At 41.5% G+C, this 273,466-nt stretch overlaps 1 protein-coding gene across 8 annotated transcripts; it reads left to right on the top strand.

The window, feature by feature from the left end:
- The first annotated feature begins 47,954 nt into the window (after positions 1-47,954).
- On the top strand, positions 47,955-147,820 carry PCGF3 (polycomb group ring finger 3). 8 transcript variants are annotated; one of them, XM_065655586.1, is made up of 12 exons: positions 47,955-48,319; positions 52,386-52,501; positions 53,417-53,478; positions 74,472-74,514; positions 88,794-88,911; positions 95,726-95,822; positions 98,404-98,459; positions 99,428-99,538; positions 100,011-100,099; positions 101,331-101,468; positions 103,462-103,542; positions 147,743-147,820. In XM_065655586.1, exons 5-12 carry the CDS (start codon positions 88,803-88,805, stop codon positions 147,752-147,754), a joined length of 693 nt encoding a protein of 230 aa, XP_065511658.1. In that variant the 5' UTR covers positions 47,955-48,319; positions 52,386-52,501; positions 53,417-53,478; positions 74,472-74,514; positions 88,794-88,802; the 3' UTR covers positions 147,755-147,820. The 8 variants fall into 8 exon arrangements, with proteins under 8 accessions (XP_065511658.1, XP_065511655.1, XP_065511653.1 ...); XM_065655583.1 differs by lacking the exon at positions 147,743-147,820 and adding an exon at positions 105,588-110,961 and having other exon boundaries at positions 52,403-52,501; XM_065655581.1 differs by lacking the exon at positions 147,743-147,820 and adding an exon at positions 105,588-110,961.
- The last annotated feature ends 125,646 nt before the right edge of the window (positions 147,821-273,466 follow it).

Below are 273,466 nucleotides of genomic sequence, written 5' to 3'. Positions count from 1 at the left end.
ACTGTCAGCACCTTGGTACCACCCTAGGTGTGTAGGTGGGGACAGGTGCAGTGGGGCACAAAAGGTGCTAAAGAGCCATCAACGGCCCCATTGAAGGCTCCAGGTCTCAGGGGGTTGTGCAACTGCCACACAATCCACCCTATGACCACAGTCATGATCTGACAGACTACTTTGGAGTGGTGGTGCAGTCACCTCTTGCCTCCGAAGTCAAAAGAAGGCATTCTGTTGGTGAGTTTGAATGCCCACTGTGGATCATCATACCTTATGTGTCATTTTCCTGTTATACGTTATCATTACAAATCAACCTACTATAGAATAGAATAAGGCAAATTACAGTTATTAACAAATATTGGAGAAGGCTGGTTAGTCATCCTGATAAGGAAAACAAATGCATTGAAAGTTTTTTCACCAGTTAGTCCCCAGTCCAAATAATGTAAATCTGCACCATTCTGATATGCTAGTGCCTCTAATTTACAGGGGGCCCAGTACAAACTCAAAACATCTTCTATGGTTACTTTAAATACCTTGCACATTAAGACCCAGAACGGAAACAAAATCCAAATTTCTCTGAACCACCCCTCCATCCCCCATCACTGATAAAACAAGTGAAACTTCTCTGACAAACAGTTGTTAATTGGTTTCTTAGAAATACGTACAGGAAGGGTCTCAACAAAATACTGTTGCATTTGATTAAATTTAATCCAATCCCTGTTTTCCAGCAATTGATCTTCTGGTAGTATCCATGCACCACCTACCCAGTGTGTGTCATTGTTACTGCACTGTTGCAGGAGATGATAGCCAAATAGGTGAAGAAGGTGTTAATTGGAGGGAGGGGCCTGCTGCTGTCATCATAGTACTTGCGTTTTGCTGTAACTTCGTTAGCTGCCGCAGGTAACATCACTGGCCTCTTCCTTTGTTCTCTTCTGTTTCTTTGTTGCCCTCTGCTGCAAGGACAGACATTGCATCTCTGGCATTGGGTTCTGTGCCATTTTCGTCCAACTCATAGAAAGGTTTAACGTATTTCGCATGAAGCCACTTTGATCCTGTTGGAAAAAGAACACAAGCATACCCCCTTCCCCAGGTGGTTAACTCTACACACCCTTGCTATCGACTGTTGTGCAGGGGATTCTGATACAAAACTTTTGGTCTCTGAGACAGTGAATCTGGAGCACGGAAGTGTTTTTCCACTGCTGTGGTAGAGGAGGGAGGCATAGCATGATTCAAAAAGCTTAAAGTATATATTACATTGTCTAATTGTTCCTGAGGCATCATATTCCCCCTTTTTTGTTTTAACAACATTTGTTTCAGTGTGGAATGTGCCTGTTCAATAATAGCCTATCCAGTGGGAGAATGCGGAATACCTGTGACACGCGAACCACCCCATTGCTATAAAAAATATTGCGTGGATCTGGCAGTTTAGCCAGGACCATCGTCAGTTTTAATCTGTTGTGGCACACCCAGCAGAGCAAAACAGCGGGTCCAGTGGCGCCGAACAGCTTTTCTTGCTATTATAAGCAGATGCACAAAGCATACCTGAAAAAGTCTATAGAAAAGCGTACATATTTCAAACGGCCAAAAAATGAGACACGTGTAACATCTGTCTGCTAAATGGCATTAGCTGTGAGCCCACAAGGGTTAACTCCAAAGGAGCATAAATTTGTAATTAGGCCTTGACATTCTGGGCAAGAGCAAACTATGTCTTTTGCTTGTTCGAGTGTCTGATCAAACATCTTTTTTAAGGCAGCAGCATTCTGATGGAAGAAAGCATGTGAAGCCCTGGCAGACTGGAAGCAGACTGTAGCTACAGTATGAGTCCACAACTTCATTTCCTTCTGTTATGAGACCTGGTAAAGTGGTATGAGAGCATATATGAGTAAAAAACAGTGGGTGTCTGCAATGCTGTAATGCAGTTTGCAGTGATACAAAGAATTCAAAGAGCTGCTGTTGTGAGATTTCTTCAAGAAAGGTGGAGGGGATGTGCTGTAGGACCTTGACTATGTACTCAGAATCACAAATCAAATTTAGAGGTTCCTCCTTAAAAAGCTCTAAGGCATGTAAAGCTGCGCCAAGTTCTACTAATTGGGTTGAACCTTCAATCATTTTAACAGAATTATGCCAATTGTTATCTTCACGCCAGACCACTACAGCTTTATGAGACTTCCCTGAACCATCAACAAAAACTGTGTGAGCATGTGACATCAGACCAAATACAAGTATAGTCTGTGGCCTGATGTCAAAGACATGCAGATTCTGCAGCAATGTACATTTAGGCATGCCAAAACCTATACTGTTAAGAAAATCAGCTAGTGCAATTTGCAAGGACATAGATTGCAAATAAAAAAAAAAAAAATCAAATTTCACAGATGGTACATATACGACAAATGGGTCATGGTCTATTAAGACCTGAATCTACTGTCTATGTTTTTTGATCAGAGTAACAATCAATTGTAGAGTAATAGTTTTATGGAAAGAACTGGGCAAAAAAATCCATTCCAAGTATATGAGTCTGTTAGCATCCTCATCATACTGTCCCACAATAGCCACAGGTTGGTTTTGTGTTGTAACTGTAAACAGACAAATATACAAGTCCAATCGAATGTGGTCAGCCTGTAAGTTTGTAATTTTGTGTGCTACTAGCTCTAATTCTCTCTGTGCTTGTGGAGTTAAAAGGCGAGGAGATGTTAAATCTGAATCTCCTTTTAGCAAATTAAACAGATGCTGGAGTTCATGGCTAGAAATTCCAAGCATGGGCCATACCCAGTTAATTGTACCCATCAATTTCTGTAAATCATTCAATGTCTTAATGTCATTATTAATTGTCAAAGGCTGGGGTTTGATCATAGTGTCTGTTAAAATCCAGCCTAAATATTTCCAAGGAGGTACACTCTGCACTTTTTCCTGTGCAACTTGTAAACCATAAAGTTTCAGAGCTTGAAGTGAGTGTGTCACCACACTCTGCAGATAATCATATTGTTCAGCACAAACTAAGATGTCATCCATGTAATGATATATTATAGCCTCTGTGAATGCTTCACGTGTAGGCTGCACAGCAGTACTCACAACAAGCTGGCAAATTGTGGGGCTGTTCATGAAAGTCTCTAACCTCACTTTGGCTTTCATTTTTATTGGATATTGATTTTCCTTACTGGATTGAAGTCCTGTTTGAGTTCTATCAGTGTAGTGTTGGCTTTACTGATACTTTGGCTGCCAATACTAGTGGAAATACAGCATCCAATATTTTCTTTGAGATTTCTTGCTTGCAGCAAGCAGATCTGCACCTTCCAAGCATCTTCTTATGGGACATGCAACTAAACAGGATTCTCAGAAAACGTTATTTGAGCTTACAATTTACTTAACAAATCTTGACCTAAGAGAGGTATAGGGCTTTCTGGCAAATACAAGAATTCGGTTATTAAAACTTTGTTCCAAATTTGGCATTCCATTGGTTTCAAAAAATGGCCTTTCTTTCTTTCCCACGATCTCAAAAACTATCACGGTGAATTTACTAAGAAGTCTCTTACAACTAGTTACCACAGAATAAGTCTATTAAAAAAAGTTTTTGGTTTAATTTCTCAGCTTCATTAGAACTACAGATCCCTTTAGAACTATGGATGCCTTTAAATTTCACCCTCAGACTGCTTCGTTTAGTATTAGAGTTCTCCAGTGGCAACATCACCGCAGTCGGGGGGGAGAGAAAACCCCGCTTTCACAGCGTTAGAAGCGGGCAGCCAGGTTTTTCTATTTTTCTTTTCTTTATCTTCTTGCTGCAGTTTAGATACAGGCAAGGCCACACAGGTGGCGTAATCGCTGGTACCAAGTGGGAGGCTCTGGCAGACTCCTTGGTTACAATGAGCTTAGTTTGTCTTGCAGCTTGACACAGGCCTGAAATTTATGTTCAAGCTGTACAGCACAGGCCTGGGATATTTTGCTTTTTTATTTTCCCATTTCATTCCAACCATAATACACTTTATATGCAATTCCAATTAGCTGAGCAATAGTTACGTTCCTCAGCCCCATTTACCTTTTGCAATTTCTTACAGGTGTCAAAAACCAGCATATTAACCATCAATCCATCACTTTAAATTTCTAGATCCAAATCAGTTTATATTCTAGCAGCTTTTAAATACAACCTCTTCCAAGTTCACATCCATCATAGTATTTAGTTTTCTTTCCCGTACCTCTAACTAACACATAAATTCAATGCGAATCAGAGTTTAACAACTGAAATTCTTTTTTGGTCTCAAAATGATTAGATAACAATAACAGCAATTACTCTAATGTGTAAGGATGCATCCTAAGGGGGAGCAAGGTGGTATTTTATTAGCGGAACCAGTTCCCATTTTGTAATTACCTCCCCAAACAAAATTATTTTGGTACCAAATATAAATACGCAAATTAAAATACTGAGCTAAGATATGCAAACCAAACACCAAGTTCAAATATGCAAATGGATCACAATTACACTTATTCAAGACAATATCTTGATTTTAGCATTGCACCTTTGGGCCGCTTTCTGCTCAGCTGTGTAGAAGTACTGCTTGGTCTCCCTGACAAAACAGGTCAGTGCACGCTGGAGCCCAATCGGCACCTGCCCCCCCGCTGCGCTAGCAAGCTGGACTGGGCAAGGCTTTTATTAGTGTCTCATCTGGCGTGCTACAACTGTTATCCCAAAACCAGGATTCTTTATCTGGTGTGCATGCAAAAGAGCCAAATTTAGTACACTGAGATGAGACACAGCCTATCACAGAGTTGTACAAGTCTAGATGCTGGAATAAAGCTAGCATGCTAGAAAGAAAAGTAACAGCTGTCATACACAAAATCTTATTATCACATTCACACAGTAAAGAACTAAATTACTCATTGTCTTCTGTATAATCACAAAATGTACATTTTGGATCCATGGATTCTCATGATCTAGCAGCCTGTGAACTTACTGTACCATATAACAGGCAAAGACTTATGAAACCATAATATGCTTAAACAGATACCCACAAAGAAAACAGGTTAATAAGGAAAAGTATCTCGCAGAGTGGTCTGCAAATTTTCTGTGACTTGTTTGTTATCAGTTAATTCTCAGCTTGTTGAAGTTCAAACCATTCCGCCTGTAAAACTGTCTGAAATGATTTAATGACCTCTTGTAGAGATTTATTTTGTCCTGCTCTTCTCGCTTTAAAAACAACATTAATTGCAACAAAGTGCTACACATAAAGGTTCTATTCTCCAGCCACTTTTCCCAATCATCTGACTTACACAGCAGCCACCATTGATTACAATATTTCACAAGATCTTCCTTCGTCATATTTCCAAGTGCTTTCCTATGTTCTAAAACACCTCCCAATACTGATTTCTTAGGAACACGACTGAAAACAGTCGTTCCCGACCCCATCTTGTAAGTAAAAACCATGAGAAGAGGGAGTGAGGAGGGGGAAGCACGAAGTGGCTTGCAGCGTGAGTGGGAGAAGGAGGGAGGAGGCTTACAGTGCACTTACACAAACAATACCACAAAGAAACTGTAACAACAACCACTAAAACAATTTAACTCACATTCCTGACAAGCTGCTTGATTTTCGGAAAGGTGAAACACAGAAGCAGGTAGCTTATGTATACGGGAAGCAGCTTGTTCTATTACTAACGCAATCCTGCAGCTCTCTTGTTCAACGAGGACTGCTTGTCCTTGTTATATGCAGGGATTAATGTGGCCACAAAAATTTACTCACCCATCAGATTGTGTGGTCGCCACCACACACACAGCTCCATGAAGAGCCTCACAGGGGTCACACACTCACACAGGGCACCATTTGTGGTGACGAGAACGATTCATACAGATGCAGACAGAGACACACAGGCACAAAGTTCTTGTTAGCACCGAGAGCAGAGCCAGGCAGAGCTGAGCTCTCTTTTATTAGCAGTTCTCAATTTGTATGTTTACAGATACAGGGCTGGACCAAGAGGTTAGACAGTTTTTTCAAAAGATGTTATTCTAAACACACCACACTCATCTTGTGACTGTTTTCAGTCACATTCCCATGCATATCTTTTGGGTGGCGTTCCAACCCACTCATTCACACGCCCAGGCCCAACATTCATACATCATACATATGGGGGTGGTTTTCCAACCCAAGATATCATTCTCACTGGCCTGGGCTATCACTTCTTACACCCATAAAAAACATACTTCTGTATAACCTGTCCAAGGCCCTTTAGCTGGAACTGCACATTCTGCTGTTCCCACAACATCTATACCAAACTTACCTGCTTACATAAGACAAGCAAGTGGAATTATCAATATGTCTACATAAAAATCACTGGTCCCTCCCCTCCCCTCCCCGCCCCTCCCCTCCCCGCCCCTCCCCGCCCCTCCCCTCCCCTCCCCGCCCCTCCCCTCCCCTCCCCTCTCCTCCCCTCTCCTCCCCTCCTCTCTCCCCTCCCCGCCTCCCCTCCCCCCTCCCCTCCCTTCCCCTTTCTTTCTTCTTTTTTCTTTTTTCTTTTTTCTTTTTTTCCTCTTTTTTCCCCCATGCAAAATATAATAAATTTCATGGCTTTGTAAACGTGAGTAGCTTAAGCTGGTTTAGAATCATTATATCTGGCCATATTTCATGCTCCATTTAAAATAAGCAAGTGCAAAATCCAAACAAAGTAGGTGTAATTTACATTTTGAAGCAAAAGCTAGTTTTAACGATTAGCTCTCCTGATACAGCATTTTCTTTGTTCTTATTTTAAAAATATTTCTTCTCCAGCACAAGCGTGTCTCGTTTGGTCAGCAGCATCAGCTGTACGTTCTGTGGCTAGTCCTTGTCTCCTCGAGCGTGGACCTCTCCTGATGAAGGCTGGTCACACCCCACGCCGTTCTGCCCACCACAGCTGCCGCATGGAGCCATTCGGAGCATGCCCAGAAGAGGGAGCATTGGCAGCACGACAAGGTGTACTTCAGTTTTATCACTGCATTGGTGGGATGTTTGCGCTGTGTCCCCACCAGCTTGTGACCAGTGTGCTGGAGCAGCAGCAACCTCCAGAGGGGTTTTAGCTAGCAAGAAGACATGAGACTGGTGTGACACAGACAGCGATAGGCACCAGTGCAGCATGCTTCTCCACTGCCATGCAGTTGCCTTTGCTCTGTACTACGAACCTCTGTTGTTAAGTCATTCTAACCACAAAGCTTTTCTAGCTTCCTCCTTTATTAGTTTTTTTTTTCTATTATAAGCATTTTAAAACATTTTCCCCTTAAACATTAGCAACCAAGGCTCAAGCATTACCGTATTTCCACAGACCTGGGTCACTGTTACTTACTATACTGGTGCATAGCGGCATCGAACCAGTACAACACTGAGTCATCTTTGCTTGATCCCCAATACAATAGTGGTGTCCCCTTTCCAAGTCATCAGAGATGTTCTCAGCACCCAGCCAGCTGCTGTTTTATTGCAGGCACAGTGCTAATGAGACAAGCAAAGGCAGTTTTTTTCTCGAAAACATTCCCAGATATATCCTTTGTTCTCTGCACAAAGACATGTGTTATATGGGAGCTAAAGAATGGAATAAGGAACCACATATTGTAAATAAGATTGGATGCCTGCTGGTCCCAGAAGTCAACTGCTGTAAATGCAGGTGCACTGCAGCCAAGATGAAGATGAGAAGAGATGCTCAGTGCTGGAAGTGAACTATCCAGGTAGAGCGCACTAGAGACTTAGGTAAATCTGCTTCGCAGGGATGTTGCGCAAGGTCCATGTGGTTATTACACATAAAAACCCATCATTATTCACATTCCTAGGTATCAGTGATGACTGTGAACAGTGGCTCCCTGTTCTGCCTTTCTGTCTCTCCTTTTCCTTTCTTGCCCTTCTTTCTGCAAGACAAAAAATAAATGTTGGATGATTTATCTGTGCCTCTCCTGCACGTTTGGGCATCTTAGTTCAATTTCTGGTGTTTGGAAGACTCGTTTTGTGGTAATTGCAATTTCTCTTCAGTGCAATTTACCATGTGATTGGATGCTCTGTTTCATACTCTTTCAGAATGACATTTACCTAGTTTCTCAAAGACTATTTAAAACACCAAAAAGAATGTTGCCATTTGTGGTTGCTAGTAACTACAAAGAAGCCCCCCCCCTCCTCCCCTCCCCCCCCTTTTTTTTCCTTTCAGTAGTTGCATTCACTAGTGTATTCCTGCTTTATACCACTTTGCAGCTGTAGAGAGCAGTTACAATACACAGGCTCAGTGAGGAGTATATAGGCTGACAGAGGACTTTAGACAGCTTTATGCAAAGGACTATAAGCACATTTCCCTTCCATTTTGCCTTTATCTCTTCATGTTCTCCAGCATGGGACTTCTTAATCCCTCAGCAGGAGAACACACGGGACACACAGTATGTTCACACACCCACACGCCACCAAAACATAGAGGGATGCATGTTTACTTTACTCCTGGCCTTCTGCTGTCAGTTTGTATAATTGCAAAAGCACAATTCAATATTTTTATTACATAGTGGCTGCAGGAAGATGGCACGTGAAAACTTCAGAGAAGTCCAGAAGTAATTATCCTATTTAAGGTTAGTTCCTGCTTTTGTTTCTGAAATAACTGTTGACCAGAAACGACCAGTAAAAATAAAAGGAACCAACTGGCCCCTAAACCAGCCGTGATGGATAAGAAATGGCATGGTGACTGTATTTGTCATGCATACATTCAATACTACTGAAAATGAGAGCTAGCAACCATTTGGGAAAGAAGCACAGTGCTGCATTACAAGACCCTACCCCTTTGCCAAGGGAAAAATCTGTGATCTATGTGAGTAACCCTTGCATGGCCATTTACTGATAACTATCAGAGTACACAACCAGGACCAGAGTTATGCAAAGAGGGGGCCAAACAGAACACTTGGGACAGAAATGTACTACTTAAGGCACCGGGTTTCAGAATGAAGTTGAACTCAGGTTATATTTTTTCCCTGCAGAATTATTAAAAAATCTTTATATAGGAAATGTAGGGAGGTTTTGAGGGAAAAGCTGCACTTCATTTTGCAAATTTTGTGCACTCTTGTTGTAGTGAAATTTCCTATTCCGGATTTAGTATTTCCTTAATACAAGATTATTCAGAGGAAAGAATCATTCAAGGTTCTCCTCTTGTTCCTCACCCTGCACCCTCCCCCAACTTATTTCCTAGTTGGTTTTGTTTGTTTGTTTGGTTTTTTGTTTGGTTTTTTTTTGTTTTTTAAATATTACAACTTCCTCCTACCCCTATCCTCCTTTTTTTTTTTTTTTCCCCATCAGGGACAGGTGTTTTTTAGTGCTGACTGTAATACACAAGGAGCTACAGTTCTGCTTAGCTGGAAATTGCGTGCTTTGTCTGAGTATGGGCTGTCCCTTTGTAAAGTCTTTTGTTGGTGGTGGTTGGTTGGTTGTTTCTTAATCATGTGAGTTTTTACTGCATATTAGACTCTGCTTTTTTTTTTCTTTTAATTGCTAGAGTGATCTCTTCAGCATTTTAATATCCCTGCATTAGAGGCTGTTCTGTTCTGAGCCTTTTTAGAACAATTTGCGTGGGAAAAGGGGGTTATGCATTCATGCTCTCAGCATGTATCCATAGCCTTAGTCCCTCTCTGATGATTTTAATATCTGCTGTCCAGGTTCACTCATACTGAATGGAACAGTGGAAATCCAAATGACTTTGATGTCCTATAAATTTTGTAAAACTTTGTATCTAGGAAGACAGACCACTGGTACTGTGTGTAAGGGAAGGCAGTGGGAGGTCGTGTATCTTGTTTTCTTGCCAGCTCCCCAAAAGCTCAGAAGCAGGGGTAAGCTGGGCATTTGTCACCCTGACTCCTGTTCCAAGCCAGTCATTGCACATGCTCTGTCTTGACCCCCTGTCCACTTGACCAAAAAGACCTTAGGGTCATGAGAGGCACTCTAGGTGTTAGAGGGAAATGTGGCTACGGGACAGAAACCCATGTAAAATATATCTTTGATAGAAAGGAAAATTTGTTTGTATTTTTGTTACATCAGACCAGAAAGTAAAACGAGCTGGTTAAAAAACATGCCTGTTTTCTTGGTGCTTTTCTCAGTCTTAATGATTCTTGGTTCACAGGATCACACAGCTGCTGAGAAAACGTGTGGGATATAGTTTAGGTCTTGCTTTAGATCTATTAGACTAGTATCGTATTTCACAAAGTACCGTTTTTGCATTCTCATGCTAAACTTAACAGTTACTTCCCACCTTGAGCAAACACCCAGTTCTTGTTGCAATGCATAATTAACAGATCTGAATGCAGAATTATTTTATAGAGATCCCACTTGTTATAATTTGAAATTTCCTTTACGGGCTGCAGAATCAGTGAAGTTTCTCTTGATGCTGTAGAGCTAAACTCACATCAGAAATTAACCACCCAAAGACTGATTTGTTTTCTATTCCATGCTGTCACACATGCTAGTATAGCTGAAAATACAGTGACACAACACAGTTGTTCTTAATAGAACAAGTTTTTAAAATCAGAATTGTAACAGACGATTTTGAATACGTTTAGGGAATAATTAGCATCTTTATAAATGATGGATTTTTTACATCCTGTGGCTTCTGACTAGGAAGCTGGAATAATCATTTGACTTAGAAAACTGGATAGACTGCATAGACTGCAAAACTTCTAAGTGATAGACCTGGATGCATTTTTGATTCCAGCAGAAATCTCATTCAGCTGTAACTATCATTATGGCCTTTACACATACTCAGGAGATACATTACAGTGTTACACAGAGACAACATAAGGAGTTGTTAATACAAAGTGCATGGGATAAACTTCATAGCACAGAGGCCAGTAAAGATAATCCATGTAGAACTGATTGCTTGTAAAACAAATGCAAAATGTGACAGCAAAGCCAATGCAGCCAGCTATTTTGACTGATGTTGCAATATATGATGCTGATTTATTATTAATGCAAAGAAAAAACATGAAAATAATTTACTAAAAATTTGCTACATTAATGCTCTAAAATCCATCTGTGTATTTCCACATGTAGCACACCATCAACTGCATGTTTAGATGGGTTCCCTTGCTGACTGAAAGGTTTCCAGTAAGATCCTATATTTTTAATGTAAATGAGTAAGTGTACACACCCATTTCATAAAGGCAAGATTGCTTACTTTTCACTTACGCACCTAGAAAATTAGTAAAACTGCTGGGAAAAAAAGCATGCCCTTACCTTTCTCATGTCAGAAAGCCATACTGTGACTTACAGCAGAAGCTCCTGTTGCCACCTGAGACCCCGAATTCCCACAGTGGAAGAGGCAGCTTCCTGCTGACAATAAATCAAGCTGTTCTCCTCTGCTTTGTCTCCAAGTACAGCCAGTATGAGCTTCCCAGTAAAACTGTTTAGTCTGGCCAGTTACTGAACAGTCACCAGGGCACAAGGAATTTTGTTTGTCAAGATAAGCTTTGAATTTGACACTGAAATCTAGAAAGAGGCCCAACAATAAAACCTGAGTGTAGAAGGCTGCACCTTAAAATACACTTTCTCCTCCATGACTTCCTTTATTTCTTGCCCCTCAGCTAGGGCAGAGATGATGTCTGCAATGGCTGTAAACTGTTGTTTCCTACAGGATGCTTAGAGAGTCCTGGGGACTTGTTCTTCACCACAGAGTGCTCATAAGCTTTCCTTCCAGTCAGCTGTCTTACGCTCATCACTTCTGACATCATTGGCACAATTTATTTAAATACCAGGGCTGGACTTCAGACCCTAGTTTCTGACATCCATTTTTTTAAATACATGTAGGCCAGGTTTTCTCCCCTGACCTCTGCTATATCTATAGCAATCTGCATGTGTAAATGTAAAAGCAAGGACTGTCCAATAGTAAGCTTTCCCTCTACATTGGAATAAATGTTTCAAATACCTTTGGGAACAGAAAAAGCTATCTCTCTGCAACTTAGCTATACAATCTATCTCCCATATTTTCATTTTTCTAAAAGAAGGTATCTTGTATAAGACTTGTTCGTATTCTTAAAACCAAAGGCATTCTTATATTTAAACTTAACTAATTTTCTTGTTTGGCCTCTGGCTGTTTTACAGCAGAGTTGGCAACTTGAAAAGTAGACCTGTTATGCTAATTCTATAGTAAAAGCCAAATTAACTTTCCTACCTTTATTTAGGTTCAACATCTAGGTTCATTTAGATAAAAAACTTCATAGCAAAACAATCACCGAAGCTCTCAGGGAATTTTCAAGCATGTATTTATGTCCTATGTTAATAGTTCTTGGGTTTTTTTAAAAATCTGATTCTAATTTGGCAGACTAGCACAATTTCAAGTAATAGCATATTAACTAATTAGGGAAATAAAAGACTAAGTAGAATAATATAACTGAACAGCAACTGTGCTAGATAATGTTCAATGTTTAAACTAGAGTAATTTGAAATTAATAGTGAATAAACCACGAATGGAGATACCTGTTATGACAAAGCCCATTGACAGGAGGAGGTAGATAAAACATAACAGCATGGACTGCCCCTTGCTGGGAACATACATGTGGCATGAACAACAGGCACTGCTCAACCCAAAGCTTCTCATACTCTGTGATGTTGGATATGCTTTGCCTTTGCTGTGAATTGTTCTGGATCCCAGGATCAAATGCACTGATGGCTTGCCTTGGAAATATGATTGAACAGCTGCAGAACAAGAGTCAGTCACATACTGGCAGTCAATTCCCCTTTAACCTGTAGTTCTAAGGCACATCAGAAATACTGTAATTTAACTAATCTCACTAATAACACAGGAAAATATATACCCCACACAGTGGAGGGCAACTGCTAGGCTAAAACTAATTTGCATGAAATTGTAGGAGTTTTTCCATAGCACCAGTGTGAAAAAGCTACTGTTTTAGCACGTTTATCACAGGTTGCTGATGTTAAATGTCTAGGGAAAAAAATGGTGGAATCTGCCCAGTTATCAAGATGCAAATATCTGATACAGGTGTGTCAGTTTTAATTAAGCCATAGAGGGTTCTGATGGGAAGTTGCTCTCCTCTTTGCTGAAGTATTTTCCATCTATTCATGTGAACATTGGGAACTCAGGTTTTTAGCCTGCTGCAGGGTTACTGCTTCTGAAATGGAGACGAAAGCTTCTCAAATCTGTATGCTGAAAGGTCTGCTTTTATTTAAAACCAGGAGCAAAACCACACATCAAAATAATTAATCCTTTTGTACAGCAAAGCATCAAATCCTCCTAAAAAAAGTCTTCTAACAAGATAATTTACAGGCCTGGCAGCCAAATGAGCAAGAACCATAAGATGAAAAATGCCTGTTTTAAAACTCTTCGCTGTCCTGAGCAAATTGGGAAAAGAGCAACTTTCAGACAATAGCACATCTGGTATGACAGCATGGTTCATAAACTTCTTTTTCCTGCAATGCAACAATAGCAAAACACGAACAGGCTTTTGGTCTAGGCATCAGCCCTATATTAGCCTACCAAAGCATCCACAAATCAAGAAAAGTTAACCCCTACTCTGCCCCATTTTCCCCAGTGCTATCCAGATGGTAAATCACTCATTTAAGAGAAATAACATTAACTTTATAATTGCCTCCTGGTCTCCAAGCTTTTAGGATTCCCTCATTTGATTACCACGTTATTTCCAGAAGACTGGAATTTTACTTCTGCATTTTTGAGAGGTCTTATTAGTAAAAATTTACTTTCACACACAGTGATTTAGTGCCATGAGAACTAGATCTCATTGCAGAGACACCTGGGCTGCAACAGGGTACGGAAATCCCAGTCCCTGTGCAGCAGTCTCTGCCTCGTTCAGTATATTTTCCCTTGCAGGTCTTCCTACACAGACTCAAGCTTATCATAAAACTTGACAATGTATTGTTGCCCTGCTCACACCTCTAAATTACCCTAGGTGCAGGAATTGTTGCCCTGCTCACACCTCTAAATTACCCTAGGTTCAGGAATTTTGTCTCTTTCTTCTATTTAAATCTGAGTCAGCTGCTGAATTATATGTGTTCAATTTATGTCCAGCAAAAATGACTTGTTAGGCTAATATTTTTTTAAGCATCTTTTTCAACACAGTTTGCATAGAAGGCAGAATCCCAAGATCTTTTTGTTGCAAGAATATTAAAGAAGATAGTAAATTACATCGGCCATTTTCAGGTCATTTCTGCCTATGATCTACAACATCTGCTTTCAGAATGACTTCAGAGCAGGAGTGTATGTGTTCATATTAGCAATGTCCTAAGGCATATGGAAGATGAACTGAGACTCATGTCAGCTCCTTCTATGCCAAACTGAATGTTCTGCATCTGATTTGCAGCCCGGTTTTCCTGCTGGTGGTTTGTTTTGGGTAGGTATGGGAGGATATTTGGAGTGTGATAATGTTATTACAAAGGCAAGTCAGGGCTCCCAAAGTCAGGGCTCCCAAAGCCTGTGGTGTATGGGAGGGTTTCTCATATTTATCACACTGGTTGCACTTGTGCCTCCTGTCCAACAGTCCTGCCAGGACACTGCAGCTGTGGGCCTTGCATCATGCATGGACATTTATTTTCTCTGACTCTCCAACATGTCCCATGTCCTGACCGTAGCTAATTCATTGAGACCAGCTGAAGGCTTAATCTGCGCAAAGGCTTTCTCTCATATGCAGTGTCAGCAAGCAACGAGTCCTTCAAGAGCTGCTTCTTCAGCATCACAGTTTCTCTTCTTCCATAACAATAAAGCTTCCCCCATTGCCAGCACAAGCCACCCCAGAAGTGGCCTGTGTCACCTGAAAGACACTTCTATTCCATCTCAGGTGAGAGCCTGCATTTTCTGGGCTTCCAAGCTTTGGGGTCTCCTTGATCCTCAACGTTAGGTCAGGAAATGCATGGGGCTTCAGCTTTGGTGGTGCAATTCTGCTCTGCAGTGCTGTGCCCCATGCTGAGGTGAGCACCACAGCATTTTCACACCCTCTTGAGCTTTCTTCTCAGCACAAGCTCCTACCAAGCCTGGTAGGAAATTATTCATCTTCTTCCCCTCAGCCTGCACTTGCAGCTGGTAGGGTCTATATGAGCTGTGGCATAGAGCAGGGGCAGGAGTAAGGAGCTGAGGTGTCTTTACCTGTGGTTTAACTGGGGATCTGTCTTGTGTGGGGAGGAGGGCTGCCTCAGGGTGACTGAGACCAAAGGAGCCCCTTTTTCCCCAGAAGGGATGCTTGACCCAGGAAGAGAGGCTCCATGGGCGGTGATGGGGCAAGTGATGGATCACTGACCGACAGAGGTCCCTTGGGAACAAAATTATTCTACAATACTGTCTCACAGCTTCCTGAACATTGCTTCAGCTCTGCTCATTTTCCTGAAATATTCTCTGCAACATGTTGGCATTCCAGAGGTAACAGGTCTAGTACTTCGTATGCTGGCTGAATCATCACCTTGGAGGACAAATACAGGCAAGAGGAGATAATTTGCTGTCAGGCTTCTTCACCCTGAAGCCGTAGTATTGCTGACAACTGCCCTGGCCTTAAGTCACCTAATATATTTCTACTGCCTGTTCTTCATTAAACTATGACCCCCAAATCTACCCTGATTTTGGAAGTTGATAGTGTTAAAAGAGACTTTTAATGTGTCATGTTACAGCCAGGCATATTAGGTGGGATTCATACAGGTATAAAGCTTTAAGAAAACCTTATAGGAGGAAAAGGAGTCTGGGGCCTCTATACGTAAACCTAGATGATGCCTTGGCTACTGGAGAATGGTAAGAAAAGTTGATGGCAGAAACTGTAATAGCAGTACCCGATGCAAGTAAGTAAAAAGGGCTAATGTTCTACTCCAGGGAGAAAATTACACGAGAAGATGTTGATGAAGGTGTTACTTAAGGAAAAAAAAACACTTTTCAAGGAAAGGGACAGAGCTGGCATCTAACATGGGTGTTTGCTTTGGATTTGTCAAAATAAGGAGAATACTGTCAGCTTGGCTTGCTCAGAACATGAAGATTCTTCAGAGGAAGCCAGCACAGAGCTAAGGGATAATGTGTTTCCCATTCTTTCTTCTAAGAAATACGGTGTAGGTTATATCTAGATATGGACTTTGGAATTATTTTCTGTTTCCTAGGTCTGAGCCTCATGTCCAATGGTTTGCTTTGGCTTCCTTAGTAAAAAAACCTCAACGTGCATGCTGTAAAAATGAACTGTGGTTTTTTCCTAATGAGAATCTGAAAATACAGCCTTTGTATTCCTCTGTTATCCAGCTTCAAAAATGTGCCCATTGTTTCTGCTTGTTTTTCTGCCTGCTGCACTAGAAACACTGAAAAACAGTGTTGTAGTCACAGAGTTATACTTGGGAATCCAAGAGCCCTCACACCTCAGCTTCAAATTTGTACATAGCTGGGACAGTCTGTCTATATTTTTGCTTTGAAACATCTTCTTGCTCCTTTTAAAGTGTACTGAGCTTCTCTAAAGATCTGTGTGCTTCAGGAGCCAGGATTCCACCATTAACATCTCTTATTTCTGTAGTCTAAATATGATGCTGCACTGGTCACCATAGAGATACCCTGTCACCTTGAGTCTTTCATGCATTTCTCATCATGCAAAAACATTTCTCAATTTTCTTTTTTAAATCTGAACTGCAGTAAGCTAACCCACAACTCTCTTGGTGTGATCATGCTATTAATTGCTGTCATTGTTTTGCAGGAGCCTGGGATCTTGATTTGTCCTGGGTTTGCAGTTTGCTTCTTGATACTGAGGCTAACTTGGGAAGAGGGAAGAGAGAAAGGTGGGACAGCACCTTCCCTGCCCTCAAACCCTTGCCCACCCAGGACTGCAAAAGCTTGTGTTAAGTCTTATGCCACTGAAATAATACTGCAGTCTGCAGATCCTCCCCCATGTGCTTGGAAATGCTGCACAGATGGAGCTGTGCCGTCAATGGGGATTACATGCTGGGGGAGGGTGGCTATGTACAAGAACCCTGTCAGTGTTTAAACCCACTCGCTGGAGGCTCATGGGGTGAGTGGGAGGAAGAGAACATGTGGAAGAGGCGTGACATCCCAGCTCTGGTCTGGGTCCTGTCCCAGACAGGAAGCACAGCTTAAAAGGCTGTCTTCTGACTGCAGACAGAGGAGCACTCCTGGAACCCCACAGTGGAAACGGATTTCTTAGCACCTCTAGAGAGGCCATAAGTGGAGCTGAAATGTTGCTTTTTAATGAGAAACACAGTCAGGAATATAAGTCAAACCGTGTATGTTTTCTGCCTGCACAGTGTGCAAGTTACCATCCAGGGACCCAAAAGGATCAGATCAGGTCAAATGGAAGTAACTTCTGTCTTTCCTTACTGTTCCCTGCAGAGCTCTTTCTTCATGGCTCCTATTTTCATGGTGCAGTAGCTCCCGCATGCTGCACCACTTGAAGGCTACACATGCTACCAAATCAGGATGTGCCAAAATCTTTGTGAAAGATTTTCTCTTCCTCAAAGGAGAATCATGCACTGTATTCAGGAGACGTTCAGGGTTTTCAGTGTCCATCTGGTGTTAGATATGAGGCTAATGAGAAGGAATTACTTTTGAGGCCACTTAGTCAAGTGTAGGTCCCTTAGCTCTTGCAGAACGTTTTTGTTGCTATGCTCTTTTCACTATGGTTGAGGTCTATGTGTATTTCAGATAACACAGTAATTGAGCTGATATTATTGGCCAAACAGACTAACAAAGTGCTGGATGGCTGCTCAATATGCAAATGCTATAACTGACACTGAGCTCTTGAAAGAGAAAAGCACCATATAGGAACTCTATGCTGTAGCATGAAAACAAATCTTTGAATTAGCCAGTGTTACATGAGCCAAGCTGAATGTCTAAATAAATGTGTATAGACTAACCATTAGAGATTTATCTTCAATAGTAGATTCAATTCTAACCTGCAGCATTCAACAGAATTCTCTTTGCCAGAGATTTTGGCTGCACAGTGGGACCTGTTCCCACCCTCACACATACCCTCCTATAGGAATCTCCTGGGGCGGGGGGAGGGGGGGGCGTGTCTGAATGAGGATGCTAGAACAGCTGTAGTCCAGTGCTTGGGTGGCTCCAACACTGTCCTAAGTCCATGCAACAGCCCATTAAGCAGATCTCCTACTTCAGTAGATGAGGTAAGTGTGAAGATTTGACTCTCTCTTTACATATAATGGAGAATTCATTTAAATGTCTTAAGCATGGATTTAAGCACAAAACTCTGTATTCACAAACTTATTTAGGTTGACATTGGTGGCTGAACCTGATTTCACAGAGTGCTGGATAAAGGAGCCATATAATTGGTATTAACACTTTAACTACTCGCCTTCCCCAAGTCCTTTGCTGTCAGCCTGTTCTTCCGCCATGTTAACTGTGAAGACTAACTCCAAAAAGATCAAAAGGGTGCTAATAGGCTAGCATTTGAGGTACAAAGAAGGCAGAAAGATGCTATGGAAAAATCCAGGGTTTCAAAGCAGTCTAGCACAATGGATGGTACTTCAGAATTGCTTGCAGTTTTATTCAAGTGGCCTAAGCAATCTTCTTTATTCTCAGAAAAGCACAACACTCTTTCATTCAAGCCAAAAACTCCAGGGGTTTAAGAATGGAAGCAGGTTGCGGAGTTAATTTTGCTTCTCATTTAAAAAAAAAAAAAAAGGGACTAGAGGTATCCATTTAAGAAACCAAAGCCAGATGCCTGACTTTTAGAGTGAGCATGCAATACTTCCTCTACTGCATCTCTTCAAAACACCCAAAATCATTAGTCATTGGTGAATAACATCATCTTCAGAATTCACAGAAGGGATAAACATGCTCCTACTCATGACTGAGGACCTCAGCAGACTAAGATTCATTAATCAGCACTGCCCTTCCCTCAAAGAAAATGACAGCACTTCTGAATTTTATCTGTAGTTTTCATAATGTGTGGGTGATTTGTCTGACTCACTAACCCTGGGAGCAGATTGTTAATCAGTGGATGACTGCTATGTGTTCCACAAAGCTATGGTTCAGATTTGCTCCTTTATGGGAATGCCCAATTGAAATAAATTGCATGTCTTCCATTAAGCTGTAGTCTTCTCATTTTGATCCTTATTTTCCTAAGAAACATGGCTTATTAAACAGTCCCTGACTTCTGTCTGCCTTCCCAAAACCTTTGCTTTCCTCTGCTAATCTCCAAAGAATTAATCAATAAAGTAGTGACCTCAGTCTCTAGTTGTCACAAGGTTTCTCATAACAGGAGGCTGGGTCAAGAGACACCACATTACTGTAGCCATCTTGAGAGAAAGAAGAATAGAATCATAGAATCACTTTGGTTGGAAGAGACCCTCAAGATCATTGAGTCCAACCATATCCTAACTCTGGCACTAGACCATGTCCCTGAGCAACTCATGTATATGTCTTCTAAACACCTCCAGGGATGGTGACAACCACTTCCCTGGACAGCCTGTTCCAATGCCTGACAACCCTTTACGTGAAGAAATTTTTCCTAATATCCAGTCTGAACCTCCCCCAGCACAACCTGAGGCCATTCTGCTAAACCTGAGTGCAAGAAGGGGTATGGGAGCCAGGGCTTCATTTCCCCTGTTACATCCAGTGCGTACATGACAGCAGGAGGCAGGTTGTCCTCCTGAACACTTTTGTGGCCACTACAGAAGAGGTTTTAGATCTACAGTTACAAATCTCCAGAGGAATTACTTGCATTTTTTCCACTCAGGCAGTTGACTTATTTCTGGTTTTGGTTTTGATGTAAATAGTTCTTCTACATCCCAGTGTGCAGTTACAGAACAGGACAGATGCAGGCCTGAAGGGGACTAAGAGGATGCAGAAACCCCTGGGGTTTATAGTGGCTGGCTTTTATAAGAAGGCCCACATGCTGCAATGTCCTTTCAAAACTGGATGTAAATTCACGGCTTCAGCTGTACCTTAGTGCAGTGTACATTGGTTGGAAAGTAAAAGAAGAAGTGCACTAGGGTCAGTTTGGAAACAATCCAAATCCAACAAGCCAAGTGACTTTAGGACATGGTGTGCCATTGCCACATACCTTCCAGGCTCAGTCACAGGTCACAAGCCAAGCAGAAAGGGGATCACCTATTTAATTTTGTCTACCAGTGCTTTCAAGCTGCGTGCAAGAAGGGCCTGTGTTTGCGGTATGAATACCTGAAAGTGATAGATAGGGAATTGACTTTTATGTGTAGGTACCATCTCCCAGCCTCTCTTCCCTTCTCTCACACAGCTCATTGATTTGCTCATGGCCATTCCTCCTTATGGTCTGCGGCTATGGGCCATTAATTTGCCACTCCTCCATCTCTCTGCCTCCTTGCAGTTCTTTTTGTTTGCTCCTTTATAGAATCATAGAATCACAAAATGGCTGGGGTTGGAAGGGATCTCTGGAGATCATCTAGTCCAAGCCACCTGCTAAAGCAGGTTCACCTAGAGCAGATCACACAGGAATGCATCCAGATGGGTTCTGAATGTCTCTGGGCAGCCTGTTCCACTGCTCTGTCACCCTCAGAGTAAAGAAGTTTCTCCTCATATTCAGATGGAAACTCCTTTGTTTCAGTCTGTGCCTGTTGTTCCTCATCCTATTGTTGGGCACCACTGAAAAGAGTCTGGCCCCATCCTCTGGATACCCACCCTTGAGATATTTATAAGCGTAAATAAGACCCTCTCAGCCTTCTCTTTTCCAGGCTGAACAGACCTCAGTCTTTCCTCATAAGATGCTCCAGACCTCTAATCATCTTTGGAGCCCTCTGCTGGACTCCCTCCAGTAATTCCTTGTCCTTCTTAAACTGGGGAACCCAGAACTGGACACAGTATTCCAGATGTGGCCTCACCAGGGCAAAGCAGAGGGGGAGGATAACCTCCCTTAGCTTGCTTGTCACACTCTCCCTGATGCACCCCAGGATGATGTTGGCCTTCTTGGCCACAAGGGCACAATGCCAGCTCATGGTCAACTTGTTTTCCACCAGGACTCACGGGTCCTTCTCTGCAATGCTGATTTCCAGCAGGTCAACCCCTAACCTGTACAAGTACATGAGGTTGTTCCTCCCTAAGTGCAGTTGCCTACACTTGCCCTTGTTGAATATCACTACATTCTTCTCTGCCCAGTACTCCAGCCTGTCTAGATCTCACTGAATGGCAGCACAGCCTTCTGCTGTATCAGCCACTCTTCCCAGTTTTGTACCATCAGCAAAGTTGCTGAAGGTACACTCAGTCCATTATTCCAGGTCATTGATGAAGAGGTTGAACTAGACTGGACCCAGTACTGACCCCTGGGGAACACCGCTAGCTACAGACCTCCAACTGGACTCTGCACTGTCGATCACAACTCTCTGAGCTCTGCCAAGCAGCCAGTTCTCAATCCATCTCACTGCCCACTCTTCTAGCCCACTCTTCTTGAGCTTGCCTATGAGGATGTTGTGGGACACAAAGTCAAAATCCATGCTGAAGTAAAGATAGACAACAACCTCTGTTCTCCCCTCATTTACCCAGCCAGTCATGCCATCATGACTCCTTCCCCCATTTCTCCTTGGTCTTCTGTGGTTTTGCCTTCTTCTTTCCTTCTGTCTTGTTTGCCATCAGTGGCTGAGGCTCCTGACCTCTCTCCAGCTTTCCTCTGTTCTCTCTAGTTAGCAAGTGCTCCTTATCTACCCAACCTGTGGAGTTTTTCACTTGTATTTGGTTTATGTGACAATGTGCAGAAGCAGAGGGTCTGTAGGAGGGGCTTTGTGAGGAGAGGCCAGGGCTGCTCTGTGCCAGACCAACCACAGGGCACAGCTGAGCCCCTCTGCCATGATGGTGGCACCCTGGGGAGGAAGTACTTAAGAAAGGGCAAAAACACCACAAAGGCAAAGAAGGAAAGGAAAAAAAAAGTGTGAGAAACAGCCGTGCAAACAACAATGTCAGTGAAGGAGCTGGAACAGGTGCTCTAGATGCTGGAGCAGAGATTCCTCTGCAGCCTGTGGAGAAGACCATGGTGCAGCAGGTTGAGTCTGTTTTGCATGTGATAGTAACTGGCAAGCAAATTCTCTGCCCTTATCTCAACCTGCAAGCTTTTCTATCTTATTTTCTCACCCTGTCCTGTTGGTGGGGGGGAGTAAGAGAACAGCTGGGTGGGAGCCTGGCAGCCAGCCAAGGTCCAGCCCAAACATCGTTCTTCAGTGGTCATCTTCCCTTGCCAAGTCCCTTTAACTGGACTGTCAGCCCTGTGCACTCCTGTTTTTTTCTTCACCAGAGCTGTCCTCTACAGTTTACTCAGCACTATTCTTTGTCCCCAGCATTTTCTGGCACTTTGCTCCTTAACTGCTGATTTGCCTCTTGGCTGTGAGACCCCATCACTGTCGCATTCTGACATTGCACTGCAACTCTAACCATGTGGGTATGTCCCTGGGTATGTCCATGGGTATGCCTGTCTCTCACTGTTAGTTCTCTGCCCTAGTACGTCCAGGAAACAGCTGCCTTCTAAGATCTGGTTTGAAATTCGGCTTGGCATCTACTCTCCCTTCCTTGATGTAACAAACTTCCCCATCACTATGCTCGCTCTCTATAATCTCATGCCTACGTCTGTGGCCTACCTTTCTCCTGCTCCCCTGGGTAGTGGCTGCGTTATTGTGCCCTTAGACACTAACAGCCAAGCACAGAGGCAAAGGCATCACAGCAGCTTCTCCTGGCCACTACACCAGGTAACATCTATGGGCAATGCTGCTGGTTGCAGACTGCTCTGTCTGGAGAAAGCAATTATGAGCAATTTGATGCCACTCTGTGAAGACAATCTCATTCTGGTCATGACTGGGTTGGATTACCTTAGGGAAACAGATGAAAGTGGTAACCACCTTCTGCCTTTCCCATACCATATATATGTTCAGGTGGTCTTTAGCATCAGTGAGATGAAAGACCTAGCTTTACCTCAGTCTTCTGGGCAAAGAATGATCATAGCACATCCACATTAGAAATAAGGGCAGTAATTCTCTTAGGCAAAGAGCAACTTAGTTTGCTCATCTCTGAAAATAGCTTTGAACTGAAAACTGCTTTGAACTCCTGTCTAGTGAATGCTATTAATAGAAATATGTTAGCTTGGCTGGTCCTTTCAGGCCAATGCAGGACACAAATAAAGCATTTTAAGATATGGTTTCTATTCCCTCCTGACCTTCCGATGGTTTAGCAGCTGGTTCTGTAGGATTTCAACCTTCTCCCATGGCTTCTAGCTAGGTCTGCCCCTTTGCGGTCTTAGTGATTTATCTTCTCAAATAAGCCCTCACAGCTGTCAAGGGACACACTGATATTTGTCTCCATATGTTGTGGTTTGATTGCAGGGTGACTATAAAACCGTGGCAGATGTATTGTTAACCCCCTCTTCCTCCCCTTCCCCCTTCAGCTCTTCCCTCTCCCCGCTTCCTACTAAGGACAGGCAATTGGGAGGGAAAGAAGGATGGAGAGAAGAGAGTTGGAAAAGTTAAAAATGTTTGACTAATGCTACCAATAAAAATAGAGAAAACAATACAAAATATACAAAACCAATTGAAAGTCTAGGCAACTGCTTCAGCAGATGTAGGGCCAGTATCTGAAGTCCTGGACTGGACTCTGCAGCCAACCAGAACTGGATTCTGTCTGTCACTAGGCCTCAACTTGCAGGGACAACTCGCGACGTCCTCTCCCAATGTCAGCCATAAGGAAAAGGAACAAGATCCTCGTGATCTCCCACTTTTATATGAAGTAGGACATGAATGGGATGGAATACTTTAGTTGGTCAGTTTTTTGGTCGCCTGTTTCATGTGCATCCATTCTTATCAATGACCTCGCATTCCATTGCTATGTCTACCAAAACACGTATCTAGCTTTCAGGAAAACTGCAGTTATTTAGAAGGCTTTAGCTGACAGGGAAATTCACTAAAAAAGAAACTTGTGTTTTAACAAAACCAGGACACTATAGTAAGTAATAAATTGTCAAGTCTTGTGGTTGTGGCAGCTTGTCCTGGTTGCCTATGGTGTGCAGTGGATAGTTCTGGCTAATTTCATTGGTAGCTTGAAGGTTTGATGAGGTGTGTATTAGCAGGTACACCTCCCTGCTGATCAGCCCCAGGTCTCTGTACCATTTGGGGAAGCGTTTTTTGTTGTCCTACATTATCTAAAACTCACTCAGAGTTGAGGCCGTACAAATTATTTTGTCTCCTTATCCTAAGGGTAATAAACCCTAGGAAACTGAGGGAAGTCCACCTACAGCCTCAAAAGATGATCCCTTTCTCCTCAAACCCTTTTCTATTTGCAGAACTACGAAGCCTCATCTGAGGTCTTCGAGCACATAAACTTAGAAAAGCAAACCTGTTCTTTCAACCTGAAATATTTTCGTTGAAACAGAGCTATCCTTAAAAGACAACGAGGCTGAAAAACGTCAACTTGTATTCTGGAAAGGATATTTCAAAAGCATTTTATGTTGAAGCGATAACTTATCTAGCATCTGACCTGTGACCTAATATGTCCACTGACAATTGTGCTCCTATTGAAAAAGACCAGCAAATGCTGACTCTGCACAATTGCTTTTGAGGCTGAAGCATCCTTGAGGAACTGTTGGATATACTACCTGTTGATGTGGTGGCAAGGAGACTCACTGAAGCTCTGGCTGCAACCAAAGTATTAAATAAGCAAAAACTTGCCTTGGTTTCAAACCATTGTATATGTCCTGACAAAAACATAGTGGTGTGTAAACCTCCCCCAAAGCAGAATTTAACCATGAGGAACATAGGTAAGAGCCAGAAAGGAGAAATGTTTGAAAGAAGCTTTTAGAGGAAAAGTAAGTATGGCATTGGTTTTGTGCAGCGATGTGGTATGATTCATATAGACGCAGAAGGAGACACACACACACAAAGTTCTTGTTAGCAGCGAGAGCAGAGCCAGGCAGAGCTGAGCAGAGCTGAGCCAGGCTGAGCTGACTTTTATTAACAGTTCTCAATTTATAGGTTTACTGAACTAAGGGGTTAGACAGGATGTTTTTTCAATAATTGTTATTCCAAACACACCACACTGATGTTGTGACTGTTTTCAGTCACGTTCCCATGCATATCTTGTGGGCAGTGTTCTGACCCGCTCATTCACGTGCCCAGGCCCAACATTCACACATCATACATATGTGGGTGGTTTTCTGACCTAAAGTATCATTCTCACTGGCCTGGGCTATCACTCCTTACACTCATAAAAAACATACTTCTGTATAATCTATCCAAGGCCCTTTAGCTGGAACTGCATATCCTGCTGTTCCCACAGTTTTGAGGTGTGCATTACTTAACAAGGTGCTTGGCCTGGTTTATAATCTTGTCTATTTGAGTTCAGGAAGTGGATTGTAGGAAACCTATCCATGACTTGGGTGTGGGACCTTATTTTTCTAGTGATGCAGGCAGAAAATGTACAACTACTTTATAATTTAAAGATAAAACCCACAATGATTCTTGTTGCCTTAAGTAATACATCTCCCTGCAGGGTTGACATGAGCAAGCAGACAGCACAACTGGTTCTGCCTAGGACAAGATTCTGCAAGGGGTGGCAAATATAGAGACATCTGGCTGTGAGCATCTGCAGATGAAATGGTGGCCAGCCCTGCCTTCCAGCTGTCAACCCTGCTTCTGCACTAAAGGTCATTTCCTCCTTACTAGGGATGGCTGACTGACATGCCCATTTGCTTTTGGTCTCCAGTTACTAACGTTACTGACCTAAACTAGGAAGCTGTTCAGAAAGTGGGCAATGTGTACTATTCCCATGGGTTGTGAGTAGGTACCAAGGTTTAGTACAATTAAAACCCTTTGTTAGTAGAATAACAATTTTTTGAAACTTTTGTATGGTTATGCACAATGACTTGGGCGGATATAAAAATAAGGTAAAATGGTACCAGCCCGAAAATCAGACTACTATACCTAAATTATATTTAATACTTTCAAAAGTAACTTTTATTGTATTTTCATCCTTCACTTCTGTTTCGTTTTCTGGTGGATTAGAGGGTAGATGGAATGGTCAATGTATAGTATTCTCTTGTGGTGGTCAGCTGTTTTCTATTTTCCCCTCATTCCTCATAGAATTAAGCATTTTCAGACTTGTAAGAAAATATGGAGTCACTTTCTTGTCTGTAAAATGTCAAGCTGGTGTTATTTCTACCTCTTGCCTGAGCTCAGGAAAAAAAAAAGAAAAAAGAAAAAACCAACAACGACAATGAAGAAAACAACCACAACAACAACCAACAACGACAACAACAACAAACAAAAAGCAAACAAAAAACCAAACCAAACCAAACCAAAACCAAACATGCTCTGGCCAACCATTTTTCCTCTTAGAAGGGGTAATTATTCATTGCGATGTTTGCAATGGAATTCTGACTCCTGTTTACCTGCCCTACCCCATGACCCCTGCAAAACTCCAAGGATGGTATGACTCTGTGGCCCATATATTTTTAAGTCCTAATAACTGAAGTACCTTTAAAGTGTCACCTACGACAAAAATGGCATGCTAGAGAGTGACACTGATTTGACTGGTAGGGTTCAAGATGAAGGCAACATATTTGTCCATTTAACTGCTAGGCATAAGAATCCAGAATCCCTCCATCTCCCTCTTTCTGAAGTTCAGGGGTTCCCAAATTATGTTGTATGTCTTAACAGAAGTATGCAAACCATTTCACAACAGTATTCTGCCCCAAGAGACTGCAGCCTTCTCCCTCATGCTGGCTTAGTAATACCTCAGAAAAGCTTTGAAACCTTTGATCAGACCAATGTGGTCTCCTCAGACAGGCTGAATGAAAGATCAGTCAGTCTTCCTCCTCCTCATCTAGCTGAGAGGTGGAGGCACAGAAGAAGTTGAAGACTCAGAATGACAAAGGAGATCTGTGGAAACATTGAGATCTCAATTTGGTGCACCTCAACTCCTGATTGACTGTTTCTTTCCTTGGGAAGGATTGTCCTTTCCCTGTTGGGTACATGGCAGCAGGGCTCTACTTGACTCAACAACCAGAGAACCCTAAATACAAGTTCCCAAGCATGACAGCTGTGCTGTCTCTGCAAAAAAATAGCACAGATTTCTCCCTCCTTGTGCTGGTAGTGAAGTTTTCCTGCCTTCCCTGCCAAGTCTCTGGAGCCCACAAGGGTTCAGGTAAAGCTCAAACTCTGCAGGACCTTACGTTGCAAATATATTCATGAGATGACTGGACCTTGTCCTTACTGACCTCTCACTTATCCTTTCAAATTATTATTTTTTTTTTCAAGAAAAAAGGATAAATACTACACAGTAGCAGATGATGGGTAGGTTGAGGAACCAGGTAAAGACCTATGGCTAGGTTCTGTGGTAAAAGAGATTAGCACAGTCTTAATATCTACAAGACACTTTGCCTTGACTTGAGATGTCTTAAACTGCCTTTGGACAATTACCCCACAAAAGTATTGGCTTCAAGGCATCAATATCTCATCCCAAAGAAATAGCTACTTTGGAGACTTCTACTCACCATTAAACATTTCTCTTTGTCTCCAGGCAACATCTCTTCCTCCTTCCCAGGTAAAAGAGTAAGTATGAACTATTCCAAGTAAACACCATAAAAGCAAGACACAATCATGAAGATCAAACAGAAAAAAAAAAATTACTTACAAAAAAATGGATGCTTTGTCTTCAACGGGGGAAGGTGGAGTTATTTTTCACTGGGCCACATTAGCTAACTGTATGTTAAATTATAAAAAGTGCTTCTTAGGTGTAGGTACAGCTCTTGATAAGTCCAGGTCACTAACAAACTGGTTTAAGACATCTTGTATCCCCTTCATATATAAACATCTGAATCTTTTCCAGTTCTGACAGCCTCTGCCTGAAGCTGAGTGTCTCACCTTCATGATAATTAGGTGGTGGTGTAAGTAGTTTCTGCTTTGAGAAAGACTCTGAGAACCACCTCTTTGATGCAGACACAGTAGTTGCATAGGATAGCTCAGACTGTATCCTCTGTGTCACTTAGCACAGAAAGATCTCACATATAATCCCTGTACCCCTTTGGACGCAGTCACAATGAGAAGTGACAAACAATCCCATCTAGAGCCGCTCCATTTCAGGGCATGGTTCCCCATGCCTGCAGGTGAAGCCTATTCTTGCCACACTCAGGTCCAGCCATCTGATGCAGCTTATCATAACATAGCTCTTTTCATAACAGACTATGAGTATTTCTTCAGAGTGAGGTGGCTGTTTGTTGTGCCTGCTGCAGTAAGTATATGCTAGTCTCACAAACAAGTATCATTACGAGTTGAACATAAGAATTCCTGAGGTCTTGATGGTAGTAAATGTGTCCTCTTGAGTTTCTTTTCTCTGTCTCTCTCCTGATTCCTAGATCAACAGCATGCTTCACCTCAAAGGCTGCAGCAGTATCTTGAAACATTTGCCTACTAGTACATAAGCAGGAGCTTCTCTGTTAGTGACACTGATCTGACAAGCTTTAGCATGTCATTAGGATGTCTCCGTATTTTTTTCCTGCCACAATAAAGCTGATCGTAAATTTATAAATCTTGTGGTGGTCTTTGCTGACTATACATCCAATTCCATGTGGATGAGTTACCTGGTTGAGTATACTTATCAGGGCAGAATGCTTTCTGGTAGTATACAGGACATAGTCCAGATACTTCCAAGACAATTTATAAATCTCTTGTAATACCACTGTGCAAAATGCTATAGAAAAACCTTGCAGAGAAATGGAAAGCTAAGGTGGGAAAGTCCAAGAAGATGCAGAAAAAAGGCTAAAAGTAGTCTGTCAAAGAATCTTTCAAGAATACATAGCCAGGCTGGAGATCACACCATGTGTTTCCCATGGAAGGAAGGATCTGCCACTTAGGCCACAAGAAAATAGGTGATATAGACCTCTAGTTATTGTAAAGAATATTAATTGAAACTTAGGGCTAAAACTCCTGTATTAGTGAGACTAGTATAGTAAGTGGCACAAATGGCTTGTGCTGATTGAGCCAATGCAACAAAAGGAAATCAGCTGTTTTGATTTTAAAGTTGTGTTTTAAAAGTGTCGTGGTTTAACGTGAGCTAGCAATACAACCACGATAGCCGCTCACTCACGCTCTCCCCACTCCCTACTCCCCAATAGGGGAGAGAATCAAAATCGAAGGGAGAAACTTGGATTGAGATAAACACAGTTTAATAAAATAACAAAATACTAATACACTACTAATATATATATAAAATAGAAATAAAAGATACTCAAGGCAATTCCTCAGGAAGTCTGTCCACAACTGAGCAGCCAGTCCCAGCAAGTCACACCTGGTCCCACAGCCGATCCCAGACAGAGAAAAGAGGAAAAAGGCAGAAAAGCTCAGAGGCCTCTGCAGGATGGCAAAACGCCAAGCTAAGTGTCCCAACCGAACCTCCCCTGGCTCGATAGCAAGAGCAAGCAACAGAAAGTGGAAAAGCAAAACCTGAAGTTCCCAACTCTCCTTAAATAATTAGCATGATGCTAATGAGATGGAATATTCTTATTGATCTATCTGGATGTCAGCTAAGCTCTACCCCATCTCTGCCTCGTTGCCTCACACCTGTAGGCAAAGCACTCAGAATGTCCTTGGATCTCAGACCAGAGCAATTAAAAACATTAGCTCTGTGCTGGCGTATTATCTGCTTGTTCTCAAACTAAGTCCGAATAATGATCATGCTAGCTATGAAAATAAAAGATTTGTAACTGCATGAAGAAAATTAACCCATTTTCAGTCAAACCAGCACAAAAAGACATATTAGGAAACCTGAAGCAAATTTATCTTTAGAAATAGAGCCAGCTAGCAGACTAAAAATGTTGTGGAAAGGTATAACTGGAATTAAATAACAGGGGATTTCAGAAAGAGAGAAACAAAAAATATAGTAGAGGGCACTGTACACATTAATCCCTCTACAGTGAAGTGCAAAGGAAAGTGGAGTGCAAGGGAAATTCCAGTTAGACCTGATCACAGTAGATGTGAAGCTAATATTAGGTGCTTGAAAAAGCAAATCAGGATGCAAGAATCAAACCTAGCAGTTGTGTATGCAGGAAGAGATGGAAAAGTTGATTGGGAGCTGTCACAGATGATCACTGTGAGCTAACAGGTTTGGATTGTTCACTGAAATGACTTTAATCCCAGAAGTAAGGGCTCTTGTCACTCTACCCAATATAGTTTCCTATGATTGCTAAACCATTCCTGTCTTGGAAATCTACATAGAAGCAACTGGTGATTATACTAAGTTCACTTAAGGTGAAGTCTTGATGAAGGCCCTTTTGAAACAGGACAGTTTCCTGGAGGACACACTAGAAGCTAGATTCCTAGAAGTGAAAAATATGTTCCCCACCCCAAGGTAGGACCAACTGGATTTACAGACATGTTTTTTGTCAGCCTAGTAGATGCTTGTTTGGCCTCCTAGGATAGAGACTGCATGCCCATCCCGCATCTTCACAGTTGGATGCTGGAAAAATATTTTCAGCTGTCTTTGATGTGTCTCCCTCAAACCATTCATATTAAACCCATGCTGCACAAGTCTTTCCTCTTAGGTCATATTTTCTACACCTGTTATCCTCATCTACTTTCTCTCATTTCTTTATCTGAGTATGATACTTAAACAGTAGTATGAACAATATGGTAAAACTATCACTGACTTACAAGTCATACCCTGTCTACACATGGTGAAATTAGGATTCTTTTTGTGCATCAGCAAAATATGGTATCTCCACCTCCAAGATAAAACTCTTCTCTGTAGCTATAGTCCTGTAAGTGTCCCTTTCATGGGCCCCATAAAACCCTGCTTGTTTGACCCTACTGTATCAGTTCCACTTTCAGGACTTTGGGCTCTTCTCAGTGTCTTAGGTACTTGACTGGTACTCCCTTCAATGCATATAATCAAGACACTCATTTACTTTACAGATAGCTCCAGAGGCTCATCAGGGCTCCTGAGAGGAGGCTCAGCCTGAAAGACAGACGGATCAACATTCCCATATGTCACTTGTGTGGACCTGTTCTCCCTCACTCTCTCTCATCTGTTTAATTGAAGGAACCTGGTGGACCAAAAAGAAGATACATATTCAGTCACTTGTTAGATTCTCAAATGATGTTACAGCTGCTGTTCTGACTGCTCCTTCATTTCTAACTGTTTATTCCTGCCCAAGAATGCTGCCTGAAGTGTTCTGTTGTCTACATGACTGGTGAAACGTAGTATACGCTGCATGACTGTTTGCACTCCACTTGCTCTCTCAAGGGAGACCCGATCAGGATTCCTGGTATTCCGTTCTGTGAAACAAGTGTTTTAAAGGGAAGAACTAGGTATCTGAATATGCCTTTTATCTCTTAACTCATACCCTTCTTAGATAACACAACTCTCTTATGTACCGACACCTGAAATTTCAGTCAGGATCCATAGAAATGTTAGTGACCAGTGAACAAGAAGTGACTGGTAACTGCACCTGACTGTATATAGTGTACATGGCACTGTGTGTGTAGAGGAATATTTATCTATCACAATATAAAAATGGTGGAAAAAAATCCAAATCTTAAATGTATATGAAGGTGATATAATTGAGCTGGAATACAAATGAACCTCCTTCTTTTCCTGGATAATCTTAACACATTTGCTGAAAGATTTTATGCCAGGAAAAAAAAAAAAAAAAGGCAAATACTGGAAGTCAGCAAAGCTCTATCATAGGTTGGTTTTGTTCAGGAGTGGATGGCCAATGTCCAAGCCAGAGTGGCTACTTTCTCCCAGTTTGGAGGAACTGGAGCCAGAACTGATCATATACAGAAAACTGCTTGGAGTAGCAGGTGGTCTCTGAGTTACACACTCTCCTGTAACCAGTATTATGACTTGCAAAACACATGGAGGGTTGAAGGTATATAGGTGACAACACAGCAGCAGATAAATGTGATCAGGGTGGAGAGATAAAGCTGCATCCACTTGCTTAGCTTGGTTTCTAGGCCTGTCAAGTTTATGCACTGGTCTCACAGCAACCTGTTGAAAAAGGAAGTCAGGAATGTGAAGAGATATGAGCTAAGCACACCTTGTGCAAAGTATGCCTTGGCTCATCACAATGAATAGGTAGGATTCTGCCATGTTTCATTGTGGTATCATTGCAACTGGCACCTCAGTTTCTCATCAAAGCTACAACTCAGATTAAAAGCAAAAAATACCCAAGGGAAAGGACATTACGTACTGTGTTCTAGTAGCCCAAAGCCTATCTGCTTAAAAAACCCTTAGCCTTGCAATTTAGTAGCAGCACATGCTCTAATTCAAAAATAAATTTTTGAGCCCTTTCTCCAAATGTCCATCACTTCTTCCTGTAGCCTGTTCCTCTTCTCAGTATTTACTTCTGATTTTCATCTCTGCTTTTGATTTTGTACAGGTTGTCTGTGAGTGCATCTGAAATGGAATTGCTGGAATTTAAGTAGTGATGTTAGTGTTTTCTGCATGTGTAGGCAAGCAAAAATCTCACAAGTTTTCTGTATAAATGCAGTCTGGCATGTTACCAGCCAAACAGCAACTAATGGTCATAAAGAACTGCACCAGTCATGAAGTAACTTCCTCCTCAGCTCTGTTGCAGTAACTACACCTGACAGTCAAAGGGACAGCACATTGACACAAGTAGTTGTGTAGTAGTTACAATGCAGTAGGTTGCTGACAACTTACCACTTACTGGAGCAAGCTCCAGTTCTGAGAATGGAACATTCCAGATGCAGAACTCCTGGGAACTGAGCGTGGGTTTTTGTTCTGCTTTTTCCTGCTGCCCCCTGCTCTCAGTGTAAAACTCATCATTTAACAGTAAGAATATAGGTGAGGCTTTTTCTGTTTAAAAAACAAATTCTTGAAGAGATCTAAGCTGTGTTTATGTAAGTAGTAAGTGGTAACAAACTGATACTTATTTCCTGAGTCACTACCTCTCTATTTCCACTTTTCTATCTAGTGCTTATCTTTGAAGCACTAAGAGGTCTTCTGTTGAGGAAGACTACATAACCAGACGTTACTAACTGCTAGTTAAGAGTTGCTGATGTGCTGTGCCAGTAGCCTTAGTCTTTCACTTACCAGTGGGAATATTTTTAAGCCTAGAGTTACATTAAGTGGCTGGTTTTCGCTACAATAGTGTGTTTCATCTTTTCCAAATGATTGCTGAATCTGTTTGTCTTGTATAGTTGAGTTGATTTGGCTAGAGGGCTTAATGAACCTGATTTATTTGAGTTTGACACTAGAGAGAAAACCACAGAATTTTATTGCCATGGGGAATGGAGGAATTTGAAAGCCAAGTAACAATGAGGATTAAAGAGCTCAGGTGGATGGGAATGACTGAGGGTATAGCAAAATACCTGTCTTTGGGGCTTAAATCTCTCTGGGGTTTATAGTATCCTTCAATCATAAAAAAATGGATATCAACTCCCCCAAACCCAAAGATTAAGGATTATTGAAAGAAACAGAAGTATCTTACTGCTTTACAGATGAAGGAGGTTGCGTAACAGTTACAGAGTTTAAAACCGTTTTGGATTACACTTGAACTAAAGTAACTCTAACAAAATGTTGATTAATACTTCAGAATGTGTCTAAGTTTGTGGGGCAGGGAGCCTCCAAGTTGCCTCTGATTTACAGCTCCCCAGCATAAGATTTGTATGATGGACAAGCCTGATTGTCATAGTGTTTCTGGGGAAGTGTGGGTCCCAAGTCAGATGTGTCAACAAACTGTATCTCTGGGTTTGTACATATTACAGCAAAGCATCCAGGTGGTGAAAGCAGATCTTCTTCTTGGTGAGGCAAGGCAAGGTTTCTGTCTGTCTTGGAAAGAAATGACTGGACTTTTGAAGAGGAAGAAAGGTCTGTTGGAGCAGATAACTGGGAAAGTTGAAGCAAAGAAACACAGAAGTCTGCAAGCCCAAATGCAGTGAAGAAGTGGTTGCTTAGTTAAGAGAAAACTGACTGAAGGTTATATCAGATATGTCACAAGCATTTTGCAAAGACAAAGGATATCAACTTCTTTATTTACTAAAATCATAGCAGGAAGAGCAAGGTTAGAAACTGGTTAATACTTTCTAACCATCAGACTGAGAAAGCAAGACTAGGTTGTCAAACCTATTTGAAAGCCTCGGAGGACAGACCCTGTATGTCTTCATGAGTCACCTAGCAGAAGCTTACAGAGTACAGATAACATTAACTGTATCCTTTGGCATATCAAATTGCTATTCACAGTCCTACCTCATCCTTCTAGCAAATGGTTGGGAAAAAGGGGAGGAAGTGAGCTTCTAAGGCTGTCATTTCTGGGAAAGCACATGAAAGGGACTTAATGGTACTACCAGAAAGGCCACTTAGTTCTTCATACAGAGCCATCTGGAGCTGCATGAGATGGTGTGCTCTGGCTACATGAAACATATATTTCATCTGCTTCAGGTGTTTCACTGCTGAAGCAACAGATGTTCTTCATTCAGTTTCTCCAGTTGATTGGATTGTCAGCTAGGTGGCTGTTTCCATAGGGATGCTATATCATAATTCCTCCTGTAAAGGAAGTTGTAACATAGTGGTGGACTTCATGTCTCAAGCATTAAGTTGATAGACATTTTACTCAGTGGAAACAACATCAGTCCCTACTTCCTGATACATTGTAACAAGGATAAGAATGCACCTGCACAGAAGGGGTGAGGAGGGCACTCCCCACCACTGGGAGCCCCACCAACTGCTCAACACATGCACTCAAGAGTTGCAGATATCATACAGTCCTGGCATGGACAGCAGCAAGTACCACGTGGTTGTTGTGTGAACAGTGAGCGTGTGTATGCTGCTGGCTGCTTGGTGCCTGCGCAGTGTAACAGCATATCATGGACAGTACAGATACAGCAACAGCTGGAGGTCCTCAGGGAGGCGGAGACTATAAAAACCCATGACAGGGGTTTTACAAGTGGGACTCTCCCCTCCCCACCAATCTCCAGGAGAAGAGGACGACAATGCTGCAAGATTCCAGTCAGCATGTGTTTATGAAATGCAGGTCCTGCTTGACCAACCTGATCTCCTTCTACAACAAGGTTACCCACCTAGTAGCTGAGGGAAAGGCTGTGGATGTTGTGTACTTAAACTTCAGTAAAGCCTTTGACACCGTATCCCACAGCATTCTACTGGAGAAACTGGCAGTGCATGGCCTGGGTGGGTGTACTCTGCGATGGATAAAGAACTGGCCGGAGGGCCAGGCTCAAAGAGTTGTGGTGAACAGGGTCAAATCCAGTTGGTGGCTGGTCATGAGTAGTGTTCCACAGGACTCAGTGTTGGGGCCAGTTCTGTTTAATATCTCTGTCTCCCCTGGGTGAGGGGATTGAGTGCACCATCAGTAAGGTTGCAGATGACACCCAGTTAGGTGGGAGTGTTGACCTGCTCAAGGCTTTACAGAGGGATCTGGACCAGCTGGATCAATGGGCTGAGGCCAATTGTATGAGGTTTAACAAGGCCAAGTGCCAGGTCCTGCACTTGGGTCGCAACAACCCCGGGCAGCACTACAGGCTTGGGGAAGAGTGGCTGGAAAGCTGCCTGGCGGAAAAGGATCTGGGGATGTTCACTGACAACCTGCTGAATATTAGCCAGCAGTGTACCCAGGTGGCCAAAAAGGCCAACAGCATCCTGGCTTGTATCAGAAATAGTGTGGCCAGCAGGACTATCATCCCCTTGTACTTGGCGCTGGTGAGGCCCCACCTCTCATACTATGTTCACTTTTGGGCCCCTTGCTATAGGAGAGACATTGAGGTGCTGAAGGGAGTTCAGAGGAGGGCAACAAGGCTGGTGAGGGGCCTGGAGCACAAGTCTTATGAGGGGTGGCTGAGGGAACTGGGGCTGTTTAGCCTGGAGAAAAAGAAGCTTAGGGGAGACCTTATTGCTCTCTACAACTATCTGAAAGGAGGTTGTAGCATGGAGGTTGTTGGTCTCTTCTCCCAAGTAGCAAGTGATAGGACAAGAGGAAATGGCCTCAAGTTGCATCAGGGAAGGTTCAGATTGGATGTTAGGAAACATTTCTTCATGGAAACAATTGTGAAGCACTGGAACAGGCTGCCAAGAGAAGTGGTGGAGCCAACATCCCCGGAGGTGTTTAAAAGACATGTAGGTGAGGCTCTTAGGCACATGGTTTAGTGCTAGATCTAGGTTATGGTTGGACTTGATGATCTTGAGGGTCTCTTCCAACTAAAATGATTCTATGATTCTAATATGTCTCTGGATCCATGGTGGTGACTTTCTCTCTCTCTCTCTCTCTCTCCTTCTCTTAAACTAAGTTAAACGTTATAATAACGTTTTGGTACTTTCCTGACATTTGGCCTCAGTTGTGGGATTAATTTCAGCCTTAGTGATCACCTTAATTATGGTCTTCCGGATTGTGAAAGAGGTTTTGTTTTTAAATGAGAGGTTTAATAGACTACACCTCTTAAGCCAGAATTTACTTGTGGTAAAAGTGACATTCGGAAGATGTTTGGTTCCTAGTGGTTGAAGTTACCATTCAGTCATTAGGATGTTCATGTAGAACCTACTGTGTAACAATGGCAATGTTTGATCTTGTGACAAATAGAGGAAGCAAGACAGCCTGCTCTACCTGACCCTCCTTTGAGCAGGGAGGCTGTCCTGAGTGATGTCCAAAGGGTCCTTACAAGCTCATCCATTCTGCAATACTATCATAAAATGTTGTGCACCATTTCTTTATTGTTAAGAGACTTCTTGGGTTATTAGCAGGAGAATGGAGGCTTATGTGGCTGGAATCACCACAAAGTCAGTGGGGGGACCAGAAACACTCTGAGTTTTCAGTTGCAACTGACCAGTAAGTATCTGTACTCAGAGTGGCAGTACTTGGTGAGGGCCTTTTGGGAGTTAACAGCAACTAAGGTGAAAGGTGAAGCATGGAATATGCAGCCAACAGTTCAATGACAAAGTTTAGTCATCTAGATCAGCCTACTTACACATCATCTAAAAGGTAATGTTGTTCTTGAGCAGTTTGAGAAAGCTGCAGTCTTCCCAGGAAAATTCAGCCATTTTAGATACTCTTTCTTCTTTCTTCTGTTAATCTGCATTTTCCTGGGTAATTTTGTCTTCTCTGCTTGACAGTTAATCCCAGAATTACAGAAACTTTTAGATGTTTCTAGTACAACCTCTTCCTTAAAGCAGGGCTTTGTCCAGTCTGGTCTTGAAAATCTCCAAAAATGAACAATGCACAACTTCTCTGGGAAACCTCTTTCAAGTTTAACTATCCTCATAGTGATCTTTTTTTTGTTGTTTCCTTTCTGTCCCATGAGAATCTCCCACGATTGACTTTATGACCATTGTCTTTCATGCTCCTGCCATTTGCCTCACTAGAGAGGTTCTACTTTTTGTAGATGACTCCTTTGTAAATGTTGAAGGCTGCTATTAGGTCCCCCTGAAGCCATCCCTTCTCCAGGCTGAACTATTACAGTTCCCTCAGCTTCTCCTTGCATGACATGTTCTCCAGACCCTCTACCATCCTGGTGGCCTCTGCTGGACTTGATCAAGTTTATTAGTATCTTTCTTACGTTGGTGCACTCAAAATAGGGTGCACTATGCTAGATTGGTTCTAACAAGTATCACCTAAAGAGGAACAATCATATCCTTTAATGTACCGACCCATTAATACATCCCAATATGCTGTTAATTCTCATGAGAGCCAGGGCACACTGGTGGCTCATTTTTAGCCTACTGTCCTCAAGAATTCACAAAGTGTTTTTACCAGACCTGCTTTCCAGCTAGTCAGTCACACCCCAGCTTGTACCACTGCAGGAAGTTAAGTATTTTCCAGATACAGAACTTTGCATTTGCTGAATTTTAATCCTGCAGTCTGTTTAGGTCCCTCCTAATGACAGCTCTGTCCTCAGGCATATAGACTGCATTCCCAGTTTGGTGTTGTCCACAGACTTATTTTTATATGTCCAAGTCATTGACAAAGATATTAAACAGGTCCCAGGGAAGACCGCTGAAGAACTTCATACTGTCACCAGCCTTCACACAGAATATGACCCATTAACCAGTAGTCTTTCAGACCAACAATCTAGCTAATATTTCACCCATCTGGTACTGCACCTTTCCAGGCCATAATGTCCTAATATGGGGCAAGAACATCATGGTAGACTGTATCAAAAGCCTTGCTAAAATCTAACAACATACACCACGTTCCTCGCATCCACAAAACAGGTCATTTTACCACAGAAGACAATCAGGTTGGTCCACCCTGATTTACCTTTGGTAAGACATGTTCTTCTCCTTCATGTGTTCACAAATGGCATGGGTGGATGTGGAGGACTATGGTGGGTCTGTGGATTTCCTGGCGGAGAGCATGGGAACAGAGATCAGCCTTGAAGATATTAAAGCCTACCCGTGAGAAAGATGGGAGTAAAGGAATATCCGGAGATATTAAGGTGTACTCGTGAGAGAGAAGGGATGTACCCGTGAGAGAGAAGGGATGTACCCATGAGAGAGAAGGGAGTAGAAGAGTAACACTGATGATAGAAAAATTAGCCAATGAGATGTTACTGCTGTAACTTGTAACCAATAGTGACGAGACACATGAATTGGTAAAACTGTATAAAAATGCACTTGCGGCAATAAATGGCATCTACTACTTTCATCCTGGAAGAACTTGGTCTACGTCATTTGTCCGTCTCAACCATGACATATGGTGACCCCGACGTGATCCTGCATGAAGAAGGATCTCGCATGAAGAAGAGACAGTGGCGAAGTTGTGACAGCCGATGACAAGCTGGGGAGACGGAGCCCGGTACAGCTGATAGAGCACGGGGGAGCTGCCAAAGATCCAGATCCTTGAAAAGACACCACGCCAAGAGTAGGTGAGCTACTGGGAACATGGCAGGGGACTTATCTAAAGAAGAAGGTATTATATTATCTACATGGAAATTGCTTCTGAAGAAGCAGGGTATTAGCCCTCTGGAATTGACTTTATGAAGGACGTTACTATGGGGCAAAGCACTACCCAAAGATCCAAAGAAACAACTGAACTGTTAATGACATGGCACTTGTTGCTAGAGACTTTGAGAGGATTAAAAGAGCAATGGGAACAGGCAGAGACAGCGGAGCGGGGTGGCTTTCCTGGGCTAGATTTGGGGAAAAAAATCCAACCAAACAAAAACCAACCAAACAACACACACACACACACAAAACCAACAAAAACCCCAAAAAACCAAAAGCAACACCAAGAAAAAAGTGCACTGTTCCCCCTGTTACTAATGATTCTCCAGCACTGTTCAAGTCCGCGTTATCTGATCACTTGGATGAGGATGAGGGTCTGCAGCATTTTCTTGAAAAGTTAAAAGGAAAAGAAAAGGAGTATGTGTACATGTTGCTCCAAGATCAGATAAAAACCATGAAAGACTCAAGCAAAATTAGACCTATGCAATGTAACAGCTATAGATCCTTTAGGTTGGAACGATGGAGATTCGTTGAAAGGGGCAGGTATCCCCCAACTCTTGGAAAAGACACTAATTGGCACATCACAATTACAGGCATGATTAGTTTCTGAAATCCTGAGGCAGTCAGCAGACTGTGCATATCAAACTATGATAAAGGTGCCTGAAATTGACAAAGCAGCCAAATTATTTATGACTATTAAACACAGTTTCAATGAGATTTACATACAGTTGATTGACTGTCTTCAAGAGGCCATCAATAAGCAGGTTGAAAACTTAGAAGCTAAGGAAGTACTAATGTTCAAATTAGCAATAGAGAATGCTAATGTTTGCTATCAACGTGTTATCTGTGAGTTTTACAGTACATATTACGTGCTTCTGTGTATTGCCTCTCTGAAAAATCAAGCAGCTTGTCAGGAATGTGAGTTAATTGTTTTACTGGTTGTTTTTTTGTGGTATTGATTATGTAAGTGTGCCATAAAACCTTCTCCCCACTTTTCCCACTCGTGCTGCAAGCAGCCCTGTGCTTCCCGCCCTCCCTCCCTCTTCTCATGGTTTTTTTACTTACAAGATGGGGTCAGAAATGACTGTTTTCAGTTGTGTTCCTAAGAAATCGGTACTGGGAGGTGTTTTAGAACATAGGAAAGCACTTGGAAATATGAGGAAAGAGGATCTTGTGAAATATTGAAATCAGTGGTGGCTGCTGTATAAGTTAAATGATTGGGAAAACTGGCCGGAGAATAGAACCTTTAAGTATCTTTAAGTATAACACAGCAATCATAGATGTTTTCCTTGTTAGCCTGTTTTCTTTGTGGGTATCTGTTTAAGCATGTTGCAGTTCTAGTAGGTCTTTGTCTGTTGTGTGGTACGGTGAGTTCACAGACTGTTAGATAATGAGAATCCATGGACTCAAAATGTACGTTTTGTGATAATACAGAAGATCATGAGTAATTAAGTTTTTTACTGCGTGATTGTGATGACAAAATTTTGTGTCTAGTAGCCGTTACTTTTCTTTCTAGCATGCTGGCTTTATTCCAGCATTCAGACTTGTGCAACTCTGCGATAGGCTATGTCTCATCTCAGTGTACTAAATTTGGCTCTTTTGTATGCACACCAAGTAAAGAATTCTGGTTTTGGGATAACAGCACACCAGATGAGACACTAACAAAAGCCTTGCCCAGTCCAGCTTGCTAGAGCAGCGGGGGGCGGGTGCCAATTGGGCTCCAGTGCGCACTGACCTGTTTTGTCAGGGAGACCCAGCGGCACCCTCTACCTGGCTGAGTGGTAAGCTGTCCAAAGGTGCAATGCAAAAATCGAGATATTGTCTTGAATAAGTGTAACTGTGATCCATCTGCATATCTGAACTTGGTATTTGGTTTTCATATCTGAGCTCAGTATTTTAGTTCATATATATATATCTGGTACCAAAAGAATTTTGTTTGGGAAGATAATTACAAAATGGGAACCGGTTCCACTACTAAAATATCACTTTTCTCCCCCTTAGGATGCATCCTTACACATTAGAGTAACTTTTGGGGAAATACTCTGATGAAAGAGAACTTGAAACGATATTGTACTCGAATGTGGCTTAAATGTGGAATTCTGGGGTTTAATGCTGTATTGCAATTAATGTTGTTCTGCAGAACTCTGGAAAAAATGGGAGGAAGTACGGTACTGTGAGTTAATTTGCTCTTATTGTTATCTAATAATTTTGAGACCAGAAAAGAATTTAAATTGTTAAACTCTGATTGGTATTGTAAGAACAAAACCAAAAACAAACAAAAAAACCCACAAAAAACCAAACATCAACTTAAATGCTATGATGTGAACTTGGTATTGTATGAGGTTGTACTTAAAAGTTACTAGAATATGAACTGACTTGGATCTAGGAAAATGGAATAATGGATTGATGTTTAATATGCTGTTTTTTGACATCTGCAAATTGTAAAAGGTAAATGGAGCTAAGGAATGTAGCTATTGCTGAGCTAATTGGAATTGCATATAAAGTGTATTATGTTTGGAATGAAATGGGAAAACAAAAAAGCAAAATATCCCAGGCCTGTGCTGTACAGCTTGTGTACAGGCCTGTGTCAAGCTGCAAGATAAACTCAGCTCATTGTAACCCAGCAGTCTGGCAACTCCTCCTTAACACCAGCGATTACACCACCTGCGTGGCCTTGGCTATGTCTAAACTGCAGCAAGAAGAAAAAAAAAAAAAAAGGAAAAAATTTGGTTGCCCGCTGCTAAGCGGAGAAAGGGGAGCTTTATTCCCCGCCCCGGTCTTTTTTTTTTTTTCCTGGAGTGTTGTCATCCATTCTTGTTGTGGCACTGTGTTGCTTCTTGGCTCTGAGTCAGGGCTTGTTGGTGCTGTTTCTTTTTGCCTCCATCTCGTCTCCTAGATTTGGGCACATCTGGGGAAGGAGCTCATCATTTTGCCTCCTTGCTGAAGTCAGTCTTTTCACGCTGGCCAGCTTTTTGGGGGATCAGAGTGCTGAGTGCTTCTCTGGGTCAGACTGGTACTAATTTGGGTGTGGAGTTTGGACTGATCTATTTTCATGCTGGGCTAGAGATCTTACCATCTCAGATGGGGGCGAGAGGAAGGCTTTATTCGCCCCTGCACGCCCCCCCCAGCAATGTTACTGTTTGAGAACTGTAATACTGCATGAAGGAGTCTGAGGGTGAAATTTAAAGGCATCGCCAGTGGATCCATAGTTCTAATGAAGCTGGGAAATTAAACCAAAAAGTTTTTTTTAATGGTGTTATTCTGTGGTAACTAGTTGTAACAGACTTCTTAGTAAATTCACCGTGGTAGTTTTTGAGGTCATGGGAAAGAAAGAGAGAAAGAGAGAAAGAAAGAGAGAAAGAAAGAGAGAAAGAGAGAAAGAGAGAGAGAAAGAAAGAGAGAAAGAGAGAAAGAGAGAAAGAAAGAGAGAAAGAGAGAAAGAGAGAAAGAAAGAGAGAAAGAGAGAAAGAGAGAAAGAAAGAAAGAGAGAAAGAAAGGGAGAAAGAGAGAAAGAGAGAAAGAAAGAAATAGAGAAAGAAAGAAAGAGAGAAAGAAAGAAAGAGAGAAAGAGAGAAAGAAAGAGAGAAAGAGAGAAAGAAAGAAAGAGAGAAAGAAAGAGAGAAAGAGAGAAAGAAAGAGAGAAAGAGAGAAGGAAAGAAGGAAGGAAGGAAGGAAGGGGGAAAGAGGGAAAGAAAGAGAGAAAGAGAAAGAAAGAGAGAAAGAGAGAAAGAGAGAGAGAAAGAGAGAAAGAGAGAAAGAGAGAAAGAGAGAAAGGAAGGAAGGAAGGAAGAAAGGAAGAAAGGAAGAAAGGAAGAAAGAAAGAAAAGAAAGGAAGAAAGGAAGGAAGAAAGAAAGGAAGAAAGAAAGGAAGAAAGGAAGAAAGAAACAAAGAAACAAAGAAACAAAGAAAGAAAGAAAGGAAGGAAGGAAGGAAGGAAGAAAGGAAGGAAGAAAAAAAGGAAGGCAGGCCATTTTTTGAAACCAATGGAATGCCAAATTTGGAAAAAAGTTTTAATAACTGAATTCTCGTATTTGCCAGAAAGTCCTATACCTCTCCTAGGTCAACATTTGTTAAGTAAATTGTAAGCTCAAATAACGTTTTCTGAGAATTCTGTTTAGTTATATGTCCTACAAGAAGCTGCTTGGATGGTGCAGATCTGCTTGCTTCAAGTGAGAAATCTCCAAGGAAATTTCAAATGCTGTATTTCCACTAGTATTGGCAGCCAATGTTTCGGTAAAGCCAACACTACATTGATAGAACTGAAACAAGACTTCGATCTGGTAAGGGAAAACAATATCCAATAAATATGACAGCCAAAATGGAGTTAGAGACTTTGATGAATAACTTTATGACAACCTTACAGGCTAACTGCATTTGACTGGACTTGCAGATTTGTCTATTTATAGCTACAACATAGAAACAACCTGTGGCTATTGTGGGACAGTATGACGAGAATGCTAACAGACTGATATACTGATTGTTACTCTGATCAAGAAATACAGGGAATGAATTTAAGTCTTAATAGGCCATGATCCTTTTGTCATATATGTACCATTTGTGAAATCTAATTTTGATTTTTTAAATTTGCAATCTATGTCCTTGCAAATCGCGCTAGCTGATTTTCTTAATAGTATAGCTTTTGGCATGCCTAAATGTAAATTGCTGCATCCTCCTTGACGACTACAGCAGCATCACACAACTGTTTCAGAGTAGTGGTCAGTGCAAAGGCATTGCAACAAACTGTAATAATACCAACATGGCACTTTGGATTAATTGTCTCCCAGAAATAGACATTGAACCACAGGAACTGGAATTGCTGGGATCTGTTCCTATGGATGCTTGTATCCAGTTAACTTGTGAAAAGTGTCAGGACAATATGTTAAAGCATGAATGGATAAAACTGCAAAATGTTAATGCTACTCTTGATGACTATAGAAATGAAACTTGCTGGTGCAATGCCTCGCAGAAGAATCCAAGGGGTGTCGTTAACAATGTGGGACAGCAACCCCGAAAACTCCTGTATGGTGTATTCTTGATCTGTGGAGATAGAGCCTCACCAGGAATTCCTTCTAATGCTGTTGAATGACTGTGTAGTTTGAGACGATTAATTCTCTTAACGCCCAATGCATCCATGATAGTAGATCACAGAAGAGCAACATGGGGGAAAACGTTTTTTTGCATAGATATAAGTCAAAGTGTGATCCCCGATCCCGGGGATCGGGATTAAGGGTTTTAGGATCTCTTGTAACTGGTGTTGGCACAGCTCAAGCTTTAAATACTTTAGAAAAATTAGGATGTTGGCTAGCTAAGCAAACTAACAGAACTTCTAAGGCTTTAAGTGGGCTTTCGTTAGATGTAGATTCTGTAAGACATGCTGCACTGCAGAATAGAGCTGCAATAGACTTTTTCTTATTAGCTCAAGGACATGGGTGTGAAGATTTTGATGGTATATGCAATAAATTGCTTAGTGGTTGAGGGCTTTCAGCGTGGTTGTTATCAGTAGTGAAAACGGGACTGATTGTTTTGATGATTGCTGTGATTGTGTTACTAATGTTGCCATGCATGATTTCTCTGCTGCAAAGGGCCCTGCAGCGGACAATGATGGTAATTTTTTTAGCATAAAAACAAAAAGGGGGAATTGTGGAGGACTATGGTGGATCTGTGGATTCCCTGACAGAGAGCATGGGAACAGAGATCAGCCTTGAAGATATTAAAGCCTGCCCATGAGAAAGATGGGAGTAAAGGAATATCCGGAGATATTAAGGTGTACTCGTGAGAGAGAAGGGATGTACCCGTGAGAGAGAAGGGATGTATCCATGAGAGAGAAGGGAGTAGAAGAGTAACACTGATGATAGAAAAATTAGCCAATGAGATGTTACTGCTGTAACTTGTAACCAATAGTGAAGAGACACATGAATTGGTAAAACTGTATAAAAATGCACTTGTGGCAATAAATGGCATCTACTACTTTCATCCTGGAAGAACTTGGTCTATGTCGTTTGTCCATCTCAACCACGACAGGTGGAGTTGCTCAATGATTTTCTCAGGGACAAATGTGAGGCTGTAGTTCCCTGAATTATCTTTCTTGCTGTTTTCAAGGACAGGTAGAGTATTTACTGTTTTCCAGTACTGGGGTCAGTACTCCTGGTCACTGTGATCTTGCAAAGGTAATAGAGAGGTAGTAGCCTTGCAATGGGATCAACAGGGTCTCTCAGCACCCTCAGATGCAACCAGTCTAGTCCACAGACCTACAGGATTGATACGGCTTTACTGCTCTGGAACGGAACTGAGCAACTACTGGAAATATTAGTCGTCAGCTTTGCTGTTTGTAAACACTGTATTATGACCATTCTCAAACTAGAATCATTGTCATACATTTGCCTACTTTGTCCTTTACTACTGTTCATGAAAATATCTTCTTTTCTTGGGTTTCCAACCATTTCCCTGTTTAAACCATTACCATGAATGTGCTTATGCTGACCAACAGCTCACAATGAAGTTCTTTTACCTGAAATGTTTTGGGTACTTTTTCCTGTCAAGAGATCACAGACAGATTCTCTTCCATGACTTGTTTTAGCCAGTTCACCTATGGGCATGTTATGCTTTTGTTTGTGTGAAAACTGTGAGGACTAATGTGTAAAGCTAACAGAAGGAATCCTTTAAATGCTATTTCTAGTTCCCCGTGAGTCATTCTCTGACATTCTGTGGTTTGATCACAGTTTGCTGACCACAATGCTAACAAAAAGTTAGACTTCTAAGGGTTTTGAAGCAGTGGTACAGGCTGCTTAGGGAAGTGGTGGAGTCACCATCCCTGGAGGTGTTTAAAAGATGTGTAGATGAGACTCTTAGGGATGATAAGAGGAACAAATATCTTTTAGAAATCCCTAAGCACAATGTAGCAAGACTAGGCAAAATGTAACAGAAACTTAACAGAGAAACAGTAGCACTGTAGAGACTGGACACAAGGCAAAGCGAGATGTCCTTGCATTACAAGTCGGGGAAAGTGGAATGTTCCACTAAATGAAGAAAGAGCTACATGGCTTTTGCTGAGTAGCGGCACAAAATGACAATATGCATGCTCAAGAAATTAGGTCAAGAAGCTGACACCGGGGTGGGGAGTGGGCACCAGGCTGCGGAGACCCCTGGGGACCACTAGAGACCCCTGATGAAGACTCTGGAATACTAAAGATGGACTTCCGGCAAAGGGCGGGGTTATGGAAATAATTTATATTTAATGCATTAACTAAGCAGTGGAGACAAATTAATATGCAATAGGAACATGTAATAAATACCAAGAAGCGTGAATCGTACACATGCTCAATTAGAGGAACAATCCTGTGAGTGTCCGGTGCGCTGCAATAAAAGTGCCTGCTTTTTAACACTTTCAAAACAGTGTTAAGGAGTCTTTTTGCTGACTTTTCGGTATCAGGGACATTGTTCAGTGCTAGATTTAGGTTACGGTTGGACTTGATGATCTTAAGGGTCTCTTCCAACCAAAATTATTCTATGATTCTATGATTATAATATCAAGTGCTGCAGTTTAGACAAGGCACTTATATGTACTCATTTATGATCTTAGATACTCTAGTCACTCAGTCTAGTCTACTCAATTGTGATCTTAGATACTCTGGCCACTGGCTAAGTTAATATTTCAGAAATATCAATTAAAGGCTAACACACTCTTTAATGGCACTGCCAAAGGCATTAGAACTGATGTTAGGGTAATAAGGTTGAAAAGCGAGCAAACCACTGCCTTGGCCCTCCAAGGGTCACAATAGTCTTGTCACAAGGAGTATACGAAAGTTGATTAATTGTTTGAGTAGGCGTGGCCATATAATCTTGCTTCAGGTATCATCTTCTAAAAATATCTATAGTAAGAGAAAACCAAAACCTATAGACACTGGCCTTAATTGTTTTCTTAATCTGCAGTGTTTGGCTCTGGACATACTAGGAACAACAACAACAAAACCCAGCCATCCAGTTTATAATTTCATACACATTCTAACAGTTTGTTGCTTTTGCTTCTGGCTACTTGAACCCTATTCCAGAAGTCAGGCAGGTGGCCCCATTACTTTCTAGACTATATCACTACAGTTCATCCCTATAGCCAAGGCCCATGCAAAGCCATTTGTGGTTAAACTGAAAACAAAATTTAAATTTCTGACAGACAAGATGCATCCATTTAACCACACAACCCTTGAAGTCAAACAGAGCAAATCTACAGTGCTGCCATATTTTCTATTAACACAGGCTTACCTCCTGAATAACACGGCTCTTAGAGCAAAGCACAGACCCTGAAGTCTGGGTACACAATAAAGGCTCAGTAGTTTGTTGGATGAGGAAAACATATAGCTCTGTGCTGTGTCAGAGATAGTCCATTTCCAGTTCAATTCTTAGACAAGGTGGAAGACTCTCTTGTGGCTCATTCCTTGTTGGCAAGGAGGAAAGAAAGAGGTATTTTAAAGCATTATATCCAAAATATACACATAATTGAGAACATAAAGCTTGCTCTGCTGTCTTAGAGTTTTGACAGGTGAATTTTTAAGTATTTGTCTTTACAACGTTGGCATTCAGCCACTTGGTGTGAAGTTGAACTTGGCATGGCCTTCCCAAGCTTTATGCATGCTCCTTGACCTAAGACCTCCCACGTTTCAACATTCAGGAAGCAAAAATTTTAATTTAATTAGTTGGGGTGTTTGCATTTGTCACTGACTTGTGTGTATTGCCACCAGTGCTCCCAGCTCCTATTCAAGTTTCCACGTCCGTCTGTTAAAAAGATATCTGTGTGCTTTTGAGGAAAACCCTGAGACAGGAGACAGCTGGGAGCACTGAAGAGCCACACCGTGCCGAAAAATACCTCAACTTCATTAAACCTCATCTTGCTCACAAGCTCAGCTGATTTTTCAAGGTTGGGCACCCCGCGGGCTCGGACATCCTCCTGTTGCCCCTCGGTCCGGGCTCCCGGGACGGCCGGAGGCTGGCAGCATAGCGAACGCAGCGGTCGGATCTCACCCGTCCACGGCACGTGTGCGCGGCGAGGGCCGTAGAGCGCGCGTCGGCCAGCCCGGCTCCTCGGGGAGGGTGCAGCCTGAGTTGTGCCCGGGTGAGCGCCTCATGCGCATGCGCCCTGAGGACGGCGCCCCCGCTCGGCTCCGCTCGGGCCGCGGTCGGCTATTTCCGCCTCTTTGTTTTAAACTCCGGGACGACCCTTTTAATTTTATCTCCCTGCCTTTTCTCTTTTTTCTCTTTGGTGTGTGTTTGCTTGGTTTTGGCTTTGTTTTGGTTTAATTTTTTGGCCGAGGAACGGAAGAGGGGCTGGTATTTCCCTCTGTCTCGCGTTACCTCACTCGCGTCCTCTGCATTTTCTCTGTGGTGGCGCCCGGCGAAGGACGGGCCGGGGAGCGGAGGATCGGTAGCAAGGAGGAAAATCCCTCGCCAGCGCCGAGAGAAGATCGCGTCCCTCCCCCGCCAACGAACACGGCGTCGCCCCTCCCCCGTCAGGTCAGTTCGGGTCCGCGGCGTGGCATGGGGATCCGCCGGTGTCGGGGCCGAGGTCTCGGCCTTCGCCCGCCCCGCTTTCGGGGCCACGGGCCGTGTGAGGCCAGACGAGGGTCCTGGGGGCGGGGCGGGTCTGCCACCCCCCTCGGAGCTGTGTGCGGTGGGGGGCTGTGGAGGGCCTCCCGTGTGCTTGGGTGCGGGGCCTTCTCTACTCCAAGGAGGTGGGGGGCTGCGGAGGAGCGGGCCTTTTGCCCCCCAGGTGTCCGGGGTTTGGGGAAGGAGGGCTGTGCTTGAACTTTCTGTGCTGCTACAAGCACGCAGTGTACTTGGGGGCGGGGGCTTTTATGTGGGGCTTCCCCTCCGCAAACACCCCTCCTGAAGCAGCGGGTCTTCTGTGGGTCAGGGGAGCGGCTGTGCTTGTCCTTCTGTCTGGACAGCTACCCCTCCCCGCCCCAGGGAAGGTGGCTCTTCTTAGGGAAAGGAAACTCTTGACATCCCGCACTCCACCCCTTCCTACCCTGTGGTGTGGAGGAGCCTGGGGCAACTCAGCTGCGGACAAGGCGGTCCTGCCTGTGGGGGCTGGCGTAGATGGAGCTCTTCCGAGTTATCCCTGGATGCTTCCCCCACTTCAGGTGTGAGTTTGCAGGACTCCAAAACCCCACGGTTTTGGGAGAAGGGGTCGCTTTGAAGGGTGGGTGGTGATGGAGCTACTCTTTCCAGCAAGCTATAGAGAGGACATGGCTCTTGTGTGTATGACCTCGACTGCACAGGTATGTGTCTTCAATGCTGTGTATCTAAGTGGCACATGGGATTTTAAGATTTGTAAGAAATAGGAAAAGAAGTGATACTTGCAGGTAAAACATAGAACGCTTGTGGTTTGAGTTGTTTTAAGGTCTAAGGATATATGTACACACACATATACATGTATACATATATATTTGGTATTACAAAATTCTGATTTTTTGCTCAACCACTAGGTTTTAGTGAGTTGTGGTGCTGTCAGATTTGGTCTCTTTTAGTCTGAAAGTGTCAAGTATTACTTCAGAGTGTCCTATGTGGAAAATTTAGCATGTCCTGACGTTAGTAAGGCTCACAGGAAGTTTGATTATTATTGTTTATGAAGTACTTGGATGTTCTTTTGTTACTTCATGTTTGTTTTTGTTGTCGTTGGTTTGTTTGTTCGTAATTGTTACAAAAGTATCACTCTGTGTATGCTTTGTGTCAAATCAGTTTAGGTGTTTCCTGCCTTCTGTATGAAATACATGCCTCTGAGAAACCAGTTCAAGAAATTCTGTTTTATTATCTGTATATGCCCTGGCATGTTCTTCTGGAAATATTTTGTTTGGTATTTTTAAAAATAATCCTATATAATTATCTTCTAGAGTTTCACAAAAGAATTAAATATATGGATGAAAAGGTTTGAATTGAAAAAGTTAAGATGAACCTTATGTTTAAGAAGCATCCTACGTATATATCTTCCATTGTAAATTGGTTTTTTCTTTATACTGCATGGATAACTAGACATAAGCTAAATATGTTGTTATGAATATTTTTAATACTAGGTAGTGTGCTTTTTAAAAATTATTATGTATTATTGTTAGGTAGGATACTTATGAATTTTATATTCATTCTTTTAGTGGCAGGTCAGATAAGAATCTGAACTGTGATACTTACCATATATCTCATAAAGATGCTCTGCAATTCATAAAATTCTTTAATTGGTGACAAGGTGAATAGAAATAGAAACCTTGTGCCTTTCTAGTAGCTTTACTATTTCAGTTTAAGTTGTACTAGTAGATACTTTATTATGTCTTTCAGAGAACCTGTGCAGAACTTAAGGTACTTGGTGAGATCATGCAGGCTGCATCTGAAAAGTGTCAGGTGGCTTTCTAGAGAGATGCATAGGGGTACCACAACAGAAAGCTTGGAAATAAATTTTAAAGCATTTTGTAAGCCACTTTTTGAGGAAATTCTGTTTGATTTCTTTATGTGGGCTGGTCTAGCCAGCTTGAGCTTGTTACTTTGCTGTCACCATAGAAAATCAAGACTGAACACTTGTAAATGTTGTATTAAAGCTGGCTTAAAGTTTGTGACTATGCTAGCCTAATACTAATACCTAGAACAGCAGAAATTAATTAACATGATATGGAAGACTTCAGCTGCTAAGAAACTGTAAAGTATAGCTTCTAGTTGCTCCAGCTGCCAAACCTACTCTTATTTCACCTGACTGCCTACGTGATTTAGAGGAGACAGTCTCTAAGCTTTATATTTGAGATATAGGTAAGCTTTCTTACCAAGGACCTTTGTATATTTGCTTTAATAACTTCAATTTCCTTTTTCCCATGTGACTGTTTAATCTAGGTGGCCCTTGAAGCCTTTGTCAGGTAATCATCTCTCAGGACTGAAATGATTCTAGATTAGATTCCTGAACTTTCTGGGAAACTCCGTAAGAAGAAGTAGAAGCATTTTCATTGAAGGTCTAGGCTAGATATGACCTACAAAGTAGATGTGCATACGGTGCTTTGAAATCATGCATGTTGATACTGTTTCACTTTTCAACCACTGTCTTATGAGGTGATACCAGCTTACAGAAAGTGTAATGAGACCTTGTATGTTATAAACCAAACATTTTCTCTCTGTTTTGGAACTACTGTCTTAATTGTACACACGTAGAAGTAGAATTATTAAATGGAAGCTTGTATTGATAATGGTGTTTGGAGATGCAATGAATTTAGAACTGCTGGTGTTCCCTAGAGTTTAGTAGTTTAAACTCTGTTGTCTTTTTGTCATTGCTAGTAAGGGTGTTTAACAATGGTTGAAACTACTCCAATTTGCTAGGTTAGGTATGCTGTAATGTTTAAAGGAAATGTAGAGAAAACCTTCTCAGGGCAGTTTGACTGGAGTAGGTTAAAAGTCAGGCAGAAGCGGTTCAAAAAGTCAGGCAGAAGCGGTTCATACGTTTTAGCTTATACCAGACTTATTTTGGAGCTCTGTCCTAAACTTATAGTTGTTTATTCCTTGCACCTCTCTTTATAAAATGCAAGCTTGGTCTACTAGACTGTAAGTTTAGCTAATATGTGGAATTCATAAATGCAATAAAAGGGAAGAGAGAAATGAGTTGTTCTGCATTAAAAGCAATCTTTGCTCTTGTGATATGTAACTGAAGACACACTATAAATAGTGTTTTGTTCTAGAATTGCTCTGAAGAGCCAAGAAAAACTTGGCACTTTTATCTGAATTAGATTTTCTCAGATTAATTTTACTGAATAAGTCCATTTAAATCAACAGACTATGAAAATGAGTGATGAGAACCAGTCACTGTGTGAGAACTAGTGAGGCTGAGAGCGTTACTTGCTATTGAAAGTTTGATTCAATTTTGCTACTGCAGAGACCTGAAGTCTTGCAATGGTATTACAGAGCTAGCATTGTAGGAAGAAATAAAACAGCAGTGCGCTGATCAATGATACTTTTTTCCCCTTTTCTTCCTTTTTTTTTTTTTTTCCTTAATCAGAAACACTGCTTTATATTAGTATAAACTTCATACTATACATAGGAACTTAAGGGTCTTTTTATTCATTTGTCAAACATAGCACATATTATTCAAAAATAGGGAGTAGTATGGATCATTCAACAGTAGGGGGACTGACGAAGTGTGGTGAGCTCAAGTTATTAATATTTGTTCTTTGTGCCAAAAAGATGACTGCTCGCACAGTTATGACTGCCTCTTTTTCAAATCACAGTTTTGACAGAGGTGGTGGGGGAAATTTTTGAGGGGGTAGGGGGGAAAACTGGAGATAATTGAGGTGTGCGTTGGCTTTACTACGACACAGGGCAAGATTGTAAGGAAGAAATGTGCAATTGTGAAGAAAACCAAGCTTGTTTGTAGTTTTGCTGCTAGTGGAAGAACTTACTTAAACTAGCTCTACCATTGTTTTCCATCTCTGCAAAGTGGCAAGGGTAACTTACTGTTATCCCTACAGTCATACATTTAGGTTGACGTTAACAGGTAACTATTTTGTATTCTGAACCTGTGACTGACTATAACTTAGAAATTTTTCTACATTCAAAGGACTTGTGTTTTGGCAGCAATAAGAATTCTCCTGGTTTGAAATTGAGGCTATCCTTACTGTTGGAAAGTGAAGAAATCTGTGCCTTGTGAATAGCATAAATTCGTTTTGATTTAAGGTAGGAAGCATTCTTTGTAGGTTGTGTGTGGGTGAGAGTGTGCTGTGCAGTATTTGCTTAATTAAGAAAGGTTTTTTTTTTTCCGGTTGCTAGAATGAGTATCATGTTATTGGCTGACTTGCAAATGTCCCTCTTGTCAAGTTTTTCAGCTTTAGTTAAGAACTTTCTTTTCACTCTGCATAACCTGACAGTGAGTGCATGATACTTTCTTTAGTTGATTATAACATAGTCATTGTGATGTTACTGAATATAATAGAAATCTTGTGTGAATTATGTGTGGTGTTATGCCAGAAGAGTTCATCTCTGCTATTTTATCTTGCAGTGTGCATGCAAATATAATGTTTGTAACCATAAATGTCATGTATTCATGAAAATATGTAAGCATTGTCAGTGCAGTGTTTGCTGATTTTTCAGGTAATGTGTTGTGCTTTACAGCTTTTTCTAGTTTACAAGCTGAAAGGTACAGTACAGCTGATTAATATATTCTTTATTTCTGAATAATTTTCTCTGACATTTCTTGTTGTACCTGAAGTATTAAAGTAAACAGATTAGCAAAATGAAAGCTATGGGTCAGTTGATTACTTAGTTGAAGGACATTGCCAAATTTATTTAAACTTACTAGACAAAATGTTTATTTTTATTGTAACGAATTTATTTATTGTACTGAACAGTGGCAATCAGCAGAATTTATTTGAGGAGTGGGATTTTTTTTTTTTAACATAGTGGCATGCTTTGTTCATTCAAAGTGACTTATCTCAAAAATCTTTTGGACATAAACACATTTGGAACTTAAAGTTGTGTCCTGGGTGAAAATGGATTGGGATCTTAACACCCGTGTTTCAGATTATTATATTTCGTACTGTTCCACTGTGATAATAACTGGGTTTTGTTTAATTTATTTTCTTTTTCTAAAAGATAAAGTATGTTCTAGACACGAGGACTCCGATCTTGATTTGAGGATTCAAAATAGGCGAGAGGTAAGGGATTTTTTTGTGAGCTTGTCTAAGTACCTAATCATGCACACTGCTGAAAATACATATGCCCTTGTTTCTAAATGAATTTTGTAATATTTCAAACCCTAAATTTTATTAAATCTGTATCTGTTAAAGATACTTCTAATACTATTTCCTCACTTTAAGAGAGTGCTAACACACTGTAATCGAATCAGTCGTCTTAATGCTTGAAATGCTTTTCTTTCCATTTTTGAATTATTCCTTTCTTCTAAGGTGTGGAGCCCATACCAGTGTACAGTGTTTGCCTGATCAACTCTGTCTGCACTTACGAAAGGCCCCCAGCCGCAGTGCTACAGGAAGTGATTCTCTTAGTCTTTCTTGCTTTAGCATTGTACTAGTTGTTGTTTACTTACTTTTTTCTGAATCTTCTTCAGGGAAAAGCACGCACAACACCACCACTTAAGAAATTCCAAGTGCACATTTCACATCCATGAGTGCAAGTTGCTCTTCTCCCCTGCAAAAATCTGCACTTGTGGAAAAGGTTTTTTTTGTGTTGGTGTGGAAACAATGTAGTAAAAATACTCTGTGAGTGAAATCTGTCAGGTTTAGAGATATACATTTACCATTTTTAGGAACAGTTGCATGGATTTATTTTATTTCTTGAACAAAATAAGTAACTAAACTGCCTTTTCCTGTAGCAATTTCCTTATTGCAAAACAGCCTTGAATCTTAAATCTATTTATGCTTTAAGACTGTGCTTTTTGTCTTGGGTTGTCATGATGATTAATTCACAGATGTTTAGTTCAAATCTTAGTAAAAGAAAGTTATTTGATCTCTGCTTATACTGTTTTCAGACAAATTGTGAAGAGATGCCTGGTGGTGGTGGTTGTTGTTGTTGTTTTCTTTTTTTGTTTTGTTGTGTGTGGGTGTGGTGTGTTTTTTTTTTTTTTCCTGGAAAATCCATATATGTGTTTTCCTTCCCAATGCTCTTCTCCCAGTGTATTCAATGTGTTTGGATGTGATAAACTGGCATTACCTTACCTTGAATCTGTACTTCCAAATTCTGAACTTCATTGCTACAATCTATGTCTCTTCCTGCAGTGAAATATAAAATCTAGTGTATTTGAAATACTGTGATAATTCCTTATTTTAGCAAGATTTTCAGTCTTCTATTGAGCAGGAACAGTTTAATTGAAAGGTGTTTTTTAATAAATCCTTGTTAATAGTAGCATTATGCTTGGTGGCAATAGAGTAAGTATTTTATTTGCATACTAAGTTATTAATCTTGTGTTTCTAATCTTGTACTTTTATTTCTTGACTGGCTAGAGTAAGGTAGAGATCCCTCCCAAGATCAGGTAATTCTGTAGAAATTTCAGAAAATACTTGTTTATCTTCATAAAATGCTTAATTTAAACATCTTATTTTGACAATTGTCCACAAGAAAACTAGTCTAGATTTGTATAGGCTTATATCTGAGGTAGCATAAATGGCACTGGACCAGATAAAAAGCCATCTGGGTGGAGCTAATTTTCTTCAGTTCACTTTTTTGCATGTCAGATTCTTTCAAGATTTGACCAAAGTTGCCAGAAGTAGTCTGTGTATGTTTATCAACATGGTATTAAGTGAATCTTGGCACTTGAGGGTTTCATTTTATGACTATCTTTGAAATATGTAGGTGTAAAAGATACTGTCTTAGTTGCAGTAATTTTTAGTGAACCTTTCAAGGCATAATCTAAGATGCTACCATCAGAATTTATCAGGAATATGTTTGCACTTATCTGTAGAAGTTACTCAAATTGTGTAAGGTTATAGTGCCCAGATGATAATAGCTCGTGGGATGCATGATTATGATTTTATGACTAAAAATGCTTTGAATTTGGACAAAGTGTTACAGAGAGGATAACACCTTGTTCTGTTTTCATTTTGTTTGAACAAAATGGCCTTTTTTACTTTTTACTGAAATTATCCTTGAAATGGGACACAAATAAGCCCTGCTCTGTCAGGGCTTTTATTGCCCAGTCACAAGCGTGAGTTGACATTGAATTTAACTTCTGGTGATGACTGGAAAGTGTCATGGAGATTTATCTTTAGAATGTGGAAATACAGAGTGTAAGGATAAATGAAAACCTTCCAGATTGCTCTTCCGTAGCCTCCATTATTAGGCCTGATGTAACTGTAAGATATATTGACTGGAAGAGTGAATACAAAATGAGCCGCTTTTGCTTCTCCAGATTCATTAGCCACTTAATGCTTCCTGTGTTAAGTAACTTCTTTTTGAGTTAGTCATCCATTATTGCCATCTGCAGATATTGAAATTTTAGCACGCAAATGGAAAAAAATTCAGGTCTCTCTTCTCCCAGCTTTAGTTGAAAACCAAAGGAATGAACTTTTTTCCCCTGAAATTACTTTGTCAATGCTCACATTTGAAGAGAACTACACTACTGATTTTATTTTTTATTAAGTCTATTGCTGTATTTCATCTGTCTGTTAGTGCTGGTTTTGTTTACTTGAAGTTTGAAAGAGCTAACAGCTTAGCTATTGATTTTCTGTTTCAACTTTATTTTCACCAACATTCTTCCCTTTCCTATAAAAGCTGATATCTGTGCCTTGTTTTAAGGGAATCTGAGGAGTTTAGTGCTAAGATTTAAGTGCAGAGTGTGTATTCAACTCATTTATGGGCTAAAACTAAACTCTCCCGGAGGCTGTAGAGTATCATAACCATGACTGGATAAGGAAGAGCAATTTAACTTTTGTACTGTTCAAAGATGTGTTTTCTATACTTCTGACTGTAGAGAAACAGACCTTGAGCATATGACAAAATGACTATATGCAGGGCTGGAAAGAGAAACTTCTTTTGAGAAGGTAGGTAATTTCTCTTGCTAAGTGGAATATGTGAAACTTGTGTAAGTGCTGTAGCTGGTGCTAAGTTGTAGTAAGGGAAACTGGTAGTTGCTTACTTTGTTTGAGATTTGGTTAAGCTGTTGGTATTTGGCAATTTAGAGATCATTTTCATGGCTGCTCCTTATTGAAGTGTAAGTATTACTGAACATAAGAGGAGAAATACATACTGTCATTTGGATGATCTTACTAATGTATGGCCTAAGAACAGCACTTGAGAACTAGGGCTGACAGACAAGTTTGTTGATCTATTCCTTCTCTTATTCCATCTGCCTCTTTTCCTGAAGAGTTCCCCCTTGCTCTTCTGCTACATTGAGCCTGTATGGGCATAAAGCTGTCTTCATCAGTGGTTTGTGCTAATATTCTATACTGTTAAACCTGATGCGTAAGGAATTTTTGCTTTGAGGTGGCCTTCTCCAGCAAAAGGGGTGGACAGTTACAACCAGTAATTTCTAAAACTGCAGAAATGAAGCTGTAAAAGCCCTTACACAAGTGAAACTAGTCTCGTAGTAAGATTTTGTTTCCCTAACAATTTAGACCTTTCAGCTCCTGCCTATTGCTGAGCAAATTTTCTCTGTTCTAGTGAAACAGCGAAAGTCAGGTCACAGGTGTCACAGAGGCGCCTCAGAATTGGTTTAGGCAGGTGATAAGCTCCAAACCAACTTTAATCGTAACTCTTCAATGGAAAACCAGCTAGAAACAAGGTCTATCCAAAATTATTCAGCACTCCGACAATGTTATAAAATACAACTTCAGATACTGCTTAGGAGTTCAGTTACTACACAGATGGTTCAGACTCAAGGGATCAGATCCCAAAACTCTAGAGTGATGATTCAAAATGCACATCTTCCCCCTCTTACAAGGTGAGGACCCTTAAGGGTACCCAGAAGGTCACTTACCAATAAGGGAAGGTGTCTCAGTCCTCAAGAAACTTTCCTTGAGGGCCAGCCTAAGGAGGAGAATCTTCAGCTGCAGACCTGCTGCTCCAAGGAAGGTGAACTCAAAATAAGGTCTCCGGCAGGCTCTGTTTATACCATAATTGAATCTGAGCTGTGGTCATTTATGGTAGTCGTCCAGAAACTTCTCTTAGCCGAGGTGTCTCATTGGTCAAGGGCCCTGTCTGTTGACCAGGGTGCGTATGTGTGACCATAGCGGTCTATTGGTCTAGCACTTTTTGGTGGAGGATGGGGCTGAGGGAAGTGCATCTGCTACGGCAGGTTATAGGAGTGATTAGGTCACAGCCAAGAATTTAGTTTTATAAGTGCTGAATCCTCCAATGCTATTGTTTTCCACTGGATTTTTCTGTCAAGGGCCCTTGTCCCTTAAACCAGTGTCATGTTGCAGTGTTAGGACTGACAGACAAGACAGTGGTGTTGTAATAGTGTTGCTCTGCTTTTTGGTCGCAGTTAGCAGAACTACCTGTTAACATTGACTTTAATGCAGAGTTTAGAATGATTGAATGATGTTCTGTATGTTCTATGAGCTTTTCTTGAATTGTGACACGTTATTAGATCATGCAGTTTAAAAAATGTCTTAACAGTTAAATTTTGGAAACATTTCCTTACTGCAACATGGCCAGTGAAACATAAAATAAAAATAATAATAAAAAATAAACCAAACAACAACAACAAAACCTCAAAAAGCAAGCAACCAAGAACAACATAAAAACCCCAACAAAACCAAGAAAGTTTGATAATGGCTGATATATTTTCTGTGAAGCATCATTTCTTTGGGGAAGATAATGCATGTTTTCGTATCGCTAGACATTTAATTTCTTCACTCTCTTCCTACACACATGCAGAACACTGGATCTAATGATGATGAGGAAATGAAAATAAATGGAACATGAGGGCTTTAAAGATATAATTCTCTCTACAAGTTTCAGTTTTCAAACACTGTTATTTTGTTGAGAATATTGTGAACCTTTTTGAACTGGAAAGTTGGAGCATTCTTCAATCATTTGCAGTGGGATTGAGTTGGAAAAGGATGATTGTTTCAGTTCTTAAAAGACAAAGGAAACCTAAACCCCATGCTCCACCCTCCTTCCCCCCACAAAAAAAACCCGAAACGAAACTGAAAAAAAAAATTAGTTCGGTGGTCAGTTAGACAGGTACTTGAGAATGCTGGCTTCTGCACTCTGACTTGAAAATGTTGTATTTGTTTTACATGAGCACACATAGCAATTTAAGGACATTTTGGAGATACTGGGCTCATGTTACTGTCATGTCACTGCCTGTCAAAAGTGTGAGGTGAAATCTTTCCCTTATCCAGTGTGACCAGCTCCAGTATAAACATCTTAAGATGAGTTCAGAACATATGGGCTACAAGACACATGACTGGTGAAATGTAGTTATGAATGTCTTCTGTGTTTTGGTAAGATAACTTTCAAACTTCTGTGCTGTCTGCTGCTTCCAGTGGATAAAGTTGGTGCACTTAACAGTTTTTCACCTTTACAGCTTTTTAGCTGTTAAGATGGCTGGGTTAGAATATCAGCAGTTTAAGGCTGCTCTTTATGTTCGTGTTCTGTTTTAGTATGGTGAAGGTGGTATGGTCAGCTTGTCAAAATAAGTCAAGAGCTGAAAAAGCTAGAATTACTGTACTGGAGGAAAAGTTTTTTGTGCTTATTGCATGAGGGCAGGTTTTTTCAATCTTATTATAGTCTATGTCATTGTAAATGGGAAAGAATTACCCCCCCCCCCCCCTAGTAAACTAGACTACATTTCAGTGTTTAATTTTCTTCTGGGAGAAAAACTTTCCTTTCTTTCCTCATTTGTTCAAACTACTGCTTTTCACTTTCCTTTCTATTATGTGTTGAATGTTCCCATTTCTTTCCTGATTCCTCTCAACCGTTAACCTTTATTTTAAGTGCTGTTTATGTTGAAGCCTATTTTTCAGTGCAGTTTACATGGGTAAAACAGGAGAAGAGGAGAGTTGTACTGAGCACACTTGCTTTGTGCAGGTTGTTGTTTTTTCCCTGCCATTCTAGGGTTGACAACTGCTTAACCATTGCCCTTGATTCTGCAGAGGGCAAATGGCCCTAAGGGGTTTTTGCACACTTGTGGAATAGGTGGCCTGACAGTATCTTAACAGTTCAGCTGCTCTGTTGCAGGTTGATGGAAATGCCTGTTGGGCCTTCAGCATTGTGCCTGGCTGTCCACTGTCTTTCAAGGGAAGTTTGTCATGTGTAATGGATGATACTTGAATGGCTTACCATGTGTGCTGCATGAGGCCTATAGGGCTCACACTAAAGAAGAGTAGTAGAATAGGAGACGATTCTGCTTCACAGCAATGCAACCTCTCTAGTAAGTGATGATTTTCTCCTGGTATTTTGTTATGGCTATTGCTGGTGGAAGCGGAGAGAGAGAGAAGATGACAGCAAATGAAAGAAGGACGTGAACCTGTTGGAATGAGTCTAGAGGGTGGCCACAAAGATGATCAGAGGACTGGAGCACGTGTTCTATGGAGAAAGGCTGAGAGAGTTGCAGCTGTTCAGCCTGAAGAAGGCTCTGGGGAGACCTTATAGCAGCCTTCCAGTACCTAAAAGGTACTAGAAGTCTCAGAGGGACTTTTTGCAAGGGCACGTAGTTATAGGACAGGGAGTAATGGCTTAAAACTGAAAGAAAGTAGATTTAGATTAGATATTAGGAAGAAACTGTGAGGGTGGTGAGGCACTGGAACACATTCCCTGGAGAAGTTGTGGATGCCCTGTCCCTGGAAGTGTTCAAGGCCATGTTGGATGGGGCTTTGAGCAACGTGGTCTAGTGGAAGGTGTCCCCGCCCATGGGAGGGGAGTTGGAACTAAATGATCTTTAGGGTCACTTCAAACCTAAACCATTGTATGATTCTATGCAACAAGCAGCAGTGTAGCTTGGCAGAAAGTTAGGTGACATAATTTGGGCTAAGAGCTTCTTAGTAGAATTTGAAAAGTTCCATGCTACTGTTGTGAACAAAATAGTGTTTCATAATATGTTTATCTTGTAAGACATTAAAGCTGAAATTTATATATGAACTATTTTATGTTTCTCCCTAAAAGCACCTGAAATGACAGAATTGGCTGCTTCGGGTATTATTCTCTACTGTCTTAAGCTTACTGAACTAAAGATTAATTTTGTTTTAAAAATACTTAAGTTCCTAATATTTCATTTATGCTAAAGATTCTACTCAGCAAAGAAGTAGAAATGAGAATTCTTGTCTTACTGAAAACTTGAAACTTTTGACTTTAGATTATTCAGTCTAGGACTAATACATTTTAGTAGTTCACTTGACACAGTTCAGGGTATTTAGTGAAGAAAACAGCAAGTCCTCATAAAGGAGAAGTCAGTTGTTACTGTGTTGTCTCCAAATATTAGCACTAACGTGTTCTTGCTTATTAAAAATAATCAAGCCTTTTGCAGGTAAAATGGTGTTGAATTGGATTGGGTTGTCGTGACTAGTGATGTGGGGTTTTATCACCTGATGGGATATTCTCTACTTGGGAGTGTTAGGGCAATTATATAGTTCTATTTTAGCTTAGTTTTGGACTGAGCAAGCTCCTTGAATGGGCTGTGTGCTCAGACTGGTGTGTTTGTTCAAGGAAAGGGGCAAATATGCATAGCAGAGGGTGAGTTTTGGAATAGAAACATAGCAGGCCAGAACAGGATTGGCATGGGCTGTTGTCTGAGTTCTTCATTAAGCTAGTGCGGATCAAGATACAGGTATACTAGGCTTCAAAACTTGCTTTGGCACCCTCAGACTCTTTATGTTATGCTGATGGAAATGCAAAAATTAATGACGTTGGAAAGTGACTGTGTGTACATTTGAATCTAAAAATTAACGATGGCTTGTCAAGAAAAATGGCTCTGCAGTGCTATTTGGTATTGCTTAGATTTTGTCATACATGGCATAAGTGCAGGTGATATGAGTATCTCTCTCCTCTCCTGTTGTACTTGAGATCTTAAAGCAATAGTGAGTAGTTGCAACAGGTGTTTCCTATAAAACTTGGAAAATGGTCACTGTGGAAACAGATTCTGTTTCCTTTGCATTAACATCTAGTTAAAAGAAAGTTGTATGCCTTGCAAAATAAAGCCAGAATTCTGCTATTTATACTCACTGTACTTTGTATTCTCTAAACATAAAGTACATGCAGAATGCTGTCTGCTGTAAAATTAGTGGTATCTAAATTTGATACAATGCTTAAAACCCATACAAAAGAATAAAAGGAAAAATGTTTTCAAAACTGAAGTTTCAAGACTTCAAGGTAAGAATTGAGGCAATCAAATACTGGAAGATATGGAGGGCTGAACAGGTTTTGGTGGAAGGGAAAAAAAAAAAGCTTTTCTGCTTTATTGGTTAAATTGCTGTTATATGATTTCATACTAAAACAGCAATGCTAACTATCAAGTTTGTTTTCATATCTTCAGTCAATTAAAAGCTAGGATTCTGTCTGGGATAAGAAAGCTGCAGCAGCGAGAGTTCAAAGAAGACTGAATAACTGTGTTACATTTTTGCTTCATTTTATGTTGAAAGAGCCAAATGCTATAACAACAGAAGTGTGAGCAGACTGCATCTTAAAGCCCTCCTGAGGTTTCAAGAACAAAAGAAGAAAGATTTTGCAAGGCTCCTTTTCATTTGGGTTGTGTAGTTCATAGGTAGCTAACTTTATGTAAGTTACTGTGTGTACATTTGAATCCAGAAAGAATACAGAATACTTGCTGATCTTCTGTCATAGTGGTACAGAGGCAATTACTGGGCAGATCAGTGAAGCTTAAAGCTTTGATCACTGAAATTTTTTAGCCAAAGGCATGGATCTTTAATTTTTGAGATCCTTTCAAACTATTAACTATTGTTTGGATTAATGAACCATCAAGTGCTGTATTCTGGTCTTAAACTATGTGGGGATGTTAAAAAGTGATGGTTGGTAAAATGTGCATTCAGTTGAATTGCAGCACCTTCCTACTTCTTACTTGCTGTTAGCTTCTGTCTTCCTACTACAGATTTCAGTTTTGACAGCTACTGTTTTTTACTGGACTGTCACTGTAAAGGACAAGTGACTGAGGAGGCAAGTGACTGAAAACCTGAATTTTTAAAGGCCTTTTACTGAATACCAAGAGTAACTGTCTTTGGTTCCTATATGAAGGTTCTTTATCCAGTCTTTCTCAAAAAAATAGGCAATATTTGCATGAGAATAGGAAAATTATTGTTTCCAATAGAGATGTGTAACTGCTTCAGATAAAATGTACAAAAATCTCAATACTTAGATTACCATACAGTTACTCACTAGGGATATAACTTTTCCTTGTCTTTGTTAAGAAGTGGTTGGTTTCTGTGGTTGTAGAATCACATATGACACATCTATGTAACTAGATGTTTTCATTGTACCTAGGATTAGAATTTTTCAACAATGGAAGTTAAAACTGAGGTTTGTAAGGGGAAGGAGGAAGGGAAAGATCACCAAAACGCAGAGATTTTTAGGAGTTGGTGGCGTGGGTCCATAACGCTTCTTGCTTCTCATGGTGAACTTTTCAAGCCTTTGTTGTCTTGCATGGAGTCATAAAGCAATCAGGGCAAATGTACACCATCAATTCAAATGACAACTAAAAGTAATTTAGTGTGTTGAGTTGCTCATCTGTTCTGCAGAGGACACAATAATGAAGATTGCAGTCTGTTTCGGCTGTGGTTAAGTCCCCTAGCAGTGATTTTGATGGCTGATAATGAGCCAGAATTTATTTAGAGAAGATTGTAGAGATAATCATCCTGAGATAAAGCTGTGTTTTTATAGAATTTTTAAAGACTTTAAGAACTTGGACACTTTAAGACCTCTTCCCGGTTTTATCAGTGGTTGTAATGCGTGTTGATAGGAAATGATATTGTACCCTTAGCAATAAACAAAGGAAATAGCAGAATGTAAAAAGGAATTTGAATGTAATTAAACTAGTGAGTCTTTGTCAGAAATGGAAAATTGATTTAGTAGGATCAAGTCTGGCCAGTCAGACATTGTTTTTATCCAGGCTATCTTGCAGAAAATTTGAACTTTTGTTGCAGAGATATTTTTCTGCATTCCAATACTCTTAGAACTATTTCGAAACCTACCACGAACAAGCCATGATCTGAACAACTGCGTTTTAATTGGAAGAGGTGTTTGGAATGCACCTTAAGAGTTTTGAAGGGTGTGCCTTCACAGGCTGTGGAGAAAAGCTAATGGCTTGCTGATGCCAAACAAAGTTCAGTTTTCACTGCGCAGTGCATCCTCTTACCTGGAGCATTCTTAAGTTCTGCTTTACCTTAATGTGAATAAGTGAATTTATCAGTCCAGCAGAAGACTCTCCACAGATTCATGACTTGTTCCCAAAGCATCCCTAAGCACCACCAAAAAAACCCAGTACCACCTGTATGGAAGATCCTGGTTTAATGAGACTATTAAGAGCTGCTTTGAACAATACAGTGATGGAATTCTGAAGTTCTGCTAATCAAGACAGCTAGATGGCAGATAAGGAAAAATGTTTTCTACTTCAAAATGGCAAAAGATTTTTTTTATTCCAGGAAAGTTTACCAATGATGTAATTTGTAAAAGCTTTTCTAAACAAAATTCATTAACTAAACCTTATTTTAATTGTATGCCTTACTAGTCTATGTGAAAGAACTTTGTGTGCATACAAGTGTTGTACAATAAACAGCAAATACAGTAGTAAGTCTATCTGATTTTGTTGATATTTTAGAGCTTTGAGACCATTAAACCACCTTTTCTAATTGGATTATATTACAAATGGGAAGATTTATTAAATGAAACATCTGCTTCGAGACAGTGTCCTCATTTTCCTGTCTTAGTTCTTCTCTGCTTATGCTGCAGCTGCCTAAACTCTACCAGAATGAAATGGCTTGCATCACCTTAACACTATTTTAGAGCATGGGTAGATAGTTTGAATGCTTGCTGTTACTCACGATTTGTATACTTCTGCAACTGTCAAAACCAGTAAAAGCAACTGTGTGAGACTGGTTTCTATGGGGTCAGGATGCTGACTGAGCTTAAATACAAACCTGTAGAGGTATGCACGAGACAGTCAAGGGAGTTTTAAAAGCTCTGCTGTCCCCATTAACAGGTGAGTGCAAAAGTTATGGAAGATAATTAGTTGTCCTATTATTCTTTCTATTTAATACTTTTTTTTTTTTCCTTTTCTGAGATGGTACTCAGTCTGTTGGGGTGTGTAAAAGGAGGGCATAAAATTCTTGGTAATAAAATTTCATCCTAACTTTCTCTTAATATTATTTTAATAACCGACATCGTAGTTAGGTGCCACATCTCTAATTTCACTGATGTTGAGTATAAACAGAGCCACCAAAAACAGTGCAAGACACCAAGTTTTAAAAGAGTTTCGGTGTTGCCAAAACCTTTTTGCCTTGCCCTTTCTCTTCCCCCTGCTTTTCTTCTGCTGACTTCTACTCTATCCACTACATTACTTGCCTCAGGTTAAAAGGAGTGAGTGATTGGGAAGTCTGGGGTTGAAGATGAGAGGATCCTGTTTCTCTTGGCAGCTGGTGCTGCAGGTACAATGAAACTTAAAACCTGCATGCTATTGCAGTAGAGCCACCTTACATGCTCTCAGTCTTAGCTGATTTTATTAAAGGAATAACCGTTAATTATTTACTTGATTTTCAAAGTGTCTTCCTTAATTTAGTGCTTTATAAGCATCTGTTTTCTGGCGAAAAGTTAAAGAAAAGAGCTAACTTAAATAATTTGGGTATTTGTATATCTCTTTGGCTGCAGACAGTTTGAGTGATTGGGGGTGTGACCATTTTCAGCTACAATTTATGAAGCAGGTAGTAGACTTCAGGACTCTGATACAGTCAGTTCTAATACAGACTCTAAATCTAAGCAATGTATAAGAAAAAAGATTTAAATAAAACCATATATTAAAATGTCTTAATATCCAGCCATGGTATCAAATATGTGTCTAGTAACTTCGACGTTTTTATCATTGGATGCCAAACCGAGATTGAATGGCTCTTTTTTTTAATAGATAGTATGTTTTCATAGTACTTATATTTTGTGAATTTTATAAGTTGTTAATTCCTGTAACAACTGGGAGGAGGTAATGTTTGGTGTTCCTCATTTCCCTCTGCAAAGTGAAATGGTGGAAAATAAGTTACCAAATTTGTGTGAAGGAGCATAGGACCCAGTTTTGAGTCAGTCAGTAGTCTTCAACTGTATTGCTATTTCTCCTGTGTTACTGAAATCCTTCGTTTCCTTATTATGTCTCTTACTAATAACATGCCAGACAAATTTTGAACAGTTATCTTTGCTGTTTTGACGACTTACTGCAGGGCATAATTAATTTTGTGTAGAGAGAAACAGGTGTTTAATGGAAAATTATCAGATATATCAGTCTCTCACTGTGCCCATGGAAGGTAAGTATAGGGTGTGAATAAAGATTAAATAGGTAGATTTAATGCCACTATGTCCTGATTAGTACTTCTACTTTATCTCAAACATTTGTGCCACTTTTTAGATGTCACTCATTAACAGTGGTGCCTTTTACTTTACATTAACATGAATGAGGCCTATGTAAAATTGAATGTGTTTTGCTTTGAGGTGGACATTTAAGCCACTCTAGTGCAATTATTAGTGATGGTGTGACTATACCCCAAGTAATTTCTCTTTAACCTGTTAATCAACTCTTCTCAAAAAAAGACCGAATTAGTCTTGAGCATAATAGACCAAAGGATTGAGTCATACCGTGGTCATTTTCAGAGTATGTTTTCATGAAAGTGATGTGATATTAGAGTCTCTTCTTTGTTTTTTATTATCCAATGGCCGATGTTACTATTAACATGATCTAAATCCTCTAAAGTGAGAACATGACAGACTTTGTTTCAAATCAATTGGCTAAAGATTGCATTATTCATAGTTTGCTTGACTTGTCTAGTCACCACCTACTGTTTGACTTTTGATCATGAATAAATTGTTAAAAACTTAAGAATAATGTGTAATGACTAGTGAATAGTAAGAACTTCTGACTTAAAAATCTGACTAGCTGAAGCAGTGTCTTGGGGAGTAATACTGAAGATCAAGTTATACTCACTATGTACAGGCAATTTTACTGCAGAAGTATTCAGGCAGAGCTTATTTTGATTGCTAGGTGGTTGCAGGGATGGCTAGAAAAAACATCCCACTCATTTGTCTAGTTGTGGAACCAAGACTAGGGATTAAAAAAAGCCCAGCCCCAAAAATGACGAGACCAAAACCCAACCCTTTCAGTTACCAACTCATGTAGTCAGTTTAAAATTGGGTTCATGAGATTTAAAAAAAAAAAAAAAAAAAAAAAATCTAGTATTCCTTTGGGGATTATAATACTCTTGTATTAATTAAAACTTTTTGGATGTCTGTCTTGAAGGGGCTTTTACTTACTGTTTACAAAATAGGAATTAGTTTTTGTTTTTTGTAGTTCTTTAAAACAGTTCTTAAAACAAATAGACTTAGGCTTAAGGAATATTTCAGGGAGAAAAATGCCACAGCATTCTACACATTTAGGTACTGTTCTAGTTGTCCTTCTCTTTTCACTTTCCCTTTCGCTTAGTTGTGTGACTGGTTTTGTCAGTGTCTTCTGCAAGCAAAGTGTTCTTGATGCCAGGAGGCAGTACCTCTGACACAAACCTCTGATAATTCAAAATACTGGGAAGAAATCAATAACTTGCCTGCAGCTTAGAAAGTTAGGCCTTCTAAATAAAGCTCCTGATTCATTAGGGAACAGTGAAATGTCTCAGCACCCCCACCCCACCTCCTCCACCTCTCCTCAAAAAACCCCGAAGTATTGGAATATGTAAAAATGAAATAGGTATTGATGTTTGCTTGCTCTAAGAGGACATGGTGGCTTTTTAATCCCTTCATGAAAGGTATGTATATTCTAATAATACCACTTTTATATAGGCCTTTTAACATCCTAGTTTTACCTTTAATGAAATTAACCTACACCTGTGTTTTGAAATAGTGATTACAAAGGAAGTGATATTGGGTTGTAATTGGCTAGAAACTCAAACAGTGGAGAATGTTGTGTTGCTTATAAGAATCAGGCTGTTAACCTACACTTAGCTGTGGCTGTCAGGCAAGTCCCTAAAAGAAATAGTGGAGTAGTGGCTTATCTGAATAACTATGTGTGCTCTGTCTGTGTTAAGTGGAATTGTTAACTGATTAGACCCATTTTTCTAGTGGTAAAGGCAGCTAGTATTTTAGATGTGATAGTAAATTAAGGTTCTTTATTCTAATGTCATATTTTAAGATAACAGGAGCTTTGAGAAGCTATATTCTTCCTACATGTTTCCAATACACAGAGTAAAAGATATGACTGAGTCTTTGAAGGTTCACTCTGTCCTTAAATAGATTTGGTAGACTATTTGTAATTTGGAAGAGGGAGGAAATAGTCTTTGGTTTAGCTTTAACTGGGTTTTAAATATATGTATTATGACTTCCGGGCTTGATGACTGTTGTGTTTTTTAATTGCGATAAACTGTAAATATTAAGAGGACTTCACAAAATGTTCATTTAGCAGATTTTCCTGTGGATTTCCTTGACGGATCATCTACACTGTCTTGGACCTGAGCACATGAAAGTAAAGTTACACTGCTTGGTCATGCGTGTTTCTCTTCTTTCCTGATCTGCAGCTGAAGTATGTCAGCAGTTTACTCTGGTTTGGCATTTGTATGCTCCACAAGCATTGCTGCGAGAGACTAAGAGGGGATAATATAACTGAGCACGCAGTGGAATGCCCTATTTTGATTGGTATGGTAAAGCTAAAATAATGGTTGCTCATTAGCTAGCTGAGAAATAACTTCTTGGAAGAAGAACTGTTCTTGGTGAGGATCCATCCTGTGTTCTGCACCTGCTGTTTTAATTATTTCCCTTTTGCAGTGCTGAAGAACAGCTTACGTTTACTTGGCTTAAAATCAGGGAATGGTTTGAGTTGGAAGGGACCTTCACAGATCATCTAGTCCAACCCCACTGCAATGAGCAGGAACATCTTCAACTAGATCAGGTTGCTCGGAGTCCCATCCAGCCTGGCCTTGAATGTTTCCAGGGTTGGGGATCTACCTCTCTGGGCAACCTGTGCCAGTGTTTCACCATCCTCATTGTGAAAAATTTCTTCCTCATGTCCAGCCTGAACCTCCCTCTTTTAATTTAAAACCATTACCCCTTGTCCTGTTGTAACAGGCCCTGCTAAAAAGTCTGTCCTCATCTTTCTTATAGGCCACTTTTAAGTACTGAAAGGCTGCAATAAGGTCTCCCTGGAGCCTTGTCTTCTCCAGGCTGAACAACCCCAGCTCTCTCAGCCTGTCCTCATAGGAGAGGTGTTCCATCCTGCTGATCATTGTGGTGGTTCTCCTCTGGACCCTACCCGAGAGGTCCTCATCTTTCCTGTACTGAGGGCTCCAGAGCTGGATGCAGGACTCCAGGTGGTGCCTCACCAGAGCAGAGTAGAGGGGTGGAATCATCTCCTTTGATGTGTTGGCCCTGCTCCTTTTGATGCAGCCCAAGATATGATTGGCCTTCTGAGCTGCAGGCAGAGATTGCTGGCTCATGTCCAATCTTTCATGCACCAGTATCCCCAAGCCCTTCTCTGCAGGACTGCTCTAAATCCCTTCATCCCCCAGCTCATATTGATACTGGGGCTTGCCTGACCCAGGTACAGGACCTTGCACTTTTCCTTGTTGAACCTCATGAGGTTTGCATGGGCCCACTTCTTGAGGGCCTATCCAGGTCCCTCTGGATAGCATCCTGTCCCTCAGGCACATCAAGTGTACCACTCACTTTGGTGTCATCTGCACACTTGCTGAGGGTGCACTTGGTCCTACTGTCTATGCTATTGATGACAATATTAAATAGCACTCATCATGCAGTGTCTGTTCTTCTTAAATTCCTTAAGCTACTCGCTGGGTGAGAGTCGCTCTGTTCTGTGTGCAGGTGTGTCTGTCTGTGGAGGTCTGAGTGCCTGCAGCTGCAAGTCAAACCATGGGTTGGAAGGCCCACGGTGTCAGCAGCTGGAGAGATGAGCATGAGTGGAGTTAAGTGCCATGAACAAGAGTGGAACCTCAGGTCACTGGGGCACATGCGTCCATGATGCCAGGAACTGGAGCAATTGAGTGTATGGGCACTGCAGTTGAAGTGGGACTGCAGGCAAGAGGGACCATGTGCTTGAGTTCCAGTGGCTGGAGAGACCGGATGAGTGAAACCAAGGGCTAGATGCCGGGGTATGACCAGTGGTTTGATGCCCGCATGTCCATCGTTCCAGCAATTACATTAAGTGAAAGTAAGCTTTAGTGAAGAGCAAGCCAGACTAGCCTGCATGTAGGTGAAGTGGTCAGGTGTTTGTGCCTCTCTAAGGGGAAGATCAGAGCAGGAACTTACTGTTAGGGTGACCAAGTGAGTCGGGATGGCTGCCAGGGACACTGTAGGATCTGGGGATCTCTAAGGATGAGGCTGCTGGTGAATGTGTGGGCAAAAGCACAGGGGATTGGCTACTGAAAGACCACCGGAGTCTCAGCCATTTTTGTGTGTGTGTGTGCCCATGTGTCTTTGACGGTATGAGATCATGGCAGGGAGGGGAGAGGGAAACTACTGGAGGAGTAGAAGGGTCCCAGTGAGCTCTGTGTGTGCATGCATGTGTCTGTGTGTGTGCATACCAGCATTGAGAGCCCAGACAATCTCTACCAACAAATGGAGTGGGGTAGTGGCCTTGAAGGCATGTATGTCCATGTGTCACACATGGCAATTGTGGAGACTGGGATCTGGGGGCAGGCTCAGCGTCTGAGTCCAGCTGCTGGGGGGACCCATCTTACATTTATGTATTCTCACTAGTGGACTCCTATTCTACTCAGCCAGAGAGGGGAGCAGGGGGAGGATATTGGTTTCTTTGCACGCTATGTGTGTCTGTCTTGGTTGGTCTGTTGTCACTGCCTGTGGTGTCTTATGTGTTGTATATGTGTGCTTTCTGTCTGCATGCATGCCTACTCTGAATATATGCTCAGCCTCGCTACAAGTCGTATCTGGTGTCTTGGAGCTGCTGTGGCATCACCTCTTTTGAGCCTCTAGGTACAGTGATTTTTTTCTTAAGTCTTCTTTGGCGCTGTGCCTTTCACCTCCACAGTGTTCACCAGTAGAGAAATCAATCATCACTCTTGAATCTTTTTGGAGGAAAAGAACAATTACTGTAAGTAGGCTGGCAGGCAAATGGCTTTCCTTGCAAAAGTATGGCAATAGAGTATAGCACTCATTTCTGTAGGTAATATTAGATGATTTAAAATCCTTCTTTCTGACCAACTTCATGTCAGTTTTTAGTGGTGTTTTAGTGATGTAACAGTGAGGCAAATACTCAGGAAAGTGAAAAAAAGCAGTGTACTATTCTTGTAGGCCATCTCTGTTTTTTCTGAGATTATGAAAAATTAATACCTTAATTTCTACTGGAACAAGGGAGACCTGACCTGTCAGTTCATATGTGATGTCATCTCTGCAAATTGCTCAGCACATCCATGAAGTAGGCACAGAACTGAAATGCAGTATTCCACTCAGCAGCAGGTAAAATAACCACAAAACCCCCTGAAAAAAATGCACCAGGAAACATGCAGCTCTCTGTATTCTGGGAGTAATGCTGGCTTCACAATAATGTCAAAATATTTTGTACTGAATCAAATTAACAGCATGCTGTGTTTATGCTCAGTGGATCTTTGTTTTAAGAAGACAGAGACAACAAATGTGTAAAAATTGTTTTTCATTTGTTTTTCTGTTCAGAGGGGGTCCTCCTTTTATTATGTTGTCAACATGTAGACCTGTTTTATTGAAGTTATTGCAGTGGTGCCATCTGGTGGTGGTAATGCATTCTCAGAAATGGGGAAAATTACTTTTATGGTGTTCCACTGAGAATTGAGAAATTGTTGGCGTGATACTCAAAAGACTACACAGATACATTTGCTGCCTTAACATATAATTATGTGGATGAAGTAAGTCATAAAGGCTGCACATGGACTGTTAATCATGACTTGGCTTGCTAAGCAAATTTAAATGTTTATCATATTTCTGCTCAATAAAAAGGTGTATTTCTAGTAGTTTCTTTTATTAAATAGTGCTTTGCAAACACAATATAAATAATTTTGTTGAAGTTTACAATATTTTAAAACTCAATTTGGAAGAAAACTTTTCTTCTGTTAGTGCATTTTGCTAAACCTATTCTCACTGCTAGCACGTTTGAAGTGACTGTTCTCTTTTTTTAAGTGGCTGATACATTAAGTTTGAAAGTAAAAATTCAACAACATAAACCTGACAACAGTTGAAATAAACAACTTTGATATCTGAAGCCAAATCAGCCACAAATATTGTTTTCTTTATCCTGCCATCCTTTAAAAAAAGGTGTCCTGCATCTTAAGTTGTTTACTTGAGGTATCCTCATCATTTTCTGGACTACTATATAGTTTGTCTTGACCTTGTTAGCAATGAAAGTAGAACTATGACTGCTTCTCCAGTTCTCTTGAAATAAATTTCTGACTCATAAATATCTTGCCCTGTGGTGGAAAGATTTGCAGGAGTACAAGTGACTTTATTATAAGCTAGTGAGGTTATTTAATTCATTTCACTTAGCCATAATTATTTTGATCTGTTGTGGGTCAGCATCATGTTATTCTAATAAGTTACTGCTAAATAAATTTCCTTGCGCAATAAATTTCCTTCCTTGTCTGTTCAGCTGTTAACAACTTGTATCTTTCTATTGCGATTTATTATAATAACAGACTAGTTTTACGTTTTAGTCCAGCTAGTTGAGGAGGCACAAATTCTGTGCTTGTATTTATTGATAATCTGTGACCTCATGACCATATAACACTGCCTGCAGATGCGTTGTGCTGAAAGTGTAAATTAGGCTTCCCTTTTAACCAGCCATTAATTCTTTAGTTACATGGCTATGTTCACAATATCAGGAGCTGTTTGTGGATCCGGTCTTGGTGGAATTATTTGTTTGGAGGCCTGTTCAGCTAATGTAGATTGTGGAATTAGATGGAAACAGCTGTTACAATTGAAAATATTTAATGATATTTAAGAATTTAATATTTAAATTAATATTTACATAGTTAATTTATTGATATTTATTGGATGTCTTTGAGAGCAATTAAACTGGCTGCCATAGCAGGGACCATCTCTTTTTCCACAGTTTAATTAATCTCATTGTGGAGCTAGGTTTGTCTGCTAGGTGTCATCTGCATGCAGCTACTAACAAAAGTGCACGAGGCTTATGCCTGCCATAAACCATACAATCATAAACTTGAGATTTGAAAATTTTCTTTTCCACACTAAGTTTTGGGTCTGAGGAAAGTTCAGTTCTTGTGATGTTTTGTTCTTAGACCTATGACTTTCACTTTAATGACACCGTCCTTGTGAATTTAGGTATACCTGCTGCTTAATGCTGTATGGCCGTAGTACATTTCAGTAATTATTCAGCACGATTGCTAGGATCTGCCGTGTATAGCTTTTTTTCTCAGGCTCTCTCCACTGTGAGTAGTATACTTCTGCTTTTTAATGAAGTAACATTATTACGCTATATTGCAGCAAAAGAAATATATAAGTTTTTATCCTTTTAAAATAGAGCAAGGTTGTAATGGTTTGTAAATCCTTCAGGCATTCACTTCAGTTCTGGATTTGTACCTCGTAAGGGTGACTTGCTGTTTTGCTTTACAAAGCTAGGTGGTACAAATGACAATTACAGTTATCAAGAGCAGTCATAGAATTTGAACAGTCCTTTAAATAAAATCTGTTTTGGAATATTAGTACTCACTTCTGACTTCTAAGCATGCAGGATGAGTAGAGTGATCTGTTTGCCTGGTCTCCAGCAACCCTCTAGGTATAAAAATGAACTGAATTTCGCTGTCTTCTAGCTTTTATAATGCATCACTATCTTCCTATAGTCAGAATATGAATAATGTGGTGGCGATGTAGGACCAACTTTGTTGTTGACTTTTTCTGCGCATGTTGAATGCCACTTCTTCGAGCTGAACCAAAGTGTTACCTTGTCCTCTTCCTGTAGCAGTGATGGAAGATGTATGGCAATTCCTTTTGAAAAGCTTTTACTTGGAAGTTTATGTTGTGATGTGCTCTTGGACTGGTGATAAGCCTCTGACTTGGTTTCCTGAGAAGCAGTGTCATTGACTGCTCTGTTCTCCACATTTTGCTGCAGAAATAGATCTTTTTCGTGGCAAATGCATTCTGGAGTTTCTTCTCCTGTCCATATGAGAAACTTTTCATCTTCAGTGAGGACTTTTTATTGTGGGCTGCAACAAAAGAGCATCTTATGCAACTCTGCATTGCCTTCAGTTAATAGTAATTTTTTTCTCTGAATACAGTCAAAAATATTCACAGTGGAATGAATAGCCAAGGGATTATTTGCATTGTACTGAAGTTCTTGCCTAGTGGTATCATGAATATTTTCTTGTATAATTGTATTTATAATTCCCTTAGCAGTATAACAGTAAGATCAGTAACTACAGGCTATGCCTTTGGTTTTTGGGAGCAGGATGATGGAAGTAGCAGTACTCTTTACCTGTCACTGTAACACCTGAGTATTTCCTGTGTGAATAAACTTAATAAGAAAAATTAACTAAAGATTCTGGAAATGCTGATTATTTCTTTGAAAGTATTTATTGACAATTAAGATACCAAGAGCACATTACTTGCAAATATAACTTGCAAAATAAGAATAATACTCATCTGGCTGTAGATCTTCAAAATATTTTCTTTTGTTACAGGCTGATCACTATCTAATCCAAGGTTCCTGCTTATTTATTTGGTTATTTTCCCTGTCATTTGTGAAGATAATGAATTTCATTTTCTTATCACATGGTGACAAGACTACTTGGATTTTTGAGTAATTTTCCTTGTCTATGTGTGTCCTTTCATAGGAGACTGTATTACATCTTCCCCCCACACACACCTTTTTTTTTTTTCTGAGGATCTAATTATTTTTCTTACTCAGAAGTGTACCTGCCCCACTGTTACCTTAAATTAGTGTAGACACTTAGATACTTGCAGTTGAATTTAGTGAGCTAAGTATTTCTTGTGGCAGATGGGTTTTATGGAATTTTGGATGTTAACTTTCAGACTGTTTTTGTCTTTTCAGGTCTCTGGATGGCAGACTCTGAAAAGAAATGCTGTTTTAAGAGGTATGCCTCATGTGGGCCAAACTACTCCTCACTAGTGTATATACAAATGATAAGGCCATACTTTGAAGGAGTCCCTCTGCTGATCCTTGCATGAATAATAGTTTTCAGTGCTGAAATCTCTCTGAAATGTGAAAGCTCATACAGAGACAGGCTTCCGTTATTGGTGACAGTTTTAGCAGAGACATCTGTAATACACTGCTTACCTTTTTGCTTGATTATTTTAATAGAACACTACCTTAGTGGATGAAGCATAGCATGAACAAAACCAGTTGACTATCTGACATGTTCGTATGCCCTGCCAGCCTCTCCTGGCTCTGTGTGAGGGATTTTGTTTGTTTTCTTGTTTTTTAACTGGAAATATAGTCCAGATGCCTTTGTAATTGTCTTGACTCACTTCCTGCTTGTGATGTAAGATTTAACCGACAGTGAGAGGCTGACACCATGCCAACAGTGTGGTATAAAATAATATCAGTTGGAACCAACGTGAAGAAATATTAATCTTTGTACAAAGTGATCATTTTTGCATATTAGCTGGATATTTGGAATGTTTTGTGTTTTGTTTGGGGTTTCGTGTTCCAGCACTCAAGGAGACTGCCTGTTCTCTCTCCATTGTTAGTATGTTGTTTCTGAATAATGGATTACTTTACAGCTATTAGGAAAGCAGTCTCTTGAAATCGAGTTGGATAGCTCCTCTATTATGTCTCACATCCATTTCAGGATTCATAAGTGGCAGATTTTTAGGAAAGTAGGTTTTGCTTGTCTTTCTAAGAGAAAGATTGGTCTAACCCAGTCTTTTCAGGGCTCTCGTTTTAATTTTTTTTTAAACAGGACCTCTTAAATCTTTCTTAGGCATGATCCAGGTCTCTTAAGCTTTAGAAGGTTTCCTATTTCTCTAAAGCAATAGAGTGCTAATTTGTTTTTTTCTGACTCAAAAATAATTCCCTGTGTAAAGTACTAACAACTTGGGTTAAAAGTGGCTCTTCAGCTGTTGACCGAGATTCTGTTGTTGCTGGTTTTTATGCTTTGTTTACAAAGGTCCTGAAGAAAATGATGCTAAGAATAAGGAAAAGTATTATTACTGTTTGCAATACACCTGTGGACTGAAATTAAGAAGATGGTGCTGCACTAATTCTGGATGTGCACACTTGTAGGATGAGAGCCATTGCACACAAGTTGCAACACAGAACATTCCTGTGAGACAGTAGGAGCACTTTTGGCAGTGAGGGTGGTGAGACCTTGGAACAGGTTGCCTAAAAAGGCTGTGGAATCTCCGTTCTTGAAGGTTATCTAAATGTAGCAGGAGCAGGCCCACAGCAATTCAATTTAAGTGGGCCTGCTTTGAGTCCAAGGTTGGATTAGGGCAATCTACATTATCCTATGAATCTATGTAACCTGCTCAGGGGCCAGTTTTTTGCATTTCTTGTAAACACAGGTGAGGCTCAGGTTGCTGTGGGTTTGTTTGTTTTTTTTTTTTTAAAAAGAAGCAGCTGTATTTGAGAAGTGTTTTGTGATTATAGAACTGAGGAGTTAGAGTAACTTCTTCCTATTCCAGCAACATGGTTTGAGGAAAGTGTATCGTTCTTTGGCTCTAGTGTTCACTTGTTGACTAGATAAAGAAAGAAAAACTTTGATTTTTTTTTTTTTAATCAAATGTCACTGTTCAATCAGTGGATTGAGAGTCTCAAAGTTATCTACAGTTCTTAGAGTTTATTTGAGATTGCTTGCTGTAGTAGGTTACTATTCAAACAGGTAACTCTGTGTAGAAGAGCTAAGGAACCTTTGTGTCCTACAGATTTGCCTTACTTGGCTTTAGCTTTTTAAAAACTCAATTAAGGTATGATATTTCTGTTGTCTGCTAACTGCTGTAGAGGTTGGGAGCCCGAGATTTGCAGTTTTCAACTGTGAAAAAGGGGCTATTAGGTTTGGAAATTGATGTTGTAAATTTTCAGAATCTGGTCTGTCCCCTGAAGTTGCCTCCTTTTATATGGGGTGATAACTTCTGCTTCTGAAGTTGGCTGTGGTCCTGTGAAAGATTCAGAAGCTCTTGAGCCTGCATCTTCTTCACAGTGACTGATTGGTCACATTGCAAAATAAGGCAAATTCAAATAGCCTCAGTTTTTTGTAGAGGTATGCTTTTCATACTAAGTCCTGTGAAGTCTAATGAGTTTATAAAGTGTCTGTAACAAAGGCGGCTCAATTTGGAGATACGTTTTAGTTTTCTTTAGATATTTAAGATGTCATGCAAGAAGACATCAGCTTAGGTGGTGCTTTGGAAGAATAAACTTATCATCCCTTCCTGTTATTTCTTTAAGCGTGTATGTGTGACTTTAAGCTCAATCTGATTCTGCCAGTTTTCTTTTTAAAGCAACCAATTTTAGATTTTGAGCTCATGCTAACTTCATTAAGTTGATGTCTGTGTGATTCTGACCAGATAACCATTGCTTGAAGTACTTAATTTGCTGCTTGAGAGCAGTCAAAACAGTAAGAAATTCTACTTGCATGTATAGATGAAGGTAGTGTAATAGTGTAGTAAGTTCATAGGATCATAGGACAATTCAGGTTGGAGAAGACATCAGGAGATCATGTAATCTAACTACTTAAAGCAGAGTAATCTGTGAGGTTAGACCAGGTTGCTCAGTGTTTTCTCCAGTTGTCTGAATGTTTCCAGGCCCTAAGCTGCAAGCTTGCTTGGGAAAGTGTTTTCAGAAATGGTTTTGTACTTTTGATGTTTTTCTTTTTAAGGTTAGATTACTTGTTTTGGAAGTTCCTGAATTCACTTTTAGCTTTCTTTTCAACATACCACTGTTAGAGAGAGGGGAAGATGAGATTTGTGGAAGAAATCCTCTGGAGTTCAGATTTGGGAAAACCTCATGCCCTTTTTCAAAAGGGAGATATTAAAAGGAAACTTGGATTTGCCTAGAAAAATAGGTTGGTTAAAACAAGCTGGCTAATCTTGACGGTTCTTGGTGAAACTTCATTTTTAGAGATCGTGTAGTTCTGCTGTTTAGTTCCAACTTGTATGAGATTACTAATACGGATTAATTGTATGTGCAGAAATTGTCAGTCTAAGCAGAAGGATGTGACTTCATTCAGAATTGTTCAGAGAAATCCAGAGGCTAGTGAATATGCTGCTTCTCCTTTCTTTGTGTTACTACATGTTAATACGGTAAAAGTAACTCTTTGAGAGTGCTACTTAAATTACAAAACCAAATGCTGAGACTTCTGAAGGATACTGAGATTTTCTCAAGATAGATGTCAAGTTGATTTCATGAGAGCCCAGCAGTTAAAAAAAAAATTAACGAGGTTTTCAATTGCTTGGTTGGTAAACTCAGTATTTCAGGTACAATTTGCAAGCTGATTAAACTGATGTAAAATCTTAAATCTTTAATAAATAGATTTTTAACTCATTACTGCACTCATAACGTGAGTAACAGATAGTCTTTATAATAATTAAGGTGGAGTTAAGATGACATAGAAATAGGGCTTGGGTATTTATGCTATGCTTGTCAGCATTAATGTCTTGGAAATTTTTTGTACCTTCTGTTTGCTTCTAATCTTCAGATCTAATCCACATTTTTTTCTGCTACAGCAGTATACTTCAGTGTATATATGGTTACTTGACAAGTACATTTGGCGTGTTTCTTTTTGTGGGGTAATATCATGGTTTAACCCCAGCTGACAACTGAGCACCATGGAGCCGCTTGCTCTCTCCTTCCCTCCCTTGGTGGGATGGGGAGGAGAATCAAAGAAAGTAAAACTAATTGGTTGAGCTAAAAACAGTTTAATAGGGCAGCAAAGGAAGATAAAATAATAATAATGATAATAATAGAATATAAAAAACAAGTGATGCACAGTGCGATTGCTCACCACCTCCTGACCAATGCACAGCCTGTCCCTGAAGCAATGATCCAGCCTCCTGACCAACTCACCCATTTTATATACTGAGCATGATGTCATATGGTGTGGAATATCCCTTGGGCCAGTTTGGGTCAGCTGCCCTGGCTGTGCCCCATCTTGTGCACCTCTTCACTGGAAGGGCATAGGAAGCTGAAAAGTCCTGGGCTTTGTATAAGCACTGTGTAGCAACGACTAAAACATCAGTGTGTTGTCTAGGAAGAAAATTGCGGGAGCAGAATAACAGACTCAACGACATACCAATATGATAATAGTTGAAGCCACTGTATTGCTCTAACAAAGTTATTTATAGCTATCTTATTTGTGTACATGTGACATGCTATTATTTGATTGGATGTACAGTCTGTCCATGAGCTGTTCACACAACATAGCTGCATTGCTAATTGGCTCTTATTACTACATCACACATCCCCAAATATGGTAACTGTTTGCATTCTTGCAGTTAACTGCTTCTTTCCAGTTCTTGCTTTTATGCTTGCTCAAGCAGCTTTTGCTGTTTACATCGTGTCCTTGGACCAGGACCTAACCAGCAAGGCTCAGTGGATAGTCTGTGAGATTGTTGCAATGTCCTTGTTCAGTCAAGTACACTGCCACAATTCCCCCTTTCTCTTCTTGGACTGTCCACACTCTTTCAATGACATTATCATATTGGAAACACACTTAAAAATGCAAAGTAGAATAACAAACACTATAGCTATCACAATCAAAATCATTAATCCTTGCTTTCTAAACCAAGAAGCCATCCCGTAAGTCTCCAGCTCTTAAATAATTGATCTAACCCCCCATCGGTCACTGTCTAGCAGACAGCAACTGATGAGTTTGTTCTAAGCCAAGCATAAAGCCAAAAATTACACTAAATAGCACAAATTTCTCAAGCTCATTCTATAAATACTAATCTGTGAGATCTACAGCAAAAATATCCTCTCTTTTGCACAGTTCCTAACTGATTTATCCTATTACTCTTAATACATAGAGGACTAAATGTACGATTTAGATAAACATGTTGACTACCATTGTAATGTATTACATACTTTCCACAGTACCTACAGAATCAAATTACATATAGACTACAAGCATGACAGAACAAACCTGACTACTCGCTCTTGTATATTGTTCTGGCACTGTTCACAAACCAGCTGGATACAAGCGTCTCTGGGCACAGATCCCAGAAATTCCAGTTCCTGTGGTTCAATATCTGCTTCCAGGAGGCAATTAATCCAAAGTGCCATGTTGGTATTATCACAGTTCATTGCAATGCCTCTGCACCGACCACTATTTTTAAACAATGCTGCTGTAGTCATCAAGGGGGATGCCAACCAAGCATGTGTGGAACGGGTTTTCCGGAGATGCCATAGCTAGGCATATAGAGTCCTGGACAGTCATGTTGGCTAAAGTAATCCACATGTTAGTCTTTGTCTGTGCAGGCATTCAAAACGCAGCAGCTCCAGCAATCATTGTCAGGAAGATAACACAGGTTTCACATTTCGTGCCAGCAACCATTGCAGCCCTTGATCTGTAAAGACACAAGCATAGCCTCTCCCCCAGGTTATCAATTGATGTGGCCCTTCCCATTGACCATTAACTAGTGATTTGACCATAACTAATGTAGGTTCTTTCTGATTTAGCATGTTTTTGGGTCATACTTGCAAAGTGTTTCATCACGGGGAATTTGGGCTGCACCACTTATATCTAAGTGGTTCATCACATACAATGCTTTTGACAATCAGTTTTGTGGTGTTTCCCCTACTTTTCCCCCTTTTTGTTTGTGTGGTTTGTTTTTTTTTTTAAATGTTCAGAATCAGATGCGTGCGTTGGACCTTGACTACGTATTCAGAATCACAAATCAAATTTAGAGGTTCCTCCTTAAAAAGCTTTAAGTAATGTAAAGCTGCACCAAGTTCTACTAATTGGGTTGAATCTTCAATAATTTTTACAGAATTATGCCAATTGCTATCTTCATGCCAGACCACTACAGCTTTATGAGACTTCCCTGAACCATCAAGAAAAAACTCTGCAAGTGTATGAGATCAGACCAAATACAAGTGTGGTCTGTGACCTGATGTGAAAGACATGCAGGTTCTGCAGCAATGTACATTTAGGCATGCCAAAAGCTATACTGTTAAGAAAATCAGCTAGTGCAATTTGCAAGGACATAGATTGCAAATTTAAAAAATCAAAATGAGATTTCACAAATGGTACATATATGACAAAAGGATCATGGCCTATTAAGACTTAAATTCATTCCCTGCATTTCTTGATCACAGTAACAATCAGTATATCAGTCTGTTAGCATTCTCGTCATACTGTCCCACAATAGCCACAGGTTGTTTCTATGTTGTAGCTATAAATAGACAAATCTGCAAGTCCAATCAAATGCAGTTAGCCTGTAAGGTTGTCATAAAGTTATTCATCAAAGTCTCTAACTCCATTTTGGCTGTCATATTTATTGGATATTGTTTTCCCTTACCAGATCGAAGTCTTGTTTCAGTTCTATCAATGTAGTGTTGGCTTTACCGAAACATTGGCTGCCAATACTAGTGGAAATACAGCATTTGAAATTTCCTTGGAGATTTCTCACTTGAAGCAAGCAGATCTGCACCATCCAAGCAGCTTCTTGTAGGACATATAACTAAACAGAATTCTCAGAAAACGTTATTTGAGCTTACAATTTACTTAATAAATGTTGACCTAGGAGAGGTATAGGACTTTCTGGCAAATACGAGAATTCAGTTATTAAAACTTTTTTCCAAATTTGGCATTCCATTGGTTTCAAAAAATGGCCTTTCTTTCTTTCTTTCCCATGATCTCAAAAACTAGCATGGTGAAATTACAAAGAAGTCTCTTACAACTAGTTACCACAGAATAAGTCCATAAAAAAAATCTTTTTTTTTTGGTTTAATTTCCCAGCTTCATTAGAACTATGGATCCACTGGCGATGCCTTTAAATTTCACCCTCAGACTCCTTCATGCAGTATTACAGTTCTCAAACAGTAACATTGCTGGGGGGAGGGCACGGGGGAGGAATAAAACCTCCCTCTCGCCCCTATCTGAGATGGCAAGATTTCCAGCCCAGCAAGAAAACAAATCAGTCCAAACTCCACATCAAACCAGCCTGGCTCAACTCCACACCCAAATTAGTACCAATCTGACCCAGAGAAGCACTCAGCACTCCGATCCCCCAAAGCTGAGCAGTGTGAAAAGACTGACTTCAGCAAGGAGGCAAAATGATGAGCTCCTTCCCCAGATGTGCCAGAATCTAAGAAACAAGACGGAAGCAAAAAGAAACAGCACCAACAAGCCCTGATTCAGAGCTGAGAAGCAACGCAGTGCCACAACAAGAATGGATGACAACACTCCAGGAAAAAAAAGACAGAGTCGGGGAATATAGCCCCCCTTTCTCCACTTAGCAGTGGGCAACCAGATTTTTTCCGTTTTTTTTTTTTTTTTCTTCTTGCTGCAGTTTAGACATAGCCAAGGCCACGCAGGTGGTGTAATTGCTGGTGCTAAGGAGGAGTTGCCGGACTGCTGGGTTACAATCAGCTGAGTTTATCATGCAGCTTGACACAGGCCTGAAATTTATGTTCAAGCTGTACAGCACAGGCCTGGGATATTTTGCTTTTTTGTTTTCCCATTTCATTTCAAACATGATACACTTTATATGCAATTCCAATTAGCTCAGCAATAGCTACATTCCTTAGCTCCATTTACCTTTTACAATCTGCAGATGCCAAAACCCAGCATATTAAACATCAATCCATTATTCCATTTTCCTAGATCCAAGTCAGTTCCTATTCTAGCAACTTCTAACTACAACCTCATACAATACCAAGTTCACATGATTGCATTTAGGTTGGGGTTTTTTTTGGTTTTGGTGGTGGTGGTGTTTGGTTGGTTGGTTGTTTTTTTGTACAATGCCAATCAGAGTTTAACAATTTAAATTCTTTTCTGGTCTCAAAATTATTAGATAACAATAAGAGCAAATTAACTCACAGTACCGTACTTCCTCCCATTTTTTCCAGAGTTCTGCAGAACAACATTAATTGCAATACAGCATTAAACCCCAGAATTCCACATTTAAGCCACATTCAAGTACAATATCATTTCAAGTTCTCTTTTATCAGAATATTTCCCCAAAAGTTACTCTAATGTGTAAGGACGCATTCTAAGGGGGAGCAAAGTAATATTTTAGTAGTGGAACCAGTTCCCATTTTGTAATTATCTCCTCTAACAAAATTCTTTTGGTACCAAATATATATATATATGAACTAAAATACTGAGCTCAGATATGAAAACCAAATACCAAGTTCAAATATGCAGATGGATCACAGTTACACTTGTTCTAGACAATATCTCGATTTTTGCATTGCAACTTTGAACTGCTTACCGCTCAGCCAGGTAGAGGTGCCGCTGGGTCTCCCTGACAAAACAGGTCAGTGTGCGCTGGAGCCCAATTGGCACCCACCCCCCGCTGCTCTAGCAAGCTGGACTGGGCAAGGCTTTTGTTAGTGTCTCATCTGGCGTGCTACAACTGTTATCCCCAAACCAGGATTCTTTGTGTGCATACAAAAGAGCCAAATTTAGTACACCGAGATGAGACACAGCCTATCATAGAGTTGCACAAGTCTGAATGCTGGAATAAAGCTAGCATGCTAGAAAGAAAAGTAACGGCTACTACACACAAAATTTTATCATCACATTCACGCAGCAAAGAACTAAATTACTCATGATCTTCTGTATTATCACAAAACGTACATTTTGAGTCCATGGATTCTCATTATTTAACAGTCTGCAAACTCACTGTACCACACAACAGACAAAGACCTACTAGAACGGCAACATGCTTAAACAGATACCCCCAAAGAAAACAGGCTAACAAGGAAAATATCTTATGATTGCTGTGTTATACTTTAAAATACTTAAAGGTTCTATTCTCCGGCCAGTTATTTGTACCTCAGCAGGTCCAGTCCTTTGACCTGTATTTAGATCTTTGTGCAGGACCTTGATTCCTGCAGTTTTTCGTACAGGCACTTCCTTACCTAATGCGCTGTTGTGAATGACCATAGGAGGGTTATCTTCCGAATGGTCACTAGATGGCGGCATCTCTCTAGAAAGCTGCTTCGGGCGTACTTCCGGTGGAATGCCTTCCCCCGCCTTCCTTAGGTTCAGCGCGGTTGTTGGGGGCATGGAAACAGGGGTTGCAGATGGGACAACGCCGGGTAAAGCGAGGCCAAAAGTAGTTTGGGCAGTCATGCCCCTGTCTCCTCTTTCTCTCATTGTCACTAGGACATAGAGAGAGTGCAGCAAAAGTAGGAACCGTAGCTTTACAATTAGCTTTCATTTCTTGAAGTGGGGTCTTAATTAACTTCCATAATGTAGCAAAACCTTTAACTTCTTTCGAGCCATCGCTAATGCTATCCCATAGGGCCTCTCCGATAGCTTCCCAAGTGCATAACTTAAAGGCAGTTCCTACATCAATTAATAACTCTTGATCTCTGCTCCATAATAGAAGCCGCTGTAGACAGGTTTCGTCATATTTTATACCTCTCATAGAGAGTATATGTTGGAGGAACTTTAGAACCGCCTCTTCATCTTTGGAGGCTGTCTGCCCCATCTCCTCCCCCGACCGCTTACCTCTTCTTTCGGGTAAGATCTTCACCTCTTTTACGGGTGCTCTTCTCCTCTTTGGAAGAATTCAAAGGCTAGCTTTTCTGTCTCTTTTGGATGCTTTTCTGTCTCTTGTGGACGCTTTTCCATCTCTTATAGATGTTTTTCCGTTTCTTATGGATGTCTCAGCTGGGGCAGCTGATCTATCGGTCGGGATCCTCCGGTCACTCTTCTCTTTTCGTTCGTTTCCAAACAGTGCAAAAGATATGAGGGCCCCATGTTGGGCGCCAGTTGCGGGAGCAGAATAACGGACTCAACGACATACCAATATGATCATAGTTGAAGCCACTGTATTGCTCTAACAAAGTTATATTTATACCTGTCTTATTTCTGTACACGTGACACGCTATTATTTGATTGGATATACAGTTTGTCCACGAGCTGTTCACACACATAGCTACATTGCTTATTGGCTCTTATTACTACATCACGCGTCCCCAAATATGGTAACTGTTTGCATTCTTGCAGTTAACTGCTTCTTTCCAGTTCTTGCTTTTATGCTCACTCAAGCAGCTTTTGCTGTTTACATCGTGTCCTTGGACCAGGACCTAATCAGCAAGGCTCAGTGGATAGTCTGTGAGATTGTTGCAATGTCCTTGTTCAGTCAAGTACACTGCCACAGAAAATTAGTTCTATTCCAGCTAAAACCAGGACAGGTGATAAGAGCTTGGCTGTCGTGTATGATGAAAGTGACTTTTAATTTCTATTTGGCAGTAAGCTGTAGGAGCATGGGAATGTTGAAAGTCCCTCTCAAGCAGATGTGTGGTTCAAATAGACTAGTACTGTGTCAGACCTGATATTCGTTAACATCTTGCAGATAGGAACATGGAAGACATCCTACATTAGCCATCTACCTACATGGAGAGTTTTGTCCTAAGTATTGTGAATGGTAGCTTCGTTTCATATTTTGTAGTATGACTGTGTATCCTTTTAAAATACATTAATAATGATGAAGTAAGTGATGGTGAAATTTGCAATTATATTTACTATTTTCCTCTGAAATTATACAGGACAGGTGATGAATGTGGAATTACTTTACATTTTTAATTTATTGCTGTTATTATTGAATTTAATTTCTTATATGAGAGTGTAACTTTAGTACTTTCATATCTTCTTTATATATGTCAGTAGTTTTGCTGTATTTTTTTTTTCTTTTTCTGTTTTGGAAACAATTCAAGTTGTCCTCAAAGTCTGAGTCTTTAAATATGTTTTCTAATTGAACTGACATTTTGGTAATATGCCATTTTGTTGCTATCTCCTCCCTTCCTTTCTAAATAGATATTAACCACTCCGGCCTTTTTTTTTTTTCCATTTTGTTTTTTTCTTTTTTATTTTTAGTGAAGCCTCCAATTGTTACAGGTTGACTGCTTTGAAAAATAAGAGGGGCATTCCCATTTTCTTTTTTATCCTGAGACTAGAGCACAGGTCTCAGTTGCACAAGATGGAGGTTAAAGTGGAGTCTGACACTGATAGCTTGCGTACAAACCTTAGAAGTTGCATTGCTTATTGGAGATCCAAACTGTATTGATGCTATCATGTCTGTGCCTCTGCAAATGCAGAGAAGAGTTTGTTCTCTTGTTTTAGCAGCTACAAGGTAGCAATGTGGGCCAAGCCTTATGGGGAAGTCGTCTACCAGGTTTTGTCTTGTTTTGAAACTGAGGTGTCTAATGCCCTGGAAAACAGCTGTTGCCATTCTGTTGCTTCTTCCAATAGTTCCTGGTTTCTAGTCTTTAAACATCTAATGAGAGGGAATTTGTGTCCTTCTTGAAAGGTATATAAAATTTTCATTAGGTTGATTTGACAGGCTTGCTCTGGATATTCGAGAGGACATTTTTACATTGCCAAAAACTGTATGATTTTGTTTCCTATTCAGTCAGTGAAGTATTATCTTTGCTGTCCTCTTTTTCTGGCACGATGGACTTTATTACCATTCTGTAGTATTTTTACCTTGTTCATTATATGGTTCATTCATTGTTCTCTCTCCCATCCGAAGTGTTCTTTGTTGCACTTTTACTTCTTCTTTTTTTTTTTTTTTTTTAGGAGCAGTGCTTGTCTCTGCTATGGTGAAGAAAAATTGTCATGCCTTTTCCAGAAAATAAATTATTTATTTGCTTCAGTTTTCACCATACTATCTTTAGGTCTTCTGCCTTATTAGAGCTTGCATTCAGTCTGGTGATCCTGAACACCTCCTTCTGAATTCCTGCCTAGACACGTAACTAGAGTTGTATTGATACTGCCTTTTTAAGTATCCTTGTAGCTTAATGTCTCATTTGACTGTCATAAATTATGTTTTCCAATGTGCTGACGTTCTGTTTAACTGGTGGTTTTAGACCATCTTCTGAACTTTTCTTAAACAATGATGTTGAATAACTCTTCCTCTGTGCCATAGAAATGTACTTAGTTCATGCAGTAGCTTCTGTAACTGGAAACATCAGACACTGACTTCCAAGGGTTTAAAATGTGGCTGGTTTTCAGTTGGTTTGAAATAAATCTATAAAACACAATTTAGAAAGGTAGTTGAGTTTCCTAGCATAGATTCTCACCTGTCTTGTGTACGGCAAAACCAAGTTGTGTTTTCATGCTTCCGTAATGATTAGTTACTACATTAATTAAGAAATGTCAAATACCATAAAATAAGTTTGATTTGTGTTAAGAACTGCACTGCAAGGAGCAGGGACATCTTCAACTAATCAAGTTGCTCAGAGCCCCATCCAAGCTAGCCATAAATCCTTCCAGGGGTATCTACTACCTCTCTGGACAAGCTGTTTGAGTGTTTCACCACCCTCATTGTAAAAAAAAATTATTACTCATATCTAGCCTGAAGATGCAGCCCAAGATGTGCTTGGCCTTCTGGGGTGCAAGCACACATTGTCGGCTCTTGTCCAGTGTTTCATCCACCAGTACCCCCAAGCCCTTCTCCAGAAGGCTGCTCTAAATCCCTTCATGCCCCGGCCTGTATTGATACTGGGCATTGCCTCGACCCAGGTGCAGGACTTTGCACTTTTCCTTGTTGAACCTCATGAGGTTTGCATGGGCCCACATCTTGAGCTTGTCCAGGGCCCTCTGGGTGGCATCCTGTCCCTCAGGTGTGTCAACTGCACCAATCAGCACCCACAAACTTGCTGAGCGTGCACTCAATCCCCCTGTCTATATCACTGATGAAGATATGAAATAGTACTGATACCAGTACAGACCCCTGGGGACAGTACTTGTCACAGGTGTTTATCTGGACATGGATCTGCTGACCTCTACTCTCTGGCTTCCTACTCTCTCATCCAGCCAATTCCTTATACACCGAACAGTCCACCCAAAAAATCCATGTCTCTCCAGTTTCAAGAGAAGGATGTTGTGGGGGACCATGTGAAAGTGCTGGTATAGTTCAAATTAGTGTGAGAATTTGCCTTTTGATAGTTCTTTTGGTTTAATACTACTTTGTTAAACATAGAAAAAGAATATGACAAATTAAATTAATGATCAGACAACCTTGAACAGGCTGCCCATGGAGGTTGTGGAGTTTCCTTCTCTGGAGACATTCAAAACCCACCTGGATGCCTTCCTGTGTAACTTCATCTAGGTGTTCCTGCTCCAGTGGGAGGATTGAACTAGGTGATCTTTTGAGGTCCCTTCCAATCCCTAACATTCTGTGATTCTGTGAACCTTCTTAAGATATCTCTATGTGAAATTCAGTGAACCCGTGTCACCATTGAAATTCTGAAATGTATTGCAAGCTAAGCTAGATGAAAGCTAGTATTTTTGAGCCACGGGCAGTAAAGCTACTTTAATGGAAATCAGTGTTATTTCGTGACTTCTGCAGTGTGGGAACCACATGTAATAGGTTCTAAGCCAATTTAACCTGCTCTGTTAATTAACTTGAATGCTGTCAACTTGTGTAACAGTAGAAGTTTCTTTTCAGTAGATCTTGAAAAATAATATGTAACTGTATATAAAAGGTAACAGTTTGTTTGTTAAGGCGTGGGCTATTTTCTGGTGTTTTCTCTAAAAGCAATGGGGTTGCTGCAAAAAAACTGTTTCATGTTTCATTTATAATTTCTGATTTTTCTTTCTCTTTGATGGTGGTTATGCCATCCCTTGCTCTCGAGGAAAATTTTCAATTTCACATTTCATAGTACAACAAACTGCCTCTTTGCCAATGAGACTATTTTAGTTTGTAATGTGTTCTTAATTACCTTGAGTTTAAATAAAGTGAGATTTCAGAAGGTGTACTTTTCAGCTCCATTATTGAGGCACAGCATAAAAATTATGTTTTAACCATACTAGCACAAGGCAAACACTTAAAAGTGTGGTTAAACGTACTATGCCAAATCAGGCTTAGTTATGATTGAAATGCTTTTAATTCTCAAATTGCTTTGAGGATTTTCTTTCTCCAAATTTTTGTGAATATCTCCTCATCACTAGACCAAATGTGATAACTTAGATCGCTGGAACAGTAGTGTTTCACCTTAATTCCAAGTCCCTTTGTTGATGAAGGAACTTATTAACAGCATGTTTACGTTGCTTTATTTCACATATTTTATAAGTTAGTGGTATCGTGTGTGTGCATGCACACACCTATACATTTTTTGAGAGCATAAAGCAGTATAAAGATATCTTTAAGGTTAATTCTCGTTAATCACTTATTCCCAAATGACTTTTACCTGATCACTACAGCTATGTTACTTTATGATATGTCTTTTCTGCAGACACCAAAGATGCTAACAAGAAAGATTAAACTTTGGGACATTAATGCCCATATAACCTGTCGTCTGTGCAATGGATACCTGATTGATGCTACTACTGTAACAGAATGCTTACATACTTGTAAGTAGAAGTATAATTAAGATAAATAAATTGTTGTGTGGTTTTGTTTGGTTTTTTTTAATTTGATGTGCAACATGTTTTAATGGTTTTTAGTTGAAATTTAAAAACCTGTGCGTCAGCCAAAATAGCGTGAGCCTTACTAGGCAGTGCTTTTTTTAACAGATGATTTGCTTTTTTAACAAAGCAAATGAGGAGAACATTAAAGCTGTACTGAATAAACTTGAAGACATATACAATTAGTGGTAGTGTATGCTTTCAAGAATGCAGTCTGTCTTCCTGCTAAAGGAATGTGGAATGCCTAGTTCTCTCTTCTGTTGACATAGCATTTGTTCTCCAGCTGGAGCCTTCCAAATGTCTCTTGCTCTCCTGTTCCTCTGCAGAAAGCAGCCATAGTTTATTGATAAAGAATATGTATATTGTATTGAACCCTAGAAATAAGCTTTTGCTCCAAAATATCATGACGAGGTAGTTTGTTGTTGTTCAGTTACTTTGTGAATTTCGAGTTTCACATCAGTAAGTATACTCTAGTATCTTGCAAAACGTTATGCTATAAGAAAACCGAAGGTCTAAGTGCATCTCAGCATCTTTGTTGTTGATGTTGTGAGATATAGAAGTGTTAGGCTTTGCAATATTCTGATGGAAACCTGGCATATTAGCACAGTTCCAACTACAGATCCAGAAAGGTTCCTTCTGAGCAGAAGCACCCTTGTAGTCCAAAGTGATAACTCCAAAACTATTCTTTGTCATGAATCTGTCCTGATCCTCAGTTTCCTTTGCCAAGGTAGGTGTCAGCTGCGGAATTAATCTTCAGGGCAGACATTAGTGATATTAAATATCCAGACCTTAGTGACATTAAATATCATTTCTAGCAGCCACATTGATGGCTTTACACCTTGCATGAGAGGGTTTTACTAAATGTACACTTTCTAGCTGTGTCTTCAGAATCCCTGCCATTTACCGACGTGTCCTTGTCACCCAGGAGCTTCCGTTTGTCCAGTTTTGCCTGTCCAGAGTTTAGAATATAATTTGTTTTGTTTATACATGCCTGTATTAATCTATTAAATAGTATTTGTCATGCAGCTTCAAACATCTCATGTTTTAAAAGCCTTCTGTTATAGTATTTTGGTCCTATTTTGATAAAGCTAGTACGTTGTTTCAATAGCTTAATGACCCATAGTCCTAAACTTCAATTGGTGACAGTGGCTTCATCCCCACAAAATGGAAGTTTCAGCAGACTAATTCTTCACCTGAAATTTCTTGCAAAGGGGAAATACAATGCTCATGATTTGTCAGAGATTGTTTTCCATTGTATTTCATTTAGAAGTTCTGCTCATCAGCTTTAATGAGTTTTTTGTTGCCCCAAATCCTTTACTGCTGCTATTAACAAGATTATATACAAACCCAGTATTATTATATAAGTTAACATGTCTGACATAGAGCTAGAGGGTCATTTTTCATTGTTCTTCAAAAAACAAACCAACAAACCCAAAACCCCACAACAAAACAAACAAACAAACAAGCAACCAAACAAACCCACAAAACCTACTGAACTGACATCACATCATCTACACCATTTCCTACATTTGCTTATGGAGGAAATGTTTAGATTAATCCACAGTGCTACAGTGCTTGCTTCAAAAGCCAGGGAATGCTCCTTGCTAGCTGCTTTTTTTTTTTTTTTCCTTATGGTTTGCCCTGTCCTTATTTTGGCAGTTTGTATTTTCAGAATACTACTTGAGTTTTTATCCTGTAGAATTAGAGTTTTCTGAGAAGAGGGACAGAGCCCTCTCTTTATTAAGATCTTTATACACGTTTTCATCTTTTGTGTTGTGTATGTTAATACTAATAATCGATGTTCCTGGTAAAGCATCCTTGTAAAATCTATCCTGAAAGTTCCCTGTCTGTTGAGATAGTGAATTCTGTGCTGAATTACACCACCTTGAAATTTTCTTTCTGTTTCAACTCAGAACTGCACAGTTTTCTTATCTTTTAAATTTTTCTCCAATTTCTTGTCCTTCAGACATTCAGAGACTCTTCACTTCAGTAGTAAAGGTAGTTCTTTGGTCCTTTGGTGAGAGTCATATGGAGGACCAGGGCAAGTCCTTTGAAGGGACAGGGCCTACTTCTTTTGTAAAGCAGAATTCAGGGGAAAACAAGCTTCTTGCTCCCTTTCCTACTTCTTTCTCTGCTATATCTTTAGTTTCTTGATGGCAAGCAGTCCTATAAGTCAGTAGGTAAAAACTTCATTAGTAGTAACTCTTTGTTAGATCTTTCCTAGTTTACACATGTTTGTTGATTAGAATTCCAGCATAGCAGATGTATGTAGGTCTTGTTAAACTTTTACATTTCTAATTTGAGTTTCATTAGTGTTTATGTATGAAAGCTGTCCTTGTATGTTATGAAAGGGAAAGCCTCATATGTTATGTTTTGTGGATTCATAAGGGTAATGGAAGACCAACTGTATTTCTTGAACTAGACAGAGAAATTTAAGAAGTTAAGAGGAATAAAACTGTTTGGGGAAAAAAAAAGCGAGTAATGATTAACCTTGCCTCTTTCTAATAACAGTTCCCTGATAGGTTTAAATGTACTGTGGAAGTAACCAGAAAATATACAGCTCAGTTCAGGCCTACAAACAGTGCCAAAATATATGGGTAAATGGAGATCAGAGACTTTGAAAATCCCAGGTACAGGAAAAACTCTAGAAATACTATTGTTTCAGACCTTAGAATGGTTCCCATATTGGCTGTACTGTACTCCTAGGACTTCCAGTTTGAGGAGAGCTTGTGAATCCCAGCTTGACCTTGTGAAAAAAAGCGACAATCTAGAACACTGCAGCACCATCCATAAACTATCTTGTTGCATTTGTTTTGATGCTGTGCTTAGACTAGTAAACCTGCCGGAACCTGAGCCAACTTGTGAAGAGTTCAGTTTAGGAGGAGTTCATGTATACCTAGTCCAAGCTGGAAGATGTAGTGAAATCAGAGCCTGTTTTAGAAGGTATCAGAAAATCATAGAATAGTTTGGGTTGAAAGGGACCTTCAAAGGTCACCTAGACCAACTACACTGCAAGGAGTGGGGACATCTTCAACTAATCAGGTTGCTCAGAGTCCCATCCAGGCTGGCCATAAATGCTTCCAGGAATGGGGCATCTACCACCTCTCTGGGCAACCTGTTCCAGTGTTTTGCCACCCTCATTGTAAAAAAAATTATTACTTATATCTAGCCTGAACCTTCCTTCTTTTAGTTTAAAACCTTTACCCCATGTTGTGTCACTACAGGCTGTACTAAAAAGTCTGTGTCCCTATCTTTCTCATAAGCCTGTTTTTGTGTGTTGAAAGGCTGCAATAAGGTCTCCCTGGAACCTTCTCTTTTCCAGGCTGAACAACCCCAACTCTCCCAGCTTGCCCTCATAGGAGAGGCGTTCCATCCCTCTGATCTTTTTTATGGCCCTCCTCTGAACCCTCTCCAACAGGTCTTTCCCATACCGAGGGCTCCAGAGGTGGACACAGTACTGCAGGTGAGGGCTCACCAGAGCAGAGCGGAGGGGCAGAATCACCTCCCTCGACCTGCTGGCCACACTTATTTTGATGCAGCCCAAGATATGATTTGCCTTCTGGGTTGCAAGCACACATTGTTGGCTCGTGTCCAATCTTTCATCCACCAGTGCCCCCAAGTCCTTCTCTGCAGGACTGCTCTCAATCCCTTCATCCCCAGCTTGTATTGATACTGGGCATTGCCCCAACCCAGGTGCGGGACGTTGCACTTTTCCTTGTTGAACCTCATGAGGTTTGCATGGGCCCACATCTTGAGCTTGTCCAGGTCCCTCTGGGCAATACCACTTCCTTCAACCGTATCCACTACACTACTCATCTTGGTGTCACCCACAAACTTGCTTAGAATGCACTCAATCCTACTATGTCATTGATTGTGGTATCAAATATTACTGGTCCTAATACAGACACTGGAGGGACACCACTCATTCCTAGTGTCCACTTGGACATTGAGCCATTGACTGTAACTGTTTGGATGTGGCCATCCAGCCAATTCCCGTCCACCTTACAATCAATCCGTCAAACTCACCTCTCTCCAATTTATTTGGAATATGCTTCTGTGAACATGTTTAAGAGAAATCTGTTAGGTTACATGATAAAGATCATATGCATACCCACAAAGGCACGCAAAGAGGCAACGGCAGGGGAGATGGGATACCTGATCATTTCTGTGGCCCTCCTCTGGGCCATCTCCAACAGGTCCTTATCTCTCCTGTACTGAGGGCACCAGATATGGACACAGTACTGCAGGTGAGGCCTCACCAGAGCAGAGCAGAGAGGCAGAATCACCTCTTTCAACCTGCTGGCCATGTTCCTTTTGATGCAGCCCAAGATGTGCTTGGCCTTCTGGGGTGCAAGCACACATTGTTGGTTCATGTCCTATCTTTCATCTGCCACTACCCCCAAGTCCTTCTCTGCAGGCTGCTCTAAATCCCTTCATGCCCCAGCCTGTATTGATACTGGGCATTGCCTCGACCCAGGTGCAGGACTTTGCACTTTTCCTTGTTGAACCTCATGAGGTTTGCATGGGCCCACATCTTGAGCTTGTCCAGGGCCCTCTGGGTGGCATCCTGTCCTTCAGGTGTGTCAACTGCACCAATCAGCACCCACAAACTTGCTGAGGGTGCACTCAATCCCCCTGTCTATATCATTGATGAAGATATGAAATAGTACTGATACCAGTACAGACCCCTGGGGACACTACTTGTCACAGGTGTCTATCTGGACATGGATCTGCTGACCTCTACTCTCTGGCTTCCTACTCTCTCATCCAGCCAATTCCTTATACACCGAACAGTCCACCCAACAAATCCCTGTCTCTCCAGTTTTGAGAGAAGGATGTTGTGGGGGACCATGTCAGAGGCCTTACAGAAGACCATCGTAGAAGGCCACTTGGTTGGTCAGGCAGGACTTGCTCTTGGTGAAGCCGTGCCAGCTGTCACAAATCACCTCCCTGTCCTCCATGTGCCTTAGCATAGCTTCTAGAAGTATCTGTTCCATGATCTTCCCAGACACAGAGGTGAGGCTGGCAGGCTGGCTGTTCCAAGGAACCTCCCTTTTTACCCTTTTTAAAAATGGGTGCAATGTTTCCCTTTTTCGGCTTCCCAGGGACTACTTCTGACTGCCATGACTTTTCAAATATCATGGACAGTGGCTTTACAAGTACCTCAGACAATTCCCTTAGGACTTGTGTCTCGTCAGGTCCCACAGACTTATGTATGTTCAGGTTCCTCAGGTGGTCACAAACCTGATCTTCTCTTTGCTGTCCTAGTCTCTGCCTTGAGGTCCAGCCACTTGAGACGTGTGGGAAGAGGGCTCGACAGTGAAGATTGGGGCAAAGAAGTTGCTGAGTACCTCAGCCTTCTCCTCATCCATAGTTACCAGTTTGCCAGTCTTGCTCATTGAGGGGATACGTTCTCTTTGACCTGCCTTTTCTGGCTGACATACCTAAAGAAGCCATTCTTGTTATTCTTTGTGTCCCTTGCCATATTCAGCTCCAGCTGCACCTTGGCCTTACTGACTCCATCCCTTTGCAACTGAGCAGGGTCCGTGTAGTTACTCTTCCCAGAATACCCGTCCCTGCTTCCACTGTCAAGTTCTGCTTTCATTGACTTGGTAAGACGAGGCTTTGGCTTAACTTTTGTAAATGGATCTATTGCTCTGGCATTCCACTGGAGCAGGCTGCTGTGCAAGATCTGTGCTTAGTGTGCAAAGCTACGAAGTTTGGTCTAACCATAACATCTACAAGCAAGAGTACTGTCATCTTAAGTGTATAAATACAATGCAGAATGAAAACTTATTATGCTTATTTGCTGCTGCTTATTTTTGGGGGTATTAATGTGTGTTTATTTAATTGTACTATTATCTTGTCTCAGAGGTAGATGGCACTGTAGTTACAGAATTTCAAGACTACATGAACTGCTTTTTAAGAAAAAGCTATTTTCCCTCCCCTTTTTTTTCCTGCATTTTTGAGTTGTAGCTTCAAGTGAGTAAGGATATCATGTAGTAGTGTATATTATGAGTACTGTTTCTGGGAGTAGGGCGGAGTTGTAAATGGTATACTTTGAATGAAATATGGGTGATTGTATGTATGCATGTGGAAACGGTTCCAAAAGCATGTAGCTTTATAATGAGTGACAGCTTTAGTGAATTCTACTAGGACATTTTACAAATACTGAAGGTCTGTGCTCATGTAATTTTTTTTACCAGTGGAAGTTTACCTGTAGTGTACTCTCTGAAAATTAGAATTAAAATAGCACCTGGATATCCACTTTTTGAAAGTTTTCTGTTCTTTTAAAAAGTATCCAATTTTGGAATAATTTTTTTTGTGTTGGGTTCACTGCCACCATGCACTTTAATTCTGTATGTGGCCACGGTTAAAGCAAATAGGCTTAGTATCTTAATGGCACACAGTTCCTGTAATATCATCAGTGCAAACTGAATGGTGCAAGCAACATGGCGGTGACCTGCTAGAAATGGCTGTTCTAGTAAATTCTGGAGTGAGACTGTGCGTTGTATGCTTTTTTATGAAGACTTGGCTAGGTACAGATGCCTTAATTCTAGTGCATCACTTCCCTGTATCAAGAACATTAATGAAATATGCTAGAAACTGTGTTCTGCATGATCAGACATCATGTTTACATGATGTAAAGATGAGCTTCGTGTAAATTTCAGCAAGGCACATTTCTGTGACTGTATAAAAACTTTTTTTTCTTTCATTATGCTGCTTTTATTTTTTTAATTATCAATGTCCATGTTATCAGTCTGTAGAAGCTGCCTAGTGAAATATTTGGAGGAAAACAACACCTGTCCAACCTGTAGAATTGTAATACATCAGAGCCACCCACTACAGTATATTGGGTAAGTATGACAGTAAAAGTGCAACTAGCTTCACCCTAGACTGTTTCAGCCTCTTTTAATACAGCACAGCTTTTTCCTAAATTTTCTTACTTGCTTATCAGTATGTTAAACATTTAAAAGGAAGGTTGAAGGTGATTGAGGAGATATGGGATCAAACTTTGCTATGAATTTGCAACTCCTTGACATCTGTTAGCTTCTTACACACTTAAAAGCAAGCAAAGCATGCACTTTACTGTTTAATTTCTGTGTGAATTTAGTCATTCCTCATTTTGTATGCTTGGGCTGTAAAGGTCAAATAAATGAAACATTTATAGAAATTGTACTTTTACAAAATCCTCAAAATAATTAGTCTCAGTTTAATGATGCTTTTCAGTGTCTGACAGAGTAATGAGAGAAATAATTATCAACTTTATTTTTCAGTTAATCTTTCAAAGGCCTGTTTCGTTCATAGGGACAGGTAACAATATGGCAGCAAAAATATTAGACCAGTGGCTTTGATCTCTAGAATGGAATAATCTTGTCCTTTGTTCTGTTTTGATCCCTACACAGAATGCTCTCACTTTCTGACCTAATATGCATGTGGAATTGTTCATTGGTTTCTTTTTTTTTTTACTAAGGTTTTTATTTTTTCCAAAGGAGACATTCATTTTCTTCAGTGCTTTCCTTTCATTTTACTGGACTATAGTAACTTGCTGATGAAAATCCATTGTGACAGTGTGTTTGGACTAGCAAAGTGCAAGTACAAAAGTGTTTCACCTACCTTTATGAAGAGTTTGCTTTCATTTGTGGCAGTTTCCAAATGCCTTTCTCAGTTCTAGAACAACTTCTGAAGCAATGCTTATAGAAAATGAGTCTGATTTCACTTTACAGAAAACTGCAGATGTTCCATACACACTTACATTGCTCAAGCTGATCCTGATTCAGGAGCCTGGAACTAGATATGCCATCTCTGCATTTGAAGAATAATAATGTACACTGATAATGCATTGTATATACAATTATAATACCCTATATGAGTGTACACTTTGAATGGACAAGTAGATGCCAATAGGCAAGCATGAATAAACGACACTTAAGACAGCATGTTTGTCTTCTGCAAAACTACAGGAATACACCAGTGCCTTAGTTCAGAAGCTTATTTTCTGTGCTAAAAGAGGCCAGGAAACAGCATCAAATTGAGAATTGAGCTAGAAAGGAATTTGCTACTTGTTGTTCGTTATTGAATACACTTCAAAGGAAGTATTTTGCCTGAACTAGTTATAAAATACTGCCCTTTCAAGACTGAAACGGCCTTTGCCCAGTCTATTTTTGGATATACATATACTTTTAATGAAGAATTGACAGTCAAGAATTTTACAGTATGTATTAGAATGTATATGTGCACTGCTATTCATCTCCCTCTATCTGGAAAATAGGTAAAGCAATTGTGTCTCCTATTTCACATTTCTGAATGCTATTAAATTCTCACCTCTGATCTAATAGTGATGGCTGATTTACTGTTTATGTTGAAATATTTTTTGAGATATTTCTACAGTCCATATGCGACACTTGAAAATCCCAGCCTGTGCAAATGACATTGTTACTGGTTCAAAATACATGAATTTAGAATTAATGATATTTTGATTCTTCTTCTAGTGCCACTTTAAAGATTGTGGTGGTTGATGGTAAATCTCTTGATTTGTCACCATTTCTGTATTTGTTCACTCATCTCCACTGTTGTGAAGTGCTCATATCAGGTGATAAGGAGCCTGAGATTACTCTTGTAAGCCTCTTCTCATGTTTAAGTCAGATTCAGGATCTGGTATTTCAAGCTGTGTTGGGGTAATGACCTTGTTGCAGCCAAGGCAGACATTTGAAATGTTTCTAAATAAAATTATTTATCAATTAGAATTTTTTTAAAATTTTTTTTCTTTTTTTTTTCTTTCAGACAATGACTTATTTTAGATTAAAACAGAATTTTGTCTAGGTGAGCTGGAAATTAAAGTTTAGAATCTTAACTGGTCCTGCTGCTGTAGTTCCAGTGGGATTACAGGCTTCTGAGCTACATAATGTTGTTCACAGTTAAAACGTTGGCTTTTAAGAGCAAAGTAAAATTTTTATTCTTGTGGTCTTTTTCAGTGAACTGTTTTTTGCATTTTTGGAAGACCTAGTAAAGATAACTAAGTGATCTGCGAATGTGAGAGATGAGTCTGTAGGGGTAACAAATGGACTAAACTTGATTCTTGTGTAATAAAAATGAGTTTACCCCAAAGATGTCAAAGAATTTTGAGATTATTTATGTCATAACTTCCCTTGATGCAGGATGCCATGTTCCATGGGGCATCATCCTCCAGATGTTTGAGACTATTCTTCCTCAAACTTCGTTTAGGTTTCTGTCTTAGACTGTGCTTTTTCATAACTTGTTTCATTTTACTGTCCTGTCTTGTTTGATATAAATAGTAATTTGAGAATTGAAATTCTTCTTAGGTAAATTTAGAGATTTTGCATTAGTTTAGTACTGGAACTTTTTTAAGAGAAATGTTTTGAATCAAGCTAGTTGACTTGAACTTTTGATTTCTTTTTTTTTTTTTTTCCTTACTAGTCATGACAGAACAATGCAAGATATTGTTTACAAACTTGTGCCAGGCCTCCAAGAAGGTAGGTTGTGGTATGACCTTTTTTAGAGGTCATTTTGCACATCTTTCTTTCACAACTTTAAAAAAAAAGGTATTTTCAGGCCATGAAAATGCAGTGGTGGAGAAGAACTGAGGAAAAATACAATGGAAAATTATATTCCTGCATTTGTGTCATTTCTAGTGATTAGTTTAATTTCATACCTGTACTAGCTGCAAGTGGGAGTGAGGGTTGTTGGAGGAAAGATGGGGTATTTATTCAAAAAGTAGTGTTATGTAAAGTGGAACAGTAGTTCAGCTTTTGAATACTGGCACAGTGTAACTCTCATTTGTTCTTGTTAAACTGTGTACTAAACCCAGCTTTCTAGAATTCTCAGAAGTAGAATGTAATGCAGAACACCTTTTAGTTTCAGTGAAGTTTCTGCTACTGTGTGAGTCCTTTCTTAGCACGTAACTTTAAATTTGCTTTTTAATAATAATCTTCGAGAATGGATCTGTTCAACTAAAGTAGTACCTTACAGTAGCTGCTCAGTAATTTTGTGTCTTAACATATGTTACAACTTTCATTTAAATAGAGTATTTTAATCCATTTAAGCTGAAAACACAGAACATTCTCAAGCATTACTAAGATTAAATAGATTATTTTAAAACTATTTCTAGCAGATTGAAAACCAGAACTATAAAAATTCAAAACCAGTTATTTGACTGCAATATGGGGGGGAGGGATTCAAAATAATGTATAGTATTTTAAATACTGTCTCATTCTAGTAGGAATGCTATAATAGTAGCTATACAGATGACTCTGTAGTATTCTAACTCTGAAAAACAAGGCATGACTTGATGCAGTAGCAAAGACAGAAGGGTAGCAAATACTGACAATACAACTCGTTGTTGGCAAGACTGTTTCACTTAAGAGGGAAGGGATTTGGAATAACTTCATAAATATTGCATTAGAACTTTATTACAGGGATTAATATTTACAATTTTAAACAGCGGAAATGAAAAAGCAAAGAGAGTTTTATCACAAACTGGGCATGGAAGTTCCAGGGGACATCAAAGGGGAGACATGTTCTACAAAACAGCACCTAGATTCCCACCGAAATGGTAAATGGTCCTTTATTTATTCTCTCTTGGATGGATGATGGCTAGTAAATTGATGAATAGTCCTGTTGGTGGTATGTGCCTAGTTGGTTTATTACAGTCACTATTGTTTTTTAACACTGCACAGTACAGTAGGTGTAGGATTGTTGCTTCTTCCCTTATTTGTGCATAGAATCTTTCTTTTTAGCTGGTCATAGCATATTACTCTTGGCAAAGGAGATCTCTGTAGTAGTGCCTACATGGGGACTCTGAAATTCTGGGCTGCTACTAGTTGCACTGAAGGTTGTGCTCTGTATGTTATTCCTCTCTTTCATGTGTGGAGCTGTTGGCAGCTGGGATTGCCTAAGCAGAAAAGCGCGACTTGGGAAAAGCAAAGTTTATTCTGTATTGTAGTCCTGAACTGTGCTGTTTTAATCACATTAGCATTACGAGCTGCTGCTGAGTGTTATCCCATATATCTGGTTTCTTATCTAAGGTGAAACTAAAGCAGATGAAAATTCAAACAAAGAAACTTCTGAGGAAAAACAGGAAGAAGATAATGACTACCACCGAAGTGATGAACAGGTGAGCTCATAGGGCATGTTTTAGTTTTATCTTAGCTTTAGTGCGTTTGTAAGCTAACAGAGAAGAAAAGTAACTGTTTCAAGCTGCATTTTCTGTCCTCTGATACAAGGTGCTCAATGCTTTTGTGCAAGCATGAGTTTCGTGTTTGGTTGTTGGCACAAATGGGGCGTATGTTAAAGACATTTGCATTAAGATTTAGTAGTTCTGACTTGTTTGTTTATAAGTTTCCAAAGTATTTATTTGCATTCAAAACAAATTTATTTGGCCACCCTTCTGAAGGAGTATATCCCAGTGTTATTGTGATATATTGAGCTGAATGTGTATCAATAATTATTAATAAAACCTTTTGCACTTTTATTAACTTACTGTTTATTTTGTTTTAAACCTCTAATACTAAGACAGTGTTAGCCATATACCATAAAAATAGTATGAAAGCCAGGAAGTTCACCACTAAGTTTTAAACACAAAGCATGTTTGAAAGTGAAATCTTCTTCTTTTGGGACAAATAAGGTATTTCTTTTATGTTTTCCTGTTATGTGTGTCCAGAGTAAATTAAATTTGAATTAGTTTTCTTTTCAATTATAATGTAAGGGTACTTTCAAAGTGATTGTACCTAGTACTAGATCCTCTTAGGGCATAAAGTAAATAATTACAAAGAGCGTAGTCTAAGTAATGAATAGCTGCATGAGAAAAGTGAGAATTGAAGCACAGAAATTAGAGAGGCATTTTGGGGGGTAATCTTTAGAATTCAAAAATTTGTTACATCATTTGTATCCATTCTTTTTAAACTGAAAATTTTCTTTTAAATATGTGTTAAAATTCAGTTTTTAAACTGGATTTAGTAGTTGCATTAGAAGCAAGAAGTTACGTTAGAAGCAATCATTAAAAGTTGGCAATGATATACTTACAGTTTTTCTTACTCTAGCTTTTGACTTAGGGTCCCCTTGAGCTATTGGCAGCTATATGAATTTGGACTAGGGCATGCTTGTTCCAACACCAAAAATTATTTTGTGAACTTTCTGGTCTAGATCTGTTTTGGTTGCAGTAGTACTTATCATTAAACTGACAAGATGTTAGAAAAAGTTTTAATAGGATTACAAGCATTTCAGTTTAAGAAATACTAGTACTGTACTTTTCCACTTTTTTTAATTAATAAAAACTGCATGTGGATACATAATGAGGACTGCAGAAAATTGTTCCAGCCAACCCTGACTTTTTGCTTTTCATGCAGGTAAGCATCTGCTTGGAGTGCAATAGCAGCAAATTGCGGGGATTGAAACGAAAATGGATTCGTTGCTCAGCACAAGCAACAGTCTTGCATCTAAAGAAGTTCATTGCCAAAAAACTTAACCTTTCTTCTTTTAATGAGGTAATATTTTAATTTTTTAAAATTATTTTTGAAGATATGAAAACCTTACAAAAAGTGTTGGATTGTTCCTTTGCAAAGGAATGTCTTTTAGTCTGATATTATTTTCAGAAAATAGAAGCATGCACCATGTCATGAATTGTATGTTACATAGCCATTTTGTTTTCTTTACTTGGGGCTATCCAGGCCTTGCCACTTAGTTTGCACTGCATCTTTTCATGTTCATATATGAGTAATTGAGCTAAAAGGCTTGGTTATGTGCTTCCACATATGTTGAAATAGACTCTGGTAAAGTGCTTTGTTTGACAACTTGTAGTCAAGTATACCACACCCTTTCAGATATTTCACACTTAGTGCAGGAAACACTTTAACACTACTGGAGCCCAGCTTACAAGAAAGCACCACAAATATTTTGTTTCTTTTTGTGCTCTCAGTGAAGCTTAACCCGAAGTTGCTACCTACCACAAGCAAAATGTTATCAGATACCTACATTTCCCTTCCTTTGCAGGGAATACTTGGAATCATGGGAAGAATTTGTAATGAAAGGTACAGAAAGAAAGGGGATTTTTTGCACTTCTTAGTTCAGATTTGAAATTACCAGTGGCCAGCATATGAATACAGTGTATGTTTACCACTTTGCTGGGTCTTGGTCACAGTCTCTAGGCATCTCAGTTGACTCTCAGCTTGACATCTCCCAACCCCATATTATGTTGCTGATTCACTGGCTTTCATTAAGATTTTTATTCAAATGAAATAATCTGCTTTCCAGTCCAATGTGTCAACACCTTTCTGCTCAAGCTTTACAACAGCCAATTTGCATCTGTGTCACTCTTCCTTCCTAGCTTCTGTACACTTCAACACTCTGTCTTCTGGTTGGAGTATGTCCCCAAACTCTGCTAGTCTTTGTGAAACAGAACTGTATCTCCTGTCTTATCCTCAGCCTGTTGGGAAGTGTTTGACTCCTTCCACCATCACTGTTCAAAAGAGGATCATTTTAGTGTGTGTGTGTTTAAGCCCTCCGTTCCACTGTGCCAGTCTGTGACTTAACAACCTGCTTGGCTTTTACTGAAGGAACAAACTTTCAGGAGTACTCTTTATTCCTTTGCTATCCCTCCCAATCTTCTTAAAGAGTACATAAATTGTGTTGTAATCAGTGTACCAGTACCAAGTAAGGGGTGCATAGTAGAAGGATGTAAGCTTATGGGCACTTAGCTGATTGCTATAGACTACTGCAGGTTTGAGTTATTGCCAGTTAGATAAGCCGTGTAAGTGGTCTGCATATACATTCAGACCTTTCTGGGTTGTGTGATAAAGCATTGTTAATATAAGCCACCATGGTGGAACTTATTGTTTCATGCATGTTCCCTGTTTTAGTTCACATTCAGCTATTGTAGTTCAGCTGTTAGTAGTCATATGATCCTTATGTATTTATGGTTAAATCCTCACTGTTTCTAATATCCAGATCTTTAAATACTGAGACAGAAAAATAAAAGTAGCTATTGAATATCTGCAAAAAAAAAAAAATCCATAAATACAGTATTTGAGGGAGGTGGCAGACATTTTTTTTTTTTAAAAAGTATCCTTGTACCAGCCACTTGGCTGGCATTAGGTAAAAAAATGTCATAGTATGTTAAATAACAGCTATCTTTGAGATTTGTGAATTCTGTCTCCTTCATTATTTTATTGGACCTTTTTAAAAGCATGTAAAGCATTCAGGAAAGGGCATTAGTACTGCTTTGGAAGCTGAATCAAACAATTAAGTCCAGTTCATGCCGTATTTCCTAGGTAGGCACAGACGTGGTCTTTCAGCACTTCATGTTGAGAAAATGTATTTGCTTTTCTTTCCTGGTACTATTTTTGTGTACAGAGCAACTACAACATGAATGGTTCCAGTGTCTTCAGAGGAAAACAATCTTGTAAAACATTTGTAATATTATCTGAAATATGTTTTCTGTACTGTGTCCCAATGATTTAACTGTTGCCTTTGTTTTGTCAGCTGGACATATTATGCAACGAAGAGATTCTTGGCAAGGACCACACGCTCAAGTTTGTAGTCGTTACTAGGTGGAGATTTAAGGTATGACACAGTTGTTCCAAGTAAACCATGAAGCGGCCAAATAAAATGTTTATAAATAGGCATAATTTGGAACTATACTGTAGTAACTGTAAACTCAATAAAAAGGCACTTTAATAAATATCTAATACAGCATCCCTAAATGCCAAGTATTAATTTGTTTCGAAGAAAATGATAAGTGAACACTGCATCGATTGTCAAATTGTTTTCAAGTCTGGCAAAGGAAGTGGAAGCCAAAAGAAATTATCTCCCTTACAAGGAAAGGCTGAAGGAGCTGGGTCTCTTTAGCTTGGAGAAGAGGAGACGGAGGGGTGACCGCATTCATGTTTATAAACATGTAAAGGGTGAGGGTCACAAGGATGGAGCCAGGCTCTGCTCAGTGACAACCAGTAGATAAGACAAGGGGCAATGGGTGCAAACTGGAAGACAGGAGGTTTCAATTAAATATGAGAAGAAACTTCTTCACAGTGAGGGTGACAGAGCACTGGAACAGGCTGCCCAGGGAGGTTGTGGAGTCTCCTTCTCTGGAGACATTCAAAACCCACCTGGACGCCTTCCTGTGTAACCTCATCTGGGTATTCCTGCTCCAGCAGGGGGATTGGACTAGATGATCTTTCGAGATCCCTTCCAATCCCTAACGTTCTGTGATTCTGTGATTATTTTTAGCTACTGCAAGTAAAACTGCTTTTAATTGACATAGGTAAGGAAATAGATTGTGATGCAGAAAAGGCAGACATTTTCAACACAGTTCTCTTCTGTAGCTCAAGAAGGCTGTTTTCTAAAGGAGAGGCAGTAATTGCAATGCTTGTCTGCCTTAATTAAAGAAACTTCTAGCAGCATTTAGTAGGCATAAGCAAGGCTGATTAAAAATATTTGAGTATGTCTTTGACTTGCTTATTGTGGTTTATTTAAACAACTTCCTGGAAACCGAATAGTAAACAGTAGGGCATTCATTCGGAGTATTAGTTATCGCATTAATAATGGTAGCTCAAGTTAAGTGGGTGTAAGAATGAATTGCGAAATTGAACACTTCGGAGGCACGTCACACCTACAGAGTCAGTGTATATGTATTTGGAGATATTTGAACTAGGAGTTAGTATTCATAATGGATAAGGAACACAGTCCGAGCTTACAATGCACACTGAGGTAGAACTACTTGCTGGCTTTGGATGCATATCTAGAAGAGCTGCACGTGGGAGTAGGGCCACATTTTTCTGTCTGTGTAGAAAAATAATTGACTTGCATAAGAGTCACAGGATAGAAGTCAAAGGTCAGTCTTTGAAATGCGGAGAGGTCACAAGTGGACTCTTGCTGGAATCAGTTTCATGTGATGTTCCTGAATGACCCGGGAAGGGATTTGATTAGTGCAGTAACAGTGCACTGACAAAATTGTGGTTATTTAGGATAGTGAAGACTGATGACAAAGGATTAAAGCAAGCCTTTACAGTTCTGAGTGACAGGTGTTTAACGAGCACCTTAAGTTCAATGTAGGTAAACACAAAAGGATACAAAGCAAATGTTAGGGATTTGGGGTGAAGGACAGGGGGCTGAAAGAGAACAAAACAAGAGCATCAAATTGGTGTGCATCTGTAGAAGTCTACTGTTCATCTTTATCATGGAAATCTATGAAATTGTGAGTCACATGGAAAATGGAACTAACTGCCTTCTCAAGTGAAAGAGGTGGGGGATGTAAAATGAAACTGGGAGGTGAGAGGTCCAGAACAAACAAGAGGAGACACAGAACACCTTGGTGCAGGAAATTGTGGAAGTTTACCTGTTCGTAATTTCTCCCGTACTAGGGATGGGTTTTCCAAGTTAAACAGATCTGGTATAACTCATCAATTCCCAAGACAAAATGGAAAGGATTTTTCATCTGTTGTTTGAGCTCCACAGATGAAATTACATCTTTTGTTTGTGTTGGTGAAATTTTGACACATCAGATAGCTACCCTCATAGTTACTTTAAGCTTTAGTTTATGAAATAAAAGTGTTGTTTACTGAGCAGGTTAGTTCTGGTTCTGTTTCTTATCTGGTATTTTTGTGTTGCAGAAAGCACCTCTACTGCTACATTACAGACCCAAAATGGACTTGCTGTAAGACAACTTTATTGTCCTTCTGGACAGGGTTTTTTGCAGAGACTATCATCTGGCACCTTCTTAGTGCATCACTAATCACATGACACAAACCAGCTGAATAATTTCGGAAGACTGTAGTGCTTTCATAGCAGACTGTCCTTCCAAATATTTCTTCTAGGGATGTGTTACCTAGATTTTTGGACATAAAATATTTATACTTTTTTTGTATGGAAGAAAGAAGTCGCAACTCAACAAGACACTACCAGCACTACGTTTACAGATACTGAAAACACTTCACAGTTCCATGTAGCTCAGCCTGATTTCTCCCTTACAGTTACACAGAAATAAGTTAGAATGTTGTGAGGTGATTTTAAAATGTTGCTTTTGACACCAAGTTGCATTTAGCTACTTTTCACAATCTGAATCTTTAAAAAATATATTTTTGCTATGTGGTGTTGTCTTATATAGTATGCCTGATTGCATTGTTTTTATTCATATTATTCTGTAGGGCATTGAACATACATAATCATATAGTGGCCGGTAATAATTTATTATGCTGCATTGAAAATTTCTGAAAATCTGAGAAGCCAATGAGTTTGTAATTTTTGCCCAGTTATTGCTCTTCTTCACTTCGTGTTTCAGTGTTTATAGTCCCCTATGCACATTGATTTGGTAAGATTAACAGAAATAATTGCAGTTGATTTTAATGTGCCCTGGTATTTTGCTGTGGCATAAATTGCACCAAATAATGGCAAATACTCAAAGTTCTAGATGTGTGAACTTTTTAAAAAATAAACATTTCTTATGTAGTTGTGGCTTGCAGAAATCATTTTTTAATCTAGAGAGAATTTCCTCTCAATAGCTATTGAAACACTGGCACTTGGGCAACTTTGGGTGATATTGCACAATTTTCATTTCACCAATTAAAAATTCCTAAGATCATTATAAGCAGCTTTATATTTCCTTTACCTGCTTTCTTACGAAACTACAGAATTTTCTTTAGTGCAATTCCTAGCTGTCTTTCAGGGGACGGAGTGGTGGTCAGATGAGATTATTTTAGCACCTTCTGGACTTAAATGATAACTTTACTTGCATCAGTCCTAGTGGATGCAAGGTAATACACATGCATGTATGTATGTGTGCTTACATCTACACGTACATAACTACGTATGTTATAGAATACACCCTCAATAGCACTTAGCAGGGTTCACTGCACTTTTTGTAAGTGTTTTTGAAATACTTGGCTTTTTAAAAACAATAGTTGAAAGTGATTTCTGCAAACTGTATACAATATAGCATATATAGTATGATTGTGAGAGTATTTGTCTAGCACAGGTGTCAAGTCACTGAAAACAAGCTTTGCCATATTATTGGCAGCTGGAAATAGTTAACCTTCTAATTTTTGGAAGAGTTTTCCAGTCACCTGAAAATGCTAGTGGTTATTCCTATTATTAAACCCTGTTGGTTTTTTATAAACTGTCTTTGGATAAGAAAACAAGTTTTCCTGTAGCTGCCCTGCTTCCTCTAGCTGTGCTCCTTCCCCTCTTGTGCTATGAAGTATTGTTACTTGATAACAGGAACGTGATACTGCAAGAGGTTTATCCAAGCATTTTAAATCATCTTCTTCTTCTTGGGTTTTCAAAGTACAACATTCCTTAGCATGTGTCCCGTAATTTCCTACTTTAAAGACTTCAGTCCTCCTTTCTCAGCTGTGCTGCTTCAGAAGGGATGCTATAACTTGTGTTTACCTTTGAAAACAGGGTTCCTCATTTTTAATTACAGTCCTAGATGTGAAGGTAAATGTGAAGGAAATCAAAAAGTATGCAAGCAGAGAATAAAAGGGAGCCTACTGAAATGTGGAAATGGAAAGGAGGGCCACACAAAGACCAAAAAGTGCAGATGAGGGTATAGGGTAGCTGCATTTCAATGTTTGGGTTAGGCAGAGCTCCACAGCCAGGCTGGCTGGCTGGGTTTGTGGGAGGGGGAGTATGTGTGCATGCATACAAGGAATGGAATCAAACTTGACTTTGGTTTTGTCTTACTATTTGTGGACTCAGATATACATATTTTAGCTTTTTTTTTTTTTTCCTGTTTTTAAAATTAGTTAAACTGGCAGAAGAGAACAAATGAGATTATGGATCTACCATTTTTATTATCTTTTCATGAAGCAGTGAATGCAGGTGGTATGGATGTGTATACTGACATACTGGGCCCTTCTGGAGCTGTTCATGTGCTTGTTACTGTCCTAGTGTAAATAAGGGACTGGCTCTAGCCACTGAGGCACTGAGAGTATGAACAGGGCTGTTATCGTTCACCCTCTGTGCACCCTGAGTATACAGACACTGGTTGTACCTGATGTAGACATGAAACTAAAGCTGCCAGACAGCAATCTGATTAACCACCTCGGTCAGGATATATATATATACATAAAAACAAATATATATATATATATATGTGTGAGCTCTGTCTACCTCAGAATGTGTGTACTGCAGAAACTTTTTATATGAATAAATGTTGATGCAGTACTGTTAAAGTGCATTAGGATTTTAGTACTTTCCTGTGTACTTGTGCAACTGAGAAATTAGTTACGAACACACAAATTCAGAAGCCTTTCAAAGCTGTCTTTTGCTGTAGCAATCTACAGCACAGAAAATATAATTTTATAACCATCTTTAGAATCACTTGAATTTGTTATGGTGCTATCCGTATATATCCGTACCTATATGGATACAAAAATCCAATCTAGTATTAATACCTACAGCTTTTTTTTCCTCATATTTGTGTGTAACTGCTTTTGCAATGTTTAGTCTGATAAAACCTTACCAGTAAAACAAACGAACACACACACAAAAGACAACACAACAAAAGGAGTCAAATCAAAACAAATACAAACCCACCAGTTATTTTGCTGAATCACATGTTGCAAGATCTTAGCTACGGAAACTCTTTCCCTCAGGAGGGATGTGACTGTGTCTGGACCATATGTTTATTTCCTTTAGCCTTACTAAAAGACTACAATGCAATTGAATTAAGGTCAGAGTGAGGTCCTTTGCGTCAGAGCCTTGTTTCACTTCTGTGAAGCTTAAGAGACAGTTAATTTATATCAATATTATATTGGGTAAAATAATCCTGATACTGTTTTAAGTTGAACAGAAGGTTAGGCTCAGCATAGATACGTTAGTCCTAGTGAGATTGTGTTAGTTTATTTTGGCTTTCATGAAGATGCCATTACTGTGAAGTAGTTTTCACAATTGCTTACGCTGGTAAATAATTGCAGTAAAGATGTATCTTGTTGCATTATCCTCAGCAGCAATGAGACTGAATCACCCAGGCTCAGAGTCTCATTAATATAGTTTCTTTAAAAATAGAGAATTCAGATAGAATGTATAATATTGAATTTAAATAAGATTTGGGGGTTTAAATTTTATCTTTATAAAATTATTTATTCTATTTTTAGCCTTCTGTCTTATTTTACCATCCAAGTATTTTTGGTTTCAGTGGTCCAGCTTTATTTACGGGCATATAAAATGAAATTGTAAGATGTTTTTACAAGCTTCTTCCTTTTACATTGAGTTTGAGTAGCTTTTATTTGTATGTTTTTGTTTTGTGTGGATAAAGAGCATTACTTATGATTTTGTGCAATAGGTTTGAAACATGCATTAATTAAGCATATGTTTAAATTGTAAATGTAGCATCTACTTACCATTAAACTTAAAAGGAATGTAGATGGCTTTTCTCACTTGTTTAAATGGGGTTTTATTCGGAGCTATTATTTGGGGGTGTTGTATTTTGATTTGTTCCTTTTTTTATCTTGAGAGTGAAGTGAGGGATTTAAATTTGTGTAAGTACAAGAACTATCTGTCAGCAATACTTCAAAATACATGATCTTGCAAGAAACCTTAATGTGAATTGTGGAAGCAATTGTCAAGGCTTGCAGCCTATCGGAAAATGTTTTGTGCCATTGTTATGTCTGGTATATTTATGTACCATCAAACCTGGGAATATTTTTATTGGTTGTGCAATAGTATACACAACACTGTCACCTCTGGGGATATGGGACCGTAGGAAGTATCAGACTACAACTATGATGGTGCTGGTTTTTTTCCAATAGGCTATGAGCCTTTGAAAGCTTACCTGGCTCTTATTGTCTTTATAACAACATAGTTAGTCCTAGGAGATTCATTGAGTTTTTTCTACTGGATGATAAATATAACCATACAACTAGTATATTTTACAGCATTGAACTAAATATAATAGGAAAAAGCCAACCTGTTTGTACATCAGCGAGGTGAATCTTAATAAGTACTTAAAATGTATTTTGTGCAGAAGGCTTGACTGTACAGAAAAATCTAGTTTCTGTATTTCCTCAGGTAATCACTTCAGTTTGGATCTTTCACTGGAAATGTTCCTGCAACCTACACTTCAGTTAGTCTGTCTAAAATTGTTAACAGGGCAAAAATTATTGTATACAGTAGAATCTCTATGTAAGATACAATTAACTGAACTAGGGTCTTGAGATCTGTTATTGAAGTAAAATTTTGCAGAGATAACATTAAGGAACATGGAACAATGTTTCAGTCTCTGCTTTAATCAAAACTTGCATTCAGTACACTTTCTAGGGAGCTTGCATCTTGTGTCAAATGAGCAGTAATGTCTTACTCTGGCGTTATGATTTATTTATATAAAAGTTAAAGCTCTGGGCCTGGTATTTGATCCATGTTTGATCATCTTTAGGGCTTCTTGGAAATCTTCCAAAGCCACAATGACCTGCCCAGATCCTAGTGGTAGGGTAGAAGCTAAATGTCCAATTCTATGAACACTTACATTGGTAACTTTACTGATAACCTGGATGGTTTACACAAACCAGTAGGGTCATTCATGTGAATGGTTAGGTGTGGCTAAAGGAGGGACCCTGACTCTTGAATACTGATGTTCCAGTTTTGGCTTGGGTTTTTTGGTTTGTTTGGGGTTTTTTTGTTGTTGTTGTTTTGGTTTTCATTTTTAATTTCTATTTGAAACTCAAAGCATTGGCTTAATAGAATCTTGAATTCAAGTGACTTATCTCAACAAAAGGAGACTTTGTTCTCCTGCAACAAGATTATTTTATGGTTAAGGGACAATAAGCCAATGCAACCACTAAGCCTTTATCCTTTTATGTGGCATAATAAAGATTCTGGAAGTGTCACAGTGTAAGACTGTATTTTTGACTTAGCTTCATTTGAAAGTTTACAATTTTTTATGCTTTGTGTTGCTGTGTAATTTTTGTACTATTGGTGGCTAGTTTTGTCTGAATAAGCGTTTTGGGATTATTACTTAATGTTTTGATTTTATGATAGTGAAGCTTGTATCCAGTGTTTTGCCAATTAATATTATATGCTTGTTAATAAAAGCAGAGTAACTGAAATACTGCCACTCTGGAAGTTATTGTCCCATTTTTCTCCAGGAACGTAAGGAGCTAGCCATCAAAATATCACAGTGCTGAACAAACACAGTGTGACTGAAACAGTGATGATGTGGTATTGCATTGTCATAATCAGCCTTTTACTCAAAACACAAGCATGGCCCAAAGTATTACTCCACAGCACAGAATGGCAACATGTCTGTGACAAAGTGTGTGGCAAGGAACTGCAATTAATAAATGAAATCGTTTCAGCTACCAAGAGGAGAAACACAGTTGCTCTGATATCTTTGTATACCTGTGGACAGAAAATTACTTAACCTGGCCTGTATGTGTTACTTTTAATCTTACCCTTACCCTGGTGATGTTGATGTCCAGGGGCTGACTTCAGCATTATGGAATATGGCTGTTCACTTAGACACATGGCAAATTGAAAAACATATTCACACATGTTCTGCTTTTATTTTATTTTACTTTGGTGAGCTGCTAGGGGGGAAAAATGTTTTCTTAGGGGATGGTTTGGGTAGTGGACTGAATATGTTTTGCCTTTGAAACAATTGGTCTGTTGTGGTATCTGGCAAACATTGGAGCTTGCCCTCTTCGTAACTTCACAAGGTTTTTTTTTTCTTCTAAAATCCTTGAGATTTATTTTAATAGCAGGTCAAAGGTATGGAGGAGGTTTTAGGTAAAATTAATTGAAATACATAGTCAATATAATAAAGTTGCAAACCAGATGCTACAGTAGTTCGAGTTCCTTGCAGCTACTACATGCTGTAATGCAAATTTATAGCTTGTGAACTGCTCTATACATACTTAGAAGGCAGGAAGGGCTTCTATTCCTGCTATTGGATTGATAGAAACTGCCAAAACCAGTGGGCTGTTTTGAAGTTAGGGTTTTATTCATACACATATTATTTGCACCTGAGGACATTAGGCATTTGCCACTTACTAAGTTCATTTTGTACTGAAATTTGCTTCACTAGAGGTAAATGTTCAGAAAACGGGACAGGAATAGAAGAGGTCACTTTATTCAGATAAAGGGAAAGTCCATTAGGGGCATCAATGAGTCCACAAGACAGGTACTCGCGGGATCTCTCAACACACAGAAGGATTAAAAACTCATCTCCTAGTCTCCTGGCCGCAAGATCCCTCCTCTTCCCCATTGGCTAAGGTACTCAAAGGTTACAACTTTCCAAAACACCTACCAACAACCTACCGCGCAGAACATGGACGTACATGTGTTGTATGTTCATTATAGGTCATTCTAGGCAGGGTGGAGAAGTTAATAAGGCAATTAAGCATGCACACTAGATGAAAAGTCACTGCAGTTCAAATTGTGGTTTATGCAAAATAGAGGTCTCCCTCCTAATACTTCTAGTTAGCGGATTGGTAAATACTTAACTTTCCCCTCTCCTTATCATAAGCCTGCACATTTTTGCAATGATAGGCTTGTTGCACCACTTGCACCACACTTTTGTAAAGACAGGTGATAATTGTTTGTATCAATTTAAATATCAGCAGGAGAGACTGCCATGGAAGCACCCCAAAAGTCTATTTAGGCAGGCAACAAGCTCCAAACCCACTTGATTCTAACCAGAACTGTTTAGCAGAGAACCAACTACAGATGGGGTTTATCCAAAATTACTCAGCACTCTGACAACATTATAAAACACAGATTCAGATACTGGTTAGGAGTTGAATACCATGCAGCTGACTCAAACTCAACAGGAACAGATCCCAAAACTCTAGAGTGATGATTCAAAATGTGCGTCCTTCCAGTCTGTTACAAAGTAAGGACCCTAAAGGATACCCAGATCGCTTACTAGGTCAGCAAGGTGTCTCAGTCCCCGGGGAATGTTACTTACATGGCCAGTCCAAGGAGGAGAGTCTTCAACTGCAAACCTACTGCTCTGAAGAAGACCAACTCAATGATGGTTGCTGGCAGGCTCCATTTCTACCCTTGTTGAATCTGAGCTGTGGTCATTACAAGCATGGCCCAGAAGCTTCTCAGTTTCTCTGGGCCTGTACACCTTCTTGGCTGCGAACCCTGTCTGTTGACCAAGGGTCCCATTCCTCCTGCTCCCCCACCTTGGGGGGAGGTGAACATGAGGAGTCACAGTGGTTAGGCCTGTGGGGTGGATATGGCTGTTGGCATCTTGAAACTGACCAAGGTGAGGGCAGGCACAGTGGGGCACAAAAGGTACTAAAAAGCCATGAACTGCCTATTGAAAGTTTCAGACCTTATAGGGGGTAGGAGGCGGGCGGGGGGGTCAGTGTGGAGCTGCCACAGGGACTTATCATACAGAGGTCCCTTTGCCTGTGCATAGTCCAGTAAAAGTTAATAACACATTAGCACTAATTGAGCAAGTGTTATGTTTTGTAAATCTTGCATGCTCTCATTAGTGGTTCTAGTGCTTTCCTGAAGTTTGTACTACTGGTTGCTTCCATCTTCGAACTAACCAGGCCTGGCTCAGCCTGCATCTTTCCTTCTTGCATTTTCAGCAATCATTACAGGAGCCTGGAGAAGATATGCTCAGATGAAGGAGTTCTGTTTCATGGGAGTATGATTACAGACTTTTTGACCTCTGTAAATGCTGGAAAAGAGATAACAGAAGCTTTCTTCTCCTATGCAAGCAGAAGTACATAGTCACTTAGTGCTGTGTACAAGTTGTGGTGTCTTTAACTGGCACATACATCATGAAGAAATTCCTCTGGTTGGCAGGAGGAATGACTTACCTGTATATCTCACTTCAGGAATGATGAAAGCACCACCATCAGCATCTGTTGTGAATGTGACCTTTGAAATGGTTGTGGCAAAAATTATTTTCTAAGTCAATGTATTGTATCGTTCCATGTAAACTATACTTGTAAAAATTCAGACTATTTTCTGGCTTTGATTTGGACAGAAAAAATAACTTCTTTGATATTTTATCTTGTATTACCATTACTTTGTGTTAGTTTGAAATGTGATTTAAAACTAGATGGCAAAACATTGTGGAAAACCTAAAGAACAGAAATACGTGATGGAATTGAACTAACTCCCCTCATGACCTCAGTATGGTACTAATCTAATGTATAAGAGTAAAAAACAATTACAGTTTGACTAAAATTCCCAACAAGAAATTGTGCTAATAGTCATGTTAGCTAGCCCTCAAGGCATAAACCTGCCCTGCAGCTAACAGCAGCCAACTGCACTTTTTTCTGCAGAGGTAATTCAGCATGAGAAAGCTCTTACTGGTATTTCTTCTTTTATATGTAACTGATACTTTCTTATTCCACTGACTGAGTATTCTGCTATAAAAATCAGTACTTAAAAGTGGAATATTTCTTTTTGAGCAATAACTTCTTCAGGGTTTCCTTGAGATTATGTAGTTAGAAAAAGTGATCCACATTAGTTGAAAATGTGAACTTAGTGTGGCAGTTGCACATTCCCTGATGGGATCCAGAGCCTTCAAAAGGGCAGCCGATGTTTTTTTAGCACCTTTTGTGCCCCACTGTTCCTGTCCCCATGTACACACCTAGGATGGTGCTGGCAGTCACATCTTGCTCCAATGAAGGCAGGGTGACTTCACCTCCCCCCAGCTGGGGGGCAAGAGGGCTAGGACCCTCAGTGAATTGACAGGGTCCCCAACAAAGGAGGTGCCCAGAGAAGCTGAGAAGCTTCTCCACCGTATTGTAATGACCACAGCCAGATCTGACCAAACTATAAAATGAGGTCCCCGCCGAAGACCCCCTTCGAGTGGTCTTCTCAGAGCAGCGGGTCTGTGAACTGGAGCCCTCCCCTTAGCCTGGGACATCGTCTAAGGAGACTTCCAAGAACTGAGTGTGCCTCACCTCCTCGTTTGGGTGAGTGGTTGTTTTTCTCTGCTGGATATATCCTTGAGTGAGCCCTCGCCTAACCCAGGCAAGTGATTGTTTCTTTTGGGTACCCGTGAGAAAGAGGCCTCTGGATTTGTTTCTGGTGAGTAAATACATGCATGCTGTGGATCCTCATTATTCTTATGTTGTTGTACCCCAATAATCTCCTCAAACTGATATCTGAACCTGTGTTAAATAATTTGTTTAAACCCTGTTTCTAGTTGGTTTATTTGCTATACTTTTCTAGCTAGAATAAAGTCTGGTTTGGAACTTGTTCTCCACCTAAATTGACTTCTGAGGTGCCTCCATGACATGTAGACATAGTGACTCGGGATTAAATTGATCTCAACTGAGTCAAGCTTAATCCAGTACCACATCTGAATAAATATGTGAATAGGCGTATAATGCAATGCAACTCTATGCACCTATACGTAAAAAGTCCCTGCATGTCTTTAACTTCTAATATGGACCTCATTTAGCTTTTTATTTTCTTGGGGTTTTTTTTCAAGCTTGTTTGATTAACCTTTCTTTGAGAAATTCAAGTAGTGGCCTGGCCTTAGTGGAGAAAAATTTTACGAGAGTACAGAGTCCACTACTAGAGTAAGATATGGGCCACATCTGTCTAAACACGTCTAGTGTTTCACCTAACTATATTCTTGGACTTGTACTTTCACTGTGTAGAGATGTGGTATTGATGATTTTGAATTAGGCATGTCTGTGCTTCGTATGTTGTGTGTAATGACTGAATGTTGAGGTATCCGAATATATACTATATCCTTGAAAATAAGAACAGAACAAAAATTCAAGCAACCAGCTTCACTAGGAGACTGGCTGGGTGGTTTCTGTGAGGGAATGCTGCCCTTATACAGCCTTGCCTCCTGTTTTCTGCCTCTGCCTGTAGCCTGGAATTGTTTCTCCACACACCTGAGGGAAGAGAAGCTTAATTTTCATGGAAGTCTGTAACGTGGTGGTGGTGCTCATATCTGCAGGAAGAACAATACTTTATGGAAAGCCTTTATAGGTGATCATCCTGAGGTTTGATAAGTGTTTTGCACAGATTCCTCTCCTCATGTGTTCAGCTTTGCTAAGGATGGAATCTTTTTCTCTAGAGCAAGAGAATAATGGATTATAGCCAGCAAAGTAAATGCATGCTGAGCTGCCTACAGGCTTTGAGTGCACTAACAGCCGTGTGGCAGTTACTTGATGGCTCTTCAAAGTGATAGGCTTTTTAGACAGCCCAGAAGTGGGGTCACAGTCGGGGTGGACTGTTTGTGTTGTATGGCAGGAAGAAGGGTTGTCATTTATAGAGCACTCAAACTAATGGCTGTTTTTATGCTATACCTCCCCTTGGTCTCCATTCTGGAGCTGTCCCTACTAATACTCTCAAAAGCTAATTTTCTTGAGCTAATTGTGGGCTCGGTGGAACACATCCTAGTCCAAGGAGTGCAACAAAAGCTTAGCTCAGTTTAATGTGATGTTTGATGTCTTCCCTTCACCCTGGTCAGACCTGCATTTTTCTTACCATTTTGTTAAACTTCCCTCATCCAGCCATGCTCTTTTTGTACAGCCTGTGGGCATCAAAATACTTCAATGGTCTTGGCACACTGATTACAGTGTTGAACAGAATGAATGGGGCGGAGCACAGAACAAGCAGAGCTCTCATGATCTGCTGCTTGGCAGTAAGCTTGGAGGTAATTAAGTGAAGCTGAGCTTTTCCAACTCCACAATAGAAACTGGTTGTGGATCTAAGTCAGGTTAGTCCTGAAGCTCTGGATCATTTTGGAGCTTCTTCCAGGCTTTCATGGGCTTTCTGGAACACAACCTAAAGCTGAAAAATATGCACACTTTACAGGAGAATGTCTTTTAACTGCTGTGTGTCTTAGGGAACCAGCAGTGTATGCAGAATGCTACATGCTGACATAATGAAATATTTCAAAGGCACCTCAAATGGCTTTGTGAAAGTCACATGAACCACCTCCAAAAACCTCTGCGGGGAGATATTTTTAATACTTACCCACTGCAGCTTCATTACCAGCATCTATCTTACATTAGGAGAAAGACAGAGGAGATGTTCTCCAAATATCTGTAGTACCCTGAGAAGCAATGCATGCAAGTGATTAAATATCCACTGTGTCCCTGCACATTCAAATATTTCTTTTTTAAAAGCCTGTAGCTGACCATTGCCACCTTAGAGAGACATTGGAAGACTGCAGGATTCTATGAGATTTCAGAAATAATACGTGAAGTAAATTAAGTGTTGGCCCTAGGAAACATTCTATGCATTCAGCTATAGGAAGCCAGCAGCGATTCCTGGGTATTTCATAGTTGTGAATTTCATTTAACTTTCCAGAAGAATATTTGAAGTTATAAGAAGATAATAGAAGGGTGTAAAAATCAGGAGGCTAATCTAGTAATACATTAGCTTTGTAATGAGTAGGGGTTCTCCCATATGTTCTGGGGAGCTAACTGGGGACATTTGAAGCATGCTGTAGCTTGGTGGCTGTTAAGAATATTTAGTCAAGAAGAGTAAATGAAGGATTTGGAACTGGTTGGGGTGCTCCCAAAACACTTACTGAAACTCTCCTTGGGTTATGAACAAACATTGAATGGAGATCATCAGACTTTCTTCTGGTTCAAGCACCCTCACTTTAAGCACTCTCACCAAGACTTTAGCCCATTACAGTAGTGCAAGCTGGTTTCCTGGACTGATTCCTGCCTAGGACAACATACCTAGTCCACATCTCAGCTTTACTTACAAATCAGTGCTTGAAGAAGTGCAGTGGTTTAAGTAAACCAGGAAGTGGCACTGTTTGAAAGCAATGAGAAATCAAGTCTGCTGTGCAGCCTCTGTAAAGGCAAATCCACAAACAGACAGATAATCTGATGGGACAGTGGAATGGAGCATATGTCCTAATCGTCAAGGTTGTGAGTTACCTTTTTCTGTCACTACATGAACTCTGAACCAGAATGATCTGGGCTTGTCACTTCTGTTCCAGCTCTAGCAAAAGGCATACAATGGCAGGCAGAAGGAATCACTGTTTTCTTCCACTTCTTGCACTTCAGAACCTCTCCCAGAGCACAGAAAATTCAAAAGTTTCTTTCCTGCAGTGCCTTTGAAGGGCTTTTCCTGTTCAAGAAGCTACAACACAGAGATGGCACATGAACATCCCAGGTTTTTCTCTATAAGGCCTCAGAGCTTCTGGAAAACCTCTTCAGCTTTGCAAAAAATTCAGAACTGTCAGGGATGCTTGTGAGGGACTGACATCTGCAAAATCAAAGGTGTGTCTCGTGATGATCTGGTTGTGCTGTCCAGTACTATCGCATGTGAGATGCAACATAGCACTGCAAAATCTGCAGGGCATCAGATAGAGACTTAGATTCTCTCTGAGAGAGAGAGGATTCTGCTTCAGCCCCAGAGCGTGTTTATTTTGCAGCTTCTCCTTATGTGGGCCACTGAGATGAGTCTTAGCATTCCCCAAACTGATCAAACAGTCATCTCCATGGTCCTCTCTGTCAGCCTTGTGTTTGATCTCTCCCTGTAGCTTGATGATAAATAGCTAATACATGCCTGCTGGAGGGAAGGCACCAGTAGTTTGACACAGCTTGTGAATTGTGGAGTCATCTGCTGTTTTTCTTAGTGACTCTGAGGTCACTTACAGCAGCATTGTTTTGAAGGAACCAAAGTTTGCTAATTTGTAGAAGGAATTGTCCATTTTTCCTTTCCTCCCTTTGCCTTGCCTTTTAGACAGCTATGCTCTAGGCAATGCTATGCTTTGACAAGCCAACTGACATGTGGCTACTTCAGGTTTTCAGAAGAAAACAGGCCTTTGACTTGAGTGCCTGTGCAGCTGCCCAGCAGCTTGGTGCCATCAGCAGGCAACGTCACTGTGCAGAGACCTCTAGACCCTGCCTGGCCAGTCAGCAGGTGCAGGCTAGTGGAAGGCTGAGTAGAACTCCTTTGTCATTACAGATTTGCATCTTCTTTATTCCATTCAGACTGTTTGTGTTTTTCAAACTGTGGCTGCAGAGACTTGAGGTGCCTCAGTCAGAATCTCTAGCAGAAGTAACCTGGGATGTTTGTATGTGCACTGGCCCTGTTGATAGATTTCCCTGTGTCCCTGTGCATGCTGGTTAGCGTTGTTCTCCAATAGTGTAGAGGTAGACAGCTAAATCAGTCCTAGTGACTCTGATAAATTACTGGCATGCACACGTTTTCTGATCTTTTTTAGGGCATTTTGTTCATTCATATCTGTTGTAATATTGGCATGGGCTGATTGAACAAAAAAATTGTGTATAAGTTTCTTTTAGAAAGGCAGCTGAAATGGAAAGCTTGCCATCCAAACAGTTTAAGTGTTACTATTTCTTCTGTGTTCCCTGACTGGCCAATATTAACTGCAACTGAGAATTTTCTAGCTGAACTAGTAAGCATGTATTTATTTTGACACCCTATAGCTGTTTTTTAAATTAAGACAAAGTAAGTAATATAAGCATTTCTGAGTAATATATTGAGTCTTCAAAAAAATGATCCTTCTCTTTAGGATCACCTTTTTATTAAATCAAACAACTTTTATTAAGCAAAAGGGTGATGCAAAAGAGAAAGATAATCATTTAGCTTATATTTATTAGCTAAACTTTTAGTTATTTCAAAATCTTCAGTCTGTCTTGCTACATATCCATCCCTTGCAGTTCTCATAAGAATCCTCACACCTCTTGGGAGAGATTTAATTAAGTATAGGTAATGGTAGTGCAGTGACTCACACTTTTCACTCCCATACAACCTACTTTGGATGACTCGTTTTCAGCACCAGAAGTTCTGATCCTGGCAATGTTGTTATAAAGGAATTACCTCATTCAGTCCTGGGGAAATCCTGCAGTACCAGACTTTCCCCTCAGAGCCAGAACAAAACTACTTTCTCACAAGACTCTGCTTCACCTACATTATACCTCTCACCCTCAGCAGCCACATGGGGCCACTGTAAAATTCACCTCTAACAAAATTGTAGTACTGTCTACTCCAAAGTAGCCCCTTTCGATGAAGAACGTGGACGTGAATGCTTTTTGAAAGGGGAAATCAAAATGCCCTGCTCTGGGTGGCCGCCTCCCTGACCTTGCCGCGGGGCAGCCAACTGTGCCCACTGCCCCTGTGGTTTACACTGCAAGACCTTAATTCTTTTTTCAGAGGACTTTGTGACTTCTGTGACGGCAGCCAGTTCCCTTCGTTACCTCTGATTTATACTAAGAACTGGTCCAGCTGGCAAAATCACTCAAAATACGTTAGCGAAACTACTTCAGCATCGATCAGTGATTTCACTCCTCACTTAAATTCCACTACTCAATTTTGCAGACCACAGCCTGAAAGTCAAACTGCAGTGATGTAATTTGGGTTGCTAATAAAAGAAAAATCCCACTCTTACAAATACTCAGAAAATGTAGAAAACTCAGAAAATTCCTGTAATGATATGAGATATACTAAAATATTTGTTAATTCAACGCTAAATACAAGTAATTAATCTGGATTTAATTTATTTTCCTGCAAAGTTGTTGTGTATTTACTTTTTTTTTTTTGAGAGTGCAAGCCCATGTCTCATTGCTTACTAATGCAGAGAATGTCACTGCACATTTCTGACCTATCTTCTTCAGTGTATTTCTATACCTTTGCTTTGCTTAGTCTGCTTCCAGATGTCAGGTCAAAAAAGTGAATTGCAGTTGCCCCAGGAGAGCCAGATTCTACCTTGAAATTAATGCTAAAATGAGTTTTCTGCAAGTGGTTTGACAAGTGAGTTGTTTTTTAATTAAACATTTTAGCCCATTGAGACCAAGGAAGTCATGCACATGATTTTGTACAGGAGAAAGTACTGCTACGTATTTTAATTTGTTTTTCTTAATTCTTTATAATTTGTTACTGTTACATACCTTGGAAAAATTGAGTATCAGGATAGATAATTTTTGATGTCCTGCCAAGGCTCTACAAAATGAATGGCAATATCTGTTTTTTTACAGGAAGTTACACTAGACTTTGAAATTAAACATACCCTTCACAGACACAGAGATAAGATGTTTTTCTCTGGCTAGGAATAGTGTTTGTTTTCAGTTCTGTGTTCTTGTATAGAATTTGCAATATAATGGATTGTCTACAGAACTTTTCTGCATGTCAGTGTGGACAAGAGACAAAGAAAGAATCTCAGAGATGGGAAGGACAAATGTTTTCTGCTTTTAACCATCAGACTGATTTAGGGCTGAAATAATCACTATTTACCAATTTTGCAAACTCCATAAGAACTGGTGAAGAATTTTGAGTGCTTTTGTTCAGAGCCTTGTTTCCTCACCAGAGAAACAGTAAAAAAAATTATCACAGTGAGGATTAAGAGGGGACAAGTGCTGTTGACAGCTCTCTGCTGGGGGAAGAGAGAGGGTATTATTATGATAGACTAAATTTAAAAGTTGTGTGGAAGTGATATCCTTGTCACACATCTGTGTGTAAGTTCCCTTTAACAGAGCGTGAATTTTACAGATAGATCTAATCATGTGAGGTAGCTCTCATTGAAATATTATACATATTTCACACTTCTTTGACTATTGCTAGATGGATCCTTGCCTTGGAGCATCTGAAATTCCAACATGACTTTTGGCTAAGAGAGCAATTCAATGACATCAGCGCTGGCTGAGCAGCATGGCCAAACCTTCAGCACTCTGCAGTGGGGCATGCCAGCACTCTCTTTTTCCATCTCCAGAAAGACAGCAAGGTTTTTTTTCACATTACAGAGCAGCCTTGCTACAGGAACAGCTGGGCATGTCACAAGCTCTGGCCAGGGAAACAGGCCCCAGTGGAGACAGAAAAGACTTGGGGAGAGTTGGGGAGGAACAGCCTTTGGATTCAGCTATGTTAAAACATTAATTGCTTCTTTGCTCTGAATCCACAGATGCTTTGTCACACACAGTAAGCAAACTTTGTCCCTTTGGGGTGGTGCAGAATGAAATCCTTCCAAGATGTGCAAGCTGGGGGACAGAGAGTCAGACACTAACCCTGCACTAAGCTCTGACTGGCTTTCACCTTCCCCTGCTTCCTGCCCTCTCCCACCCCTCTGCTGACAATGTCGTAAGATGCTAATTAATACCTTCTACAGAAGCAGTGCTTTCCAACTTATGGAGAAATGGCTGCCATTGGTATTCTTCAGGTCTGCAGGAGCAGGTTTAGAGCCAGAAGCTGTGAAGAGGTTTCTGAGAAAGCTGTTGAAAGGCCCTGCCTGCCTGCTTCTCTGCCTCAACGGGTAACAGATTACATCACAGTCGAAAAGTAAAGTTCATAGCAATGTAACTTGGAATGATGCTTGGTATGCAGCCCAGCTGCTAGAGCCACAAAGTGTATGATTGCTCTTGTAAACATTTTGGCTAGTCACCAGCAGCTCTGTTCTGCATCTGTAAGTCTCCTGACACCAAGAATTTGGAGAGGCCTGCCTGGGATGGCTCTCCTGGATATAGGCAGGAGGGGCTGGACAGAAGGTTACTTGGAAGTCATGATAGCTGTATCAACAGGAGAGAACTTTCATAAGCAAAATCAGGCAAACATTTTCTCCTCCCTGACAAGGACCCTAACACAGCAGTTTGATCTCTCAGATTCACTGCACAATGTGTGTGTGCAGGGCAGTGTTATGGATGAAGGCAAATAACTAGACATTTTAGTGATTACTCTGCAGGAGGTCTTCAGAAGATATCTCATTATTTGGCTTGTGCAGGTTCCTGACTCTTCCATCTGGTCAGTGAATTTCATTTGTTATTGCACTGATGAGACCTGCCCGAATATGCTTCCCTTCCACCTCTGGAAGGTAGAAACTGTGAGAGGCAGAAAAGGAAATTTTCCTGGTTCAGCTGGATGTACCCCTCATGATAGGATAATATATGCTATGATTGGTGCATCATTACTAACACTAGGCAGCATAAAGGACACCTGAAAATGGAAATAAAAGAGATAGACTGCTAAAGACCTCAGCTGCTGGTAGCATCTACTTCTGCTTTAAGCCTGTGTCTGACATAAGCTGAAACAATCTAAGTGGAAGAACTTCTAGTGGAAATGGAGTGCTGAGAGAGGAGTAAGACAGTTTGATTTGTGGTCAGACTACAACCAGAAATTACTCATAATACATGGAACCTGTGTACTTTGAGGTTAAATAGAACAGAGCACTTTTTTTCTTTAGAGGAAAGAGTGAACAAGAGGAAAATAGCATTACTTGGTGGCAGTAATTATAAACCTTAGAAAATGTCTGTAGCTTAATTAGGATGCTGATGAACCCACTGGAACAGCTCTTTTCTGAGTTGTTTAGTACAGTGTGCCAGAGCAAATTCTTGGCAGGATTATAATTATATTGTCTTTAATTATGTCCACCTTTTGACATTATTGATTTTGGCAGGTGCTACTATTCCAGCATGCTGGGCTTTATAATTATAATCTAGAATTAGATAGGTTTGCCCATAGCCTAGAAAACATGCTGTGAAGAATGACATTAGTGTTACCAAAGTTATTTAACCCTGTAAACTCCTCCTTCCTCCAGTTATTAGCTCTATTTCCTTCATATTCTGTACCCCCTTCTCTAAGATACTGTGCTATGCTGATGCATAAAGAATAAACACAATGACAGCTTTTAACAGGTCAGAGAAGCAAGTTATAGTCTATAGTTAGACTATAGTTAAATAGTTAAATACTTATCTAACTATAGGCCCATAATTATAGTGAGTTATCATTGCAACTTGTGCTTATCCACCAGTTAAAACAATTTCAACTTCAGCTTCAGATAGGACATAAGAACAGACAGAACCATTTGGAACTTGCTAATGGGTTCTGGCAGATCCAAAACCCCTGTCCTGTTGCTTAGGATGGTAGTGCTTTGCTCCTATGGAAGCTTTACTGTTTTGTCAGCAATAAGAGCCTAAGAAGGTAAGTTCAACTGACCTGGCTGAGTGTCCTCATCAGCAGCTGATGCCAAGAGGCATGTGTAAGAATGTATCAAGCATGATTCTTTCCTAGCACTGTCCCCTGCACTCTTGCAGGTGGCAGATCTAAGTTATCTGCCCTGGACAGACTGTTATGTATTAATTTCTCCATGTTTCTTTTTGAACTTCTGTAAACCTCTAGCGTCCTGTAGCAGGGAGTCACACAGATGAACTACATGTGTTTTCAAAAGTCGTTTCATTTGTTTTGAATTTATGACATAGAGATTCATCTGTTCCCAACTTTTTACCAGAGGAGACAGTTGAACCAGTATGTCCTAGTCACTCTGAGCTTGCTGTCATTTCACATAGCTCTCCCTTTCTTTGTGTTGAATCAGGACAATATGCAGCCAACATCATAAGACGTTCCACCCGTTCCGACAATTTTTTGGAGATATTCCTTAGGCAGAAGCTGTCTCAGACATGTAATCATCCCTCTTGCTGCCTTTTGTAAATCCATTATATTTTCTTCAGTGCCAAAAAAGTATGCACAGAGCAGTCAAGTTCTATTCATTTATACAGGAAGGTAATGATTATATTCTCTCCATTACCTTCTACCCTTTTTGTAATAACTCTGAATATGTGATGGTTTTGACTACTGTTGAGCACAGAGCTGATGTTTTTGATGTATCATCACGCAAGATCTCTCATGATTAGCTCAGACATCATAATTTTATACATGAAATCAATGGCATTTCTTTCCCACCCATGTGCATCACTTTATGCTTACCTACATGGAATTTCATCTGCTGTTTTATTGCCTAGTCACTCATTATTAGCAGATACTTATGCATAGTCAGCTCTTGTCTGGATGACTCTGATTAGGCTAGTGAAGTCTCTGGCCTCCCTACTTCTCTCCTGACCTTTTACAGCTTATTTGAAATTGCATTGAACAGCAAAGTTGACTAATGCACACCTCCCTGGAGATTTTCTTCTGTTGGAAAAAAATTACTGCTTTCTCTTGCTCTTTATCTCTTCTCTTTTAAAAATTTGTTTAAGTCTGTATGAGGAATTTAACCTGTTATCCCATGGTCGATTCATGTCTCTTGAGGGCTATGGTGAAAGCCATCAAAATGTTTTCAATCTGACATGTTTGCCAAGACACTCTAAGAACACTAATAGGTTTGTAAGGCATAGCTTTTCTACGCTAACACCACTATGGCCTGTCCTCAATATCTCTGATTTATCCATGTGCCTGCCAGCTCTGGTCTCTAGAAGACTTTCTGCTAGTTTGCCTGGTACAGACAGCACACTTCTAGGTCTGTGGCTCCCCAGATCTCATGGCTCTGGCTGTTGGTGACCTGGTGGTCTTTAGAGAGGTTCCCATCAGCAGGAGAATCTGAACATGTTAACCAGGTCAGATAAATATAGATTTACCTGGGAATGTGCTGGAAAGCAAAAATAGAGGGACAAGCACCTACAAAAGCTCTCCATTGTCCTTTAGAGCTTTGGGCAAAAAAGAAACAGAAGAGGTCTCCGTTCTCTGCTATGAGTTGCAAAAGGGCAAAGACAGAGGTTGCATGAAGGGATTTGAGTGAGGAATGAAAAGATGCTTAAAGATAATGGAAGAACTAGTGACAGAATGCTGTTTTTTGGGGGAAGGATGCACAGGTATCCATAGTCTGACATTTGGCTAAACTAATACAGAAAGTGGAGAAATGAGAAGAATTTCCACCTCCTTGTTAATGATTCGTAAATAAGAGAAGCAGCAGCATAAAAGCAAGCAGCCAGGTTATATTTATTAGGTCTCAAATCAAAGTCACTTCCTTTGGCAGAGGAGAACTGATGATAGACTCATAGTGGCAAGGATATTTATCCCCAGTTGTGGTGGTGTTTCATAGTGAAGAACTACTCTGGCAGATAGAGAAAATGATCAATGGCAGTGCAAGATTTTGTTTGTATAGCTAATTCTCTCCCTGTGCATGAGCAAACACATGCTTGGGAGATGTGACTTGGCTGTTAATTTTGGAGTTGCATCAAGATAATTTTTGTATTCACCTTTGCCCATCATGAGTGCTTATCTCATTGGCCCTCAGACTGCTTCAGTTGTTCTTGTCATCCTGGGCTGCTTCCGTTCTGGAAACAGTACATCTTGTGCAAAACCTTTCTGTACCATTCATGTCCCATGAATGTGACATTAAGCTTTTCTCATAGAACAGAAATTGGCAAACGCCTAGTGCAATCATCAGTAGTAATAGCAGAAAGTTTTCATTTTACATGTGACGAATGGAGTGAAAGCTTCATTATACTACATGATATACAGATAGGAAAAAGTAATGATTCCTAGCTTGAAAAGCTTATGCATTTAATGTTGAGATGCATTTAATATTCAACACATTGTGATCACTTCCATGTTGATATAATGGAAAAATGGTAACCTTGTCTCCAGATCATAAAGGCTTCCAAAGCTGTAAAATGTAATACTGTGAATTTCCCCCTCTCCAAAGCTGTTATCACTGATTCCATAATTTTCTGCTCAGTTTTCAGCAGCATTGGTTTCATAGTAATGTAAGCATTTTCCTTTAGGTGACTGAAGAAGATCTGTAACAGCACCATAAATCTTTCCTATATATATTAATCAAATGGCTAGTGTGCATGTACAGATATATGAAGATTCCCCTCCCTCCTCCAAAAGTCATACTTTAGGGATCAACATATGAATTTTTAGGTACTAGACCATTCTTACTCTGTAGAGTTAGCTTTCTCTAAAGATGTTAGATGGTTAGTGGTGCTGCTGATGAATTCACAGTCACAGCCTTTTCGTGACAGCATCTGCTCCTTTGCAGTTCCCAAGTCTTTGAGAATCAATAAGCTGAATCACAGTTCTTCCTAAGCACCTCTGTGATGGTAGTCAGGTTCACAGCTTCTATTACCTCCCACCTCACACCCCATGACAAGGCTCTATGACACTCTGGAAAAAGATGTAGAAATGCACTTGATTTGGCATGTCCCTTTGTCTCCCTTGTTTGAGAACGGTGTTGTGCTGGGCTCTACTGCTGGTTTGAGTTAGCAGGCATGTCATTCAGAATGGCCTTATTGCTCCTCTTCTTGCAGAGTGCACATGAGCAGTATAGGGCAGCCTCTGTATGTTGTTATGACACAAAGAAAAGCACAAATGCTGCAGAGTTGAAAACAGATTATAAAGAAAAACTGCTGTGGTGCATGCACCAGCAAGTGCATTCTGTAAATTGGGAGAAGAGGATTATGAAGTCCTTTCAAAGATGCACCATCTAATACTCAGGAAAAAAAATCCCTCTATCCTCTTCCATGCTTTAATCAAATGGAAATGGGAAACCTTTGAAACCATAGGAGCCAAAGAAGGGGCAAAACTTGCATCTGTACAAGACTGTTATGGAGTAGGAGTTCACCAGTGGAGAAAGATGTTGCTATTTTGGGCCGTCCCATGTCTTACCGCACTTGGAAAAAAATAGTTGGAGAACTGTTTGAAAAAAAAAATCTTTTCAGCTATATATGTTGTAATGTTCTGATGGACTTCTCAAGAGTTAAGTTGATAGACATTGGACTCCTTGGAAAGGGCAGCAGTCCCTGCTTTCTGATACAATGTAACAAGGACAAAAGGCATCTGCCCCAAAGCAGGAGGGAATGCTCCTGGCAACTTGGAGCCCTATCCCCTGCTTAGTGCATGCGCTGGAAGAGTGGCACGTATAGTGCAGTGTTGCGTGGACAGCAGCAACGTGTGGTGCGGTCATGGCGGGAACAGCTACCTGAGCTACTGGCTGCTCTGCCCATGCGCAGTGTAACGTCGTCTCATGAAGAGTGCAGACGTAGCAACAGGTGAAGATCCTCACAGAGGCAAAGACCATGAAAACTGATGACAGGCATCTCACAAGTGAGACTGCCCTGCCCTCCACCACTCTCCACGGTTAGAGGACAATGGTCGTGGGAGATGTTGCTGAATCCATAGTGGTGGCTCTCTCTCTTGCTCTCCCCTTCTTTTAGATTGAGTTAAATGTTGTAATAAAGTTTTGGTATCTCCCTGCTGTTTGACCTCGGTTGCGCCTTAATTCTGACCTTAGTGACCAATTACCTTCAATCACGGTCCTTTCTGTATTGTGACATATGTATCAATGGGAAAAATTTGTGTTGAGAACATGACTGGAGACATAGATGTCCCTCTGCTAGAAAAACAGTGTTTGCAAACACTTTTCTTCAATTTGTCTCCTCTGGCAGAATTTTCCTCAGTTAAAAGATGGCTTAGTTGATTGTTTTTCTGTTCTGGCAGCACAGCTGTGGAATTTGGCATCTTAGGGTGCTCAATAACAAGAAAAGGGATGCTGCTTCTCTGCAGGTTTTTGTTCTTTTAAGATTGCATTCCCTGGGAGCTGCCCTTTAGAAGATAGCTTCCCATGCTGATTGCCTGTGAGGACTGTGTGGGATCTTTTAGAGAGGAGGGAGAGCAATAGGTTACTCCACTCATGCAGCTGTTTCCCAGTTAAGGTGTTAGAGGAAAGATATGCAGCTTACAATCAGCATTTGCTGCACTGCCAAGCCCCTGTGCTTATAAAGGCTTTAAGGTGGTGTGTGCAAAGGCAGAAATGAGTTCACTGACCTTATCATCTGGGCAGCAACTTTGTGAAAGAGCTGAGAGTGTGAAAGTTGCTGTTCTTCCAAGTGAAAGGACTTGCCTAATCACAACCCATGTGTGGTGCATGCTTTTTTCCGCCCCTAGCCAGTGTTGCTTCTTTCAAACTATGCTAGGTAAGTGCTTCACAGCCACTGGAGTTTCTTAACCATGTAACAATAAGTGGCTTTTGATGCAGTTTCTGGGTTTGAACATGACAAAGCAGGTTGCAATTTAGAGCAGTTATGCATATTCAAATATTTAAACAATGCAGTCTAGCTTTCTAGTGCCAACATCTGTTGCCCTGAAAAATTTGTAAGTGCCTGTTGCAATGTAAACTAAGAGGCATCACTCTCTTTATGAAAAACGTTTTTTGAAATGAGAGACTAAGGAAGCAAAAATGAGAAACTTCTTGTGTCCATGATATTATCCTGGAATCAAGCTAAACTCCAGTTTGTGGAAATCTGCTTTTTTCCCCCCCTTTGTAATATAAACAGCTTACTTTATCAGCAGTGACATCAGTTGTACACAGAAGCACTTAAATGGGTTTTGTGTAAAGCACGTTTCTTTATTTGGTCTTCTTTCCGTGAAATATTTCCCTCTTTCCCTATGTCACTAAGGGATGTTTCAATGTTACAGTGTTTTCTAAACAATCACATTTTCTAATGTACTGTGCCAGTCTCCAATGATCTATGCAATGATGGTGATCTTAGATAGGCAATGTTTGAGCTGACCTGCCTGCTATGGGGCTTTTGCACATTGCAGCAACCTGAAGTGATCTTGGGAACAGACAGAAATAGTGTGTCAGGGAGGAAGTCTTCTAAAGGGCAGGGCTGTAGCAGTCTGGGGAAGGAGAAGGTGCTAAAATAGTGCCACAGGCGAAGTTAGACAGATTGTCTTGTGGGGGCCTGAGGAAGGGCTGAGGTCAGTCTGTGTCTTCCTCAAGAACTGGTGTTCTGCAACATCTTTTTTTTCTGCTCTGTGGGAATTTTCACTGCTGTATTTTTTTCCCCTCACAGCTCAGAACAAGAGGTTAGATCTAAAAATAGGTTAGATCTAAAAATAAACTGTGGACTGAAAATAGGAAAAAAGAAACCATCAGCCTCTGCACACACACATTTCAAAACAAAAAGTGAATTTGCTACCAAAATCGAGTTACAAACATTTTTAAAACAAAGACAATTATAAACCTATTTTCTTAAGAAGCTTTTATGGGAATCATGGCAGAAATGGAGCTTTTACTACAGGCTGCAGGCTGATGACTTTTTTGGGGGGTGTATTTATCCTTCTCTGGGATCCTCTGCTCATTCCAACCCTTGTCTTTGGCTGACTGACTCCACAGGACTAGTTCTTTAGTACTTACCCTTTGGCTAGTTGATGCAATTATCCATTCATCTGCCATTGGTCTTCCTTTAGACCTGTACCAGTCATCAGGATCTGAGGAGATTCCATCTCACGCCCATCATTGGCAATGATTTTTTTAAATTATTTTTTTTCCCTGAATTTTATGTTTTGGATGGGTCTGCCTTGTGCCATGTTGTCACATCCTGCCTAGAGGTGTGTGTGGGGGGAGAGGTGACTAAGATTCATCAGTCCCGTTGATTGGAAAAGAGTATACACAATACCTGAGGTCCATAAATGAAAGACTTTTATTTTGCAGCTTGGCCCAATTGGCAAATGATTTGTTGGCAGAAGGAATTACATTATCTAGGTTTAACTGGTAAACATAAAAAGTTTGCTGGCACATGTGGGGCTGTAAACCTTACGTTACTATCTTACTTATAAAAAGGAAAGCAAAGGATTAGAAATATTGGTAAGAAAGAGATAGAGATTTCACCACATTTATGGCTTCACAGTGTGTAGGATGGGGTTTGTAGTCTTCGGTCCAGCAGTGTGCATTGTCCTGTGGTGTCTGGTTCAGGTCCTGTGGTGAGCCTTGTGAGCAGAGTTGTCCTCAGGTTGGTGGGTGCACTGTCAGTGCTTGTAGAAGTGGGCTTTTCATAGTCCCCTGGATTGCCTGCTTGCATAATCTTTGGTCTTTTGCGCAGGTGTCGCTGGGCAGTGATTGTGAAAGATGGAAGAGTTCTGAAGGCTCTTGGGCCACCTTGAAGGGTCCAGGGTCTTCTCCCTTAGTGTCATGCTGGGCCTATCAGAACACGAAGCTATGTGTCCTTCAACATGTCTCCCACCTCCTGTATCAGCCAGTTGGCCTTTGTCTGTGGCTCTTAGCTTGTCGTTGACATGTAAATCTTAATTCACCTTATCACAGTTTCCCATCTCCTGCTTCTAGGGATGTCCCATCTCCTGTGGCTGGATGTTGCAGAACTGGTTTTGCCACAATGTTTGAGACATTACCCTCTCAGTGTCTTACAGAGGGGCAGATGCTGGTCTCTTCTTTCTGGTGACCAACGATAGGACCTGAGACAATGGCAGGAAGATGTGCCAGGGGAGGTTTAGGTTGGATATTAGGAAAAGATTCTTCACCCAGAGAGTGATGGAGCACTGGATCAGACTCTCCAGGTAGGTAGTCATTGGGCCAAGCCTGACTATTTAAGAAGCATTTGAACAACGCCCTCATACACATGGTGTGAATTTTGGGGTTGTCATATGCAGGGACAGGAGTTGGAGTTGGTAATCCCTGTGGGTCCCTTCTAACTGAAGACATTCTATGATTCTATGATTTTATGAATTGTCAATGCTTGTACCAGTAAAGTGACGAAAGATGAGAATCTGGATCTATAATGTAAAATGTTCTTCTAAGCAGTCAAACCTTTGAGAGTGGATGGTCCTGGTTTGGTATACATTATATGACCAGTATTTTTGTCTCTAGCTCCCATGCACAGTTGAGCAAGGTGTATCCCAGTTCCTTACCTCTGCAATTTAGCGCAGTCTTGTGAAGGACAGGGTACCTTCTCAAAGTCTGACACCTCATGTGCTCTCCTGGTTCCCAGGCTCAAGCTGCTGTTGGGTTTCTGTATGGCCTTGTCCATGGATGCTGTGGTAGCAGGCCAACTGTGAGATCTGCATGTCATCAGGTGCCTTACAGAACAATACTAAAGCTGCTTGTGTTTGCTGCAAAGGTCTGGCCTCTGCTTTGTGACTTCAATGTGCAACAGAAATCCCAATATGTGTCACTCAGCAATTTAGAGTACTCTGGTAAACATAATTGTATTGTCTATTGCTTGGTGTATATAAATACACCAAGTCATTTCTCCTAAGGAATGTATCCCCATTCTGCTGTGAGAAGAAAAACCTCTCAAGCAGAAAAATGCATTTTGCAGAACAAAGAAATCTAGAAAAAAAGGGAAATCTTCTTGAGTTTTGCTGCACAGAGAGGAATTTAAAAACAGGTTCCTCAACTATAGCAAATAACAAAACTATCTGAATCCCTTTCCCCTGCTTCCACCGAGTCTTCAATTTATCAGAAATCAACGGCTCATGTCACTGCTGACTACTCTGTGGTGGACTTTTCTTGCCCTCGGTCCAGGCTGACCTGCTCCTACGGACAGCACAGACTTCCTCAGGGTGTCAGAGAGCTGTGCTCATATCTGAATAAGCTGATCTTTCCGATGTGAATCTCACAGCTACTATTGACTTTCTTTTACACTGGAGTGGAAAAAAGAAGCTCTGGCTTGTGGCTTTGTTCTTTTTTTTATTATTTTTTTTTTATTATGTATGAAGGCACAGTTTCTGTTTCAAAGACATTAGAACAGAGTTTTTGTTTAACTCAGTAGCCTCAGGACTGTGAAACCTCTGTTTTATGAAGAGTCTTGTCAGATTTTGAGGCAACGAGTAAAGAAAGTTGTAGATGTGGTGTAGACATGTTGATTTAATCCCAATCTTTCTCATCCAATGATGCATTTCCTGATTTTTAACCCTGTATTTAAGAAAGTAATGCAGAGAAGAGTTTTGGATAGAAATTCCCTAAAATTAATAGATATAGGATCCTGTAAAGTCTCTCTTCAGCTGGTGAATCATAAGCATTCATAGCCGAGGCTTTTCATATGCATGGAGCTGTAAGTGCCCAGATTTTCCTATGCGAGCTGTTATGAACTTTCCAGTGTATCCTAAGGACCACAGAATCTACAGTCAGAGAGAGCTGGATATTAAAGAGCAACACAGACATTTTGATATGGAGGTGTTGTTGTTAGAGTCAGCGTATGGATAGTTGATACTGGTGAAGTTTAGCAAATTTGCCAATTGCAAATATTGAAATGCATGTTCATTAAGTGAATTCCCTTTATATAACCTCTAACATTTAGTGGAGCCGTCTCAGCATATAGGAGAAATGTAAAGAGTATGTAATGTTTTAGATATTGAATTATCAGTTCGCAGTCAAAATGTGAAGAAATGGTATCGCTTACATGGAAGCAGAATTCAGAAACAACCATGATCAGATTTCTTTTCTCAGACCACCTTGGGAATGAAAAAAAATCACAGAAAATTTCAGTCCAAAATAAGATAGATAAATCTTAGAAGTTTAAAAAATCCAATCAAACCAGCATGTGGTACTAGTAGTTGAAATAAAACTTTATACAATCCCAAGTCTTGTGGTTAAATGCAAAGCAAAATTCCCAAATAATTCAAATTAGCCAGTACAGCAGGAGGGTAGACTATATGAAATCCTACCATGGTTTAAAAACCATGGTTTAAAGGTAGTGAAAGGCTTAGTAGCCTCTTACATGATTTGTGCCCCACAAAAATTTCCATATATAGGTTGCAGGTAGGTAACTACCTGAAAGTAGTGCACTGCCAAGGAGGTCAGATTTGAAACCGTAGATACTCAGTCCTTTGAGGGCTATGAATCTTCTCAACCCTGGTACGTTTAGGTTAAAAAGGTTCTAATCCACACTGACAAGGGAAGGTCCATAGGCATCAAGTATGAATGCATCTGATTTGTTGATAGAAGGTGCAGTTGAGCATCTTTCAAGCTGCCACAGCAAATGTGTGAAATCTTGCAGGATGGAGGTAAAGGCTCAAATACAACTGCCTCAGCAGAACTGCTTAAACATTGTAGTAGATATAAAAATTTACACAATCCATGCCAATGGCAAATCAAATCCTACAGCAATGTCCATCTGCTTATGTTGGCAGAAATGCAACCTCTCACGAGGAGCCAAACTGCTTTCAAGGAGAAGGTCAGTTCTTTTGCCACTGGATTTGCACTAACAATGCACTAAGGAGATACAGGCCTGACCAGAAGATTTGCTTTTTTCGATGTTTTAACATTTGGGAAGTGTTTGAAGATAAAACTCCAAAATATATGTCTTCACTTGTGGCCATGGCCAGTACAACTGTGAATTCCATAGCGATGCATCCTGCCAGAGATGTCAGTCCATAAACAGACCAGCTTTGTTCTAAATCTATGATTTACTTTTAAATTATTTTGACCTTTTGTAGCATTTCAGAGCATTATTTTTTTACAATAACTTCCATTCAGTGCACAGGGGGAAGAGAATAATTCAAAGGATTAAAAGATCCGTACTGGCACTCTGGTTTTTCTTGAACCCTTTTGGTGGGTTGGCATGTGCTGACATGGTACTTTCACTCAGCAGATGGCAGTGCCAGGAACAGGATGGAAATTTGTGCCTATTAATGTCAGCCAGGACCCAGTTGCTTCTCTGAGAGGGTGTATGCAGGTGTTGATGTGTGAAGAGCTGTGAGGGAGCCACCTGCATCCAGATCCCAAATGGCTCTAGCTTTTTAAATGCTAGCTGTCTTCCAGAGAAGTGAGTTACCAGGCAAACTCTGCTTTGGGACCAGCTCTTGGGTGCCCCCAGTAACATTTGGCACTGAGGTTCCCATGTTGCTCCTCAGACTTAGGAGTAAATTGTGAATGCACTGCTCAGGCAGGGCAGGTTTTGTTTATTTAGAGATTGACTGGCTGAGGTCTCCTTAAACAATCCTCTGGCTGTGCTTGTTTTGTCTAAACTGGCAGCAAGTACACCAGAATGCTGATGAGCTTCAGAGGTGAACTGGTTGAAAGAGGGATTTCTCTTCTGTGGGTATATTGTTTGTGACATTTCCGCATACTTTTCACTCTTATGAAAGGGGGAAATGATGCATTTCTCTCACAGCCTACGAATATACTTTTGAGGCAAATTTCTCCTGGTTTTCAGCAGCCTGGCTGAAGTAAGCTGGAAGCCTCAGAGCCCCTAACCATCAGGCAGTTAGGTGAAAAACAGTCTGGAGGACTGGCATGTTCTCTCCAGATCCTGAAAGACCAGTTGTTCATAGGAAAACTTTGGCCATTGGGGCCAGGACTGACCCCTGCACACTCAGATTAGACAGCATGGACAAAAGGCTGTGAGAGAGCTTTAAGATTAACTGGTCCCATTGTCTTGAGCAGCCACAACGCTGAGTAGTTGAGGAGATACTCAATGAGGGTGCAGGGTAACGTCTCGCAATGAAGTTAAGGGCTGTTACTCCTCAGAGAGGCCTTCAGAGAGTGATTTCTACTCCCCTTCTCTTATGGGGGGGCCAAGACACTTCTTACCATGGCAGTGGGTAGGGGGGAGGGCTGGAATTTGTAGGATTCCTGGGAGCACCCTTTCATTCTAGCGATTTGCTGTCCAGCAAAGTGTGTAAATGCTGAGATTTGTAACATTCCTGCAGAAGTTTCAGGGGTGTAGTCCCAGGCTGTCACTTAAATGTGGGGGTGAAGTTCCCATTTTGCATCTTGATTCTTTGGTGCTCTTTCTGTGACCAGACACTGATGTGGAAGATATTTTTCTTAGCTGTCTTCTAACTCTTGGCATATTTTAGCTGTTGTGCCAGAAGTGGGAATTTCTGATAGAAACAGTCCATCCTTTTCCAGCCTCTCTTTCTCAACTGCTATCCCATCTGGAAGGAAACCAAATCTACGTAGGCAGCAGCCAGAATCACTAAGCAATATTATTGTAGTAGTTTAGCTCCAGACCCCCATGAGCTGGCAGCTAAAACCACATGTCACTCGCTCACCCCTCCTTCACTTCCCCAGTGGGATGGGGAAGAGAATCAGAAAACAGAAGCAAAACTCATCGGCTAGGATAAGAACAGTTTAATGGAACAAAGAAGTAAAACAAACAACAGTAACAACAATAATAGAAGAACCTGCAAAGCGATGGACACATAGCGCAACTACCCCCTGCCACGGCAGCCCGCCCAAGCTCTGAAGCATCAAGGGAACTTGTCACAGCCTGCTCCAAAACCTCCCACCACCCCGGCTGCAGCCTATGCCAAAACTGCCCCCCCACCCCAAACTGCAGCTCATGCCTGAAATACAAAACCACCAAAGCGCATGGTCCAGAGAGAACCAGGAGCTTCTCTGACTGCCCTGCTCCCAGCAGGGAGAGCAAGAGAAAGAGAAGCTACACTCCCCCGCTTTTTTAACTCAGCATGACCTTATGTGGTATAGAATACCCCATTTGGCTAGTTCTGTGTCAGCTATGTAGATTTTAACCCTATCTCAGCCAACCCAGTTACAGTTATCCGTGCTGTGGCTGCTTGTACAGTCCTGTATTAGACCTGTTTGTCAATATCTATTTTGTTTCTGAAGAAAACTTTTCTACGCCCACCCTTGTTTTTGTTTGTTTATGTAAATTATGGTGCTTTGCAACTTAATTGCTTTGGGCTTTAGGAAACTACATTAAGGACTGTGCTAATTGTGAACTTGCTCTTCTATTTCTGGATGCATTTTGAAATTCTGTATTTAGATGTACTTAATTTTTTGAAACCTTGTATAATGAAATTATGAATTAAGATGAAAGAAGCATAGAAAATCTGGTTCTGCATCAATGCAGAGCTGTTTCTAGCAATAAGCTTTGTCTTTAGAAGCCTTCTGGAAGTTTGGGCTGTTTTCATAGCAGCAATCCTGGGAAAACCACTATGAGTAGTGCACCCCCGGGTGCCCCTCCGTAATAGGTTTGAGGCCCTGGATATTGAAGAAGATGTAGGTGGGGACGTGGTGCAAGGGCCACCTACAAGATCACATAGGAAGAGGCGATTGACTCCATGCCTCAAGACTGCCTCCGATAAAAAAGAAAGAAGGGTAATTGTGGTAGGCAATTCCCTTCTGAGAAGGACGGAGGGCCCGATATGCAGAGCTGACCCTCAGCATCGGGAAGTTTGTAGCCTACCTGGAGCTCGGATCAGGGACATCGCCAGGGCGCTCCCCAAACTGGTGCGCCCAACGGACTATTACCCCCTACTGATCTTCCAGACAGATGGGGAGGAAGCGGCATCCCGTAGTCTGAGGGGAATGAAGAAAGACTTCAAGGCCTTGGGACAAATGGTGAAAGAGTCTGGGGCTCAAGTTATCTTCTCTTCCCTCCTTCCATTTTTGGATGATGATGTGGGACGGAATAGAAAAATTGAGTCCGTAAATGATTGGCTTCGGGACTGGTGCTACAGGCAGGGCTTTGGGTTCTTTGATAACGGCTGGTTTTATAAGACACCAGTCCGGTCAGTGATATGTGGGAAAGGTTTATCCCACAGGGGTAAAAAGATGCTGGGACAGGAATTAGCAGGGCTCATTTGGAGGGCTTTAAACTAGATTCGAAGGGGGATGGGGTTGTAGCTGGGCTTGCATCAGTGGGGCAGCATGCTGGAATCCATAAAGACCGGGAGGCCCCTCAGGCCCCTAGGGTGAAATCGGTGTACTCGGCTCGCTCCCTGAAGTGCCTGTACACCAATGCGCGCAGCATGGGGAATAAGCAGGAGGAGTTAGAAACCTGCGTTCGGTCAGGAGATTATGATCTGGTGGCATTAACAGAGACATGGTGGGACAGCTCACATGACTGGAATGTGGTCATGGATGGCTATGTCCTTTTCAGGAAAGACAGGCCGGCCAAGCGTGGTGGTGGAGTTGCTCTTTATGTGAGAGAGCAACTACAATGCATAGAGTACTGTCCAGGTGTGGTTGAGGAGCAAGTTGAGAGTCTGTGGGTGAGAATTAAGGGGCAGGCTGGCAGGGGTGACACTGTTGTGGGAGTCTATTACAGGCCACCAGACCAGAGTGAGGATGTTGATGAGGCCTTCTACGGGCAGCTGAGCGTGGCCTCACAGTCACAGGCTCTGGTTGTTATGGGGGACTTTAACTACCCTGATGTTTGCTGGAAGGACTACTCAGCCAGCCAGCCTCAGTCTAGGAGGTTCCTCCAGTGCATTGACGATAACTTTCTGACGCAAATGGTGGAGGAGCTGACTAGGAGAGGTGCGCTGCTGGATCTCGTCCTCGCTAACAAGGAGGGTCTGGTTGAAGCAGTAAAGGTGGGGGGCTGCCTTGGTTGCAGTGACCATGAGATGGTGGAGTTCAGAATCTCCTGTGGTGGGAGCAGAATACCGAGCAGAATTGCAACCCTGGACTTCAGCAGGGCCGACTTTGGCCTTTTCAAACAATTGCTGGAGGAAATCCCGTGGGCAAGGCTGCTTGAAGGTAAAGGGGCCCAAGATAGTTGGTTAACTTTCAGGGACTGCTTCTACCAAACTCAAGATCAGTGCATCCCGATGCGCAGGAAGTCAAGGAGGGGAGCCAGGAGACCTGCGTGGTTAAACAGGGAACTGCTGGGCAAACTCAAGTGGAAGAGGAGGGTTTACAAATCATGGAAGGAGGGGCTGGCCACTTGGGAAGAATATAAGGCTGTTGTCAGAGGATGTAGGGAGGCAACTAGGAAAGCTAAGGCCTCCTTAGAGTTAAACCTTGTGAGAGGGGTCAAGGACAACAGGAAGAGCTTCTTCAAATACATGGCAGATAAAACTAACACCAGAGGCAATGTAGGCCCACTGATGAACGGAGTGGGTGCCCTGGTGACAGAAGATACAGAGAAGGCAGAATTACTGAATGCCTTCTTTGTCTCTGTCTACTCTGCCGGAGGCTGTCCTGAGGAGCCCCATACCCCTGAGGCCCCAGAGGAAGGCAGGGCAATGGAGGAGTTTGCCTCAGTTGATGAGGACTGGGTTAGGGACCAGTTAAGCAATCTGGACATCCATAAATCCATGGGTCCAGATGGGATGCACCCGCGGGTGCTGAGGGAGCTGGCTGAAGTCATTGCTGGACCGCTCTCCATCATCTTTGCCAAGTCGTGGGAAACGGGAGAGGTGCCTGAGGACTGGAGGAAAGCAAATGTCACTCCGGTCTTCAAAAAGGGCAAGAAGGAGGACCCGGGCAACTATAGACCGGTCAGCCTCACCTCCATCCCTGGGAAAGTGATGGAACACCTTATCCTTGGTGCCATCTTAAGACATATCAAGGATAAGAGGGTCATCAGGGACAGTCAACATGGCTTCACCAAGGGGAAGTTGTGTTTGACCAACCTCATAGCCTTTTATGAAGACGTAACAAGGTGGATTGACGATGGCAGAGCAGTGGATGTGGTCTACCTTGACTTCAGCAAAGCATTTGACACCGTCTCCCACAGCATCCTCACGGCAAAACTGAGGAAGTGTGGACTGGATGATCGGGTAGTGAGGTGGACTGCAAACTGGCTGAAGGAGAGAAGCCAGAGAGTCGTGATCAATGGGGCAGAGTCTGGTTGGAGGCCTGTATCTAGTGGAGTGCCTCAAGGGTCAGTTCTGGGACCAATACTGTTCAATATATTCATCAATGACTTGGATGAGGGAATTGAGTGTACTATCAGCAAGTTTGCTGATGACACCAAGCTGGGAGGAGTGGCTGACACGCCAGAGGGCTGTGCTGCCATCCAGCGAGATCTGGACAGGCTAGAGAGTTGTGCAGGGAAAAATTTAATGAAATATAACAAGGGAAAATGTAGAGTCTTGCATCTGGGCAGGAACAACCCCAGGTTCCAGTACAGGTTGGGGAATGACCTATTAGAGAGCAGTGTAGGGGAAAGGGACCTGGGGGTCCTGGTGGACAGCAGGATGAGCACGAGCCAGCACTGTGCCCTTGTGGCCAAGAAGGCCAATGGCATCCTGGGGTGTATTAGAAGGGGGGTGGTTAGTAGGTTGAGAGAGGTTCTCCTTCCCCTCTACTCTGCCCTGGTGAGACCTCATCTGGAATATTGTGTCCAGTTCTGGGCCCCTCAGTTCAAGAAGGACAGGGAACTGCTGGAGAGAGTCCAGCGCAGGGCCACAAAGATGATTAAGGGAGTGGAGCATCTCCCTTATGAGGAAAGGCTGAGGGAGCTGGGTCTCTTTATCTTGGAGAAGAGGAGACTGAGGGGTGACCTCATCAATGTTTATAAATATATAAAGGGTGGGTGTCACGAGGATGGAGCCAGGCTCTTCTCGGTGACAACCAACAGTAAGACAAGGGGTAATGGGTTCAAGCTGGAACACAAGAGGTTCCACTTAAATTTGAGAAGAAACTTCTTCTCAGTGAGGGTGACGGAACACTGGAACAGGCTGCCCAGGGAGGTTGTGGATTCTCCTTCTCTGGAGACATTCAAAACCCGCCTGGACGCCTTCCTGTGTAACCTCACCCAGGTGTTCCTGCTCTGGCAGGGGGATTGGACTAGATGATCTTTCGAGGTCCCTTCCAATCCCTAACATTCTGTGATTCTGTGATTCTGTGATTCTGTGATTCTGTGAGTAGAAGCCAGTTGCCATGCTATTGTTTCAGTCACCATCAAGTGAACTGCCAACCTCTGTTGATGCAGGGATAGGCAAGGAAGGAGAGGAAGTGGGGTAGCCCTCTACATTAGAGAGGTTTTTGATTGTCTAGAGCTTGATGAGGGTGACAATAGTGTGACAGCCTTGAAGCAACCCCTATCCTTTTCAAAACAAAAGACTCATTAACAGTACAGGTTATGCCTTAAACAGCTGTTTTTTGCAACTTTGGACAGGAAACCATAGGTGTTGCAAACACAGACACTCTATGTTTTCACCTCAATGCCCTGCAAAACAAAGGCAAAATTTTTTGAGATAAAGACAATTAACAGTGTTTCTTCCATGAAGCCTACCCAGGTCTCAGTCCTCATTCCCACTTAACTGGGATGGCCAGGACGGGTCATCTAGCAGACAATCAACTGCTAGGATAAATCAAGAACCACCAGCTACTCTGAATGGACAAAACAACACACTTCTGGTCAGCAGTGCGACCATTCCTCTAATTTTTTGACCACCGACTTGCTTCTGGAACCAATTTCTTAATTAGCACAAATAGTGAACAGAGGGAGGAGAGGAGCTGCCCTCTCATATCTTGCATGCAAATAGACTGGGTTATAAAACCTCCTCACTTGGGATACTTGTGTGTTATTGTTTGTGTCAGTGGTTTTTTTGTGTGTGTTTCTGTGTATATGTGTGTGCCGCGTGGCGTTAACCAAGTTTCGCACCCACCACAAGCTGGAACAATGGAGTGGTGAGATCTTACCTTTCTTCTTATATCTTAAGCTATCTCTTTTTCCTCCATCTCTCTTTCTCTTTTTCTGACTTTATTGTGAGCACATAAGAGTAATATCTTGTGAGTTTTCTTGTTAAAGTCTTGCCAAGTTTTATGATATAGTTACAAACTTTTGCCAAGCCACTATTTGCTGTAATTCCACTGAGTGGAAATCTCAGTGGATTTCTCTTGGTGATCTAACAGACAGCAAAGGCTTGGGATGACAAGGACTGTAGATGTAAGATATGATAAGTTAACCTTCTAGTTCTCTGCTTGCTTAAGGCATAACAGTTAACTGTAATGAATTTCCAGTGTCTATTGGAGTGTCTGATATCTCTGCATAGTCTGCCCCTTCTAATTAAAATTGGCTCCCACACTTTGTACTGACAATGTGAAGTTCCCAATAACAACCTGAATCTATTCCTGGATCTTTTTTCTCTCTTTTTTTTTTTTTCATTTCTTTGTGCCGCTCTGAGTACTTCCTCCTTCCTATGAGGTAATTAATACTTTAGATACCTGTTGTAGACCACTGTACTCCCTGTTCACTTGTGCTATAACCATGTCACAGTTCATTACTTTCAACTCTAAATGGATCCTTCTGGCTTTTCTGTCACTGACTGCCAGCAATGAGACAAAATGGGGTGCATGCTTTCGGCGGAGTCCCATGGGATCTGTGTAGATACAATGCGGTTACTACTGTCACCTTCTGCCCAGAGGTACACTGACTGTGCACTGTGTTGCAACATGTGAAAACTTATGGCAGTCTCCTAACCACAGGTTTCTTTTTTTTGAGCTTTGTGGGCCCCAGTTGTTAGCAGCTACCAGCACCTGATGCTTCTGGAAGTCACCTCTCTCTCTGTCTTGCACTCTTTCAGAGGAAGACCTCACCTGCTGCTTTGCAGGCTGTTCCCTTTGAACTGTGTGTTCATTCCTGCCTTGGTCCCGCCAGCCTGGACAGGAAAGACTGTTCACCCGGTGGTCAGAAATGTCATCTGTGAATGTAAGAAAAAGTTGATACTTTCTTTCCACAAAATTCATAAAAATGCTAATTTGAGATGTCTCTAACAATGATCCATTTTGTCATCTCAGATAGTGCCACTGGCTGTTCCTTCTTATTTTGTTGGCAGTGAATGTACTGTACACATGGCAATCTTTACAACCAACACAGCAGACTTTTTGAACTTGTCTTGTAGTATACAGATCTCACAGTGCATCAAAATGAAATAAACTGGAGAGCTGTAGAACTATTCACAGTTTAGACCTGGGCAAATTGAATTTTAAAAGTCCAGCAGAGAAGATTTACATGGAATAATTTGGATTTTTGTTTGGTTTTTTTGTCTCCTGTGGCATCTTAACTGTAGCCTGATGAGAGTATGTGAAAGGTGTAAGAAATGCCTTAGACAGGGAATAGCAATGGCTAGCTAAAAGGAGATGCTTCTGGATCTAAGCCACTGGAAACAGGAGGAAAAGTCAGGTTTGGGTTTTGTAGCAGATGGGAGAGGGCAGTAAGACAGGAGGAAATGTAAATCTTAAAAGCTGGTTCTACAAGGCCAGGACCAAATAATCTCCAGCCTAGATCTAGTCCTACAGGAGTGTACAGTCAGGGGAAGCTACATGAATAACCGATACCTTGGACACTACCTGGTACCTCATTGATATATGAAGAAAAGTGATGCACTTAGCTGAGACAGGCTGGAAGGAGAGATGAATTCCCCAGGCCACATCAGTCATCTTCTCTCTGCATGAAGTCCTGTATTCTCCATGCTATACAGCACACCTTGCATCGTTCCCTTCTGTCTGGGAACAATCTGCATTGGTTTTAGCTGTGTATTGTGGAAGCAGTGCCTTTTCTTTCAATGCAAACCTCCTCACCCATGATAATACACCTGGGAAATCTTTTTGTTTGGTGATGGATTTGCTTTTTTCTTTTTTTTCTTTGCATCAGTGATAAGCTAATGCTTATAGACTGGCCAGCCTCCATGTCTTTCACCAGGTGGCTGTTATCCAGATTTTGTTGTCGAAATTGAATGATGGGTTGTAGATTGGCTTGCAATGTGATTCTTTAATGCATCTTTGAGTTTTGACTTTTCTCATTCCCTTTTTCTCCTGCAGCCTGGCTGAATCCATCCTGCAAGCATCCATAGCCCACTCAGTAATGCATCTGTCCTTGGCCTTTCCTTTGCCCTGGATCCTATCCTGTCCCTGCATGGCTGAGAAAGTCCTTCTCCATCGAGGCCATCTCCTAGACATCTTCTAGTTTCTTGTTTCCTTTTGATTTTAGGCTATCCTTCAAACTGTTTTAGATGGTCAGTCAATTAGCAATTTTTACTTTGGCATGCAAAAATCTCCACTGTGCTGCTTTTTTGCCAGATACATTCTAACTGAATAGTAATTAGATTAAACTGACTTCAGCTGCCAGCACAAGGCACACATTGTGACCCATGGTCCAGGTCCAGCTGCCAGCACTGAGCCCCTCTGTCACTCTGATCCCCCCTGCAGCTGGTTTTGGGGACACACACACCATTCTTGCCCCCATGTCTAGATGTTAAGGACCTCCCTGGCTCCAGTTGCTGGCACTAAGATCCCCCCACTTGCTTCAGTGTGTCAGACACCCCACATCTGACACCCACTCCTCTCACATCAGTTGCCCAGCCGTTGGCACTGAGCTCTTGCAGCACTCGTACACACAGGATAGAGAGTGAGATTATGCAGAGAGGTAGTTAAGAACAGACAGGACAGACTGCAGTGATCAGGCTCAGGGCTCAACCAAACAAACCTACTGGCTGGCCACAGTTTACAGGCAACTGGTCCCTTTTGTACCTTTTGTCTGTCTACCCCACCTTTTTGTTCCTTCCTGCTCCTCTTCCCCTGCACATTGCCTCCTTGGCTGGTGTAGTCCCATAGACACGCTCCAACATCCCGGACCCTCAGGTTCGCATCCTTATCTGTTAAAAAGTTCCAAGTTTGCCTGCAGTTTGTTGATAACCCATTAGCTAGTGTGACTGACCTGGTTTGTTCCTTATCTTTGTCTCCATAATGTTTGTCTTTCAGGTATATTTTCTCTGTGTATTTCACTTTTTGCTTCCCTCTTTTCCTTATCATCCCATTTGACAAGTTTCTCAGCCAACATATCTCACTGAAATAGACATTCCCACATTCCACATACCTTTACCAATTCGTGACTGACCAGGTTTGGTTCTTGTTACCGTCTCTCTTATAATTTGTTGGTCAAATTTGTGTTTCTGGATGTTCTTGTTTATGGCTTCTGTCTTTTCTTATTATCATTTTTTGCACCGAAAATATCCCTGATCAGGTACCCCTTAAAGAGTAGGTGCTCTCTCCTTCTACATACTCTTATAACTTAGTGGGATAAACTTGGAGTACAAATTGTGAGGATTGTATATTGTGGGTAGCTTTTAGTATTATCTGTGGAGTATAGATATATGTATTAATACTCCTAGTTTGAATTTGTTATAAGATTAGCTGTGTTGTTCTGTATAAAGCATAATGGGAGGACGGTATAATAGTGCTGAGAGCCCGTTAGGGTGTATTTAGCTCACACGAACGAGATTGGGGAACCACCTGGTGATAATGTGAATAGAGAAACCTTGATGAAATATTATAATCAGTGGCCATTGTATAAATTAAATGAGGAATAAAAGTGGGCTCTTAATGAAACTTTGAGCTATGGTACTTTAATGTTATTCTTGAAAAGAGAAGGAAAATGGAGTCAAGTTACGTATGCTGATATATTTTTCATTTTGCAAAATCACTCAGAGTGGCAGGAAGAATGTGGTATTAATTTGACACCAACGGATCCTTCTGTTTTAACATCGGAAAAGGAGCGGAACAAAGTACAGGGGAAGCTGAAACGATGTTGTTCAGCATGTAGAATAAGACAGAAAATTCCCCTGATGAGAGGAGAGGATAGGATAGAAGATTACGTGCCCTCATGGTGCGGGGGTAGAATTGAAGATTATGTGCCTTTGCCTTCCGAGGTGGCAGATGATGAAGCTTTGGAGAGTGAAGAGAAAAACAGGGAAAATAAATTGAGTTATTAATTGTTAGTGGAGCAACTTATTCAGTTTTGAATCAGGAATTGATATCATTAGATAAAGATTTTGTAACAGTAGTGGGAGCTACTGGCCAGCACGAGAAAGCTTTCTTTTTATAGCCAATCAAATATAAATTGAGAAAACAAATTGGAATTCGTAAGTTCTTATGCCTGAGTCTCCATAACTGTTACTAAGACAAGAGCTATTAAAACAATTGAAAGCAATAGTAATATTCAAACAAAGTGAAATTCAAGATAAAAAGTTGAGATTTTAAATTTGGCAATGATTCAAACTGACAAGCAAAGCCAAATACCTCAGGAAATATTGGATCATGTATTTCCAGGGGTATGGGCTTCAAGAGTTTCTGGTAAATCAAAGAATGCAGAACCAGTGAAAATTAATCTGAAACTTACAGCTGGAGCAATCAAAATCAAACAATATCGTCTGAAATTAGAGGAAAGAGAAGGGATAAAAGAAATAATCAGTAACTTTTTGCAATTTGGGCTGCTGATAGAATGTAAGTTGGAAGTTAACACTCCAGTCCTGTCGGTAAAAAAACAGATGGTAAAAGCTATAGGTTAGTGCAATACTTGAGAGCAATAAACAAAATTACTGAAGATTTACACCCAGTAGTAGCTAGCCCTTGCACATTGTTAACTAAATTGTGAGATAATCACAAATGGTTTACTGTGTTGGATTTGAAAGACAGCTTTTTCTGTCTTGCATTAGCCAAAGAGAGTCAGAAGCTTTTGCTTTTGTGTGGGAAAATCCCAATACTGGGAGAACGACCCATTTAACCTAGATAGTGTTACCACATGAACAAGAACTTGAAGCCCAGGAAGCTCTTCCAGGAAATGGGACTTCGTTATCTCCTTATAGCCACAAAAAAACCCCCAAAGAAGATCGTCTGCAGTGGACTGTAAATTTACTAATTTTCTGGAATTAAGTGGACATCGAGTTTCCCAACAGAAAGCCCAACTGATATGGCATCAAGTAATTTATCTGGGATTTGATATCTCCAGAGGACAGCGAGAGCTGGGGACAGAGCAAAAAGAAGCTATTTGCTAGACACCAGAACCTGCAATGGTAAGAGAGCTCCAGACATTTGTTGGAATGACAGGTTCGTGCAGACTTTGGATTTATAATCATGAACTTTTAGTAAAGCCTTTGTATGAACTGTTAAAAGAGAACACTTCCAAGTTGAATTGGAAAGGAGAAGCCAGGACAGCTTTTTCACAGCTTAAAAAGGAACTGATGAGGGCTCTGGCCCTGGGCCTCCCAGATGTTACCAAACCATTTTGGTTATTCTCATATGAAAGGTTAGGCATTGCTCTGGGTGTCCTAGCACAGCAATTAGGACCCTATAAGTGAGCAGTGGCCTGCTTCTCTAAGCAATGAGATGAAGTGAGCAAAAGCTGACCTGGCTGTCTTCAAGCTGCAGCAGCGGTTGTACTCAATACACAGGAAGCTCACAAGTTCACTATGGGACAGAAAACGGCTGTGTTAGTGTTCCGTACAGTCACAACCATACTGGAGCCTAAGTGTAACTATTGGTTATCCCCCTTGAGATTCCTGAAATACCAGATGATGTTAGTAGAACAAGACGATGTAAATATTGTCACTGCTAACATTGTCAATCCAGCTTCTTTCCTCACTGGATCTGTTTCAGAGCCTGTGGTTCACGATTGCTTGGAAACAATAGAAGCTGTTTACTGCAGCAGGCCAGATTTAAAGGAACAGCCATTGGAAGATGCTGAAGACTCCTGGTTCACTGACTGAAGCAGCTTTGTAAAGCAAGGAGCATGTAAAGCTGGGTTTGTGGTGACAACTAACCATAAGGTAATCAAAGCTAAACCTTTGCCTCCTAGGACTTCCACCCAGAAAGCTGTGCTCACATGAGCTTTAAAATTATCCAAAGAGAAGGAGATTAATATTTAGACTGATTCAAAGTACGCTTTTAGAGTGGTGCATGTCTATGGATCCATTTGAAAGGAATGAAGTTTATTAACAGCACAAGGAAAACAGATTAAACATGATACTCCAATTGTTGGAAGCTGTGCTGTTACTAGAAAAGTTGCCATCGTGCATTTCAAGGAGCATCAAAAGGAAAACACTGATCAGGAAATTGGAAATAAATTGGCAGATTACACTGCGAGACGAGCTGTTGAAATGATAGAGGCAGATATGAAAGTGATGTCTCTGATCCTGGAGGGCTGTCTTCTCAAACCGACATCAGTAAACTATGCCTTGCAGTATGTTATGGAAAACTGTATTAGAACACAACAAAACTCATTGGGGAGCTGATGCTCCATACCAAGATTTGATTAAAAGGTAAGAGTGAATTTATATACTATTTAGAAACAAGTGACCCAGCAATGTGAAGTATGTCTGGAAAACAATCTTAATACTGTAAATAGGTTACAAATAAGAACAATTAGAAAAGGGAAATGTACTAGGACAATATTGGCAAATAGATTTCTCCAAACTCCCTAGAAAAGGGGAAAATTGGTATTTGCTGGTATTAAGAGATACCTTCTCAGGTTGGCCAAAAGCATTCCCCTGCCAAACTAGTAAAGTCAGAAAAGTAACTAAGGCTTTGTTAAATGAAATCATACCCTGATTTGGGGTGCCTACTGTGATGTCCTCTGACAGAGGGCCATTTTGTTGCACAGGTAGTACTGCAAGTCAGCGAAACATTAGAGATTGATTGGTAGTTGCATACTCCCTACAAGCCTTAAGCAAGTGGGCAGGTAGAAAAGAAAAAGAATCATATAATCAAACAGCAGTTAAATAAAATTTGTCAAAAAGCTAATTTGAAGTAAAAACAAGCACTACCTTTAGGGCTGCTCAGAATTAGAGTTAAGCCTTGAGTCAAGGAAAACTTAAGTATTTTCCTTCAAGCCAAGAGATTAAATTTATGTTAGCACTTTTTCAGGTCCACCTTTAGAAGAGAAGTGGAATCGACCATTCCAGGTGTTGCTGGTAGCCTTTACTGCAATCAAGATTGAAGAGCAACCTGCCTGGATTCACTATTCAAGAGTGAAGAAAGCACCAGATAAGAAGCAGAACAGGTCATAACAAGTAGACCTACCACTTCACAATTTTCTCACCATTGATCTTAGTGACTTCAGAAGGTATAACTGCAGTTACAAAATGCTTTTATTCCTAGTTAGCTGTTACACTAATCTTTACTGAAAACTATTATAGCCCAAAATGAACTAAAAGAAATGTCTGCACAGGTCAAATCTGAAACTGCAAAATATCCCTTGTTAGCATTATTAGTGATAATTATAATATTGACAATAGCGAATTTTGGTTTTGTTACAAACTAAAGACTCTTACAAAGTAGAATTTGGGCTTTGCCCATGGTATTACTAATTTTACTTCGTAGCTGTGACATCCCCTATCGCAGGGCAGTGTGTCTTCACCTCCACCTAGCTGGGGGGTTAGGAGGAGTGGGACCCTCAGTCGATTGACAGGGTCCTCAACAAAGGAGGTGCCCAGAGAAACTGAGGAGCTTCTGGACCATGTTGTAATGCCCACAGCCAGATCTGACCAGCCTATAAAACAGGATCTGCAATGAAGACCCCCTTTGAGTGATCTTCTCAGAGCAGCAGGTCTGCCAGCTGGAGCCCTCTCCTTAGACTGGGAAGCTGTCTAAGGAGACTTTCTGGGATGGAGAGTGCCTCACCTCCTTGTTTGGGTGAGTGGTTATTTTTCTCTACTGGATATATCCTTGAAGGAATCCTTGCCTAACCCAAGCAAGTGTGAGCCCTTGCCTAACCTGGGTGAGTGATTATTTCTTCTGAGTAGCCACGAGCGAGAGGCCTCTTGTTTTGTTTCTTGTGAGTGAATGCGTGCATATTGTGGATGCTCATTATTCTTATGTTGTCGTACCCCAATAATCTCCTCAACTGATATCCGAATCTGTATTTTATGTTGCCAGAGTGCTAAATAATTGTATAAACCCTAGTTTATAGAAACACTAGTCAGTTTATGGGCTACACTTTTCCAGCTAGAATACAGCCTGTTTTGGAACTTGTTGTCTGTCTAAAACTGACTTTTGAGGTGCCTCTGTGACAAAGTAGTATATAAATGAATCAGTGGAAAAGAGCACCAGAGAAAAACGGACAAGACCTCAAATCTCTTGGTTAAAATCATATGAAGAATTGGTAGGATTTGAAGGAATTTGCATATGTATCTGTTGTTGAAAAAGACATTTGATCCAAATTACTGTATGATGTGTAGAAACCTCTCCACCAAATGAGAGATCCACAGCTGCAGCTCTTGGTTACAACTATTCTGCATTCAGCGCCTGGTACCTGTTCTCAGTTAATGTGTTATTCTTGGCATTTCACCAGTTCTGTCCCTTAATAGTGCATCAGTTATACAATCTGAAATGATTATACAATGTAATCAAGCACTGCAATTTAACACTTCTACTGATAATTTTAATTTGGGGAACCAACTCTGATTTCTGATAGCTTCATTTGATTTGAACTCCTTTCAATAATAATGAGATGAAAAACAGGTCTCTAGGCTAGCTTATTGATGTGAGAAACCAGTCTGAAAAGTGACAACACAGATCTAACTCTCCTAGTAATTTATTGTCAAATGCCTTTAAATAGTTCTTTGTGCTTTACAGTGAGTGATTGAAAAATCATATGTTTTGCTTACTGAGACTGTTGGCAACAAAACCATGATTTTGAATGCAAAAAGATCCAGAGAACTTGAAATGCCACTGACACACTCCAGAAATATATTTTTTATTGTTATGACTTAACCTCCTTTCCCATTCTCACTTTGAGATATGTGACTTCCTTGAAGTGCTTGTTGTGCTTATTCTGGTGGCAAAGCTCACATACATGGGAAGACTTGTGCTTATCATCAGCAGCTTATCTCACTACAGTTTGGAGCTGCCAACAGCCATTGTTGAACTCAATAAGACTTCTAGAAGACTTAAAGGTGTGACCAACATGCCATGGCTGTCATTTGTCTTGGGAGATGGTTTCTCTGATGTGGTAGGGTGAGTGTGTTTCCTGGGCTCGCAGAGTTACCTGTTGTGCATTTGGCTTAGTGAAGGATAATGTCTCTGCTGCTGCCTTTCATATTTTTCTTTTAATTATTTTCTCCATTTTCCTTTTCTCTTCCCCCTTTTCTTTCAGAAAAGTTTGCCTAGATTTGCATCTTTATTCAGCATCCCCAGTTTGCCCATGCCCTTATCATGCCTCATGCTGTGAGGAGTGGAGAGGAAGTTTCTCTTCTAGGTGCTGTCTCTCTGCCTTCAGGGCACTGTGAATGTAGAAGGCATGACACGGAGGATTACAGATTCAAGGGGCCAAACTGGAACAGAGATCATGGATATAGCTGGCAGGTCACGTCATGCCTTGGGGAGAACAGTGTTTGTCTGCAGTGGGAAAGTGTATCCCAGTAAGAAACTACAGCTAGCCTTCAGAGGGGGCAGGCATCATTAGTTTTCAAATATAACTTCCTGGGGGTGACCATTCACAGTGTAGGCAAGATGCTATGCTGACAAAGAACTTGTGTTCCCATGATTTGCATGAATGTTACTTGTGAGAGGCCAGAAAACATTACAATGCTAAGAGATGATGCTTTAGCTGCTGCTGGAGAATACACCTTCTTTACCACCTTCTGAACATAAACACTGAAATCAGCATTGCTTGGTTGGGTGCCCTTGCCTGCAAAGTCATTCTTATTTCCCCTTTCCATACTCGTCTTTCATATTTACAGCTTCAGTCCTGTAACATGGGCATGCTGGGAGAAATTTCAAGCCTGGCACTACAGGCAGGGCAGCTTGGGTGACCTAAGTAAAAAGTTCTTCCATGCAAAGAAGAATTACAACTGATCAGTTATAACAGCTCTTGGGACAAGCCTCTCCCAGAACACAGGACATATCTTACGCATGGATAGAAAGTGTTCTGATTATCCCATTTTAATTACTCTAGTGCAGACAAGTTCGATTAGCCAGGGACCAGTCCTGATCAGAATTTTAGTAGCTTGACTTGCTTCAATTCATTTTAACATTTGCCTTCAACACCCTTCCAGACCCACTAATCTCCATTATAAATGTTACTTCTTAGGAAACAAATGATAATGGAAAAAAGGTAAACCCGATAAACTTATTGCAGGGAGAGGAGATAGGAATCAGATTATACTTCATTTGTTTAACTCAATGTTCTGCAAAACCAGTTTATTTTGATTTAAATGTAGATTCCATTGAACAATTTTGCTTTTCTATATCTTTAGTCATATATCTCTTTGCTGACTTCAGGTTGACCACGCTGTAGAACAAAGAACACACCAAATAATAAAAAAGCCATCATAAATCCACTATGACCAAAAATAATGGTGGGACTAATAATACTTTTGTCCTGATTGTTTCCTTTCCTAGAAGAAATGGTCCAGTTTCTTATGGAACTGTATGTGGTCTTAATAATGAAATGGATATTACACTGAAGGGGAAATGTGACAGTGAAGTAGTCTTGATTGCAAACAGGTGTGCAAATTAAATACCTTGGATGAACCGAAAAATAAGGAAGAGTGAAAAGTATGAAGGCAGATGAAAATTTCTCAGTGCTTTTAAGACACTGATGGGAAAACAAACAAAACTTCAAAGAACACAGAACAACTCTGTATGTTATGAATCAGAAGAGAGGTCATCCACATTAAACTGTTCAATGCATGCTAATTGAACTCTGTATTCACTTTGCATCTGTGATATAAGCACTTCGGCTGCAAGCAGCTGAGACAGGGCCTGAGAGTCAGGACTCAAGTGCTTTCTTATGACTTAGTGCTGACCTAGCAAACCCTTTGTCTTGTTTTACTGAAGAGAAGCTGCTAAATTAATGTATACTGTCATTAAGTTACAAAAGACACACCCATCATTAACCAATTGACATGATAAATGCTTTCTAACCACCTGCAAAATGAGGGGATATTGTTCAAGTTTTAGATCCTTCTGCATGACAAGAGGGTGACAGGAGATTAACACATTGTTTAGAAGCAGAGTGCTTAGTTAATATTTAACTAATAATTAATAGATGTATTGTAAGTAAGAAACTAAACAATTATAACTAACATCATCAATTTTTCTTAATATAGATGTACTGTATGTCAAAATTTTCAAAAATTGTAACACATATGTAATGATTATATTAATATAAGCAAGGCAAGAGAATCCAGTCTTTGGAGCACTTATGGAGGACTATCTCCAGAGCTCCCCAGCACTGATAAAATAAAGAATGCTGCTTAAAAGTATAATTGACTCTGTTGTTAAGTTTATTTCTTCATTTCACTACCTATTCCTCATCCTACATTTAGAGAATGTGGCAAACTGTGACTGCAGACACCTTAAGATGGGTGTGCAAGGCTCAGTCTCCTTGGGAAGGAACTAACAGCTACTGAGCAAGTCACTCAATAGACAATGCTGATGGTGAGTGACAATTTCTGTCCTTAGACCATAAGGGGTACCAAAACCTTGAATATGACAGGGCCCTGTTTTGGATAACAAAGAGTTTTGAATAGAGAAGGAGGAGATAAGCAAGAGCTGGGGAAGACACAAACTCTGCCCTTTTTTTCTGAAATATATTCTGAGCCCGAAGATAGCTCAGGGCTGAACGGAGCAAAAAACCCCTGCATTTAGCTTTTTTTTCTCTCAGAAGAGAGAGCTGGTTCACCCCCTCCAAGTGGTGAATTTATTTCTACAAAGGGACCAAGCAGGACCTCTGTCTGCAGAGAGTTCTGCAAGTGAATCTCCTATTGATAAGAAGGGGAGAGAATCTAGCACAGTTTCCATGTTTCCATGCCCCGCTCTTGGGAAGCTATGGCTGAAGGTCAAAGAGACCTGTGGAGGCTGCAGCATGCTTGTGTTGGCAGTTGCACTTCCCCCCCCACGCCCTGAGAACTGGTGTGGTAGTTGCACTGGCAGCTGCCCATCCCCCTCTCAGAACTGGGGCCTTCAATGGGGCAGTTAACGGCTCTTTGTGGAGACCCAGAGTCGGTGGGCAGGGTCGTTAGCAGAGGAGGGGCCAAGAGCGCCCACAGCCCAGAGAAGCTGAGAAGCTTCTCGAATGCCCACAGCCAGATCTGAGCAGACTATAAATGGGGTTCCCGCCGGCAACTCCCTTTTGTGTGGTCTCCTCGGAGCTGCGGGTCTGCCATGCTGCTGGAGTCCCTCCCGTTAGACGGAGAAGCCGTCTAAGGTAACCTCCCGGGATTGGGAGTGCCCCACCTCCGCATGTGGGTGAGTGATAAATTACTGAATATATGCTTTAAAGTCCTTGCCTGGTAGGCAAGTGTACCTTCCTCGTCTGGGACAGACGAGTGTAAAGTCCTGGCTGCAGTAGGCTAGTGTTTATCTTCTATGGGCAAAATGGGGCAGAGAGGGCTCTGGTTTGTTTTTCTTGTGAGTGCGTATATGCACGCTGTGGATCCTCATTCTTATTTTGCTGCACCCCAAATAATTTCCTGACCTAATATCCAAACCTTTATCTTATGTTATCAGAGTGCTAGTCCGCCTAAACTTCTATTTGGGATGCCTCCATGACAATGATGAAAACAGATGAGGAATCCTCTTGCACGATGACAGGTTTGAAGACCCTGAAGGATAATCTCTGGTGGAAGGGACTAACATGGTCCTGGCTGTCTATCTAAGAATGCTTGCAGCAATCTTGGAATGTGAAGGAAAGAGCTTCACCAAATACTGTGTCTTCTGCCAAAGGTAACCATTAATCATGTATTCTGGGCTGACCTCCTTAGAATTCCTGAAAGATGGTCTACTGTGTCCATAACAGGTCTGCTGCGTTTCGATGTGACACCAGACCTTTGAGGGATGTTATTTTGGATTGTATGATGGCAGATATGCTCTGCAGCAATTCCCCAAGTAATTCCAGGAGAGCAGGCCAGGGGAGGACAGGACTTAAAGAGGTAACAGAGGTTCAATGCCACCTGACTGCTTTTAGTTCACTTATACTTTAAAGAATGGCCCAGCTTACTATTGACAACACAAGCAAAGATTGGTCTAGCTTGTTCCTTGCCAGGCCACTCAGCTTACATGAATGTGACATGCACAGTAGTGCAGGAATTATGGCTCCAAGCACCATGAGACAGTGTCAGATGTGGAGTCACACTAGGGCATTATACCTGTCAAACCAAAATGCAGTCTCTGAGTCCAGGGAAGACAGAAATCTCCTATGGAGCAGGAGAGCAAAAGCTCACCTGATACTGATTTTCAAATTTTTTATGAAAGAGATGCCTTATGATACCACTGACTTTTTGTTTATGTGCTAGTTTTGGCTAGGATAAAGTTATTTTTTTGTCATAGTAGCTAATATGGGGCTATGTTCTGGATCTGAGCTGGAAACAGGGAAGTTTTAGTTATTGCTGAACAGTACTTACAGAGTCAAGGCCTTTTCAGCTCCTCATACCACCTTGCCAGTGATGAGGCTGAGAATACATGAAAAGTTGGGAGGAAACATATCAGGGACTGCTGACCCCAGCTGGCCATAGGGATGTTCCATACCATATGATGTCATGGTCAGTATATAAACCTGGGGGAAGAAGAAGGAAGGAGAGGATGTTTGGAGTTACGGCTTTTGTCTTCCCAAGTAACTCTTACATTTCAGGGAGCCCTGCTTTCCTGGAGATGGCTGAATGCCTGCCTGCTGACAGGAAGCAGGCAATAAATTCCTTGTTTTGCTTTCCTGTCTTGCGTGGCTTTTGATTAACTTATTAAACTGTCTTTATCTCAACTCCCAAGTTTTCTCACTTTTATTCTTTTGAAACTCTCCCTCATCCCACCAGGAGTGAGGGAGTGCCTGTCTGGTGCTTAGTTGCCAGCTGGGGTCAAACCACAATAGTTTAGTAAGCAGGTGGTGTTATAAAAGTTACCACAGGGATGACACAGAGGCAAAGTGTTTATAATGACACAAAATTGAAAATTTGAAGTTTAAATTTCTTTTTCATCTCCGTGTAGGATACTCTTTTCAATGTATGACAGAACTCACTGTGGTCTGTTTGTTCCTTGCCTAACAAGGAATGTGACCTGGATTTTGACTATTGTAAGAAAGGTTAGTTACAGCTTTAAAAGCAAAAACAAAGAAAACAACAAACAGATGAAAATTCCAAACCAAACAAAACCAACAAAACCCCCAAATCAAAAGAAACCAAAACAAACACCAAACCAAAACCTGACATGAAACCCCTAAGTATTTCTTAAGGTGCAAATTAAGCACAATAATTGTGCTTAAACTCCACTAAAGGTCAGTTTGTAAAGAAGACAAACTATTACTTATTAGTTGCGTGTCCCCAAGGAAATATCATCTCCCCACAGAAGAGCTGGAACTTCTTCTCAAGTTCAGGAATATGGTATTTTCCAAGTGAACTATGCATTTCTTTTTCCTTTCTGTGTTTCATACCACTTCTGAGACCCCAGAGATAGTAATGACACTTCCAAATAAAGTGTTTCAGTGAATTTAACCAGTACACTGTTGACCCTCATCTTCCAGCTCATTAATAACACGCTGAAAGATCTCTGACCAAACAACCCTTTTGGTAAATGTTGCCACCTGACTTAATTCACTGGTATTTAACACTGCCTTTTGTATGCTAAATACCTTCATGCTGCTGAAATTTGTGCAACAGTGTTCACAACTAAGATGATCTGAGTTAGAATTCCTGGGTAAGATAATTACAGGTTTTGGTTTCAAAACCAGAAAGAAGCTTCATCACTTAAGTCCGCCTATACAGAGAATACATCAGGGCTTATGAGCATACCTAAGAGCTGACAAAGATTCAAATAGTACCTATACGGCTATTACGGGGTTAGCTATTCGTATTTAACTGTATAGCTGTTACACAGCTACATTTAACTCTCTTAGGAAAATAGTGATCAGAATGTTTATTCTTTCAAATTTCAGAGTGTGTGGAAGTAATTTGAAAAAATCTGGCTGACTTATTTGGCGTTGGGGTTGGAGTCTTTGTGGTTCAGACCTCTAATACTTTGTTTCTGACGTTAATGGTTGTGGCGATCCATGATTGTTCCCTAGTGAGGCTCTGGATCCCACGGAAGTAATCAATACAGTCATGTAAGTGTTCATGTATCTTCTGCCAGCTTAAAGTGAACCGACAACAGGTTTTGACTCTGGTGGGCTGGGATTTACTTTGTAAAGACTGGGATGGATTTCACTGAGGGTGCAAGACTGATGCTGGGGTTTTGTTCATGTATACTTGAACAGCTGTACTACAGCTAGACACTAAACTTCTAATAGGAGAGAAGCAGGGTTTCTTGGGCTCTGTTGGGTTCTGGTCCAGGAAGCCCTGAACCAGAGAGATTATTTAATATTGCCTAGAGTGAGATTAACATGCAAACGAGGTCAAATACTGCTGAACTCGGGAACTTTATTGAACACTGGTAAAGAAAATAGCGATAGGACAGGGTGGAAATGAAAAGATTAGGAAAGTAGTAAACTTAGCAGGTGGTGGGGACAGGTTTGCGAGAGAAAGATTACCGCCATGGATCTAGGATCCAACCAACTTCTCTCTTAGGCAGAGTTGCATGTCTCAGGGAGGCAGGTCATCTGTCGCTCATGAGGTGGCCACCCTTTACATCCCTGGGAGGTATACATATCGTGCTGGTTGGTGGTGGGGATCCCTGGGTCACACGCATCCCGCATGGTCATACAGTTTTTTATACTGCCTGGTTCATGCCTTTGCACACACTCCCCCAGTCCCAGCACACTGGTCCTGTGCAGCACCACACATGGTCTGGCAGGGGCAGGTGATTTGCCTGTGGCCAGGCCAGCCTCCCATTGCCTGTAGCCAGGCAGGATCCCTATGGGACAGGTCTCCTATTGCCTGTAGCTAGGCGCGTTTCTTGTAGCTGGGCAGGCTTCTGAAGAGTGATGTCATCATTTGCAGCAAGACAGGAGCAAGCAGACTTTGAGACAACTTAAAATATGTTCCCTGACAGGCTCAAACTCGGTCATATGAATAAACCTAAGTAACTCCTGGTAATGTTTGTGATTTCCTTGGGAACACCCTGGAGAATGAGATTCCAAACAGGTTGCCCTATAGGGAAGGTGTTGGTAACCTGATAGTCTTTCACCATTCCAGTTAACAGAATTGTTCCCATCTGATGTCCCCCATCACATCTGCTTTGTTCTCTTCAAACATCATTACAGCTTTACTGACTTCACAGTGACGTCATTTCCCATGTCTGTGTTTAGCGTGTCTCATGCCTGTGAAGTTCTAGGCACCTTGGTAAATGTAAATTTTTATAAGCAGCTCATGATCTAGCTGCCCAATCAGCAGTTACCATTTGTGTTTCTGGCTGATGTGGCAGTACATGAGGCCATTATGGTGGAATGGATCCTACATATGGGTGATGCAGCTGGAGATGGTACTGTGAATCAGAAAGCATGTTTTCTCTCACTCAACTGTAATTATTGCAGAGATGATGAAACAGGAATAGACAGCAAATAGCACAGGTATTTGTATAATCTGCTAAGCAGGTGAAAGTATCCTATCCTGCTGGCCATTCAGTAGGTAATAGTGGATGTCAGCAAGAAGTCTCTGAAGGCATGCAAACATGGGGAAGAAGGTTCTTATTCTAAAATTCCTGCAGATTCCTGATTTTTACTCCTACATTAGTGAGGAGCGATGTACAAGTTTGGCTGAATGTCCCATCTTCATAGATAAGGGATATCTATCCCTCACAAGACAGACACAAGGAGTAACTTTAGCTACCTGCGCTAGCTCGGATCTCGGCAGGAATACCCCTGTATCTTTGCACTAGAGCCTTGGGACTAAAAATAGTACAGCTATATTCTTCAGGGTTTGATGAGACTAGCCTGTTGCTGCTCAGCTGATCATAATTCTGGAGACCGTTTGTGAGAGGGAAGCTCAGGTATTTTTTGCAATGGTGCATTATGTAATAGAGATATAAGTGGTTTACAAGGTTTGTTTGCCTTTGAGGATGGCTGTTTTCATCTGTGGTTTGTTCTGGGCTATTTGTCAGAACAGATTATGTGCCATTCAAATCATACCTGCTGTGTTCATCTTTACAAAAATCATGACTGGTGCTAAAATGGAGATGGGATCAATTGACGAAGAGGCTTCACTCTTCAGGCAGAGCACATTCAGGATCTCTAGGGTAAGGTGGAGATATGGCCTTCTTGAAATAGGAGGAGAGCTGTTCTTTCTTGTTTTTACCCATCACAGCTTTCTGTTAGTCTTTGGTAAAGCAGCAGTAAGTGATCAATGCTGTACCTCTGACAGCACCTCCTGTACCCATCTGGCTTGTGGCAAGTGGTGGACCTGCAGATTTTTACTCCCTTGCATCCCCATGGAACTTCAGGGTAGGGAGCTGGTGGGAGATGATGCACAACTCAGTCCACATAGCTTCTCTGAGTGCAACTCTCCCCAAGTGTGGTTGTTGGCTAGTTTTTCCTGACAGGACACCAACAGAGGTTGACTTCATTAATGTTTATAAATATGGAAAGGGCAAGTGTCACAAAGATGGACCCAGGCTCTTCTTGGTGACAACCAATGGTAAGACAAGGGTCAGTGGGTTCAAACTGGAACACAGGAGGTTCCACTTAAATATGAGAAGACACTTCTTCACAGTGAGGGTAACAGAACACTTGAACAGGCTGCCCAGGGAGGTTGTGGAGTCTCCTTCCCTGGAGACACTTAAAACCCACCTGGACGCCTTCCTGTGTAACCTCATCTAGGTGTTCCTACTCTGGCAGGGGGATTGGACTAGATGATCTGTTGGTGTCCCTTCCAATCCCTAACATTCTGTGGTTCTGTGATATCCAAAGTCCTGGAAGAAGTTTCGTAATGCATTTTTACAGATGTCAGTCAGTTTTTAACCTGGAAGCCTCAGTTTTTAACTTGGCAGCCCCAGAACAGTCTGGAGCTACAGCAAATATTGCTGGTGATTTTTGGCATCAAGCAGCCAGCAGTCACGTTGGCATCTTTAACAGTGCGATGACGAGGACAGGTCTGCCCATGAATCTGAATTTAGATATCCAGGGGAGGGAAAGGCAGGAAGATGTTAATATCTGCTTCTAATTTAAAGACCAATTTAGACAAGCACAGGTGTAGGAAACTTACAGGTAACTCAGGGATGAACACTGCTTAATATTCACTCTGCTGCCTTCAGAAACTACCCATATGTGCTCTGGAGTCTGGAGAGCTTTTGTGGGAGCAATTTCTGAATGAGTGAAGTATACCAGGAGAGAACAGGTCTTGAAACTAAAATGGGACTTGATGAAACAAACTCCCCTCTAGTCTCTCAGAGCTCGTCTAGTTGTGGCTTGCTAAATGAAGCCATTAAGTCAAAGATTTGATCCCTGCTTCTCTGGAAGGGGAAGAGGCTATCTGGTGCCAGTTGACTAACTGAGTGGTCCTGTGGTGGTGCAGCCCACCAGGCCACTCTGAGATCTCAGAAGAAGCCAGCATTGTGCTGTTATCTTGGTCGCAAGTACAGTGGTTTGGGCATCAAGCACTCTCTGGCCACACGTGGGTCATGTGCTGCCTGAATTTTATATCAGAACCACTCTGAGATCTCAGGATAAGCCATGCATGCTTTGGGAAAAACTCCCATTTTGTTGTTATCTTGAGCTGAAAGGAAGGAGAGAGCAAAAGTGTAGGAGATTACACAATTTTCCCTGTTGAGCAGGGTAAGAAAAGGGAGACCTTTGTTGCTGTGTCTCTATCACAGGTGCCTCCCACCATGTTGCTTCCTGGGACAAAGGGAAGAAGTGGAGATGTTGACTGGATCATCAGGCAGGGGACTGACATGCTGCTTGTTAGCTTGTGCTAGAGACTCTGCTGCTGCTGCTTTTTTGCTGCTTTTACTTGTGTCAACTGAAACAACATACATCCTAGAGTCTCTTTTATTTCACAGGGCCCTAGAAACTCTGCTTTCCATTTAAGTGCTAGGAGGCTTTCTTTATCATGGATCACTGAGTGTCCCAAATGTAGAGGGCACTAGCCAGTATCTCCTCCCTACATAGCTCTTCTCCATGCCACTCTGACTTCCTAATATTTTATTTAGTGTTGAGCCAAGAATTTTGTACTGAAGGAGTTATGTAAATTTCTGTTGGGTCTAGAGCTTGAAATGCTTTTTTATTCTTATTGGTGGGAAGCATCTGTGATGCTCGAAAAGGCAATCACACTTGCCTGCTCTGCACCTGCGTTATTACTATTAATCATAAACGCATCATTTAAACAGAGGCTTTTCATGTGCAAAGTACTTTACAAGCAATTTCAATCTTCCTCAGAAAACCTGTGTTAAAAAGGTATAAATTTTGTGTGGGTGAGCACTTGAAAGACAGGAAATGCCAATGTGAAGCTTGCCACCATGGTTCTGCACTGTGTGCATAATTATTATTTATTAATTTTTGGCTTTAAACAACTCTCTAAAAGTTCCTATTAAGAACAGGATTCCATTGAGCTGGATTAAAAACCAGTTCCTCTTTTGAGAATGAACAGGACAGGAGAGGGATTGTGAGTCGAGAGAGAATACTGCAGGAGAGTACACCAGGAAGAGAATAAGTCTGGGTGAAGCTGGAAGCCCTTCAAGATGCCTGAGCACATTGTCAGTTTTTTCAAAAGCAAGATGGGTACTTCCTGCACAATTTGATTGCCAGTATAGTTTCATCCTTGCCAAAATATTTTACCAAACTTATGAAACATTCTAGCTGTGTAGAGTACCCTTTTGCTCATGTGCATGTGGCAGATGTGCTCAACACCTCCCCCCAAGCCAAATTAGGAGCAGTTTGGTACAGACTCCAAAGGAGGTAAAGGCCTGAGATGCTGCCAGGCCAAGAACTCCTTTTAGGAAACCCACAAGGAAGCAGAACAGCACACTGAACACCGATACATTGTAGGTACAAGGAGTCTTGTGCTTACTTTTCCCACTGTATACAATTCGACTATGAATCAACCACTTTATTCTATAAATACGATAGCCTGGGTGAGACTACTTTGAGGTCTCTCTACTACACATGGCAATGATTTTTTTACTACTCACAGATCCCTGGATAATCCAAATTTCAGTTTCATACCAATCATTTAGCTTAAGTAAATGCATACCAAATAGAATGAATCACTTAGAATTATAAGGTTGTGTGATTTTTAATATACTGTGTGCTTCATGTTACTTAGTAAGCTGAATTTGCTGAAATCTTAAGCTGTATGCTGTAAAGTTCTGCTGATATTTGCCAAACTTACGCCTACTTAATATAAACAAAGCGGCTACAGTGAACATCAGTGAGATAAGGCCTGTTTTGCACTTTACTGGGAAGAAATAGGATTCATTCAGACAAAACAACACCTTCAAGGCTATGAGCTATAAAGAATATCTACAGTTAAACAAAACAAAGGCCCATCTGATATCAGTGAAAAAGATCCAATGAGAAGCAAGAAGACCTCAGACTCATGTTGCTGTTGGACTGAATCATGGTGTGAGGGGTAGGTAAATAGTCTGCAGGGGTATAAAACCCCAGAGATTTTTATGATTGGCTGGGACCTCTGCAACGGCACCTAGCTCAAGCCAACACTGCTGCTATACTACTCCATTAAATCATTTATTTATGCGAACTCTGAGAGTTTGCTTTGAGACACCTAGAATCCAGATTTCAGAACAACCTGACACCAAGGTCATGGAGGGGAGGTAAGTAGGTTGAGATGCAGATTCGCGCAACTTTGAAATCCTAGGCAAGAGATACAAAGAATCAGGTGTGCACATAACAATCCTTTGGCCGTAAGTACATGTAAACCCTTAACTGTTTTCCCTTACCCTCTATGTTGCTTAGACATCAAGTCTGGGACTAAGTTTGGATCCAGCCACACCTAGGCTCCTCTCTGAGGAGTTTAGAAAGCAAGGGGGTCCATTCTAAACTTTGTGACTCAATGGGAGGGCCTTTCTCTGTCCTTTCATATCTCTTGTCCCCATAGAAATCACTCTAAAACAACTTTCACCCAATTCTGCTTGGCATATTTCCTCCATGTAGTAAGTAACAGAGTGAACCTTGCCATTGAACTTTTTTAAGTCGTACTTTAAGTGATAGTAACATAGCTCTGTGGTAAGCAAAACCCTGAATCACTCATCCACAACAGTGGGACACTGAGGTCCTCTGGTTATCTCATTGAACCAGTGAAACTGCTGAATCACAGAATGTTAGGAATTGGAAGGGACCTCAAAAGATCATCTAGTCCAATCTCCCCACTGGTGCAGGAACACCTAGATGAGGCTACATAGAAATGTGTCCAGGTGGGCTTTGAATGTCTCCAGAGAAGGAGACTCCACAACCTCCCTGGGCAGCCTGTTCCAGTGTTCTGTCACCCTCACTGAGAAGAAGTTTCTTCTCAAATTTAAGTGGAACCTCCTGTGTTCCAGTTTGAACCCATTGACCCTTGTCTTACCATTGGTTGTCACCGAGAAGAGCCTGGCTCCATCCTCGTGACACTCACCCTTTACATATTTCTAAACATTAATGAGGTCGCCCCTCAGTCTCCTCTTCTCCAAGCTAAAGAGACCTAGCTCCCTCAGCCTTTCCTCATAAGGGAGATGCTCCAGTCCCTTCAGCATCTTTGTTGCTCTGCGCTGGACTCTCTCCAGCAGTTCCCTATCCTTCTTGAACTGAGGGGCCCAGAACTGGACACAATATTCCAGATGTGGTCTCACCAGGGCAGAGTAGAGGGAAAGGAGAACCTTCCTCGACCTACTAACCGCACCCCTTCTAATATACCCCAGGATGCCATTGGCCTGCTTGGCCACAAGGGCACAGTGCTGGCTTATGGTCATCCTGCCGTCCACCAGGACCCCCAGGTCCCTTTCCCCTACACTGCTCTCTAATAGGTCATTCCCCAACTTATACTGGAACCTGGGGTTGTTCCTACCCAGATGCAAAACTCTACACTTGCCCTTGTTATATTTCATTAAATTTTTTCCCCACCCAACTCTCCAGCCTGTCTAGGTCTCGTTGAATGGCAGCACAGCCTTCTGGCATGTCAGCAACTCCTCCCAGTTTGGTGTCATCGGCAAACTTGCTGATAGTACACTCTATTCCCCCATCCAAGTCATTGATGAATATATTGAATAATACTGGTCCCAGTACTGACCCCAGGATTACGAATTTGTTGTTTGGAGTTTATTCTTTCAGCAGAACAAAGACAACCAGGGTTTTATCTTTTTTTTTTTTTTTCTGCTAGGAAAACACTGTTTAGTATCTGTCCTCTGCTTGACAGAGGCTGTGTAATTAACTAAGTTCATAGTTAATTTAATTATCTTTAAGACTGCATATGAGGATAAGAATCTTATGCAGAGCCTGAGACAGCACAGGGGCTGGTTGTGCCCTCCATCAGCACAGGGGATTTGCCAAGTTGGACACTTGCTGCTAAGCCACAGAAGCTGTATTTTCTACTATACTTCAGCATTCCTCTTTCATTAATTTGATTGCTTTATTCTATCTTCAAGGAAGACAGATTGAACATTTTAAGCAACAACAGCAGACACCGTCTCCAGGCCACCTCACCGGGTGCTTTTTTCCACTGTCCTTCAGAGAAGGGACTGCCCAAATTTAGTATCAAACGAAAGACTTGCAAGCCGAGGGGGTTAATATGCGAGAGCTTTGAACATCTAGTAGCAATGCAGAACATCCTTTGTGTCAACCTTGTATAATGCTTTACACTTTCAATGCTTCAGATGCTCTTTTTAGTATTATAATTACAAATAATTTAATACATTATTCATTTATAGATGAATATTTTAAACCGGGCTTCCCAGAGGGAAAAGGCTAGGGAATAATGTATGTGGGCATGCAGAAAAACTATAACAGCTTTTCTGTTCCCTTCCAAAATTTTTAACCTGCCAACTGATTTCAGCCAAGTTCATAAAAGAGCTGATTTCAGGCAAGTTTATAAAAGGACAGAGGCCTCAAGGAAGGTTTGCTTTAAAGTTTTAATAAAATATCTGTCTCAGTTGGATGAAGGCGAGACACTCAGATTTGAGTCACTACTAAGATTAAAAATATTTTTCACCCACCCATTGATTAGACGCTAGAAACCCACTCAAGAAACTTATCCTCCCCTCACTGTCTTTTCCCACCCATGGAACAAAGGTGTTTATACTGGAAACGTAGTGTCACACAGCAGCATCAGTGTGGTGGATGTCGTTTCTCTGAAATTGCTTCAGATCTTCAGTATCTGCCAAGCTCAATTCTTTCAGTGCTGTTTGCTCCTCTTTATTTTTGCCACTTGTCTCCCAAAATCTAGCTTCTTTTGGTAATTCTCATTATCTCCATTATAAGTTTCATATCTGACTGCTGATCAATGCTTCACTGAAATCCAGATGAAAGAACAGTAGCACATTTCCTTTGTCGAAAATAAGTGACTAAGGAAAGACACAAATTCAATTAGACATAAAGTATCTATGATAAAAGCACGAATTGTGCGTTGTACCTTCTTCCACTTTAGAAGTGCTTCACTGTGCTCTAAGGCGTGCTTACTGTTGGCTTGACTACAGGCAAGATGATAGCCTGGATGTTTTCAATTTCCTACATGCAGCACTGGGCTTGCTGTACTCCAGTCTTTTAGTAGAGCTCCTGATTTGGTATGTTTATAAAAAATATTCTTTCAGAAGTCCGGAAAGGAAGCAGCAGAGTTTCTGTCTGTTATCAGACACAATACCCTGAGAAAAACGTGAAAAAACACTGCACATGGAAGACAAAGATTTTGATAAAGAGTGCATTCCAGATTAGCCTGGAGGTCTGTCAGTTGGTTACCTTCTTCTAAACAATGGCTGCAGACACTTATTCAAAGAAACAGAAGTATGGAAAGATCCTTCCTCCAAAATGACTTCCCAGTTTGTGCCAATAGTCTTCACTTTGGAGAGGTTTCTTTCTTAGAGAAGTTTTGGCAGTTACATGAATTGACAGCCAACCTCCATTTGCAGTGATGTAATTCTGCAGCATGTTTTTAACTGGGCTCATCAAAGTTTCTGATACATCCATTTGCACGTGTGCAGATTTGCTTAATTTCACTTTTTTATTATCATTATCCTCCATTAATAAAGCTCATTAACATGTCCAGTAGTGTTACATTTCTGCATCATCCCATTTCAGCTGTTTCCATCCATAAGACTATTGAAAAATACAAATGCGCTTGAGAACAGCCCACATCCTTCACTTCCCTTCTCAACCCTCAAAGCAGCCACGTCATTGCTCTGAAATGCAGGAGAATATGTGAGTCATTACTGCCAAATATTGGAAGTATTTCTTCAATGAACAGATGGCCAAATCACAAAGAATAAAGTTTGACTCGGGGGGGCACACTATGCAGTTTTTGAAAGACAAACCACTACCCAGTGGCATTTGGGTGAAAAACCACAAGGGTTTTCCCTTCCAGCTGTACTTGGTTCTGAGGGTAAAGGGCTTAATTCCTGTGACAGGAGGCAGAAGAGGAAGGCCACCCATCTCACTGGCAGTCTTTGAGCACTTTCCCTACCTTCTCCGCTGTAGAATGGTTGAGTTGGAAAGGACCTTCAAAGATCATTTGATCCAATTCCCTTCCCATAGACAGGGACTTTTTTCATTAGATGAGGTTGCTCAAAGCCCCATCCAACCTGACCTTGAACACTTGCAGTGATGGGGCAGCCACAACTTCATTGGACAACCTGTTTCAGTGTCTCTCCACTCTCATCTTAAAAAAAATTCTTCCAATATCTCAATCTACCATTGTTACTTGTCCTTTAACTACAGGTGCCGGTAATAAGTCACTTTTCATCTTTCTTACAAGCCCTTGTTGTGGTTTGATTGTGGGGTGACAATAAAGCCGTGGCAGATGTATTGTTAACCCCCTCTCCCCCTGCTTCCCCTGTCAGTCCCCCCCTCTCCCCCCTTCCCACCAAGGACAGGCGATTGGGAGGGAAAGAAGGACAGAGAGAAGAGAGTTGGAAAAATTAAAAATGTTTTACTAATGCTACTAATAAAAATAGAGAAAATAATACAAAATATACAAAACCAATCTTGAAAGTCCCGGCAACTGCTCCAGCAGATGTAGGGCTGGCACCCGAAGTCCTGGACTGGACTTCGCAGCCAACCGGAACTGGATTCAGTCTGTCACTAGGCCTCAGTTGGGCAGGGACAACTCACAAGGTCCTCTCCCAGTGTCTGCCATAAGGAAAAAAGGACAAGATCCTCGTGATCCCCCACTCTTATATGAAGTATGACGTGAATGGGATGGAATACTTTAGTTGGTCAATTTTCAGTTCACCTCCTGCTTGTACATCTCGTGGGATGCATCATTATCAATGACCTTGCATTCCATTGCTATGTCTACCAAAACATGTATCTAACTTTCAGGAAAACTACAGTTAGTAAGAAGACTTTAGCTGACAGGGAAATTCACTAAAACAGAAACTTGTTTTTAACAAAACCAGGACAGCCCTTTTTATAAATTAAAAGGCCACAATAAGGTCTTCCCAGAGACTTTTCTTCTACAGGCTGAACAACCTGAACTCTCTCAGCCTTTGTTCATGGGAGAGGTGTTCAGCCCTCTGATAAGTTTTGTGACCCTCCTCTGGACTCACTCAAACAAGCCTATGTATTTCTTGTACTGGGGGACACAGAGCTTGATACCATACTCCCAAAGGTGTCTCTTGAGAGCAGAGTAGGTGGGGAAAATGGCCTCTCTCAATCCGCTGGCCACACTTCTTTTTAGGCTGCTCAGGTTGCAATTGTTTTCTGGGCTGCAAGCACACATTGCTGGCTCATATTTAATTTTTCATCTACAATTATCCCCAAGTCCTTCTCCATAGTGTTGCTCTCAATCCATTCATCCCCCAGCCTGTATTGAGAGTAGGAATTGCTCCCAGGTGCAGGACCTTGCACTTGGCCTTGTTGAACTTCATGACGTTCACATTGACCCACTCCTCAAGCCTGTCATGGTCCCTCTGGATGACATGCCTCTGGCCTATTGACTGTACTACTCAGCTTCATGTCATGCACTAACGTGCTGAAAGTGCACTTGATCCTATTGTCTATGCCATTAATAAAGGTATTGAACAGTACCAGTCCCAGACCTGGAGGGACACCACTTGTTACTGATCTCCATTTAGACATTGAACCATTGACTGAAACTCTTTGAATATGGCTATCCTGCCAACTCCTTATCTATCGAATAGTCAGTCCATCAAACCCATATCTCTACAATTTAGAGGCAAGAATGTTGTGTGGAACCATGTCAAAGGCCTTACAGAAGTCCAGGTGGATGACATTAGTTGCGCCTCCATTGTCCACTGATGTAGTCACTCTATCGTAAAAGGCCACTAGATTAGTCAGGCACGATTTGCCCTTCTGAAGCTATACTGGATATCCTTGATCACTTGCCTGTCTTCCATATGCCTGATGATCTTCCAGGATCATCTGTTCCATGATTTTACTGGGCACTGATGTGAGGCTACCTGACTGATAATTCCCAGAGTCCTTCCCATTACCCCTTTTAAAAATGCTTGTGATATTCCCTTTTCTCCTGTCATTTGGGGTTGTCACCTGACTGCCATGACTTTTCAAGTATAATGGAGTTGCTTAGCAACTATATCTACCAGTTCCCTCAAGACCCTCAGATGCATCTCATCAGGTCCCACAGACTTCTGTATGTTCAGGTTCCTTATATGGTCTCAGACCTGATCTTCTCCTATGATGGGAGGGACTTGGTTACCCCAGGCCCTCCCTTGAGGTTCAGGGACTTGAGGGATGTGTTGTCCCCAACATGCAACACATCGCTTTTGTTCAGACTCAGCCCCATCAAGGACCTGGTAATGGTCATAGCTAGGTCCTTTTTCAGTCCTGTATTTTGAGTATCAATATGAAGGCAGGGCAGAGTACACTCCATCACTTTTAAAAACAGAATGGATCCTTTAGGCATATTTACTTTCGTTCCTATTTGTGCTGGTATGGAGAAGTGTGCTGGTTCGACTGAAAATGAGTTAATTTTCTTCATGCAGTTAGAAACCTTTCTTTTTCATAGCTATCATGATCATTATTTGGACTTAGCTTGAGAACAACAAGATAACATCCTGGGACAGAGTTAATGTTTTTAATTGCTCTGGTCTGAGAGCCAAGGATGTTCTGAGCGCTCTGCCCACAGGTGTGAGGCATCGAGGAAAGGAGACATAGATGGGGCAGAGCTTGACTGACATCCAGACTCATCTCATTAGCATCATGCTTCATGCATCACGTTTAAATAGGAGAGCGGGGATCTTCCAGTCTCTCTCTCTTGGGTGTGACCACTCTTGTTCACTCTCAGCTGTTTTCCCTCTTGCGCATTTGGTTTTTTCTTGTTTGTGTTTTTTGTTTGTTTTTGTTTTGTTTTTGTTTTGTTTTGTTTTTGATCAGAGCCAGGAGAGATCGGTTCAGGATGTTTAGTTTGGCCTTTTGACATTTTTCAGAGGCCTCTGTGCTTTTCTGCTCTTTTCCTCTTTTTTCTCTGTTTGGGACCAGGGTGCTGCTTCCTGGGAGTGGCTGCTCAGTTGTGGATGGAGTTCGTGAGGAATTGCATTGAGTATCTTTTATTTCTATTTTATATATTTACTAGTACTGTATTAGTATTTTGTTATTTCATTAAACTGTGTTTGTCTCAATCCAAGTTTCTCCCTTCCCTTTCGATTTTCTTCCCTGTGGGGGTGAGGGACAGGGAGAGGGGGTGAGTGAGTGGCTGTCGGGGTTGTATTGCTAGCTTGGGTTAAACCACGACAAGAAGTGCAATGCATACATAGAAAATAAATGCACCTGCACCTGACCTATTTTCATAACATTTTGTCATGTGAGGTTGCAGTGATCAGTGACAGCCTGCCAGATGATTTGGCAGTATGTGTGCTTTAGCACTAAGCAGAAACAGGGCTGAGAAGAAACAGGACACATGTACTGGTGTTCTGGTCCATTCCGGTTGCCCAGTGTTTTGTTAACTATAAAATGGCAGAAAATAATCTGTCCAACTAATGGCCCTTTTTGCTGTATTCAGCTATCCTTAAATTGTACTGTATGGATAAGACTAGGAGGTTATAACTGGATTATCATTCTGGTGTTGCATAATTCACCAAACTATAGTTGTTTATTCTTTGTTACTACTCAAAACAACAGAAAAAGTTTTCCAAGTGAGAATCTTCACTCTGAAGAGAGTTATCAGTCATCTTCCACCAAGCAGGCAGGGCTTCTGGCTGCTCAGCTGTCCACAGATGCCATTGCTCTGCAGCATCCTGGCCATCAGCTATGGGGCTGGTGCCAGTGTATCCACTGATCAGCTTCCATCCCTACATCTCGGCATCCCTTTTACATGTATGCCCAGGTCTCCTCCAGACCCTGCTGCCCTGGCTGTGCAGGATGCTGAGGCAGCCTTCTGGAGTGTTCAGAAGCAGTCATGGTGGAGCACATCACACATACAAACTGTGCCGCTTTGGGCTCAGTGCCAGTGGCTGGGGTAGGACCATGGGTAAAAGCCTGTGCACCTGGTACCAGCTGCTGGAGAGGGCAAGCCTTCTGTGTGTGAGGGTGTGTGTGTGTGTGTGTAATTCATTGACAATCTTCAAGCTGGACCAAGTAGAAATTAGGTGGGCCTCAGGCCTGGGCTGGAGTATCAGGTGGGTGGAGGGTCTGTGCTGGGGTAGCAGGTAGGTGGCAGGTCTGTGCTGATATTTGGGGACACCTCTGAGTGTGGGGTGCCTGTGGGATGGTGTAACTGGAAGCAGCAGTCAGTTAGCAAAGGACACAGCAGTGGCAATGGCTAGTTCTGTGGCTGAACACTAGATCAGGGCAGACAGCAGAGTTTCCAGAACCAGGGAAACCTGAGGAAAGAGTCTGCTGTGGCATTCACACTGGGAAGCAGCAACTCTCATGAGAGAGGTTGACGAGGCTTGGGCATTTTCAGGAGCAACTGTGAGAGATTTAAATGGTTCTAGGGAGTGCACACAACCAGAAGTGCAGCAAACAGAAGTGTGGGGATTTGTGCAGCAGATCGCACAGGCAGAGTGCTGCAGGCTACTTGTAGGTCCACGGCCCAAGGTAGTACTCTAGGTCTCTGCCATAATGTTGAACACTTACCTCAGAGTTAAAAACAGTGCTCCTGCAGGGAAAGACCCTGAGATGTCCCATGCTTCCACTCATACAGAACCAGTAAGGAAGGAGACTTCAGTAAAGGCGGTAGGTTGCAATGAGTACCCAGACCCTACTGAAGAAAAGGTAAGTACCTGTACAAGGTGTGCACAGGTTGATGATCTGCTATGTCAGGTGGCTGACTTGCAGGAAACAGTTAAAAGGCTGTGCAGTATTAGGGGAGCTGAGATGGAGATAGATAGGTGGTTTCAGAACCGTGCTCCTGTGGTGGACACCACAGAAAATGTAGGGGACACCACTAAGAATGAGGCACTTTGGACCCTGATGACCCACAAAAGCAGGGCTCCACCTCAGTCTCCAGCGTCTAGCATCACGGCTGAAACTAGATATGAATATTCAACAGCTATAGACGCCAAAAAGCAAGGCCTGCAAGGAGAAATTGTACCAGAAGCACACAGTAGTTACCATAAAAAGAAACGAAGAGTGCTTGTAGTGAGTGACTCTTTTTTAAAAGGTGCTGCAGAGACCACTTGCCATCCTGACAGTCACAAGAGGTGTACTGCTTCCAGGAGCTAAGATCTGAGAAGTTGCTGAGAGGGTTCCACAACTTGTCAATAGCACAGACTACTACCGACTGCTGCTCTTTCATGTGGGCACAAATGACAGTGAAAGGTGGAACCTGGGCAGAATCAAGGAAGACTATAAAGCCCTGGACGAGCAAGTGAAAAATACTGGTGTCCAGCTTACTTTTTCCTCCATTCTATCAGTAGGAGGAAAGGAGGCACACAGAAATAAACACGTAATGCACTTTAACTCCTGGCTTGGAGGCTGAAGTCATCGTGAGGCTTTTGGCTTTTATGACAATGGGACATTCTTTTACAACTATAACCTGTTAGGGAGGGATGGAATCCACCTGTCTGGAAGAGGCAAGGGAATCTTTGGCAGTAGGCTGGCCAACTCGGTGAGATGGACATTAAACTGAGGAGTTTGAGGAGTGGGGCCCAAAGTGGCAGTGCTCATGCTATCACATCCAACCGGGTAAAAAGCCTGGCCAACCAGAGCAGTGACAAATACTCCTTAGCTGCCTCCCAAGCTAAGAACCTGAAGGCCAACCACCTGTCGTGGTTTAACCCGAGCTAGCAGTATAACCACGATAGCCACTTGCTCACTCTTCTCCACCCCCAAACAGAGAAGAGAATCAAAAGGGAAGGGAGAAACTTAGATTGAGATAAACGCAGTTTAATAAAATAACAAAATACTAATATGCTACTAGTAAATATATATATAAAATAGAAATAGAATATAAAATAAAAGATACTCAATGCAATTCCTCACAAACTCCATCCACACTGAGCAGCCAGTCCCGGGAAGCAGTACCTGCTCCTGACCGCTGATCCCAGAGAGAGAAAAGAAGAAAAAGGCAGAAAGGCCCAGAGGCCTCTGCAAAGTGGCAGGATGGCAAAAGGCCGAACTAACGAAAGTCTTAAACAGAAATCCCCTGAACAGGTCTCCAAGAGTGAAGAGAAGAGCCGGAGAATGTGACAGAGACACCAGAAGATCCCAACTCTCCTTAAATATGAAGCATGATGCTACAGGGATGGAATATTCTTATTGATCAGTCAGGATGTCAGTCAAGCTCTGCCCCATTCATGGCCCTGCTTCCTCAATGCCTCACACCTGTGGGCAGAGCACTCAGAACATTCTTGGCTCTCAGACCAGAGCAATTAAAAGCATTAACTCTGTCCTGGGATGTTATCTTGTCGTTCTCAAACTAAGTCCAAATAATGACCATACTAGCTATGAAAAAGAAAGGTTTCTAACTGCATGAAGAAAATTAACTCATTTTCAGTCAAACCAGCACACCATCTCGAAGGTATGTATGACTATATTGGATCCTTCTCTACCCCTCGTGGGAAACCTGCATGCTCAATTACTTCTCTGAAGTGTCTGTACAGCAACACACGTAGCATGTGAAATAAACAGGAAGAATCACAGATCTATGTGCGGTTATAAGGCCATGATCTCATTACAGTTACAGAGACATGGTGGAATAGCTCATGTGAATGAAATGTTGTCATGGAAGGTGTGGCCTAAATCACTCCTGTGCAACAGAAGGCTATGTACTCTTTAGGAAAGACAGGCCAAGAAGGCGAGGTGGAGGAGTTGCACTTCATGTGAAAGAACAACTCAGATGTCTTGAACTCTGCCTGTGGGGGCATGAGGAGTGAGTTGAGTCCTTATGGGTAAAAATTGAGGGACAGGCTAACAAGGGGACACAGTTTTGATTGCTTACTACAGGCCACCTGATCAGGAAGAGGAAGTTGATGAGGATTTCTACAGACAGCTGGTAGCAGCCTTACAATCACACACCCTGATTCTCATTGGGCACTTCAATCACCCTTACATCTACTTGGGAAAACAACACAGCTAAGCACACACAGTCCAGGAGGTTCCTACAGATCATTGATGACAACTTCTTCACACAGGTGGTGGAGAAGTCAGCGCAGAGAGGTCTGCTGCTGGATGTTGTCTTAACAATCCAAGAAGAATTGGTTGGAGATGTGAGGGTTGGGGGCAGCCTTGGCTGCAGTGACTATGAGATGGTGGAGTTCAGGATCCTGCACGGAGGAAGCAGGGCAGTAAGTAGGACTAAAGCCATGGACTTCAGCAGGGTGAACTTTGGCCTCTTCAAGGTCCTGCTTGGAAGGAGCTCATGGGATAGGGCTCTAGCAGGTAGGAGAGTCCAAGAGAGCTGGTTAATATTCAAACATCACTTCCTCCAAGCTCAAGACCAATGCATCCCTATGAGCAAGAAATCGCATAGTCGGACTAGAAGGCCAGCATGGATAAGTAAAGAGCTCCTGTCAAAACTCAGATGGAAGGAGGATGTTTATGTAGCGTGGAAAAAGGGACAGACCACCTGGGAGGAATACAAGGGGGCTGTTAAATTATGCAGGGATGTGGTGAGGAAGGCCAAGCTCCACTTGGAATTAAATCTGGCCAGAGATGTCAGGGACAAGAAGAAAGGCTTCTTCAAGTATGTCAGCAGCAAAAGGAAGTTTAGGTCTACTGCTGAATGAGGTGGGTGCCCTCATGGCAAAGGATACAGAGAAGGAAGTGTTACTTGAATGCCTTCTTTGCTTCCGTCTTTACTGCTAAGACTAGCCGTCAGGAATCTCAAATGGGATGCACCCACGATTGCTGAGAGATTTGGCAGATGTTATTGTGAAGCCACTCTCCATCATCTTTGAAAGGTCATGGAGAACAGTAGAGGTGCCTGAGGACTGGAAGAAAGCCAATGCCACTCCAGTCTTCAAAAAGGGCAAGAAGGACAAACCAGGAAACTACAGGCCAGTCAGCCTCACCTTCATCCCTGGAAAGGTGATGAAACAACTCATTCTGGACATCATCTCCAAGCATGTGGAGGAAAGGAAGGTTATCAGGAGTAGTCAGCATGGATTCACCAAGGACAAATCATGTTTGACCAACCTGATAGCCTTCTATGATGGTATGATTGCCTGGGTAGACGAGGGAAGAGCAGTGGATGTTGTCTACCTTGACTTCAACAAGGCTTTTGACACTGTCTCTCACAACATCCTCATAGGTAAGCTCAGGAAGTGTGGCTTGGATGAGTGCACAGTGAGATGGATTGAGAACTGGATGGCAGAGGTCAGAGGGTTGTGATCAATGGTGAAAGGTCTAGTTGGAGTCCTGTGTGGCGAATGCACTTGACCTCCTCCCCTCCCCCCACCAAACCAGGAGCAGTTTGGTCCAGGCTCCAGAGGAGGTAAAGGCCTGAGCCATAGCCGGGCCAAGAACTCATTTTGGGAAACCCACAAGGAAGCAGAACGGCACACTGAACACTGATAAGTTGTGGGTGTGGGGAGTCTCATGCAGACCTTTCCCACTGTATGCAATTTCACTACGAGTCAACCAGTTTATTCGATAAATATGACAGCCTGAGTGAACCTACTTGGAGCTCTTTCTGCTAAATAAGCTGGCTGTATGGCAATGGTTTTACTAGTCACAGGTCAGTGGATGAGCCAAATTTAAGTTTCATATTAATCATTTAGCTGAAGTAAATGCATACTGAATATAATGAATCATCTAGAAATATAAAGCTGTGTGATTTTTAATATACTCTCTTCTTCATGTTACTTAGTAAACTGGATTTGCTGAAATGTTAAGCCATAAAGTTCTGATCATATTTACCAAAAGCAACTACAAACTACACTGAACACTTGCAAGATCAGGCTTGTTTTGCACTTTGCTGAGAAGAAAAGGATTTATTCAGACAAGACAGCATCTACAAGGCTATGGACTATAGACAATGTCTACAGCTAAACAAACCAGAGGCACATATGAGATCAGTGAAAAGGATCCAATGAGAAGCAAGAAGACTCCAAAGTTAAATATTGCTGTTGGACAGAATCATGGTATAAATGGTCTGTAGACACATAAAAGTCTATGGTTTTCTATGCTTGGGTTGGACCTCTGTGCAGGTACCCAGCTTGAGCCAGCTCTCCTTCTATTCTACTCCATTCACTTTTTTTTTTTTCTGAGAATTTTGTTTCTTAAAAGTTTGCTCTACAAATGGGTACAGGCCTCGCCTGACAGCTTGCCTTCTGAGGTTTAAAATGCAGACTCTGGAGCAAACAGTCATCAGTCATTTCTTTTTGAGAAATCTGAACAATGTTCTGCAGTAAGCAGAACCCAAAATTACTCGCCTGTGACAGCATGTAGCTAGTGGTATTCCCCAGAGGTCCGTACTGGGTCCAGTCTTGTTTAACCTCTTCATCATGACCTGGATGAAGAGACTGAGTGTACCTTCAGCAAGTTTGCTGATGATACAAAACTGGGAGGAAAGATTGATACGCCAGAAGGCTGTACTGCCATTTGGCAAGATCTGGACTGGCTGGAGGACTGGGCTGGAGGACAAAGGCAAGTGTAGGGTCCTGCACATAGGGAGGAATAACCCCAGGCACCATATAGGTTAGGGGTATAGGTTAGGGGCTGACTTGCTGGAAAGCAGAATTGTAGAGGTCCCGCGAGACCTGGTAGACAACAGGCTGACCATGAGCCAGCATTGTGCCCTTGTGGCCAAGAAGGCCAATGGTATCGTGGGGTACATTAGAGAAACTGTTACCGTCAGATCACGGAAGGTTATCCTCTCCTCTGCTTTGCCCTGGTGAGGCTACCTCTGGAGTACTGTACCCAGTTCTGGGCTGCCCAGTTTAAGAAGGGCAAGGAATTACTGGAGGGAGTCCAGTGGAGAGCTCCAAAGGGGTCTGGAGCATCTTTCTTGTGAGGAAAGACTGAGAGAGCTGGATCTGTTGAGCTTGGAGAAGAGAAGGCTGAGAGGGGACCTTATCAATGCTTACAAATATCTGAAGAGTGGATGTCAAGAGGATGGGACCGGACTCTTTTCAGTGGTGCTCAATGATAGCATGAGGGGCAATGGGCACAGACAGAAACAGAAACATAGGAGGTTCTGTCTGGATATGAGGAGACACTTCTTTACTTTGAGGGTGACGGAGCAGTGGCATAGGCTGCCCAGAGAGGTTGTGGAGTCTCCTTCCCTGGAGACATTCAAAACCTGCCTGTATGAATTGCTATGTGATCTGCTTTAGCTGAACCTCCTTTAGCACAAGTGGGTTGGACTAGATGATCTCCAGAGGTTCCTTCCAACCCCAACCATTCTGTGCTTCTGTGCTTCTGTGCTTCTCTGATTCTGTCATTCTCTGATTCTGTGAGTCAGGCCATGAGGAGGAGGGGACTTGGCTGTCTGTGCCTCTGTTTATGTGCGTCTTGTATGTGGGTCCTGTTCGAAGGCAGTGCCTTGTCTGTAGCACTGGCTGTGTCAATGTCCTCTGTATGTTTCTTTGTGTGTCTCTGGGGTATGTGCTCAGCTTCACTACTGATTGAGGCTATAAATCGGAAAGTGGCAGCTGCATCTGAAGACAAGCTGCTAAATTGATGCATACTGTGATTGAGTTATAAAAGATGTATCCATCACTAACCAATTGACATGATAAGTGCTTTCTAACCACCTGCAAAACGAGGGGATATTTTTCAAGTTTTAGTTCCTTCTGCATGACAAGGGGGAGAAGACAGAAGATTAAGTAATACATTGTTTAGAATCAGAGTGCTTATCTTACATCTGACTAATAATTAATAGATGTATTGTAAGTAAGAAATTAATCAATTATAACTAACTTCATCAATTGTTTCTTAGTACAGGTGTATTGTATGTCCAAAATTTCCAAAAATGGTAATGATTATGCAATAATTGTGTCAATATATGCAACACAAGAGCATCCAGTCATTGGAGCATATAGGGAGGATGATCCCTAGTATTCCCCAGTGCTGTAAATAAAGGATGCCTGCTTAACAGTATAATTGACTCTGCTGTTAAGTTTATTTCTTCATTTCACATCCCTCAGCCTGGGCAACAACCCAGCTCCCCAAGGCACTGGGCTGTTGTAAGAGTCGGTCCGAAGAACAGTTTCTGCCTGAACATCGCCATCGTGGACTTGGAGAACAGATGGACTGATAGAATTGGACAATGACTTGGAGAGAGGCCTGAAGAAAGGAATTGTGTTGTGCAGGTCTCTCCAACCCGGGGGCTACAGGTAACAATGGCTGCTGTATGGACTCCACCTGCTGCCTGAGCCAAACTTACCCCCACCTCCTGAAAGTAATTGTGTTATGAAGGCCTCTCCAACCTGGGGACAATTACTGCTGTCCATAAGATGGATTTTTACCTGTTGCCTGAGCCAGACTTGCCCCCTACCTCCTCCCTGTGACAAAGGCCAACGAAGAAGAGCATGCGCAAAGGCTCACCAAGGGTCCTGAGGTCACTCAACGGACCAGTAAGAGACCCCTGAACCGAGGCAACACAGGCGCAGACGGGTTCTGGCAAGCGAAGTGAGGACTCTTTGGGCCTGAGTGGTTAAGCCTGGATTGCGCAACAAAGGCGGAGACTGGCCTCAATCTATGGGAGTGGGGGGTGGTGAAGAAGCATAAAAGACGATTCCTGATAGGACATGATCGAGATCTCCCCACTGAAGGATCCTGGATCATGATGGAGCACTGGCAGGACTCTTCTCACAGGACCTGAGACCAGAGGGACACCTTTGGTGGTGGTAGCTATAATTCTATTCCCCTCCTTTTTCTTTCCTTTTCTCTCCATCTCTCTCTATTGCATACCGCTTTACGGGCAAATTAATAAAGTAACACTGTTTGATTGAATTATAACCCCTTGGCATTTTGGTTGCCTTAATTTTGCACTTTGAGATCAAGGTAAATGAACCATCATGAGTCCATGACTGAATGGACCGTGACAGCTGTGCTCCAGCAGATGCTTCTAGCACCCCTTATCAATCTGACTTTTCCTAGAGATATGCAGTCTGTTGTCTTTTGGCTGCACACTATCTCCAAAGAAGCCAAAGGAGAATTTGAAGTTAAATAAGGAAGTCTTTCTGTAGTTAGGTGTGAGCTACTCTAGGAAGATATGTCCATGTTTCTAACACTCTGGCAGCTCCAGTACCTGCACTCTGTTGTTGCTTTCTTTAGCAATTGACTCTCCATCTGCTGAGCCCTGAGAAAGTCAAAAGATCCAAGCTGTAAAGAGAGAGAATAGGTGAAGACTGGATCTTAAAATGAAGCTGTTTTTTTCTATTATTATTATTAAATTGCTCTGTTAGTCAAAGCAGGTTTTTGTAGTACCTCTTCCTGAAGTGGCTTGAATGAGCTTTGATGACGTTAGCCAATGTCTTTATCATCATGACTTCAGATCTGTCCATCGATAGGATTAAATGTAGTCAGTCTAGAGCTATGATTGACTGGAAACAGTGTACTCAGAGATGCATAGTGGCTGAATTTACCTGTTTTCCTGTAGCTGCTGCAGGAGAAGAACATGACTGCCTGCCTATCCCTGGCTGATGGAAGACAATGAGCATGGCTCCCTGAAGGACAGAAGACCCACGGACACTCCTGCCAGCTGCTCCCTCTTCTCTTTCTCTGTACAGCCAAGTGATACCATGTGGCCACTCTGATGAAAGTAATTTATTTGTTAGTTGATTTATGATGTATGCAGACAGGTTTTGGTACAAAGACAAATATCAGAAATCTAAGGCCAGAAAGCAGTTTTCAGGCCATAGAGCACCAGGAGGAGTTCAGCAGAGTTTGACAACATGAAGACATTTTCTGGATCTGAGAATGGTATCATCTTCCTGAAACATCTGCTGTGAAGTGCTTCTCCTCCACAGTTTTCTTGATTAGCGCTTTCTCTGTGTCAGCTTTATTCTATTTTATTTGGTAGAGCATAACTTGTATCTTAAATAATTTGTCAGATTAATAGAAGTAGAATGTTTCTGTCTCTCAAAACTGAATGAATTGAACTGTACTAGATTGTGGATATCATGGGGTCTTCTGTTAATTAAAGTATTTTTAAAATTGTGCCATCCTTCTAGTACTCTGCTTAGCCCCTGCTTTAGAAGGGGAAGAAAAAAAGCAATGCTTTTTCATGCATGCCTGTTCCTAAATGTCAGTGTGAATAAGCTTAAATGTGTTCTCATTTCTTGGTGGCACTTTATTTCCAGGCCGTTTAAGAGGGCAGTTACTTAGATTTGTCTGCTGTCACACAGCGTGGGTGGGAGGAGCTGTTACTTCTGCAGTGCTACAAAGAAGTGCAGCGCTCACACACATTAGTGGTTAACAGCACAAACAGACACACGTACTCCGTCTGGCTACTCTCACTTTGTGTTAGCTTCGTTCTTCACTTACATCCAGTGTTCACTTAGCTACTGTTAAGGAACGGAAAAGAATTCAAGGTGACACTATGTGGTGATTCCTATGCGTGCTTCCTCCCAGATGCAGTGTTGCTTCTCCAGCACGAACACCTCTTTCTTCATAATAAAGCAGCTCTGAGGCTACACGCATCCAGAAATTACTCTCTGAAGATTTTAACATTGAAGTCTGAAGATGCCTTATTAAACCATAAATCATCAATAAGAAAGCCAAGCAGTAAAGGTACAAATTCAAAAGCTGTCTTCCTAGTATGTCTTCAAACAAAGAAACCCCCAAAAACCCTCCCCAAGCAACTTCCCTACATGTAGGGTAGACCCAGAGCTTCATAGTTTTTGCAAGCAGGGAAACTCGCCAATGGAAACTGACTTCTAGAAAGCAAAGCTGATGTGCATGTAAGCAAGTTCTGTCACCCTGGATGAGATTCCTGCTCTTTTCAGAGGTCATTAACCCTCCCTTCCCAGCAGGATTATTACTCCTGTATGCCTGGTGCATTTCTTTCATTGAGATGCAATCTGTAGTAGGTATTTCCAAGCACTTTCCCAACACACTGACCCATAGGATCTCTCTCAGTGTCAAGTCTGTAGGTAATCATACTGAGGTCTGGCTGGGTTGCAGACCTCTATCATGGCAAGCAAAGCTTTTTGAAGTGCTGTAGTGTCCCCACTTGCATGTGTGCACCAGATGATGATTATGCAGTAACTCTGGCAAGACTGAGCACCTGTTAGCAGATTATCCTTTGTGTTCAAAATCAAGGTCATATTATTGGAGCAAGGCCAGGCAAAAGTATAGATCTGGAAGTTGCCATGTGGGGTTTTTTTGTCTGTTTTTTTGTCTGAGTTTATTTTCTTTTGTTTTTTTGGGGGTTTTTTTGGCTGGTTGTCTCTTTCAACTACTGCTTTAGGAAGTCTGAGTAATGTTCCTGCAGACTGAAATCTTGTTGCAGGATTTTTGGATAACAAGCCTCCTGCTTGTACGCTAAACAGGAGACAATGAACAGCATCTGTTGGTGTAGCAGTGACTGTGGCTGTATTCTTGTGTCGTCTGCAGAACTGGACCTCCTTGTCTACCCATCCATCAACATGTTGCCATTCAGCACTTTTTTTCCCCCTTTTCTGGTGTATTAATATTTGTGGTGTCTGAGAGAATAATGGAGTCATGAGGAACAATCACTGCGTCAGAGACTGAAAACGATAATGGCTCAAACAGCCACAGGAGATGGGACATCCCTAGTAGCAGGAGACGGGGAAATGCCTGATAAGATGAATTGAGATTTACATATCAATGACAAGCTAAGGAGCCACAGACAAAGGCCGACTGGCTGACACAGGAGGTGGGGGACGTGTTGGAGACCATGTAGCTCTGTCTTCTGATAGGCCCAGCATGAGACTAAGAGAAAAGCTAAGACCCTTCAAGACAGCCCGAGACCCTTCAGGACCTTTCTGTCTTTCACAATCACTTCCCAGTAATGGCTGCACAAAAGGCCAAAGATTATACAAGCAGGCAATCCAGAGGACTATAAAGGCCCACTTTGTGCAAGCACTGGTGGTGCCTACCCAACATCCTGAGGACCACTCCGCCCACCAGTCTCACTGCATGAACTGAACAAGACATCAGAAGACACCACACATCCCTGGATCTGAGACTACGAACCTCATAAAACATAAAGGGGAGCCATAAGGCTGGCAACATCTCTCTCTCTCTATTTCTTTCCCATATTTCTATTCTTTTGCTTTCCTTTTTATAAGTAAGATAGTAACATAAGATTTACAGCCCCACATGTGCTGCAAACTTCTTATGTTTACCAATTGAACCTACAATAATGTAAAACCCTTCTGCCACCAAATCATTTGCCAATTGAGCCAAGCTGCAGCATAAAAGCCTTTTGTTTACGGACCTTAAGTTTCATGTATACTGTTTTCCAACCAAGGAGATCCACAAACTTCAGTCACCTCTCCCCCTGACTCATACTTCTGGGCGGGACATGACACACTGTGTCAGTAATTCATTTACAAAAAGGATCTAGGTGTGTCAAAACATTGCTGTTCTAAGTTCAGAGGGGGTGAGAGAGCCATGGATTGGTTCCCATCATTCCAGCTGTTAGTCTCTGTAACAGTTAAGGCTGCCTTTGGAGTTGCACCGGAATTGCCCTTTGGACCTCTGTCTGAGATTAGTCTGGTGACCAAACAGGGCAGAGAGGAACTGCAAAAGTCACATTGCCTATTTCTCACCTTGAGAATCCTGGGTCTCCATTCTACTTGTAGCATTTGTAGCATGGAGGGTGTTGGTCTCTTCTCCCAAGTAGCAAGCAATAGGACAAGGGGAAATGGCCTCAAGTTGCACCAGGGGAGGTTTAGATTGGATATTGGAAAAAAATTCTTCATGGAAATGCTTGTCAGGCATTGGAACAGGCTGCCCAGGGAAGTGGTGGAGTCACCATCCCTGGAGGTGTTTAAAAAGGCATTTAGACAAGGTTCTTAGGGACAAAGTTTGCTGCTAGGGTTAGGTTATAGTTCGACTTGATAATACTGAGGGTCTCTTCCAACCAAAATGATTTTATGATTCTACCTCATCTAATTGTGAGGCTATGGATGAAAAGTCTGGACTAAAAGATCCCTATCTGGCAGCAAGAAAATTGTCAATATTTATATTCTTCTTAAAGCTTTGCTCGTCTCTTAGTTTTCATTCTACCTTCCACTTCTCTTTCAATTGCCATTTTGGTATTAGCTATGTAGATACCATTCCCTTCTTCCAATTTCCTTTTGCAAAGTCCTCTAGCAATATTTGGTTGTTTCCTTTTTCGTATTTCACTCCTAGATCAGAAGGTTATGCTATTTCACTGTTTAAAGTGATACCTACTTTATACTTACTGGCAGAACAGCTATGGATTTTGCTATTGTTTTACCAACTTGTGCAGAGGCATTTCCTCTGCTTTTCATGATACTGTAATTTTTTTTCAGTGTGTTTTTTCCCCATGATTAAATCAAGCAGACAAAATACAGTCTTTTATTGGGTTGTCCACATTATTTGGTCCACTCTCCATGCATCCAAGGAAAATGATTCATTTTAGAATGAATTCTGCTTATTGACTTGCTCAAATAAAACTTTAACCCTGGTGAAATCTGCAAAACTTTTTTTCTTCTTCATCTTTCCCTTGTAAATTATTTCCCTAGTGCTAGGGAAAACCATTCATGTGAGACTTTAAATTCACCTATTACACAGCAAGGAAGAATTCTTATTTCCTCTGAAAATCCCATCAGACATGTGAAAGACAGAAGCACACATTCTTTCATTTTTTACCTGCTTTGCCTAAGTCACCACTTCTGTCTGTTTGCTTTGCTGTTTGTGTTACAGTATCATTCCACCTGTCCCTGTTCTTTACCTGTTTCCCAGCAAGCAGATAACTAAGAGGATATTTTTTTTTTACTGTTCAGTGCTTTTTTTTTTTTTTTTTCTTTTTAAACACCTTGAGTAAATGTTTTTCTCTTTCCACTCCTTAGTCTGGAATCCACTCCTTAGTGTCTGGAATCTCAGATCTCTGGATACACTGACTGTAACTCAGATTAATGTCAGAGTCCTACGCAACCTGACCAGGTTCTTTTACATAATCCACGTGTGGAGAGTGTAAGGTTTAATATCAAATTTACTTATTTAAAGACAGTTGATGTTACATGGGATATTCGATTTAGCAGAGTGAAATGAAATATACTGAAAACACAGTACAAATATAAGTTATAGTTAGCAAAATATAGTAACTGCAATATATAGTTCTATCAAAATACCAATGTGATTCCCATTACTAGTCTTCATAATATGCTCACCATTATGGTGCCGGGTGTCCCTAGTCTCACTGAGAATGCTTAAGCCTGTCACTCTCTTTGAAATGCTTTTGTTAGTTGTTCAGTTTTTATCCAGGTGACATAGCTATTCATCAGCTATCCTTTTTGTTGAGACAAAGTCAACTTTCATTGCAAAAGTCATGGTCAGTCTCACCCCACTTTATTCTCTGAGCTTCATAGGCACATCACCCTTGCCTCATCTGAGCCTTTTCTCCCCTTATATGGGCTTATTGGTCAGTCACAATCCCCTGCAGTGTAGCTTCCCTTTCTGGTGAGTTCTGCCCAACCTTACTGGAAAGAAATAGAGTTTTTGCAGTTCTCAGCTTTCCTAGTTGCAGTTCTGGAAGAGCTGGTTTTGTCTTCTAGCTAGTTTGATGCTGTGATTATCAGTCTTGAGTCAGGATCCATGAAGTCAAGAATCTTTCACTCCTTTGTCTCTCCTGTACACGATTCTGCTTAGCCTTCAGTTTGTTGACTTTGGTGGAAGTAAGGATGCAGAGACAACTACCGTTCTACAGAGAAGAGAGCTTGCAGGTAGAGTGAGAAGACTTCGAACTCCCCTGTAATGATGACATCTTTCCATGGGCAGGAGAAATTGTATTTACCAAGCTGAAAGATGATAGATCTTCAGTTCTGCTTCATGATGTAGAATTGTTTTCTGTCATTTTCAGTTTACAGGTCTTCCTGCTCATCTTAATCTCACCATCTTGGAGTTTCCTGGTTGGTAGCAATGTCAGAAGTGCTAGGGACATTGCTCAATCTTTATCATAGGACGAGGACATTGTGGAGGAGATACGAGAGACCTGTGAAAGGTATAAAGCAAGATCTAACTTCATTAGCACTGGGTAAAAGTGTTGTCTTTACACTGTGTAGTCTCAAAGTATTAAGAAGACTCTGTCATATTCCAGTTAGGGTTGGGTAAATCTGCCTGAAAGAATGAGAGGTGCTGAAGTGAAGTCAGTCAGGAGTCTTTTCGTTCACCTGGGGCATCTTTTCAGTGGGTCCAGGTGCAGAGTTGCAGTCTAGGTTGCTGATCCATGGAAATGTCCACATCCAGCCAGGAGAAGAGATATATACCTGTCACCTCCTGGGGATCACTATAATTTTGGGGGATATCTGTGTTGCCTCTGTTGCTGTTTTATGGGTTTTGTGAGCCTGTTTGTAGTGCAGAGGTCCTCAATAATTGTGCCTGACTTGTGACAGTCCATTCTCTGTCATAGTAGTATAAAATGGAAAAGGAGCCCCACAAATCTGCAGAGGGGATGTAAGCACTGGCCAACTGATATAATGAATTCTGCATGCTTTGACATTCAAATATGCCAGTCTTCCCTGGCTAGTTGTGCTGTATGACCATAATGTGTATTTCCAATATGCCTTAAGTAACTTGGCCAGAGCAAGTCGTTCTATGTTTCACTGTCACCGTGTTTTAATGGTTTTCAAGAGAAGTCAAAACCACACTGTCTTGTTGACAGTATTCTATAACATGTTCTATAACATATTTAAATCAATGTCCTGGTATCAGGTTATAATTTTATCAGCAAACTGCAAAAATTACGGTCCTTTCAACCTTTTTAATTGCTACACTTTATTAGAGAGAAACTGTTAGTGAACCTGAACAAATGGCCAGCCATTTCTGATAATTTTGAAGAAATAGCCAATGACAGCAGAGTAAATTTCACTGTTAAATTTGAGCTGGTTTGGCTGAAAAACCTTAAGATGCACACCTGAGTCAATCCAAGTAATTAAATGAGCGCCTTCATTTGGCTATTCAGCTTCCCGTTATCCAATAAAATTGCTGAAATTAATATATATGGAATAACCACTGACTGTAAGAATACCGTACTTCTGGAATAGGAGATAGACATACAAATGTATTTTAATGAAAATTGCCATACCAGTTGCTAGGGCTTAAGTGAAATCTGATTCCTTTGTTGTGTAAATGGCCTGGAGTGAGGGAGCATGGTGAATTACATAAAGGTCTGTGCTGTCATGACTCTACCTGGTGATCTATGACAAAATGGAATAAATCATAGAAACAGAACAAGAACTGCTGAGGAATAAGCATAATATCTGAGAGTAAGTTCTGTTTCTCTCAAAAAGGCCATAGTAAGTCTTCTATGGTCTAGATAGCAAGATATGCCGCCTTACTGCCTGGCCTAAACAAACTTCCATTGCAATCTTTTCAACAGTGGACAATCATAAATTCAGAGGGGGTCTCTAATCACCCAGTGGTTGACACTTGTTATGCCTTGGAAATAAATTAGTAAATTATCCGAAGCCTATATAAAAGCATATATTTTCACTGACTTGACTGAGGCGTGAGTGTATAGGTGAACAGTGGTTTGTAGTGCATGATGTTGTGTATGATCATTAGTGTTTCCAACCCACTTGAGTTTAGGAACTAGCAAGATGGAACAATTGTGCTATGACAGCTGTATATGCACCAGGTTCGACTAACATAAATAGCTTAAGGGCCCTCAAGGGCTTTAAAAGCACTACCAAATTCACCAAAAGATCTTTTCAATTACAGGTCACACTGTGGCTTGACCCTACTAGCATTAGATATATGATTTTAATCCCATTTGCTGTCACTTCATAGATTAAGCTTCAGCTCTGCTTTCTTAAAGAGCTGGCAGTGTGGTTGAAGCCAGCTCTCCCAAGCTATTTTTAACACAGTTACATCTCTTGCTGAGCTTATAAATTTATTAATAGACTTAAGTCTTGCATTCAGAGGGCATTAAGAAAGACACATTTCATATCTTAACTCATATAATTACATTCCAGAATTAAGCAGCTGCCTCTGATTTTGGCTTCTTCACAATATGAGCTAATTAACCAAAAAATCTTGCTAAGCACCACCCACTAGTCCATCACTATATTACTTGTGGAAATTCAAAAAAAAAAAATCTTTCCTGGTTCTGTGTGCCTTGGTGCTCTCCTGCTGACAGTAATACTAAAGGTCACTTTGTGTGAATCACTTCAGTGCTCTATGTCAGCAACCAGTTAAATCCTGTGTCTGCTTTTGTGAAACCTGGCACTCGTGCTCTAGGGAAATAATATGAATTTGCAACAGGCATCTGGTCACCAAATGACCTCTTTCAGCTTCTGAAAACTGTTAGCTCAGCAGATTTATTAGTGTGGCACACAAGAAAGATTTGAAGAGTGTCAGGTGCTGGTTTAGATGAAGAGCCTAATTTTCTTTTGGCGGGTATGTAAATAGTGTGGGTAGGGCTCAGCTTTGCTGGCTATTAGCTGCTGAAGAGGAGCAGTAGCTGAAGGAAGGGATTTGTATTGAGATCTTTATGCTCTCTTCCCTCATGCCATGCCTGGCAGGAGGGAGATCTGGCAGGGTCCATGCCATCCCCATCCCACTGTCGCCAGACACACAGTAGCCCATCTGTTCTCACATGTGGTCGCAGCTCTGCAACCAGTGAGGGCTACCCCAGTGTCCTTGTCTTGGGCCTGACTTCTGGTGGTATTACTTGCTCTCCTTGAAGTTAAGTTCAAATTGCTTATACTACATTTGCTGCAGTAAGGTGGCATGTATATCTTTTACTGATAAGTTTGGGGCACTGGAAACAAACAGTGAAGGTGATCACTTTGATCTTGAAAGGAAAGATTTTAAAATTGACAGTGGAACAGCTTCCAATATAACAAGTTTAGTTTAGTTTAGTTTTGTTTTGTTTTGTTTTGGTTTTTTTTGGTTTGGTTTGGTTTGGTTTGGTTTGGTTTTTTTTCCCAAGATTATCGGTGTACCAAATTTACCCTGAAGTCATACTGCAGGAAGAAATTACCTTCCCACTGCTTTTCAGCTAGACCAAGTGAAGACGCACACTGTTTTAAGACTTTAGTTTTGCCAGAATTAATTTTGCCATCTCCAAAGAGCTCCACACAGCTGTCTGTCAAATGTTTATGTCTGTCCTGGGAAACCATTAGGTCAAGTTAGTTTATGAGGAACTGGGTAGCACATGTGACAGTGCAAGTACATACTTAATGCAAAGTGAAAACCACTGGTTCAGCAGATACAAGCACTCTTTTCCAAATCTCCACACTTTGCAAGCATGCAGAATTTCAGCTATTCAGACATGAACCATGAGAAATGTCCTGAGCCACAAAACCTCAGGATTGCTAGTCTGGGCATGATGAGTCACTGCTTGTCAGTAATGGAATTCTTGAAAAAGAAGAGTGAGTCATGTTGTGCAGGAATAGAATTTCCCCTGGGCATAGAATTACAGGAAAGTAAAGCCAGGGAAATCCTTTTAATGCTGTAGTAAAAGCAGACAGATTACAGGTACTGAATGCTAAATGGATCAGTCACAGAGAACAGTAGAGACACGTAGCACTTAGTGCTAGCCAGAAGAAGAATTTTAGCCAAAATGTCCTAGATGACTCCTCAGTACGAAATTATGTATGATTGGCTGCTATTGAGATTACTGAGATGATGGTCTTGTCCAAAGTAGCCAGTATGATCTGAAAGCGGTCTCTGTGATAGCAGAAAATCTTATCTCAAAGCACTTTCAAGTTGGGCTTAAATCAGTATTTCAAGAAAGTGCATAGAGTGGAAAGCCTTGTGGCAGGAAATAACCATCTAGGGTTTGGGACATGAAGGAGCACTTCTGAGCAGCTTTAAAGCTACACTTGTGTCTTCGTGATCTTGAGTTGCTAAGAGAACTGCACAGTCCTCTTGTGTAAATTAGCACCTGCATAGCTCCTTAATGATTTCAGGTTGCCTAAAATCTGCATAATGCTGCAGATTGAAACTTGTGCCTAATATCTACTCCACCTTGTCATGTGACAAAAAAACATACTTGTTTCACAGAATCACAGAGGAGTTGAGTTTGGAAGGCACCACTAGTGATTGCCTTGTCCAACCCTCCTGCTACAATGAGGGTCGACTACAGCAGGTTGCTCAGGGCTGTCTTCAGTTCATTTTTCAGCATCTTCAAAGACGGAGACTTCACAACCTCTTTGGGGAGCCGGTTCCAGTGTTTGCACACCCCCCTGAGAAAAGAAGTTTTTCTTCATGTTTTGTTATATCACTTTGTTGCTTTCAAATGTTTCTTTGTCTCTGAATCTGCCTTCTTATGTCTACTGTCTGTATCTTCAGCTAGACCTAGAAGGGAGAATCAAAACTACTGTAGATGCATGATGCATTGTTCCTCAACAATAAGAGCTGGTGTTCTGCTGTGTCTTGCTTAACCATTTTATCTGTAACTAAGGGGATAATTTATCAGAAAGGCTTTGCAGGTTGCCTATTTGAGGGGTATGCAGGCAGTGCCATTATCTGTCAGGCAGTCTGACCTGTGCCATGGCGAATTTCTGTAGCTGCAGCAATGCCATTATTGCTACTAAATGTAACCACCTAATATGGAATTAGTTATTTTGGTTGTCAAAGGCTCCATGTAACTATGGGGCCTGTGACTTATTGCAGTCTCCTCAGTGTAGCAGCTCAAGGATACCTGATTTTTGAGTCCATCTCTGACTCCTGCAGTATGACAGCCTGTCAAAGGAAGCTCATATTGCCTTTATCAGATGTGTCCTCTCTCTAGACTAAAGCAGGGCAGGTGTGGTCTCTGTCACAGTGGTGAAAAGTAAACACATTTTAATTTTTAGGCCACTTTTTCAGGCATGTGTGGAGCCTGGTCTGATTTCAGGCTCAGGAAGGTTTCAAAATATCCCACGAGTGAGATTAGAAAGCAAACAACATCACATGCCACTAAACAATGAATTTTACTTTTATGCCTGAAAATAGACCCATAGAATAAGTGGGAAAAATTAGGAGGAAAATTAAACAATATGCAAGAAGATAAGCAAGAGATAATCACTGCCAAGAATCCAAACACCCTCTTCCGTTGGTCAGGTCTCAGGTCCTGGTAGTGCTTGCGGCTCTCGGGTCTCAGGTCCTGTCAGTCTCAGGTTTCAGGTCCTAGTGGTGGATGGCCACACTCAGGCCTTCTGTCCTGAGGCTTTTATTGCAGGTGGTGGTGGGCACTGCATGGACAAACCGCAGGCCTGGTGCCAGATATTGGTGGCTGATACCGCTCAAGCTTCACTTGAGCTTACACAAGCTTTAAGCATTGCTCTGAATTTTAGCAACTCATGGTGATCATACCTCTTCTGCTTTCTCCACAGGCAGTGAGGGTAACAAGCCAATACTGAGTAAGCACTTCCCTGTCTTGTTCCCCAGAACAAGCAAGCCTTGAGACAATAATTCATATTATTTCAGCAAGCGAGCTTTGAGACAATAATTCTAGAAAACAGTCTCTCACAGCATGTTATGCATCCCAACCTGCTATGTTCCCATCTGTCTCAAAGTTGCTGGCTTGTGTAGACTTATCATTCAGATTGGTACCACATCCCAGGCCTGGCCTTAAGGGTCCCACATCCTCATGAGAGCAGAGGAGGTCTGCTTGTCCCTGCCATCAAATATTGGAATGACAGATGGGTTGTGCCAGTACCCTGTTTTAATGAGTTACACTTTTTCTGTAGCAGTGGGCAATCATTGAACTGTTACAGGGAGACACAGTAAACAGACAATTTGAAATAAGCAATTATTTTTTAGCTCAGCTGTACTAACCAGCACATTCAATACTTGGTTTAGGCCACCAAACTGACATGACACAAGTTGCCTGACAATTTTTATCCTACTGCTATTGCTGTGCCTATAGTATTTTTCATTCTTTCTTCCAGGTCTCTAATTTATGTGATGTCCTGAGAAGTGCAAACAGAACTGAACCTTCCTTGATCTCCTCCAATTTTAAGATAAGGGAAATAGATGTAAAGTGTGTAATAAACCTGGGGTTTATTAGGCAATCCTTGATCATCTGGACTGGCTGCTGTCTGAACTAAGAGGAGTACAGGTTTCAAGTTGGGAGCTGATGTGATCTAAGCGCTGTATATGAAATTGTGTGGTATATTTCCCTTGGTGTGGGTAATTTTGTAGGTTAGCCATTTTGAGATAAATTTACACTGGCCTCCGTAATTTACAAAATCAGCCTAGTATCACTGAAGTGTCTCAGCCCCTGTGTTTGGTTGGTCAGGATAGGTTTAATTTCTACACTGCCAGGGCAGCTGACCCAGAATTAGCCAAAGGGCGTAATCGATACCGCGTAAGGTCATGCTCAGTTACTAGGTGGGCAGGCCAGCGGGGCAGTCTCGGTTCTTTCTCGACTGTGCAGATAGGTGGTTTTGTATTTTGTGTGCAAGACACAGTTTGGGCAAGGCAGGGCAGTTTCAGCACAAGCTGTGGTGGGAGGTTTCGGTGCGGGCTACTGCCACATGACTGGGTTGCACTGTGCGTCCATTGCTTTGTGGGTTCTATCATTACTGTTGTTGTTACTGTTTGTTCATTTTTCTTCGGTGTTCCATTAAACTGTTCTTATCCCAAGACACAAGTTTTGCCCTTATTTTGTGATTCTCCCTCCCCATCCCACTGGGGGCAGGGGAGGGTGAGCAAGCCACACGTGGTTTTAGCTGTCTGCTGAGGGGCGGGGGGCTGGGGCTTAACTTCGACAGCCCCTTAGGATAGTGAGAACTGTTTTAGTCTTTAGGAGAATACCTATTCAATAGATTTGTGAAGCTACTTGTTTGACTGCAATCTTCTGATTATCTTTACCAGCTGCATACAATACCTGAAACCTGATCCTCTGGTTTGCGTATGCTTTTGTGCATGTGCATGTACTCTCTTTTCACGCAATATGAGGTTTTTTCTGTTCCCTGTGGAGAATTTCCTGCAACACTGATGAGAAAGTAGAATTTGAAAGACATTTATGAAAAGTGGTAGTACTTGATTTCAGAATACTTATGCCCTGGTGTGAGCGCAGTGAAGAATATTGGAGTGGCTTCTCCATTTGCAATAGCAGAAGGGAAAACAAGCCTGGGCGCCATCAGTACTTGATGGCACTTTGGATGTCAATTTAGTAGGAGAAGGCACACTACCCCAATGGTGGTACTAGGTGTTTGCTGTCTATGTTGTTGCATGGCATGCTTGTGAGCAGAAAATTTGGTGAGATACACACCTTATTTCCAGAGTTAATAACAGATTTAACATAATACTTCTTTCTTGGCAAAATTTCAGATGCACTGGTGAGGTGTATTGTTGCAGAACCTACAGGCTCTGGAGTTCAGAGCACAGGACTCCAAGGCTAGTTTTTTGTCTGCTAAATGCAAACAGTGACCCTTCCTTTCTCCCACCCTTTTTGACATTTTAGGCTGAAAGCCTTTCATCGACAGAATCTGTTTTAAATCACGTTAAATTAAATTACACTCTGGAAACCTTGTGCAAGCTGGTAGAAAGTGTCTGGGTCTAAAGTTCTTCTTTAATAGTTTCTGCAGTGGCTGTCTTTTGCTATTGTTTTGGAAAAGGCAGGACAACAGCAGAAAGAGAAGCGTAGGCAAACTCTCTTTGTACCAATTCCCCATTCACAATATGAAGCACAATCTGAGCTGGGAATATGCTTACCACTGTAAAATACTGAGCACATGATAAGTGCTAGAAAGGTACTTTTCATTTTCCCTTGCTCTGCATACTGGATGAGTTCGTCGTTGTATGCATGCCATCCCTCTTTGGTTTACTTTCCAAGTATGAACTGGAAGTGAATGTTTACCTTCTGTTTCTGGCAGTTTACAAATCATCAGCATTTACTTTGTTTTTCATTGTAACAGCCATTCACCTCCTTTTCTTGTAGTCTTTCAGCTCTGTTTCCTATTTAGATTTCAGATGCATGCAGCAGCTGCAGCACTGATCTGCTGACTAACAGTTTCATAAGAACTACTCAGATCCTTGTTGGTCTTGTCTGGCATCACTTCATAAGTAGAGGAGCATACAGAGATGTCACAAGTTCATCTGAAGCTTGTGCCTTCTGCTGTGCTTCTGCAGAGAGCTGCATGTCCCAGCAGATGGAGTAAGATAAACAGCAAATGCACAGCCATTGATACTTGATGGTTCCCATTACATTTTCAGCATAAACTAGATGACATACTGCTAACAGTAACATACGTTGTAGTTAGCGACTGGAAGGGCCAGATTCTTGTGCCTGTTTTCCAGTTCTGTGAGTTAGTTTTAGCTGGGAGTGCAGATGTCTCAGATGTAAACTTCTAGTAACAGTCAGCTGGAAATTATGTATTTCCTCAAGGCCTCCAAGCACCCTATTGTCCTTCTACAAAAGGAGATAAATCAGAGAAGGACGCTTGTAGTTCATAGGGAGTTACTCAGTCTTTTAGTGATGAAAAACTTAATGAAATTTTTTCCATAATTCAGCATCTTGTCATACAAAACAAAAGCAGTGTCACCTGGAGAATCCCTGTATTATTCAAAAGTACAAAATTCTGCAGATCATTTTGCAAACATAAACAACAAACTTCGTGTGGCCTACACAATCGAAAATACATGTCTTTTCAGTTGCCAACAGCCAGAGTATGCTAAGAACAGTGAGAAATCACCCCAAGAAGTCTCCTTTGAATATGGGCAGGTTCTGTTAGGGTGCCTGATGAGTCTGTGAGAGACAATCAAGACGATCAAGACAATTAAATTAAACAGTATTCCCTGAAAATAAAACAAACAGTTTCAGAACAAATATGAGGCCTTGGTACTTATTTTAAAAATGTTCTTTAAGCTCCAGTGATTGTTTGCTGCTACCCTTATCTACAATCATGCTGAATAAAGCTATAGCTAAATGGAAAGTTAAATCTATTCACGAGGTGTTATCTATGTGTCATGGGCTTGGATGTCATCGCTGTGCTTGCCTAAACTTGTAGATTGTGACAGGATTCTTGTAAGTTGCAGAAAAAAAAAAAAAAAAAGAGCTAGGGATCTAATTCGTGTGTCTTTCATTTTTCTAAATATAGTTCCTGCTTCTATGACCAAATTAGGAACAAACACAAGCTGGTTGCTTTCCTGCTTGACAATTTCCCTATGCTCTGCTATATGGAGACTTGTGTCCTGTTCCTGCAGCTATGAATTGTTACATCTGCAGAAGATAATTCTGTTGGTTGGTTTGTTTGTCTGTTTCTTTGTTTGCTTGCTTTCCCCCTGATGAACTACTGCTTGTTTTTCCTTAGTGATTCCTTTTTTTATTAGATTTTGGGATCTATTCAGTGATGGACATAATACGTGTAAATGCTTGTATTTTAACTGTTAGCAGCCATCTTGAGTTAAAAACTTGGTCAAGCATTTTTTTACAGGACTTCTGTCATTAAGCAGTAATATTTGGCTGTTGAGTAAAATGCCCATGCAGAATGCTGAAAGGTGAAACTTGTGCTGGGACTATGAATTTGTATGTCAGTTGCCAACAAACCTGTATTAGAAATATCTCTCTGAAAGTAACTTTACCATGGTGAGTCATTCACAATCCTATCCCTGGAAAACAAAACAAAGAAAACAGACAAACACAAAAAACCCCCATAAACATTAAAAATATGTACATTACTTTATCTGTGTAGTTACATACATGTCTGTATATGGTAAGATCACATAACTGCTGTTTCTGTCCCTTTCTACTTAATTTCCCAGCATGACTGCAGTTGTCTATAGAGACAAATGGAATATTTTCACTCACCTTGCCCTAACAAAGGAGAGCATAAGCGGTGTTTCTGTTTTACAGATGGAAGAAAAATGAGGTTAAGTAGAGTTTCTCAAGGTCATGCAATGACATCTGTAACAGAGCTGTGATTTGAAGCTGAACATCCTAAGCGACAGAATTTAGACTATTAAAAGATCATAAAATGTGAGATATAACTACAGTGAAGACCCCCAAACCAAATGAGGACATTTTAGGTTGTTTTGGGTTTTTTGTTTGCTTGTTTGGGTTTTTTTGTGTGTGTTTGTAGTGTTTGTTTGTTTTGGGCTTTTGTTTTGCTTCCGTTTTTGTGTTTGTTGTTGTCGTTGTTGTTTGTTTTTTCCTAAACTTTTAACAGCAAAGTTTGGGTTTTGTTCAAATTTTCATCCAGCAATATAACAGCTCTTATCAATACACTTTGCAAAGTTTGTTTGGGACCCTACATCCAGTTCCATATTTATTGGCATGAGAATGCTGCACAGAAGCAGCAGTGTTTAGAAGATGTACTTGGAGTAGATTTTTGCCTCTTTATTTCTTTCTTTAAATCAACTGGGTTATAAAGGAAAAGACTTTCAGCACATGATCCTAAATTTTCCCAATTTCTATGTTTAAAATACTCCTTTGCTGTACTACTTCCAGGAAAAGTTTTATTTATCGTACCCATGGCCAGCCATTCTATGTACTAATAACATATATTTCCTGTGTGCCTCTCTGCCTGCCTACTCCTGTTTTGCTTTGTTCCTTTAAGCAGTAAGCATATTTGGACAAAAACATATTTTCCTCCTCCCCTATGCAGCCTTAAGCCGTATGCAAGAAGCTTTGGGGGCCTATTAAAATGCAAACCAGAACTACACGGTTACATCCTAACATTCCATTGCCTTTTCTCCACTGAGCTGTAGGCTTAAATCAGCATATAAATCAGAGAGGCTGCTTGTGTTCTGCAGACACTCTAAGTGATTCTGCATGCCACTGTTTTGGGGCAGTTCTTTCCTGATACTTTAAATATCCCGATTTTCTGACGGTTTGGTCTGTCTTCTTTCACACTCAGCTCTTGCATTTTAACCTTGTCAGGATTATTCCCTATCTCCTGTGGGTTGATTAGTTGGGAAACTGGAGCTAGCTTAGTTCTGGCGTGCAGAAGTGTAACAACTTTCTCCCAGCGCCTCACAAGTTCTGGTCTCATCGCCAAATCTCATCTCCAGAAATATTCTGCTCTTTTTTCTACTTTCTTTTTTATCTTTTCTTTTTTATCTTTTCTTTTTTGGCTGCTTGAGCTGCTTCTGAGCAATTTTCATCTAGGGTCATATTTCTGCTGACTGCAAAGATTTTGATGACTTCTGTTGCTTTCCTGACTCATTTTGTCCCTTGCGAACAGCCAGTGCTGGGCTCTCCTAGAAAACTCTGTTATGGTGAAAGACCTGGGCTTCAAAAGAAATAAATATAAATAACTTGGAATGCTGAAGACCATAACATTCAGTGGAGCTTTCTGGACTCCGGAACTTCCTGGCTTCATTCACAGAAGATTAAGCAGAGATAGCTTAGCTCTGTGCTGTGTCTGTTCATAGATCTGGGTGATACCCTGCATCACTAGACTTCAAGTCTGGGTAAAGGACCTCATTTATGGCACTCTCGGCTGCAGGTCAGATGGGGATATCGAGCTTCTGGGACAGTCAAGCCTCTCTCACCACAAAGCTCCCTTGCCCAGCTACACAAGTGATCAAAGTGGATGTTTAAAAGGTGAGTCTATAGTTATACAGTTCTGTACAGCCATGGCAGGCTTTCATGTTTTCTGCAATAGCACATGTTAAGTCAAGTCTCCTTAGCTGTCATTTTTGTGCTGAATTGTCTTGATTTCATCTGTTATTTATGATATTTGCATAAGACCACCTGAATGCTAGCCTTGGTCTTCCGTTTTCCTTGGACGTTATGTAAAACTAGGCCTCTGCTCATCGCTCTCCTTGATTGATGGTGTGTGAGTTCAACACCTCCCCCCAGTTCAAGCTTTGAACAGAATAGTAATAGCCTTTCTACTGACTGTATGCATAGAAGATCTCCCTGCTCTGACATTTCGGCCTTGTACATGTGGTTGATGGGAGCAGTGAGGCAGCACATGATTTAAATGTTTGTTAGCTCTGTTTGTACCCAGGTGAAGTTTGTGACTCTGATGTTGTTGACAAACACGGAGTATTTCTTAAGCTAAAAAAAGAAATCAGGAATGAAACACCTTGGCTTTGAATGGATGCCTGAAAAAGAGTGAGAACAGGTCAAGTTACATATTTTCCCTAAGAACATATTAGCTTTCGTCTGCTCAGGGGACATTCTGTATCAGATGTTTCTTTCTGTTCAGGAATATCTGTCCTTAGTATTTCTGTGGTGTTTTTCAGGTTCTAGGCAAACTTCAAGTATTTATGTCTTTTGGCAAGAAGTATTAGCAGCCCATCGAGATGTATGAAGAGCCTCTTCCTCATGCTTATTTTGATCCTGGGTCCTCCTTCCATGTGTAATACTTCTTCCTGGAAGTTGTAGTGGTCTGGTGGTCACTCTGGGAGAGCTCAATTTCTTGTACAGCTTTCACGTGTCCTCACATACATCATCTCTGAACATCCATAGTCTGCTCCAGCTGCTGAGTGCTTTAGGTCATGGCGAGCTTTTGAACAGCTCAGTAGAACAGAGATATGTGTCCTACTTGTGTCATAGGTCGGTGGTTTTGTGATACATTCTCTGTCTAAAAAGCATGCAATTCTATAGAAGATAAGAGATGCTTACTGCTTTGCAAAGGCAAATTTCTAATGTTTCTGGGATTTTTTTTAATGTGCTTTAAGCATTTTTCTGGGTTTGAGTGAGTTTTAAGTCTCTGTTCCTTTTGTCCTTTACCTCTAATGGAAGGAAATTTATGTAAAGGAGAATTTTTTCAGGTTTTCGGTTTCCTCACTTTGATGGAAAAAAGAGACTATGGGCTGAAATGTCACATTTTCACTTACAGTCAAAGGCTAATTTTAAGTAAAATTAGTTTTCTAACTTTAGAAGGAAATATTTTGAAGTATTACTTGAGGAATTTCCATTAAACAAATTGTACTTGCTCTCATGTAACAATCTGTTTTCTCTTAAATGGTCCTTGACATACCTTATGTTAGTAATTACTCTCACGAATAGTGCCAACACTAAAAAAGTGTTCTGAGTACGAGAGAAAAGTCAGAAATATTGCACTGGTTTAAATAGTGTTAAAATGCAAATATTTAGAAATAATAATTTTCATTAATAATCATTTTCGTTTATACAGCAAAACATAAAATATTAAATAAAATTATTATATTCAATTAATTGAAATAGAAAATTACAAGTGAAAATGAAATATTTTTCTGATCTTTTCTGTACTATGAAGACTAAAGCCTTTTGTCTCTAATCAAAACAGAAAACACATTTGGAGTATGCTATTCTAATATTCTGTACATCAGCACTTCAGTATAATGTCGATTCTTTTGTCATAGATTAAGAGACTAGGTTTAGATCAATGTCTTAATTTTTATGAGAAAATTCATCAGATCATGATTCATTGATCTTTTTTTAATAATTAAAAAATTTGTAAACAGGATAAAACACACTAGCCTGCAGCTAGGCTAAGTCCACAGATGCATGTAGACTGGTGGCTTGACTTCCTGATGAGCTGAATAAAGAAGAACTACTGCAGAAATAAGTGGAATCATGTAAGGAAAACAGAATTAAGAGAGTTAATTGCTCATAATGGTACCTGAATGCCTCTAGAGGCCAGTCATTTATCTTCTGACAGCCAAGACTGGCTTGAAAAATCTAAAAAGCAGCTTGTACCCACCTCAGCAGAGCCTTTGCTGTTCACATAAGTCTTTCTTTCTGAAGTAAATATTTAGCAGTGTATTCAGAACAAACGTAGCAACTGAATGGAGATACAGGTTTGTTCAGCTCCTGTCACTTGCATGACTGGATGCACTCACCAGACCAAGGGTCAGAGTGGAAGACTGCATTTTATCTGCAAAATCCCACTGGTTATGAAAGGAGATGTGAATATCCAGAATAAATTGACTACCAAAGCACTGAATTTCTGCTGTCTGGAATGAAAAAGGGAACATAAGGATTGTTAATGTACTGAAAGGGAAGTCTTTGTGTGAAAAAAGTAAGCATTCTGGCCCAGCAAATGAGAATACACAAGATGTGTGATACTTCTTATTTCTAGTGAGAACTGGGGTGAAAATTACAAAAAAATCTCCTGTGAAGAAAAAGTGACTGGTGGAACATGCTGGCTCAGAAGCGTTTTTATGCAGAAGAGCAGGACTGTTTTTATGAGTCTTTACACTACTCAGACTTCCCTGTGCATTACAATACATATTCTTTTAACTTTAGACTTGGATTAATAAATAGATCTGTGTATAACGTGTATTTAAAAAACGTGCTTCTTTTTGCTGCTTTTGTCTGCTTGCAACATTCTTTGTATGGGATAGAGGCCAGGAACTGCTTAAGAGTAAGCAGTAGTCTGGAAAGTCAGGGCGATTGTTAAGAAAACAGTGCATTTGCCCAGAGGAACCCCAGGCACCCTACACTTACTTCCTAAGCTGCATTTACCAATATGGGCTCTGGACACACACACGTGGCTTTACAAAGGCAATATTTCCCCCACTGCCCTGATGCAGAACCAACTATACTTAAAGCAGCCATGACAGATCTGTTTAACACATTCTTGAAGTCCTTTAATGATGGTGTGTCTGGGTTCTCTTCAAGCAGGTTGTTCAAGTCTAACTATCATTACTACTTGAAAACTTTTCCTAGGGTGTAGCATGAACTTTTCTGCCATGACATAAGTCTTGTTATGTGCTTCTGCAGCGAAACTGTGTTGCTCTGTTCCTCTTTGCCAGTCTTTAGTCAGTTATGCTTGCTCTCTCTAGTGTCCTCTTTTGTGGTAGTTCTTGTTTTCCTGACCTATCTGGAAAGTTGTTGTTACTGCCCTATGGGTTTTCAATAAAAGCGTTCCATACCTTTTTGAAGGATTATGCTCCAAACAAGTACTGATGCCATAGTATTGCTGCTAAGGCTTGCTGATGTAGAATGTTACTCCACCATGCTTCTCACCCAGCAGATTCATCCTTGTTATTTTTTTTTTTTAATGATGGTGTGTCTGGGTTCTCTTTAAGAAGGTTGTTCAAGTCTGACTATCGTTACCGATACGGAGCTTTACAGCTCCCAGACAGCTCTAGACTCTGCAAAGTCTGGAATGGCTCTGTGGCGTTGTCCAGCCTGTTATTTCCATCTAAAGATCATTTTGGGCCCCCGACCATGTTCAATGCCTTCCTCTGTTCACCTTGAGCTGCTGGATAGGTACCGTGCTACCACAGATATCTATCCTGGGAATAACAGAACCAATTAACTTTTTTACTCTTAGTAGCAGCTGCTAACATGGGCCCTAATAATTTTTGTCCTCCTGAGGACCATTCCAGTTCCCTTAGCAAGCCAGTTGAAAGTCCTGGAGCTGTCTGACATCGGACCTAAAGCACTGGAAATGCTATTTCTGATCTCTGACTTATTTCTTCTCTTTGCCTGGTGTTTACTGCAGCTGAGTCCATAGCAACTACAGTGGTGAACATGACCATTTTAGTAGACCCCGCCTGTAGATGTGTGTGACTATCTTAGAGCAGACTGTTGTCCAAACCTGTTTGCCATTGCTAATTGCTATTTTATATGCCTAGAAGGGATATCATGCCTCAGAGCAGCAGCCTGTAGTAACAGAAATAATGAATACTTCAACCTGCCGCATCCCAAGAATTGCCTGCAGGCTGTCCACAGAGCCCCAAGTCTCCATGCTGCTTCCACCAATATCTGGCTGCAAGGATAAGATGCCTGTAAATTGCAACCAATTCAAGGTGCCCACACTGAAATGCAGTGCTTAAATGAAGAGCGACGACAGCATAAAGAGCAGTGAGGAGGGCCTGTTTAAAAGGATGAAGCTGTTCCTGAACCGCTTTATTTGCATCTTTCTTTAGCGGTGAATTAAACTGAGGGACAGGCCCATGAAAATTTCTTGCCAGTGTACATCAGCAGAAATTCTGACCCTGAACCTCTGTAATGTAACAGCTTTTAAGGTGTTTAGTTCCTCTGCCATCCATCTGGTATGGTATAACCACAAGACACATGCATAGGACCAGCTGTCCTCTCAGGATTGCTCAGGTGTTGCATCTTGTGGCACAGGCAGTTTTCCTCATTGGGATGTGTTTTCAGCATGTTATCTGGCAATCCTCTGTCTCCACCAGATCCTGCTCCTGCAATAGTGCACCGAATTATTTTCTTCTGCAAGGCCACTCTTTTGTTTTCCTATGACCAAATGAAGGCTATCTCAGGGTCCTCAGGGAGTGGTACCAGGCTCTCCTCCCTTCACAAGATCAGCTCTCTGTTTATTCTGCCTCTTCTGTGAAGTCATATCCCTTTCTGCTTCATCTGTTCAGATTTTGTAAGACTTCATCTGTGGACATGAAATATAAATTTCACTGACCATGGAGGACAAACTATCGTATGGTTTACCTAATGTGCCAAGACTGAAGTCTGCGCTTTATGATCAGCTGGTTATTGTTTTATTGCTGTCACTATTAGTATTACCAAATTATGCTACCAGAATATTCTGATTTTAGACAGCTCCTGAGTTTGTATTAGAGGAAGATAAAAAGAAAATAAGAAGATAAGAACAAGATGCATGGATCTCTTTTGAGCCTCTGAGCTGACATGGGAATCCTGACTGAAACACTTCCAGTATTTATGGCCAGCTGTGTGAGCCTGGATGCATGCCAGACGCAGTTCTGGAAAAAAGTAGCAAACTGATTGTAGCCTAACTTTTTTTTTTTTTTTTCAGATATAAGAACTTGTTCTCATATGCACAAAAATATGTTAGTCCTTGTCAAAATCCCCTGATGAAAAGGGGAAATCATGCTGGTATAATTATCATTTTTGATAGTTGTCCATTTCTTTTACTTGCATGGGATGGAGGAGCTAGAGGTTGGAGAAATAAAGGGGAATCATTATGTGCATAAAGCTGGTGAGCTGGAATTTGCACTGGCTGTATTTCTGTTACATTTCTTTCCTCCTCTTTTATTGTCCCTTGTTTTTACATTTGAAGAAAAGGCAATGTAAAATGAAAAGCCGATAGTTCTGTAAGAAATATATAGTCCAGACCACAATGGATTGAGGGGAGTGCCTGCTTGCAGCTGCTCTGTGTTCAGGCTGCCTGTTTCTCATTCTGAACTGTCTCCTAATTGTACTCAGAGAGATGCCTTTCATATTCCTGTTTTGGAGTGAAACTGCAAAATACATTTGGGGGTGGAGAATGAAAAGAAGGTGAGATGTCTTATTCAATCTGCTTTGATCTGAACCAGTTCTAAGCAGACAAGTGTGGTAATTTTCCCTCTCTTTCATCCAGTGTAACTGACAGCAGGCATGTATAACAGACAGTATTCAACTTGTTAACATTGACTTCTGCTAGAAAACTAAGACCTACTGGCCATTACTGAAACTTGGTGGGACTGATCCCATGACTGAAGTGCAGCTATCAATGGCTACAGGCTGTTCAGAAAGTACAGGCAAGGAAGGAAGAGCGGAGGGCTTGCTCTCTGCATCAAGAAATGGCTAAACTGCGAAAAGGTGTCTCTCAAGAATAGCCACAAGCAGGTTGAAAGCTTATGGGTAAGAATCAGAGACAGAGGCAACAAAGGGAACCTTGTGGCTGGTGTCTACTACAAGCCACCTGGTCAGGAGGAGACTATTGATGAAACCTTCTTACTCCAGCTACAGAAGGCATCACACTAGCAGGCTCTTGTCCTGCTGGGGGACTTCAATCACCCTGATATCTACAGGAAAAGTAGCACAGCAAGCTGTAGGCAATCCAAGAGACTTCTGGAGTGCATTGAGGATAACTTCTTAAGCCAAGTAATAGCACTACCACAGGGGATGTGATATTAGACCTGATGGTCACCAATGCAAGTAGGCTAATCAGGGACACCAAAGCTGGAGGCAGCTTGGGCTGTAGTGATCATTTGCCCATGGAGCTCACAGTCCTGAGGGATGTGGGACAGGACTCTGAATTTTAGGAAAGTCAACTTCCAGCTTTTCAAGGAGGTGGTCAATAGAACATCTTTGGAAATGGCCCTCAGAGACAAGGGAGCAGAAAAGATCTGGCACATCATTAAGGATTGCTTTCCTTAGAGCACAAGAGTTCATGATCCCCAGGTATAAGAAACTGGGTAAAGAAGGCAAGAGGCTGGTGTGGCTGAGTTGAGACCTGCTGGTCAAAATAAAGGTCAAGAAGGAAAAGCACTGGCCTGAGCCTTCTCTTCTCCAGGATTAACAGTCCCAGCTCTCTCAGCCTTTCCTCACATCAGAAATACCCCAGTCCCTTAGTCATTTTAGTGGCCCTTTGCTAGACTCTCTCCAGTCCATATCTCCCTTGTTTGGGGAGCCTAGAATGGGTCTGAAGAGATTCCCTCCCTCGGCCTGCTGGCAACACTTCTGATGCAGCCCAGGACAGTGTTAGCCTTCTTCGTGGCAAGGGCACATTGCTGGATCATGTTCAGCTTGGTGTCTACCAGGACCCACAGGTCCTTTTCTGCCAAGCTACTTCTCAGCCAGGCAACCCCCAGCCTTTATTGGCGCTTGGGGTTGTTCATCCCCAGCTGCAGGATTTTGCACTTCATCTTGCTGAACTTCATAAGGTTCATCTTAGCCCATGTTTCCACCCTGTTGACATCCCTCTGGATTTAAGTATAACTCTCTGCATATCAGTTATCTGCTTTGTCCTTGAGCAAACTTGCTGTGGGTACATTCTGCCCTGTCATTCAGATCACTAATGAAGATGTTAATTAGGATTGGACTGCCTATGGACAACTGGGGTACACCGCTGGTTACTGGCCTCCAATCAGACCTTGTGCCACCCATCTCTACATTCCTGGCCTGGCCATTCAGCTATTTTTCAATCCATCTCACTGTGTCCTCATCTACCCTGTATATCAACCATTTGTCTATGAGAATCCTATGGGAGACAGTGTTAAAGGCCTTACTGAAGTTCAGGTAGAAAATATCCATTGCTCTCCCTTCATCTACTGAGCAGGTTGCTGTACTGCCGTATCATTCAGGCTGAAACAAAGGAACTCAAATTTCCCATTCGCTCCAGTGCCAATGGCTAAATTTCTGACTGAGAACTTCACATGAAAAGTGTTATCTTATTCATAGCAGAAGAGATTAGACAAGTGTTTCATCACTGAGGCTGTAGGGCAGCTCTGTTTATGAGAGAATTAGTTTTTACATGAAGTTGTTCAGCCAGATACTGAATAACAGGCCAGCGTTTGACTTGTCAAAGCATTTTCTTCTTCAGATTTGCTTTCCCTGTTAATGACTGGAAGGTCTTGCTGGAGCAGATGTCAACAGCAGGAAGTAACCTGCCTATCCCCTCTTTAATTCTGATGATCAAACTATCTTTAGTATGGGATGCTATAGTCTCATGTACCTCTGGACTCCTCTCAGCAAAAGAGAAGATACAAGGAGGAGGAAAGCCAGGCAGATCTTGACAGGTAATGAGCAAAAAACTATGATGAATACAGTGCAGATTGGACAAACAGGAGTGTCACAGGCTTCATATACAAGCTTGGGTGCTGTCCGGACATCATTTACCCAGTCCTGCTCCATCTGAGGTGAGAGATTTGGTTGATACAAAATTCTTTGCTGCCCCCTTAGTGTGGTGAAGAATCAAAAATGCAAAAGTTGTCTCCTCAAGATGAGGTTCCAGGGAAGAAAGGCAGCCACACACATTCTAGTTGCTTTGCCTGCATCTTTTGTGAAACCTTCATCCTTAGGAAATTTCCTCATGGAAGGGAAGATGTTTTCTCGGTGAAGAAACATATACTTTATTTTATTATCTGAAATGCTGCCACTGTGTTTCAACAGTCTCCTCCCTTCTTCCCTCCTTTCTTTCCCTCTTCCTTCCCTTCCTCCATCTCTCCCTCCCTCCACTGTTTATAATTTTCTGAAATTGTATGGCAGCTTTTCATGAGACTTATTTTTTATTGGTTTCATTATAACAGGTTCATGTAGAGTATAGCCATAGGGATAACTGGATGTCCTGTTTGATGGTCTCAGCTCAATTTGGTAAGAATTCTGTTAATATACAGTGCAGGACTGACTATAGTAACAACATTTATAATCAGATCAAACAATATTTTGTAGTTGTATCGTGTTCGCAGGAGGATATTTAACTATAGTTTCACTGGAGAGTTGCTGAGATAACATTATAAATAAAAAGGGCTCATTTTAATAATCCTGCCCAGTGTTCCTTCACTGGCAACATAATCTTGTTTTTTTCCAGCTACTTCAAGATAATATTTTGTCTAAGTAAAACATAATGTCTGTAGCTTTATGTGCCTTATTCCAGGTTGAAATTTTGAAAATATTGCTATTTATATGTATATTATAAAGTTGTGGGTAGATGTTACCATGTGTTGCTCAGATATTTTCATTTCATGGTTGAGCTCAAGCACCTCTCAAAAGGTCAGTATGTTGACCTTGCCATCAAAACAGCTCTTGAGAGAATGGGTAAGAGACTGTCAGACAACAAGGGCAATAGGATTTTTGGTGACTTCCCAGGGAACCTGTGAAAACTGGTGTGATTTTGTCTCATCTTCATGCTATTTCACTAGATTGCCTTATAAGGCAACAATATTTTTGTTGACAGCCCAGGTGTGTGTGATCTAGCTCTTGTAAATGTATGTCAGTGGGGAGAGGAATAAATGAACATGCACCCAAGTTCCTTACCAGATTACAAGGGAGGTGTCCTGGTTATTTCTTCTCCCTTCAATGAGTTTCTTGGTGACTTGAGGTGCATCTTTTGTTGATGTCAAACAGTCAGAAAATCCTAGATCTTTCCGTATCACCTTGTGGTTGAGGGAATTATATCATGGATGCGGTGTATATTGATATCAGAAGCCTGATAGCACTTGAGAGTGTAGTCCACAGTGAGGCATTTGTAGAGATGAAAAAGCTGTAATACTGTAAAAGAATTATGAGAGAGTATTTAACCCTCTCTCCCTCCTTTCCCTCTCTTACCTGTACTAAATCCTCCAGGATCACTGAGAGTCTTTCCCACTTATCCTCTTAAAAAAACCCTGAAAAGGTACTTCTTACTTTCACAGAGTTCTAAGAGACATAAAATGGGCTGTAGAAACGCCATGTTTGGCTATAAAGCCTGCATTATTTCTGGTAATATTGATCCAGAGAAACCAACCAACCAAACATGCAAGCAAAAAAGAAAACAAGAGGAAGAGAAGGAAAAACAGATTAGATTTTTAAAATAATAAACTTCTGTGTGAGGTACAAGCTTTTTCTTTTATAGGGATTTTTTGTGTTAATTCATGGCTTGATTAAATTCTTCATAGGGTCTGGTTCCACCAAGCTTAATTTCCTTAATTCTAAATGGTTACGTAGTCTTGCTGAAATCAACTGAATTTAATTATGTCATTAAACTTTGTTTAACGATTTGCCAAGTTGGGCTAGAAAGTGCAGAATCAGACAGAAGAGGACTGTCAAAGGGACATGTCGTCTACCTTCATGTCTCTCTGATGGACTAACTACCTTAAACGTGCCTTAGATATCATTGTCCGACCTGTCTTCAAAAGCTTCCAAGGATGAAGATCATGATACTATCTGCAGCACACTTTGGCTGCATTTCCTTTGTGTATAACACAAAATTTCCTTCTGTTCATTTAATTCCACTACTTCGTATGTAAGAAAAGCTGTTTGTTGCCTCTTCACAGCAGACTTTTATGTGTCTGAAATTGTTACTATAGCTCCCTTCAAGCCTTTCTTGGGAATTTCAGTTATGTAAACCTCTGCTTATTCTTTCTGCTTGCCTGAAGCGGCACATGTATTTCTCAAAAGGTCTCATCGCCATACTGGACAGAATACTCCAGCTGAAACCTTAATGGAGATTATGTCCTACATTCTGTAGACCATTCTTCTAGTCACATATCTCAGAAAAGTTTTTGGTTTTCTGTATTTACTCTTCAGTTTGCACTTGATCATGGATCAGATGGACAGATCACGATGTGGTGACAACTAGCAATTTGGACATTACCCCACTGACACAACAGTAAAACAGTGAATTCCCTATAAAATGGTGTTCTTTTTTTTTTTAATATATATATAGAGAGATGAATGGTCAGTAAAACCAGAAGTTGTGAAAATGTTGCTCAGTACATAACACATGAGAAAAATCCTGACTGGAGTACACCCAGCCACTTCCCAAGACAAAAAAGAAAATAGGTCTAATGCCTTTATGCAACTTTTTTTTTCTAGTAAGAGGAAAGCTACTGGCAATTAATTTGTTAAGACAAGTTTTGCTGGAACAGTTTCTGGAACAAAAATTCTTTGAAGTTCTAATGGATTCAGAAAGGAGAATTTCCACTGCAATCAACTCTTCATGAGCATGTTTGGACCTAGACAGCATCTCAGAATTTGCCCTTCAAACGTCTCCTTACTCCTTAACATGAATCAAAGAAGTAGGAAGAAGGTGAAGCAGCAAGTGCAGGGAGATCTCTTGCTCCAAACTTTCAGCCATAGCTACAAAAGAAAAGGACAGTCCCTGGGAATTCCATCTGAATGAGCGAAAAAACTTTCTTTACTCTGAGAGTGGTCAAACACTGGCACAGCTTGCCTAGAGAGGCTGTGAAATCTCCATCTGTGGAGACACTCAAAACCTAACTGGACATGGTCCTGGACAACCTGCTCTAGCTGACCCTGCTCCAGCAAGCAGGTTGGACTAGATGATCTCAAGGCAACTCTTTCAACCTCAGCCATTCTGTTGTTCTGTGAAGTGACCGATCTCTTCACTCTGCTGATTTAACTGCCTGCCTCCTTTTGGTACTGTCAGGTTTAGCTGGTTCTGACTTCCACGAGAGATAGGCCTGAATTTTATTTTGATTTTGCTTTGTAACCTGAGGTGAAAAGGCACTATTCTGTACTAATCCAGCTCTAATTGTTACAAAAATGAAGAAATGGCAATGCAGGTAGAGTACTTCTACGAAATTGTAACACACACACACTCCTTCATTTCATCCCTTTTCTTGGTGAAATGCCCACCCTTCCGCTGCCCCTCTATTTTCTAGTGGTTTTATGCTAATGGTGATAGTGAGGGATGTTATCACAAGCTGCCAGCTTGTGGAGTCCTTTGCCAGGAAGAATATGATGCTCCTATTGATGATTTCTTCTTTCACCCTCTGATATCCACTTGGGATCATTTTTACATGTTTGCTGAGATGCTTTCCTCTTTCTCTACTGGTCTGCAGCTCCATATTACATCCAAATTTACTATACCTGGTGCCATCTCAATATGTCATATCTTTTTTCTCTTTGTTACCCCTTAGCCCAGTTTTGTCCAGCTCCAGGTCTGCATTTTAATTGACCATGCAAAAGTTGTTTGCAGCTGTGCTTCCCTATGCCACATCCTGTGTCTCTACTTCTCAAGGCCTCTACTGTCCTACCTGGTCTGTATTTGTCAGCATCTTTTCATCGTGTTATATTGTATATATATCATTCCAGGTAGAGCAGCTGCTTGTCATTGCTGTCTATATAAAAGCAGAGTTGTAGCACACAAAGAAATGGAAAAATAAACCAAATCAGGCATAGACATGTAGTCACTTGCAAAACAAAGCCTCAGGCAGGTCAAGGAAAGTTCAGAGAGGGTAAGCCTGACAAGTCTCATCCCACAGGTCTTGCAAATTCTGTACAAAGCTTATGGTATGTTACTGAGAATGTCAGTGCCATATTACAGGGCCACATGATTACCACGCTGCTGGTCTCCAGGTTCAACCACACTGTTTAATGTCACTGGCATACTGTTGTCAGTAGCAGATGTCTCTTCATGCCTGAGTCCTGGGTCATCTTTGATTAACACCTATTTACCAGACAGTATGTTCTCTTTAACAGCTACATTCTGGTGAGGGTTACTCTCTCAGGAAAACCTTTATTCAGCTTTCCCTCTAAAACAAGTACCACCTTGATGACAATTTAGTCTAATAGTGGTACTTTTCCAACACTTTTCCAAATTGTTGTTTATTAATCCACTTAGTTCATGTACTTACTTGGTGCAAAACCATTACTATGAGACCAAGGGTCTTACCTGTTTACCTGTTTACCTCTTACTGAATGCTTCTTTTTTCCTCATCATTATTTTTGGCAGACTTCTGCGTATTTGCTGGTGTGTTTCTTTCCAACATAAAATGAATAAATTTTCCATTTGCCTTCAGCCTTACAGTCCATTTGTCTTCTGATACAGCACTGTCTATTGCTTCTGCCAGCAATCTCTCTACTGCTGTTTTCAGGCTTTTTGCACTATTCTGTTTGTGAGTGCCCAAATACACTTGTAGGCAGATGAAACTCTGGCAGTTCCTACTACTTGTGCCAGCATATTCTCATTCTGCGATGTCTATTGCAGCAAATAAACCCACAGACTTTTTCCTGCATTATGACTTCTACATATTTTTCTGTCTCACATCTTTTCAGTATTTGGCATCATGTTCAAAATGGTAAAGTCTTGTGCTTCTCACCATAGGCGTGCTGCTGATATAGAAGAATTCCTCAGGAAATAAAATTATCATTGTTTTGTCAAAGGTTAATTTGGGATCTTCTGTGATGTCCCTATCTGCTGCTAACACCCTCCAGCCTCCAAGTGTCCTAGATCTCTGCTATTCTGTGATGTCTTATTGTTGTTTTTAGCCAGAAAATTTGAAAGACTGGTTCTTCCGTCTTCTGTCTCTTGCAAATGTTTTTACTTACCTGGCCTCTTCTAGCATTACTTCACCCAAAAAAATGCTTTATGCATGTCCAATACCACTCCAGCATGTTTCTCTTATACCATTCTTCCAAAAGCATTGTTCTTTAATGCATTTCATTCTTGACCACTGTGTCGGCAGTTGCACTTTCCTCCCCCACATGCCCTGAGAACTGGTGTGGCAGTTGCACATCCCCCTCTCAGAACTGGGGCCTTCAATGGGGCAGCTAATGGCTCTCTGTGGAGACCCAGAGTCGGTGGGCAGGGTTGTTAGCAGAGGAGGGGCCAAGAGCGCCCACAGCCCAGAGAAGCTGAGAAGCTTCTCGAAGGCCCACACTTGAGGGAGCAGGGTGTAGAGAAGCCGAGAAGCTTCTGGAATGCCCACAGTCAGATCTGGACAGACTATAAATGGGGTTCCCGCTGGCGACTGCCCTTTGTGTGGTCTCCTCGGAGCTGCGGGTCTGCCATGCTGCCGGAGTCCCTCCCGTTAGACGGAGAAGCCATCTAAGGTAACCTCCCGGGATGGGGAGCGCCTCACCTCTTCATGTGGGTGAGTGATAAATTACTGGATATATGCTTTAATAAGTCCTTGCCTGGTAGGCAAGTGTAAATTCCTCGTCTGAGGCAGACGAGTGTAAAGTCCTGGCTGCAGTAGGCTAGTGTTTATCTAATATAGGCAGAATGGGGCAGAGAGGGCTCTGGTTTGTTTTTCTTGTGAGTGCATATATGCACGCTGTGGATCCTCATTCTTATTTCGCTGCACCCCAAATAATTTCCTAACCTAATATCCGAACCTTTATCTTATGTTATTGGAGTGCTAGTGCGCCTAAGCTTATATTTGGGATGCCTCCATGACAACCACTTATGCTGTCCAGTGATCTGTCTGTACTTAGTCCAGCAGACGTCTGGCCCTACTGCCTTCTCTACATTTTTCTGACTGAAGAGGTGTATTCAGAGCCTCTTCAGAACACAGCAGCTAGGTCTAAGCCATTTCTGGGTGGGTCATTTAGAAATACCTTTTCCCACTCTTACTAGATTGGAAGCCGAAGGAGATAGACATATTTAGTATAGCTTTTCTTCTGTTACTATATTATTCAATTATTCAATTTGATAGAGACTTATATTTTTATCCCATTTATTAAAAATAACTAGCTTAATGTAACTGTGTCTTGGTTTCAGCTGAGATAGAGTTAATTTTCTTCCTAGCAACTGATATGGTGCTGAGTTTTAGATTTAGTATGAGAAAAATGTTGATAATACTCTTGTGTTCTAGTTGTTGTTAAGCAGTGCTTACACTAACTCAAGGTCTGTTCAGCTTCTTATGTTCTGCCAGCAAGAAGACAGTTGTTAGGGAATAGACTGCCTTAGTATTTGGTATACTGGTTCTTATAGAACTTGGATAGAAACTGCTCATACAGAATTCACTTAGAATAAGTAAGTTTGCTTAGCATAACTTCTGCAAGCTGTGAACCTTTGAACTTTCTGCTTCATTAAGTAAAAAGTGCCCTACAGTCTTCAAGCTAGAAGACACAGGGAACTGCATTCCTGGAGATAAGTAATGGAACAGAACAGTGTCTAACAGAAGATGAGAAACAGAATAATGTTTTGGCTGTTACTAAGAACTTATTTTCTCCAGCTGCAGGTGCAGAAGAGCAACTGAAGTTTGGAACTTTGATTGGAGGCCCACCTGATGAACACAAAAAGATCCAATGAAGAATGGGAACATCCCAGATTCTAATTTTGTTAGTGGCCTGTAGTGATGCATGGGAACTGGGGGCTTGGATTGTGGGGCTACAGTTGTCCAAGATGCTTTCCACTCAGGGTCCCTCTTCAGGAGGTAGCCAGCTCAAGCTTCTTTATGCTATAACTTCTGAATAAATTATTTATTTCAGAAAAAATTCTGGAATCCATGTCTGAGTCTCTGCTATGGGAAACCTAGGGAAAATTGGTATCTGGGAAACGTAGAGAGTAGCGACATTAGAAAAAACAGATAGGTATTAATATATGGCTCTGTGGTTGGTGTCACCACCATAATTTTGGCTTTTTTGATAATGGAGTGGCCTCACGGAATGGGGTTTGCAGGTGTCTGATGGAGTTCACCTTTCTCATAGGGGGAAGAGAGTCTTTGTACATGAGCTAGCAGAGCTCATTGAAAGAGCTTTAAACTAGACATGATGTGGGAGAGGGATGATATTAGGCTCACCCATGACATGCTGTGGGGTGAGATGCCAAGCACAGTAGACTGAGATGAAGTAGGCTTTAAACTGAAGAGCTCATGCATGATGCTCATGCCATCATATCCAACTGGGGCAACCAGAGTAGCAACAAATACTCCTTAGCTGCCTCCCAAGATGAGAACCAGAAGGCCAACCACCTCAAGGGTACACATGGCTGCGGTGGATGCTTCTACATCCATCATGAGAAACCTGCATGCTCAGTTACTTCTCCGAAGTGTCTATACACCAATATATGTAGCATAGGAGTATTAAAGGTCTGTGTGCGTTTGCAGGGCCATGATCTCATTGATATTACGGAGACATAGTGGGACAGCTCACATGAATGGAATGTTGTCATGGAAGGCTATGTACACTTTAGGAAAGACATGCCAAAAAGGCAAGGTGGAGGAGTTGCACTTTATGTGAAAGAACAACTCGAATGTCTTGAACTCTTCTTATGGGGTCACAAAGAGTAAGTCCTTATGGGTAAAAATTAAGGGATAGACTTAAACAGTGGGACACTGTTTACTACAGGCCACCTGATCAGGAAGAGGAAGTTGAAGAGGCCTTCTATGGACAGCTGGAAGTAGCCTCACAACTACATGCCCTGGTTTTCCTGGGGGACTTCAATCACCCTGACATCTACTGGGAAGAGAACACAGCTAAGCATGTAGAGTCCGGGAGGTCCCTACAGATTGTTGATGACAACTACTTGACACAGGTGGTGGAGGAGCCAACAAGGAGAGGTGTGCTGCTGAACTTGATCCTAACAAACAGAGAAGAACTGATCAGAGATATGAGGATTAGGGGCAGCCATGGCTACAACATCCATGAGATGGTGGAGTTCAGGACCCTGCATGGAGGAAGCAGCATAATAAGTAGGACTAAGCAGGACTAAAATGTAGGGAGGTCCAAGAGAGCTGGTTAATATTCAAACATCACTTCCTCCAAGCTCAAGACCAATGCATCCCTATGGGCAAGAAATCACATAATCGGACTAGAAGGCCAGCATGGATAAGTAAAGAGCTCCTGTCAAAACTCAGATGGAAGAAGGATGTTTATGTAATGTGGAAAATGGGACAAACCACCTGGGAGGAATATAAGGGAGCTGTTAAAGTATGCAGGGATGCTGTGAGGAAGGTCAAGCTCCACTTGGAATTAAATCTGGCCAGCGATGTCAGGGACAACAAGAAGGGCCTCTTCAAGTATATTAGCAGCAAAAGGAAGATTAGGGAAAATGTAGGTATGATGCTGAATGACATGAGTAGCCTGGTAACAGATGATAATGAGAAGGAAGTGTTACTGAATGCCTTCTTTGCTTCCATCTTTACTGCTAAGACTGGCCCTCAGGAATCCCAGACCCTAGAGGTAGGAGAGAAAGTCTGGCAAAAGGAAGGCTTTCCCTTGATTGAGGAGAATTGCTTTAGAGATTGTTTAAGCAAACTGGACATCCATAAATACATGGACCCTGATGGAATGCACCCACAAGTGCTGAGGGAGTTGGCAGATGCTATTGCCAAGCCATTCTTCATCATCTTTGAAAAGTTGTGGAGAACAGTAGAGGTGCCTGAGAAAGGAAGAAATCCAATGTCACTCCAGTCTTCAAAAAGGGCAAGAAGGACGACCCACAAAACTACAGGCCAGTCAGCCTCACCTCCATCCCTGGAAAGGTGATGGATCAGCTCATTCCAGACATCATCTCCAAGCATGTTTAGGAAAGCAAGGTTATCAGGAGTAGTCAGCATGGATTCACCAAGGACAAATCATGTTTGACCAACCTGATAGCCTTCTATGATAGTATGACTGGCTGGGTAGGCAAGGGGAGAACAGTGAACGTTGTCTACCTTGACTTCAGCAAGGGTTTTGATACCATCTCTCATAACATCCTCATAGGTAAGCTCAGGAAATGCAGGTTGGATGAGTGCACGGTGAGATTCATTGTAAACTGTCTGGATGGCAGAGCTTAGAGTGTTGTGATCAATGGTGCAGTGTCCGGCTAGAGGCCTGTAAGTTAATGGGGGACCACAAGGGTCAGTACTAGGTCCAATTCTGTTCAACTGGTTCATCAATGACTTGGATGAATAGACTGAGTGTAGCCTGAGCAAGTTTACTGATGATACAAAACTGGGAGGAAGGGTTGATACAGCAAAAGTCTGTGGTGCATCCATCGAAACCTGGACAGGCTGGAGGACTTGGCAGATAAGAACCTAATGAAATTCTACAAAGGCAAGTGTAGGGCCCTGCACCTGGGGAGGAATAACCCCAGGCACCAGTACAGGTTAGGGGTGGACCTACAGGAAGGCAGCACTGTGGATAAGGACCTGGGACTTCTGGTTGACAAGAGGCTGACCATGAGTCAGCAATGTGCCCTTTTGGCCAAGAAGGCCCAATGGTATTAGGAAAAGTGTGACCAGCAGGTTGAGGGAGGTTATCCTCCCTCTCTGCTCTGGTGAGGCCACATCTGGAGTACTGTACCCAGTTCTGGGCTGCCCAGTTTAAGAAGGACAAGAAATTACTGGAGGGAGTCCAGTGGAGAGCTATGAAGATGATTAGGGGTCTGGAGCATCTTTCTTATGACAAAAGACTGAGAGAGCTGGATCTGTTCAGCCTGGAGAAGAGAAGGCTGAGAGGGGACCTTATCAATGCTTACAAACAGCTGAAGGGTGGATGTCAAGAGGATGGGACCAGACTCTTTTCAGTGGTACCCAACAATAGCATAAGGGGCGATGGGCACAGACTGAAGCATAGGAAGCTCCATCTAAACATGAGGAGACACTTTTTTACTTTGAGGGTGACAGAGCAGTGGCATAGGCTGCCCAGAGAGGTTGTGGAGTCTCCTCTGGAGACATTCAAAACCCGCCTGGACGCATTCGTGTGTGATCTCCTCTAGGTGAACCTACTTTAGCAGATGGGTTGGCCTAAATGATCTCCAGAGGTCCCTTCCAACCCCAACCATTCTGTGTTTCTGAGAAGAGGAAACTCTCTGACATGAGGTTTACATTTTTTTCCATTTCTCTCCCTAATCTCACTGGAGGGAGGAAGTGAGTGAACTTCTGTGTGGGGAGTTTGGCTGCCTGCTGGGTTAAATCACAACAAACTACTATTTCTACCCAGCTATTTTTCAACATCTCTTCTGTTCCTTCTCACCCATAATTTTAAATGTTTGCCAAATGAAGTTGAAATTGATTGAGATGTGGAAATCTCTGAAAGATATTCAAATACAATGCTCCTGGCTCAGGGAAAGGCATGTGGAGCCCAAGTTCTCCTTTGAGGCAGCAGAGAGCTGGCCAGTAATCCTGTTTGCATAGAGCAGCACCAGCCAGCACTCTAATACCTCCAGGTCAACTATGGTACACACTGCCTCGACTCCACTCAAGCGGAAGAAAGAAGGAATGGGATGGAGGTGAGGGATGGTGGAGGATGGGAAATGTGGGAGTGTACAAGGAGATATTAGAAGAGATAGCACGGAAAGACTGATTTCATCTGTTCTGTGTTTCTTGAAACTGCCTATCCAAACTGGGTTGCAGTAATACTGCAGCATGCAGCACAGCTGCAATAATGGTAGTGAACAAGAGGGGCAGGTTCTGGCAGTGCTCTTTAGATCTTCTTTTACCTGTCTCTAAAGTGGCATTGATAATGGCTGCATTGGACAGGGTTTGAATAGAAGCTGTGATGTTAGATTGCAATCTCTGTCGTGTGTGGTGATTTCTGTAGGGAACATTGTGCTGTTTTCCCTGGAGCACTTCTGTGATTGAGAGATGGTAGCTGTTTGCCTTGAGCTTTATTCTTGAACAGCTCTGAACCATAGCAACAAAAGTTTGCAAGAAGAGGTCACACATGTTTGGGATTCACTTCTGCCAAAACATGCAACCTTTTAAGGTACAGGTCTGAGCTAAGACAAAAAAATATTTCTGACCCAAAGGGCCCCTTGGACAGCATTCAGAATTCATTAAATGTGTGGGTGTGGAGACCTGCACTTTATCCATCTTTGCAAGGGCACCATGATGATATAGTGCCATTCAGCAGCCCGCTTTGCACTGTCTTCACTGGGAAAGGGAATTTTTAAAGTGTAGACTAATACAGAGTTAGAAACACATTAAGCAATGCTGTGAAATATATTGTTGTAGTCCTTTTTGTTCCCCTTGAAAAATTTCCTGGGTAAATAATAAAGTGACTTGGACACTACCTCACTAGATGATGTGTATATAACATGCATTTTGGTTAGATCATGCAATGTAAATATAGCTCTCAACAGATATTTTAGTAGCTAGAACTCTACCCACTTATTTCTCAGTTAAATGCCAGCTGCAGCACATTTTCTTCATGGTAATTCATAAATTAAGTATGAAAATGCCAGCACATACTGCAAACCAACATTTGTCACATTTCTTGCTAAACTGGTGTCCTGGGTCATTGAGGGGAGCAATGAGAGGAGGTGGTCTGAGTCAGGTGACCATGAATTGACCAACTGGAGTATTCCATCCCATTCACGACGTCCTGGATATAAAAGCTGGAGACCAGAAGGACTCTCTCTCTTCTGCTGGGTCTTCTGCTGCTTTGCTTCACTTTGTCTCTGTTTCTTTTCTGCTGTCCCTGCAAGCTGAGGCCTCGTGACAGACTGAATCTAGTTCCGGTTGGCTGCAGGATCCTGCCGGACTAGCTGCTCGGAATTGCAAGACTGGTTCTGTAATATTTGTTCTGCTTAATTTTTCTCTATGTTTATTTAGTAGTGTTAGTAAAACATTTTCAAATTTTCCAGCTCTCTTCTCTCTGTCCTTCTTTTCCTTTTCTCTCAAAATTACCTGTCCTTAGTGAAAAGGGGGAGAGGGGAGGAGGGGGGAAGGGAGAGCAGGGTTAAGGAAAAGACATCTGCCGTGGTTTTTGATTGTCTCCCCGTGATCAAAGCGCAACAGCTGGACATTGTTAGGTTGAACTGGTTAATGCAAGTGTTTTCCATTTGTGCTTTATAGAGTCTATTTCATTGGGTTGCCACTCAGGCATTGTTAGAGCAAAAACCAAACCAAATCAATCAACAAACAAACAAACACACAAACAAAAATGAGCCAAGCAGAAACATCTCTTAGTTGTCCTTGGTGCTGAAGATGTTCAGGACCCAGGTTGACCATCATCGTATGTCTTGTTCAGTGTTAACCTTGGTCCACAGGGGAATCAGGACAGGCCATAAATTGGGTTCACTCTCAGGGCAACACAGTTTCCCTGGCCTTGTGTGCGAATTTTCACAGTGTGGATGGACTGAGCACTTTAGTTCTGCTTTGGGTTGGGAACAGGGAGGTGACAGATAGGGCTCCCAATCTTTGGGAAGCCAACCTGAAGACCGATTGATGGATCCCCACACTTGCCTCTACCTAGCATTTGGAATAATGTATTCAATAAGAATTCCAGAAACATAAGTTCTTAGTGCTTTGAAAGACCCCATCTTGCCAGATATGTCTGAGCCAACTGCCTTTGGAGGTTAAAAGCAGTTGATGCCCTTACTTGCAGCTAATGAGAAGTATCATCTCTAATATGGACTCATGCCAAGTGTGTTTCTTATTGCTTGGGTAAAAAGGTCAGGTTTGTCTCTGAGGAATGATTTTTAAAGGTTACTTTAATGTCAAATTAATTATTTTGATTTCCTAGTAATACAGTTTCCAGTGTTTGACAGATTCTTTTAGTGAAAATAACTGTTGGGTGACATTTTATAAGCATTCTGCTCTTTTGGCTAGCTGAGACTTTGAAGTGCAATGATTAAATAAGGAAGGTCACAAAAGCATAACTGAAACAGCTGCCCTTGATATTACACTCTGAAGAAGAACAATTTCTCCCCCTGGACATTTTCTGCTAACATGCTTATCTATATCCATATATTAAACACCATGCTACTTCAGCAGTTTTAGCCCCTGACCTTTCCCTGGTCCTGGAAAGTTTCACATATACATTCAGAAGGGCTAGGAAGAAGTACAAGGAGAAACAGAGAGAGAATTCCTTTTATAAGGCCATGCAGCAGATCAGTAGCTGAATTTGGAATAGAGCCCAGACATCTTATACCTCTATCCTGTGTACTAGCTACTTGACCCTTTGTCAGACTGCGTGAGAATGCATTTCAGGCACCACTGAACTAGAAAATGCATTTGCTGTCTCAAACAACCCTGTCATGGTATAGTTATTAATACTGTCACTTCCATTACATTTTTCAAAACAAGTAGTTGATTTCTTGATTTTTTAAAGGTATGACTAGTTTTGAAGGCTGGAAGAGGTGGATACCAGCACGACTTATCAGAGTCATTTGCTCTAAAATGCCATTGCTGGGACTTAGTTCACCACAGGAGCTCCAAGGACTCTAGATGAGAACACAGTCCTCCTCTCTGAAAGCCTCCATTCACAAAGTAAGAACCAGTTCTCAGTTCGTAGAATTTGAACCCAGAATAGAGAAACCAGAGCAAAGGATCCTTTATCTTTTCTTTGAAGATGTATTTGTCTGCTTAATAAGCTTTTTGAAACAATGAACAATCATTGTCCGTTATCTTACTTTCCTTAAAGGGACTGCTTCCATTTAAAAAAAAAATTCCTGCTTAGGAACACTGAAAATCATCTTTGTTTACTTTCTAGTATATTTTGGTTCATTCTCAATGGTGGTTGCTTCAAATTGCCATTGATTTTCTGGGGCAGGAAAATAAAATCTCACGAGTATCCAGGTTGTCTGCCTGTGCAGTCTCTCAGTTTGTAACCACACATACCGAACGGATGTGCCTGCATAAACATGAGAGTAAGGCTTTACTCTTTACTGCTTTACTGCTGGTTGCCAGCTTATTGTTGAAAGCTGGTCCAGCATGTACCCTGTGTGAGATTTGCTATTGAAGAAATAATTTTATAGCGATAATAAAAAAGTCTGCATGAAGATTTATTTTTCAAAGCTTCCATTTAATTTCCTCCTCTGCTTATCCATTACAGACACATGGAAGTAAGGCAGAAACTACAGTAATTTTTCATCTGGCCTGTGAAGGGAGATTGAGCTCCTAAATGCATTTCTCAGCCTAGTGATAGGGAGTACTTATAATCTCATGTTCTTAAGAAACCAATATTACTCAGCTCCAGAGGAAAATATACTTATATTCTTTTTTTTCACAGGTTCCAAGTGATTATCAAATCAATGGCAAATCCAGCACATGTCAAAGGCTAGGAACAATGGAAAGTCTTCTAGAGAGATCAAATGGCTCCTTCTGTGCTGCTTTCGTCAGCTTCTTCTAGTGGTTTGTTGTAGCTACATGCTTTTCCCTAATTCAGAACATGTAATAGCCTAATTTGCAGACTTGACATTACACAATCCTTCCCAAGAGCAAGAAGGTTCAACCTTTGCCATTTCCCCACAACCATATAAACCTGTTGTTAGAACAGTACCATTTTGATATCTCTTTCCCTACCCAGGGTTATTGGGAGCTGGTATCAGTATCACTGGCTCAGGCAGTCTGTTCTTATATGTGCAGGAAGACAATAGCAATAGCATCACTTCTGATCCCTTACTGAACATGCTGCAAATTATGTATGTGGCATACATATGGACATATATGCCGTATATCCAGGCCTATTAGCTGTGATGTGTTTTCTCTTAAACAGTTCTTCTGTTGTAAGGAAATGTCTTTAGATTTCCTGTCAGGCAGCAGCCCAGAACTATCTGTATTGTGGAGGATTCATGTCTTTGTCCGCTCCATCTATTTGTCTTAGTTGTGACTGTGCTCCTCAGGTCCATCTAAATATTCCCAGCAACAGGAATATATAGGCTATATACAGGCTATTCACAACCACAACAGCCCTAAGACTGCTGGTAACGCATGTGTCTCAAGTGCTTAACAGCTTCGTCCCTAGAAGGGGAGAGTCAATCAGAACTGAATGTCATCTTGTCTTGGAGCTGAGCAGCAAAGGAAAAGGAAAGCAAGGAATAACTGTCTTAAATGGGCATTAATATGCAATCTTTCCCCTAGCACACTGTAGTCCTGGAATGAGGGCTGTGCAGCATAAGGATGATCTGGCATGAAGATGGTTCTGCATGAAGCTGGAAACAGTTGAGAGTCAGCTTGCTTAGACCTGTGCTGCAGAGGGGAAGCTTGGAAAGGAGCTGCCGGTTCTGTCCAGGTCTGCCAACATCTACACCTGCACCTCTTTAATCTCTCATCATAGTCTGAAGGAGGAATCAGCACCTTTGTCTAGAGTGCTGTGATTCAGCTCATATTAACAAAGACCATCAAAACAGGCTAGAATAGTCATGATCTGAATGCCTCTGCCTAATGGGAAGCATCCCCATCTAGTGGAAATGTAGCTCTGGGTGCAGACGATGTTCGAAGTTAAAATTGTTGAATGGCACACAACAGCCAGTGTTTCACAGGGGGCAGCTAGCTTCTGGCATCCTTATGTGAATGGCAGCTTTTTCTCAGTCATCCTACTGCACTGAAGTTCCAGCTTCAGTAAGCAGAAAGTTTTGCATTATCTCGGTCTTGGATAAGAGCCTCTCCATGTTCCCTTGGGTATAAAGGAGGTAGCTGCCATGTGCTTCTTGCCGTATGACGTGCACTCATGGTAAGTGCCAACAGCTGGAAACAGCATGTTAAAGAAGATCCTGAAACAGCTCCCACACCTTACCAGAGCAAGTGTCTGTGAGCAATGGCTATAGGCAATGTGAGTGCTGTCACAGCAAAGGGATGGCACCCTGTGAGAGTCGGTCCGAAGAACAGTTTCTGCCTGAACATCGCCATCAGGGACTCGGAGAACAGAATGGACTGAGAGAAAGAACTGGACAATGATTTAGAGAGAGGCCTGAAGAAAGGAATTGTGTTGTGCAGGTCTCTCCGACCTGGGGGCTACAGGTGCTGTATGGACTCTACCTGCTGCCTGAGCCAAACTTGCCCCCACCACCTGAGAGGAATTGCGTTGCAAAGGCCTCTCTGACCTGAGGACAGTAATTGCTGTCCAGAAGATGGATTTTCACCTGTTGCTTGAGCCAGACTTGCCCCCCACCTCCTCCCTGTAACAAAGGCCAACGAAGAAGAGCATGCGCAGAGGCTTGCCAAGGGTCTTGAGGTCACCCAACGGACCCCTGAACCGAGGCAACACAGGCGCAGACGGGCCCTGGCAAGCAAAGCGGGGACTTCTTGGGCCTGCGCAGTTAAGCCTGGATTGCGCAATAAAGGCGGAGATTGGCCTTGATCTACGGGAGTGAGGGGGGGTGAAGAAGCATAAAAGACAATTCCTGACGGGACATCATGGAGATCTCCCCACCGGAGGATCCTGAACCATGACGGGGGACTGGAAGGAGACTTGTCATGGGACCTGAGACCAGAGGGATGCCTTTGGAGCTCGTTTGGTGGTAAACCCAGCCTCATTTCTGCCTTTTCTTTTTACCTTTCCTTTTTCCACTACCCTCTTTCTATCGCGTGCCGCTTTACGGGCAAATTAATAAAGCAACATTGCTTGATTGAATTATAACCCCTTGGCATTTTGGTTGCCTTAATTTTGTGCCTCGAGATCAAGGTAAACGAACCATCATGAGTCCATCACCGAATGGACCGTGACACACCCTCAGAGAAAATGATGGGCTGACAGTGGGGCTGGGATTAGAGACATCGGGAGGTATGGTACTCCTGCCATAAAGATGACACTTATTCTTCTCCTTTACTGTCAGGCTCCACTTCTCAAGTGTGTTTCTGATCCCTTCTCTAATACAGCAAATATGGCTCCTGACAATCTCACCTACCTGGGCTGCAATTCAGATCTTGGGCTGCTACCACATGCATTATAAACCAATGCCTTGTGCTCCTGTGACCAGGTGATTGCTTTCCTGTGTGGCAGAAAAATAGCCAGAAGGGTGTTTCCCAGCGTGGCAAGAGCACAAAAACAAGACTTGGACATTCTAACAAGCAATTATGCATTACCAGGATCTTCATATGGTGTATATATGTATACATATTTTTTTTTTCACCTGCCATTGTCATAGATCTTCTTAATAAGGCAAACGTTTGCAGAAAAATTGTCTGCTTCTGAAAAAAATCCTTTTTCTGGACTCTAAATGGGCTTTTAAATGTTCTCTAGCTGAAATCATACCTCTAGGAACCAGTCTTGCAGCATCATTGCTGTCTTTGCTAAATGTCAAGCAGCAACAGCACCACTCTCTTTAATGTATCGTCAATACATGTATACCTGTGTTTTGCTGACTTTACTCTGGGGTGAATTTTGGCCAAGAGATCAAGAATGGATTGTCACAACTGGATGTTTATGTATATTCTTGTAGCACCCAGGGCTGCCAGACATGCAATTTCATGTCATTGCCACAGGTACTTCTGTTGAACAGAAAGACATAATTCATTTGAAGGCAAGACAGGACTAGTAGGTGCAGATGGATGTGGAATCACAGGAAGCACTGGTAATTTTTATTAGCTTAGTGAAGTTATTATGAGCCATGTTTTTCTGTAGCCTGGGGCAAGTTTTAAAGAAGGCGTTTGTAAGGAGAACAAGGGGACATTAGGATGTGTGTAAGGAACTCTTTTGGGTGTGAGGGACTGAGATTCCTTATGGAAAATCGTTTTTGCAGGAAAGAAGCCTGATACCTTAGGCATGACTCCTTTCACGGCATGAAAGAGGCTTTTAAACAGAGGCAAGCACTTTGGTCCTGAGTATGATAGAAAGCAATGAAGAGAGCTGGTGACAGAGGTTTTTTCATTCTGGTTTGTGGCAGATGATGACCTGGATCTCTGCATGATACTGTAAACTATCCTTTTGGAGATAGTTCCTTTTGTTCTGGTGCTGTATTCAGAAGATGTAAACACAAAACCAACAAATTTTGTAATGTTTGCACTGCTGTGACCATTAGAGGGTTGGGGTAGAGAGGAAGTGTCACAACAAGTTGCATAGTTTCTGAAGGCAGAGTTTTGGTTTTCTTTCACATTGGGTTCCCTTGTCTGTGCTGTATGTAGTGTCTTGGCAGATCTGCCAGAAGAAGAGTTAAATTCAAATCTAGCAGGCTGTCAGGTCAGACCAGAGAAGTACAGCTTTAGTTATGAAAGGCAGAGCACATGCCAAAAGAAGACATTTAATTTGTGCTAACTTTCTGAAGTCAAAGACAAGCATGATAAAGTCTGTCAAGGAAAACATCCATATCAGAAAAAGTGAAAGGAAAGAAAAATGCATCTGTTTTTCCTGTGCCATGAAACTGAAGCAGAAAAATACAGCCTTGGCTAAAATAAGAGTTTATCAAGACAAATACAAAGGACATTCATCATAGCCCTTAGAAGTTTCTCCTGTGGTTTGAATAAAGCGAGTGAGCTGCTGTCCAGAGACATCTCTGCACATCACTTTGAGATCATTCTTGTACTGCTCAGTTTGCAAGTATCCACCTTGCCAGGTTCTTCTGTTCTGAGAATACTGAAGCAGCATTATTGAACAGCTCCAGAAATAGTCCAGGTTTCATGCATTGAAATGTCAACAGTTATTATGAGAGAAATCAATCCATTATGTGATATTTCCTGAAAGCTCTCAACTACTTTCTTGCATCTCATTACCAGACAAAACTGGGCAGTAATAATAAAGAATGAATGCCAAGCATGAATATTTTTCTCCAAGTATGCAAACCCTTCAAGTATAGCAGTGCTCAGAAACTCAGCTTTCCACAAAGGAAATGTGTCTGCCCTGTGTTGGAGGGGAGAGTACTTCTTTGTAAGTCGATAGCATGACAAGATGGGGTTTAGAGTGTGTTTTGGGTTTCCTTTTGTTCTGTATCTTTTGATTGTCTTTGTAATTTCATTAGGACCAAACCACAAGTTTAAAAATGTGGCAGTTCCACAGAGGATGAAGGAGTTCAGTGAGTCTGTTTTTCCTGTAATGAAGGGAAGAGGGCTTAGCCAAGTTCATGTGACTGTATGTGCCACTATTTCTTTCAAGTCTCTTTGTGCTTGCATGTGTGTATTCAGGTTTTTCCATCAAGAATAGATAAGTCTTTGACAATATTTGCATTTCCTGCAAAGTCTCTTATGCCTTGGGATATTTATTTGTTTTTGTTTCTATATTGTGAATTATCTGCTCTATGTGGAACATTTCTGGACTGTCAGTGAAATCCATCTTTGGATGTTTCCATGTTGCAAATGTGAAGGTGAAGTAAACAAAGAGAGAGTTAAAGTGGGGTAGAAAACAATTCTAAGTGAGATATGGCTTGTGTCCGGCCAGTTGTTATCAGTTTAAAATCATTCTGATCCCTCTGTCCAGCTGGCTGTATGACATGGGTCATGCAACTCCACATGCTATTTTCTCTGTATCACCTGGAAAGCTTTTCAGTGCTGGAAAGATTTGCCAAGAACTTCTTTCCATCCAAGGAAATGGAAAATTTGGGTCTAAATATAGTACAGACCTTCTCATGGTCCCACTATCATCCTACAGTTAATCCTTTGACACAGGCTTCAATTCATCAAAGTTGAAATCAAAGCAGTAGCACTCTGCTTTTTGAGATTTGCATTAAAACAATTAAGATCTGCTTCAACAAAGCAATGTCCTTGAAGTTAAATGGGATACTGATCTCTACCAAAAGCTTTTGTTTTGTTGCTCTCTTTTATTTAGACTGCACAGACTGCAGTACTGTGGTAGGAGAGCATAACACTGCAGCGCTCAGTACAAGCTTTGGAGGTTGCAGTGCAAGACTGCAATGCTGCACTGCAGAGCTGCTGAATGTCAGAGGAGCTTTAGTTAAACCTGGCTGAACAAGCAAATTTTTCACTTGGGTGCTTAAATCTGTTTTGCCATCAGTGAGCAGACTCTGTTCTTTGCAAATATTTCCATCAGAGCCAGAGGACTTGAAGGAAAATCAATCATCTGTTTCCTTGTCAGCTGGTAGAAAAGGGCAGTAGCTTTGGCAGCCTTCTTATATACACATGAGTGCTGGCCCAGAGCATTTTTGGAAAAACAATGCAAAAAATCCCAAGGTCTTCATTTTATGGGTCCTCAAAATGTAATGGTGAAAGGCAGTAGAGACCAGCAGCAATACAGAATATGGAGCTGACACAAGGTAAGAAATCCTTGCTCCATAGGAGTACTGAGGGTTTTTTATTTGAATGATTTTGCTTTCATTAGGAAAATTCGACATGCAGCTGCAAGTTTTCCCTGTGTCTTTCTCAAGGCTGTGTAGGGCTGGCACTGTGGGACTGTGATGGTTAATAGCTGTTTTGGCAAGATGAGAAGCAGCCTAGCTGTCTTTCTGAGGTAGAACCAAATCTGTCGTTTTCTTCCAGACATTCATTACCACTACTGGTTGTTCTGCTAGGTGAAAACTGGCATTTCCAAACTGGTTGTTGACCAGAAGTACTTGATGTCAATAAGGCTCTGTGAGGATGTTTGCACTGGAGGCATATGAAGAAGGCACTGTGGGGCAGACCACTGTTGCAAGAAATTATTTGCTAATTGCTCTGATAAGTAAGGTCACAGGATATCAGTCTTGTAGCACCTCTGTGCAGTCCTGTTCTCTGAAAGCCAGTTCTGGAGAAATACCTAGAAGGTAGTGTTTTATGAGATGAGGTAGCCTGGCCTATGACTGGCCTCAGATATTTACAGTTTGTCAGTGTGCTCCTAGTGGAAGACAATACAAAATATTTTTATATTTTTGGACACCTACATTTAAAACCAACAGGGTCTCTGCCTCTGTGAGAGTACCAGAAATGGCTCTGTTTTACCCTCCAGCAAGAAAATGTGTCATTCAGCCATCTCCTGTTCTGGTTCCCACAAGTAATGTGATGTGGCTAGACAAGGACTTTGTTCACAGATATGTATATTCAGATGCACATGTGCCCATTTATACATGAGTATGGATGATTATATAAAGCAGAACTCCTCCTCAAATGATCATATAAAGAGTACTGCCATGTAAATGAAAGGAATAGCAAACAGGAGGCTGCCTGTGTTCCTTGGCAGAGATAATTTTGTCCTTGGAAAAAGCTCTGCAGCAGCCTCCGTGACACTGAAGATCTTGCTAAGAACCAGAGGTTTGAGCCTGCACAAGACAGAAACTATATCTGAGATGGGAGAATGATGTTGCACATACCTTGTTTCTGTAAACTCATGTGACTAGTTCACAGAGTAGGTCCTATGGCAGATGGGTATTTGGTTTGACACAGAAAGTTTGTTCTCAGGTTCTGAAATTGCCTGAGTTAGACAGTTGCAGGAAGCCTTTACATGTTGATAAGATCGGAATCATCCAAGAAAGAGACAGACCTCTTCTCAATGCTATGAACAAATAACCTCTTGCATCTTTGCTGCCTTCTCCTGGCAGGGAATGACAATAACCTTTTATTGTCTGGCCCATTCAGTTCACACCACGTGTCAAAGAGTGGTGATGCTGCCATGATGCCTTTGACAAGCTCTGCGCACAATAGATTCAGAGGATGGGAGACAAGTTCTGACTGAACAGTGATGATTTTATCTCTCAAGCCTGCAGAAAGAACCATTCTCCAGAAATCTATTTTTAACACACTTGCTACTTTTCAAGCTAATAAGAACTAGTCTAGCAGTTCTAACACAATGGACAGTTTAAAATAAGATGTATCTGCAGCTTCAGTCCAGCACATTTCTTGTTCAATTATAATTCACATGACACACTTGGAAGGGATTGTCCTTTTTTTGTCTGTTAAATCTTTCAAAAATATTTCATCTGTGATCCATCAGTTGCCAAGGACAGGAAAAAAAAAGACCATGACTTTGTGGGTATGCTTGCTTTTGTATTACCTATGTAAGCTTAATGGTGGTCTTAGAGAGAGATGTGAAAAAAATGAGCAAAGCCTGTAAAACATAAACAGTTCACAATTTTTGCCACATTTTTAAAAGTAGCAGCAAAAAGTTTTAAATATCAATATATTATCTTTCCAAGCAGAAAGTGGTACAACATTACAAAGATTAATTCCTATTATATTGTGCTCCAAACCTTCCTTAAGAGAAGACAGAAGTCAAAATCTTTCTGACTGACACACAGGAGAATGGAAAGTCTTTTCATTAACTAAATATAAGTTAATAATTAAAAGCACCTGTAATTTGCACTTGAAACCCATCAAAATACCTGAGATATTTTTCACATGCTATTACTTAGTTTTATGAACTCTAGTTTGCAGAAAGTTAACAAAAACAGAAGTTTGTGGTGAAGTTTCAGCAGTTGCATTGCACAGAGCATATGCATGATGTACCTTGTTCAAAGTCATCCCAGAGCAGAAAAAGGTTGCTTTGCAGTTCTTTACAATCCACCAGTGTGTTGTGTAGCCTAACACATTACCTGCAGAAAAAAACAGAAAGAGAATCAAGATCCTCTGAAAACAATCCTGATTCACCAGAAAGCAATTGAAACCATTCAAACTTGTTGAGTCAAGTAGTGAAGTTCCTAGTGTTTCTCTCATGGCTGGGTTCAGATGAAATAAGACTGATTTATAATCCCTACTTTAAAGAGGTAATTTTTTAACTATTATCGTGGTCACTGGAAGAGAAAAAAATGTAAAACAAGTGTAAAGGTTGGTCAGGGTATTATCCCCCTCACATAAAGGCAGAGAGGAGGGGCAGAGGAGGAAATGGGAGGCAGGGAATCATTTGACATTATTTTTCTATTTGCATATACCTGTTATGGAACACACAGAGGTAAACTTGCATCAGAGTGTAGATAAACAAAAGAAATTAGAAGATCAGATTATGGTCTCATGCTGTCAAAAATCATGTTTAAGAGACATTTCAGTCATTATGTCAATGCAAAACCACACCAAAACTGTTTAAAGTAACTGATCATTATTTTAGCATGTTTGCAGGTGCAAAATTGAAATAGCTATCATGATTCTCCAATAGTCTAGTTACAAATGCAAGCACATCAGGGTTTTTGTTTCTTCCTTGGAAGTGAAAATGTGTTGGTTTTCAGACTTAAGGAATATTCAGAAATATAGCTGCAAGGACTTTTCCTTGGAGAATGTTGTGATAGGCTGAGGTTGCTATAATCCAAGGGTTTTGATGCAAGGCTCCAGGGAGACCTTGTTGTGGCCTTTCAGTATTTAAAAGGGACCTATAAGAAAGATGAGGACAGACTTCCTACCAGAGCCTGTTGTGATAGTACAGGGGGCAATGGTCTTAAACTAAAAGAGGAGAGATTCAAGCTAGGCATAAGGAAGAAATTTTTTACAATGAGTGTTGTAAAATACTGAAACTGCTTGCCCAGAGAGGTGGTAGATGCTGGGAAAACCAACCACCATTTTCCCTCTAAGTGTGGCTTTGTTTAGACTATCTATACCTTTTCTTGAGAACTAAGAGCCTTCTGTGAGATTTTTTTGCTCTTCAATGTAATGATCAAACGAGTGCACACTAATACCATGAAATCTCACCAGAGACCAATAATACAGCTTTACAAGGACATAGAAAGCAAGACTCCAGAAGGCTTTGATTTTCAAGAGTGCCTGGGCCAAGATGTGAAAGTAAGAGAGTCCCGAAATCCATACTCTCTAGCAAAAGGATTCAGCAATATTTGTATTGTAAATGAGCCAATGGGTGAGGTCCATATTGCTCAGCTGGGGAGATCCCAGTTGACTGGAAGTTGGCTAACATGATGCCCATCTACAAGAAGGGCCAGAAGGAGGATCCAGGGAACTACAGACCTGTCAGTCTAACCTCGGTGCCGGGGAAGGTCAGGAAGCAGATGATCTTGAGTAACATCACATGGCACATACAAGAGAACCATATGATCAGGCCCAGTCAACAATGGGTTTACGAAAGGCAAGTCCTGTTTGACCAGCCTGATCTGCTTCTACAACGAGGTGACCAACCTAGTAGATGAGGAAAAGGCTGTGGATGTTGTGTACTTAGACTTCAGTAAAGCCTTTGACACCGTATCCCACAGCATGGAGAAGCTGGCAGCTGGTGGCCTGGATGGGTGTACTCTTCGATGGATAAAGAACTAGCTGGAGGGCCGGGCCCAAAGAGTTGTGGTGAATGGAGCCAAATCCAGTTGGCAGCTGGTAATGAGTGGTGTTCCCCAGGGCTCAGTATTGGAGCCACATCTGTTTAATCTCTTTAACAATGATCTGGATGAAGGGATTAAGTGCACCCTTAGTAAGTTTGCAGATGACACCAAATGATCTACTTGATGGTAGGAAGGTCATTCAAAGAGATCTGGACTGGCTGGATCAATGGGCTGAGGAACAGAGAAAGGAGAATCTGTCAAGTATCAGGGTCAGGAAGCTCTATGAAAAAGGACTAGGAGGCCATGCAGAAGCAGATAGAAAAGCTATTGAAGAAAAGCAGCTGTCAAAGGTTGCATTACGTAAGTTGGGGATGTGGGTGTTAGTGAAAGCCATAGTTACCGATCCAACATCAGATATAGAGATGAGATGTCAGTCCAGTCTGCTCTGTGCTATTAGTTTTGCTAGCCTCTGCCAGAGGGAGTGTGGGGGAAATCCAAGCATTAAAGCTTTTAACCTGTTGTCAAAGACAGAAAAAGAAATGAATCAAGATGAAGTGTTTGCCATGTCCATTATATCATGTGGCTTTCATTTGACATTATCCCTCATTCCTTTCTATTTAGCTGCTGAAAGCCTTCTAGATGGAAAAGCCATGTCTGGCCATGCGTTGGACAATATTAAAGAGAGAGGGTGGAAGGCAAGAAGAAAAGTTCTGTTTAGATGTCTGAAGCTGCTGTTGTTGCTCAGTTAGTCATTTATTTTCCTTCAGACGTGCACACACAAGTGCAGAAAGACAGCAAAGGTAACTGGGGCTCTGCCTTTGATGCTGACTTCAATTTGCAGCTTCACTGCTGAAGGTGCAGAGCCATTTCATGTGACCAGCCGCTTTGCAAAGCCAGAGATTAGATGTAAAATGGTGATCCCTAGTTGTCCTTCCTTAAGGAACGGATTAGTGGGCTATTTCATTCATATCAATCCTGTTACAGAAGCACCTGTTTTTAAAGGTGATCATGATCACCTCTCCTATGAGGACAGGCTGAGAGACCTGGGATTGTTCAGCCTGGAGAAGAGGAGGTGCTAGGGAGTCCTTACAGTGGCATTTCAGTACTTAAAAGGAGCCTATAGGAGACATGGGGACAGACTTTTTAGCAGGGCCTGTTGCAATAAGCTAAAAGAGGGTAGATTCAGGCTAAACCTGAGGAAACAATTTTTTACAATGGGGGTAGTAAAATACTGGAACGGGTTGCCCAGAGAGGTGGCAGATATGCCATCACTGGAGACATTCAAGGCCAGGCTGGACGGGGCTCTGAGCAACCTGACCTAGTTGAAGATGTCCCTGCTCATTGCAGGGGGTTTGGACTAGATGGCCTTTGAAGGTCCCTTTCAACCCAAACTGTTCTACAGTTCTATGGTTCTATGATTCTATGATCATAAGGTTCCTGTCAGAAGGGAGGTCTCCTGGTAGATTGTGAGCCTGATGTAGAACTAGGAAGAGCTTTAGGACCACTTTCTCAAAGAAGCCACCTCATTATGTGATAGTCTGTGAGAGGAGGGACTCTGGTGTGTATCCATTCACTCTTTCCAATTCTAGTTTACTCAGGAAAGTGTTTGACTATTATGCTGGTGGAGGCTTATTTAGTTAGTCACAGAATGGCTCACAAAAGCTGCAGACTTAAATGCATTCTCAGAGCGGATCTTATGCTTTGAATGTGGTGGGCTCTTTAGCAGGTCTTGGCTGGTTTTCTTTTTTTTTTTTTTCTTAAGCATACAGTTTTCTGTAACAATCTTTTATTTTTTAATCAACCTTGACCCTATTTTTAGCTCTCTATATATGCACGCTGGCTCATCAATATCTTTAATGTCGCATATAAGTGGAGGAGTCATTTTTCTCCATCATATGAATCACACAGCTGGTGGCAATCATTCCAGCTTTAAGCTAGCTAAGGTCAGCACAGTTAAAAATTCTTCTGAGGATGAGTTTATTAAGGAAAGATTCATCACAACAAAGTTTTGCAGAGACTGCAGATCATGGAACATCCTGTGAATTTTTGTTTATCAAAGTGTGTGTGAGCAGACACAGGCAAGTCGCAGAAACAACCACAAACCACAAATGAAATCCAAAGAGTAAATTTATTTTCATTACCTCGTTGACCAAGGGTGCTCTGGAAAAGCACCGGAGAACCCAGATAGAGCTACACAAGTGGGAATGCAGGCATTGCAGAGCTCAGCCCTTGGTGAAAGATCAATGAGCCTGCTGGTTTCGCCTGAATCAGGGATTCGTACGAGTGCAGTTTACCATACTGCTTTGATCTTTGCCTGCAGTAGAGCAGGAATTTCAAGGATGTTCAATAAGGTGCATTTAAGACTTTCACAGGCCTATGTCATCTAAACACAGAGGTTCTACTTGTGAAGCACACAAGGCTAAACAACTAGTGTGATATATGTGTTTTTCTACACCCCAGCTACTGTCACTTGAGCATATTTACAGTTCTTCTTGCCAATCTTCTTACCACACAGTGGAATCTTCATATCTATCAATTCTGATTTTTATGTCAATTTCCTGCTTGTGCTCTTTTCTCATAGCTTATGTTTCTTTGCAGAATTGGCTGGCTAACTCCCCAAAATTAAAGCCAAACAGTTATTGGCAAACAGGAGGAGCACAGTTGGGAAATGTTTAATAGCAATATTCAGTGTTCTCATTCATATGTTTTATTTGCTCTTTGTCTCTCATTGTGAAATTCAGCTTCCCATAGCTCCTGAAGGGCTCTTCACAGAATCACAGAATGTTAGGGATTGGAAGGGATCTCAGAAGATCATCTAGTCCAATCCCCCTGCCAGAGCAGGAACATCTAGATGAAGTTACACAGGAAGGCAGGGTTCTGAATGTCTCCAGAGAAGAAGACTCCACAACCTCCCTGGGCAGCCTGTTCCGGTGTTTTGTTACTCTCACTGTGAAGTTTCTTCTCATATTTAAGTAGAATCTCCTGTGTTCCAGTTTGTACCCATTGCCCCTTGTCCTATCATTGGTTGTCACCGAGAAGAGCCTGGCTCCATCCTCGTGACACTCACCCTTTACATATTTCTAAACATTAATGAGGTCACCCCTCAGTCTCCTCCAAACTAAAGAGACCCAGCTCCCTCAGCCTTTCCTCGTAAGGGAGATACTCCACTCCCTTCATCATCTTCGTTGCTCTGTGCTGGACTCTCTCCAGCAGTTCCCTGTCTTTCTTGAGCTGCGGGGCCCAGAACTGGACACAGTATTCCAGATGAGATCTCACCAGGGCAGAGTAGAGGGGAAGGAGAACCTCTCTCGACCTACTAACCACACCCCTTCTAATACACCCCAGGATGCCATTGGCCTTCTTGGCCACAAGGGCACAGTGCTGGCTCATGCTCATCCTGCTGTGTACCAGGACCCCCAGGTCCCTTTCCCCTACGCTGCTCTCTAACAGGTTGTTCCCGAACTTATACTGGAACCTGGGGTTGTTCCTGCCCAGATGCAAGACTCTGCACTTGCCCTTGTTATATTTCATTACATTTTTCCCTGCCCAACTGTCTAGCCCATCCAGGACTCGCTGGATGGCAGCACAGCCTTCTGGCATGTCAGCAGCTCCTGCCAGTTTGGTGTCATCAGCAAACTTGCTGACAGTGCACTCTATTCCCTCATCCAAGTCGTTGATGAATATATTGAATAGTACTGGTCCCAGTACCGACCCTTGAGGCACTCCACTAGATACAGGCCTCCAACTAGGCTCTGCCCCATTGACCACAACTCTCTGGCTTCTTTCCTTCAGCCAGTTCCCAGTCCACCTCACTACCCGATCATCCAGTCCACACTTCCTCAGTTTAGCTGTGAGTATGCTGTGGGAGATGGTGTCAAATGCTTTACCGAAATCAAGATAGACCACATCCACTGCTTGGCCATCATCTAGCCACCTGGTTATGTCCTCATAAAAGTCTACGATGGTTGGTCAAGCATGACTTCCCCTCGGTGAAGCCATGTTGGCTGCCACTAATGACCCTCTTATCCTTGATATGCCTTGAGATGGCACCAAGTATAAGTTGTTCCATTCCATTTCCAGGGATGGGGTGAGGCTGACCAGTCTATAGTTACCCGGATCCTCCTTCTTGCCCTTTTTGAAGACTGGAGTGACATTTGCTTTCCTCCTGTCCTCAGGCACCTCTCCCGTTTCCCACGACTTGGCAAAGATGATGGAGAGTGGCCTAGCAATGACTTCAGCCAGCTCTCTTAGCACCTGCGGATGCATCCCATCTGGACCCATGGATTTATGGATGTCCAGATTGCTTAATTGGTCCCTAACCCAGTCGTCATCAACCAAGGCAAATTCCTCCATTGTCCTGCCTTCCTCCGGGGCCTCAGGGGTACGGGGCTCCTCAGGACAGCCTCCGGCAGAGTAGACAGAGACAAAGAAAGCATTCAGTAACGCTGCCTTCTCTGTATCTTCTGTCACCAGGGCACCTACCCCATTCATCAGTGGGCCTACATTGCCTCTGGTGTTAGTTTTATCTGCCATGTATTTGAAGAAGCTCTTCCTGTTGTCCTTGACCCCTCTCACAAGGTTTAATTCTAAGGAGGCCTTAGGTTTCCTAGTTGCCTCCCTACATCCTCTGACAACAGCCTTATATTCTTCCCAAGTGGCCAGCTCCTCCTTCCATGATCTGTAAACTCTCCTCTTCCACTTGAGCTTGCCCAGCAGTTCCCTGTTTAACCACACAGGTCTCCCGGCTCCTGTCCTTGACTTCCTATGTGTGGGGATGCTCTGATCTTGAGCTTGGAAGAAGCAGTCCCTGAATGCTAACCAACTATCTTGGGCCCATTTACCTTCAAGCACCCTTTCCCACGGGATTTCCCCTAGCAATTGCTTGAAAAGGCCAAAGTTGGCCCTATTGAAGTCCAGGGTTGTGATTCTGCTTAGTATTCTGTTCCTGCCACATGAGATCCTGAACTCCACCATCTCATGGTCACTGCAGCCCAGGCAGCCCTCAACCTTTACCACTTCAGCCAGACCCTCCTTGTTAGTGAGGATGAGATCCAGCAGTGCTTGTCTCCTAGTTGGCTCATCCACCATTTGCATCAGGAAATTATCATTGATGCACTGGAGGAACATCCTGGATTGTGGAGGGCTGGCTGAGTAGTCCTTCCAGCAAACATCAGGGTAGTTAAAATCCCCCATGACAACCAGGGCCTGTAATTGCGAGGCTGCTCTCAGCTGCCTGTAGAAGGCCTTGTCAACTTCCTCACCCTGATCTGGTGGCCTGTAATAGACATCCACAACAGTATCACCCATGCCAGCCTGCCCCTTAGTTCTCACCCACAGACTCTCAACTCGCTTCTCATCTGCCCCTGCACAGTACTCGATACATTGTAGTTGCCCTCTCACGTAAAGAGCAAATCCACCACCTCGCCTAGCTGGCCTGTCTTTCCTGAGAAGGACATAGCCATCCACGACCACATTTCAGTCATGTGAGCTGTCCCACCATGTCTCTGTAATTGCTACCAGACCATAATCACCTGACCGAACACAGGTTTCTAACTCCTCCTGCTTATTCCCCATGCTGCGTGCGTTGGTGTACAGGCATTCCAGGGATCGAGCTGAGCACACTGATTTCACCCTAGGGGGATGGGAGGCTTCACGGTCTTCATCAGTTCTAGAGTTCTGCCTCACTGGTGCAAGCCCAGCTACAACCCCATCCCCCTTCAAATCTAGTTTAAAGCTCTCCAAATGAGCCCTGGTAATTCCTGACCCAGCATCCTTTTGCCCCTGTGAGATAAACCCTTCCCACATACCACTGTCCAGACTAGTGTCTTATAAAACCAGCCGTTATCAAAAAACCCAAAGCCCTGCCTGTAGCACCAGTCTTGTAGCCAATCATTCATGAACTGAATTCTTCTATTCCATCCCACATCGGCACCTGAAAGTGGAAGGAGGGAGGAGAAAATCACTTGTGCCGCAGACTCTTTCACCAACGGTCCCAAGGCCTTGAAATCTTTCTTCCCCTCAGACTACGGGATGCAGCTTCCTCCCCACCTGGCTGGGAGACCAGCAGTGGGTAGTAGTCTGTTGGGTGCACCAGGTTGGGCAGTGCCCTGGTGATATCCCTGATCGGGGATCCAGGTAGACTACATACTTCCCTATGATGAGGGTCAACTCTGTATATTGGGCCCTCTGTCCCTCTCAGAAGGGAATCGCCTGCTACAATTACTCTCTTTCTTTCTCATCGGAGGCAGTCTTGATTTGTGGAGTCAACCGCCTCTTCCTATGTGACCTTGTAGCCGGGCCTTGCACCACATCCTCACCTACCTCTTCTTCAAGATCCAGGGCCTCAAGTCTATTACAGAGGGGCACCTGAGGAAACAAAGCAGGTAGGGACAGTGGTTGCCCATGACACTGAACTCGAAATTTCTTCCAACCCTCCTCCTAGGCCTATTCAATGTAATTTTTCTGCTGGAAATTGAGTGATAATAGATAATACTGTCATCTGATTTCAGTCTCTCACTGTTTAATAAGTCATATATTCATGGAGTATTTTTGCCTCAACACATTGAGGTGGACTGATTTCTCTGTAGCATTGTTGGCTTCTGTATTCTGGAATTTGCATGATCTTTATGCCATGATGCTGCATAAAAGGTGAAATTCAAGACCTTCTTTTACTACATACAATCATTAGGAAGGAAAGTTAGAATTCATGAGCTGGGTCTATTCAGAACTGCTTGTTAAGGCCTGCATGCAGTAAGTTGCTTGTACAGGTCGTAAACGGTATTTCATAACCTTAAACTTTCTTTCCATTGTTTTTTAGAGATACATATGTATGTTTACTTTAGACTCATATCTTAACAACCCCTGGGCTAAACGGTCCTTTGGGTTAGACCAAAATTGGCCATTTTTATGCCAAAGGAAGAGATTGTGTGCACAGTGTTGGAAAAAACAATTCCTAAGATTTCTATGGTGTTGCAGCTATCCTCAAATTCCAGAAGCTGGATATTATTTGTGGCAGAGGAATATGGTGCAATATTTTGTTCTCTTTTACCATGCTGCTGATTGTGACTATGTGATTGTTGTTTGCTTAGTAAAAACATAACATTTTTTTCATTCCCTCTTCAAAGTATACTCAGGTGGAGAAACATCCTCCTTATCCTGTTACCTGAACACTTTCCAAGCATGCACAAACTGACACAACTTATGACTGGGAGACAGCTGAGAGAAGGGCTGCATCTCTGTTTAGACAGTGTCTGGTGTTTATCTGTTCTGCCTTTCTTTTGGAGAAGGATGTCCAGAGAAACTACCTAGCATAGGAGATTATTGGTTGATGTGCTCTTTTTTCTTGCAAATGCTCACTCTGGAGTCTTATAATAGAGACATTGAAAGTCTTCTCCCATTCTCATAGGCCTCATTTGAAGGACAGGTTGATTTTGGTTTTTCTTGATTAATTAATGTGCCTTTAAATAAGTCTCTGCTTTGACAAACTCAGCTTACTTCTCCTTGTCATGCCTTTGATGTTTCTGGTTTTGTTTTCCAATTGTTGCACCACTGTCCAGGGATTAAGCCTTTATTTACTTTTTAATTTCTAATGAATTCAGGATTTTTCTTCATGTATTTTAGCTGCATTTTGTCCTTTTACCCATCATCACATTCCCCAGCATGAAAGTGTCTCCTTTTCTCTTAGAACTCTATTTATCAGTCCTCTCAATCAATTGCTAGTGGCTAAGATATGCAGTGCACTTCTGGATGTAAGTACCGGTGAGATACTTAATCATTCTGACTTATGGTACTTAACCTTCTTGTCGAAAGGGCTATAAAAAGACATTATCAGTTCATGAAAAAGATGATTGTCTTATGCCCTCTGCTTCTTTTCTTGGCTACATCTGCTGAGAGAGATCATTAAATGATCGAGTTTTCTGTTCTCGGAATAGTAAAGAGGGGGATCATCAGAACTGATACTTCTTCCAAGGGGCAAACTTTGACCTGTTTAGGAGGTGGGTTGGCAGAATCTCTTAGGAGACCATCCTGAAGGGCAAAGGAATCCAGGAAGGTTGATTGATCTTTGAGAAGGAAATCCAAGGGGCACAGGAGCAGGCTATCCCTCTGTACTGAAAGATGAGTCAGCAGGGAAGATCGGCCTGGTTGAACAGAGAGCTTCGAGTGGAGCTCAGGAATAGAAGGAGAATTTCTAACCTTTGGAAGAAGGGGCAGGCAACTCAGGAGGACTACCAGAATACTGTGTGGTTCTGCAGGGAGAAAACTAGAAGGGCCAAAGCCCAATGAAAGCTGGGCCTGGCTACTGCTGTAAAAGGGAAAAAAGTGTTTCTAGAAATACATTAGCAACAAAAGGAGGGCTAAGAAGAATCTCCAGCCTCTGGTGGATGCAGGGAGAAACACAGTGACAGAGGTTGAGGGAAAGCCTGAGGTACTAAATGCCTTCTTTTCTTCAGTTTTTAATAGCAAGACCAGTTGTACTCCAGGTACACAGCCCCTTGAGCTGGCAGATGGGGATGGGGAGCAGTATGAAGACCCAATAATCCAAGGGGAGATGGTTAGTGACCTGCTATACCACTAAGACATGCATAATTCTATGGGGCCAGATGGGATCCACCCAAGGGTGCTGAGGGAGCTGGTGAAGGTGATACCAAGCCACTTTTAATTGTTTGTCAGTAGTCCTGGCTAACTGGAGAGGTCCTAGCTGACTGGAAGTTGGCAAATGTGACGCGCATCTGCAAGAAGAGCCACAAGGAGGATCCAGGGATTACAGGCCTGTCTATCTGCTCTCAGTGTCAGGGAAAGTCATGGAACAGATCACCCTGAGTGTCATCACAAGTCACGTACATATGACAACCATGCAATCAGGCCTCGTCAGTACAATCCTACTGGAGAGTGACACAGGCAGAGGGAGGTTATATTATCAAATCTCCATGGGGTCTCTCTGCTCAGAAAAAAAGAGACAATTTTATGTACCTTATTAGCATGCTTAGGGAAAGATTTACATATAAAAGTCTGCCTTGTTGGACAGAAGCAACACAAGGTGGTGATATTTTTTTAATGATAAAAACATAAAGGCACAACCTCCCCAACGTATACTATTTCCCCATAAATTTTTTCATATTTACAATTTGTTAGATCATCCAGGAGACAGAATGGGTCATGCGAAAGCTTCTCATGCTAAGTTATTGAATCCAGGCAGAATAGGTGAAGAGTCTTAAAACAAACCCAGGGAAACAGGCCTTGTTCTACAGTTAAGATCTCCTGACAAAAGAGAGTCATGAAGGGTCAGCATGAAATCTGGAAGGCTTCGAATCAAGAAAGCAGAGCTATCTATGTTGAACTTGTTTGGCTTGGTATCTGAGAACCCTGGAGGGATATATTTACTATTTTAAGTGTATAGGACCTGAAAGGCCATGTGCACTCTGCTTTCAGCTTCTTGTGCCTTAAAGGAGCGATTCAGTTTCATGCCCACCTTATTTTTTCCCCATGTCATGCATGTCCATAGGAATGAGATGTAGTTTCGAATTTTTGATAATGCTGTAATGAAGACCTACCCTGGCTTCTGAAATTCCTGCTCCACAGCCCAAACCTGCAGTAGCTGGCCAGTGGACTGTCAAGGTTTGGTTGCAGGGTGACAATAAACCATAGCAGATGTTTTATTAACCCACTCTTCACCCCAGCCCCCTTTTGCCACTCCCTCCCTGCTAAATACAGGTGATTGGAAGGGAAAGAAGGACAGAGAGAAGAGAGTTGGAAAAAATTAAAGATGTTTTACTAATGCTACTAATAAAATAGAAAAAATAATACAAAATATAAAAAACCAATCCTGAAAGTCCTGTCAAAGATTAGCACTGCTCCAGCAGCAGCAGAGCCTGCACTCAGAAGTCCTGGACTGGACTCTGCAGCAAACTGGAACTGGATTCAGTCTGTCACTAGGCCTCAGTTTGAAGGGACGACTCACAAGTTCCTCTCCTAATGTCTGCCATAGGGAAAAGGGACCGAGATCCTTTTATATGAAGTATCACGTTTCAGTCGCCTGTTCATTTCACTGCTTGCCCCTCTCGCGGGATGTGCATCCTTATCAGTGACCTTGAATTCCCTTGCTATGTCTACCAAAACATGTATCTAGCTTTCAGAAAAGTGCAGTTAGTAAGAAGACTTTAGCTGACAGGAAAATTCACTAAAAGAGAAACTTGTTTTTAACAAGACTAGGACATGGACGAAGGCAGTTTCCTAGCTTAACACTAGAGAGTAAGAGTTGTTGACAGTCTGTGCTTCAGAACTGTTTCAGGTTGTTCAGCAACACACTCTGAACAGACCTTTGCAGCCACAGGGGTTGGGACAGAGCTGTAGTTGTGAGTTGAGGCCCCGTGGTGAACCACTCTTGCTACTCATGCTACTCATGCTTCTGGGCTAGACCTTCTCCTGTAAGTCGGCTTCTGTAGGCCTCTGACAAAACTGCCTCAAGCAATCTGTGATGCTTTATGAGAGGCTACACTGCTTATTGTGAGTGACATTCTTGTGCTGCTGAGAGTTTTGCCTCAGTGGCACGGGAACCGTTTGCCTTGTTCTCACTGACACTTGTTGGGGGTGGCTTCTACCAGTGCCTAAGAGATTTAGCGGCAAAATCTTTTGTACTTCCCTTTGCAGCAGGGAGAAACTTCCTGTGCTCTCACATCACCAGCTTCCACTGTGCTCACCCCACCTCTAGGCCTAATCCACAGGTCAAATTAACAGAGTGCTGAGGAACAGCCTTTGGGAGTCTTGCAAACAAACCAGCCATGGTGTTCTTTGGTCAAGAGCAATAAACTTTCAGTTGCGGCTCAAACCCACCTCTTTTTTCCTCAGTCGGGGGATTTCCATTCAGGATAAAGCCCTGGCTGGGAAAGGTGGGAACAGAAAGAAATCGTGCATCCCAGAGTACCAGGGCATGGTTTATGCAGGTTATGGTGGGTGAACATGTCATAAACATTAACACAGCAACTCTGGTTTTATGCCAGATGTCTCCCATGGAGTAAATGACCTTTCTTCTTTGCTGTTTAGACAAGTCTCTTTCCTTAGGCTTGCTGCCATGGACATGGTGTGACCATCCACATCATTATCTTGGGTTTATGTACAATGCTATTAATACTAGTACCACAACTACAGATTTCCTTTCCAGTGGCTCAGCTCTGTCCTTGGAGACATCTTAGGTGGGTTGAGGGAACAGGACCAGGAGAACAAACTATACAGAGTAGAAATTTATTCAGAACAGAGAAGTCAAATGAGTTATTAGTTCTTCCTGCAAAGGAAAAAAGGGTTCTGCCATGTCACTCTAGCTAGCACACAAACGTGACACTAACTTTGAGATGAATCCTTAGCAGTGGTCCTGAGACAGCAAGTTCTCTGCCACTGTCTCATCTCCTTTCATAAGCCATTTTCCAGCCTGATCAGCTAAAAATATTTCCTGCTCCAGCAGTTGCTTTTGAAATGGTGTCATAAGCAACTATTGTGGTGGTGCCAGTCCAGAGACACCAGGGAAGGTGCTCAGTGCTGCTAGAACTCTGTGAATGACTCTGATTCCCAGCACGGTTGACTTCAGTGTACTCTGGGCATGGCATAAATACAATCCTAGCAAATACCTCAGAAAATGTTCTATCGCAGAGAAATGCCACAGCTTTATCTGTAGCTGATTTTTGCTTCAGCAGTGGACCAGCTAGGTCAGCACCACCGCTGTCTTCTTCATCACTAATCAGACTCTTCAAAGGCCAAGGAACTGCAAGGAACAACTTTCAGCGAGGCAGAAAGCTGCTCTTTGTTTATAACTTGGGCTGCTGAGTCCCAGAGTTAGCTGATGGAAAGAAGATGAATTGCCATCTTCCTGAGACTTGCTATCAGGTTTTATTACTATGAGATGTAATTTGGGCCTTAATAGCATATCATAGTAAATAAAATATTTCTAAGTGTTTCTGAAGTCAGAATGAAACCAGCAGTTTGAACTGCTGTTCGCACTTGCTTTTTAGCTTTCAGCTGCAATTTGTGGAGTCTTTTCTAGGCCATTTCTCTTACTCTGTTAGAGCTGATCAGGCAGTGTTGTGAGAATTACTACACAAAAAACCACATCTGCAGCACAGCAGGCTAGGACATTCAGACATGCTTCAGACAGGCAGATGATGATGTAACTTGCTGAGGCTTTCAGGTGCACACAGAGCTTTTTATTTTACCTTCATTTGCCATCAATTGTTCCCCTCTCATGCACAGAATTCAATACTGTGCACAGGGCACTGTCTTCTGCATATATAGGAGAAAGGAATGCTCTTCCAGCACCTGGAGCTGGTACTAGAGGTCTGAGGTAGGGAAAAGTAGCAGAGTTTACACAAGAAAGAGAGGGAGAACAGATTAATGTCCTCTAGGTTCTCAAGAGTATAAGCACTCCTAGGGTTGCATTATGAATCTGATAGTATCCATTTTAGTTCTTCCCTCCTCCCTAGTGCCACAGTTTGGAGGAGGTACCTAGGTTTGATCAGAAAATAACAGATAACTTCACTATGTCTTTTACATCTCTCTTGCCTCAAAATGTGTCTGACCCATCTGGCTGAACTTCTTCCAGATGTGGTGCAAATATGCAGAAGCTTACCAATAATGAGGTTCTGACTAAGACAGACCACATGTGGTTAGTCTGGCACTTATCGTCTGGAGGCTGGTACTGGCTACCTAGCCAGTTGTCCCTGCAGAATCTTTTTGGGAGATTTCAGTGAAGCATATGTCTTTCCGAAGGCTGACTGTTTAGTTATTAGATATGCCACTTGCTAATTCATGCTTTTCAAAGAAAGAGGTGAAGTCAGTCTGGACAGAAGGAAAACCACTGTGACTGGTCCTGGCACTGTTGGGAAATCAGCTGGTGTGCAGTGTGGCTGATGCTTTCCATGACATCCCACATGATATGATTAGGATTTTGCTATACACCCAGCATCCAGGCTGATGCTTTTCCATGCCTGACACGTGACTCTGGATGGATGCTATTTACAAAGTTTCAGCTAAACTTGCTCAGCTATTCTTGTGAATGAGACTTGGAAAAGCCTCACTGGTATATTCCTGGCTGGTAATGAAAAGAAACAGACCAACTGGCATGAAGAGAAAGGACTGAAGCATAGGAGGTCCCATCTAAAATGACAAAAAATTTCTTCACTTTGAGGGTGACAGAGCACTGGAATGGGCTGCCCAGAGAGGTTGTGGAGTCTCCTCTGGAGATATTCAAAACGCGCCTGGACACATTCCTGTGTCATCTGCTCTAGGCGAACTTGCTTTAGCAGGTAGATTGGACTAGATGATCTCCAGAGGTCAATTCCAACCCCAGCCATCCTGTGATTCTAATTCTGTGAGTTTCTCATGAGAAAATACAAGCATATGAGGTGCGTCTGAAGGCCAGACCCACTGGATAAGGTGGAGAGAAACTATGTGTGTAACTGAGACACACATGCTCTAGCTACCAGGATTCCTTGCTCTCCTCAGCTCTTCTGCTCTCAGGTAATACCTATAGCAGCAGCAGCAGCAATCAGTCTCAGACATTGTTTCCCAAGAAGGCAGAAGATATTTCCAGGGCAGTATATCTGAGATTGCTTTGGCAGCTGAAACAGCTATAAAAATACACCACTTTCAGAGCATAAAGAAAAATTCCCGTGGAGTTCCTTTTTAAATTCTGTAATGACCAGATTAAAAGGAGCATTGCTTTTATGAATCATCTATAAATCTTCATGATCTCCCTCTGTTGGTTAAACTAATAAAAGGAAGACATTTTCTATCCTTTGTCACTGCTTTATGTCTTAGCACAAGGGTTTAGCCTTTTAGCCTTTAGATAAGCAATTCACATTGCAATTTTTATTGATTTGCTCCATGCTGTTCAACCAAAATCACAGTTCCCTATTAGTCTTCTTGCCTTATAATCTTAAAACAATTACAAAGATAATGTAGTACATCTGTATGTTCTGTGCTTGTACTGTGTGTTTACCTCAAATTCTAATGGGTTTATTTGACCGATACATAGGGCAATGACAGAACTGCTTTCCCTATAGTACTTTAATTTCTCCACATGTGCAAAAGAAAGAGATTTTATTTTTCATCTTTTATAGGTTGTTGCATGGCAGGGGGTAGCAAGGAAAGACAAGCTAGTTGCAAGCGCAAATTAACAACCAAAAAACATAGCACTGATCCTGGTTTCCTCACTGTTTTTCAGTCCTCAGTTCTGTCTCATGCAGAGAAAATGTATCTGGCCTGGGGCTGTCAAACTCATTTTCACGTGGGGCCACATCAGTCTCGCAGTTGCCTTCAAAGGGACTAATGTAATTTTAGGATTCAGCCCACAGGCCTTGTGTTTGCCACTTGGTTATGTGCATTTTACTCCTTTATCATCGACACTATGTCATAACACAAAAGACATACTGGTTTTTCTACTTGAAACACAAATGTATTCATGTTCCCATCTTTTATTAAATTGCCTTTCTTCTGCATCAATCTTTCTCTCACTGGACATTTTGGAATTCAAATTGTTCCACCAAAGATGGTATGGTGCGCCACCTAAGTAAAAGACCATGATGTCCTTAAAGACCAGGTTAAATAATACTCAGGCCCTCTCACACAGGCTCTCCTTTCCTTCAACCCCCCTTCCCCACATGGCAGAGCTGGCCACATCCATGGAAAACAATGTAGAATTCATGAGTGGGACCCTGGCTGCTCGTTACAAAATATCTTTTTACAGGTACTTCTTTAAAAATAACATGTAATTGCTAAAGGTCATGTATCTGGCTAAGTTATTAAAAAATTAAATGCAATGTCTGCCCAGTTGAGAGTAACCCTTTAAGTGCCCAACCCCCACCTCGTAATTCTTGTCTGTCTTGTCTTTCAGTGCCCCAAGGCACTAGTGACCCCATTAGTCTCACCTATGACTCTTCTTTCACAGGCTCACCGCTCTCTTGTAGCTACGGTCGCAGGAGAGAGGTTGTAAGGAGAGAGCAGTGTGGCGTGAAGGAATATGTGTCACTTTACAAATAGCACCTAGAAATGGGTTTATGACATGACAGAGACAACAAAACCCAAGTTGCAACCTATATCTTTGCTGCTTAACTAAGCACTCTGTTTTCTGAGCATGCAGTATGAAAGAAAGGTTAACGCACTCCTAATTTGCTGAAAGAGTAGATAAATAAGCATCAGCTCTCTGTGTCAGTTGCAGTCAAAGGGGTTGGCAAAGCCTGCGAAGAAAGTTTAGCTTTTTCTTGCCAAGAGTAGCATATTCAAGATGGAAGGCGACACAGCAATCAGTGTGATGGATCATGACGAGCCTGGCAGACTAAAAATTCTCAGGAGACCTGTTGTGACAGCTTCAGGGTTGTAACATTTGCCCATTTGCCTGTTCAGCTTCTGTTTTCTCTGAAAGGAAAAATTCATTTAAAAATAATAATAATGATGATAATAATGTTAATAGAAATAATTTTTTTTCCTCTTTTTCAGAACTGCAAATTTCCATTATGCAGTATTTAGCAATGAGATGCATTCCTCATAATGCTTTTTGAAAGGATGACTCTATGGAAAATGAAGCGGAAGAAAGGCAAAGACTGATTTCTGGATGTGAAAAAATTCTCATAAAAGGCAGGTGTTTTGATCAGACTGAAATGGCCTGAAACCAACCTGAAATGTCTCTATTTTTCTGGCATTCAAGCAGTCAGCTTGCCTGCTGTAAATTTCATGCCCTTTAAAGCTGAAATATATTATTTTGGTGTACTTACGGCTGCATGACTCCCCATCCAGTAATGTATTTTGCAGGCAATACACATTGGATCCAACTGTGCATTCCATACTGATCAGTTCTGCAAGCAAATCACATAAAGGACTATTGCCAGCTAGAATGTGTGTATAAACCACACTATGCAAGACTAAGCATATGTCTTAAAGGCTACTTTGCTACATAGTGCTCTCTGTATGGTTGTCAGACTATTGTATTTGGGACCCTGTTCTTTTATCTGACATGAGCTGCACAAGGATGTTTAGGACTCCTGTGGCAGAATAGGACAACTCACTCATTCTGCTTGTCCTCTCTTCCGTTTGCTGCTGCAACACCATCACTATTAAACATTAATGCACAGTGTCAGTCTTCCCTGCTGAACGAAACAAAGGAAGGCTGTTGGGATCTCTGCAGATTCAGGAAGGTGCAACATAATCTGTTAACTTTAATGCAAGGAAATAAACAGATGTTCTCTGCACCAGGTATTTTTTTTCTACCTTTTTTATAATTTACCATTCTTCACTCTGATAGTTATTTCTTAGTAGATGAACTATGAGCTTTCATTTATTATCATCTGTATGTGCTGTGACTCGCTGTTGAAGTAATTCTGCATATAAATTTTGTACACCTTTTATTATTCCACAGAGGAAAAATTTGTTTACAATCTTCATTTAATATATAATCTTTCTCTCCTGCATTGATTCTTTTTAAAGGACAACCTGCAAATACTCTGTACCTCCACTTCAATGATGTGCAGGTAAGAGGAGGTTCTTTTGTATATTCAGTAGCATTAGCATCTGAAAGCCTGTGAATAATGCCTCGGTGGCAAGAAACACTTGTGTCATTCTACTTTTACAGGGCTGTGAAGGGAGGAGTTGGCCAGAAAACAGCTTCTTGAATTTCATCCAGAGAGAAACGTAGCCAGTCCAGGAGTCTGGAACTTCCAAGAGAAGGACAGCAGGAGAGTTCACAGCTGTTAGTAAGAGCAAGAAGGGATCTTTTATCTCCAGGAGGTTCTTTTAGGATTGGACTACAATACAGAGAGCAGGAAATAGTGATTTTTTTTCTGGAAATGGAGAAGTAGAACCCAGCTTTCAATGCTTTAACTCCAATTTTCTTTCAGTTGGGAACCCAACAGTGGGAAATAAAGCAATGCGCTGAAGAGTTTTAGAAAGTTCTTACCACAAAGGGATTTCTGTGTGAAAGACTCACTTCTTAGTCTGGAGCCAGACTCAGAAATCACAGGTTCAAGGTCACCTGAAATACAGCTGCAGAGCTGGATGGGTGGAGCCTGAGTTCCATATTGCTTTCTCAGCTGTATTTCAGGTGATCTTGAACTTGTGTTTCAAAAAATTCCTTTGTGATATTCATTTTCCAAAGGTCTTCAGTGCATTGATAATTAGAAGGGATTACTGGGCTAGGAAAATAATATGAAACATCTGTACTTAGTTCTCTGTTTTATCTGTGAAGGTTACAGGTTAGCTCTGCCAAGACAATAGAATGCATTCATCAAATTATGGTGGGAACATTCCTCACCTCACTTCACCTGCCTTGTTGACAAGACAAGGCTGAATTCCTCTTAAATAACACTGAAGTGTTTACAAGCAGTGTAAGTTTCACAGGTATGCTCTGTGCTATAAAAGAGTGCACCTTACCATCGTGGTGAATGGTGTACTTGACAGTGGTGTTACATGCAGCAACATGAAAGGAGCATATCCCTTGATTCTTGGGCACATTCATGCAGGCATACCTTCACTGGTGATTTCCATGTTTTCTAACTGCAGGATTTATTACTATCTTTTTGGTAGGAAAAAAAAGTTTGCAAATAGTTTAGTCAGTAAATTGGTGAAGAAGAAATCCATTATTTTAAACTTCTGAAGGGAGGCTAAACCACCATTGTCCTCCCACCTCACTATAGTTTCAACCTGAGGCTCTAGGCTTACATTTGCACGACCTGCAGTTGCAGAAGCTACTCCTAATAATAGAACTTGAGGAAGAGGAAGAAGGATTGTATTTTTTAGAGATTCTGCAAAATGTTATACTTTCTCCTCCTTCAAGCTTCTGTTCTTCTGGTTTAGTGGGCCTGGAGTCTCTGATGGAGGAAGAAATCAAGCACCAAGGGAACACAAAGATAAGTCCCATAACTGAGTCCATCATATCCTGTCTGAAATGCAAAGTTATTCCAGAACAAGGCAGGGTTAAAATTTAAAGGACACAAGCAATCTCACACAAGCAATCTCTCATGTCTTGTAACTACAACATTTCATTATAGTTACAATCATAGTTTAGGCTCCCTCTATAGCTGGTGGAAAAAGAGTTTTTTCCAAGTGTGATACAGCCCAGCTAGGATGTGCATTACTTTTGGGAAGAGGAGCTCTCCATGAGCCACAGTTACTGTCAGAAAAATACCCACCTCCTCTTGTATGAGATCCCACATGGGCTGCAGTGAGGATATCTGCTGTGATGTGGTCTTCTCTGTGGGCTGCAGGGGAATCTCTGCTCTGACACCTGGAACAATTTCTCCCCCCACTCTTTCTATGACCTTGGTGTTTGCAAGGTCATTTCTTGCATTTACTTTGCCTCATTCTTCACAGCATTGTGCCCTTTTTTAAATACATTTCCCAGAGTTGCCACAGGCTTGGCTGAGTGGCTCAGGTGTGTCCTCTGTTGGACCTGTTGGAGACAGATGGAACTACATGGAACTATCTGTGTCCAGCACAGGGTAATCCCTGGCCTCTTCTCACAGGTGCCACACCTGCAGACCCCCCGCTACCAAAACCTGGACATATACATCCAATATTTTCCACTTCTTGCCTCTGTGAAACTGAATTGTCGTTAAAGTCTACATTCATCAAAGACTCTTTGCAAACTTCACATACATCAACAAAGTAAGTTCCCCACCTGAAAATCAAAGTAAAATCATCATAAACCCAAGAAATATGGACAGTTTACATCCACAATAAAAATCTTCCCTTGTTGCTTTTCCACACTGCAACAAAAAAAATTACTGTATTATCTAGCAATGTCCAGCCTTTTCCAGGAAAGCAAGGCCTCAGCACATGTACTGGCACCTTGAGAAGGCAAACGCCGTAACCATGAACATGCATCCTACCTCCTCCTTTCCCCCAGGTTTTACTGCTAAGCACAAGGTCATAGAGTATTTGGTATCCCTTCAATCTGTTAGGGTCAGCTGTCCCAACCATGTCCCCTCTCAACTTCTTTCCCACCCCCAGCCTGCTTGCTGTGGGGCGAATGTCTTCACACAGTGCAAGCACTGTTCAGAAATAACTGAAACACTGGTGTGTTATCAACACTACTTTGGTTACAAATACAAAGCATGGTGCTATATGGCTGTTATCATGGCTGAAAAGAGGTTTGCCTCAGAAGAACTACAGGCATGTCCTTTCTCCAAATAAATAATCTTATGAGAACAGTCTGCCTTACTGATACTCATTAATCCATTTAAAGAGAAATATGGATTCCTTTCATTCTTGAATAAAGTAAATTTTACTTCAACCAAGTTTTTCAAATGCCATTGATGGACCTAAAGGAGTATTACTGTGGGAAAAGGTTCTGTCTAAAGAGGTTCTGTCCAAAAAAACCCAAGCTTAACAGAAAGTGGCTCAGTCGTGAGCCAAAACCAAACAAAAAATAGTCATCAGTTTCATAGCCAACTGACAAACTGGAGAAAAATGACTGAAATTTTCCATGGTAATTCTGAGAGCTTCATTTAGGGAGAGAAGAGTCTGATATTTTAAAAGGCATTGCTGTGTCCACTTGATCAGGTATTAAAAATGTGTTCACTGTAACTGTCCCTGAAATGTGCTGCTTTGTTGAGAGATTGAGCTGCCTGGACATGACATTTCTATAGCCAGTGGCGTGCTGATAGGGTTCTGCAAAATGTGACTAGAGGAGTGCAATTCTAATGGTAATTATGCTCTTTTTCAAGAATCATTGTAAACTTTTCTCTCTTCCCTGGCTCTGCAAACCAAGATGAAAAGACATCTGTTTTGTAGGCAATGAGCTAGTGTTTCTCGTTAACTACAGTGTTCTGGTCGGGATTAATTGCTGCCTAGAGAGTCCCCTTCTCCTGAAGCACATCTCCATAGATTTCTGTGGCAGCACAGTGGGGAAAGAAATGGCTACTCTATTTGGAAACCCATAGTTCATCAGGGGTTTTTCTTAGAGGAAGAGGGGATAGATGGCTGGACTTTTCTTGGGTTTTATGGAATTAAAACAAATTGGATGCTCAGGATAGCTTCCAAAGACTCATTCCATAAGGTATCATGCAAATCAGTGAGCTTTCACAGAGCTGGGACTCTGAAGGTGTTTGCTCAACATTTTGAGAAATATATTGCATCCCGTGGGCTCTTTTGTGTTTCAGTCTTCTTGCTGGCCTGTCCCTGAGAAAAGTGAGAAAAGAAGGAATTAAAGAAACATCTGCTTAACATTTCTTGATTCTATATTGGAGGATCTGCATTCAGTATCTCTGGAGATGCCTCTCCTGTATGCCTGACATGCAGGATTGTGCTGGGTCAGCCAAGACAGGGTTAATTTCTACAGGTAGCAAGGGAGATGGTACAGTCAGGACAGCTGACCCAAAATTAGCCAAAGGGGTATTTGATACCATGTAAAGTTATGCTCAGTTATAAAAGCAGGGTGGGCCAGGTGGGGAGCCTTTCTCACTACCAGGGAGTGGGGTGGTCCAGGGTGCTATCAGTTCTTTTTGGACCACGTGGTTCAGTGCTATTGTGTTTCGAATGTGAGGTGCTGTCCATAACGGTGGTGCGGGGTTCAGTATGGGCTGCTGTTGGGAGTCCACAGCTCCTTCTTCAGAGGAAATGTTTGCTTGGAAAAGGTGAATGGCAATACCAGGTTTACCACGTGGTGAGAGATTGTGCTGTGTGTCCCTCACTTTGTATATTCTTTCATTATTATAATTGTTATTATTTGTTTGATTTCTTTTTTAAAATTTTTTTTCACTGTTCCATTAAACTGTTCTTATTCCACCCCATGAGTTTTAACTTTTGTTTCCTGATTATCCACCCCATCGCATTGGGGGTGGGGAGGGGTGGAGCGAGTGGCATATTGTTTTCGTTTCTGGCTTGGGAGGACAATAAACAATCATTACAAAGGTCTTTTTTCTCCATATGAATGATGTTGTCCCCTTGACTATGAGCCTTGTCACAGTCCTGCCCTTTTGCCTGTGCATCTGACTCTCTGTGTTACTTTGTCCCTGCTTCCCCAAGGTATCTGCATGCAGGCTGTGCTTCTCTTCTGCTTTTTCAAAGTGCAAGTGTTTGACATATGACATAAATTGTAAATGGGCAGTGATAAACAGAGCACAGCAAAAGCCCACGTTTTCAGAACATCAGTTAAATAATGTGTCCCTGTGATCTGTGCTCAGTATCACAAATATAAAATTCAGTTCCATGGTGGGCAGGCAGGTAAGAAAATTGCTGGCAAGATAAGGTTACAGATAAGAGCAGTATAAGTGCTACAACTTTCATGTTTCAATTTCAGCAATGCAATTTGTCTTCAAAATATAGTTCCCTTATTGTAATTGCTGTAGCTAAAACTTCCAATTGTTCGGTTTATGTAAAACCAGGAAAATCTATTGTTTAATTAGTAAAGCAATCTGTGTGAAAAGATATGACTCTAGAAGGAGTTTTTTCCTGCTGGTATATTCATCTAAAAATGATTCAATCTTTCAAGCATACAATTATGCTTCAGTCCTCCATGAATAGGTTGTTTATGCAGCTGTTTACAAATGTGCTACCTGAATATTTTTTCTTCTAGAAAGGCCATTTCATCAGAAAAAAACTTTACTAAAAATGTCAATTCTGATGAAATTTTCTTGACAAGGATGGAGTACAGTGCTTTGATAAGGTCAGCCCTTTTCAGAGCAGGTTTTCAATTTTCTGTTATATGTCATTGGTGTTGGCTTGTTTTAATTTTTTTTTGTAATAGTAAACATAATAGTTCATATTGGAATGCAATATTGTGATGATGCCATAGTACTTGACTTACTCTGAGTTAGTTTCTTCTTTTTCCCAAAATAATCTTCTGGGGTAGAATAAATATTTTTTCCTACCTCTTTCTGATTCAAGAATCTGGTATTTCTCATGTCCTTTTTTACTCATATCACCAAATGATTAGCCATGAGCAGTTTCTCTGCTGTCATTTCTTGTTATTAATCACTGGTAAGTGTTCTACTCCTAGGCAGTGATTAAGCAAAAATCTGTATTGTGACCTTCCAACTCTGACAAATGTTTAAAATAACCTCAATAAAAAAGAAGTTTAGTTACATTGGACATTGTTATTTCTGTCCCATGCCTGAAAAGGGGATTGAAATTCAGTTGTAGGAAGAAGTCCAGTCTTGCTCTGACTCCTGCCAGCTAGACCTGAACTCTGGAGAAGCTGTTAAATGAGGTTCTCTTTTTAAAACTAATAAATCAGTGAGGAATTTACTACATAACTTTATTTTCTGCAGGACATTGAGCTGCGTGTTTCTTACTACAATGAAGAAAGTTGCTGAGCAGGGATGGGTGAACACTCTTAGATTTCCTTCTCAAAGAGCGACCAGCCTTCCTGGATTCCGTTGCCCTTCAGGATGGCCTCCTAAGAGACTCTGCTAACCAACCTCCTAAACGGGTCAAAATCTGCCCTTTGGAAGTCCAAGGTGTCAGTTCTGCTGACCCCACTCCTTACTTCTCCAAGAATAGAAAACTTTAATCTTTTCATTTTCCCTATGCCCACGGCAGCCTCTGACTATCACATTACCCACAAACAACAGGTCCAGCGAAGTGCCTTCCCTGGTTGCCTCACTAACCAGCTGTTGTCTTCCATACACTCCAGGAGCCACTCAGACTGCTTTCACTCTGCTGTGTTGTGTTTGCAACAGACATCTGGTATTTTATATTAGCATATTAGCATGCTTTGAGCATTTGCATACAGTTTCTGATGAATTAGCCCTGAGATCTTTCAGACAAATATATCCGCTCCAGAAGATACTTCCTACCTCATTATGGTAATGCATATGTGGTGGGTTATACCATCTTCAATTTAAGTTAACTTATGTGCTGTTAGAGCACTGGAGATAAATGTTTTTCTGATTCCATATTTCTAAGGCTTCAAACAATGTTTTTTTATCTCAGTGGCCATATACGGTACACATAGTATTCTTTATGTTTCATATGTCCCTCTATTTCTTTAAACATATGTCTTAGCCCAGGATCTGGAGAAAACAAATTAAATATATACATTAATTTGGCAGAAAGTGGCTCATGTTCTGAATTAATTCCCAAGATCCAAATGGAATGTTTTTCGAAGGACAGAACTGATACGTCATTCTTTCTCCAGGACATTATTTGCTTGTTTTTTCAAAGGATGAACAGAAAGCAGGAAAGTCTAAGTATGAACTGTTTTGTTCTTCCCTCTTGTAAGATTGATAGATTCTTTTCATAGCTGGATTTGTGGTGGTAGGTGATCCTGCTGGTTGTACTAGAGGTCCTATTTCATTGGGTGCTTCTGTTTTTTTCAGACTGTTGCTACCTGACTGTTTTGAAAAAAAGCAATCTCAAATCACATAATTCTGCTCTCTGTGTTAGCTTTCAATTCATATGGCTCCAACTGTGGGCCACAACCCTGATTTTCAGAGCTCTGTGATGAAATTCACAGAGGATACATCAGGAGGAATTCTCTGTGACCTCCTAACTGGACTTTTTGTACAACACAGGAGAAAGCCTCACCTGATAGTTCTTGCATCATTTCTGGAAATGATGGAAGAAATGAGGCATGTATTAGAAGGATCTTCAGCACAAGTCCTAGCTCTCTCAGAGGAAACTCCCTGTTCAGTTAACACTCTCTTTGAGAGCTGGCTTCCATGGATATTTCTTACAGTAAGTGATGCAAGACATGCAAATGGCAGAAAAGATGACTCAGAAGGGAAAGTGAGGACATTTAATGAAAGCTAGACTTACTGTTAAAATCCACTGCTGGGAGACACAAAAATAACTTGCTCTGCAAATCCAGCTCTCCTCTTAAATAAATGTTCTTATTTTGCGTAGAAAGAAATAGTTGATAAATAAATGAAACCTCATTGCTCCTCTTTTGTGAAAGACAATAGTCATTTATTATGAAAGGGAAGTATCTTAGATAATTACTACTGCAGACATAGTTTTGGGATTAAAGTCAAAGTTGCGTAGCTCTATCTTATTACTAAAATAGCTTCTGCTTAATAGTTCATTGAAATGGAAATACATTGAATGGAACTATGGAAAGCTCACGCTGGTTACTCATGCTTTGGCTTTTCTTCCCATGGTGCCAAATCTTCTCCAATATTTCCAATTGCAACTACTATCACAAAATATATGTATGCATTAGGACCCACTTCAAACTGCCTCTGAACTTGCCTTGTGCTATTGTTTTGTGTGAAGAGGGTTTCACGCTATGGCTCTTAATTTCTACTCTAGAGGCTTATCTAAAAGTTATTTTGTTTCAAAGGCTAGTCAGGATTAATTCCTCTCTCATGCTGCTTTCCACAGTTATTAGGGAACACAGTGCTTTTGTCTTATTAAGCTTTTCATCATCACCAAGCATGACAGAGTGCAGATTCTCAGCCAGCTGCCATACTAACGTAACAGTTGCTGTCAGATGACACTGCACTTGCTGTTGCACAAGTAAGTCTGGTACATGAGCATTTTGCAAAATCAGAGTCTGTCTCTTTCTATCTCTGATGCCTCTGCTGAGGTATCATAGGCTGTTTCTACCCTGCTGAGAGAAAGAGAGGACTGAATATGGAGTACTAGACTGCTGACCATCCATGTTTGTTAAGTTGACTCCGGAGTAAGACTGCTGTGGGACACTCCAGAGTGTGAATATCCAAAGAGCACTGGGATACTGCTCCTGATCTATGGCTGTAGACAGAAATGACAAAACTAATCTTCACTGTTATATCCCAAGTGAAAACAGCAAGCTATGGGAGAAGAGATCAAGGCCCAGTTCTAACCCAGCACCATGCACAGTGCCCTCTTGGAGGAAGGACTCTCAGATGGAGTTGCTTCTTTAAATTCTTCTTTAACTTGCTTCTTTACTTTGTCATAAATAAAATGAAAAAACCTGGGCTGAGACTTGGATATCAAGCGATCTGATGAACTGTATGTCACTGACCCCATCTTTCTTGGTCTGTGACATACTAGCTTTATTTGGGTTTGGGAGCCACCTGAACTCAACAAGAATTGTAAAAGCTTTGAGTCAGACATGGAGGCTCAAGTTAGCCATAGTAGTTCTGATCCAGAAAAATTCAGATATGCCACATAAGGGTCATCATACATCATACAAGGCCACAAGAAGCTGAACTCCACTCAGGAGTAGCCAGTGGGAAGATGACCATGACACATGGTCCATATGTCTCCAAATGTCCTAGCCTTTGATAAGCTGACTGGAGACTGAAAAAATACCCAAATTTCTTATTTTAAAGCCTAACAGTTATGCTGTTAGTAGACATCCAGAAAAGAGACTTCTTATAATGAGGGCTTTTAAAGAGAGAAGCATGTTAACAGAGCTTGGTGCTGTTAAATAACTGTGAAAAAGTAAAATAGCTGATAGGTTTTGGAAAAGTACCATTGCAATTGGAAGGACTAACCGTTCTTGGTGACGTATTAAGAGCACAGGAGTGCCCAGACTCCTCAAGACAGAAGCAAGAAGACTAGCATGCTGTCTTTAGCAGGAGCTACTGCTGGTTCTTCAGGGAACAGGGTGAGAAAAGAGGCTTTTTTGCTGTTCTGACAGGGACTGAATCTCATTAGAGGATTTGTTAAGATCCTGACCTTTCAGACTATTTGAATACTGAGTTTTGTTCATTCTGGAAGTTTATTCCTGCTCATACAAAAGTCAAAATTCCTTTGAAAACTTGCAATAAACTTTCTGTGACAGATCTATCCCCACACAGAACAGCTGCACTGAAACGCAAAAAGAATCTGCTTGTTCTTCTTTGAGGCTTGCATATAGCTATCTAATGTATGTATATTTGATAAAAAAGGAGACATGGACAGTTGTGCTGGGTCGGTTACAAGATGGGGTTAATTTCTGCATTGCCAGGACATCTGGATATTCTATAACATATAAGGTAAAGCTCAGGTGAGAGAAGCCAGTAGTGTGCCCTCTTTTCGCTTTGCTGCTGGCCAGGGCCTGCTCCTTTTTGACCATGCAGTTTTGTGCTGGGGTTAAACTATGACAACAGTAAATATAAAAACCAGAACTCTTGGTTCTCAGGTGATCCTACATGTCCCTTTTTTATGCGTCTTTATGCTTCATCACTGCTACAGTGCTTTACTTCTATTGTTATGTTTATTACTTATGTTCCCATGGCAACAAGAGGCCTTTATCAAGGAGCCAGCCCTGTGTGCCTCCCTTTGAGAAGTGTCTCATTGAGACAGTCCCTGCTCCAAGGAACTAATAGGCTGCAGAAATCTGGCAAGGGAGACATGGAGACATGGAGCATGGAACATGGGACATTTCTTCTTTTTTAAGTGTTTTGACTATATCTTCTTATCATGAAAAAGCATTCTTCCTCTATTATATTATTGGTGTTATTAAAAATACAAGAGGGAATTTCTCTTTAAATTACATGAAATCTGGGAACGTTTTAGAGTTGCTTACAGAATATCTAAAAATATGGGATTTTTTTGTTGATTAAATCTCAACCTGGGGATTTCTAAAAGTGCAAGGAGAACAGCATTTCCTATTGGTTCATTTATGTTTGTAACCCTAACGTGTTGAAATACTGCAGGATTTCAGATGGGCTAATATAAATACCCATTTCTAATATTCACGCTACAACTGTGTGGCTGGAAACACAGAAGAAGCATCTTGCACACTCAAACAACCTTACACACTACTTTTTGCCTACAGCGTTGAAAAAGCAGTCAAACTGCACATTCCCTAAGACAACGTCCATGCTGTAGAAGGACAAAAGCCACTTCAGTGGAAAAAAACTAACTAGGTTACTCCATTTTTATTTGATACCTGTCTAAAGTTTCCTACTTTTTAATAAACAAAAACATTTTAGAAAAAGTTTCTGTCTGCCATTAAAATCTTTGTGATTCTGCAAATTGTGTTAGGAAGAAGGCAAAAATACTGGTAGGAAGTTTTTGACTATTTTGTATTGGTCCTCACTGCACAGCTTCCACTGTGCCCAGCCTTGCTGAGTTTTGCAAATTATGACACCGTGCTGGAGCTCTTTAAATGTCCACAGTCCTTTCTTGCAATTTATGATGCAGGTTGTACTTATTTTTTACCTGGCCTGCTTAACAGGCATCCTTAGAAAGTGGTTTCTTGGGATTTTGAACTAAAGAACAGCTTCTATTATTTACGAGAAAGAGCCAGCAAAAATCTTAGCATTATATCACAACACATGGGCCTTCCTTCTCCTCCATTTCATTGTAAATTGCCTTTCCTGTAATCAGAGGGCTCTCAAAATACTGTTGCTTAAAAGGAAATTTTCTAGCCTTATCACAGGAGATTGTTATTCTGTATATTTAAATTATAGACAGTTGAATCTAAAAGGCTACCACCAAAATGACATATGTTTGCAGCATTTCTATAGGACTATAAAAGTCCTCATTAAAATAAAATACTTGAAGTGGGATAAATTTTCTTCACAAGTACATCAGGGGAACTTCTTGCTCTGGACAGTAAATTATCCAGGCGAAAATGTACCTAGCTCAGTCTTCAGACTGTCTACTCAACATTTGAAAATGTCAGGACATTAAGCAGTAATATATGCTGTATATGTGTATATGCTGTATATGTATATGTATATGTGTTTCATCAGATCAGTAGTCCATTTAGACCAATTTTGAGTCCAACAGAAGCCATTCATGGATATTGATGAAGAGAACAGGGCCCAAAGCACAAACTTAGAGAGAAATTCTCCCTTTCATCTGCCACTCTTCACCAGCTTAGACATTTATCCCAGAGCAACAGTTTCCTTTCAGATGGCTTTCCTGATCTACCAAGATAGCTGGTTCTGACTCAAAGGACAAAGATTTAGACCAGGAAGATAAAGAAATAATGATAAGGGATACAGAGAAATCAGGTCTCATTTGCTGCCTTGGATGAGACCCTAAATAATTTATTATCAAAAGACAAGATATTCCTTTTCAATCCAAGCATTTTTGTGTTTGGGACTCAGTGTCCTGAATTTCTTTGCCAGTGTTGCTGTAAATGCACAACTGCAAATTCACAATTTAATTACACCTCAATCACAATTGTAAATGTACAGTCGTGATCTCTAGTGTTGCTGTAAATATTTCTGGTGATGTGTGTCTGGTAGCACTTTTTCATTATAGTATTTTGGTTCTATGTGGAGGATCCCAAAGTCCCTTGTGTTTTAGGAGACATAGTCCAATTACCCAGTGACCACATGCTTTTTTCTATTTCTCATACAAACATCTGGACATCTGCATTAGCTGCCAGGGCAAACTTAGGCTGAGTGATCATCTCCTTTTACATTTGCTTTTAACTGCTTGACTTCCAGTCCTAATTCATTTGCACAACACTGAGTCACATTTGTTCTACTTCACTGTAAAGAATAAACCCATTTGACTTTTGTCTCATACTTCGTGGGAACATGACTGTACAACCATCAAATCTCATCTCCTCTCTGTCCTTGAATTTTAGCCTCTTTGGTGATATAGTTTTTGGCACATCTAAAATAAAAGATTAATGTGCTTATGCACTGTCTTCTAATCAGAGTGCTGACAGCAGCCAACTCTGATCTATTCATAGCTAATATGTTTGTGTCCACTTGCAGATACTGGTTGAAGAGTGCTCCTAAGGATTGTGAGATAGGCAGTATAGATGGCAATGTTTCTGCCTTCCTTATTTGTGATGGCTTGAGAAACTGCTATGTATATAGTGCTGTTTTGGTACACCTATTGTCTGTTCTAGTCATTCCTTTTCAGTCAAGATGTTCCTGTAGCATGGAAGAGGAGTTCTTGTTCTTTCATACGCACTCACAGATACTTGGAGTTTGCAATGTCCAGAAAGGCATCACCTATCTCAAAATATATAACAAAAATCTCTCCTTAATTTATACTACTGTGTAATGCTCAACTCTGGCTTCTGGTGCCATGAATTGTTTACTCCTCATTAGGTTTAATACTCTGTCCTCTAGCACTGGTCTTGATTGATCTAGAAATACAGATTTTGACATTTTTATGGAGCCTCTCTCTATCTGTGGACTCTTCTATTTTCTGTTGTTCTGTTGTAGGCAGACATGCTTTGTTGCATTGTATAGGCTTTATTCTCTGCATTCTCAGTCATTAGTTATCTCAGGATATGTATGATTTGTCTCTGAAAAATATTTTCCTTCCATGCAAATATTTTTCTGGGAAAAGGAAACTGTTCAGGCAAACTGTCTGTATCTTTTTTTTAGCTTGCTTCCGTGAAATCTCAGCTGTGCTCTGCAGATTCACTGGCTTTTTTTGTGCAAATGTGTACTAGAAAACTAGCAGGACCTGGTTTATTGGTTAGGCCAACAAAGGTTACTTTTCTCAGGTCCTGCCAAGCTTGGCTTCTGAGCTTTCTACAATACTTCTGATTTCATATTCCAAAAGCAGCAGAATTTTTGTGGCAATCTGTACTTTGTCTGCTGAATGCCTAATGTGACACCGCACCAACAGTTCTTCCAGCAGCTCATCAGAGAAACAAGACCCAATATTGTTTAGCAACTTTCTGTGAAACCCTCAGCAGTGATCCAGCTGTGGTGCTCAGGCACCGGTGTACACAAGGCCAGAGTGGGGAAATTGCAGAAGAGCTATGCACATCCAACACATGTGTTGTGCAGTCAGCAGAAAGCAGTTAAAAATTCTACTTTGTGTTGGTGAGGGGTTTGTTTGTTTGTTTGTTTGTTGCCCTGTGGGTTTGTTTTGGTTTGGTTTTAGTTTATTAGGCTCAATATGATTCCCAGTGCAACAAGAGCCTCCATAGCAAGAAATAATTATCTTCTGAAAATTATTATAAAAATAAAGCTGCTAATGATGTTTTGTTTACACACTTCAAATGCTCTCATTTTTATGATGTTTTTACAAAAAAAAAAAAAAAAATCCAGGCAGTTTGTGTCCTACAGGTAAATTCTAGAGAACAAAGTAAAAATAAATGAAACTAAGGTACCAGCTTGTCACAGCCAAACTTGCTACACTGATTGCATAAAACACCTTCAGAACAATGTCTCTCCCAGAACAGAGAACATTTACAGAGAGCCCTTTCTACCTGCACCAGCTCTTGTTTCGCCAGCTGCCTCAAACGCAGTTCCTACTAGTCTAAAACATTTTAAATGCACAAAACAAAACCTAGCCTGTTACAGTGGCTAGTTGAGATTCAGGACTGAACTAAAAGCATCAAATTAATGATGGACATTTATAAAATCAGTTTTTCACAGTGCTGGTGCCTGGTAGAATTCTTATAGGAGTGGTAAAGGACCACTTTCTACAATACATCTGATTTCATATTCCAAACGCAACAGAATTTTTGTGGCAATCTGTACTTTGTCTGCTGAATGCCTAATGTGACACCGGTAGTGTGTATTTCTAGATCAGCCTGTACTTCTAGATCAATTTCTATGTGTTTTTTATTTTTTCTATCAATTTCTCTATCAAATCTGTATTTCTAGATCAATTAAGACCTGTGCTAGAGGACAGAGTATTAAACCTAATGAGGAGTAAACAATTCATGGCACCAGAAGCCAGAGTTGAGCATTACACAGTAGTATAAATTAAGGAGAGATTTTTGTTATATATTTTGAGATAGGTGATGCCTTTCTGGACATTGCAAACTCCAAGTATCTGTGAGTGCGTATGAAAGAACAAGGACTGGTATCAAAGGCACTTACTCTATGTTGGCACATGACTTGCAAAGAAGACATTGCATGTTGCAGAAGTTTGTGAACCAAATATAAGTTACAAAGCACAGGGTGGAAAAGGTGGAAGGGGAAGAACATGCAGTACTTATCAGAATGGTGGTGAGAAAGTTTGCTTCTGGAGGGGCCCCACCATGATTCGGATGAGGAGACCATTGTACATCAAGGGGTTTGTTATACACAGTGCAGTTAACCTGAACATGCCCAGGCCTGTGCTATGGTGCACTGTGTTCCATACAGCATGGACTTCATGCTTGTGTTGTGCTGCATAATCCCTTGACTGATGGATAAACTCAGCCAGCTCATGGTAACTCCTACTTGGCACCAGTAATTACTACACCTGCATGGCCTTGCCTTTATTTAAGAGAGCAGCAAGAAGTTCTCGTAAGAACAACCTTTCTGTTTGACAGTATAAATGATGAGCTGTTTCACTGTGACCAAAATGGAGGAACCTCCCTCCACAAATGAGGTCAGTATGGCATGTAATGGGAAAATGCATCCATGCTCCATTCGATGCTGCACAACCATCAGGTTCCCACCATCTGAAGTGGCATAAGATTTACTTCCTATCTGTATTATTTTTTAAATTTCTCTCTTATTAAAGCTGCTATTTTATTAAGATATTTTTGTCAGACTTTTCATCCTGAGACACAGAAAGAGCCCTGCACCCTCCCACCTCACTTCCTCCTCGTGGTTTCCCTCTCATTGCTGCAGAATGGGCCAAAATCCAGTGTAGAGTGGAGAAGGTCCTTTGGATTTGGTTCATCATGCCTAATCACTTGGATGGCAGTGAAGGGATGATAAATATTTGGCTCTCAGTGTGAGGTGGCAGGAACAGAGAAAGGAGAATCTGTCAAGTATCAGGGTCAGGAAGCTCTATGAAAAAGGACTAGGAGGCCATGCAGAAGCAGATAGAAAAGCTATTGAAGAAAAGCAGCTGTCAAAGGTTGCATTACGTAAGTTGGGGATGTGAGTGTTAGTGAAAGCCATAGTTACCGATCCAACATCAGATATAGAGATGAGATGTCAGTCCAGTCTGCTCTGTGCTATTAGTTTTGCTAGCCTCTGCCAGAGGGAGTGTGGGGGAAATCCAAGCATTAAAGCTTTTAACCTGTTGTCAAAGACAGAAAAAGAAATGAATCAAGATGAAGTGTTTGCCATGTCCATTATATCATGTGGCTTTCATTTGACATTATCCCTCATTCCTTTCTATTTAGCTGCTGAAAGCCTTCTAGATGGAAAAGCCATGTCTGGCCATGCGTTGGACAATATTAAAGAGAGAGGGTGGAAGGCAAGAAGAAAAGTTCTGTTTAGATGTCTGAAGCTGCTGTTGTTGCTCAGTTAGTCATTTATTTTCCTTCAGACGTGCACACACAAGTGCAGAAAGACAGCAAAGGTAACTGGGGCTCTGCTTTTGGTGTTGACTTCAATTTGCAGCTTCACTGCTGAAGGTGCAGAGCCATTTCATGTGACCAGCCGCTTTGCAAAGCCAGAGATTAGATGTAAAATGGTGATCCCTAGTTGTCCTTCCTTAAGGAACGGATTAGTGGGCTATTTCATTCATATCAATCCTGTTACAGAAGCACCTGTTTTTAAAGGTGATCATGATCACCTCTCCTATGAGGACAGGCTGAGAGACCTGGGATTGTTCAGCCTGGAGAAGAGGAGGTGCTAGGGAGTCCTTACAGTGGCATTTCAGTACTTAAAAGGAGCCTATAGGAGACATGGGGACAGACTTTTTAGCAGGGCCTGTTGCAATAAGCTAAAAGAGGGTAGATTCAGGCTAAACCTGAGGAAACAATTTTTTACAATGGGGGTAGTAAAATACTGGAACGGGTTGCCCAGAGAGGTGGCAGATATGCCATCACTGGAGACATTCAAGGCCAGGCTGGACGGGGCTCTGAGCAACCTGACCTAGTTGAAGATGTCCCTGCTCATTGCAGGGGGTTTGGACTAGATGGCCTTTGAAGGTCCCTTTCAACCCAAACTGTTCTACAGTTCTATGGTTCTATGATTCTATGATCATAAGGTTCCTGTCAGAAGGGAGGTCTCCTGGTAGATTGTGAGCCTGATGTAGAACTAGGAAGAGCTTTAGGACCACTTTCTCAAAGAAGCCACCTCATTATGTGATAGTCTGTGAGAGGAGGGACTCTGGTGTGTATCCATTCACTCTTTCCAATTCTAGTTTACTCAGGAAAGTGTTTGACTATTATGCTGGTGGAGGCTTATTTAGTTAGTCACAGAATGGCTCACAAAAGCTGCAGACTTAAATGCATTCTCAGAGCGGATCTTATGCTTTGAATGTGGTGGGCTCTTTAGCAGGTCTTGGCTGGTTTTCTTTTTTTTTTTTTTCTTAAGCATACAGTTTTCTGTAACAATCTTTTATTTTTTTAATCAACCTTGACCCTATTTTTAGCTCTCTATATATGCACGCTGGCTCATCAATATCTTTAATGTCGCATATAAGTGGAGGAGTCATTTTTCTCCATCATATGAATCACACAGCTGGTGGCAATCATTCCAGCTTCAAGCTAGCTAAGGTCAGCACAGTTAAAAATTCTTCTGAGGATGAGTTTATTAAGGAAAGATTCATCACAACAAAGTTTTGCAGAGACTGCAGATCATGGAACATCCTGTGAATTTTTGTTTATCAAAGTGTGTGTGAGCAGACACAGGCAAGTCGCAGAAACAACCACAAACCACAAATGAAATCCAAAGAGTAAATTTATTTTCATTACCTCGTTGACCAAGGGTGCTCTGGAAAAGCACCGGAGAACCCAGATAGAGCTACACAAGTGGGAATGCAGGCATTGCAGAGCTCAGCCCTTGGTGAAAGATCAATGAGCCTGCTGGTTTCGCCTGAATCAGGGATCCGTACGAGTGCAGTTTACCATACTGCTTTGATCTTTGCCTGCAGTAGAGCAGGAATTTCAAGGATGTTCAATAAGGTGCATTTAAGACTTTCACAGGCCTATGTCATCTAAACACAGAGGTTCTACTTGTGAAGCACACAAGGCTAAACAACTAGTGTGATATATGTGTTTTTCTACACCCCAGCTACTGTCACTTGAGCATATTTACAGTTCTTCTTGCCAATCTTCTTACCACACAGTGGAATCTTCATATCTATCAATTCTGATTTTTATGTCAATTTCCTGCTTGTGCTCTTTTCTCATAGCTTATGTTTCTTTGCAGAATTGGCTGGCTAACTCCCCAAAATTAAAGCCAAACAGTTATTGGCAAACAGGAGGAGCACAGTTGGGAAATGTTTAATAGCAATATTCAGTGTTCTCATTCATATGTTTTATTTGCTCTTTGTCTCTCATTGTGAAATTCAGCTTCCCATAGCTCCTGAAGGGCTCTTCACAGAATCACAGAATGTTAGGGATTGGAAGGGATCTCAGAAGATCATCTAGTCCAATCCCCCTGCCAGAGCAGGAACATCTAGATGAAGTTACACAGGAAGGCAGGGTTCTGAATGTCTCCAGAGAAGAAGACTCCACAACCTCCCTGGGCAGCCTGTTCCGGTGTTTTGTTACTCTCACTGTGAAGTTTCTTCTCATATTTAAGTAGAATCTCCTGTGTTCCAGTTTGTACCCATTGCCCCTTGTCCTATCATTGGTTGTCACCGAGAAGAGCCTGGCTCCATCCTCGTGACACTCACCCTTTACATATTTCTAAACATTAATGAGGTCACCCCTCAGTCTCCTCCAAACTAAAGAGACCCAGCTCCCTCAGCCTTTCCTCGTAAGGGAGATACTCCACTCCCTTCATCATCTTCGTTGCTCTGTGCTGGACTCTCTCCAGCAGTTCCCTGTCTTTCTTGAGCTGCGGGGCCCAGAACTGGACACAGTATTCCAGATGAGATCTCACCAGGGCAGAGTAGAGGGGAAGGAGAACCTCTCTCGACCTACTAACCACACCCCTTCTAATACACCCCAGGATGCCATTGGCCTTCTTGGCCACAAGGGCACAGTGCTGGCTCATGCTCATCCTGCTGTGTACCAGGACCCCCAGGTCCCTTTCCCCTACGCTGCTCTCTAACAGGTTGTTCCCGAACTTATACTGGAACCTGGGGTTGTTCCTGCCCAGATGCAAGACTCTGCACTTGCCCTTGTTATATTTCATTACATTTTTCCCTGCCCAACTGTCTAGCCCATCCAGGACTCGCTGGATGGCAGCACAGCCTTCTGGCATGTCAGCAGCTCCTGCCAGTTTGGTGTCATCAGCAAACTTGCTGACAGTGCACTCTATTCCCTCATCCAAGTCGTTGATGAATATATTGAATAGTACTGGTCCCAGTACTGACCCTTGAGGCACTCCACTAGATACAGGCCTCCAACTAGGCTCTGCCCCATTGACCACAACTCTCTGGCTTCTTTCCTTCAGCCAGTTCCCAGTCCACCTCACTACCCGATCACCCAGTCCACACTTCCTCAGTTTAGCTGTGAGTATGCTGTGGGAGATGGTGTCAAATGCTTTACCGAAATCAAGATAGACCACATCCACTGCTTGGCCATCATCTAGCCACCTGGTTATGTCCTCATAAAAGTCTACGATGGTTGGTCAAGCATGACTTCCCCTCGGTGAAGCCATGTTGGCTGCCACTAATGACCCTCTTATCCTTGATATGCCTTGAGATGGCACCAAGTATAAGTTGTTCCATTCCATTTCCAGGGATGGGGTGAGGCTGACCAGTCTATAGTTACCCGGATCCTCCTTCTTGCCCTTTTTGAAGACTGGAGTGACATTTGCTTTCCTCCAGTCCTCAGGCACCTCTCCCGTTTCCCACGACTTGGCAAAGATGATGGAGAGTGGCCTAGCAATGACTTCAGCCAGCTCTCTTAGCACCTGCGGATGCATCCCATCTGGACCCATGGATTTATGGATGTCCAGATTGCTTAATTGGTCCCTAACCCAGTCGCAATCAACCAAGGCAAATTCCTCCATTGTCCTGCCTTCCTCCGGGGCCTCAGGGGTACGGGGCTCCTCAGGACAGCCTCCGGCAGAGTAGACAGAGACAAAGAAAGCATTCAGTAACGCTGCCTTCTCTGTATCTTCTGTCACCAGGGCACCTACCCCATTCATCAGTGGGCCTACATTGCCTCTGGTGTTAGTTTTATCTGCCATGTATTTGAAGAAGCTCTTCCTGTTGTCCTTGACCCCTCTCACAAGGTTTAATTCTAAGGAGGCCTTAGGTTTCCTAGTTGCCTCCCTACATCCTCTGACAACAGCCTTATATTCTTCCCAAGTGGCCAGCTCCTCCTTCCATGATCTGTAAACTCTCCTCTTCCACTTGAGCTTGCCCAGCAGTTCCCTGTTTAACCACACAGGTCTCCCGGCTCCCGTCCTTGACTTCCTATGTGTGGGGATGCTCTGATCTTGAGCTTGGAAGAAGCAGTCCCTGAATGCTAACCAACTATCTTGGGCCCATTTACCTTCAAGCACCCTTTCCCACGGGATTTCCCCTAGCAATTGCTTGAAAAGGCCAAAGTTGGCCCTATTGAAGTCCAGGGTTGTGATTCTGCTTAGTATTCTGTTCCTGCCACATGAGATCCTGAACTCCACCATCTCATGGTCACTGCAGCCCAGGCAGCCCTCAACCTTTACCACTTCAGCCAGACCCTCCTTGTTAGTGAGGATGAGATCCAGCAGTGCTTGTCTCCTAGTTGGCTCATCCACCATTTGCATCAGGAAATTATCATTGATGCACTGGAGGAACATCCTGGATTGTGGAGGGCTGGCTGAGTAGTCCTTCCAGCAAACATCAGGGTAGTTAAAATCCCCCATGACAACCAGGGCCTGTAATTGCGAGGCTGCTCTCAGCTGCCTGTAGAAGGCCTTGTCAACTTCCTCACCCTGATCTGGTGGCCTGTAATAGACATCCACAACAGTATCACCCATGCCAGCCTGCCCCTTAGTTCTCACCCACAGACTCTCAACTCGCTTCTCATCTGCCCCTGCACAGTACTCGATACATTGTAGTTGCCCTCTCACGTAAAGAGCAAATCCACCACCTCGCCTAGCTGGCCTGTCTTTCCTGAGAAGGACATAGCCATCCACGACCACATTTCAGTCATGTGAGCTGTCCCACCATGTCTCTGTAATTGCTACCAGACCATAATCACCTGACCGAACACAGGTTTCTAACTCCTCCTGCTTATTCCCCATGCTGCGTGCGTTGGTGTACAGGCATTCCAGGGATCGAGCTGAGCACACTGATTTCACCCTAGGGGGATGGGAGGCTTCACGGTCTTCATCAGTTCTAGAGTTCTGCCTCACTGGTGCAAGCCCAGCTACAACCCCATCCCCCTTCAAATCTAGTTTAAAGCTCTCCAAATGAGCCCTGGTAATTCCTGACCCAGCATCCTTTTGCCCCTGTGAGATAAACCCTTCCCACATACCACTGTCCAGATTAGTGTCTTATAAAACCAGCCGTTATCAAAAAACCCAAAGCCCTGCCTGTAGCACCAGTCTTGTAGCCAATCATTCATGAACTGAATTCTTCTATTCCATCCCACATCGGCACCTGAAAGTGGAAGGAGGGAGGAGAAAATCACTTGTGCCGCAGACTCTTTCACCAACGGTCCCAAGGCCTTGAAATCTTTCTTCCCCTCAGACTACGGGATGCAGCTTCCTCCCCACCTGGCTGGGAGACCAGCAGTGGGTAGTAGTCTGTTGGGTGCACCAGGTTGGGCAGTGCCCTGGTGATATCCCTGATCGGGGATCCAGGTAGACTACATACTTCCCTATGATGAGGGTCAACTCTGTATATTGGGCCCTCTGTCCCTCTCAGAAGGGAATCGCCTGCTACAATTACTCTCTTTCTTTCTCATCGGAGGCAGTCTTGATTTGTGGAGTCAACCGCCTCTTCCTATGTGACCTTGTAGCCGGGCCTTGCACCACATCCTCACCTACCTCTTCTTCAAGATCCAGGGCCTCAAGTCTATTACAGAGGGGCACCTGAGGAAACAAAGCAGGTAGGGACAGTGGTTGCCCATGACACTGAACTCGAAATTTCTTCCAACCCTCCTCCTAGGCCTATTCAATGTAATTTTTCTGCTGGAAATTGAGTGATAATAGATAATACTGTCATCTGATTTCAGTCTCTCACTGTTTAATAAGTCATATATTCATGGAGTATTTTTGCCTCAACACATTGAGGTGGACTGATTTCTCTGTAGCATTGTTGGCTTCTGTATTCTGGAATTTGCATGATCTTTATGCCATGATGCTGCATAAAAGGTGAAATTCAAGACCTTCTTTTACTACATACAATCATTAGGAAGGAAAGTTAGAATTCATGAGCTGGGTCTATTCAGAACTGCTTGTTAAGGCCTGCATGCAGTAAGTTGCTTGTACAGGTCGTAAACGGTATTTCATAACCTTAAACTTTCTTTCCATTGTTTTTTAGAGATACATATGTATGCTTACTTTAGACTCATATCTTAACAACCCCTGGGCTAAATGGTCCCATTCTGTTAGGGACTTTCTTTAGTTTGATCTTTTGCCATCCTGCCATTTGTAGAGACCTCTGGGCCTTTCTGCCTTTTTCTCTCTTCTCTCTCTGGGATCGCCTGTTCAGGACGAGGGTGCTGGTTCCTGGGAGTGGCTGCTCAGTGCAGGTGGAGTTTGTGAGGAATTGCATTGAATATCTTTTATTTTATATTCTATTTCCATTTTTATGTATAGTAGTAGTAGTAGTACATTAGTGTTATTTTGTTGTTTTATTAAAGTGTGTTTATCACAATCCACAAATTTCTCCCTTCCCTTTCTATTCTCTCCCCCATTTGGAGGTGGAAGAGGGGAGGGAGTGAGCATGGCTATGCGGTTACCCCTGGCCTGAGGTAAATCACAACACTCTCTCTTCTAAAGACTTATTAAATACCCAGAACAGCCAGCAGGGTGTTGGCTAGTACAATGTGCTGGGACAGAGCTCTAATCCTAAGTCTATGACCACCTCAGAACAAGGCTCTTTAATCTGTCAATGACTTAGCTGGTTTTACTGAGATAATGAGAGAAGAACCACATCTGCAGCGACGGTGCGTGTCTTCATTGTTTAGGATTTATATCCAAGTAACTTCACAGCTGGACATGAAACATGCTAGTAGACACATGCTGGGGGCAAAAAACAGAAAGGGGAGAGAACCAAGAGCACTCAATGCTTTTTCATCTGCTATGATGTGAACAGATGTGTTGATATTTTTAATAGCTTTTCAGAGAAAGCTCTGTCTGTCTGCTCCCTGAGCACAAAGAGATCATGGAGACCATGGATTCCACAGTCTCAAGATTCCTCTTCTTTTCCCTTGGAAATTTCAACTTGATGTGAAGACCTTCTGAAGCTGTATTCCCACAAACAGCCTCAAAGGTTAAAAACAGGGATGAGAGGTAGGAGAAAGAACCCTTCACTGCATCCCTTCTCCTCATGCTGTAGAGCTGAGTTCTTCTGGACTGCACACAGAAACCTCCTCCCAAAGCTGCTTCTGTTGCCCAGTGTCCTGTTTTGTGGCCAGATATATTGAACTAGACAAATCAGTGGGTTCTTACTCTTCAGTGGGTGTCCTGACTTGCCATTCAAGGCAGAAGTAACAGGTGCTAAGGAAAGCACCCTTTTGTGAGAGGAAAGAAAAATGATGGGAAAGGACCCAAAGGCTGGAAATGCTGAAGCTTTTTTCCTGATTACTTGTCCTGAAAAAATCTGTTAAGCTCAATTCAAAATCTCGGTGCTGTCATTCAGAGAAAAGATGTAAAACAAAGTGAAAATGAGGCTGAGCACCACTGTAAGATAGAGGTGGATTGTTACTTTCTCCACATCTGTAAGTAGGAAGTAGAGTGTTTGTTATGCGAAAGTGTGAGAGGACAAATAGAAATTTCTTCTGGTTATGGAAAGAATGTAGAAAAAGGAAATTCAAGGCAGGAAAAATCCTTTTCACAAAGCAGTAGCTAGACAAGGTTTTTTTACATGCTGTCTGTGGAGGATGAATTAACAGGTACACAATATGCTGTGGTCCTCACTTTTCAGAAGACAAGTGACTGACCATGGGGAAGCATTTTTCAGAGTTGTTGGGCAATCCACTCAGTACTGGCTACTGACCTGCATTTTTCAGAGTTGTTGGGCAATCCACTCAGTACTGGCTACTGACCTCCTTCCAAAGCTCATCCTGGCTTGCTTTTCACTTTCTGGCTGCAAGAGTCTGAGACCAAGGCCCAGAAAGCAAATAAATCTGTCCATTGTTTGGAGAACTATGTAGATTCAGTGGACATTGAAGCACAACTATGAAACCAGCAGTTCTTGAGCATTGTGTTTGCTTCTGTAAAACTGTCAGGAGAGGAGTGGGAGAGGCAGGATAAATAAGCCAAGAGTGGGGGCTTTGTCAAACAGTGAATAAAACAAGGGTTTTCTAAACTTGATCCTATTTGTCTCAGTTCAAAGCACAAAACATTATTTCAGCTCAGATTTTTCCGAGCATAGGGTTTCTCCATAGGTGGGTGCAAGTTATAAACTTAAGATAGGGCAGATCACGGCCATCTCTTCTGGCCATAGGCTCCCTACCAGTGCTAAACAAAGCTTTTGCTATGCTTTTCTAAAATAAAAACCTATTACCTTTATCAGGCAACAAAATTATCCTTCCCTCTGATGGTGTTAAGACACTTCAGGTTGTTTTTTACCTTTAACTTTTGCCCTTACTATAGCTCAAGTGGTGGATTAATGCAGTGCACACTGCAGAAAACTATATAGGCCTCCATCCATCTCCTGGGACAATATCACAGAATCACAGAATGGTTGGGGTTGGAATTGGCCTCTGGAGATCATCTAGTCCAACCCACCTCCTAAAGGAGGTTCACCTAGAGCAGATCACACAGCAGTGCATCCGGCCAGGTTTTGAATGTCTCCAGGGAAGGAGACTCCACAACCTCTCTGGGCAGCTTGTGCCGGTGCTCTGTCACCCTCAAAGTAGTTTCTCCTCGTTTTCAGATGGAACCTCCTATGTTTCAGTCTATGCCCGTTGCCCCTCATCCTATCATTTGGTACCACTGGAAAGAGTCTGGTCCCATCTTCTGGACACCCCCCCTTCAGATATTTGTAAGCATTGATAAGGTCCCCTCTCAGCCTTCTCTTCTCCAGGCTGAACAGACCCAAGTCTCTCAGTTTCTCCTCATAAGATGCTTCAGACCCCTAATCATCTTTGTAGCCCGCTGCTGGACTCCCTCCAGTAATTCCTTGTCCTTCTTAAACTGGGGACCCCAGAACTGGACACAGTGCTCCAGATGTGGCTTCACCAGGGCACAGTAGAGGGGCAGGATAACCTTCCTTGACCTGCTGGTTGCACTCTTCCTAATGCACCCTAGGATGCCATCTGCTTTCTTGGCCACAAGGGCACATTGTTGGCTCATGTTGGCCCTGCTATGCCTTCTGCAGCCTGCTTTCTCCTAGCAGGCCATTTCAGATGACTGACTGAAAAGGAGTCATTCTAAAAATAGGTTGTTTTTAAAATCTTGCAAATTCAAGATGATTTAATAATGCAAACACATCACTGTGACAACTTAAAAAAAATAAGAAGGAAAAGGACGGATTAAACCAATATCTTTCCTAAACGATATGAAGTGAATTTCAGCCATTATACAATTAAATGATGTCAGCTTTTGCTAACCGTTTTCTTGAAAAGTACAAATAGAAAAAAGATCCCTCCAAAGATAGCTCGGAACTTGAAGAAAATAGTCTCATCTGTGCTGAAACAAAACCCTTTAAACTCCAATTTAAAGCCTTAGTTTTTAGAGTACCAGAGGATCAATGATGCCTCTTTGTGGGACTGTCACTGCAGAAACCCATTCAGCTTTCTAAGAGGTGCTCCAGCCTGAATTACTTTTCATATGCCTGGAGCAGGGGTGTCAAACACATTTTCACCGCAGGCCACATCAGCCTCGCAGTTGCCTTCAAATGTCCGAATGTATAGGACTGTATAAATGTAACTGGCCGCAAGGTATTAGTGGGGGAAGCAGCAGCTGGAAAATGAGCCTGCTGATTTCTGCTAAATAATTGAACCTCTAACTATTATGGAAGCAGATGAAAAAGGTGCCATTTTGCTTCTGAGCTCCAATGGTTTGCTAATGGTGCCTCCCTTTTCTGAATTTTAAAAACAGCCTAAAGCTACAGCGCAGGAAGTAATCTATGCAGCTTTCCCATGGGGACGCTCTGTTAGTTTAATGCCAAGAGGTAAGACCTAACACATGCACTTTCGTTCAGATCACCTAGAGCAGTAGGAGTAGTAATGACATTTATACAGTCCTAAAATTACATTTGGCCCTTTGAAGGCAACCACGAGGCATATGTGGCCCCTGGTGAAAATGAGTTTCACACCCCTGGCTTAGAGCATAGTGATTTCATTTTACCCTCAGAAAGTTGTTTCAGATAGGTGAGATTAGCTTGAACACAGTGCTGGTCTGACCTCGGGAACATGCTATGTTGTTTTGCTTTATAAGAGCTTCCTCTTCTTCCTTCTCTTGTGGGATGAGATGTGAACACAGGTACTGACTGCATGAGACAGAATTCACTTAGTCTCCACCATGTAGCCCAGCATGACCCCAAAGGAACATTAAATCCCTGGCAAAGCAGGACTGGAGGAGGGGAAGACCAGCAAATGACAGAAACTGGACTTTCAGTAAGCCATCAGGCTTCATCCCATGAGGAAGCAGAGCTGAAAAGGGTTTCAGAAAGAGCACATAGTGGACCTGAAGGCAGCAGGGTGAGAGCTGATGAGGCAGGAGATGGGATGCCTACTTGTCTGTTGGAAGTTCTGGGACTGACAGCTCAGAGTAGTGCAGCCAAGATAAGGCATGTAAGATTGGTATTATATAAGCCTCCACCAAATTTTCTTGCAGAAAGGAAGCTCTGAAAAGCAATGAACAGCTATAATTCTTTGATTAGCAACTCACAGCAAGCACTTACTGGCAGCAGAGAGTAACAGTATTCTTAAACCCTTAAACCCTGTAAACTTGTTTGTATTTTTAATTCAGCTAATACACAGAGAGAGACATGGAAAAATATTCTTCTACTAAACTCCTAAGTCAAGTTTAGAAAAGCTGTAGAAGTGTACCTGTCCAAGGATTACAAGTTCAGAGATGGTTTCTGTTTTATATAATTTTACCTTAGTACCACGTGCATAACTTTATAAATTATTTCACACCTGTGAAATTAATGTTTAACACAAAAATAAATAGAAATGGATTAGTAAGAGGAAAACTTCAGAAAGTTAGTGTCTGTGTGTAACATTAGAAAGGCAAGAGCTTTTTAATTTGTGTTTTGGTGCCCCATACTCTATACCCTGTTAACTCATGATCCTGTCTTTGCTCTGCTGCACTTCAGCTGTGTAAGTCTTTCTTTATTCTGTTATTGCCACCGATTTGAAATAGCACTGTCATTTCTCAAAATGCATCACATTATAATGCACAATAAGCATGTGGTTAAAACTCAGTATTGCCTAAATTTTAGCAGTAAAGTCTTTTAGTGACTGTGATTCTCTCTTTTTAAATAGTCTTAGTGTTTACTGATTGAAGACCTAGATTTCATGCTCTTATTCTTTTGTACAAATCCTGTCTTCCAACAAGTAACACAAAGATGAGAGAACAACATTTCTCTAGATCTGGAAGCATACCCTTGAACATTTTGATAGCTTTAAAAGTTTGAAACTCTCATTTATTTTGTATTTTTAATACATGCAAATTGCATATTTAGAATCATAGAATCATTTCAGTTGGAAGAGACTCTCAGGATCATGGAGTCCAACCATAGCATAACTTAGCACTAAACCATGTCCCTAAGAACCTTGTCTAAATGCCTTTTAAACACCTCCAGGGATCAGGACTGTTGTGGTTTGACTGTGGGGCGACAATAAAACCGTGGCAGAGGTATTGTTAACCTCCTCTCCTCCCCCTTTCCCCTTCAGCCCCTCCCTCTTCTTCCTTCCCACTAAGGACAGGCGATTGGGAGGGAAAGAAGGACAGAGAGAAGAGAGCTGGAAAAATTAAAAATGTTTTACTAATACTAGCAATAAAAATAGAGAAAATAATACAAAATATACAAAACCAATCTTGAAAGTCCTGGCAACTGCTCCAGCAGATGTGGGGCTGGCACCCGAAGTCCTGGACTGGACTATGCAGCCAACTGGAACTGGATTCAGTCTGTTACTAGGCTTCAGTTTGCAGGGACAACTCGCAAGGTCCTCTCCCAATGCTGGCCATAAGGAAAAAGGAGATGAGATCCTCATGATCCCCCACTTTTATATGAAGTATCATGTGAATGGGATGGAATACTTTAGCTGGTCAATTTTCAGTTTGCCTCCTGCTTGCACATCTCGCGAGATGCATCATTATCAATGACCTTGCATTCCATTGCTATGTATACCAAAACATGCATCTAACTTTCAGGAAAACTGCAGTTAGTAAGAAGACTTTAGCTGACAGGGAAATTCACTAAAAGAGAATCTTGTTTTTTAACAAAACCAGGACAAGGACTCAACCACTTCGCTGGGCAGCCTGTTCCAATGCCTGACAACCCTTTCCGTGAAGAATTTTTTCCTAATATCCAATCTGAACCTCCCATGGCGCAACTTGAGGCCATTTCCTCTTGTCCTGTCACTTGCTACTTGGGAGAAGAGACCAACACCCTCCTTACTACAACCTCTTTTCATGTAGTTGTAGAGAGCAATAAGGTCTCCCCTCAGCCTCCTTATCTCAAGGCTAAACAGCCCAGGCTCCCTCAACGGCTCCTTGTAAGATTTGTGCTCCAGCCCCCTCACCAGCTTCGTCTCCCTCTGCTGGACTCTCTCTGGTACCTCAATATCATTCTTATGATGAGGGACCCAAAACTGAACACAGGATTTGAGGTGGGGCCTCACCAGTGCTGAGCACAATGGTACAATCACTTCCCTAGTCCTGCTGGCCACACTATTCCTGATACAAGCCAGGATGCTGTTGGCCTTTTTGGCCACCTGGACACACTGCTGGCTCATGTTCAGCCAGCTGTCAATCAACACCCTAAGATCCCTTTCTACCAGGCAGCTTACCAGCCACACTTCCCTAAGCCTGTAGCACTGCCTGGGGTTGTTGTGACCCAAACGCAGGACCTGGCACTTGGCCTTGTTAAACCTCATACATTTAAGTCTGAGATCTATTAACAACCTCTTTCTGATAGTTTCCACAGAAGGAAAACTCTCAGAGTCTCACATTGTTTATTTCTTCAAAAGGAATCTAATAATTAATCCATGCCATAGGATTTAAGCACAGTATTTCTATATATTTTGGTTTCTTTTATTTTTAAATCAAGTTCAGCTCTGTCTTGGAAGTTCACTTCTTCAATGTAAATATACACCTATCATGATTTATATTCTGAGAGCGTCTCATGGTCTCAGGCATCTGAAGGCACAGTGACACACAGAAATGTCTACCTTCCAGGCAGAAGGTAACAAAAAGAAGAGGCTGAGAGAAGGCGTCCTAAATCCTAATCTGGTTACCTAGTTCCCAGTTCACTTGTTTCTCTCGAAGCTAGTGGCACTCCAGCATCCTTCCTCCAGGATCCAGTTCACTGTCACTGGAACAAGCCAGTTCTTCCCAAGGGCATTAAGAAGAGAATATTATTCCTCTTTCACTCCTATGCTCATTCTGTTTGTTTTGGTCTCAACAAAACAGTATTTTGAGAGCTGGATGAGACAGCTGAATCTTTGCCTTATTCTAATCACACCTTTTGCCAGCCAGGTCTCAAAGCCAATAAAATGTTAGTGGAAAAATTAGCACTCGTCAGAAGTTTGCTACTGTGAAAGGAGATTTTTGCAAGCCAAGAACACAGTGCTTGTGATACGACTTTATGGGGTTTTTGTGGGCTGTGATATTGTGTCTGGCATTTGTGTGCATGTTGTGTGTATGTGTATCTGTGTGCTTAACTGATTGCACATTCAATAGCAGCTTTTTCTCTCAGGAACTTCACGTGCCTTGTGGACTTGCTGGGCAATTTTAATAGGTCAAACTCACACATAGCCAGCTCTGTAAATTGTTCTCGTCTGCAGCTTTCTATTAGCTCTCCAGCATTCAGGCAGTCTCGTCGTCAGTGAGGGAGGGAGGTTTTGAAGGCTGTGTTTATTGCAGTGAGAGTAATTCCTCCACCACTACCATCAGCTTTAATTGTTTCATGCAGTTTTTTGACAGTGGCAAAACCACTCTTGCCTACAGGTTTCCATCTACAAAGCTGTGCTTATGATTAAAACGAGACCTTGTTTGTTGTTCTGTGCTGCTGCTTTTTTTTCTTGAACAACTTAACTTTTGCTCAGCCTTGGAAGAAATAGGTTTTGGTGTTTGCTTGCTTTGTTTTTTGTTGTTTATATATATATATATATGTTTGTTTGTTTGTTTTTGTTGTTGTTGGGTTTTGTTTGGTTGGTTTGGTTTTGGATTGGTTTTTTTTGTTTGGTTTGGGTTGGGGTTTTTTGTTCTTTTTCAAGGTCCTGATGAGCTGCAATCCCACACTTCAAACTAATGCCTATCTCAAATGTTGTGGTCCCACTGGACTACTTTCTATGGTGACTGCTAATAAAATATCTGTTCTTAGTGGTGGCTGTTGCATTCGTGAGTCATTTTAAAATAGAGTGGACATGGTTTGGTTATAGTTTAT

The sequence above is a fragment of the Caloenas nicobarica genome, chromosome Z, assembly GCF_036013445.1.
Source record: "Caloenas nicobarica isolate bCalNic1 chromosome Z, bCalNic1.hap1, whole genome shotgun sequence".
Lineage (NCBI taxonomy): Eukaryota > Metazoa > Chordata > Aves > Columbiformes > Columbidae > Caloenas > Caloenas nicobarica.
The sequence above is the reverse complement of the archived record's forward strand: the minus strand, read 5'-3'. Positions and strand labels throughout refer to the sequence as shown.

What these genes read in the sequence shown, in the direction of transcription:
- PCGF3 (XM_065655580.1), top strand. Translation starts at nt 88,779, where the DNA reads ATGTCTTTTCTGCAGACACCAAAGATGCTAACAAGAAAGATTAAACTT. An exon ending in CACCCACTACAGTATATTGG is followed by an intron (nt 95,823 to 98,403) that starts GTAAGTATGACA and finishes TTTCCTTACTAG; the next exon opens with TCATGACAGAACAATGCAAG. An exon ending in CCTAGATTCCCACCGAAATG is followed by an intron (nt 99,539 to 100,010) that starts GTAAATGGTCCT and finishes TTCTTATCTAAG; the next exon opens with GTGAAACTAAAGCAGATGAA.